General features: G+C 40.4%; 5 protein-coding genes and 2 pseudogenes across 19 annotated transcripts in view; 3 read left to right on the top strand and 4 right to left on the bottom strand.

Moving 5' to 3' along the window:
• Nucleotides 1–8,799: 8,799 nt before the first annotated feature.
• Nucleotides 8,800–18,335, bottom strand: CHRNA10 (cholinergic receptor nicotinic alpha 10 subunit). Its single transcript, XM_072610274.1, has 6 exons — nucleotides 17,966–18,335; nucleotides 12,698–12,843; nucleotides 12,334–12,488; nucleotides 10,193–10,725; nucleotides 9,193–9,679; nucleotides 8,800–8,867 (listed from the first exon to the last, which is right to left on the bottom strand). The coding sequence occupies exons 1-5, from the start codon at nucleotides 18,099–18,101 to the stop codon at nucleotides 9,213–9,215; spliced, it is 1,437 nt and encodes a 478-aa protein (XP_072466375.1). The 5' UTR covers nucleotides 18,102–18,335; the 3' UTR covers nucleotides 8,800–8,867; nucleotides 9,193–9,212.
• Nucleotides 18,336–32,078: 13,743 nt separating this feature from the next.
• Nucleotides 32,079–33,546, top strand: LOC140507640 (ADP-ribosylation factor-like protein 6-interacting protein 1 pseudogene; annotated as a pseudogene).
• Nucleotides 33,547–35,678: 2,132 nt separating this feature from the next.
• On the bottom strand, nucleotides 35,679–131,644 carry NUP98 (nucleoporin 98 and 96 precursor). Of its 5 annotated transcripts, none has more exons than XM_072610260.1 (34): nucleotides 131,499–131,644; nucleotides 119,397–119,539; nucleotides 106,419–106,522; nucleotides 104,747–104,848; nucleotides 104,253–104,432; nucleotides 103,698–103,837; nucleotides 101,405–101,512; nucleotides 98,619–98,799; nucleotides 96,647–96,810; nucleotides 95,215–95,349; nucleotides 93,699–93,837; nucleotides 90,236–90,325; nucleotides 89,356–89,499; nucleotides 86,617–86,750; nucleotides 85,307–85,494; nucleotides 82,575–82,691; nucleotides 80,221–80,513; nucleotides 78,110–78,223; nucleotides 75,681–75,819; nucleotides 73,039–73,216; nucleotides 71,464–71,628; nucleotides 62,545–62,727; nucleotides 61,655–61,811; nucleotides 60,054–60,483; nucleotides 58,399–58,628; nucleotides 55,658–55,927; nucleotides 47,815–47,972; nucleotides 46,427–46,570; nucleotides 45,431–45,570; nucleotides 41,396–41,617; nucleotides 39,056–39,297; nucleotides 38,517–38,671; nucleotides 37,377–37,488; nucleotides 35,679–37,229 (listed from the first exon to the last, which is right to left on the bottom strand). In XM_072610260.1, exons 3-34 carry the CDS (start codon nucleotides 106,492–106,494, stop codon nucleotides 37,012–37,014), a joined length of 5,448 nt encoding a protein of 1,815 aa, XP_072466361.1. In that variant the 5' UTR covers nucleotides 106,495–106,522; nucleotides 119,397–119,539; nucleotides 131,499–131,644; the 3' UTR covers nucleotides 35,679–37,011. The 5 variants fall into 5 exon arrangements, with proteins under 5 accessions (XP_072466361.1, XP_072466364.1, XP_072466363.1 ...); XM_072610263.1 differs by having other exon boundaries at nucleotides 93,750–93,837; XM_072610262.1 differs by lacking the exon at nucleotides 131,499–131,644 and adding an exon at nucleotides 131,213–131,339.
• LOC140504888 (26S proteasome non-ATPase regulatory subunit 12 pseudogene) lies at nucleotides 76,501–77,263 on the bottom strand (annotated as a pseudogene).
• Nucleotides 131,645–131,668: 24 nt separating the features above from the next.
• PGAP2 (post-GPI attachment to proteins 2) lies at nucleotides 131,669–172,246 on the top strand. Of its 6 annotated transcripts, none has more exons than XM_072610267.1 (7): nucleotides 136,266–136,344; nucleotides 137,224–137,417; nucleotides 142,219–142,393; nucleotides 168,896–169,148; nucleotides 169,417–169,523; nucleotides 171,440–171,548; nucleotides 171,979–172,246. In XM_072610267.1, exons 3-7 carry the CDS (start codon nucleotides 142,229–142,231, stop codon nucleotides 172,107–172,109), a joined length of 765 nt encoding a protein of 254 aa, XP_072466368.1. In that variant the 5' UTR covers nucleotides 136,266–136,344; nucleotides 137,224–137,417; nucleotides 142,219–142,228; the 3' UTR covers nucleotides 172,110–172,246. The 6 variants fall into 6 exon arrangements, with proteins under 6 accessions (XP_072466370.1, XP_072466369.1, XP_072466368.1 ...); XM_072610270.1 differs by lacking the exon at nucleotides 136,266–136,344 and adding an exon at nucleotides 160,941–161,119 and having other exon boundaries at nucleotides 137,137–137,417; nucleotides 142,219–142,397; XM_072610269.1 differs by lacking the exons at nucleotides 136,266–136,344; nucleotides 137,224–137,417 and adding an exon at nucleotides 131,669–131,748 and having other exon boundaries at nucleotides 169,417–169,511.
• A 2,009-nt stretch (nucleotides 172,247–174,255) lies between these two features.
• Nucleotides 174,256–198,495, bottom strand: RHOG (ras homolog family member G). Of its 2 annotated transcripts, none has more exons than XM_072610272.1 (3): nucleotides 198,368–198,495; nucleotides 177,482–177,602; nucleotides 174,256–175,778 (listed from the first exon to the last, which is right to left on the bottom strand). In XM_072610272.1, the coding sequence occupies exon 3, from the start codon at nucleotides 175,694–175,696 to the stop codon at nucleotides 175,121–175,123; it is 576 nt and encodes a 191-aa protein (XP_072466373.1). In that variant the 5' UTR covers nucleotides 175,697–175,778; nucleotides 177,482–177,602; nucleotides 198,368–198,495; the 3' UTR covers nucleotides 174,256–175,120. The 2 variants fall into 2 exon arrangements, with proteins under 2 accessions (XP_072466373.1, XP_072466374.1); XM_072610273.1 differs by lacking the exon at nucleotides 198,368–198,495 and adding an exon at nucleotides 183,977–184,070.
• A 20,551-nt stretch (nucleotides 198,496–219,046) lies between these two features.
• The window catches only part of STIM1 (stromal interaction molecule 1), a 235,567-nt gene continuing 210,820 nt past the window's right edge, over nucleotides 219,047–243,793 (top strand). For all 5 annotated transcript variants that reach the window (XM_072610257.1, XM_072610255.1, XM_072610258.1 and 2 more), the window contains exon 1: nucleotides 219,047–219,290. In XM_072610257.1, coding sequence (XP_072466358.1) covers nucleotides 219,182–219,290 — 109 coding nt within the window. In that variant the 5' untranslated portion in view covers nucleotides 219,047–219,181. The remainder of the gene's footprint in view (nucleotides 219,291–243,793) is intronic.

The raw sequence follows: 243,793 nt of genomic DNA, 5'->3' as shown, positions 1-243,793 counted from the left end.
TTTTTTCCTATGGTTATGAGAATGCCTCCTTGAACTGTTTAAACAAATCTCTCTTTTCTTATCTGAATCTATTTGTGGCACATCTGTTCTATTTTTATTTAAAATGCATTTTTATTTATTTTTGAATGTTCTTTGCTGTAAAAATTTTGAGTTTCAAATTCTCTCCCTTTCTCCTCCCACTTCCCCACCTACTGAGAAGACATGCAAAATTATACAATCAATTATAGATGTGAAATAATGCAAAACACATTTCAATTTTAGCAGTGTCTCAGAAAAAGGCAAAAAATAGAGAAAATTACACTTCAGTTTACATTTAGAGTTCATCAGTCCTCTCTCTGGAGGTGAAAAGCATTTTTTCATCATGAATCATTTTGAATTGTCTTGAATCACTTCTTTGATCATAGTAGCTAAGTCTTTTACAATTGTTCATCATTACAAGTTCTCACTTTTCTTTTCATCAGTTCGTATAGGTCTTACCATATTTTTTCCTTGTAACCCCACCCCCAACATTTCTTGTAATGCGTTACTTTATCACAATCATATGACTACTTATTCAGATGTTCCCCCATTGATGAGTATCCTCTTGATTTCCAATTCTTTGCTACCACAAAAAGAACAGCTTTAAATATTGTTGTACATATAGGTCCTTTTCCTTTGATTTCTTTGGGATACAGACTTAATAGTGGTGTTACTGAATCATTTTTATAGCTCTTTGAGCATAGTTTCAAATTGTTCTCCAGCATGGTTGGACTAGTTCATACTCCCTCAGCAGTTTGTTAATCTACCTATTTCTCCTCATCCTGTTCAGCATTTGTCATCTCTGATAGGTGTAAGCTGGTATCTCAGTGTTCTTTTAATTTGCCTTTCATTAATAAATAGTTACTTAGAGTATTTTTTCCTATATGACTTTAAATAGTTTTCTGAAAACTGCTTGTTTATATCCTTTGACCATTTATTATTTGTGGAATAGTTCTCATTTCTACAGATTTGATTCAGTTCTCTATATATTTGAGAAATGAGGCTTTATCAGAGAAACTTTCTATAAATTTGTTTTTGTATTACTCCACTGTCTATGGTACTTTTTAACAAAATGTAGTTTCCCTACTTATCTCTTTTATTCAGTCTATTTTTGCTTTTACTTTATCTGAGCTCATGATTGCTACCCCCTGCCTTTTTTACTTTGGCTGAAGCATAATAGATTCTTCTCCAGCTTTTTAACTGTGTCTTTTAATTTCAGGTATATTTCCTGTACACAATATATTGTTGGATTCTGATTTCTAATCATTTTTGCTATCTGCTTTTGTTTTATGGGTGAGCTAATCCCATTCACACTCACAGTTATGATTAATGTGTATTTCCCTCCATCAAATTTTATTCTATTTTTTTTATGATAGAAAGATAGAAAGGTCTATTTATTCATGTCTCTTTTTTTCTTATTCTTCCTCAAGTCTTTGTTTCTCACTACTATCTTCCTTTTATCATCTTCTTACCCACTTATCTTATCCCCTTTGCCTATTTCTAAGATTTCTATATCTTCTTCCCACTTTGAGCCAATTTTGATTAGAATGAGGTTCAAACATTGCCTACCACCCCCTCCTTTTCTCCTCCACTATAAAAGCTCTTTCTTGCAATCCTCTTTTATGTAAAAAATTTTCCTCATTTTACCTCTCCCTTCCCCCTCCTCACAGTAAATCCTTCTTCCTCATTCCGTCATTATTTTTTTTTCTGGAAATCATTCCAAGATAATTGGCTGACACTTACACCCTCTGTCTATATATACTCCTAACTGCTTTAATAGTACTAAGGTTTTTAGTTTAATCTTCCCATATAGAAATGTAAACTGTTTAACTTTATTGAGTCTCTGATGAGTACTCTTTTATTTTTTGATGCTTCTTTTGAGTCCTATGTGTGAAAGTCAAACCTTCTTTGCAGCTCTGGCTTTTTCAACAGGAATGCTTGAAAGTTTCATTAAATACACCATTTTCCCCCTGAATACTTAGGTTATTCTTGGTTGTAATCTGAGCTCCTTTGATTTCTGGAATTCTAAGCCTTTTTGCTCCACGAACATGGAAGCTGCTAAATCTTGTGTGATCCTGACTGTAGTTCCACAATATTTGAATTGTTTCTTGCTTAATGCTTACAATTTTCTCCTTGACTTGGGAGCTCTGGAATTTGGCTATAATATGCCTGAGAGCTTTCATTTTGTGATTTCTTATGGGAGATGATTGATGGATTCTTTCAATTTCTATTTTACTCTTGGGATCTAAGATATCAGGAGTCTTCCTTGACAATTTCTTGATATATTATGTCTCAGCTCTTTTGTAAAAAAATTTTGGCTTTCAGGTAGTCCAATAATTCTTAAATTATCTCTCCTCGGTCTTTTTTGTCCAGGTCAGTTGTTTTTCTGATGATATATTTCACATTTTTTCTATATTGTTCATTCTTTTGACATTATGTTAGTGTTTCTTGATGTGTCATGCAATCGTTAGGTTACACTTGTCCAATTCTAATTTTTAAGGTATCATTTTCTTTAGTGATCTTTTGTACCTCTTTTTCCATCTGCTTTTTAATTCTGCATTTTAAAGAGGATTTTTTCTTCAGTGAATTTTTGTGTCTCTTTTACCATTAGACCAATTCTGTTTTTGAAGGTATTATTTTTTTCTGTATTTTTGTGCCTCTTTTCTCAAGCTGTTAATTCCTTTTTCATATTTTTTTGGTATCACTCATTTCTTTTCCAAATTCTCCACTGCCATTCTTATCTCTTTCTTTAACTCTTCCAGGAATTCTTGTTAGGCTTTGATCTAATCATTATTTTTCTTTAGTTGTAGCTATTGTCTTTTTCTGAGTTTGTGTCTTGATCTTCCCTGATGCTGTAGGAGCTTTTTCATTTTCCTAGTCTATCTCTTGACTTTGAACTCTATGTTAAATTGGACCTTACTCACCTCAGGGTGGGAAAGTAGTGTTTCAAACTTTGGGCTCTTTTGTGCTGCTATTTTCAGAGCTAGTTCTGTGGGTTTGCAAATTTTTGGCACTAAATAGGTGGTATAATGTGCGGAAAGACGTGGTCACAGTTTTCTTGGTTTGTACTCTGGTTTTTGTCCAAGAAGAGTCCCTGTTCCCCTGCAGCCTCAAGCATTAGGGCTACCTTTGGCCCTGGATCTATGACCAGGTTCCCTGCTCTCCTGCAACTGAAAACTCTTGTGCTCCTTTTTGCCTTGGAACTGCTACCAGGGCCACTGCTCCCTTTTAACCAACCACAATTGTTCCTCTCTGCCCTAGAACTGGGATCCAGGACTACTTATGGGCAAGAGAGTTACCAACCAGCACCAACTTCATCCAGTGCCATCAAAGCATCTCCTATAATCTCTTTCTGAGTACTTGTCTAACCCTTTCTGTCTCTGGGCTGAGAGCTTGCAGAGCTGCTGCTGCTTCTGGTAGTGCTATCATGGCTACCTTCAAGGCCCACCATGACTATTGTCTCTGCTGCTCTTTGGGGCTGCCTTCTACCCAACTGTCACAGACCTCTCATGCCTATCTGCTAAGTGGTCTAAAGCTGGAAAAATGTCTCACTCTGGACTTTTTTTGGGCTCTGCTCTTCCAAAGAAGATTTTTTTTTATTTTGGAGTTATTGTAAAGTTGGATAATGTTGAAAGAGTTCAGTTGGGTTGCTACCTATATCTTTCTGCTCTACCTCCCTCTTCCCCTAGAAATAAGGGAGTGTACTTTCTACTCTTGTCAGTGCCTCCCACTGAGAATTGTGGTATATAAGGAGTACTGTATCTTTTAACTTGCTTCTAATATACCTAACTACTTTATATCTAACATTTAGCTGCCCTTTTTGTCTACAAAGATAGCATCTGAGATGAGGCAGCTAAGTGGTGTAGTGGATACAGCCCCAGTGCAGGAGTCAGGAGGACCTGAGTTCAAACCTCACCTCAGACACTTGACACTCACTAGCTGTGTGACCTTGGGCAAGTCACTCAATCCCAATTGCCTCATCCTGGGTCATCTCCAGTCATCCTGATGAATATCTGGTCACTGTATTCAGATGGCTCTGGAGGAGAAGTGAGGCTGGTGACCTGCACAGCCCTCCCACACTCAAAACAAAGTCAAGTGCAAGTCATGTCATTATTTCTCTGATGACATGGTTTTCTTCAGCAACGAAGGAGAAACACACACGTGTGCACACACACACACACACACACACACACATACATACACACACCTGTGACCTCCAAGGGGGTGGGACAGACCTCCCTCTGAACTCCAAGACTCCACTGGAAGATGTACATGAGTGGGAAGTATCCAACATGGGAGGTACAGGCAGTCAGGAGTACATGAATAAAATTCACCTTAATAGCTCAAAGAAGAAAATAATAGAGTTGGTTGAGTAGCAGGAAGGTTCCTTTGTACCTGAACGGATCCTTTCTTTGTAGGCCACAGCTGAGAATTTGCATTAAATAAAAGAAAGAATCAAAGATATCTAAATATATGTATGTATATGTAAGTCTATGCATGTATGTGTATAAGCATATATATCTTTGTGTATATATGTATCTGTGTGTATATATGTGTGTAATATATCTGTGCTAAATTGTCACCTTCTTGGATGTGGGAGTGGGAAGAAGGAAGAAAAAAGAACAAAGTAAAAAGTGGACAGCAGAGAACAAAAGAAAACCTACAAGGAAGCGAAGAAAAGATGGACAGCTCTCCACGCAATATGCAGTGTTTATTATATAGGCTTTCTTGAAATGGATATTTATTCCTGTATATTTTGAATCCTACCTTATGTCCTGCTGTGCACATGGCAATGCTTTTTTTCTTTTCTTATTTTGTATTTAAGTTTATAATATGTTTCTTTTTCTTTTCTTTTCATGTATTTAAGTAAAAATCAATTAATAATAAAATTTTTTAAAAAGAAAAAAAGAGTAAAGAGTTCAAAGACATTCGGGTCCTGGGATTGAAAGAGTTTTCTGGGAAGGGACAACTGCTAGAGAATATTTGTTCAAAGAAAGCCAAGCAATGTGGAGAGGACCCCTTTTCAACTCATGGGAAGCAGAGTGACAAGGGTTAGCAACAAGGAGAAGAAAATCCTGTCCTAACTCCTCACTGGATTCCCCCACCCCATCCTCCACACACCCCCGAGGACTTAGAATAACAGGAACTGACCCAGTTTACTTAGAGTAATGGGAACTGAGATGATTTTTTCTGGGGTTGGGGGAAAGGAGATCTCCAATAAGAGGGGAAAGGGCTCCCTCTTGGCTCCCCATACTTTCTCATGCTTCACTTAGGTGTGAGGTCCTTCGGTGTTCTTTGGTCTTTAAACAAAACGTGTTTGTTCCATGCTGGGTGCCCTATGTACCTGAATACTTAACTGAGGGTCACCCTTGGGGGCATGCCGTATCATTGGCATCACTGATGTTCCTAAGCTTCATCTGGGTGGGGATGAATGAGTCAGATTTATGAGAAGCTCAACAAAGTGTACCTTGATCCTTTGTATTAAGAGGTAGCCTCTGTGACCCGAGGGTGGGTATATAGTAGAACAAGAAAAATGCTAATCAAAGTCCAAACAAGTGAGGGAATGAGAGGGTTGTTACCACCTGGGAGAGATAAGGAAAGGCTTCATAGAGGAAGTAGCTTTTGAGTTTCGTTTTAAAGAATATAAGAAATAAACAAACGACTGGAAGTGAACAAAAGGGAAAGGGAAGAATCCAAGCATAGAAAAGAGAGTGAATAAAGCCAGAGATGCTGAGGGCACTGCATGTTTGGGATAAGGAAGTCATCTAGTTTAAATGTGGCATAAAGTGCAGGGAAAGAAGTAATGCAGCTGGAAAGGCAAGGCTATGTCAATTTGTGATGCCATATAAAAGAGTTTGAACATCAGGTCATAATAGAGGCAGCTAGGGTGGTGTAGTGTCTGGAGCACTAGGCTTGGAGCCAGAAAGATCTGAATTCAAATCCTGCCTCAGACACTTACTAGTTGCATGATCCAGGTAAGTTACTTATGTTGTCTACCTCAGTTCCTCATCTGTAAAACAAGCATAATACCTGCACTTACCTAGAAGGAGTGTTGCGGGTACCAAAAAAGATAACACCTGTACTTGATCAGCCTTAAAATGCTAAATAAATGCCAACTATTCTTATTAAGGGTCACTGAAGATATTTGAACAAAGGAGTCACATGACCTGTTCAAAGGTTATAACTCTCCCTGCTGCCAACTTCAGAAGGAGCAGAGTGAATGATGATCTCAGGACTATTGATAGCAGCCTTGACTTTCTTAGGGTTTCTCTGCTTTTTCCTAGCAGACACAGTGATTTAGTTGGCAGGTTGGTGGCTCAGTGAATAAAGTGCTAGACCTGGAGTCAGGAAGACCTAAGTTCAAATTTCTCAGCAGACATTTACTAGCTGTATGACCCTGGGTAAATCATTTAGCCTTTGTTTACCTCAGTTTCCACATCTGTATAATAGTAACATCTACTTCCTATTTTTACACGGATAAAATGATATATTTGTAAAATGCTTTACAAACTCTAAAATGTTAAATAAATGTTAGCTGCTATTATTATTATTACCTAAACTTATATATGTATGGTTTAAGGTTACAGTTAGAGAGGAATGATTTCCCTAATTTTGCTTCGAGATTGGAGCTTAGCCAATAAGAGTTTTGGCACAAGATCGCCTCTGAACCCAGAGAGAGAGAATTAATAAGGCGAGTCAGTAGTGAAGAGAGGGAAGGACTGGTTCGTTTGTCCACTGAAAGGCACTGCATCACAAACTTACACTCTAGAAAGCTTCACATGGGACAACCCTTCAAATACTTGCTCTGATGCCTCCTCTAAATCATCCCTCAGTTGCTTCTACCTATTCTTATATGGTCTGATGTTCAATGTTTTCACTATCCTTGTTCCTTCTCTGGACCCACTCTAATTTGCCATCGTCCTTTCTAAAATGTAAAGCTCTAGATCTAAACAGAATACTTTAGTGTGGTCTAACTGGAGCAGAGAATAGAGAAGCTATCTATAATCTCCTTCATTTTGGTTATTATACCTCTAAGAAGACTAGTCTAGAAGTCTAAAATTAGTCTAGAAGACTAAAATCATGTTAGTTTTTTTTTGTCTGTCATGTCATATTGGTGACTTACATTGAGTTTATAATTCCACTAAGATCCTCCCCCCCAGGTCTTTTTCACACTGTTTTCTAGTCCTATGCCTTCTATGGCTTGAGTCAGAGAAGATAAAGAGCTAGCCACTGAAGTTTTAAAAAAAACAAACAAACTGGAAGCAAATCCCAAAGGCTATGAGATTACTTTCACTGTTGCGATTGGTCAGATCTCAGTGTAACAAAGTGAGGGATGAAGAGCTGCATTCACTTGGGACTACAAAGTGAAAATCTTGTCATAAAATAGTAGAATCTTTATCCCCAAGAGATCATAAAAATGGGAAAGGGTCCCACATGTGCAAAAATATTTATGGCAGCACTCTTTGTAGTTGCTAAAACTGGAAATCAAGGGGATGCCCATCCATTGGGGAATGGCTGAATAAGTTGTGGTATATGAATGTAATGGAGCACTATTGCACCATAAGAAATGATGAACAAGAAGACTTCAGAGAGGCCTGGAAGGACTTATATGATCTGATGCTGAGTGAAAGGAGCAGAACCAGGTGAACTTTGTGCACAGCAATGACCACAGTGTGTGAGAGTTTTTTCTGGTAGACTTAGAACTTCGTAATAACGCAAGTACTTAAAAAAAAAAAATAATTCCCAATGGTTTTCTAAAGCAAAATGCCTTCCACACTCAGAGAAAGAACTGTAGAATTCATTCACATAATGTAGGAGATCACATTTGTATGTGTGTGTGTGTACTATGTTTTGATTTGTTATATGATTTCTTCCATTTATTTTAGTTCGTCTATACAACATGACTGTAGTGAAAACGTATTCAATAGGAAAGTATATGTAGATCCTAAATAGAATTGTGTACTGTCTTGGGGAGGGAGGGGGGTGGTGGGGGGCAGGTGGGGGGGGTAAAAATCTAAGTTTTTTGGTAGAGATTGTAGAACATTAAAATAATTAATTAATTAATTGAAAAAAATAGTAGAATCTTAGAGCTGGATGGGGCCTTTGAGAGAATCTTGCCAAACCTAAATGTGAATGTGAATCCCTTTTAAACTATTCCTCCTAGAGATGGGTATCTCACTATCTTTCAAGGTGACCTATTCCATTACAGAACTGCTCTGTTATTAAATCAAAATTTGTGTCCTTCATGGAGTGGATGAGTGGGAAGGTAGCTGTTTTGGGAGTCAGAGGATCTGAATTCAAGTCCCATTTCATGTCAACTTGAGCTAATAATGTCTCTTTTCTGAACCTCCGTTTCTTCCTCTGTAAAATAGGGATAATAATAATACATTCATGATTTTCCTCATAGGGTTGTTTTGAAAAAAAAGTGCTTTGTAAACTTTAAAGAATTATAGAGGATCTTTTCACTGACCCTTTCCCCCTTTTTTGTATATAAGAATCAGTGCCATCCCCTTCAAGCTGCAGATTTACTAGGAATCTTGACCACTTCTCTGGGTGTTACCATAAACCTCAATATTCGGACTGAAAGAAGGCTTGAGTGCTTTAATTCTTTCTAGGAAGACCCATCCTGTACTCGTACATTTCAGGAGTCTCAGCACCCCAAATGGTAACAAAACTTTGCATTATAGCTTATAATGAGTTATTCCTTGGTTTCTTTGCACTTAAAAAATTACTTTGTGAGTCTTGTCCTTTTTTTCTTCCAGATTAATTTTATTATTCATGGTTTAGTCTGTTTTATATTGGAGAAATGTTGAACAGTTGTGGCAGCTCTGATTGTTGTTTCATTTGACCTACAAAAATTAAAGAGATCATCAGTTACAAAAAAAAAGAGTTATGGAAATATGGATTAGTCTTATTATTTATCTGCCTTCCCTTTGGACTTGTATAGGACAATTCTCCCTCTTGACTGCAGCAACAACTATGGATCTCAGTTTTCTCTTCCGCAAAAAAGATTAGATGAATTTAAAGTTACTTCCAGCTCTAAATCTAATAGGGTATTAAATTTTGTCCCTCACTCAGGCTCTCTCCTGGCCTAAGCCCATGCTTCTCCATGTCCCAGTTCTTGCCCCATGCCATGCCCCTTCTAGATCCAAAGTCCTTTTCTCTGGCCTTTACCATCTCAGCATCTTCAGTCCTCAGATGGCATGGCCGAGGACCAGAAGGCTCATGGCAAGTACCATGGCAAAGAAGACAGCCAGGAAAAACCGGTCAACCACCCGTGCCAAACGCTTCCAGTCCCCTCTGAGACGCTGGGCAGCCCGGTGACTCCGGCAGGCCACAGCTATGGCACCCACGTGACGGAGCAGGGCCTCCTGGTGACAGGGGCAACGTGGTTCTGGGCATGGCCCAGCTCCTGATCCAGGGCCCAGGCGAGGCTTGGGGTGCATTGAGGGGAGAGGAGGAACTGGGGGATGCTGAGAACCCCCACAGGCCTCTCCCCGCTCCCGAACACACAACCCTCGGGCCAAGTAGCCTAACAGAAGTGTTTGGGCCCAGGCTGGCACTGGGCGGACTCCAGGGCCACTGTAGTGCAGATTCATGATGAGGATGGTCAATGCTGTGGATGCTGTCACTAGCGCCATGGTAGTCATATAGTACTTCCCTGCAGGAAAGAGACAATGTCTGGAATGAAGCTAGTGCCTTCTCAAAGAATCAAGGACTTGAAGAACTGGGAGGGACCTCACAGACCATATTGTTTAAACCACATCTGGCACACTCAAGCAGACCTTCATTCTTTGTGTCAAGGCCTTCAGTGACCCGGTACCTACCTTGGCTAGCCTTTTTATTCTGGTGTAGCTCTAATGGGATAACTAATCCTTTTCTCCCTTGCCCAGCACTTAAATGCTATTCATTCATTAACTTATTGTTTACTCTTCCTGGTTTTCATTTTCATCTTCCTCCTCAACTTCCCTAAGTCCTCCTCCTCCTCTTCATCACCTCTTTCTTTACTCCTCCAATGCTGCTCATCCATGAAGTATCTCTTTTCCCTCCTCCCTTGGTTCTCAGCCCCCAGCTGCCTGCAGTCCCTAGACACGCTAATGGGGCTGAGGTGCAGCGTGGGGTAGGGGTGGGGTGGAGGGATGGGACGTGGTCCAGCTGCCTCCCCGCCTCTCACCGATGAGGGGCACACTCTCCGCCGGGGGCATGTTCTCGGCCAGTAGCAGCTGGAAGACGGTGAGGGCCAGGAGGACCGTGACGCCCAGAGACACCTTCTCCCCTGAGTCGGCAGGCAGGTGGAAGGCGAGCGGGGCCAGCAGCGAGATGAGCACGCAGGGCAGCAGGAGGTTGGCCACATAGGCGGCGGCTCGGCGCTGGAGCAGCAGCGTGTATGTCACGTCTGGGTAGGGTTCTGAGCAGCAGCCATAGGTGACCACGCTCCGCCGGGCAGGCATGCCCAGCACGCGCCACTCCACGTTCTCCACGAAGTCGGCCAGCCTGGCCCCCGGAGCGCCGGGCCACAAGTCCAGCTGGTGGCCGCCGTGGGTCCAGGAGCCGAAGGTCAGGCGGCAGCTCTGCGAGTCGAAGGGAAAGGCCGCCACGTCCACGCGGCACGAGCTCCGGGTGATGGCGGGGGCGTCCCAGCGTACGCGGCCGTCGTGGCGAAGGACCACGTTGGTGCTGGCCGAGGCCGGCTGCTGCGTGTCTGCCCTGAAGGGAGACGGCGTGGGTGAGGAGCGAGACAGAGCGGGGGACGGAGGGACCTATGGGGAGGGCCATCGTGGAGCAGGGTAAGTGGGGAGAAAGGCCTGAATTCACTGACCCATCCCAAAAGGGATGGGAGCCATCTCTCTCCACAGCATTCATCTAGATTCACCTCTCTGCTCCCTTTCCTACCGAACCACAAAATCTCAGAGCTGGCCAGCTACTCCGACCTATACCTAAAAGAATCCTTCCACAACATCCTAGCAGATGGCGGTCCACCTTTTACTTGGAGACCACCAGCAGGGAGAATGCCCTGGCTCCTGAGGCATCCCATCTCATTTTGGATCTACTGTTTCCCACCCCTCACCCCCAAACAGTAACGTTTCTTTTCCTGCCCTTTTGCTCCATCTACCAAATATCTCTCTATTCACTCTCCGCTTTCCTCAGTTTCCCCTAGATCAGGTTCCTCACTGCTCTTTTTTCTCCCTCTGCTGTCATTCTTCCTAGAGCGATTTTCTTCCAGCTCTGCTTCCTCTGAGCTTTTTGCTTTGCCTTGCCTCTGGTTCTTCCATGCTGTTTTTCATTAACTGTTATCGTCAGTTCTCTGCCTCCTCATCCCTTTGTTCTGTTTCTTGTTTTCGTCTCCCTTTATTCTCTTCTGCCTTGTTTTCTTCTGCCTCTATGCTCAGTGACCTCCTAGTCCAGGGGTGGGGAACCTGCAGACTTGAGGCTATGTGTGGCCCTCCAGGTCCTCAAGTTTGGCCCTTTGAATCCAAACTACACAGAACAAATCCGCTTAATAAAAGGATTTATTCTGTAAAATTCTGATTCAGTCAAAAGGCTGCACCCAAGGAACTAGAAGGCCCCATGTGGCCTCCAGGAGCAGGTTCCCCATCCCTGTCCTGTTTGTTTTCTTCTGCCCTCTTGTGCTCTGTTTTACTGCTTCTCTATTTCTCCTGAGCTTGAGGACCACCTCTCTCTGTTTCCATTTTTCTTGTCTTTTCTCTTTTGCTTCTGTTTTATTCCTTAGCTGGCTTCCTCCACTGACCCTTTTCTCCTTCAGATCAATTTCTTTCTCTACTAGTAATTTGCCCTCTGCCTTGTTCCTTCTCTACTCTCTCCTTCCCCTGCTGTTTCACTCCCTATTCTGGTCCTGCTCTGTTCAGTTCCCCTTATGCTCTTGTCTGTCCTGGTTTTTTTCCCATTCTGCTTCAATATGTTTTGCTGGTTTCCCCTGAGTTTTGTTTTCACTTTCTCTCTCCTTGACAATAAATCCCCCTACTGTGTGTGTGTCTCTCTCTATGTGTGTATATATATGTATACATACATATACACGTATGTATACGTATGATAGTTATTTGTATGCCATCCCCTCTATTAGAATTTGAGCTCCTTGAGGAAAGGGACTGTTTGAGGGAATTATAGTCTAGGCTGTGTTGTCAAAGAGCCCAGTGTGCTGCACCTCAGTTTCCTCGTCTGTAAAATGGGGATAATAATAGTACCTACCTCAGAGGGTCATTGTGAGAATCAAACAAGATGCTATACATAAAGTGCTTTGAAAACCTTAAAGGGTTATATAAAATTATTATTAATTATTATTATTACAATTCATACTTGTTATAGAGCACGATATCAGGTCTCCAGACCAAGCTGCTGGGAATTCTTATGGAGTCAAGACCCCCGTAGACCTCAGGCTCCCAATGCAGGTAGGCATCAGCCCACTCCTGGCGAATCCACAGGTATAGGGTCAGCACCTGATTTCGTTCATCCTGGGAAAGAGATACTGAAGTGCTCAACAGATATGGTAACACATGCAGATTTACCCATATATACATCTACACAGAAGCATACACACAATTATAAACATACATGGTTGTGCAAAGACAACCCTAGATAGATAATTACATGTAGTCACACACAAGTACATGCTGACTTTTTTGCATATGAAGTCAAAGACATACCTACAGCCCCCACTCACCATGTCAATAATTTGGGACAGGGTCACATCCAGTGTCACATTTAGGGCTTGATCTGTATCTTCCACAGGCCGAAGGGCACTAGTGTAATTGGTAAAGAGGTCATGGAGCAGTTTCTGTGCAAGCTTCCCTTCAGCTGCTCGAGAACCTGAAAGCAGGGAGAGATTGTGGAGAGATCTACCATCCACCTACTATCAAGTTTCAATTCAGCTGTCATCTTGCTTTCCATTTATCTAATATATATTCACCACTCATCATCTGCCATCTATTCATTGTTTAGCCATTATTTATTTTCTGTCTTCTTTCCAGTCACCATTCTCTGTCATCACCATTCATCTACGTTCCATCCAACTACTGTCTATATATAGTGTGCTCACCATCACCATTGTCTTTCCATCTACTGTGTACTACTCATACATCTACCATCCCTCCATCCATTCTGTGCAATCCATCATTTGCTGTCCACTACTCACCATCTATCAATCATCTACCACTTATCTATTAATATTCCATCTACTATCATCCACCCATCATCCACCATTCAATACTCATATTTCATCCAACTCATATCCCATCTATCCATCGTCCAACATTTATAAAATTATAAAGGGCCAGACTTGGAAGGGACCACAGAGACCATCCAACAATGACTTTAAGCCACCACTTCCTGAGGCAGCCTAATCTACTCTGGAATAGCTCTGTTGGGAAATTTTTCCTTAGATCAAGTCTGAATTTGCCTCTGCAATTTTTTCCACTTGCTCCTAGTGCTATCCTTTGGGACCAAGCCAAATAATTCCAAGTAATAATCCTTCAGATACTTGAAGACAAGAATCATGAAACTCAGTTTTTTAGGTTAAATATACCTAGTGCCTTTATTCCAAAATACCTCAATGGTATCTTTTACTCTCTCCTCCTTTGCTCCAATCTCAGACAAAAAAGTAGCCTTTCTTCTTGCAGACACCAACCCCTCTACTTGGGTCTTTGATTCTCTCCCCTCAGATCTATTCTGAATGGTCACCTCTCCAGTCATCCTCTTGCTCTCTGCTAATTACTTTAATACTGTCCACCTCATTTTTAAAAATAGTTAGCTATATGGTACAGTGGTTAGTGCTCTGGGTTTAGATTCAAGAACTTCCGAGTTCAGATCTGGCCTCAGACACTTACTAGCTGTCTGACCCTGGGCAAGCCACTCAGCTTCTTTTTGCCTGAGTTTGCTAATCTGTAAAATGGGAGGACTACTACCATCTACCTCCCAGGATTGTTGTGAGGATCAAATATGATAATAATTGTAAAGTGCTTAGCACAGTGCTTGACACATGCTGTAAAAATGTTAGCTATTTTTTTAAGCCTTCACTTAATCCTATTCCCTTTGAACTGTCAAACTAAGATTCTTCTTTTTCATAGTCACTTTTAGATAAAGGTATCCATAGTCTTTGCATACATTTTCCTGTTTCACATTTCACTTCTCAGTCCTTTGCAGTTATCCTTCTGACTCTACCATGCAAATGAATTTGCTCTCTTGCCAGTTATCAATTATTTCTTAATTTCCAGTTTTGATGACTTTTTCCTCTGTTTTCATCTGTCTTGACCTTTCTGCAGAGTTTGATACTGTTGACTACTCCCTCCTCCTAGAGACTCTTTCCTTCTTGATTTTTCTCCTCCTTCCTATCTGGTCACATCCTTTTTGTGTCCTTTGCTGGATAAGCATACTCATCCTTTCGCCACATGGAGTCATACTCTATGACCCTGTCCTGGGTCCTCTTTTCTTCTCTCTCTACATTCTCCCTTGGTGATTTCATCAGCTCCTATGGACTTGGCTATCACCTTTACACAGAGCACTGCCAGATATATATATCCACCCTCAGTCTCTTTCCTGAACTCAAGTCCCACTGTCTTCTGACTCCTGATTGGGCAACTCCACCTTAGAACATCTCAGACTTAATAGTCAAAAACCAGAACTCATTATCTTTCCCTCTAAAGCTTTCCCTCTTCTTAACTTTCCTGGTTCTATCAAGGACATCACCATCCTTCCAGTTACCCAGGTTTACAACCCAAAAGTCAGCCTGAATCTTCTGTCCTTCACCCATGTCCCTTAGTTTTCAAGTCTTGTTAATTCTACCTCCACGCTCTTTCCATCCCTCCCCTTCTCTCCATTCACATGACTACCACTCCAGTTCAGGTCCTCATCCCCTTTCTCCTGGGCTATTGCAATAGTCACTTACTTGGTCACCCTGTCTCCAGTCACCCCTCTACCCTTTCTTCACACAGTTGCCAAATTGATAATCCTAAAGAACGGATATGACCATATCAACCAGCCCAGTTCAAGGCTCCCTCATTCCACTGGGATAAAATTAAAATCCTTTGGTTTGTTTTTAAAGTCCTTTAGAGTATGGTTCAAGAGGGAGGACAAATGGGAGGAGGGGGTAATTAGAAGTAAACACTTTTGAAGAGGAATAGGGTCAAAAGAGAGAACAGAATAAATTGGGGGGGATAGGATGGAGGGAAATATAGTTAGTTTTTCACAACATGACTGTCATGGAAGTGTTTTGCATGTCTACATGTGTATAAGCTATATTGAATTGCTTGCCTTCTCAGTGGGGATTGGGTGGAAAGCAAGGAAAAGAGAGAAGTTGGAACTCAAAGTTTTAAAAACAAATGTTAAAAATTGTTTTTACATGCAACTGGGAAATAAGACATATAGGCAATGGGTTATAGAAATCTATCTTGCCTTACAAGAAAATAGAGGAGAAGGGGATGACAGAAGGGAGGGAGGGGTATGATAGAAGGGAGGGCAGATTGGGGGAAGTGATAATCAGAATGCTCAATATCTTGGGGTGGGCAGAGGGGAGAGATGGGGAGAAAATTTGGAACTCAGTCTTGTGGAAGTGTCTGTTGAAAACTAAAAATAAATAAATAAAAGTTTTTTTAAAAAGAGTATGGTTCTAGGTTACATTTCCGTGTTCACTGTATATTACTTGCCCTCACACACCCTATGTTGTGACTGAAGTGGTCTGCCTACTCTTCACATGTAGGACAATCCATCTCCCATTTCTGTACCTTTGTACAATTTGTCTCCAATGCATAGAGTGTATAGCTTTCTCACCTTTACCTCATAGAATCCCTGGCTTTCTTTAAAGATCAGCTGAAGAGTCATTTCCTCCAGGGAACCTATCCCAATCCTATAGTTGCTAGTGCTCTTTCCCTGGAAATTACCTTGTATGTGTGTGTGTGTATGTATGTGTGTGTGTATGTGTGTGTGTGCACATATTGCTTCTCTCCAATAGGATGTGAGCTCATTGATGTTAGTTTTATTCAGGTTTGGGGGGGGGGGTTGCCTGACACATAGTAGGCACTTAAATAAATGCTTGTTGAATGAATAAAATGGTATGGTATGATACTTTCTTATTCTTCATCATTCTGGTTGCATTCCTCTGGGTGCTCTCTAGTTTATCAATGTCCATTCTAAAATATGGAGCTAGGACCAAATACAGTACTTTAACTGTGGTCTGTCCAGTGCAGAGCAGACTGGATTTATCACCCAAGGACTATGCCTCAATGCAACATAAAATCAAATTAACTTTTTTTGACTACAGTATCACATGGATTTATATTCATTCATCATTCATCTTCTACCATCTACCCATCAACCACAATCAAGCAAGTATTCATTTACTATCCACTATCTATATATCTATCTACTCACCATTCACTGACAGACCACCCCCATCCCAACCATTCCCCCACCATCCCAACATTTCTCCATACATCCCTTTATTGCCTATCCAGATATCCATTCTCCATCTCACCCCTCCCAATAATCCAGCACTTTATCCTATGCCCTTCTATGAAAAGAGAACGTCCCTATACCTGGCAAGAGCTGAGGTAAGAGCAAGAAACATGGGCTTGAGGAGAGCATCCAGGGGATGAGGAAGGAGACCATTGTAAAGGCAGCAACAGGCTGGAGAGGTGCAGAGACTGTAACAAGTTGGGGTAGGGCCGAGTCTCAGAGGTCTGTCTCCTCATGTGAAGGCTGGATATAGCAGAAGACAGACACCATTATGGACTGAACCAAAAACAAGACATCTGTGAAGTCCAGGGTGCCTTCCATATTTAATTGTAATCCTCTACCCTTCTGTGCTGCCTGGCCCAGCCATCACTCAGAACCAGTTTCAGAGTTGAAGGAGATCTTGGAGATCACCTGGTTCAATCAATATATGAACAGGAACTTCCATACAACATACTTGACCAGTGGTCAGCCAGTCTCAACTTGAAGACTTTCAGTGATGGGAAATCCATGTCTGAGGCAACCCATTCTGTGTTGACGTGACCCTCAGTGTTAGGAAGTCTTTCCTTTTAATTAAGATAAATGTGTCTTTTTGCAACTTTTGTTTTGTTTTGTCCCTTGCTCCTTTTCTTCCCCTTGGGTCCAAAAAGGACAAAATGAATTCCTCTTCTGTACAACAGTCCTTCAAGTGCTTAAAGAAAGCTCCCATGACTCCCCAAAATCTTCAAAAAGCAGAATACCTCCAGTTCCTTCAACTGGTCCTTCAGATGCAGCATCCCTAGTTTGTTCATCATTCTGTTCTACCCCTCTACTCCTCTGAATGCACCTCAGTTTGTCACTGTCTTTCCTAAAATGTGACACCCAGACCACCATATTCCAGGTACGGTCTTTCTGTGCCTCTGTTGATGCAGTCCAAGAAGCCATTAATATTATTGGCTCCTATGCCACACTATGGATTTATGTTGATCTTGTAGTCTACTTTGTAGGACTTTTTCATATGAGCTATGGCCTGACCAGGGTTTAACATGGTACCTGGCTCACAGGAGGTGCTTAATAAATGCTTTTTAATGACTAGTCATGTCTTCCCCATTCTGCATTTGTATGATTTTTTTTAAACTCAAGTTTAGGACTTTACATTTATCCCTATTATATTTCATATTACTGATTTAGGCCAAAGGCCTAATCTATCAAGGTCTTTTTCTATCTGGTTTTCATCCAACATGTTAACTCCCACTTTTGTGACATTTTCAAATTTGTTTTTTTATCTTCAAATTAGTTAAGTATACTAACTATGCCTTTATCAGATCGCCTGTCTTTCTTTTCCATCAGCCACTCCATTTGTCCAGTTCCCAATGATTCAACCTCCACATCTTTCCTCTTCCTCCTTCCCTTCCACCCCTCCTGCCATCCCTCCTTTCCTCCCCCATCCCTTACACACATACACACACACACACACACACACACACACACACACACACACACAAACCTGAGGCAGTTCCTGGGGCAGCAGCAGGTGAGAAACAGGTCCTGATGGTTAGGAGGACCCCCAACCTCTCCTTAACACCTGGGCAGGCCCTGAGCTTAGAGACATTTGAGAACTGCCCCCTCTCCCACTTTAACATCCTTCCTTCCCTTCCCCCCACGGAAACAGATGAAACATCAGCCCAAGGTTCACTCAATTATTCATTGAGTGTAAGAAAAGCTAGCTTAGGGAGAGACCTAGAGACCAATGGCAGAATGCCCAGATCAACCTTCCTGATACTTCTGCACCCTGATGTCTAGGATTTGAGGGTGCAGGCTTCCATTTCCATTCCCATACCCCAACCCTCAGGCATTGTCTGACATTACCAGGCTTGTCTCTGATACGTAGTGTGAGGGATGTAGGAAGTGTCCTTCCCTGTTCGTTGACCATGACCATTCTTTCCAGGAATGCTCTACAGCCAGCTCCCTTAAGCTCAGGAGAGCTCATTTTTCAGTTTCCCCTGTCAGTATTTAAACCTCAGAAATCAGCAAATGCTACAAATTAGGATTTGCTCTATTGTCTTGTTGATTGCCTAGACTTCAGAAAGTGATGGAGCAAAATCTTAATAACGAATTAAACTTAAAAGCATGTCAGGCTTATTTTTCCAGAATTGGGTTGTTAAACATTTACCAGCATACCTTTGAAACCACTCAGAGTTCAGTACCCACACTTCCAGTGATTGAAAAAGCATTTAGCAAATACTCCTATGAGTAAAGGGCCTTGTGCCCTGGGGATGGTTAAGATAACCAAAGTCCTGCTTCCTTGCTGTGTAACTGGGGCAAGGAGAAAGGAGTTAAGCATGAAATAACAGAGGCTGAGACAAGGTCAAAGAGGTAAAATAGAATGGAATTCAGCAAGCTTTTATTAAACTCCAAATGTGGGCAGTCCTCACATTAGGCATTGGAGGTAACTGACAAAAAATTCCTGAAACAACTCCTGCCCAAAAGGAACTTCCATTCTCCGGGGAATGACACATCTACTCAGATAAGCGTGTCCGTAGGAAGAAGTTTGGGAGTAGAGGAAGAGTGCTAACAACAGAGGAATAAGGAAGGGCTTTATGTAGAAGGCAGAGCCTGAGCTGAGGCTGGAAAGAAGACTAGTTTTCATGCTGTTATTAGGATAGCAATTGTGTGGAGGCTGGAGGGGAATGGAAACATAGAAGCCACTGCAATAGTTCAGGTGAGAGGGGATGAAGACTGAGAAAGGACTATTGGATTTAGCAGTTGATAACCTTGGGAAAGGGAGGCAAGAAGCAAGCACTTACGTACCTACTATGTGCTAGACACTATGCTAGAGAAAATTGTATAATGATTGTATGAGATTTAGTCAGTGAGGTGGTGCAGTGCATAGAGCAGTGGGCTTGGAATCAGGCTCAACTTCATGAATTCAAATATTCCCTCAGACACTAACTAGCTGTGTGACCCTATTTGCGCTATTTGCGCAGCCCTATTTGCCTCAGTCTCCTCAGTGAGCTGGAGAAAGAAATGACAAACCACTCTAGTATCTGATAATCATTAAATATCATTTTTGGCCTTTAATAAGGGCCAGAGACTGAATTAAACCTGTAACTAAAAGTTTCTTTGTTCTCTGAAGTAAACTCAGAGAATACCTCTTCCTATGTTAACAAGGCCAGATGGGATTGATTTAGCATTTTTTATGAGACCCTTAACCCAAGACACTATCTTGAATAATGGGACTTTTTCCTTATCTTAAAATTTTGTGGACATATACTATGTTATAGCATGTTAATGGTAAAGAAAACACAGATGTCCTGGGTCATACTTTCAACTGATACTTTGTCAACTCTTATCTTACTGTATTTACAACTTATTCAATTAAGAAAATTCCTTTCTCATGGTATAAACACATATAGAGACCATAAATCTGAGGAACACAGATATCCTTGGATTGTCCTAAAACAGATTTAAGCCTGGTCATTCTTGTATTCGACAGTCATAAGTTTCCTTCTGGCTCCATGATTATGTATCTGCTAGCTTTAGGGAATAAACAATATGAATTTAGCGTGTTTGCCTCTTTTAACCAAATTTTCAGGTCAACATATCTTTGCCAAGAAAATCCTAAAATGGGGTCACAAAGAGTTGGACATGACTGAACAAAATGGATACCCATCATACCCATCTCCCCAAATGATGGGTAAATAGAGGGTAACTGGCCCAAGACATGTGACATTTATATCTATACCTTGTAGATCACTTGACTCTCAAAGTCCAGGGATTTTAATTTGGGCATCTCTTATATTTAAATTCTATTTCATATTATAATAATTCCTGTATGTGACAATCTCCTCCTGTCAGTTAACAAACATTTACAAAGAATGTAATGTGTAGCAGTGATTGTGCTAGGTGCTTAGGATACAATGACCAAACTGAAACATTCCTTGACCTCAAATAGTTTCCATTCTAGGGGGATGAGAATTGGAGACAATATGTTACATAAGTATATAACCAACAAAGGACAAAATAGTTGGTGGGGAGAACACTAGTAAGGAGGGGGAGAGATCAGGAACTGAGTTTTGAGGGATTTTAAGAGGTGGGGAAAGGAGAACATTCCAAGCAAGGAGGACAGCCAGGGCAAATGACTGGAAACAGACTCTAAAATGCTTTAAAATCCTTAGGCTACTTTGTTGAGGATCTTGGCTTTGGAAAAGGTGAGGAGTGATTGGACAGAAAGGGGGTTCTGATTGTTCTCTCTCACAACAATGAAATGTGAAAGGTCCTGTATGGGAAATAGCAAGAAAGCCACTTTGGCTGGATCACAGAGTGTTGGAAGTATAGTAGCATATAGCAAGATTGGAAGGATAGGTTGCGAGTCAGGTTGTGAAGGCCTTTAAAAGTCAAACAGAAGAGTTTATATTTTATCCTAAAGGAAGTCACTTGGAAAGACGAATCTCCCTGACTCCAGGCCTGGTGCTCTATCCACTGTGCCATGACTCTCATACTTGTTTAGGGAGAACCACACTGGTTCTACCTAGGTTTTTGTGAAGGAAGAAGCTCTTTGTGGACTAGAAAGTGTGCCTCAATGTGAGTAATGTGAGGAAAGAGAAGGTACTTCTAAGTCTTGTGAGACAGACTGGGTAGGGGTACAAGAGGCCAAACTCAGATCAAGATCCTTGAGAGCCTGACTTGTTTCTAAACAACAAAACTTTCTTTTTATTCCTATTAAGCAAAAAAACCAAACAAACAAACAAATAAAACTCAAAACATAAACTGTCTGTTATGTCGCATAACCTATTACCTTTTTACTGAGAAGAAGGAACAACAGTCCTCTAAGAATTGTCAACTGGACCTGAACTCACCTCTAAGCTGTGGGTGTCCAGAGCTGAAACAGAGCAGGCTAGTGGCAGGAGAACTGGGAATCAAACACACAATTAATTAATTTCAGAGTGAGGAAAATGACACCTGCAGGCTGAAGCCCCTCCTCCTGAGAAGGAAGGCTTAAGGTTGTCAAGGCTTGGGCTAGATAGATGAAAGGTGTTGGCCTACAACACAATCATTCTTAAGTCTTGAGACAGTTCTCATGGTTGGCATTTCTTGGGTCATTTGGGAACAGTCATTGTCTCCAATCTTGGGAGTCATGATTACTCTTTAGGATACAGAATCAGAATTCTCTGATGGGAACAGGAGTGTTGAACTTGGCAGTTACAAGGAACAGGGACTGTGGAACATGTGATGGATGGCCCTGGGGAATAGGGAGAGCTAAATTACTCAGGGAACACCTGGTGTTCATCCAAACAATATGCTTTTCCAGAGGGTGGAATCATCCTGACTGCAAAGGATTATTGTTATGCTAAACTCAGGGCACACATAGCCTGCTTCTGGGCAGCAGCTGAGCTGGGCTTGCTGAGCTAGACTCTGGGAAATAGGCATCTCCAAAATATTTTGACAGAATCAAAATTGGAATCCTATCAGTCTGAATTCTGGTGTAATTTTGGTGTCATTTTTCTTTACCTTTATACCCCCTTCAGGGGTCTGTCTTATTCTCATAGTTCTTTAGGGTCAGAGAGACATACTAATTGGTCTGATGTCCCACGATAATGTGCTGCCAGAGACTTCTTCACTGGGGAGAGCCCCTTGTGGAAGAGACAAGACTCAGAGTTGTGATGAACACTGGGAAAGATAGACTGGCTATCATAGTAGAAATGTTCTATGAGCTTCACCCCATCCAGTCATCTTTGAGGTTGATTTTAATTTGTCTCCTATATCTCTTATGCCCAGAGTAGCTGGGTGGAATTTCGTTGCTGTCTGGCCAAGACAGATATCACTCACTCCAAAGTGTTGCTGTCTGAGTCATTTCAACCTTAGCACAGTGCCTGGCACATAATAGACATATGATAAATGTTAACTGACTTGATATGACTTGTGCCACATGATAGGTCTCTTCCAGATCTCTTAATCCTATATGAATGTCTATGTCCAACCAACTTCTTACAGTGATGGGGCAAATTGCTTTCCTACATTTCCAATTTGCCTAGATTAACTTTGGGCTGCGTTGGAATTAGTTTAGCCCTGAGGGGTAAGGAAAAGAGCAAGTGATTTGTTTGTCAAGAGGTATTAGAAATGTTGTCTTTTGATGCATTCCCTTGATATCATAGTGCTTACTGTTTTAAGTAAATTGTTCTTGATTATTGAGCGATTTTACTAAGGGATTTTAACATTACTAGATCTAGGAGGAAGGGAGAGGATTAATGAGGCAGTGAATATTTAGAGCAACAAAGAGGGACTATCACCAAGCACTGGGCACAATCCCTCATTACATGTTATTATGGTCATTGGATATTATTCTTTTGCTACCTCAAAAAGTGTTGCTACAAATATTTTAGCACATATAGGACCTTTCCTTCTGTCTGACATAGAAGGAGGTTGATTGTTGTCCTTTGTTCTCAAAGAGGAACAAAATGACATCACTATATTGGGGTCAAGGGAGAGTGTGTCCAACTGTGGCTGAATTAGACCAATACGAGCTCAGCAGGCTCTACCCCAGATTAGGCACAAATTGTCCATATGAACATTTGGAATGGAGGTATCTCTAAATTTATGCACCTCACGTTTCTTTTGAGCTACTGCCATCCTGCTTTGCTCATACAGTATAGCGCTTTCTTTGATGCCATGCTGGGCAGTCCTATGCCAGTGTCTCCCACATCACACAATAGATTCTAGAGTTCTTCAGAGAGATCTTGAGAGTATCCTTGTATCACTTCTTCTGACTTCCATGTGAGAGCTTGCCTTGTAAAATAATTTTTTAGGCAAATGTACATTTGGCATTCAAATAATGTGGCCAACCCACTGGAGTTTGAGTGCTTGGCAGTTCAGCTTAAGAAAGGACCTCATTGTCTGGTACCTTATTTTACCAGGCAACCTTCAGAATCTTCCCAAGGCAATTTAAATGGAAATGATTCAGTTTCCTGGCATGGTGCTGGTAGACTATCCAGGTTTCACAGGCATGCAAAATGAGGTCAGCACAGTGGTTCTGTAGACCCTCAGTTTGGCAGGCAGCCCCTTCTTTCCCACACTTTCCTTCAGAGAATCCCAAATACAGAGCTAGGTACAGGTCAACCTCATTATCAATGTGTACATCCCTGGAAAGTATACTGCCAAGATGAATGAACTTATTCACAGCATTCAAAATTTCTCCATTTGTTGTAACCAGTGATTCCATATATGGATGGTTCAATGCTGGCTGGTGGAGAACCTCTATTTTCTTTGGTGCTGTCAGGCCAAAATTAGTACAAGCAGTAGAAAATAGACTCATACTTTGTGGCATTTCAGCCTCAGAGGACGCAATGAATGCACAACCATGTGAGAACAAAAAGTCACACACCAGCTCTCCCTCTGCTTTGGCCTTGATTTATAGACTTTTCAAGTTACATAATTTACTGTCAGTGCAGTAACTGATCTTGATACTATTTTCATTCTCGATGAAGGTGTGTGACAACATCTCTGGAAACATCATGCTAAAAAGCATGAGGGCAAACCCTACTTCACTCCATTGGTGACTGGAAATGTGCGAGAAAATCATTTTTAATAAAGAACCTGTCTAGCCATGTCATTATGAAATTGGTGTAAAATACTGGTGAATTTCTCTGAGCAAACAAATTTTGCCATGATCTTCCACAAGGCCTTATGAATGACAGTATCAGAGTCCTTGGTCAGATTGATGAATGTTGTATACAGATCTCTGTTCTGCTCCTGGTATTTCTCCTGGAGTTGTCTGGCAACAAACACCATATCGACCATTCCTCAGTCCTATTGAAGTCACAGAAGACTACTATCTTCCAGGTGAAGGATCAGCCTATTAAGAAGGACTTTTCTTTTATAGAGATAGACAATGAAGGCATCCTTGAACTCTTGGAGGATAACTTCCTCTTGCCATATAACTCAGAAGGATTCAGTCAACCTTTGTATGAGCAGTGGATCCCCTGCCTTGTAAATCTCTGCTGAAATAAAATCAGCACCAGTACTTTGCAACAGGAGGGAAGTCTCATGTCATTCAAAACTTATTTTTCAGTTGGAAGTTCTGCTAAAGAGGAATTGACTTAAATCTGAGGTATATAATCAATGACTTCAATGTTCATTGATGATGGTCTGTTGAGAACATTATGGAGGTGTTCAGTCCATTTCTCCAGGATTATGTCCTTATCACTGATCAATGTGACTCCATCACTGCTGAGTAGTTAAGATGCACCATAGATCTTTGGTTCATAAATTGCTTTCAGGGCATCATAAAAGCACTTTGTTAATATCAGTGTAAAACTGATTTCATCTGCCTTCTTACTGAGCTAAGAATCCTATATCTCTCTAAGTTTTACTTGCATTTTACTTTAGATGGAGTTAAATGCTACCTTCTTAGAGATGGATGAATCATCCTGCTGGCAAATCCTGTGAAGTTGTCATTTTTCATTTAGTAGCTTCAGAATTTCCCCATCATTTTCATCAAACCAATTCTGATGTTTGCAGGTTTTCTGACCCTGATAAGTAAATGCAATGTTGTACAACAAATATCTGAAAGCTGCCCACTCCTCCTCTGTTCCATGTTGTCAACTCTGTGTTGGTTCAGCCTTCCTTCCCAGTTAGCAACAAAATGTTTATTTATAGTTCATTTGCTGACATTGTCTTCTAGCAGGCATCTTGCCTTAGGGCCTCCACTTTTTTTGAATGCAATTGTTTAACTTGAAGAGGATAAGTCTGTGATCAGCCCAGCACTCTACATTCCCTTCACCATTCTCATATCCTGCCTGTCTCTTCTCCTATGACTGGAACTATTAAATGCCAATGTTTGTTGCGAAGGTGCAATCCCCCAAGTTTTATTGTATCTAGAAAAAAACCAAAGACAGTGTTGGTGATGAGATCATGAAATGTTTAAGTCTTCAGTAGTAGGTGATGTTGTTGCTACGGACTTACCCCATTCCTCCCAAGGACTCCCTGCCCTGTCTGGTAGTCTGTGCCTACTCTGACATAAAAGTCACACAGAATTATAAGTTGTCCTCTTTTAATACTTTGATGATGAGGGTTTCCAGGTCTTCTTAAGATTTTTCTTTGACTTCATCAACGTTCATCACGGTAAGAACATACACAGTGATGATAGTGGCATGGCACTTCTCTGCAAATGACAATCACATTGTTTTTATAGCTTGTTGTTAACTCCTTTTGGGAGGCATACACATTTGTTGACTAGATTACTTCTGATTGTGAAATTTATGCTAGCTCTATGACATTCCTCATCACAGCAACTACTCCAGAAAAACAAGTATCCAGCTCTGACTTTGGTAAGTTGGACTTCATTTGCCAGCCTTGTTTCACTCAAGGCTGCTATTTGGATGAGATACCTGCTGTGTTCTTTTGCAACAATAGCTGTTCATCTTTCAGATTTATTGGATCTGGTGGATTTTGTGTTGTTCCTAAGTGTGTGCAAAAACTTTGCCAAAGTTTTTGTATGCTTTTTGCGTTTCAACCATAGGGTAGAATCCCTACCTGCTGGAGTAAGCAGGCCAGGGTTAGGTTGGGTAAAGTGGGCAATTTTTAGGGCACTTTTTCTAGCCCCTTCCTCACACTAGGGGGTGACCAGTGTGGTCCTTAAAAGAAAGCCACTCAGACTCCAAGGAGACTGCTGAATCCTCCTGCTGTTGCACCTGTGTGCAGGGTTGTGACTACAGCTCCCAGTATATCTACTTGCTGCTTTGTCACTTGCCCATTGCCACAAAACTTTTAGGTAAAAATGGTAAAATGGTATGGGTGATGTCTTTTAACTTGGACATAAATTGGATTTAAGTGAGGTAGAGCTGCATGAAATCATTTGCCTCATTTTGTCTTCCAGAGTCATCAGAGGCCAGTGGTAAGATAAAAGTCAAGGTGACTAGCAATGCCTCAGAATGCAGTCAATGACCTTGGCATCTTCAATGTCTAATCAAGCTCTAATTACTCCATAGTGCTTTGCTTCCAACATCTTTGTGACCCTTTGGAACAAACTGTTCTCATCTGAGGAATTTTCTACATGCTTGGGATAACTCACCAGTGCCTATCAACTACCCTCAACCTAGTTTAGCTTGTCTACTAAAATGTTTTTTAGGGTGTGGCCACTGCATATGCTATAGCTTCTTGGAGCCAACAGTTAGGTGGCAGGTGGGCACCAAAAGGAGAAAGCAGCCTTGAAAACAGAGCTCAGCAGTTCACCTCAGAGGTACTAGTCTTCCCTGAACTCTCATGGTGAAACCTAATGGATCAAAATAAATAATTTCATCACTTTTCTCAAACAACTCTAAATCATTTTCCAGAATGGCTGGACAAAATAATGGATTTACCAATGTATTATCACTGTGTTTTTCTTCTCACAGACTCTCCAACATTGATTATTTTCACCTTTCAGGATTTTACAAAGCATTTTTCTCCATAACAACTCTGTAAGTAAGAGAAATTACTATTTGCCCTTTTCAACAATTTTCTTTTCTCTAGTTTCCTAGGACATGAGATATGGTAAATAATTATATGTTGGTTTCATTTTAACAGTTTATACCTCCACATAGGTGCAGTGCATATCTGATATTTGCAAAGGCAGAGCTAGAAACCAAGGATCTCAGTGATACTTTTGTTTTTGGTAGTACCAGCAAAATTACTGATCTTGGATGAAGAGTGTCAGGAGTGAGAAAATGTCAGCTGGGTGTGGTGGTGCCTATCATCCCTCTTATTGGGAAGGCTGAGAATCTTGGATTGTTTTGAGCTCAGATATTCTGGGCTAAGACAATCAGTTCAACACCGATACAGAGAGTCTTCATGAATAGAGGGGTCACCTGTTTGCTTAAGGAGAGATGAACCAGCCTAGACTGGAAACAGATTAAAGTTCCCATGCACAATTAGTAGTAGGATTGAGTCCATGAGTGGTAGTTGTATTTCCAGCTTGGGTGAGATAGGGAGACCTAGTCTCACCCTCCCCCCCCAAAAAAGTATTAAAATTCATAATGACTTTTCTGGTGACAAATGCTAAGGTCAACAAAGAAGTTATACTGGGAATGCTGCCTTAGAAAACTGGGAATATAATGGATGAGAAATCAGACCTACTTACTATTATTTTACTAGTTTTCTCTACCAAGGAGATTAATTTTCAGACTAGAAAGATTAAAACAGAAATGGTTATCAGGAAATTGGAACAAAGGTAAGTGAGAGTATATTCAGAGAACTCATAATCCTTAAAGAGTTCAAGTCACTAGTCCTGGGCAAATCACATTCATGTTGTTCCAAAAGAACTGGCAGATATGATTGCCGAGTCACTGTGAACTTTAAAAAAAAAAAACCATGGACATGACTGGAGATGGGCAAAAGAACTGCTTTTCAAAAAAAAAAAAAAAGGAAAGAGATTAAATTCTTTAGACCATACACTAATCAGTTTGACTTCCATTCTTAGCAAAATTCTTGAAGAGATTATCAAAGGAATTATTTGTGAATACTTAGGGAAGCAGTGAATTACAAGGTAGAAAACTGCTAGACGCAATAGACCAGGCAAGGAAGAATCAGAAATAACAATTCAGTAACTTACTGTTCAAAAAACCCAGAAATAGAAATTACCTAGGAAAGAATTCCTTCTTTAATGAGAATGTTTAGGAAAACTGGCAAAAATTCTGGCAGAAATTAAGCTTTCAGGGGTATTTAACCTTTTTTTTTTTTCATTTGTTTGATGTATCCGTTTAGCAGTCTGATGAAGTCTGGCTCTGTTCCTGACTAGTGACTTTTCCACCTCCACCTCAGCAGCCTCCTTAACCTGGGGATGCCTCTGCCTGATACCCCTCCTTTGATTGGTGAGTTTCTGTCCAGTGCCTCCATTTAAGGAAATGCCCAAGCTAGTTATGTTTGCTTTTCTTTTCAGTCTTACCCCTGAGGGAGGTACCTTTTCTCTCCTCACCTCCAACTTATTTCTGAAGGGAGTAGGAAAGGCAGCTGGCAAGGCAGTTGGGGTTAGGTAACTTGCCTAAGGTCATACAGCTAGTGGGCGTGTCAAGTGTCTGAGGTCACATTTGAACTCAGATCCTCCTGACTCCAGGGGCGGGTGCTCTACTCACTACGCCATCTAGTTATTCCACCACTTCCAACTTTTTAAACTTCTTTTAAATGTTGTCTCCCCACATTGGGATGTAAGCTCCTTAAGGATCAGGACTGTCCTTCTTTTGCTTATATTTGTATTCCCAGCTCTTAAACAATTAATCAATCAATAAACATTTATTAACCACCTATTATATGTCAGGCACTATATTAAGCACAGTGGCTGGCATATAGTAAGCATTTAACAAATGATCTAGTCTCTTCTCCCCCTCACTATTCTCCTCCTCCTCCTCTCTGTTTCTCTCTCATGTTGTGCTATCTACATTCATAATTGAAGGAAATGAATGCTAAATTTTAGCTAAAGGCTAATGTTAAGTAAAATGCAAGTTTTTTCCCCATCCAAGTTCATGGACTACCTGAAATCTATCCATGGATTCCTGGTTAGGAACACTTGGCTTAGACCAATACCTTATACTGTATACCACAATAGACTCAAAATGGATACATGGCCTGAATACTAAATCAGATGCCTTTCACAGCTTGCCTGGGGGAAAGGGAAGGATGAATTCTTAATTAACCAAGGGATAGTGATTACAAAATGTTAAATAATTTCAGTCACATAAAACTGAAAAAGTTTTTGCATGAACAAAATTAATGCAGCCCGGACAGGGAGGTATTTGTGAAATAAAAAACATTTGTATCAAACATCTTTAATGTCTTATATCCAAGATATACAGGCAATTATCAAAACTATTTAGGATCAAAATCCATTCCCTAATACAGAAGTTGTCAAGGAACGTAAACAAACAGTTCTCAGAACAGTAGCAAACTATTAACAATACTGTGAAAAATGCTTCAAATAACTCATAAGACAAATGCAAATCAAAACATCTCTGAGGTTTTACCTCCCTCCCAACAAACAGGCAAAGATGACAAAATATGGAAGTAATTACTGTTGGAGGTGTTATGGGAAGACAGGTACACTAAAAGTATTGTTGGTGGAGCAGTAAATTCGTCAAATTATACTGAATAGCAATTTTAATTATGTGAATATGTGAATAAATTATGTGAAGGTAACTCAAATGCCCATATCCTTTGACCAAGAGATTTCATAGTCAGGTACATACTCTGAGGAGATGAATGATAAAAAATAAATGTCCCATATATACAAAAATATTTTAGCAGTACAAAGTAGCACTTAGCACAGTGCCTGGCACACAGTAGGCACCTAATAAATATTTACTGATTCCTTAACCAATTATTGATTTTTATAACAGCAAAGAACTGGAAACAAAGGATATGTGCATCCTTTGGGGGATGGTGAAACAAGTTATGGTATATTAATGGAATGGAAAATATTGTGGTATAAGAAATGATTATACAGAGAAACATGGGAAAATTTACAGGACTTAGTGAAGTAGGTAGAATTAGGAATCCCTACATTTACAATAATATAAAGAGAAAAACAACAACAAAATAATTAGAACTGAATGTTATAAAATTGTAATGACAAAGCTTGACCCTAAAGAAGTGATATGAGAAAGCATCTCTCCCACCTTTTTTGCAGAGGTGGGGGGGACTATGAGTGTGGTACACCGTATAATGATGTCCTATTTCTGATATGTTGGCTAGTTTCAGTGAACTGTTTTTTTCTCTTTAAAATTTTTTTTTGTTATAAAGGATAGTTCTCTGAGAGAGGGAGATATAAAAGGAAAACAGTGATCATTCAGAACCATTATGGGCTCATTATCAAGTCATGCCAGACCAATCTTATTTCCTTTTTAGATATGTTATGAGAGGGGAATGCCAGAGGCATATATACCTTAATTTCAGCAAGGTATTTGACAAAGTCTGTCATGCTGTGTGGACAAGACTGAGAGATATGGGTTAGGTGATAGTACAGTAAAGTGAATTAGGAAGTGGCTGAAAGACTGGCATCAACTTTTAGGCTACCTATGAGTGATCGCATGATCTGCCCTCTGACCTCCATGTTCAACATTTTAATTAGTAATTGAGATCAAGGTGCAGATGACATATTTACCAAAATTTGCAAGTGACACAGAGCTGAGATGGATAGTTAATACAATGGGGAATAATTAGGATCCAAGATTTTGACAGACTTGATGAGGATGAACCCACTAACATGGAGTTTAATACAACATACAGTTCTAAACTTGGAGTAAAAAACATTAACTGCAACCTCCACAGGATTAGGGAATACAACAGCTGTCAGAAGAGCTAATATGCTCTTAAGCTGCTGTATGACAGGCATGCTCTAAAATGAGGGAGGGGTGATAATCTTACTGTCCTCTGCCCTGGTCAGACTATGTAGGAAGGAACATTGTTTAGTTCTGGAGGACATATTTTAGGAAGGATGATAACAAATTTCATCATGTCTAGAGAAAAAGCAACTAAAAATACTTAAGACTGTAACATCTAAGAATTGGTGTAAGGGACTGAGGGTATTTAGCCTGAGGAAGAGAAATTTTAGGAGAGACATAACAGCTTTCTTAAAGCTATGTCAAGGACTGCCCCATGGAAGGCAAATTACACTTGACATGAGCTTTTGATAGTAGTCATTAATGATGGGTAGGATTTGTATAGGTGCAGATCCCAGCTTGATAGAAGGGAAACTGGCTAACAACTAGTGCCATCCAGAAGTGGAACAGGTACCTTGGTAAATGGTTTCCCATCCCTGGAGCTCTTTAAGCAGAAGCTGAATAATTCTATAAGACATGCTTGTTCAGGTGTAGCTTTGCCTACACCTCCACTGAACTTCTTTTCAACTCAGATTCTACATGAGCTAACAACATCATTAATAAGTCATGTCTCTATAGATTTTTATGCTTACTTTCCCCTTACACTTACCCTGGGAGGTAGTGCAAAATGTACATTTGCCAAAAAATACTATTTTATGGAGAACTTGCATGGGGCAGGCGATCACAAGGTGGCCAGAAGCAATACAAGGATACTCTCAAGGTCTCTCTCAAGAACTTTGGATTTGACTGTGCAACATGGGAGACACTGCCACAGGACTGCTCAGCATGGCGTGCCCACATAAGAAAAGGTGCTGTGCTCTTTGAGCAAAGCAGAATTGAGACAGCACAAAGTAAATGCAGGATGCACAAATTTGGGATATCCACCCCAAATATTCATACAGACTATCTCTGCCCAACCTGTGGTAGAGCATTCCAAGCTTGCATTGGTCTGCTCACCCACAGTTGGACACATTGAAATTTCACTTTACAATGGTGATGCCATTTTGGTCCTCTTTGAAGACGGACAATAACCAGCCCTGGGAGGTAAGTGATACAAATATTACACACCTCCTTCCCCATTTTTTTTTTTTAACAAATGAGAAAATCGAAGCCTGGAGAGGTTGTCACTTGACAAGAAAATATGTGGGTTAGAGTCAGGACTCTGACTCCAAGATCACATGAGGTCTTAAGAACTACAACATTCATGCTTCTAAGGGATTACACTTTGGGGAGGTAACAAAAAAAGCCCATATCTCTCAGTCTTGTTCACACAGCATGACAGACTTTGTCAAATACTTTGCTAAAAGTGAGGTATATTATGCCTCTGGCGTTCCCCTCTCATAACACAGTAGTCATATCTAAAAAGGACATAAGATTGGTCTGGCATGACTTGATAATGAACCCATAATGGTTCTGAATAATCACTGTTCCCTTAAAAAAGTTATTTTCTGTTTTAGTATCTCCTTTATTTCCCAGTACATTTCCCTCTCTCAGAACAAGATGTTCTGGACCAGCAACATTCCTTTACCTAGAAATCTGAGCAGAATGGTTGGCAGTTTCTTTAATTTTCTCTTAAGAAAATTAACCTGGATTGAGGGTCCTGTGAAAGATTGTTTCTTTCTATAGGGACTGGTGGCAGTACTGCAAGGAGGCTTTAAAGTCCAGTAGTGACTATGGCAGAGAAGGGACAGCTGCAGCAGCAGCAACATGCTGCCTGCAGTGACCATCATCCTGGAATAACAGTTACAAGGATGAGGAAATGGCATGCTGGTAGCTGATAAAATCCTTAGATGGGAGAAAGCCAGGTTTCTACTTGTGGGTATTGTTTCTTTGGTGTCCCTTTTGAGCCACTACTTAAATCCATCTGGTGTTTCCCATTCTATCATGGTTTCCTACCTGAATGATCACCTTATACCCATTCTTGCTCCTGAAATCTTTGGTTCCAATAAATGGACTAGTGAGCAACAGTAGAGATTGCAGAAACCAAGTGAAGACATAGCTTAAAGCTGTTGGCTGGTGAAGGCTGGTAGAGACAAGTTGGCTGGAAGAGAAACCTAAAATGTACTTCAGGACCATATTTCTTTCTGTTGCTGCAGTTGCCTGGCTCAGGCAGCAGGTCCATAAGCCTTTCCTTCATGTATCTGATTGTGAGTTTTTTACATCTACTTCCTGGAATAAACCTACATGAAATCATTTCAAAATACGCTGGCAGAGGCAAAAACTTCTCAAACAAAATAAAAATGAATGCTACATCTACTTTAAGTATGATGCATGTATTAAGCATGATGAAACTGAGCAAAAGTTTGTTATGTATACTAAGATGTTACAGAAATACATTTTTTCTTTCTCCTTTAACTTCTAATTGGCTCCTTATTTTTAAATATTTTATATTTTCCCTCAATTAAATGTAATGGCAATTTTTAACATCAATTTAAAAAATTTTTGAGTTCCAAATGCTCTCTCCCCATCCCAAGAAAGCCATTTGATACAGGTTTGACATGTGAAATCATGCAAAACATATTTCCAGTCAGGTTGTGAAATAAGACACAGATCCTCCCCCCCCCCCCCCCCCCCAATCCAAACAAAAAGGGTAATGAAAAATAGTATGTTTTTGAACTGCATTCAGGCTCCATCCGTTCTCTCTGGAAGCAAACAGCATTTTCATCATGGTCCTTGATTTCTCTTAGATCATTGTACTGCTGAGAAGAGTGAAGTCATCATTCGTTATTGCTATTATGTGTAATGTTTTTGTGGTTCTGCTCACTTCACTTTGCATCAGTTTGTGTCTCTCCAGGTGTTTCTGAAATCATCTTGTTCATCATTTCTTTCTTATTTTTCCCTAAGTCTTTGTAGGTGCTTTATTGGGAGGAAAATCACGGTAAATTAAAGAGCTGATAAAGGATTTGAGGTGGGCAGATGACCTTGTTTTTTAAAAATGAAGACAGAAAATTAAAAATTCTTTGTGATAAATTTGATCTCTCCTAGGGAAAAAAAATTGTAGTATTTTTTTTTAGTGGCAAGAGATTTTTTTTAAGTGTTTTCCCCCCTCTGAATTACATATCAAGACAATTTTTAGCATTCAATTTTACAAGATTTTGAGTTTCAAATTTTTCTCCCTTCTCTCTCTTCAGAAAATAGTAGGCAAGTTGATATAGGTTATACATGTGCTATCATGTAAAACTCATTTCCATTAGTCACAGTTGCAAAAGAAGAAGGAAATACCATGAGAAAAGAATAGTGAGTGAAAAAAATATGCTTCAGTCTACACGAAGTCCTTCCATTCTTTATCTGGATATGGATAGCATTTTCCTTCACAAGACCTTTGTACTTGTTTTGGATCGGCATGTTTCTGAGAAGAACTGTGTCATTCATAGTTGATTATCACACAATGTTGCTGATATTGTGTACAATGTTTTCCTAGTTCTGCCTATTTCACTTTGTATGAGTTCATATAAATCTTTGCAGCTTTTTCTGAAATCTTTCTGTTTATTATTTCCTATTGCACAGTAGTATCCCATTACATTCACATACCACAACTTGTCATTCTCCAACTGATGGATATCCTCTCAATTTCTAATACTTTTTGGCTCCTAACTTATTAAGAATTTGAGATAGCAGGCTCCAGGCACAATGCCGTCAAATGTGAAGTACCACTGAATGTATTCTCACCATCCATCCATCCACCAATAAACATTTTTTGAACATGTTATGTGCTAAGTGCTGGGGGTACAAAAAGAGGTAGAAGACAATCGATGCCTTCAAGGAGTTTACAGTCCAATGAACACTACTTTAGTATTTGTAACATATGGCAAATAACTGCCTGTGAAAGAGACTGCTCTGGACCAGGTTTTTGTTTTTGTTTTGCCATTATTCAAGGATAACTGAACTGGTTTTTTAGGGGACTCTTTTAAAGTACTGTTAATTCACTCTAACCTTTAGAATGTGAATAGTAATTTAAGTGACATAGTCCCTCTTGGGATAGAAAACTGAGGATTAAACTTTTTCTACCAGAAGAACAGTGGTGGCCTGGGGCTCCACAGCTTCCAAAAAGGTGGTTCCTTGCCTCTTATGAAGAGCCTGGTCAGCACTACCGTTTTGCTCCTATTCAGCATCAAGCATACCCACAGATTCACTTAAAGGGGTTCCATGACCTAGCCTGTGGTCCAGTTAGTATTTTTCTATCCTTCTCCACCCCCAGCCCTCTTCAGAATTCTAACCTTAACAATTTACACAAGTTTAATCATTTGTGCTAAGTGGAAATCTGACATGACAATTTATGCTCATGTTCTTACACTTAAGACAAGATGACTTCTATTTAGCAAATATCTGGCAGGCTTCCTTACAGTACACTTCTGCTGTTTTCAGATGACTATTTAAGTCTGTGGGGTTTTTTTGGGGGGGAGGGAGGGAGAATAAGGGACTTACGAGTACAGTCATCATTAAATGAAAACTCTGGAAACAGATCTAGAGTTATGACCAATAACACTGACCCCCAGCTCTAAGATCAACCAGTAAAGGACAAAAGCCTACCCTTAAATGTCAAGCCTCACTTTGGTAGATAACAGATCTTAAGAATGAATCAAGTACTAAATGTTTTCAGTCAGAAGGGTCAAATTTGGTCTCAGATACTTACTAGCTGTGTGACCCTGGAAAAGTCACCTAACCCTGTTTACCTTAGTTTCCACATCTTTAAATAAGCTGGAGAAAAAGATGGCAAACCACTCCAATATCTTCGTCACATAAACCCCAAATGAGTTCACAAAGAGTCCAAGACTCAAACAACTGAAACAAAGTTTTCTCTTCTTCAGATGCAACCCTTAAACCACTCTTCTGGTCTGGTTTAAATTCACTCAAAAATGCAAAGGCAAAACTAGCTCCAGGAATGTGATAAACATTTTATTTTTTTTTTAAGAAAGTAGCTTCAGAAAAACAGACAGGAAAATAATCTAGATCATTTATTTATATATATATATAATATGTTTTAATAAAAACCTTTACATAATCCTCATGCATAAAGACCCTGGGTAAAGCTGCTATTCACAGCAGTACCTGACACCAGATACCCCAATCTATTATTTGGGATTTCCCATGGGCCAGCAGCTGTCTGACAGGGGCCTCCTCTCCTCCCCTAGGGTACGGCACATACAGTCTTCATTTGACTTCAGATGCTACTAGATGGAGGGGCCAGTCTACATGTAGATGGGGGAGGCAGCCACAAGTTGGTCAGGTGTGTGGGGATGGCGGAGTGGGGAGCGGGGAGGACAGTGGGCAAGTCTCTGGTCTCCAGTTTTCCCACCTTCTAATGACTCCCTGCTTTGGCAAGAGGTCCAGCAGACATGTTACGCATAGATACATTCAGCAAGTGGGGAAGATGAACAGGGGTGAAGGCCACCTGACAAACTTCTAAAGTGTATGAGAAAACAAAGAGTGGCTGGCTGGTTTACAGGGACCTGCTGGGAATAGAGAATTGGGGTGGGTGAGACATATTACCCCAGAGTTGTCAAGGATTATCACTGACAATCTGAACCTCCAGGCGGCAGGGGTGGGACTCTGAGTGGTGTGAAGATAACAAAAGAGCAAACAACCAAGGATTCACTGCAGGACTTAGTCCCTGCACTATGCTGAGCTCAGAGAGGACTCTCATTAAATTCCTTCACTCAATCCAACCTGTTCTAGCCTATGAGCTAGAAAATCTCAAGTTTTTAAAATGAAACAACCTGGAGATGCTTCCTAAGCTGGGGTAGGTTGGCAGGGGACAGGGTGTAGTGGAATGAGGGACAAGTGAAATGACCCCCTGGGGAGCAAGGCTTTCCCCATCCCTCAAGAGGATACAGGACCTGCAACGAATGAAAATGGAAGGTAGCTAGGGGTTGGAGGGCCCCCCAGCTTGTTGAGGGGAGTCTGCCCAAGGTGCTTTATTGACCATTAAAAACCCAACACAACAAAACAACAATAGTGACTGTGACCTCACTGGAGGTTTGAGCTCCTACCTGGGGCTCCAAAAACCCCACTGCTGTTCCCCACCCCCAAAAATGGCCTTGGAAGGCTCTAGAGGGCACTGTGTACAGTAGGGGGATATAAGGAGTGGGGCAACATCACCTCTCCCTTTCTCTGACCAGGAGAACAGCAAATGAATTATCCAAACAGAACACGCACCAGCATTTGCACGAGAAGCAGATGGGGTAGAGCAGGGTAGAGGCCAGGGGGCTCACTGGCTCCCCACGGTCAGTTCTCGGAGGTAGGACTGTGTGAGGCTACGTAGCTCCTCTAAGGCATAGTCCTCAGGCATAGGGAGCCGGCCAATGTGGGGAGCCAGCAAGCGCAGAGGGACACGCTGCAGGTCTGCAGGTGAATCCGGGGCTCCTTCTGGGGCCTGCTGAAGGCTCAAAACAACCCGAAGGATGTTGGCCACACGCTTGGCCATGTCTGAAAGATGGAAGTGAAACTGTTAGGTGTGCCCAGATACCCTTGATGAGCTACCCCAGCTCATCAAGAGATGAGCTTAGCCCTGAGAATACTGAGAACTTGGATGGATGGATGGACAGACAGATGGACTGACAAACAGAAGTTTACCTGACTGGGCCAGTCGGTCCTTGGCGTTGGAGCAGTGAATCTGCTCTATCCGGTTACAAAGCGAAGTCACTTTGGTATGCAATTTCTCTAGTTCATAGCCTGGACAATCGAGCTGACAAGAACAAAGAGATGGTCTCAGGAAGCTCATATCCACAGCCACCCAAGCTAGATCTTGCAATACAGCCATCTCCTAGAATCAGGAGATCTGGGTTCTAATTTGGGCTCTGTCTCCAACTTGCTGCATTACCCTGACAAAGTCATGTCATCATTCTGAGTTTCTGTTCCCTCTGATGAGAGAGGATCAAATGATCCTGATAAAACTTTTATGGAAAGGATGTACAAGACCGAAGAAATCATAACTCTTATTTAGCTAACAGAGGGTTCAGGATGGGAGCGGGGAGTCTATAGAAAGGATATCCTATAGTCACGGTCCAGCCAGGATGTGGTAAGAACAAAACAACAGAAGCAAGGCCTTATTTCCTCCCTACAAAACTGCTTCTTGCTGTGCTTACAAAGTGCTATCTTCTCCTCATGGGTTACTCTGCCCTCAGATTCCTTCCCCATATCTCAAACATTTTTAATCTGATTACTCTCACCCTAAAAAACACCTCTGAGCAGAAACCAGCGGACTGTCTTGAACACCAAAGCAAACCCTGTAGGGGTCTCGAGATCTTGCAAGAGTCATTGCTCATTTTATGTGAACTCAGATATACTGATCTGCTGCCTTCCCTTCTCTGTGCTCTACAAGTCTTCCCACAAAATGGCTGTTGCTCTCATCATTCAAACTATACCTCTTTCAGGAAGTTTCCTTGATGATACGTGGATGAGGTAGAAATGGACATACAGGACTAGCAACTACCTGCCCCCTCTCCTGCTTTCATTTCTTTAGTTAATTATCATAACCTCTTATTTATATGCTTAAGCAGAATGTGATGGACTTCAAAATCAACAACAAGCACTTTCACCAATACATTTACTGATTCATTAAGTCTCATCACAACTAGATGGTAACAACCTAGAAAGGGAGAAAATTACTCTGCTATATTTGTTACACAGAGCAGTCAAAGAAAGGCCTGGGGGGCAGGAAGCTAACTGAACTTAAGTGAACCTTTTGTAAACCTTTTGGCCTCGGCTAGCTACCTGCTGAATTCGGCTGAGCATTTCGATGACCCGGATGTAATCCAGATAAACTAATCCAGCTGTATCCCAGTCCTGAATAAGGCTGCTGCGCTCTGGGGGAGACAGGTCTTCCAGGAATCCCTTTAGGTAGCTGTAGTTCTCATTAATAATGGCATCTGAGAAGACAAGAATAGAATATGCCAGAGTCACACACTCAGGATGAAGGAAAGGCTCAAAGGGGAAATGTACAAAGAAGGTATAAAATAGTCAATCGCAACTTCATTTCTTGAAACTCTACAAAAGACACATGAAGAGCAGTGGTTTCATGAGTTATGAGACAAATAAAAGATCTTATGTGCAGTGATTTTACTACCAAGCTGAACTGGGTTACTTCCGATCAAAACCATTGGGGAACTAAGTCAACCTTACCACTTCTTATTTCCTACTCCCATCCCAAAATTAATCTTCCATCATAGAGCAAGCTCATTTTTAAAATGGGGCTAGCCAAGAAAGAATCCTGTCTTCTGGTCTCTGTCAAAGCTCTTCTAGCTTCAACTCACCAGAGGCCAAATGCCTGATGATCAGTTTGTGGCAGTGGTTCCAGTGTCCAGCTTTAAATAGGTAGAGGGCTTCCAGGTGCTGGTCACATTCCATGTGGGCACGCACAGCTTTGGCCTCATGGATCCACTCAGCAGGCACACACAGCTTCTGGGTCAGGAAAGACTCCTTGGCCCAGGATTCAGGGGTCTCTGACAGTCTGCAGTGCCGAGTGAGTAGCTCCCGTACTGCCTTCTCACGCATACTGGGAAGGGAGAACAGAGAAAGAAGGATGATATGGTTTTCACTAAGACAGCATGATTTCTACCTGCTCTAACCTGAGTTTTTAGCATTGCTTCCCTGGGGTTAACTTTCCATTTTCATCACTTAGAAGAAGATAAAAAGACTGAGGATTGGGGGGACACAGCGTCTTTTCCAAGACGAAACTCTGAGAGTTCACAGTCTGTTTCTTTTCACTGATAAAGGGGCCTCTGGTGAGTCTGAGAGCAGAACCTATCAATGAAACATAATGAACAAGGATGCCTGGGCTCCCCTCAGACCTTTAATTCTAGCCTGGAAAATAATAAATTGCATTAGCTCACAATTCTATGGCACCTTACTACTTATTAAGTATTTTTCTTACAATACCCTGTGAGTTAAGTGACTTAAGCTTCATCCTCATTTTAGAGATAAGGGAACAGACTCAGAGGCTATCAGTCACCTCAGACCAAATAACTAGTACGCAGTTAAATGGTACATCTCCCAGTACGGCTAATTCCAAATCCATTGTTTTTTCCAATAATTACTTCAAGGAACTATGATTCTGCTAGACTCTGCTGGAGCTGATCCCAACTGTTTCACTCCTTAGGAAATGTCTATGACCTGATGTGGCTAAGAAAATTAATTGCTCCAAGACCAATCTAGTGACCAGCTTCTCAAATGCTATTTACTCCATGAAATCTTTGAAGGTACTTTGTTTATAAGCCTTTCATACATTTTCCACATTGACTTGTGTCTTATCCTCATAAGACTATAAACTCTACGAAAACAAAAACTGAATCTTTGTAGTTTCCACTATAACTAGTGGTGGTTTTGTATCTGTTTGGCTGCTATTCTTTCTTCCTTCTCTTCTTTCCTGAGTAAGTGTGTGCCAGTTCCTTTCCAGGGCTATTCTGGGTTTTCTTCTCTTTCCCTATGCAATCTCATGAGCATAACTATAACCTAGATACCGAATTCTCTCCGATTTATACATCCAGCCTACATCTTACTCCTGAATTCTAGGCCTCCAGTACTAGCTGTTTTATTAGATGTGTCCCCACCTAGACTGCCATGGATATCTCAAAACATTCAAAATAGAATTCATTACCCTGCTCAAGCACTATCTTTCCAGTCACCCTGGTTTACAATCTCAGTCATCTGCCATTTCTCATTCTCCCCAACATCCAATCAATTATCAAGTCTTATCAACTTCCTCTTCACAGTATCTACTGCTTCCATCAAATTCTCTCTATTCACACAGGTGCCATGCTAGTTTCAGCATTCATCATCTCATGTGCCTGGATAATGGCAACAGCCTTCTAATTGGTTTCTCTACATAAGTCTGTCCCTGCTCCTCCAATCCATCCTCCCTCATGCCTTGAATGCATTTCCTTTTCATCTCCACCTCAGAGAATCCAAGTTTCCTTAAAAAGTCAGCTGCTTCTTTCTGGAAGTCTATTCTGATCCAGTTACTAATATTCTCCTCCCTACCTCCCCAAATTATTTTGTATATTTTGTTTGCTTTTCTGCATACGTGCTGTCACTCAGCCCACACCCCCAACAAAATGAAAATTCTTTAAGAGGAGGGATAGCTTTATTTTTGTCTTTGAATCCCCAGTTTCTAGTTCAGGGCCTGGCACTTAATAAATGCCCTTTTAATAAATTTAATATTTTTAATATATCATTTAACTTGACTAAAGTGATCCTCACGAATATAAGCTAACAATCTATAATCACTGGGCTTGAAGCTGGGACCTCCTAAACTTGTGCTCCATTGTTATCATCTTCAAGGATCCAGGATGTACCCCATGACAAGGCACTTAAGGAAGGCTTTGGTGGAAGCACTATAATACATTCTGCTGCAGGCAGAGTGAACCCTAGGAATGCTACCACCTGTATAAGTAAACAGCTACCCTATAAAATTCCTGACAGCACCAATTATAAGTTGTGTTTTTCCTAAAACGCCCACAAAGGGCCTGATTGCATAAAAAGTGCTCAATGCACATTCTCTGAACTAAAGTGGAAGTAATGAAAATTATCTTCTTATTTCTTGAATATTACTTTTTGGGATCTGAAGCAGGTCCTAGGGGTTGCCTTTCACTCACCTTGTGTTAGTGATATGCAGTAGGACAAAGATGGCCCACTCCCACAGTCCTTCACTCTCAAGCTGAGCAGCATAGCTGGCATGCAGCACACCTTCACACTGCTCAGATAGGTGGGTGTAATTCAGGGCCTGTAGGACTTCCCAGAGGTGCCAGCTCAAGCGATAGTCCAAAGGATCAGAGGTTATACTCCGGGGATCCAACAACTGATTCAGATCATAATGTCTATAGGAGAAAGTGAGAAGAAAGTGTAGGCGAAGAATGGATGTATTAGGGGGGCTGGGGAGGAAGTAAGAGAAAAATATTATCATACTGGCCCAAGAAATGGACCACAAACAGAACTGAGACTTCAATGAATTTCCTACTTCTTGCTGAGTTAGCAGAGATGCAAAAAAATAATCCAAATGTTATAACAGAAAGCAAACTAGATTTAAGTTTTAAGGGCTTAGAAAGATTACTGTGTATTTCTCCCTAAAATTCAATGTCACATTGTAAAAGACACATTTTCCCAGAGCCACAGACATGACATTCATACTCAACACTTCAGTCATATTAAGTAGGTTGTTGAAACTGTCTAATACAATAAGAGTTTGGTGTTTTTGGTTACATCTTTATGTCCTCATTAAAAAAAAAACTAAACTCCTATTTTCCTTGTTCTTTGGATTTGCATCCAGAATTCTGACATCTGATTTTAAGGTTTATAGAGTCCTAAAAAAAAAAAAAAAAAGCTGTCAATTACATGTCTAAGCACAGACATGCTTCTGGCTAAAAGAATCATAAAATGATATAAAATGGCAAAATGTAATGTATTAGACGTGAATATAGTTAGCTAAACACCATTCGGCCCTGTGGGCCAATGATAAGCATAAAAATAAAAATAACATGCTTACAAAATATAAATTATACAAGTATCATCATTCTTATTTTAGAGAAAAAGCAACCAGAATTCAGAAGGGTTATGTGACTTATCCAGTCACAGCTTTCAAATGAGCAGGGCTGGGACTCAAAGATTAAGTCAACTTGTTTTCTACCATCCCTCAGCAAAATCCATATATCATCTCAACCCTGTACTTCATTACTTAACCAATAACTCCAAATAGTCATCATCTTTGAACCTTCTAACTGAGCAGCCACTTGGAGTTTCACTTCTACTTGCCTCCCCACAAAAATTAAACATAAAAACAAACCAAAAAAAAACCCCAAAAAACCCCAACCCTCTACAAATGGCATAAGAATTAATAGCATTAGGAGATGGCTCTCTTTTTCAAAAATAAATGTTTTTATCTTGAACTTAAACATAAAAAAAAAAACCATTCCATATGAATTAACAAACATTAAGTGCCTACTATGTTCCAGGCACAGTGCAAAGCTGAGAATACAAAGAAAGGAAAAGATAGTCCCTACTCTCAAGGAGCTCACAATCCAACAAAGGAGATACGTGAACAAATGGGGTATCAATGTGCAAGTTAATTTAGAGATAATAAGTAGAGAAAGGGCACAAATACAATGAACATAAGAGGATTCCATATGATAACTGTGAATCTCCATTTCATATTGTTTGCTTTAAAAAGAATTAGATAACAAATTCCACACATCACTTTCAAAAACTATCCTCACTTGTCTGTGCTTCTTTATAAATTGTCTATTGTCTTCTGTGCATTTTAAAAAACGTTCCAATGCCTCTTTTGGTTTTTTTGGGGGGGTATTGCCAAATCCATCTCTTCTCCTAACCCCCACCCCACCTAAAAACCAAGAGAAAGAAAGGGAAAAAGAATTCTTGAAATAAATAAGCAGAGTCAAGCAAAAGGAATCCACACAGTGGTCATATCAAAAAGTGCACGTCTTTTTCTTCTCTTACCTCCTGGTGGCTTAATATGTCTTATTATAAATCCTATGGAGACATGACTAGTCATTGTATTGATATAAATTCTTTCAAAAATGCCTTTCTTTACAGTGTTGCTATACCTGAATTTGAATACAATCACTTAAAGGCAGCTATGTGGCACAGTGGAAAGAATGCTGGGCCTGGAGTCCAAATTGTCTCAAACACTTGAAAGCTGTATGACCCTGAGCTAGTCACTTTAGTTTCCTCAACTGTAAAATGAGGCAGCTAATAGCACTTGCCTCCCAAGGTTGTTGTGAGGATCAAATGATATATTTGTAAGGTGCTTAATACAGTGCCTGACACATATTAGGTACTGAATAAATGCTTGTTTCCTTTCTTCCTGATTATGCCACACACACTAGGTCACAGTTCAAACTACCGAGGAATCCCCAATATTGTCTCTTTTTATAATTTCTTATGGTGAAATAATACTCCATTACATTCATCTATCATAATTTATTCAGCCAGCCCTTAGTTTCTTTGCTATTACAAAAGCTGATATATTGTTTTTACATGTGAATGATTTTCCTCTTTCTTTTAGGGCACAGATGGAGTAGTAATATCTCTGGGTCAAGGGATTATTTGGTGCATTCCACTTTTTCCTGTGGTTCCAAAGTATTTGGGTAGTTTTCGTTTATGGCTTATTGAAATGTAGTGTCCAATTTTTCTCATGATTTTCAAGAAGTCCAATGATTCTTAAATTATCTCTCTTGGACTTGTTTCATACTTTAGTTGTTTTTGACATCAGATAGCTTACATTTTCTTCTGCTTTTTTTGATCTTTGGATTTTGTTCTAATATTTCTTGCTGCTTCATGGAATCATTCATCATTATCTGTCTGATTTTTAAGGAGTTTGTTACTTGGGGTAAAGTTTAACACTTTCTCTTCTGAGATACATGTTCTTCCAGTTCTTGATTCCAAAGTTTTTATTTCCTTTATTATCTCTTACTTCATTTTTCTCTAGGTATTCACATATTCCCATTTTTCTTTAAGTCTCTACTTGCACTTATTACAGTTACTTGTTCCTTCTTTTGGGGAAATCTAAATCTAAAATAATTTTTGAATCTAGTCCATGGTCTTTAGCTAAGGGTTCTTAAATTTTTTCCACTCATGACCCCTCCAGTGCTTCTCAAGTCTACTTATGTCTCTAGCTTTGTTCCTGAATTAAAGCTTTATACTATGATCAAGCTCCATTCCTGACTATGCTTCTGGGTGACTGGTCAGTCCTGCTTGGCCTCATACTTTGGATTAAGGGCTGCCATGTTACCCTGGTCCCTGCCATTCCCTTGGTCTTCCAGGGACTAGACCCTGAAGCTTTGAAACAGAGCCCCTTATTTAGAGGAGAACTCCTAATCTTGCAGCCCCTAAACAGTTTTACAAGTTGCATGTGTTTCTAGCACATCTCTGGTCCTGTGGAGAAGCTACTTGCTTGGCTATCTAGAACAATACTAGCTTTGCTGGTAGATACTTTTCCTATTTGCCCATGAGCTGCTAGGTGGCTTTTTGCGCAATTCTAGGGTGGAAGAAGATAGCTACTACAGTTTCTCATTGGATTTCTTGATCATTACTTGGCTGGAAGTGAAGTTCAGATTTTTGCAGGAGTAGGACTGGTCCTATGCTGAAATCGTGGCTGCAAGTCCCCCCTGGCTTTATCTCTTTTTTCTTCTTAATTTTTTTCCACTGGTCTTTTGTTTTCTTAACTTCACCAGAACTTCTCCCAGCATCTCTGCCCCTGCCCCCTTCCCAGAGAACCATACCATACAACAAATAAAGGAGGTCCATGACCCACCCTCCTATCCCAGCAAAACATAACAAGGTATCAAAAAGTCTTAAAAATATTTAAAATTCCTGTGGACCACTTCTGGAAAGAAATGAAGATATCTTCTCATCTTTGGGGCCATGCTTATACTTTTTCATTTTGTAAATAATCACTTTTGGTTGTTTTGTGGCTGTACTTTCCATTTATATTATTATAATCTTGATATATATGCATATTTTGGTGGGGCTATGCTTACTTCATTAGGTTGTTAGCAATCTTTCCATGTATTATATATTCATAATCACTAAGGAATATTCAGATAAGGCAAAAAGCAGCAGCAAGGCCGGGGAGGCAAGGGCTGAGAACCCTCCAGGGCAAAACAAATCATACTTACCTGTCACTGTACAGCTTGAGAAGGTGAAAACACACATCTCTAAGAGGTCTCTTTGTATCATCATCTTCCAATACACAGCCAGAGTCTTCAAGATATGAAGGCAGGGGACTACAGGCATATTTTTCATTTTCAGAGGTATTCTGCAGAGAGAGGATATTAAGAATGTGGACAACTGCTTTCATCCATTCTTTGGCCAGAAACTAGCCCCATTTCAATTTTTCAGGGAAAGGCAGGAGAGGAATATAAAAGACTAAAAAGTATTCTTAAAATTTCACAAGGTTATGTTATAGCCATGCTCTCCAAAATGGAGACCTTTAATGACCTAGAACAGATACAGGTGGCCCTCATCTTTCAACTAACTTTCTTGACCTATAACTTTTGTTATTATTCTGGTTCCCTGGCTCTACTGTCCCTGACAAATACTTCTGACAAAGGAAGACAGGTGAGCTAGTAATAACTAGCCTTTGCTAGTTATTACTACATATGATGAGAAGAAAAGATGCTGAATTTCATTAAACTAAAAAGACATTTTAAAATGTAGTCTTTAAATGAAGACATGGTGGAGACCTTCTGGGATGATCAGTGCCAAGTACCTTAGCATGTGGATATGACCTCTGAAAGGTGTGACAAGGGAGCAATCAAGAAACTACAACATTCCAATTAGCAAAAATAATACTGTAACTTAACACAGCCTTAAAATAAGGATCAAGATAAAGATAAGTGAAGCAAATATGAATGTCTGGTCCCCCTCCCACAAGTGTCCCAGATCTGGGTGTCACTAAGGAACACCACGAAATGAAGCCAGACTTGAGAAATTCTGATGAAATAACATCAATATACAACAATATAGTCAATTAAATATAAAGGTAAGATAAGCATTTTTCTGGAAGAGTTTCAGCTCAACTTGTCCAGAGGCAAAGGAATGGCCTATAGAACGAGACCATTCCTCACACTTCCCCACCTTGACTCCTGAGTCTTTTTTCTGACACTCATTACCTGGAATGCTTCCTCATACATGCTGAGAGCCTGGGAAATGGAAGCCGTAGGAGGAAGGAGGTACCAGAAATGGACAGCCATTGAGCGCTTCCAATCCAGCTGGGAACAGACATTGATACTCTTCTGTTCTGAGAGTCGCCATACCTGCAAGGGGCAATAAAAACATGAATGGCAGGGCTCATACATGACCTTATGTTCATCTTCACCCTGCCACTTTTTCACTTTGTCTCCCCCAGGGTCTATCGCACCACCTGCTGAAAGGATTGACAAAAGGTTTTGTGAAGCATAATCAACCAACAAGGATGTTAAGTTCTGACTCTGTTTCAGACAGTGTGTTAGGAACGAGTGATACAAAGATAAAAATAAATAGCCCTTGCCTTCAAGGACCTTACATTAATCAGAGAATCAGAGAATTTACCATGTATACATAGAGGTATATAAGAAATGCACATAAGGTACTTTTTTTTTTTTTTTGCAGGAGGGGTGCACAGTGAAGAAGAAGAGTTAGAAAGGCCTCACTAAGTAGAACCTGAGTTGAATTTTGGAGGAAACTGAGTATTCTAAATGATGAAGGTAAGAAAGGAAAGCATTCCAAACACAGGAAATAGTATATGAAAAGACACAAAGACAGGAGATGGATTCCTATAGAAAGCCAGTTTAGCTAGACCAAAGAAAATGTGTAGGAGAATAACTTATAAGTAGGTTGAAGCCAGGTTATAAAGGAATTTAAATGCCCAAGGTGATGTTAAACAGAATGAGAAATTTTGTGCTTCTGCATTATTTTAGGATGAGGAGGCAGAAAGATGAATTAAGGATCTAGGATATGTGTTAGTAATCATACTATGCATGCTAAAAGTGGTATAATATGTCTGAGTTGATAGTCAGAGAAAGTACTTGACAAGTTTGTTTCCAAGGCTTTCTATTTAACCTTATCTTCTACCACTGCACCTTTTTCATCATTGCTGATGACCTTCAATCCCCAGGTTTCCTACACTGTTGTGTTCCATTCTTACTCTCAACAGGCTATCAGCTAGCCTCTGCTAGCTATTACCACATATGATTAGAAGATGCTGAATTTCATTAAACTAAAAAGACATTTTAAAATGCAGTCTTTAAAGATCTAGAAGAATGAAGACATAGTGGGGAGCTTCTGGGATGATCAGCCCAAAGTACCTAACATGTGGATATGACCTCTGAAAGGTCACCAATCTTTGCTAAAGAAGGGTATTCAACTTGCTTTTTGTTGCTCAACAAGTATTTATCAAACATCTACTAAGTGCAAGGTATTCAATACTGGAAAGTCATTTTAGAGATCAGAACTTCTGGCTAACACCCAACTCAAGTACAGAAGTCTTAAACTATCTGAAAAATGGGAGGAAAGGACATACCGGTTTTCCAGCCAACAGAGTAAAAATGCGTAATCTATCCTCCTGGATGAAGCAATCTGCCTGGAGTCGGTGCCAGTCTACCAGCTGCATGGTGAGCAACTCCCGGACTGGCTGGCTGCCCCCCAGCTGGGACAGAAGAAGGGCAAGTCGGTGATCACCTAGAAGAAAAATCCAATTATTGATTCTACAAGTCCATCTCAGAGATTCAGGAAGATCTGGAACTACATGAAACCTAACATTACTCTTTGCTCTTAAGTTTACAAATCATTTTTATTGCAACAGTACTGTTACTTAGGTAGTGCTCTATTCATTATTCCTATTTCAAAATAGGAATACCATGATGAAGGTAAGAAGGAAGGAGAGGAAGGAAACTGACCAGCGCAGGGTCAGTGTCTTCTGTACTGCACTATATACTGTCTATTATCTTCAGCACTCTTGTCCATTTCTTCAACATTTAAGAGAAATTTCCTAAGCAAAGGTTCAGTTCTCCTCACTTTTCTATGGTGCAGTCAGAACACGTATAGGTCTCACAGTAGAGACCTCTCTAGGTCTCTATTTCCCCAACTGCAAAACCAGGGGTTGGACTAGATGTTTTCTAAAGTTCCTCCCAGCTCTAAATCGGTGCTACTATGATTTAATCTCAAACTAAAAAAGGATTCATGCATGAAATAAATATGGGTAGATAGGTGGTGCAGTGCATAAAGTGTTGGACCTGGAGTCAAGAAGACCTGACTTCAAAGCCAGCTTCAGACACTTACTAGGTGTGACTCTGGGCAAGTTACTTAACTTCTGTCTCCATCTCCAATTCTATAAAATGAGAATACTAATTAATAGCACTCACCTCCCAGTACTGCTATAAGGATAAAATGAGATATTTGCCAAGTGCTCTGCAAACCTTAAAGTGCTATATATATTAGGGCTGACTATTGAAGAATGTGTATCCTTCATTATGTACTATCACATTCAGGCAAAATATCACAGAGTTCTGTAAACTGGAATATAAATAGGAAATCAACTAGCCTGATGATAGATACTCTATTTCAAAATGGCAGGTATTCCTCAGAAGACAGCTGTCTATACTATAGGAAATAGTCTTCATGAGAAGAGTGATCTTTTTCATACCAACAGTAATGGCAGAGTCACATACATGAAGATTCTGGTTAATGAATATTCCTACGTAAAAGAACTTTAAGGAAAAGTTTCTCCTATCTCCCACTACCACTCTCAAAAAGTCTGCATTGATAATTTAGTAATGAGAGTTTGGTCAGTTCTCATTCTCTGAAGCAGAAGCCACAGATGGTGCTAGAGACTGTGCTGAATAACAATTAGCTGATATATATGCTTTATTACCTATGACTTAAAAAAATATTTCAATTATTATTATTAACTTGATAACATTAACAAATATTCCTTACACAAAGAATAAAATAAAAGAGGGCTAGGTATGACACTGTACATCTCTTATAACATTATGCACAGTTTGGTTTTGAAAAAAGTAGACTATTAATTTTATGGCAGTTCTAATACTATGCAACTTGTCTGTCTCCTTAAGAACTTATTTCTGTTCTCTTCTCTGTATATTTTTTTTAGCGTTTCGTTGACATGCCTTTATTTTTTTTAAGTAACTATTACTACTTAATACTCCCCTCTCTAAAAAAAGATATTAACATAAAGTCAAACAAAACAAATCAAACACCCATGCCTGAACATGTATGTCTCATTCAACATTCCTACCTTTCCTCCAAGAGATAAGTATAATTAAACGTTAGTTCTCTAGAGCCACTGCATCAATCACAGTTTCTACTTTTATTGCAGTCATTTTCTTTATAATTTAGTTATTCTATCAATTGTTCTCCTGATTCAGCTCACTTCACTCTGCCTCATTTCAAATACAGGTTCCCCATAGATTTTTCTGAATCTGTCATTTTTGTCACTCCTTTTAACACAAAAATGTTACATTATATTCACATACCATAATTTATTCAGCCATTCTCTAATTAATAGCCACCCATTTTGCTTCAAATTCTTTACTGTAATAAAAATTAATGCTATATATTTTTTTCACATGGGTCCAGAAAAGACTTCTTTCTTTGATCCCTTTGTTTAGCAGTGCTGGGTGAAAGGGCACACACAGTTTAATGACTTTGTAGGTACACTTCGAAATTGCTTTCTACAATGTTTAGATCAATTCAAGTCCTACTAGCAGCTCATTTATATGCCTGTCCTCCTAAAGACATTGCAATAAATTTTCTTTTTGGTCATCTTTGCTAATCTGATGGTATGAGGCAGAACTGCAATTGTTTTATAATTTGCCTTTCTTGAATTATTACTGATTTGGGATATTTTTTCATATTGTTGTTGCTAGCCTGGATTTCTTCCTTTTTGAAAAATACCCGTTCATATCCTCTTAATATTTTATAGAGAATGACTCCTGTTCTTATAAATTTGAAAATATTCCATATATATGTGTGTGTGTGTGTGTGTGTGTGTGTGTGTGTATATATTTATATATATATATACAGTATGTATATATCTTTGAGATGAGAACTTTACCAGAGAAAGATGTGCTTGTGCAAATGTTTTAATTGTATGGAACCAACCCTTTTCTATATCTATTGATATAATCATGTGCTTTTTGTTGGATTTACTACACAGAAACAATATTGAAACAACCATGGATTCCTCATAAAAATCCAACCTGGTCATAGTATATAATCTTTTAAATATGTTGCTGTAGCCTCTTTGATGTTCATCAAAGATAATAAAGATTCATTAAGGCTAAGGTGTATGGCTTTCTTTCTCTGCTCTGTCTCTCCTTCGTCCATATTTGTCTCATTTAATCCTAGTTTGCTAGGATTCCTTTTTTCTCTACTTTTGAAAACAATTTAATGTAAATTAACGATTCTTTGGATGTTTGATAGAATTTATTTTGTAAATCCATCTGGTTCTGGCCTTTCTTCTCCCTCTGGGAGTTCCTTTATGGCAAATTCAATTTCTTTCTCAGAGACTGGAAAATTACTTTGTTCTGTTAATCTAGGTATTTTATATATTTTTTTAATAAAAATCTGTTCACTTGACTTGTCAGCTTTGCAATTAAAAATGAATGTTTTGAAAGTATAAGAAATAAGCATGGCCCCAAAGAAGAGACATGAAAAGACACCTCTTCTTCCTCCCCTCCCCAACCCTAGCTCTTTCGCAGAGGAGTGATGAGAGTAGGAAATGTCCATAAGTATGAAACACTGCATAATATTAACAGATTTTTTTTTTTTGATGTACTCATCAATCGTGCTAATCCTGCCACCCACACCCAGTACACCTATCACCTTAAGAAAACAGCTACCAAAACATCAAGGGAATTAATGAAAAGAAATGCAAAGGAAGGTGGAGTAATTGTACTAGATCTAAAATTTTATTATAAGGAAGCAATCATCGAAACTTCTTGATACTGGCTAAGAAATAGAGTGGGGGAATCAGTGGAATAAGTTAGGTACGCAAGACACTCTAGACACTCTATATTACTATAGTCAATGACTACAGTAATCTACTTTTTGATAAACCCAAAGACTCCAGCTTCTGGGATAAGAACTCACTATTTGACAAAAACTGCTAAGAAAACTGGAAAATCAGGATGGCAAGAACTAGGCATAGACCAACATCTGAAACCACACAGCAAGATCAAGTCAAAATGGGTACATGATTTAGACATGAATTTAGACATAATGACATTTAGACATAATACTATGAACATATTAGGAGAGCAAAAAATAGTTTACCTGTGATCTATGAAGAATGGAAGAATTTATAACCAAACAAATAGAAAACATTACGAAATGCAAAATGAATAATTTTGATTAAATTAAATTTAAAAGGTTTTACACAAACAAAGCCAATGCAACCAAAATTAGAAGGGAAGCAAAAAGCTGGGAAACAATTTTTATAGCTAGTGTCTCTGATAAAGGGCTCATTTCTGAAATATATAGAGAACTGAGTCAAATGTATAAGAATACAAGTCATTCCCCAATTGATAAATGGTCAAATAGTATGAATAGACAGTTTTCAGATGAAGAAATTAAAGCTATCTATAGTCATATGAAAAAATGTTTCATATTACTATTGATTAAAGAAATGCAAATTAAAATGACTCTGAGATACCACATCACACCTATCTGATTGGCTAACATGACAAAGCAGTGAGAAAATTGGAACACTAATGCACTATTGGTGGATCTTTGAGCTGATCCAACAGTTCTGGAGATCAATTTGGAATTATGTCCAAAGGGCTATAAAACTGCATACCCTTTGATTCAGCGATACCACTTCTAGGTCTGTATCCCAAAGAGATCATAAAAATGGGAAAGAAACCCATCCACATGTACAAAAATATTTATAGCAGCTCTTTTTGTGGTGGCCAAGAATTGGAAATCGAGGGGGATGCCTATCAATTGGGGAATGGCTGAACAAGTTGTGGAATATGAATGTAATGAAATATTATTGTGCTATAAGAAATGATAAGCAGGCAGACTTTAGACTTGCATGAACTGATGCTGAGTGAACAGAACCAGAACAACATCGTACATAGTAACAGCCACAGTGTGCGATGACTAATTTTGATAGACATCTCTTCTTAGCAATGCAAGGATCCAAAACAACTCCAAAAGACTCACAATGAAAAATGCTGTCCACATCCAGAATAAAAACTATGGAGTCTGAAGGCAGATGGAAGCATATTATTTTCTCTTTTTTTTTGTTTCTTCTTTATTGTGGTTTGTCCCTTTGGTTCTAACTCTTCTTTAAAACACGACTAATATGGAAATATGCTTAATATGATTGTACATTTATGGTCAATATCAGATTGCATGCTCTCTTGGAAAGGGGAAAGGGGAATGAGAGGGAGAAAATTTAAAACTCAAAATCTTACAAAAGTGAATGCTGAAAAAAAATTAATACATAAATAAATAAATATTTTTATAAACTGAAAGAAAAAATACTTATAAAGGACAACTCTCTAGGCAGGAAAAGGGGAAGTAGACAAGGAGAAATCAACGTGATAGAAAAATATAAGATAACATTAAAAAGCCATTATTTCAAAAATTTTCAGTTTTGTTGGTATATAGTTGGGCAAAAATGGTTTTTAATTATTTCCTCTTTACTTTGAATTCTCCCTTTTTCATTTTTTATATTGACAATTTGGTTTTCCTTTTCTCTTTTGATCAACTTAGCCAAAATACATCTGACAGGTAAACTATTTCTTGCTCTCCTAATTGTTTATAGCATCACCATTCATGTCTAAATCATGTGCCCATTTTAACTTTATCTTGGTAGACAGTATACCCCTATTCTAATAGGGCTGTGGGGGTAGGATAGGGAAGCATTTTCAATTTTTATCATTTCAATATTTTGTTTTCAACTGTATGTGCTCTTATTTTCAAAATTTCTGTTTTAGTTTAGTTTTGTTTAGTTTGCCTTTTTTATTTGTTGCTTTTCTATGTTTTTTAAGGTGTGCTTTCAATTTCTCAATCTATTTTTTTTTTTGCTGGAAAAAATTTCCAGTAAATACTGCCTTTGCTACATCCCAAAAGATGTGTTATGTTGACTCCATTTCTTTGATGAGATTATCTATTAATTATGATTGGTTCTTGATCTACCAATTCTTTAAGACTAATTAGCTGCCATTTTTTAATCTCTAATCTTTTCTTCAAAATCCATTTATTTTATTTTGATTATAATTTTTATTATTATGGTCAATAAAGGGTTATGTTTAATAATTCTGTTTTTCTGTTTGAGATTTTTTAAAAATGCCCTAGCACATGTTCAATTTTTGTAAAGTTGGCAGCATAACTGGGAAATATACATACACACACACACTCACTCACTCTCTCTCTCTCCCCTTTATACTCTTATTTAGCAATTACCAGAGATCTTAATTAACTTTTTTTAGGTTTCTTTTGGCTTTTTAAATTAATGGATCAGAGATCTCTTTTTGCCTTGATTCAGTCCTTTCCTTTGTTTCCCTGATGAATGAAATGCACTTCTGCAACTAACTGTGTGTTTGTGGGTATTCTTCCCCACTGTGACCAAGCTGAGATAAAGAGATGTTAAGGGACATTTATTCTTCTTCCATCTCTTCCTTTGCCTGTAGTTTTCTATTCTATATAATAAGAGATTATATGAGATAACCCCCCCTTTCCAGTTCCTTTTCCCTTTCCTTTCTTTCCCTCTTTTAAGACCAACAAAACCACTCTCAGACCTCTATGATCCATTGAACAATGATGATGTCCTGAGAACACACATGTTATCATCTCCTCATATTAAAATGTAAACAGTTCATAGTGTTAGCTGCTATATATTTTGTGCGATCCTGAGAGGCTACTTGGGACTTGAATTCTTTCTTTCAGACTGCTTGTGTATTTGTCTATTTGTGTCTTTTTGACCTGGAGGCTCTGGATTTTAGCTAGAATGTTACTGAGAGTTTTGTAATTGGGGGTTTCTTTCAGGAGGTAACTGATGCATTCTATTTTCACTTTGCTATCTGGTTCTAAGAAATTTGAACAATTTTCTTCTATGCTTTCTTGAAATATGATGTCTAGAATTTTTTTTTTTTTTGGTCATGATTATCAGGTAGTCCAGCAACTTAAATTATTTTTCTTTCATCTGTTTTATAGGTCAACTGCTTTTTGATATGAGATATCTTCTATTTTGCCCCCTGCCTTTTGACTTTATCTTAATATAGCTTATTGTCTTATGGAAATCATTAATTTCTTTACTTCTAATTTTCAAGGAGTCTACTGGTTGAGGAAGGTTTAACTTATGTGCTGGGCTCTTAATTCCCTTTCTGACACTTTCTTCCATACCTCTAATTTCTTTTTCCAATTCCTCCCAGTACCCTACCTATTCAAAATAGTCAGATCTTTCAACGTTATTTCTCATTTCTTCCCTACTGTATTCTTTTCCTTTCTTAAAACCAAAAAGATCAGAACAAAACAAAACCTTATCTCCACATTTTTATGTTACTTAACTTCCTCTGCGTCTTTGAAAACAGATGCATCCTAAAGGGATACCTTTCTTTTTGTCCATCTACCAGAATGTAAGCTCTTCATGATTTACTCCTCCTCCAATTACTGAAATGTATTTATCTCGACTCTTGTGTTTGCATTTCAAAATTTCTACTCAGTTCTTGTCTTTTCACCAGAAAGGCTGGGAAGTTCTCTTTTCAAATAAGGTTATACTCAGTTTGGCAAGCTAAGTTTGCGTTTTGGAATATATGCCAAGATTTTCTCTATCACATTTTGCAGCATAGTCTTATGTTAGCCGAATTGTGGGTTTCTGGTACTTGAAGCTATTTATAGTAAGTACTTTATTTCTTTGATTTGGATATTTAGAATTTGGGCTATGGCATTTTTGTATGTTTTTTGTTTGTATTATCTTTTTGGAGGTGTTAAGTAGTCTCTTTCTATTTTCACTTACTACTCCATTCTACGAGGATCATGGAGCTGGAATATGTTGAGCCCAGATACTTTTGCAGGTGATGCTTCAAAGGCCAGCCCTCTTTTTACTATCATATAACTGCTATCAGACAGAGTACATCCCTCTTCAGAAAGCTCTTTCTAAGACACCTGTGTAATTCTTACATTCAATAAAAACCTGAGGTACTGTGTTAACTATGGGGTGATAAATACTACCTCCTAGAAGCTTCTAGATTCATTAGGGAGATCAGAGAAATAATCAGAAAACACAAAAGGAGATCACAAGAAACAATTAGAGAACAAACAGGATACTATGTAAGTATGTGACAAGATGAATGATAAGAGACCTTAATTGCTGAGTTGGACTCTGGATCTCTCACCTGTCTGCTGGGCCAGGCGGCAGGCCTCACCAATCCTCTTGCCTGTGAGGTAGCTGAAGACTGCCTCCACAGGATTGTCTTGTCGGGAAAGGGCTACTTCCTCCTCAATGCGATCAGCTGCTGTCTGTGACAGCCAACGGGAGAAAGCTCTTCGGCGCTCCAAGCTCTGCACATACTCACTAGGATCATCCAGCTGATCCTCTAATTCCTTCAGGTGACCCCAGATGGCTTCACAGAGTGTCCATGTCAGGCTCCAGTGCTTTACTACAGCTAATGGAAAGGCAGCAAAAGCTTCAGTGTAGAAATGTGTCCTAGTCCCGGCAAGAACAGGGGGCAGCAGGGCTGACTTGCCTAAACTAAACTGAGGCAGAGACCCCCACACACATACACACACACACTGTGGTTGTTCTTGCCACTTCCACCAAAACACTTCCTCACTGAAGAAACTATTCTTAACTTCATTTCACTTTGTGCTGAATCCTAGGCTATAATCACTGCATATTCCAACACTATTCCAGTAAGGCCTATATTTCATACTTGTTTTTCCATGCTCTAATTATCTTCACAGTACACTTTGAAATGCTGATCCCTAACAAATTCTCCCAATTCAGGAAATCTGCTAAAATACCGTGTGTGGTGGTGGTACTTATATTTACATGTTCCTGCTTAATTTTAAAATCTTTCCTGCCTCTGTCCAGCTGGAAGATAACATTTTCTAGTCCAAGCCCCTTATTTTATAAAGGTCAGTGAAGATTTTACTTTCAGTGATCATTTTTTTCCCCACTTCTGCCCAGATCTCTTCATTAGGGACTCTAAGTTCAATAAAGGTAAGGAGCCTATATATCCTCAGGTTTTCCCAACTGCTGAACAAAAGGGCCTACACACAACAGATGCTTAAATTTAGTTTCTGAACTAAAGATGAACTCCCTAAGGATAGGAACCACAAAAACTCTTCTAAGTCAATCAAAAATAATATATGTGAAGATATTTTGCAAAGGACTGTGCAAATCACTACATAGTACTTGCACGTATTATGAATAAATGCCTACTGTATTTCTAGAACTGTGCTAAAAAATAATTAAGACAATACAAGAGATAGTATAATCAAGTACCAAAAGGCATAATATAAAGACAATGGGTATTACTGTAATCCAGGAAGGGAAGAGACCTACCAGTGTCAGAGAAAGCTACACTTGAGCTCAGCCTTTAAGAACAGATATACTATCAAAAAAGGCAAAGGAAGGAGTTAAAAGCTTCACAATCTGGTTTACCCACAACATTAAAAACATTCTTAAGTCAGATGTCCACTTGTCAGTGGTACTATATAAAAGATAACACTGTGTGGGGCAGGAGATTATAGTAGATGACCTCTCAAGTCCTCCCTAATTTAAATATCTTATGAATGGGTCCTTCACTGGAAAGCTACTATTTTTGGGAGGGGAAGAACATTTCTAGAAATGTAGTCTTGCTTTTTCACAACACTTATTAACACAACAGGTGCAAGAGAACTTGATTTTGAGGTCACAAGAGCTATGCTTTTGTTAGAACACCAGATTGTGCATTATCAGAATAAATTCCCATGAAAACACCTACTATCCATCTGGCTGCCTTTTCATAGGCTTCTTTACTAGGTAATCATCCATATCTTAACAACTGTGGGTGTTTTCCAAAGCTCTCTCCTGGCCCCATTCTCTCTGCATATTCTTACTTTGGGACCAGATCAGCTCCTAGGTTTAACTATGATTTCAATGTAGATGATTCACAGAGCCACACATCCTATCAGTTATAAAATCTTACCTTCCATAGGATCTCTTGCATATAACACCTTTCTCTCTATTTATACAGAACCATCTTAGTTCATGCTCTTATTACCTTTTCTCCTAGACTATGACTATTTTGATGGTCTAAATACTTTTCCTTCCTCCCCTCCTGTTTGACTTCTAAAGTCCATTCACAACTATACTTACTCCTCATCCCTGTACCTCTTGGTCCAGCCAAACAAGCAATCTTCTCTGCTGCTCACACAAATTCCATGTCTCATCTGTGTACCTTTGTGTGGACTAGGATACACATCCTCATCCCCACCAAAAAGAATCCTTATCTTCCTTTAACATGATGCTCAAGAGATACTTTCCCTATCAAGCCTACCTTGTATACATTGCATACGTATCTATGTACCTGTCTTCTCTAGCCTCTCTGAGACTGTTTCATTCTTTGTATTCTATTGCTTTCCCAGAGCCCACCAAAGTGCTTGGTACGTAGTAGGTGCTAGACACTGGAAGGACCTGAATGTAATAATACCTTGAAAGAACAAGCTATGTCAATTGAAGCATTACATTTGTTTATTTATAAGGCAAAGAAAATTAAAAAACATAGTAGGATGACAATTTTTGATTCAAAGTAAAAACTGTAACTTTTCGGTGTCACCTGGTCCTTCTAGCGTTAACAAATATTAGCTTTAGGAAGGACACAGACTCACTAGGTTTCAGTTTCCTTTACACTATTCTATAAAACAACAGCTCTAAATCTCAAGAACCAATTACTAGATATGTGACCTTGGACAAGTCCTGGTCTCTGGGTCTTACTTTAAACTAAATTGTTAAGATCTTTCCCTTACCTGTATCAGAATCTATTCATTTAAAAAAAAATTAGAGTAAGAAAACTTTTCCTTTTAGGTCTTCATATTCTATTTTCTGTGTTCTGACACCAACTGAGTTAGGGCAGCCAGAATGAATACTCACTTTCTGATTCTGCTAAGTCTCCTGATATCTCTTTCACCCAGTCTGCATAGTCGTGAATGACTGCTACTCCAGGATTGGGGACCACGAGAGGACATAGCTCATCTACATGGACAGTGCTGTGCTTAAGTTTGATGTCCAAGGGAGTCTGGTATAACTGTAAATCTCTATCCATTCTCCTTTGTCTCAAGCTCAGTTTTTCCACATGGACCTTGAATGCGGACTCTGTTAGTCTAAAAAGTAAGAAATTAAGTCAGTATGCATTTTAAGATTAAGGGATATTAGACCACACAACATATAATTTAAAGGAATTTGGAGCACTAAGGTCAAATGATACAGCGCTCAATTACATACAGTGGAAAAAAAATCATACACATTTTCTTAGAATTAAATCATGCTTATGCTCTGGCTGCTCTCAGAAGTAAATTATAGTTTATAGTAGCCACAAACATTGGTTCAATTAGATTTTAGAATGATTATCTCATTCCAAAGATGGAAAGGTTCTACTGAGATATTATAGGACATCAGGTAGGTCTAACAGCCAAGTATCTAAGCTTAGACAGCTGAATAACTGAGAAGAATCAGAATCTTAAGAGCCATAGGAAGCTCAAATGTCATCTACCTAACCTCTTCGCCCATCCTCAACCATAATTCCCTTCTATAGCATCCAGACAAGTGGTAAGCCTGCATTCACTTGAACAACTACAATGCTAAGGAACTATACTAAGCCAGTCTGTTCATTTGGGAATACCCCTAATTACAGTGAAGTTCTTCCTTGTGTTGAAGCAAAATATGTCTCCTGTAACTTTATCTCACGTATCCTAGAGTTCTTTCCTCTGGGCCCAGGCTGAGCAACTCTATTCCTTTTGCCTAAAGATAGTATTTGAAGACTGATCTTTTCATTTTCACCCCCAGCCCAGGCTAAAACTTCCCCCTCTTGCCAGTTCTTTTAATCAATTCTTCTATAACATGGTTTCCAAAATCCTTGAGAGCAGAAATCTGTTTTGTTTGATCATACATATTTGTAGTCAAGGTATGTTATATTCTCTACCCCCTTTCTCCCTACACACAATGGAGATGGGGAGATGAAAGATTTTTGTTAAAAACTTAAACCCCACCACCACCTTGACTGACTGCTCTCCCTTCTATGCTCTCTGGCTTGTTCTTTGTCATAAAGTTTGATAATCAGAATTGAACATAAGCTTGGGAGGTTTTGACTAGTTCACAATATATCATTTCCCTTGGTTCAGACACTAAACCTCTATCAATACTGGTACATGACAGTTACAGGTATTATGAAAGATCAATGATGAAAATTACATATTTCACATTAAAAAGGTCAATAACTCATTAATATACATCAAAATGAACTCAATATAATCAAGGTCCTGTTTAGAAGCTAGAAGGAACTTCAGGGGTTATCTAGTCAGGGGTGGGGAACCTGTAGTCTTAAGCCCTCTAGGTCCTCAAGTGCAGCCCTCTGACTAAATCCAAACTTCACAAAACAAGTTCCCTTAAGAAAAGGATTTGTTCTGTAAAACTTGGGACTCAGTCAAAAGTCCTCACCCAAGGACTTGTTCATAGCCTTTTCAACCACCTTCTTATCTCTCCAAAAAAAAAAATAAAAATTGTTGAACAAATTGAGAAACATTGCTCACGATTTGACAGTTACTGGGTTAGGCAGGAATCCATATTCCATAGATTCAGTGTTGTGATGATCTCCAGGTTCCTGGCATCCACTCAGTTGATCACCACTATTGACAAAGGTCCAGTTGGGGCCCCAGCCAACTCGAAATGAACGCCCCATGAAGAGGGCCATATCCATCAAGAGCTTTCCTTTGCCACAAGTGACAGATTTTTCCAGCGGAACAAGGCCTGGCTGTCTTCGAGCACCCACAGTTTTTAACTGGACTTCAGGTGCTGGGGTGGGCACTGCAAATACAGGGGCTAGTGGTGGAGGGACTGTCCAAGGAGATGCAGAAGGGGCACTTGTTAAAGATGAAGTTCTGGGATTTCGACATTCTGGCACAGAGGCACTTGGCGAGAGAAAAGCTCCACTTGTAAACTTTGACTGTAGCAAACCACCAACTGAGGGAAGGGAAAAAATATTAAGAGAAAGCACAGTTAATCTATTACTCCTTTAAAAAAAAAATGCAGCCCACAATGACATTAGATCAAGACTCCCTAAATTAATCTTTAGTACAAATTATTTGTTAGGTGCTGGAGTGGGATAAAATGTAATATCTACCAAATTATAGTAAAGAACTAATAATAAAAATATAACTACTCTCACATGGAGTATAGGTTTAGTAAGGCATAACAGGACATTCTGTACAGGTATATTTTAGTTCTTACCATTAACTGGTTCCACAAATACACAATGTTAAGATAAATGACATTAAGGGGATAGCTAGTTTCCATGAAAGCATATTCAGAAACAGACTGACTGGAGTTCAATTATTAGTATGAATGAATACCAATCACCTCCTTTGTATCTCAGGCATTTAGCCAACCAACACTACACCATGGGTTTTGTCACAAAATCCAGGAATCTGGTTATAATATTAATGTTATTGAAGAATAACGTTGGTGGGAGCAGTTTTACATAGAAATACCTAATGAATTAATTCATATTATTATCAGACCCAAAAAGGGGCAAATAGCAAATTATTTTTTTTTCATTTACTCATAAAGACCTGGTATTTTGCATGTGCTTCTCTCACAAGGATATTCTATTGGTATAGTATAATGTAATTTTAAATCAAATGTTTTCTGATCAAGTTAATTAAGTAACAGGACATTCAGTAAGAGTTTTTTTCGAATTCTGTTGTTATCTTTAATCACATTATTTCAAAAAAAACATCTGTCTGTACCTAACCCATTCAGTGCACAGTGCTAGACACAAGGATGAAGTAAAACATGATTCCTGCCAATAGGGTGCTTAAAGTCTACTAGGGGAAATAATCCTGTACACAAACACCAAGAATACAAATTAGAATATGGTTACAACATGTGAGGTATTAGGAAATCAAAGGAAGAAGAAATCCCTTCCTACTCTATGTATGTTACTGGAAGAGAGAGAAAGAGTGGAGTGCTTAACAGTCCTGAGGGGACAAAAGAGATAATTCATAAGAAAGTACAGAAAAATTGGAAGAAAATAAAGAGGAGTATTTGCTCAGAGCCCTATTTGAAAGCAAATTTTTGTGTTATGCTTTTTATGAATTATTCGCTGACATTTCATTATTTCTTCTTACCATACCTAATGTTCGAGATTTTGGTGGGTGTGCTGATGAAATGGGAAGTCTGGGAGAACAGATTTCTTGAGAAGGGTCTACTTTGGAAGGCAGCTTGCCAAAGCGCTGATCAAGGATCCAATCTGCCTCTTCTTCTTCAGCAAGCAAAGATGCTTTCATGATCTAAAAGAACAATACCACAGACTGAGTTTGTTCCCCTAAAGTCTCCAAGGTCATTAGGGCAATAATGTATTAGCTACAGCATGAAAAACTCTGTCCTTCAAACCTATTAAAGTGTGTGTGTGTATAAAATACACATACATATACACACATATGTATACATGCATGTGTATATACATGTGTATGTACATACATATTTATATGCATGTATTACATACACATATATACAATACCATAAATCTCCTGTGGCTCAGTTGATACAATCAACAGGAAATCAATTCTATATAACGCTGTCCTTGTTTTCCACTGGATGTGAGGTAATGTGCAAGGATAGGGACCCTTGGACTGATCAGTGAATTGGAGGGGATGAGGAGAGTGCTGGTTCTGCCACTAACCTGCTACACGACCTTGAATCAATTCCTTTCCATCTTTGAGACCTTAGTTTCCTCATCTATAAAATGAGGGCTTAGACTAGATGAGCTTTTAAGTTCCTTCCACCTGTGTCTACATTAACAAGTTCATATAAGGAGAGCAACCCTTTCATTCTTTACCAAGTCCTCTCAACCGAGGTGAAAAAAGTTAAAACTTAAGACACAGACCACATTCTGCCTCACCCTCAAAATTGTAAATACTGTTGGCATTCTAATATATCAAAATACAGAAATGGATCAAATTTAGCTAAAGAGAAAGTCACACTGACTCTCTACCCCACTTTTAAAGCTGGTAGGAAATTCACCTGTAAAACATGTGGGTTAATGCCCAGTGAAGATGCAATGTGTGTTGAAGCGGATACAGGCTCTTGCTCTTCAGGGACGATTTCTTCTACTATGGAATCCAAAACGGGCTCCTGGGTGATATCTATCATATCGCTGTCCAGCTCCACAACCCTCCCTAGCTGTTCCACTTCTGGGCTTTGGCTCTGTAAACATTAGAAAAATGGAGAAATGATATTAAATGATGCTGCAGAAGTTCAAACTTTCAAGACTTCAAAGCCTGTTTATTCAGTCCACTATAAGAAAGGGTTCAAAAAGGGTCCCCAACCATACTGACAGTACCTTCCCAAGTACTCAATGGAATCTAAATCCAAAAGAACTGGGGTAGCTCTTATAGGAGAACCTAGAGCATAAACTTATGCCACTGCCTATGGCAACAACTCCACTGCTCCTAAATTGCAACAGACTCATTATTAGAGCTCCTTGGGAATCTGGGGACATACCCTTCCTAAATGAGCAATTTTTGCCATACTCTTCTTATGGTCACCTCTACATTCTCACAGTCTGTAAGTCACAGTTAATGCAGTTGAATTAGAAGAGGAAGCAGAAACTTGCCAACCCAGACTGTTACATTTACCACATAATGTGTTAGGTAGAGAGAAGGAAGTTCTTAGTGCAAAATGGTTAGATATCTAAAATCTCATCAGTCAACCAAAAACATGAAGCTCCATGGCCATGCTGAGCACTGTGAGACATGAGTTAGGTCTACCACTTCTTCAAAGAAGAAACAAGAAATACTACTAACCCTGGGAATGGTCCTGTTGTGTTTAAAAACATCAAGACAATAGGAAATTTTTTGCATTTTTATTAAGAAGTTTTAGTGATAAACATGAACAACAGTTTACAGTGCAGAATGATAAAACATTCACAAAATAAAAGATACATTTATCACTGACTTGGCACACATTCCTCAAGTCCATCCCATAAACTGGGACCTGACTTTATATTATGCTAATAAATCAACCAACCCATTAACAGACATTTCCCACAACAATAAACTACTGATTATTTCTCATTTCACTGTAACAAATATTCTGAATTTTATCTTCACAGAGCTTGTGATTGTTCTTTTATCAATAGCCATCATTCATGGCAAGCCCCAAATTGGTGACACCGCATATAAAGAATAGCAAAAGAAATTCTCATGATTTCAATCAAATGTGATCTTGATCTCTTGGTTTCCCTGTAACTTTTAAGACAGGCCTAACTGGGCATATTAAACATTATCACCCTGAAGTTTCTTTAATATTACACTAAAGGGATGTGTGATCTCATATTTTAAGTACAGAAAAAGAAAGAAATGTAACAGCAAACTAATTTATGCAGGTTGGAATAGAAATTCTAGAGAAAGGGAACAGAAAGCAGCCTAATGTACTACCAAATATGCTGGATTTTCTGACCAGATCGAGTCTTGCTACTGCTGTTTACCACCTGCTACCACAGACAAATCTCATAAAGGGGAATAAAGAAAGGGGGTTGGATTAGATAACTGTACACCTTTACAACTGTAACCCTAGAGTCTAAATATTACATCGTAACTTTCCAAGGAGTGGAGGCAATGAAAGAAAAATATGGCGATGTCTAATTATTTGAATGCTTGTTAGAAAACCTTGGAATTTATAGTCCTGTTCCTCACAGCTATAGGATCATAAACTGAATTACAAGATTATTTACTTCAACTTCCTTATTTAACAAATAATGTGTAGGTAAAGAGGCACAATATCCAAAATAAATATAATTTAATACTAGAGTTTCTGACAGGTTATTTTTTCTCAAACTAAACATTTGTCATAAATGTAGATAAAGCCTTAGGCCTCTGAACTGTCTAAACAGCCAGTAATTAACCAAGAATAAAAACTGGGAGAATTTAGTTCTATCTTTAATTGGAGAAGCCATGCAAAGGAAGAACAGTGAAGGACAACTGAAGGACCAGCTCTTATACCAACTCTCCCATTTAAGAATTTCTTTTTTAAGGAACAGAATATTCTCAAAAGAAGTTTCAAATGACACAATTGCTCAGCCAATCACTACTTAAGTCAAATACATACATCTGAACCTGCTTTATTTAAAAAATAAAGAGAAAAAGTTGAATGAATAACCCAAAAGTAAAGGGTGGTTTAAATTAAGTAACAGATTCTAAGAAATCACATTTTTGGCCCAAGAGATGTAGTAACAATGGTGGTGGGGAAAAAAATCATCAATTTTTGACTCAATACACCATAATAGATTAGAAAATGTTTTATTTTCATTTAATTTTAAAGGTGAGCCCATGATTTTCCTGGAGTATTAGTATTATAAAGACTTTCAAATATATATAATTCTAGCATAAAGTTTCATGTACTCTATTGTTAATGGAAAAAGCAGAGTTAGGACATGGGACCAAATCTTAGCTCTGCACTTCACCAGCTTTTGTGATGCTGGGATAAACTCTCTTCTCTTTGTGCTTTAATTTTTTAATCTGCAAAATGAATGGGTTAGACTAGATGAGGGGTTCTTAATCTTTTGTGTGTTGTCTATGGACTGCTTCTTGGAATGTTTTGCTGACAAACCTTCATAAGTGAAAAAAATTACATTTCAGTAATTTGTGTACACCTCTGACGACTTGGTTTCTTCTCATTAAAGTTCACAGATCTTGAGAAATCGAGCCAGGCTCCCAGATTAAGAACCTCAGCACTAAATGCTATCTAATGTCTCTTCCTACTCTAAAATCTGTGAGTTTATGTTTCCTCAATATACATTCAAAGATGGCAAGACAAACACAAATACAGACCTTAAATTACATTAGGAACTTTATAAAACTGCTACTATATCCCAAAGGAAGGAAGGAAGCAATGAGGGGAGGGTAACTATTACAGCTGTGTGACTTTACTTTTAGAAAAGGTTTTCCAAAAGATGAAGGCAGTTGAACAGTTGCTATTTCAAGTCAAAAAAAGGAAAAAAATCCCAGTCATTTCACTCTACCAGCCTTGTATTTTTCAACTTAAACACAAACCCAAAACAAAACAGTTATATATAAAAAAAATGTTAAGTTTCTGAGGAATTCAACTAGCCTACTTTGAAGAAATAAAACTGACTACGTAAGTTCCAATCAAGTGTCTAATGCAAGGTTGAGGTCAAAAACCACATTATTCTGCATCTGAAAGTCATTAGGTCTGAGAAAAAGCCAAAAATCCTAACAAAAACCTTTCTACAGATGCCTTAGTTCCACTGTAGGATTACTAAGGTACTTACTACCGTCAGAGGAATTCTCTCTAACTAGTGGAGGAGGAAAGCTGTCTTCTAACTGCTCAGATTCTCTTGGGTCTTTACAGGTCCAGAGAAAGCTCGTCCAAATCAAATGGAAATATGGATCCTACCGAGGTACTAGAGAGGACGGAGAAAATGCAGGGAAAGGTGTATGGAACACCAATCCATGAGATAAGCTCCACATATGCCCAAGTAACCTAAACTTAAGAATGTAACTGAAGGACTACTTATAAATTTTGTGCTGGAGGGTAACCTATGCTTACAAGCCCCTAGGTCACTAAGGAAGCTGGGGAAGGGGAAGGAAGTAATTCATTCTGATAAAGCAAATTTGGGGTCGTTCCTGATTAGCAACTATAAATAGAATAGTCTGCAGTGACAAGTACTTTCTGTCTTTTGTTTTCATCTCTGCACTACAACTGAACACAAAGTCGCATTCTGCACTACTCATCAGTCAGGTTTGAACATGTCTATAATACCCTGACATAAAAAGCAGCAGTCAGAAAGTGGAGGCACAGAAACTAGGGAAGGTCAGAAACAGATATCTACCTACTTCTTCTTTTCCCTTCTTAGAAGCTCATGTTCCTGCTGTTTCTATAGCTCTAATACACAGCATGCTGGTTAAAGAAAACTCAGGTAACCACTATTTGTTTCAAGATTTCACTCTTAAAAGAGCTGAGTGGAAGAGGATGGGGCCAAGAAGGCAGGGAAAAAAAGCAGGGAAAAAAGGCAGTGACGTGCCTGAGCTCTCCTCTAAACCTCTCCAAACACCAATAAATAATGCCATAAAACAATTCCCAAAGAGGCAGAACCCACAAAAGGATGGGGTGAAATAATCTTCTAGACAAAGAATCCAGGGTCAGTAGGAAAAGTGTTGCACTTTGGTGAGAGCAGAGCATAGTTCAGTACAGGCTGTGCCAGCTCAGGGCCCCAGCAAACTACTTGGGAACCACTGAAAATAGCAGTAGCTGCTTCTGGAGCTCTCAGCCCTCAGATGATGAAAGGGTTGAACAACTGATCACAAGGAGATTACAGGGGTCTCTTTGCTAGCAGTGGGGGGCAGGACTTTGTGGTTTGTCCATACTTGGATCCAGGTCACAGTCCTAGGTGGCAGTGCCAGGGCAAGGAGGAGCACTAGCATACCAGAGCCCTTTTCACAGTTCCAGGGCATAAAAGAGGGTTTGTGGTCACTCACAGACCAGAGAAGAGGCCAGAAAAATAGAAAACACACCTCTCCTTAGATCATAATACTCTGGAAGAACTAAAAACTTACAGGTCCCATAAGTATCTCTGAAAACAACTGCACAAAGCTCCCAAAGTTTGGGGCAGTGTACCCTCTACCCTGGAAGCAGTGTTCCACTTTAGCAAAGGGTTAAAAGTCAAGAAATAGGCTAGAAAATGCACAAACAACAGAAAAAAAATTCTGACCACAAAAAGTTACTATGGTGACAAGAAGGCTCAAAAGAGACATTCAGAAGAAGATAACAAAAGTCAAAGCTCCTACATCCAAAGCCTCCAACAAAAATATGAATTGGTTGTAGGTCATGGAAAAACTAAAACAGGATTTTGAAAATCTAGTAAGAGAGATAGAGGAAAAATTGGGAAGAGAAAGCAGAGATGTAAGATGCAAGAAAATCATGAAAAAAAGTCCTTGGTAAAGGACACACAAAAAAATACTGGAGAAAATAATGCCTTAAAAAACAGACTAGGACAAATGGTAAAAGAGGTACAAAAAGCCAACGAGGAGAAGAATGCCTTGAAAAGCAAAATTGGACAAATAGAAAGTGGCACAAAAATTCAGTGAAGAAAACAACTCTTAAAAAGTAGAACCGGCCAAATGAAAAAGGAGGTACAAAAGCTTAACGAATAAAATAATTCCTTAAAAATTAGAACTGAGCAAATGGAAGTTCATGACTTTATGAGAAATTAAGAAATAGAATCAAAAGAATGAAAAAAATAGAAGAAAATGTGAAACACATCTCGTTGGAAAAAAACTGATCTGGAAAATAAATCCAGGAGAGATACATTTTTAAAATTATTGGATAATCTGAAAGCCACGCTAAAGAACCAAAGGGTAAAAAAGAAATTGAAGAGAGTCTACCAATCACATCCTGAAAGAGATCCCAAAATGAAAACTGCCAGGAATATTATAGCCAAATTCCAGAGCTCCCAAATCAAGAAGAAAATATTAAAAGCAGCCATAAAGAAACAATTCAAGTATCATTCTGCCAGAGGCAAGATAACACAAGATTTAGCAGCTTCTACACTAAAGGATTAGAGGGTTTGGAACATGATGTTCTAGAAAACGAAGGAGTTAAAATTACAACCAAGAATCACCCTAACAAAACTGAGTATAATCCTTCGGGGGGGGGGGAATGGACATTTAATGAAACAGAAGACTTTCAAGCATTCTTTATGAAAAGATCAGAGCTAAATAGAAAATTTGATTTTCAAATACAAGACCCAAGAGAAGCATAAAGACGTAAACAGGAAAGGGAAATCATGATTGACTTAATAAGGTTACACTATTTATGTTTCTACACAGGAACATTGTACTTCAACTCATAAGAACCCTCTCATTATTAGGGCAGTTAGAAGGAGTATATATAGACAGAGGGCACAGGTATGAGTTAAATATGAAGGTATGACATCTAAAAAAATAAAATTAAATGGTGAGATAGGAATGTGTTGGGAGAAAGGGAAAAGGAGAGGTAGAATGGGGTAAATTAGCTGACAAAAGAGGTAAGAAAAAGCTTTTATAGTGAAGGGGCAGATGGGGGAGGTGGGGAGGGGAGAATGAATGAATCTTATTCTCATCAAAATTGGATCAAAAAAGGGAATAACATATCTCCTCAACTGAGTACAGAAATCTCTCTTAGAGGAATGTAAGAGAAGGGAGTGGGCTGACAGAAGGGAGGGCAAATTGGGGGAGGAGGGAATCAGAATCAAAACACTTTTGAGGAGGGACAGGTGAAAAGAGAGATTAGAATAAATAGGGGAGAGGGAATCGGATGGAGAGAAATATAGTAACTGAAAAAAATTTCTGGAGCAAATTTCTCTAATAAAGGCCTCATTTGTCAAATATATAGAGAACAGAGTTAAATTTATAAAAATAAAACCCATTCCCCAGCTGAAAAATTATCAAATGATATGAACAGTTCCAGATGAAGTAATCAAAATTATCTAAAGCCATATGAAAATATGTTCTAAGTCACTACTGACTGGAGAAATGCAAATTAAAACAATTCTGAGGTACTACTTCATACCTTTTAGATTGGCTAACAAGAAAGAAAAGGAAAATGACAAACGGTGGAGGGGATGTGGGAAAAAATGAGACATTAATGCACTATTGGTGGAGTTGTGACCTGATTCAACCATTTCACAGAACAATTTGGAACAATGCCCAAAGGGCTATAAAAACATACATACCCTTTGACCTAGCATTACCACTACTAGGTCTGTTTTCAAAAAGAGATAAAAAAAGAAGAGGACCAATATGTACAAAGATATTTATAGTAGCTCTTTTCTGGTGGCAAAGAACTGGAAATTGAGGGGATGCCTATCAACTGGGGAATGGCTAAACAAACTGCAATTTGTGATTGTAACGGAAATCTACTGTGCTATAAGAAATGATGAGCAGGATGTTCTCAGAAAAACTATGAAAGACTTACATGAACTGATGAAAAGTGAAATGTACTGTGTACAAAGTAACTGCAGTATTGTGAATGACTTGGCTGTTCTCAGCAATACAATGACTTCAGAAAACTAGTCTGAAAGACTTGAGTTGAAAAATGTCATCTATCCCCAGAAAAAGAACTGAAGGTGTCTGAATACAGATTAAAGCATACTTTTTTTTTTTTTACTGTCTTTAGGTTTGTTTTTTGTCTTTTTTGGGGGGGACTCTATATTTTCTTTCAAAGCATGATTAATATGGAAATACATTTTGTACAACTATACATGTTACAACCTATATCAAACTGCTTGCCTTCTTTCATAGCATGATTAATATGGAAATGTTTTGCACAACTACACGTTATAATCTATATCAAATTGCTTGCCTTCTCAAGGAGGTAAGAGAGGAAGGGAGAAGCTTTAAAGTTTTTAAGTTCGAAGTTTTAAAACATAATGTTAAAAACTGTTTTTACATGTAATTGGGGAAATATAAAATATTAAATAAAAAAGAGCTGGGTGACAAGAAGATCTGTTGGCACAGTCAAAGTTATCTTCTAGTTTCTGCTATTTGTACATAGAGAAAATGCTTCTTTTCTATAGGGTTGGACTACTCTTTATTAACATTAGTGACTTTACACGCACACACTCTCTCTCTCTCTCTCTCTATCTCCCCCCTCCCCCACCCCTTAGGAAATGTATTCCAGAAGACAAAATCAACTTTGGACAATAGGAAAGGGAAACAGGTGCTTATGACAAAATGGACATGCACACAAACACTCAAACTTAAGCAGCCAAAATGGTTCTGGGACATATTTCACTCTCCAAACCCTTATTACTCCACTTTATATCACACTGTAATTATGTGGGGAAGGATACTGTAAAGACAGCACATCAAGTTGAATTACAACATGCCTCTTTCACCTATATCAACACACATAAAGCTATGTAGAAAATGCAGAAAATATTTCCTAAAGAAATATCTTTAAAAACCATAAAAGCTGCACATAATAACAGCAAACAAAGTATTTGGCATGTAAAGCGTCCAAAGAACCAGTTTTCACCAGCTGAGCAGTAGGGACACTTAAAAGGAGGAAGCTTGCATTAAGACTTCCCACTCTCATTCCCTCCCCGCAAAGAATAACATTTGTTTATTTTGTTCAAACATCACCCAGACAAAAGCTAAACTCTTGTTATGCCAAGATATTAAACCAGGAATTTAAAGTATAAAAATTTTAACTTGTTGTTCTTCAGAAAGAGAATCTATACTCTACCCTGGTCTAAAATGGCCAAAGACCACTGTGATACAAAACAAATGCAACAACTCTCAGGTAATTCAAACAACACAGAATGCCCCCCTCTCTAACTCCTGACCCCTCCCAGCTTCCTCCAAAACAGATTAATTTCTCTGCTCCAAAGCAAACTGCCAAAAATTACATTTTGTATTTTTTTCCATAAAAATAGAATGCACCTTCTTAAAATACAAATATACATGTTTGCTTGAGGAACAGGCAAACAACTTGAAAAAACTGTATTTAAAGACCTTTGTCCAAGGCAAATTACATTTTTCAAATAGCAGAGGAGTAAAGAGCAAGGAGTATGTTGCACATATTCAGAAATGTCCACCAAGATAGAATTTGTTCTGCATGAACCTAGGCAGATAATATCTATGTCTTATGAATAAGGACAAACACAGAATTCAGTAATACTCTACTTGGGGGGAAAACTGACTCTCTGAAGGGACACAGAGGAAAATCTCAGTTTACCAAAAGATCCTCCAAATCCCTCAAGGGGATAGGTACCCATCCTACCACCCTCCCTATCCCCCGTCCATTGGTCTCAACTTGATTCCCAACACTTCTGGACTCTTCGGTCTCCAAGTGGTCACACAACGGGTTTGCATTAGCCGACTGGCTTTTGCTCAACTTCCATTTCACCGGTTCTGTTCAAATTCACTGTCCAGTTTCTACCTGGGATGGAAGAGCAGGTTTGCCATTGAGAGCCATTTGTAGTGGTACTGGCTGGCCTACAGGAGGCAAAGGAGCCGTTTTCAACTTCTTTGCTTCTGCTTTAGATTGATGTTCCTCCTCATCCTCATCCGAATCCTGTAGACCATACTTTGAGAAGTGGGAGACCTAGAAAAGAGAAGAACTCAACATAACTAAGGGTTATAAAACCATATACAGAAAACCCAAACTTCTCATAGCATACCAGCCCCACAGGATTGTCTTACTGAACCAACATCTGCTTCCCTATAATTTCTGCTGATTAGCTCTAGTTATAAATCTAGTGTTTTAAAAGGCACTTTTCTCAAAACACCAAAGTTCTAGTGGCTCTTAAGTTATCTCTAAGACAAGATACAAATTCTATTCTTCAGTATTTAAAACCCTTCAAAATCTAGCTTCAAACTATTTTTCCCAAATGATTTCACATTAGTTCTTTAAATTCTTGTTATGGTCTAGCCCAGCAGCCTTCATTATTTGGCACAGGCCCTCGTTGCCTAAAATGCTGTCCCTTACTACCTGTGCCTCTTGGAATTCTTAGCTCTACTCAAGGTCAATTTCAAGTGCCATACCCTATGCATTAGGGCTTTCCTGAATCACCCTACTTTGCTAGCCCTCCAGTTACTTAGAATTTACTTTGAATATATACATTTTAATTTGCATACAGTCTGTCTCCCCTAAATAAAATATGAAATTCATGAAGATAGAGACCACTGTCATTTGTGTCTCTGTAATCCCAGTGCCTTGCTCGCACCAAGCTAGGTAAATATAAATAAATTCATTTTTATCACTCTTCTTATACTTTTGCTTCATCCTCCTGTTCTATTCCTTTTAGGTTCTGTCCTTGGGTTCCAGTTAAAGCAAGTTTATTCCTTCTCCTACACAATGATCCCTTAAGGAGCAGAAGGCATCAATTATGTTTCCCCCTAAAGACTGGTCTCAAGCCTTCTCTTAACTAAACATTTCCAGCTTCTTCAACTAATTCTTTCCTGACAGTTTTCAGTCTCCTTTGTATCCTTCAATATGATCAAATCTCTCTCAGATCTTCAGGTATACAGCTGTGGTTTAAAAGTACTCTCATAAAACCATTTTTGATGAGACCATCATCATTTTTTACAAATCCTCTTGGTCAGATGAGCCAAGACAACAAGTCTTCACATTCAGTGGAACTCCTATACTTTTATAAAACATAGCTGGGATGGTTTTGCCTTGTGGAAAGAGAACTGAATGAAAAAAAAAAGATCCTTAAGTTGACAGAGCAGCCTTATACACTATCCAATGGTTCCCCACATCCACAAAGAATTGTGGAGGGGAAAGAGGCTTAAGTTTCAATGCAGTTTTTAATTAACTTCCAAGAATACTAAAAAGAAACAAAGGAAACAAGCTTCCAAAAAAAAAGTCTCCTTCCTTAGAGACTTTTTTGAAAATATAGAAGTGACAACTGAAAATTGAATCAGATGGTTCCAAAGCCCCTTCAAGCTCTGAAAATCTATGATCAAGATCCAGTTAATTAAAAGCCAGAAAATAACTAGATAACAGTACCTTAAAAACCCAAGAACCAGTCTCTGGCCGGTACTCCTTAAACTGGGCACCTTGTTTTCGTGAAACTGCTTCTAACCTGCCCTCATAGTTGATATCAGCTAGTCGTTCAGGACTCTTTATTAAGCAACGAGAGGTTTTGTCAGTTGGCCAAACTCCATCCAAGGTAACTTCAGCTCGCCTGTTAGACACAAAGTCAAGTTTAAGCGCTTCATATTTTGGCTCTTGAAGCTAAACAATACCTACACACAAACCAAAAATAAGTTAGTCACACGCTGCTTTCAAAATTTCCTCTTTTCCAGACGCGTCTCCTGAGTATACCAAAAGTTCTTTAAGGCAGGTACCATATATTCTACCCATCACATAGTATCTAATACAATGTTGTGTTTGTGGTGGTGATTAATAAATGCTTCATAAGAAATGACTTAATACCTAAACTATGAGTTCCAGGACTAGATGGGAAGGATTAAAAAGTCAAGTAAACTCCAGTATTGTTACAAGCATTATTAATCTGAAATAAAGATGGACTGTCATAAAACTGGGGTGGGGAGAATGACTTCTTACAAGAAGTAGGGAAATCAGTAGGAAACTATAAGATGTAATTAAAGACATTAAATGATCAAAGATATTAAAAGGATTATTTTCACATGACTTTTCCACCTGACTAATGGCCAATTATGGGCAGAAGTTAGAAAAATATAATGGGATTAGTGTGTAATAAAAAATTAAAGGGATGTTTCCAGTATAGAATTACTAAGAAATACATTTTTGAGAAGTGTTTTAGAGAAATTGCAGTATGATTTAGCAACATTTTAGAAATGACATCAAAACAGCAAAGAGGAATCAAAGAATCACTAGCTTTCACATCATGTTAGTATTTTTAAAAACAAATGTCATGAGGTGGGAGGAGAAGAAATGCTCAGAACCATAAAGTACACAGAAGACAGCAAGCATGCGTTGTACTGGTGACACATTTCCAGATACGAGTAATATGTGAATTTGGCCTTGAGATGTCCCAGAGACATTTCAAACCCAACCTAGTTAAAACAGAATTCATTATCTTTTATCATTACCATTACTACTTTTCTCCATAACTTTCTTACTTCTGCGTAAAGAATGAGAATCTTTCAGTCTGCCAGGTTTGCAGCCCTGACATTACCTGCCTCCTTCATTCTTCTTCATCTCACACAGCCATAATCCTGCATCACCTTCTCACTATCCTCACAGCCACTAACCTCGTTCCTATGCCCATATCATCTCTTATGGCTCAAATTGGTTTTCCTGACTGAGTCTCTGCCTTCTCCAATACAGTCACCAAATGTTTTTCTCAAGTCCAGATTTAACCAGAATATTCCCTTCAACAAATGCTAGGTTTTCCTATTGCCTCTAGGATAAAATATAAAATTCTCTGATTTTTAAGGTACTTTACAACCTTTCCAGCTCCATTATACATTATTTCTGACTCCATACTTTATAGTCTACTCAATCTGGCTTTCTCTCGGTTTCTCCCTCACAGCACATTCCATCTCTGGCATGCTTTTATGCTAGCCAACTCTTATCAGAAATGCTTTCCCTTCTCACCTGACTTACAGAATCCCATTCTTCTAAGATGAAACTGAAGTGCTGCCTTTCCCACAAAGCCTTTCCTGACCTCTCAACTGCTATTATCCCTAACTCTCTAACATTTAATCACCTTGCGCTTATTTTGTACTTATTCTATATGTACACATATGGTGAGCTCCGTGAAAAAGAGATTATTTCACTTTTTGTCTTTCAATTTTCAACACCTAACATAGGGCTTGATATACAGTAGTAGATCAGTCAATACTTCTGAGTAAGTAGACTTAGTCAATGCTTGCTGATTCAATAACTATATTTATTTACCTACGAAAGAGGCTTTAATTTTAGGGTGGGGTCAGAGAGAGGATTGGGTGAACAATGATGACGCAAAAGAGCCAAAATGAAAGATTTTTAAAACACTCAAGAGCAGGACATTCAGAAGCAGACAGATATGAACAGGCAGTCCTGGGTACTATCATGTTAAATTTAATATATACTTCAATAAAGATGTAGTTTCATGTACAATCTTTTTTTCTAGCCTTGGGATATAGTACGTTCATGATGTTTGTTAAATTAATAATAAAAAAAGGAAATTTAAAAATGAAAACGCACATGCACACTTGCAAATATTTGAAAGGAGATGGGGCGGTAAGTTACATTTCACTAAAAGTGGACACTGCTTTCTTTATTCCACTCTCAATTCTGCCCATGTCATATCATGTCCTGACTTCCATCCTCTTTTTCAAGGCTCAACTCAGAAGATCTCCCAAGAAAATCTCTCTAATCTTTATTCCTCATCCCATATGAAGAAACTGACCTCTCCAAACACTACTCCTCGACCTCAACACTTCACTTTTCATTCTCCCTTACATAGTTATTTGCATACATGGCTTTCCCCCTCACTAGAATACAAGTGCCTGGAGGCATCTATTTTGCATGTATCTTTACCTCTAACACTGGGCACAGGAAATATGAAAAGCAAACAGTGCATGCTTCATAAATATTTGTTGAATTGAAATATCACACCACATAAAGAAAATCCTCCTATCACCCTGTCATAAAGATGAAAAGAATGTTTTCATTACCTATTTAGCCCTTCTCCCACAGGAGGCTTCAACTCATCATCCAGGTAGACAATGACTTCTTTTCTACGAATATGTACAATTTCATCCAAGTTGAGGTTGGTTAAATTTACCACTCCTTCAAAATAGATTGAGCCATAACCTAGAATAGAAGTCAAAGCCAACAATTAAAACCGATCCTCTCCACTACAACCATGCAAGTTTCAACTCACATAATCAACCATCAGTTTTGATGATTCACCAAGGATTTACATTTTCAACAATACCAACTGGTTGCTCTCATTTATTTTTTGCATATAGTGTTTTTTAAATTATGGCTGTTAGTTGGATGAAAGTAAATTGTAAATTGCTAAAAGAATTTTCAACAAATAAAAAGTCTTTTCATTAAGTTGCAATACAACTTTTATTAGATAATAGAGCTATATTATATACTTGCACCAAATGCAAAAACAATATTAAGCAATTAAAATGAAACCAAGGAAATAATATTCAAATAATATCATACATTTTAACTTATGTTTTAAATTTTAGACAAGGAAGTAGGAAATAATAGGGAAAAAACCAACAGGTACACTGAAATTAGTCTTTTATGACCTCCAACTGTAACGCTTTCTTAACATCATTAGGTATTAGGTACCATCTCCTCCTTTGCTATGATGTGATAATTACAGACATTAATGAGTTCAGTTTCAGAGATCAGCCATTAAGTTAAGTTATTTGGGTCCTTCAGTCTCTGAAAGTTGGTAATTCCTTTCAACCTGTCTAGCAAAAATGGTTTTTACTGACTACTAAGTATGAAGGAATCATTTCCAATTCATCAACAGAAAGATCCAGAAGTTGAATCACACCATTCATTGTTATAGTAGTATACAACATGGCCATTTTTCTAGTATTATGTTATGCAACCTTGTTTTTCAGGTCTTTCCATCTTTTATTAAAAGAATACGTTGCCAATATTTTTTTGTGTAGATGACTTAGGTGCAAGTGCTTCTTCAAAGCTAGGCAAAGCCTCATTCACTCCAAGATAAATTCCACTCTCTCTTTTCCACCTGCAGCTCTTGCAAAACTGATGCTGTCTCTTTAGGCTCCACCACTTTGTTCTTTGTTGCTCAATTTTTAGTTAATTGAGCATGTTCTATCTCCACATAAATATTTCCTTCTGTAACCATTGGAAGAGTATCAATCTGAATCTGACTTGGAAATTCTGTGGTTTCCTCAATATAAAAGCAACACTGTTGAACCATTTCCATAAGTGCCTATTTTAACTGATCTCTCCTTTTTTGACAAAAGGATAACATTTTCCTCAAGAAATTTAGCTCCATAGCAATCTTCACTACTGCAACCAAAATTCAGGATGTAAGATACCACATCAGAAGCAGTACAGGTCAGTTTTTGCAAAGATAGAAATGCTTTAATTAAGTCTTCCTTCCTTGGCTAGATTCTTACACTCGGGAAGGCAGGGCTCCACCATAGTGCTGTAGTCCACTTTCATCTTCATAATGCTCCCACCTACCTACTCTACTCCACTCTGCTAGTTCAAGGTTGTCTGAGAGCCTCCCCTTACACCAAAGATGCTGCCACCACCATTCACCCGAAATAGTTTCAGCTGCCTCTTCTTAGCCAGTTACAATACAGTGTTTGAGTATTCTTATTCTTCACAGACTATGAGAACTTAAAGCTAGAAGACAATCTTAGAAATAACCCAGTCAAATCTCCAAAAGTCAGGCCTAGAGAAGTTAAGTGATTTGCCTAAATTCATACAGATTGCCAAGTCATATTCAAAGCCAGGCCCTCTAACTCCAAATCCAGTGCTCTTTCCACTATTCTACAGTCCTGTTTTAATTAAAAATAAAAATTAATTGAAAAACAACAACAACAAAACATGACAATTTGGGAGCCCTGGTGGTAGTATCTAAAATATTAATTTCTCAGCAGCAGTTTTTCAAATTTTCTTTTTCAAACCTTTCAAGATAAAGTTTTTAACAGGATCTTCCCAACCATTGCAAATTTTTAGATTCCCTCCCTCATTTCATGTTTCCTAATTTTTCCAATTTTTTCATACATGTGGAGAAGAAAAATAAGCCTCACCCACAGAATTATTACTATTTGATACTAGTCCCAAAGAGAACACAGACTCACAAAATGTCCCCATAGGCAAGATCTTTCCCATTCATAGTCAGAAAATTCCAGTTATATCCAGAGTTCTACAGTAAGACCACAAAAGTTCCTTTCAGTGATCCCAGGACCTGAGTACACCTTCTGGAAGCACAAAGTCACTCCATGCACTCTGGTGATAAACCAGTGCTTATCATTAAAAAGCAAAAACAACAACAAAAAAACAAGGTTTTCCAAACAACTTATAATTGTTCACGTGAGAGAAAGACCCTATAACTCATCTCTAGAAGTCATACATTAACACCAAATAAACTCACCTTTTCGACCTATGGTGAAATCTGTTACAATACACTCTCCCTTTTCATTGGTAATTTTGGCTAGGTCATCCATAGAAGGTATTGTATAGTAGCCAACTCTGGTGAGAATAATGCCTACAATAGAAATAGGAAAAAAGATTTAAAAATCTATCTCAGACTAAGCAGCAGATATTATCTCATTCATTTAATGCAGGGGTCAGAAAGCTGGGCTTGTATCCATCAAGCTAATGATGGTTTCTATATTTTTAAATACATTTTTATTGTATTTAAGGATGTAAACACAATCTTTAACTCCAGGTCTGTTTTCCAGTACAGTTTGCCCACCCCTGATTTAACAGAACAGAACATTAGCACCTGAAAATGGTTCATGCCCTTCATTTGAAAGAAAAAGACAATGAGGAACAGAGAGATGGAAAAATAAATTTGCCCAAAGTTACACTAGTCTATAACAGTGACTGGACAGGAACTGTAAGATCAGCTAATGTTCCTTCTGTAACACCAGTATTGTATTTTTAAAGCCCCATTTTTCTATGACAAGTTTCTAGATACTATGCTGTGACTGCTAAACTTAAGTGTCTCTTAAATCTGCACTAAGACTTCTGGGACACCCTATATTAGTGTTATCCCCAAACAAGTTCAATTTCATGTTCTGAGGGGCTTTGGTGATAACTATGATAGAGGGTGATGGAAGAGATATGCTTAAGAGAGTAAAGTAGAATTATAGGAAGAAAGCAAAAGTTGGAGGGTTTTTATGGTGAAGACTACTCCCAGCTCCACTCACAACTAAGACTCAGGCTAATCAGTAGCTGTACTTACAGAAAGAAATAAAAGAATACCATTTCTATCCTACCACTGACAATGTCTACCTGCAGATCTCTCCACACAACTGAAGCAACCAGGATCAGAGATTTGAGCTGAAAAGACCTTAAAGAGCATCTACAACAACCCCCTATTTTGCAAATGAGGGAAATGAAGCCCAGAGAGATGAAATGACTTCTCCAAAGTCACAGAGTCAATGTATGAATTCAGATCCTCTGACTCTAAAACTACTCCATTTTCCATTCACTACAATGGCTAGACTTACATGAGTTAAGAAATTTGCTCTGCCAAAGCCCTCCTCTAGTCAAACATCACTGCATAAAGTGTCAGGTTCCATTATGAGAAGAATAAAAACTTAGCCCTATCAAACTGAAAAGGATGTTTTCTGAGGATGATCCTATGTCTAAACAGAGTCTTCACCAGAAGAGTGGCTTCTGAATAAAGAGGGATTAAAAACTATATCAACAGAAGGATTACTCAGACTAAAAGACTCACAAATCCTTAAGATTCTGAAATGGAAAGAAATTTGAAAGACTACATGTAATAATTTTATCATAGTGAAAGGAAACTTGGAGTAAGGAGTTACTGAAAGACATGAAAAGATTATGCTAGCTACAATAATAGGCAGATGTTACACATTATGCTGTAGCTATCCTTAATTTACATTATTTAAAGAAAATAGTGATTGGGTAACACAAAATAATGGAGGGCACCCTTCATGGCAATAAGACAACTGGACATACAATCAGAGCCACTACAGTTGACTTCAGAATTTGCTGACGTTGTCCAGGCGTTATCCACAACATTAAGCACCTTTTGCTTCATGATACAAAAGGCCTTCTGGTCAAGATATTTAGATCTTTTAGATCTTTCAGTTTGCCCTACTGATCTAATGTAAAAGGGCTGGAGGTTAAGACATTAGGGACTGAGTTAGTGCTTATGAAGTGTAGATAATCACAACAAGGCAATTATTTTTCAAAGGACCAGGATCATAATGATTGTAATGGAATCTTTCGTAAAGATGCTGTATTCTTTGCTCTCACCCCCTAAATAGGAAGAAAGGCAACAAGTTTACCAGGATTAATCATACGAAAATAAATGGATGTGAAACTTAGCATGAGCAATAGAAATGTGGGTAGAATCCTGTAGAGTAAGTCAAATGGAAGCAATAATAGTTCAGGTTCGACCAATACACTTTATTTATTACATAGACTGTGAGGAAAGTCTATGATGGTCAAATGGACTTCTACTGACTATGGCAAAACAGCACATTGTTTTAATTTGACTCTGACCTGCAGGATGGATATGGTAAGTACTTTCCTCTTCTTCTTCCCGCTCATCCTGCAAAGACTCATCATGAAAAGAAGCTTCTTCACTGCTTCCTTCCAGGCCATTTCGTAAGGCACCACGCATGTTCAACACGACAATGGAATCATCCACACTGCTGTGGTGTTTATTTACTGCATTCTCAGGGGTTTGCGGGATGGGTTTTGCAATGGGGTTAGTGTAGAATCGTGACACAAGAGAATCATCATCCCCATCCTGCTGATGGTTTTCATCAACAGCTTTGCTGAGAAAACTAAATCTATAGAAAAGAATGAAATCAAGTGATATGCTTGGTTTAAAATGAATCTCTGCTGACCTACTACTCTTATAAAAGAATATATTTGAGCAATCTAGTTGAAGCAAGACAGTTCTTGGCCAACTATTAACTTTCAAGATAAAAGGCAAGTCATTAGTCAACAATGTCAGGATACACATTAAAAAAATGCATCCAAATAATATTTAAAATAACATGAGAATAAGACTTGTTTTAAAATAAAAATATGTGCTGAAAACTCATAAACAAGAAAATTACATTTTTTGTTGGGTTTTTATACCTGTGGCCAGGAATATTCCCAGCCATGTTTTAGAGAACTTTCCTTCTGAAGATTTTAAATCAAGGGGGAGTAAGTCTGAGCTTAAAGTACTTAGAGAAGAAAATCCCTTAAAAACAATAGGAGGGGAATAATAGAATTACAGAACTGTCTTAAAGAATATTTATGTCAACTCCTCCATTTTACAAATGAAGAAATTTAGTTATCTAGTCTAATCCTAGAAAAGCATAAACTGTCCTCTAGACTGTCCCTGACAGATGGCCAGCTAGTCTTTACTTAGTAATTAGGACTGGATCTACAACTTTCATTGATGTAGAAGTTCCTGGGTAAACACACTCCATCGACCAATTCAGGTTAGCACCTCACTAAGACGCTAAATAGAAAACCAGTTATGGTCACAAAGCCAGTACATTTCACATAGGGGACTTGAACCCAGGTCTTCCTGGTTTCAAGGCCTAATCTAAATCCATTAGGCCATGCTCCCCCTCTGCCTTTACTTCAACTATGGTGGGTACCTTCCCAATCATCCCATTCATTATTAGGGTGGCTTTGATTGCCTTTTCTTAAAACTACTTCCTTGCAACTTCTACCCATTAATCTTAGCCTTCCCCCAGGACCAAAGACTAAGCCTAACTGTCATTCCATATTACAACTCTTCAACAAGAGGTCTGACATGTCATCTCCCTATTATGCCCCGGATCAATACAAAATCTTCTGTTTCTTGTTTAAAGTCCTTCATAGCTTGGCCTTTCCAGTTTTCTTAGAATTTATTTTCTCCATGTACTGTGATCCTATGAACTTGGCCTTCTTGTTCCAGTTTTCTTAGAATTTATTTTCTCCATGTACTGTGATCCTATGAACTTGGCCTTCTTGTTGTTCCTCTAACACCATGCCAATGTCTAGAATGCTCTCCTTCCTCGTTTCTGAATCCTCACTTGAAACTAAGCTCAAATACTACTAGACTGCCCCAATCTTTACTGCTAGTGCCTTCCCTCTGAGATTAATAAAAAAATGATAAGAATAAGAGTTAACACTTATGTAACACTTTAGGGTTCACAAAGCACTTTACAAATATCAAATTTGATCTTCATAACAACTCTGTGAGGCAGATGCTATTATCATCCCCATTTTACAGAGAAAACTGAGATTAACAGGGGTTAAGTGATTTGTCTAAGGTCATAGTAACTGTCCAAGGCTATATTTAAACTCAGGTCTTCTTGACTCTGAGTTCAGTACTCTATCCACTGCACCATCTAGCACTTTTTTCAGTGAAGGAATTTCTTTTTAATTTTAATTAATTAATTAATCTATTTGCCATTTAGCACCTTTTAAGATTAACTTCCATCTGCTCTGTATATATGGATAGCTGTTTTCCTCTCATTAGAAAGAATTTGAGCTCCTTGAGGGCAAGGATTGTGTTTTTCCTTGTTTTATATTGTGCACTTAGCACAATGTGTGACACAGCAACTGCTAGTTGATTACTGAATGACAAGAAGGTAGGATACTTACTATACTAAAATGTAAGGTATTTTCCTTAAGAATTCATAGGATGCCACAACTGAAAGAGACCTTAAAGTTCATTTAATTCAACTCTCTTTGTTACAAATTCACTTTGTAAATATGGAAATTTAAACCCAGAGAGATGATGTATAACTTCCTTAAGACTACTGAGCTATCAAGCTGTAGTGCTTTGATTCAACCCAAGTTTTAAAGGACTCATGATATGACCTTCTTTCCATTGCTTAACAATTGAACACAACTTGGTATACCTCTCCCCATTCTCTGGATAATCTGATGGTGAGGCCAGATCTTCAGCATCCCGACTAACAGGTGAAAAGAGGTTGCTATTGTTGAGATTCTTTAAAACCAACTTCTTGATACTCTTCCTGCAAAAGAGATGGAAGATAACAATTCTCAGCAAAAAAAGACTAAAATCTGAGAACCTGAAACGGTCACACTTCACCTACTTCAAAGGCTAAAACAACATAGAACAGCAGGGTACATGTATAAAATGTTCCTTTGACTAAATATTGCAACCATGTTTCAATCTGCTAGAAAACCCTCAAGTATCTATTCCTCTGTCTTATATAGACAAAGGTATTTGTAAACCTGAGGGATATGTTCATAAGGAAATAAGTGTCAATCAGATAATCACAGATTAAGCTATGGAAGAGTCTGAAAGGGCAAATATATTTTAACCCCTTTATTTGACATGTAAGAAAACAAGTATAGAAAGGTAAATGATATAGGTGAGGAAGGAAAGCAGCCAATACACAAATATGTGCTGAAAAGAGAGAGATGCAAATTGAGGGCCAAATACAAGGTACAAAGAGACTGTGCCTGAAAAACTTATGTGTCTCTATCCATCCAATCACCTTCTTATTGATGAGTGCCTATTTTATTACGCAAATTTATACAGCATAAAGTAGGACACACACATACACAAACTATATACACATATATACCTATCATATCCAATGATAGATATGCACATTTATAGCTATCATCCTACATATCTTCATATATAGGATATATGTGTATACAAATATATATGCTACTTTATGCAATAAAAGTTTAAGACTTACACATTAATGAATAACATTTCTAAACTGCAAAGTTTAGAAAGTGTTTTCACTGCAAATATACTGTGATAGGTGTGTACTGGTATCCTGTTTTTACAGATGAGGAAAGTGAAGCTTTAAAAAAATAATGGCTTAACATCTCATGGCTGGTGTCAGAATTTGTATTTGAACCCAGGTCCTTCCCGAATCCAATTCCAGAGTTTTTAACACTATATCTGGTGTTTTTCCACCCAAAAAGTAAGCCAGTTTTTGTAAACTGTATTTAAAATTTATCAGGTAAGTTTTTTAATTGTATAAACCATCTGTATTGCTTAAAATGCCAAAGACAAAACTATGGATGTAAATAACAAAGAGATGATAATATACTTTTTTAAACAACTGGAATGGGAGGAGAAAAAATTATGTTCCATTTCATAGCTTCATTTTCTGGAAAGAAAAAGCATCAGAAAAAGAATATAAGCCTGTTTGGTCTTGGCAGTTTTTAGCCACAACCTAATAAAGCTACATTCCTACTAGGCTGGACTTGATCTAATTCCACAGATTTTAAATAATTATGTAATGCTTTTCCAGAATGGGTGCACTCACTCATTCCCTCAAGTGGAGTTAATCTTTCTACGTGACCTTGGAGGGGTGCCCTCCATTAACTAGGAAAATGGCTCTACAATCTTTGATAAATAATGTCAGAGAATACTATATACCATAAGAAATGATGAAAGGGATGTTTGCAGTAAAACCAGGAAGATTTGTATAAACCAATGAAGAGTGAAGTAAGCAAAACCAGGGGAGCAAATTATACAAAAACAACTGTAAAAACAACCAATTTTTAAAATCTTAGGAACTCTTACCAAATAAATAATCACTATTTCAGAGGTCCAAATGATGAAACATGTTACCTACCCTGACAGAGAGGTGACAGACTCAGGGTACAAAGAATGAAATACATTATTTTGGATATGACCAAGACAGTAATCAGTTTTGCTTGGCTATGCATATCCTGTTATATGAATTTTGTCCTTTTTTTCACTGGGACAGGAAAGAAAACTATTTGTTTTAATTAAAAAAAATAATTTAACCAAATACAAAGGAACTCTGTAATTGCTCATTCTTTAAGGCCCAAAATCTTTTCATTACATACTTATCTTTCTGTGCTCTCTATACTGGAAGATGGATTGGATTAAATCAGGACATTCTGTACTATAAGTTCCTAAAATCAGGGACTATGTCTAAGAGACATTTGCCACATATCAGTTGCTTTATGAGTGTCCACTAACTGAATTGTTGATCCCCAAGAAACTAAAATCTCCTTTAACATGCAGGATCCACTACTATTTCACTTTATTTTTAGTACAAATGTTTTCTAAGTGTTATTAAAACCCAAAACAAAGGTCCAGAATATAAAGTGCCAAAAGAATGAACAAATCTTGGATTGTCTGCAACTCCCCCCTATCAAGATGTAAGCCATCTGAAGGTTTTTTTTTTAATTATGCAACTTTTAAAGGAAAATAAGTTTTTAAACAACTGTTTGGTAAAAATTTAGACAAAAAAATGAAAAATTCAAAGATCAAAATGAAAATGTGTTCAAAGGGCAAGGTGTTGGGTAACTATATAATCCTTTATAAAAAGGACACAAAAATTCATATGCTTACAAACAGCCAATTATTCAAAATGCCAAAAGTAGTTTTGATTTTTGAGGAATAAAGGAGAACTATTATTTTTTAAGATTTCCATGACACTAAATCATTCATATTATGAACACAGGTTCATGGAAACCCATTAAGGAAACATGCACATAGAATTAAGAACACACAAAGAAGACATGAACAAAAAGTGAGATAAGGGAACAGAAAGGCTTACAAAGGAATAAAGATTATAACAGAGCTCTTTCTAAATGTATAGTATGTTAATGTGTCCAAACTAACTTAGGCATGAAAGCTCCATTGGCTAGAGATGGCTCATCATCATCTAGCCCATCAAAGAGATGGGATTTAGATGTCCCTGTTGTCTGCAGAGCCTTAGGCCGGACTCTAGTGGCAGGGCGAGGCGTCAGTTTATAGTGAGTAGGAGTGGTCAGAGCCTTCTGTGCAGCTGGGTTTGTGGGTTTCAACCTCTGCAAAAACAAAACAAAAACAAACAAAAAAACTGAGAAGCATTAAGTGTAATTCTTGCAATCTTATTTTTTGTTTCCAGTGACCAAGGGGGAATTTGCCTGCAGATCACAATCTAACATAAAACAAAGATGATGGCATAAGATTTATAAATCCATTCAAAGCTGAGCACAAAATATAAGCAACAAGTGTAGAACAAACTAAAAGTCATGTACCCTCTGCTTTAAAAAATGAGGACTCAGTTTCAAAATCCACCAAGGACTAATTTCAGCTTCAACATGGTCCTATCAGAGATGTAAGCATCCAGTGCAAGCATTCCATTTGTATCTTCCATATGAGACAAAAACACTCAAAGAACTTTTACCTGTAGTATGTAATCTCCAATTGCTAGACAGTATACAAATACCAAAAGGTAACTGTGGTACATTTTAACAAAAAGCCCATGTGTGTGGTTTAAGAAAAATAAGGCAGCAGTATCCTCACATTATGGATGCAAGAAATATATAGGAAAACAAAATTAGGTAGCTTCTTAGATAACTCAAAAGAAGATGTGGATTAGAGTGAAGGGAGAACCTAAGAGAGAGTCATCTAGTGGAAGACCAGAGGGGTTTGTTTATTTGTCCAGCCAACAACTTCTACTCAGCACTCAGATAAAGAGCATAGGCTCTCCTTATTAAAAGGACACAAATCTGAACAAAGATTCATTCAGGAAGGCTGGAAAAATGGACTGAAAGCAAGTTAAATTTGTCAGAGATAAATGTAAAGTCCATATTAAAAAGCAATGAAATAATTGGATAGGGGAGAAGAGGGTTTTTATCCAATAATGAGTTCAATGAGCCAACAGCACATTGAAGCTATTAAAAAGAATTACTGCCACCTTTGATATATTAATAGTTTAATATGTAAAATTACATGTAATACAATATCTATATTAATTATACTAATATAACTAATAATTGAGAACAATGATAGTCCCACTATGCTTTTTATTGGTCAGACCTCAAAGGGTTTGGGATCAGACATAGACTATTACAGCAAATAATTCAACAATGACATTTGCCTACAAATTTCTCTTTTTTTCACAAGGAATTTCCTATGTGAGTCCTTAAATATTTCTAATTTACCTCTTCTTTCTTTTTGGGGTCTGACATTGGATTCCGGAAGAGAGGAGAGTCTCCAAATGGTGAGTATGTCAGACTATTGATATGCTGTTGGAGAACAGCCTGTTGAGCAGCAGAAGCATTCGGATCTGTCAAAGCTTCATAAAGTCAAGGAAAGAACAAGGTAAGTTTCCTGTACGATGTGGCATATATATTCCACCAAAGCTAACAGCCTGCTACACAGTAGAGAGAGCAGCACTGCCTTCAGGAAGGTTCATCCTCTAGCCATTTACCAAACTAGAAAAACTTCCTTATAAAGGTTATTCTAGTAGATATTAGATGTAGCTAAACATAGGAGACTAACAGCAGTATTTGGGGAAGAGAAACAAGACATACCAAGGTCCATTTTCAGGTTCCATATGATAATAATTTCTCAGTACTATTTTTCCATTTTATTTTTAATAATAAACGTCAAATAAAATGAGCATGTTCATATACAATATGGAATAGGACAGGAATACAGGAAACTGAACTTCTCTAAAACCTCAGACTAGATAATTAGAAATGAGTTATGCTGATTGACTTTAAGATCAATAGGGTGGGCTCAGATTCAGTCCAGCTCAGACTCTGTCTAGCTGGGATTCTATCTGGCCCGCTTGTGAATACAAGCATTACAAATGCTTAGGCTCCTTAAGAGGCAACCCAATTTGGCGAATCTTTAATAAACTTTGTTTTCTTTGGCTTTAAGAAGGCTTGAGTCGAATTCATTCGAGCACGACCTGGACTGTTGGTATTTTGGGGTCCCCAATCACCCCTTAACATCATCATTTATGGTTCCCTGACCGGGAAAGCTGCTAATCTCAAATTCTTCTAACACTGAAGGTATGTAAGCCTCCCCCTCTCCCTTTCCCCTACTTGCTCTCCAAGCACCTTGGAAGCGGATTTTCAGACCTGGCTTCAGGTCCCAGTATCAGGCAAAATCTCTGAACTTTCTAGGTGCTAGAGAGTTGGAGACTCAGGTTGTCAGTCCATTGGGTAGGCAGTGGACCTGGGCATAAAGTGGATATCCAATTCTCTGGATTTCCTGGGCGCAAGGAAATCGGGGAAAACTTGGTTACTTTTTAGTGTGTGCCTAAGTCTCTGGACTTTCTGGGCGCTAGAGAGTTAGAGACTCAGGTTATTGGTCCAGCGGCCGTATTTGAGGCCGTGGACCTGGGTGTACCCGCCAAAGCACAATTTTCTGAACTTTCTGGGTGCTAGAACGTTAGAGAAATGCCAGTTAAGTGGGTACCCAATTCTCTGGATTTCCTAGGCGCAAGGAAATCAGGGAAAACTAAGTTATTTTTGTCCTCCTGTGTTTTTTTTCTCAAGACTTACTTCCACATCCTCCTTTAAGGAGGGGTGAACTTCCAGCCTCACACCAAGAAATGGGTCAAAATTCATCAATTCCAAGGAATTTGCCTTTGGGCTGTCTTTTACAAAATTGGAAAAAATTTAGCTTCTCTAAACAACTTAAAAAGAAAAAGTTGGTATTCTTTTGCAACACACATTGGCCTCAGTATCACCTGAAGGACAACGAAATGTGGCCCATGTTTGGGACTTTACAATGTAATACTCTTTTACAGTTACAATTATATTGTCTCCAAAAGGAAAAATGGATAGAAATACCTTACATAAGGGCCTTTGTCAAACTCTCTCAGGACCCCACTCTCAGAAAAGATTGTAAGATGCTTGTAGCTAGAGCCGCCCCACAAAAAAGGAAATGGGGGTGAATTGGATGTTTTGGATGACACCCTGTTTATGGCTCCTAGGGTCTCGGCCTCACTTCCTCCCCTATCTCTGTTTCCAACCCCCACTTAGTTCCCAGCTACGGGGCTTGCTGAGATGCCTCCCTCTGCAGTCCCTCTCACTAGGGCAACATTCACTCAGATCTCAGGCCCCACCCCCATGGCAGTTTGTACAGTGTCACTGCCCGTAACTCACCCCTCCTTGGGGACTCTACCTCAGTCCCCGACTATGGGCCTTGCTGGGGTGCCTCCCTCTGCAGCCCCTCTCGCTGGGGCAATATTCATTCAGGCCTTAGGCCCCCTCCTGTGGCATTCTCTGGGGCATCTTCCCCTTTGATCCCTACTCTTCCTCAGGTACCAGCGGTTCTTTCCCCTTGCCAGCCAGATCCCCTGCCCCTGCAGCCTAATCCAGTTCAGCAGGCATTCCCCAGCCCCTCCCTCACAAGAAGTGGGACTTCCTATCTTCCTCCACAAGCCCCTGTCCCCACTGGGCCCTCAGGGCTGTTTCCCTTGAGAGAAGTGCCTACCCCACCCAGTGGGACAACCAGGATGCGTGTTCCGTTCTCTCTTTCAGATCTCACCCAGATTAAAGAGAAACTGGGGAGATACTTGAAAGACCCCACTAGGTTCACTGAGGCTTTTAGGAACATATCCCTACAATCTGAACTTTCTTAGAAGGATCTGCATATTCTTTTCTCTGTCTGTTGTACCGCTGAGGAGAAGGGGAGAATGTGGAAACATGTCCAAAAGTTTGGGGATCATATGGCTAGCAATAATCCCATAAAATACCCCCCAAGAACAGCTGCTATTCCCACGAGTGACCCCAGATGGGACTATCAAAAGAGTGAGGACAGGGAAAAGAGAGACTTTATGGTAATTTACCTGTTAGAAGGCCTAAAAACTGCATTTCAAAAGATCAACAAGGTGATATGACACAAAAGCACTTGAGTGAGTCTTTCAAAGGCACAGTACTTACCTACAGGAGCTTGAGGAGCACCAAAACCCAAGGTGTTTGTGGTAGCACTAAATCCAGGGGTTCCAAAAGCTCCTGTGGCCAAGGTCCCTGTTCCTATCTTGGGCTGGTTGGTTCCAAATAAAGATGCCTGTCCAACACTAAGAGCTGTGGAAAAAAGAAAAAAAAATAGTCAAAATAAGTCTTTTTTGAGGGTTAGAGAAGATTCTAGTGACTTAGATTATAATGATTTTGTTCAGATTCTTCAAAGTCACCACTCATTTCAAGGCAAAAAAAAATTTCTGTGAATAAAAAAAATATTTCCAAAGCTAAGCTGCCTAGCCCACCAACCTACTGTTAAGTTTTGAATTTGAAATATGTAAACTGTAGAGCTGCAAAATCCAGCTAATTTGTTCTTTTAAATGATAGAGAATTTATGCTGGTACCTGCTAGCTACTGGGCTTTTCTATTCACAAATGTTTAAACAAAACAGAGATAAAATTAGTTGACAAAAAAGGCTAACACAAAAAACCTTGCAATGGGATCATTTGCCAATATGAGTACCAAGGCCCACAGTCTTCTGGATGTTCACAAAAGTTCACCATGTCTTCCAAAGAAATAAGGGCTAGTAAGAAAGGAAGCCAAGGGCTTCTAGGACAAACTAACCATTAACTGATAGGCTCAAGCATGTAGCTAAAAAAACAAAACAAAAATAAAATAAAATGAAATAAAGAAAAGAAAACACTTTTAGCATCTCTTCTGTGAAAATGGAAATCTGGTTCTCCCACCTCTAGTGGCCCAGCACAATAAAGAAGTGGAAGCATGAAAGCCAAATGGAAGACAGGGACAAACAATGACACAGCTCTCTTTTTGGGAACTTTCCCATGGTGCCAGTATTAGTTACCTGTTCCTGTTCCAAAGCCTGTTCCAAGTCCTGTTCCAAGAGTACCAGGTGCCGGTTTGCTTCCAAAAATATTCCCACTTCCACCAAAACCTGAAAGGACAAAGTAAGTTGACAACTATGCTCTTAAGGCAACACCAAATTTCCCCTAACATACAAAACATACGGCCAAAGCCTGAAATTCTTTCAATGATTATATGGCTTAAGCTTTCCCAATTTACAGGTCAATTTTGCTACTGAATTCTCTACATGACATGGAAAAGGTGTTTCTGAATGATTTCCTCAAACTTTCAAGAGATCTGTAATGACACTTTGGCAGGAAATACTCAATAGAAAAACAACATGGCTACACTTCAGTTTAAGGGATATTCTTCTTAAAAGGCTTATAACGCTGTCAACACACAACTTCCCTAATCTACAGCCAAAGTATGCAGTTTGCAATCAGGTGTCAAGCCAGAAACTTTAATTCCTCTAATTAAAATCACTGTTCCATTAACAGACTTGACTGATTTTAAAAATCTTATACAGCCTATCCTCAATTATTCACACTACCAACAGTACTGTCTAGTTCAAAGGCAGAGATAGACATGTGAAAATATCAACTGGTATATCATGCTAGGAACACAGTGGGCAAAGGTAAGTAATTTCCAGATTAATTGTGCCTCCTCAATTCTCCACTAGAAAAAATCATTGAAAATTCAGCAATGCCCCTTTCTTCACTGATAAATCATTTAATGAAATTGAGAAAAGTCACAGGTTTTTCTTTAAAATTCTTTACTATCGCCAAAGATGCCTCTACATTATTCTTCCTTCTTTACATATACTCATCTTCCTAAGATTTCTGCTGTTTCATGTTTTTTAGTGAAGAAAAATCAACTATATCAAGGAAAGGCCATCATAGAAAGAGAACAAGGTTAACTCTGGACTAGAAAATAAACCAATAGGAAAAGGCCTCCTAAGTGTATCAAAGGAAAAGGAAAGGAACAGCATAGAGTATCTGGGACTTATGGAGAAAGCCCACCAACTAAGGACAGATAATATGGCAGCTGAATGGTGCAGTGGATAGAGCACTGGGCCCAGAGTTAGGAAGATTCGAGTTCAAACCTAAACAATAGACACCCTTACTATGTGGGTGACCTTGTCACTTAACCTCTATTTGCTGCATTTTCTTCAACTGTGAAACTGGGATAATAACAGCACCTACCTCCTGAGATTGTTGTGAGGATCAACTGACATAATATTTATGCACATTATAGGAGCTATATGAATGCTAGCTATTATTATTGTAACATAGTTCTTGATATCTAATACTGGGATTTCTCTTTCCACTGTTGAAAGAGTGCAAGATATAGAATTTTCAAGAAAATATAAGTATTAAAAAAAAGGTGGTGGACATTTTAATGTCATTTGAAATGCGAAGTTATGTTAAGTGACAACCCCCCCTTAGCATTTTAATAGTTCATAAACAAGGTAAGGACTATTGACAAGATGAAGCAAGAAAAAAGGGGAATGAGGCAGGTAGGAAAGAGGACTCTAAATAGGTACAATAACAGGCTAGAGGGAATCCACTGAAAAATGAACCGAAGATTTTCCTAAATCAGCTAATTATGAAAGACAAAGTTTCAGATTCTTTTTAAAAAATGGACTTTCTGCTGATCATTTGGCAGCATAACAAAGTCTACAAACTGACTCAAAAAAACAAAAAAACTCTGGAGGGAACAAAAGCTATATTATGCTTATATATTATATACTTTTTAGCACTGATAATGAATTTGCTAACTGCCTCTTAAGAATCTAGCACACTAGGTAAGTGACAGTCACAAAGAGTATAGACTGTGAATCCAACGTACTTCAAATCAACATGAAGAAAGGTAGCCCCAACATCAGAAACACACTAGTTGACGGACTATTTCTAATAAATATATCTTTTATAAGTTTTTTCTGACAGTCAAAAGAGAAATATTAAATTCAGATCTATAAATAGACAGCACAGTTGTGGTACTGCTGTACATCTCATGTTACATATATAGTAAGCAAAAGCTTGATGACTACTTATCAGGGAAGATCCAAGAGGGGATAATCAAAAGTAGGAAGTTCAACTTAGAAGACTTCTACAGCATTTTCCATGGTTAGCAAGTCTATGATTACAGGAATCATTTTCTAGCTAGGAAATAGGAGGACAAAGATTAAATCCTTCATTTGCGACTGCTAAGTGTCTACTATCTACTGTCTCAGATCCTACTAAAAATATTGTTCTTTCCTATAAACTCTGACCAAAGACAGTTTAAGCACAAATCTAAAATCATCAATGGAAGTGGATGATATGGTATCCCTTACCACCAAATTCATGAATTTAAGATTGAAGTGCTACCCCACCACAGTCTAGTTACTGCCTCACTTTATCTTGCACAACATAAAGACAACAAAGTTCAGAATAACACAAACTCCACACCTCAATCTCTTAGCAGACTTGTTTCTTTCTCCAATAAAAGAGTTTTTAAAAACTCATTGCCAGCCTGGGAATAACATTTATGGTGATGTTTTAACCTGTGACTGCTGAACTATACTAATCAAATTCCTTAGTTCACCATCTCCCAAAGAGCACTACATTTCCTTAGACAGTATAAAACTTTACACAAAAAATTTGACTCAAGTAAAAATTTAAATGAGTCTGTCACCAGACCTTTAAGACAAAATAATGCCCCTGATTAATGAGTTTAAAAGTTCCAGAAGTACATATAATGATCCAGTACACTAAATTTAAGAATGTCATGATTCAGTCTTTTAATTTCTATGTTAAAACAACTATACACTGATCATTTAGGTACCATAATCTTGTTCCAAAAAGCATCCCCTAGAAAAGAATGGCTAGGGGCTTTGGGGCTAGCAACATCCCGTCAGCACACATTCCAATTAGGATGTTGTTGGTGCTGTTTGCTCTTCATTCCTGAAGAGGACCGTGTCATCAGGAAGGTGATGCCATGACTTGCATGTTAATTGGATCTAAGAGGAGGGCTGTGCAAAATCACCAGCTTCACATTCTCCCAAGCCATCTGGGTCCAGTGGTAAGATAAAGATCAGGACAACTGGAGATGGCCCTTTGACTATGTTATTACACAAAAAAGCAACTTCTCATTGTCAGGCATGCCACAAAATTATCTGAGATCAATAAACAATTATATGAAGGTAAAAGGCACTATGCCAGTTGGTCAATGTACTCCTTAGGGAAGAAAGACTGGGAAATGATGAACAGGATCCAATTCTATAGGGTGAGTTTTAAAACAAATTAAATGATACAGTTTTATTAATCACTGTTCATGACTCATAACTTTTTCTTTCATAACCTTTCATGGCTTACCTGAGCATTTTAAATTATTCAAAATCATTTAGTAATAGGAGATTGGTGCCCTGGAGTGTGGTATAGTCAGTGTAACTTAAGAGAGTTAACCCTGCTTTTTATATGTACCAAAATTGGAAGTGTTTGTATTGGTTCCTAAAGTCAGGGTTGGTTTGTTACCAAAGAGCCCGCTACTGGTTGTACCAAACGAGGGAGCACTGGTTGTAGTAGTTCCAAATGCAGCAGGCTTGTTACTGCCAAACAGGGTCTAAAAAGGAAGAGAATATAATGCATATTAAAATATTATGAGGGATTTCCTTTAATACAAGAGGTAATGAGTAAGGTGAGTCAAACAGAATGACAGTTCCAACTATCAACAGTATGCTCTTCTGGAGCATAATATCAAAGTCTAGGAAACTGCAAAAATATTAGCATAAGGAGTGAGGAGAAGGAAGAAATCTATTACACAGGTAATTAAACATTTGGCTACTGTAATGAGTTTTATAAAATTAATAGTCCACTAAAACAAAGTTACAGTAACTAAAGACAGACACTGTAAAAATTCTGGAAAAACATCTTGTAGTTTTCTCAGTTCCTCAACCTCACTTATCTGGCTCCAGGACAACAGGACTGACACTCTCCCACCCCAACTCCCTTTTCATTTTAAGTGATACAGTAACAAACTCAAATTTACGTAGTGCTTTATAGTGTACAAAGTATCCTATCTTCACAATAGCTCTCTGAGGTGTGGAATCCAAAGAATAAAATGCTTAATTGAGAGATAAGGAAACTGGCTCAAGGTTAAGAGCTATGCTCATGGTCAGTTAGTAAGAAAGAAGAAATTGGAAAAGCAGGTCTACTTTAGCACTCTTTCCACAACCCCACATCACATAACCAGTTGCAGTAGAAGAGGTATTCATGCCATGTCACATTATAGCTTGCATGTCAACTCCAACTAGCAAAATACGATTTACTCTCACTACTGAGATGAGGCTTTGGAAACCTATGTAATTGTCAGCTATTATCATAACCACATGTTTATTTTGATAACATTTTTGTTTTAGCATTTAAACCATTTCAATCGAGTTATGTTATGAGGACATGATGTCAATAGTTTGGCTGCCAGCATGAAAGCCATCAGACACTAGGTAACCACCAAAAAGACTCCTCTACAAACACTATGATGAGTGCTGCTCAAGGTCAGAGGACAGAACTAAGCAAAGGAACATGGTCTGATTTGAAACTAACAAAACGTCTTATCACTTCTATTCACATTCAACAGTAATATTGCACAATTAATTATATATTCTGAATAGAAGAATAATCCAGAAGTACCTTAAAAGCATCAGGAATAAAAATCAAACCAAAATTCCAAGATTTTGGTATTGAAAATAAAACTGCTAAAGGTATCTTGATGCTGTGTCTAAGAGCTACTGAGCTATATTAAACAAGTTCTGTGCATACTAAGAACAAAGTCACATATATAAAATTATTAAACTCTTATTATCAAACCACATAATGTACTCTCTAGAAACAGATAAAAACAAAGTTACCTTTTCTCATAAATATTTGTCACAATATAAATTTTTAAAGAACAGGTTACATTCATGTACCCTCAAATCATAAGTCAACACTGAAAACATACCGAACCAACAGCACCAAATCCTGTGTTGGTTGGCCCAAAGAGGCCTGTTCCTGTTCCAAATCCAGTAGCAGCACTCGTATTTGTAGCTGTCCCAAAAAGACTTCCAGATGAGGCTTGGGTTCCCCCGAATAAACCCTGCAAACAGTAATCTAGGTTGAAAGCAAGCATGTCAATTCCAACCTGTCTCATAAATTGTCCCACAGTACCTATATAGTTAATTAAAAGTAATAAGCACCTTCAAGCATGTTACTCAATAGATTTTACAGCTAATTCTCTTGCTATCAAACAGTGTTTTTAGGACCCAAGGAGCAGATATTCTGAAAGATGGTAATTTGAGCCAGTTGCTTCTTTTACCAAGAAAAAGGCTAAAAGATCTAATTACCACGGGCTTAAAAAACCAAACTTTTAAAGGTAATTATGCAACTAGTTATATAATTTCCCATGAAAATGAGGTCACTGAAAAGGCAAATTTAACTTTGTTAATCTCTAAAACATGGCACTGAAAAAAAAGTACTTTGAAATTAAACAGGTCTTAACTGCACATAATTTGGGGAAAATAAATAAACAGGATAATGAATTAAAGCGGTGAGAATGGGAAGTAATCTTTTTAGTGCAACCTTGAATTGACCCTTACTAGAAAGGGTTAATGGCTGTTGTTCAGTCATTTCAGTTGTGTCCAACTCTCCATGAACTCTTCTGGGATTTTCTTGGCAAAAATCCTGGAGTGGTTTGCCATTTCCTTCTCCAACTCATTTTACAGATGAGGAAACTGAAGCAAACAGGGTTAAGTGACTTGTCCAGGGTCACAAAGCTATTAATTGTCTGAGATCAGACTTGAACTCAGGTCTTCCTGACTCCAAATCTGGTGCTCCATTATCCAATGAGTCACCTAGCTGCCCCCTAAGGAAAGCGTTAATGACCTTTTGTAAGGAATACAATGACCCACAATCATAGCCAGCATAGAGGCAATTCAAATTTTAGGTTCACAAAAGTATGTTCTTATAAATTACTTTAAAAAGCCTACAGACATTGGAAAAGTATCCATTCACGTGCAAGGCATTCTACTGGGGGGGACACACACTCAAAGATAAATAAATGAGACATGGTCTCTACCTTCCAAGTATTTGTACAATTTAGTAGAGAAGGGAAGGCACAGATGTGAATGATTACAACAGAATAGAATACAAGAGGGCTACAAAGAGAATTGACTTCAGATAAGAGAGAGATTACTTCCACAGGAGGAAGTCTTGAAGGGCCAGGTAAGGCCAAGCATTACCAGAAGGAGGAAATTTGTTCAAGATCCACAAGCAGAGCATAGCAGCATCCAGGCAGTCAACTGGCCTGGGATGCCTGGTTCTTGAGAACTGGAGCAGCACTTTGCCCCTCCCTATTTATTAGTCAATCCTCCTGTGCTATGTATTTGTTTCTTTACCATCGTGTTGGTGTTTGGCTGTCCAAGAGTGTTGGTATTCCCAAAGGAAAAGCCAGCATTCTGGGTGGTTGCAGCTGGGCCAAATGGCTTACTGAAGAGGCTGGTGGTTGGCTGAGTTGGCTGACCAAAGAGACTACCTGTATTTGTCCCAAATCCAGTTGTACCTTGCAAGCAAAAAAAAAAAAAATGCAAAAGAAAATAAATTCAGGGAAAATAGCAGCAGCCTACATGTAGCTGAAATCTTGTACAATATATTCCACAATTTTGTTTCTCTAAGTAGACATCGGTTATACACAGCAAGAAGTAAATTCCTACAAGCATTTAAAGAATAAGAGCTTGCTAATATAGTCCCCTCACAGCTAAACCCTTTTCACATACCTCATATCTCATGACTTCACTTCAGACAACTCTGACAGGTGGGCAGTATGATTATCTCCATTTTACAAGCAAAGAAACTCAGGTATACAGGGATTAAGGCCCTTATCCAAAACTGTATTGGTGCCAGTACTTAAGCCCAAGTATCCTGAATTCCAGTCTACTGGTTGTGTTCTACCTCACAGAGTGCCTCATTTAACAATGCCTTCTACAAGGTGTTACATGGTTTTCTTAAGGTGAACTGATGAATGCACAGAAGCAGTAAGGTGGCACAATGAAGAGAGAGTTTGCCTGGAGTCAGGAAGACCTGGGTTCAAATCTAGCCTTATATACCTCCTAGTTGTGTGAACCTAGTCAAGTAATTTAACTGCTGTCTGCTTCAGTTTCTTCAATTGTAAAACAGAGATAATAATAGCACCTACCTCCCAGGATTATTGAGGATCAAATGAGAATATCTGTAAAGTACTTAGGACAGTGCCTGGCACATAGTAGGAACTTAATAAATGTTGTTCCTTTCTTCCTTCCCCTTAAAAGATTTAGAACTGAGGCCCTCTTGTCCAATACTCTCATTTTTGAGATAAAGAAACTAAGGCTCAAAAGGTTAAAATGACTTGCCAAAAGTAAAAATTCAGTAAGTGGCAAAACTAGGAATCAAAACCTGATCCTGACTTTAAATCCACTGCTAGATTTTTTCCACTACTGGAATCCAATGCTTGAAAACAAAGGGAGCCTAATCCGTAATGGATACATAGTAAAAAGAAATAAACTTTTTTCAAAAGAAGAAACACAAATTGCTAATAATCACTTGAGAAATGCTCAACCTTACTAATAATCAGAGACACAAATTAAAATAACTCTGAAGTACCACTTCAAATTCTTGATACTCTTTTGGCCTATCAAATTGACAAAGATAATTAAAAGCAAGGAAACAATGTTGGTGTATTATAAAAGAAGAGATAAACCCTCTATAAGCAAAACCATCAAATCTTTTTGAGATTAATCTCACAATACATAATACAAGTTTCAGAAACAATCATACCCTCTGACCTAATAATTTTATTTATTTTTATACCTTTTCAAGATTTTCATAGCAACATACGTAACCGTAAAAACAAAAAACATCAAAAAAAAAAAATCTCACCTGAAAACCATGTTAAGTGTCTAACAGCAAGAGAATGGTTAAATAAATTATGGCACATTAATGAAAAGAAGAACTATAATGCATTAAGATGGTCAAGCATGAGGAAAAAAATATGGAAAGCCCTTTATAACAAACTATTGCAAAGTGAAAAAAGTAGAACCAGAACATGCTAACCTTAACCATAAAGAGAAACGAATGAGAACAAATGGACAAAGAAACCTGATGAGGAAGAAGTGAGAATGACTGGCACACTCTCCTAGTTTATATGATGAAATTAATTTAAACTTAAGTAGTTACTAAGCAAATTTAGTCCACTGTATCGATGCTCAATGTTGAACTTTTAATAAAACAATTACAAAAAGGAAACCAAGCAGTTCATTTAACACACACAACATAGAGTCAATTCCCAATATAAAAGAAAACTAATATAATCCATTTAAAATTGTCTGTGCTTACTTGTCCCAAAGCCAGTTTTATTCTGTCCATACGTAAAACCTGCATTAGTGGTAGAGTTTCCAAAGAGGCCTGTGGTGCTGGAGGTTGCTGTAGAAGAGCCAAAAAGCCCTGTGGTGGCACCTGCTCCCACCTGATTCTGAGGACCTTTTCTGTTAGCTTGATAATCTTCCAAACGAAGTTCCTAGGAAAAAGAACACCATTAATATTCCCAGTAATTTCACAGGTAAATAAGTATCTGATAGCTCAAACTCCTATGTCAATGCCCATACAGAAAGGCACAGGGATGATTAATTTCCCCATTGCTAAAAACAAATCATACAGCAGCAGCAAACATTTACACAGCACTTACTATGTGCCAGGCACTGTATTAAGTGCTTTAGAATCATCTTATTTGATTTTCACAATAACCCTAGTAGGTGATGCTATTATTATTATTACTTTACAGATGAGGAAATTGAGACAGAGGTGAAATGGCTTGCCCATGGTCACACAGCTAGTTAAGTACATCTGAGGCTGGATTTGAACCCAGGTCTTCCTGACTCCATGCCTGGTATTCTACCCACTACATAACCTAGCTGTTAGGCATTAACACTATGTTCATTCTAAAATAAAACTGGAGAACAAAGGGACCTCTTAAAAGAATTCAACAACAACAAAAAATGTATGAAAAACATTATGCTTTGTGTTGAGGGAAATGCAAAGTTTAGATGGGACATTAAGTTTTGACTTCATAGAACTTACTTCTAGTGGGGGAATAATTAAAGTATAGATAACATGCGGCCTTTTTCAGTACAGATAAATACGTTAGAGGGGTTAACAAAACGAAGTTAGAAGTGAGGTCTGAAAAGGAATGTTGATAACATCAGTGAAATAGGAGTTTTAGAGAACATTTCCAGAACAGAATGGCAGTAGAATTGGGTCTTCAAGAATAGCTAGGAATTCAACAGGCAAGGAAGGAAGGGAGGATATTCCAGACATAATAATAGTATGAAAAGCAAATCTGAATGACAGAGAGTTATACAAACTGGTCAAAGCATAGAATGTACAATGGAAAATATGAGATAAAACTAGAAAGGTAAAATGGCACCAAGTTACATAAGTCTTGAATGTAAACTAGAAGCTAATAAACTTCATTTAGACATCAGCAGAAAACCATATAATATATCTGAGCAGAGGAATGGTATAACTAAATCCATGAAGATTATTCTGTCAAAACCTGCAGGATGGATGGGTCAAGGCTAAGAATGGAGTTGAGAAGACCTTTGAGGAGGTTACTGCAAAAGTTCAGTAATTCTTATCAATTTGTTAAACGCATTAGTTCCTCTATAACCTCAAAATAAATTCCCCCTTGGTTAATGAAACAGGCAATTCTTGAAGGAAGAAACTCAAGCTATGAACAGGAACATGAAAAAATGCTTTCAGCCATGAATTAAGAAAAATATGAGATAAAGCAACTCAGAGGGTCTTTCTCATATTTATCAAATTGGCAAAGTTAACAAAAAAATTTAAACATTTTAAAGGCTTTAGGAAAATAGGTACATTGATACAGTGTTGGAGGAGCTGTAAAGTGATATAGCCATTCCGGAAAGCAATCTGTAATTACGACCCCCAAATCAACTGGGTTATGTACACTATGACCAAGTGATAACATTACTTTGCCTGTATCCCTAAGTATTCAAAAGAAAAGGACAAAGACCCTTATGTCAAAAGTTATAACAGCTCTTTTCATAGTGGCAAGGAGATGGAAACTAAAGTGTTATCTTACAGAATATAAATGTAATGAAATACTGCAGTGCCAGAAATGATGAAAGGAATGATTTCAGAGAATCCTAAGAAGACTTACATAAAGTGAGCAGGATCAAAAGAACAATTTCTACTATAACAGTAATATTTTAAAAGCAAACAGCTTTGAAAAGCTTAAGAACTCTGATCAATGCAATAACCAACCATAATTTCAGAGGACTGCACCCAGATGAAGCATGCTATTCACCTCCAGAGAGACAATGGACTCAAGATGCAGAATAAGACATCATCATGACAGCTTTGAAAGCTATCCAATGAATTTACTTTACATATATGAAAGCAAGCTCTACAAGAGATACGTAATTTCATGTATAATCCTCTCCTGTCCATGGAAATGGTCCTTTTATTTAGTGTTTGTTAATTTCAGAACATAAAAAAATTGAAGTTTTCTTTAAAAAAGGGCTACTTGTTTTGCAAAAAATCTAGCTCATTTTAAATTTAAGTTCATTAACAACTTAACTCTAAAAATAAGAGATTATTCAAAGGTGATAATAGATCATTTATAAAATGCTTTATTGATGTAAATTATCTCATCTGATCCCCAAAACAATCTTGTAAGTCAGACCTGCACAACTTGGCAGCAGAGGTAGGAGCCAAGACAGGCTACACGTGTTCAGGCCGAAGTTGGGTTTTTAGCGGCTCACCTTCCCCGTAAAGGCAACTAGAGACAGACTAGTTAGTTGCTGATAGTTAGTTGCTATGGGTCAGGTGATAAACAGGAGAGAGTGTACAGTGGTAGACCTCGGGCCATATGTTGTGCAGACCTGTGCAAGCATTATTTATTATTACTCCCCTTTTACAGATGATAAAATAATGCTCACAGAGGCACCTCAAGTTCAGGTGACTAACAAAGTGCCAAGTGAGTACCAAAACCTACATCTTCTGATTTCAGGTTCAGTGCTCCTTCCACTATATCACAAAAGCTTGTTTTGGAATAAAGACATAGGGCCAAGCCTATCAATAATACACTGTAGTGTACTGACCTCCAGTGATTTGCTTTCATATTCTTTCATAGCAGTAATACATTGGTGCTTGGTACTAATGTTGGTGCTAACTCCAGCTTTGACCATTGTATCTGTGCCAGTTGGAGGCTATAAAGGGAAGAAAAAACATCATGAAATTTTAACATCAAATTTTATTTCTACTTTTGTGCTTTCATAATCTCAACTCCCAATTTCTGTACCAATTTTGTCCAAAGGTGAGGTTGTAAATAATAGGAGCATTATTTTAGCTAGTGACATGTATCAGTTTTATGCTTACAAAGGGTTGAAGATCATTTGCATGAATCTGACAATAACCCTGTGAGGTAATAACTAATTTTTTCTCCACTTTACAGATTAGGAAATTGAGCACAAATGACGAACGGTAATTTACTTTAGTACTTCTTCAAATATGCAAGCATTTTTCACTTTTGCCCATACCATAGATATCTGAATAATAGCATAGCTCTTGCAGAAACCACATGAGTATATACATATTTAAGTTTAGCTAAGTAATATTCAATTATTATGTGTAGAATAATTGTTCTCATAGCATTATATACACATACAAAAACTGTATTTTAGACCTGGCCAAAAACTTACATTTATACTCTGATTTTTATCTCTCTTCTATCACCAAACTAATTTTTTTTTTACTGCTATGATTCTTTTAAAACATTACTCATCTTAAATACAATTCTTTTAAGGCCTAACATTACTGAAGAAAAATGTATTAGATGAAACCAACATTCCTACTTTCACTGCTCTTCCAATTTCTATGGTTTTCTTAGGAATTAAATGGGATTCTACAATGTCAATTATGTTCTACTTTACTTTCAATTCAGGATCCGAAATCCAGGAATTTCAATTCAGTGCAATGCTAGACTTATTTTCTAGAGTGAAATACCACTTCTTTCAGAGACTACTTTTAGGATAATGTTCTAAACCTATCCTGAGCATCATCTGCGTCTTACAAAACCTCATAGTAGTCTATATACATGCAAGAGCAAATGTGGTCTCCTCTCTTCCGGTGGAATCCTCCACTTTATCTATCTGAAAAAAACACCATTACCTCATTTTGCCATTTCAGTGATTTAGGCATATGTTTTAACTGCTACAGAAACTGATGGACAATTCCATAACCTTCTTAAGGGGGCTTTACACAAAGGTGCCCCAAGTGAAGCTTTCTCCCTTTTGTCTTCCTCTCTTCTTTTATCCTTAAATGTATTAATGAATGGCTAGTCAATTAGACCCCAAATATTTTTTTTTGGAGACAACTGGGGTTAAGTGAATTGCCCAAGGTTATACTGCTAGTAAAGATCAAGTGTCTAAGACCAAATCTGAACTCATATCCTCTTGCTTCCAGGGCTGATGCGCTATCTCCTACACCACCACCTAGCTGCCCCAACCCACTCCTATTATTTATATGCACTACAATCCTCTAAACACAGATTGATCACCACTAATCAACAGGCATCACCACTGGTATCAGAAAATCCAGTATCAGGATTTAGAGGCATTAAGCAGTTAATAAAATGGGAAGACAATACAAAGATAGGACATTGGGGCCTCCCCAACATGCATATTCCTTCCTAAGGTACTAAGTACTGTGCCCTGATTGCAAAGGCATCAATGGTCTGTAGTTGACTGAACAAAATAAATGGACTTCCACTGAATTTCACAATATGTAGGGTTCCAACTGCAATGTTAACCAGTATACAGGGCTAGAGGTGAAAAGGAGCCACTTACACCTCACTAGACTTCATGAATAACAGTTACAAGAGGCAAAAATACACAAGTGTTAACTATCATCAAAATATAAAAATAAAAATGGGGAGAATTAAAAGGAGACAAGTATCCACCTAATCAAAAGAAAAACTATCCAATAACGGAATATACTGACTTCTAAGATAAGTAGTTTCTTGTCATAGGAAACAGTCTTATAAGACAGAGGCAGCTGGATAACATTTGGAACATTCTAGAACAGATTCCTCCAAAAGACAGGAAATCGGACCAGATAATTTTCAGTCCACTTACAATTCAACTTAAAATACATCAATTAGTATAATTAATAAATAATATCTTATAAAGAAGCTTAATGCCTAAGTTAATATAGAGCATGTCCACTGGGTTGAATTTCTATGTCAATGTTTACAGCTGACAGGATGGCAGACCAAGTCATGTACTATAGAGATAGAAAACATTTTTTAATGATAATTTTAAAACATAACCCTAGGATACAAAAGTTCTAGTACTTTCTTCCAAAGAAACAAAGAGGAGGAAAAAACTCACTTACATTAAACTTTATGGTGGTTCCAGTAGGAGCTGTTGTAAAACTACTGGGTCCAAAAAGGGAGGTGGATGTGCCACCAAAGGGGTTGGAAGTTGTATTTGTGGTTCCAAAGAGACCCCCACTGCTAGTGCTTGTTCCAAAATCTATTAAGAAAGAAAAAGGAAATGCTAAATGGAGAGGTATCTGAGTCTCTGAAATAAAACATTTAGAAATTTCTATGGCCCTAGCATAGAGCTCTATTCACATTGGAAATTTAACAAAAATTTATTGAATCAAAATTAACTGAAACTTATAAAGGTAACAACCTATCAAGGCAATACACAACTAAGGCTTTTTAATAGGTAAATTAAGAAAACCACTACAAATTTATCTTTTCAATTAATACCTGCATACCTTCCTTGCCCACTATTCTCCTCTAGTCATATTATCTCTTCCTCTGAATTTTTTAAAATACAAATTTAAACTTTTAAGCCTTAATTATTAGGTTACTGATTTTAAAAAATCTCCCCCCATCCATCTATTACTTGTCTGTTCAATAACCAACACTATCCTACTTACTTCCAAAACCAGTAGGTTTATTTTGTGCAAAGGCATTATTCTGGGATGAGAAGAGACCTCCTCCTGTGCTAGCAGTTCCAAACAAGCTATTTGACGTCCCTGTTGATGTTCCAAATCCAAAGCCAGTGCTTGTAGAGGAGGTAGCTGGTTGGTTAAATGAATTTGACCCAAACAAGCCTCCTGAAAACACAAACCAAAAGAAAATGATTCTAAGGGAAGATTTCTTGGATTAGACAAATTCTAATATCACTTACAAGTATAATCCCCATAAAGATACTTGATCAGTGTCGTTTTCCAATGATAACATTAATCTTATAACCAAACCCCATTACAAAGTCATGAATTCTCATGTTAGTATCCTGAGGCCAATGATTCCTTTATTAAATTTATATTCTCATGGAACAGCCTAACTGGTGTTTTTGTGGAATCAATTAGATTTTAAGCAGGGTATGCCACATTGACCAATCAACAGAGTTGATTATGCACTGCCCTACCTGGCTTAGTCTGTGTGTTTCCAAAGAGGCTTCCAGTATTGTTGTTGGAACCAAATGCAGATGTCCCAAATGCACCTCCACTTGTGGTACCAAAACCAGTATCTGCAAAAACAAAACCAAATTAAGACAGTTCAGTTTGTTTAGACCACCAAACTAAATTTCTTAACAACAGAGACAAAATTAACTCATTTTATTCTAAAGGCTGTAAAAAACAAAAGTAAGGCTTCCTAATTGTAAGATGCTAGACTGGGAGTCAGAAGATTTAGATTCTAGTCCCTGATGACATTCATCAATTTGATATTTAGGCATGGACAAATCCTATCCCCTCTTTAGGACCCCATGGTCTCCAGGAATACAGCAGAGAGAAAACAAAACTCAAATGGCCTCTGAGCTAACTATTTTTAGAGAAGTATCTAAGAAGGGTAAAAGCTCTCAGACATTAAAATTTCAAGATACCATTCTTCCAAACTAGTGATAGCTATCTGATGCAGAAACATCCAGCTTCAAAGACTGTTAAACTATGTCAATGTTTAGTGTACTGTGTTTTTCCCAAAATAATCTTCAAAAACACTCTTTTTGTAGCCTAGAATTAACAATAATTAATGTACAATTATTTGCTGAGAGACATCAGCAATGACAGTGTAGCTGTGGTATAAACAGTAGGGAGAACGCTGGACTTGGAGTCTAGAACCCTGGACTTTTAAGTCCTAATTCAACCACTGTGATCCTAGACAAATTATTACTCCTCTTTGGGCAATAGTTTCCTCTTCTTTAAAAGGAGGGGTTTGATGGGAAAACTTATATGAGCTAATGCAGAACAAAGTAAGCCAAAGGAAGAAAACATATCCAATTACTACAATATGCATGGAAAGAATTAAAAAACAGAAACTGAACACTGTATAATTATCAGTGACAAAGCTTAACTCAGGAGAAGAGATGATAAATTGTACCTCCCTACCTTCTTTGCAGAGGTGGGAGACTATGCTGTGGAACACTTCAAGTGTTGACTAGCTACGCTGCTTTGCTCCCTATTTCCCTCCTTTATTTCTTTTTTTTTTTTGTTACAAGATGACAAGCAGAAAAAGTGGATGGGCATATGTAGTAATGACACTTGTGTAAAAACAGAAGATAATCAAAAATATTTTTAATAAAGTAAAATAAAATGAGAGATCTGGATCAGATAATCACTAAGATCCAATTCAGATCTTAAGTTCAATGATTCTACGTATTTGACTTAGTCAATTTAGAGCTAATCTTCCCACAATAAACAAAGAATTTAGAGAAATCTGGGAAGACTTGCATGAACTGATACAAAGTAACATTACCAGGAAACCACTGTCAGATATGATCACTATTGGTTGGCTTAAGTATTTTTCTCTTACAAAGAAAAGTAAAGTAAAGTGGTAAAGTGAGAGAGTAGTCTGTATCTGGAAATTATTGTATTGTAAAAATAAAAGGTATCAATAAAATTTAAGTTTAAAAAAAGTTAACAGCTTATTACACTACCATTGAAACAAATCCATTTCAAAACACAATTTTTAAAAGTTTCTAGCATAAGAATCCAAAGTACAGATAATTTTTAATACAAAGCTAGGAGATAGTTTATTCTTCAAAATATCCTTCTTAAAGGCTATTTAAGTAAATTTAGTAATTTTAAAATATCTTGACTTACTCTGTCCAAATGTTGAAGTCGTACCAAAACCACCAGTTCCACCCCCAAAGGGAGTTCCAAATGATTTATTAAACATCTTTGAAATGATTCAGCACTTCACGAAGCTAGGAAGACGGAAAACAAAAATTCTTCTTATAAGTAATAAGTACAATACAAACTGGCTTTTGTAGAAATACACTGTTCAGTTCACTAATCATTGCATAATCATTCAATATACTAGACAAACCTGGCTGGGCTGGTTCACTACAAGGGAAAAGAACAACATTATTCTTATTCACTTATCACATTGAGGGATATAAATGTTTTAAATTCTACCTAGAATTCTGATCAATGCGACAACCAAATAGATTAATCATGAAGCATGCTTTTCATCTCTTAGCAAAGTTCTGAGAAGGGCCTGGAAGGAGTGCTGAATGGAATTCAGTTTCAGGCTGCAATGTATTAAATTTTTTTGTTTGACTAAGCTTATTTGTTAGAAAGGAGAGCATCTACCGGGGCTAGGGAGAGAGGAGTTGGTGAATAATGATAGTGATGCAAAAAAGGAGTATCAATGAAACCTTAAAAATGCAGAGAAGTGATCACAAGTTGGCTCACAAAGTAACAGACAAGAAAGGCATTTTTGTTACTATAGTTTTAAATTTAATGTACTTTTATAAAGAAGTTTTCAGTTTCATAGAGAATCCTCTTTTTCTGTTCTTTGTATAATGAAAAGTACAAAAGGCAGTCAGATGGCACAGTGCACAGTGCTGAACTTAGAGCTCAAATCAGACCTCAGGTACTTAATTGCTGTGTAATCCTAGGCAAACATTTATCTCTGCTTCAATTTCTTCATCTGTAAAATGGGGATATTAATGATACATCTACTTCCCAGAGTTGTTAAGAAGATGAAACAATATACATGAGGCTACTATGACAGAAAAGAAAAACAATAAATGTGGGAGGGGATGTGGAAAAATTTTTGGTGAAGTTGTGAACTGATCCCATCATTTTGGAAGACAATTTGGAACCATGCTAAAAGAGCTGTAAAACTGCATGCCCTTTGAGATTGCAGGAATTAAGGGAAAAGTCCTATATGTTCAAAAATATTTACAGCATTTCCTTTTGTGGTGGCAAAGAACTGGAACCTGAGGGGATGCCCATCAACTGAAGAATAGTTGAACAAATTGTGGTATATGATTGAGATGGAATATTATTGTGCTGTAAGAAATGACAAGCAGGATGGTTTTAGAAAAACCTGGGCAGAATTAAATGAACTGATGCAAAGTGAAAAGAAAAGAGCCAGGAAAAAATTATACATAGTAACAGCAATGATCAACTGTGAATGACTTAGCTATTCTTAGCAATACAATGATACAAGACAATTGTGACTTCTTAAAAAATGTATTTTGTTTTTTTGTTACATTTGAATTCTAAGCTGTTTTCTTTCCTCTTTCCCTCCCAACCCCGAACTAGAGTAGGCCACCATTTGTCACAGATATTAAAGTGAAACTACAAAAATATACAATTCCATATATCAGTTCTTTCTCTGGAGGTGGACAGTATCTTCCTTTATAGGTCCTTTGCAGCTGATCTGAATATTCACATAACTTGGAATAGCTTTGTCTTTCAGTTAGTCTTCAAACAACACTGAAGTTACTGTATGCAATGTTCCCTTGGTTCTGCTCATTTCACTCTTCATATTTCGTATCTTTCCATGTTTTTCTAAAATCAACCACCTCATTTTCTTACAATACAGTAGTATTTGAAAACAATCATATACCACAACTTATCTACTATTTCTCAACTGGTGGACATCGCCTCAATTTTCACTTCTTTACCATTACAAGGAAGCTGATAAAAATATTTTAGAAGATATAGATTATTCTCCTTTTTCCCTGATCACCTTGGGAAACAGGTCTAATAATGGCATTCCTGTGTCAAAGGGTTATACTAGGCATAATTCCAGATTGCTCTCCAAAATGTTTGGATCAGCTCACAGTTCTGCCAACAGTGTATTAATGTCCTGTTTTTTCCACATCCTCATCAACATCTGTCATTTTTCCCTTCTATCATTTTAGCCAATCTGATAGGTATAATATCTCAAAGTTGTTTTAATATCTATTTCTCTAATCAATAAGGACTTAGAGCATCTTTTTTTTAATATGACTATACATAGCTTTAATTTCTTCCTCCAAAAACTTCCTGTTCAAATCCTTTATCAATTGAGGAATGACTCCTATTCTTATAAATTTGACAACGTTGTCTATGTATTTGAGAAATGAGGTTGACAAACAGTTTATAAAAAAATTTTTCAATTTTCTGCTTTCCTTCCAATCTTGGCTACTTTGGTCTTATCTGTACAAAATCTTTTAAATTTGATGTAAATAAAATTATCCATTTTACATCTCACAGTATAGTTCCTGGTTATTCATAAATTTTTCTCATATACATCTGATAGGTAATATGTGCCATGTCCTCCTAATTTATTTATATCTCCCTTTATATCTAGGTCATGTACTCATTTTGACCTTTTCTTGGTAAATGGTGTAACACACTAATCTATTCTAGAGGTGAAGAATCTGCAGTCTCAAGGCCACATGTGGCCTTTTAAGTCTTTGGGTGTGGAATTGTGATTGAGTCCGAGTTTCACAGAACAAATCCTTTCACTATCTCTTCTTGTGGGGCTTCACTAGTGACATACGGAAATGCTGATAATTTATGTGTGTTTATTGTATAAAATAATTGTTAGAACTAGTTTTTAAAATTAAATCTCTAGGATTTTTTAATCTTGGCTACAAAAGAGTTTTACTACCTTATTGCCCATTCTGTTTCCTTTTGATTTCTTTTTCTTCTCTTACTGCTAACATTGCTAGTACAATTATGAATAACGTTGGTGATACTGGAGAACGTTGTGTCATTCCTGTACTTACTAGGAAGGCTCCTAGTTTATCCCTGTTACAGATAATGCCTGCTAGTGATTTTAGATAGATGCTCCTTATTAGTTTAAGGAAAAATCCATTGATACTATGCTTTTCAAGTGTTTTTAATAGAAAAGAGTGTTGTATTTTGTCAAAAGCTTTTTTCTGCATCTAAAAATAATGTGATTGCTGCTACTTCTGTTACTGATATGATCAATTACGTTAATAGTTTTCCTTATATTGAATCAGCCCTGCATTCCTGAAATAATTCTCACTTGGTCATTATGTATAATCTTAGTGATATATTGTTGCAGTTTCTTAGTTATTTTATTTAAGATTTTTGTATCAATATTCATTAGAGAAATTGCTCTATAATTTTATTTGTTTTTCCTGGTTTAGGTATCAGTACCAATTCTGAAGGACTTATGACAAAAAAAATGTTATCCACCTCCAGAGAAAGAACTGATAGAGTCAGCATGCAGATGAAAGCATATTTTTCTTTCACTTTATTTTTCTTAGTTTGGGGGATTTTTAGTCTGTGTTCTCTTTTGCAACATGGCTAATATGGAAATATGTTTTGCATAACTGCACATGTACAATCTGTATCAAAATGCTTGTCTTCTCAAGGAAAGGAAAGACAGAGGGAATTTGGAACCCAAAATGTTAAAAATTTTTACATTAACTGAGAAAACCATTAAAAATCATACATATGAGATAATATACAAATATTTGTAAAGCACTTATAAAGCACTAATTGAAACTGCTACATAAAAATGCTATTATTATTACTATTGTGTTGATATTTGTCAAGTTCATAATAAAAAAGAAAACATGCACTTCCACTTACAACGCTGGGGAAGATTAACTGAAAATTCTCTATCAGGTTCCACAGAGGGACATGATATACCACTCTACTTCCTCTTGCATTGGTATTCCCATAATCCTGAGCAATTCAATTCAGTAAGCATGAGAAGCAAAGTAGTACAAAATAACACTAGAGGGGAGAAGGCCTGGATTTGAATCTGGACTCTGCTACTTAACCCTTCTGTTACCTTGGAAAAGTCAATATCACTTGTTCCTCAGTTTACTAACCTGTTTAAAAAGGGCAGCTAGGTGGCAGAGGATAGAGTGCCAGGCCTGACTGTCAGAAGACCTATCTTCCTGAGATCGAATCAGGCCTCGGACACTTAATAGTTGTGTGATCCTGGTCAAATTATTTAATCATGCTGGCCTCAGTTTTCTCATCTATAAAATGAACTGGAGAAGGAAATGGCAAATTACTCCAGAATCTTTGCCAAAAATACTCCAAATGGGGTGACAGAGAGCAGGACATGACTGAACAAAAAAAATGATTCAGGAGAGTATATGGACCATATGATTTCCTAAAGTCGTTTCCAACTCTGAATCTATGTTCTTATGATGCTACTATGTTAAGTAGGGGTTTCAAGGCTAAAACTAATCAATCCCTTCTTCATCAAGGAACTTTTTCTATTGGGAAAGATATAACATACACACTCAGAAATAGATACAACCTTTTTTAAAGATGGTAAGTGTACACAGACAATTGAGCAGCACTTCAAGGGAAAGGTAATGCCTGAACTGATCCTTGAAGGATGCTAAAGATTCTAGGAGACAGAGGTGATGAGGGATTGTATTCTAGGCAAATGAGGAAGTAATGGAAAAAGAAAATGGAAGAAGCCACAAAAATTAGAATGAATGCAAACTGCAATGAATAGCCAGTAGGTCAGTTTGACTGAATATGAATTAATGGGAAAAATATAAGTGTGGAAGAAAGAGTTGAAATTATATTGCCAAGGGCTTCAAATATCAGGCATGGGTTTGTATTTTCATCTAGAGGAATGAAGGAATTGGGATTTCTGAATGGAGTTATACCTGTTTTGAGAAAATTATTTCTGGTAGTTGTGTGACAGGGAGTTAGGAAGACCAATTAAGGAGCAACATGGAAATGATGAAGGACTGAACCAGCACAGCTAAAAAGGAGAAGACAGACAGAAGTAGTAGAAGTACTACTACTTGTAGAAGTAGTCAATGAGACTATTTAGATTGGAGAATAGGGATAAGGAAAAAGAAACATAAGCTTCTGGAGGGCAGGGATTATCTCACTTTTCTATCTGTATCCTCAGCATTTACTATAGTATTCTGTACATGTTAAGTGCTTGATAAATGTTTTTTCATTTATTCAAGGAATTGAACTTCTGTTTCTAACCTGAGTGGCACCTTCAAAAAAAAAAGTTGGTTTGGAAGGACAAATTTAAAGAAAATATTGAGTTTATTGAACATTCTGAGCTTGAGGTGTTACACCTTCAAAAAAAAAAAGTTGGTTTGGAAGGACAGATTTAAAGAAAATATTGAGTTAACTGAATATTCTGAGCTTGAGGTACTGTACCTTCAAAAAAAAAGTTGATTTGGAAGGACAGATTTAAAGAAAATATTGAGTTAATTGAACATTCTGAGCTTGAGGTGTTGGTGGTTTACCACCCAAGTAGACAAAGAACCAGAAGAAAGTAGTGTCGCAAGAGCCAAGGGAAGATTCTCCTCTAGGAAGAGAAGTTAACAATATTGAAAACTAAAACAAGATATGGATATGGCATTTTCAATCCAATTTGGGGGTCAGAAGGCTAATTTCAGAGGACTGAGAAGTCCTAATGAGCCTATGATTATAGAAGACTTTTTCTAGGATTTAGTCTGAGAAATAGACAAGAGAAAATAGGTTAGAATAGTATGGGAGAGTTAAAGAAAAGTTTGTAGATGGGGTGGACCTGGAAATATTGGCAGATATCAGAGAATCAATTGGCAAGAAGAGATCGATGACAAGCTGGGACAATTCCAGGTAGCAATTTGAAACTATGTCCCAAAACTTACTATGCTGTGTATACCTTTGATGTAATGATACTTACTATACTTATATATTCCAAAGATATCAAAGAAAGATGAAAATGAGACCCCTAAATACAAAATATACATATAGCACCTCTTCTGGTGATAGTTAAGAAATGGAAACTAAAGGGTATGGCTGAACTGGGGAATGGCTGAACAAATTATGGCATATGAATGTAACGGAATATTAAATGATGAAAGGGATGGTTTCAGAGAAACCTAAAAAGACTTTTATTAACTGATGCAGAACGAACCAAGAAAAAAATTTATACAATTTTAAAAGACTAAGATAAAATGACCAAACAAGATGCCACAGGGCTGATAAAGCTTACTACCCACCTACTAACTGCTAAATAATGGACCCAAGATGCAGAATAAAACATACATTTTGGGCACAGACAATGTAGGAATCTGTTTTGCTTGACTTTGTTTTACTTTTTTTCCCAATTGGTGGGGAAAATTAGGTGAGATAAAAGAGGGAAAGGAGATAGGAACAGAGTGACAAAGAAACAAAAAAGGAAACAAATGTCACTGAAACATTGTTTTATATGCATAGAAGAATTGCAAGAATGTTAAAACAATCTACACAGAATGTTGTAGAACTATCATGACCCAGTTAAGACCCCAAAAAGATGTGAGAGTACACTAACCTTCCCTCTTCAGAGGTGAGAGATTATGAGTTTGGGATACTGTATATGTCAGACATGTTTGTGTTGGTTAGCTTCCATGATCTATTCCTCCCCCCTTCATTTTTTTTATTTTACAGGACATCTCTCTGGGAGGGGAAGAAGAGTACATTAGAAGTACATTAGAACTGTATCTTATGTAAAAGTATATCTTATGTAAAACAAACAATACCAATAAATATTTTTGTGTAACAACTAAAATGCAACGAGAACAGGTCAGAAAGAATCATTAACAAGTAGTTTTGAAAGTTAGATGTTGAATTCATTGTATACTTAAAAGCAAGTTATAATATAAGAGATCTGCAATTATGAAAATGTTTGATTTGTTTTGGTCTTTATTAAGGTCAGAATTTTTTTTTAATAAAGAAAACAAGTATAAAATGAGACAAAAAAGGGAATGAGTGAGGAGTTTTAATTCCTGAAGGAGATGGGAAGAGATCAGATCAAAGATTTTACATGAAAAAGAGTCACCTCTTCTTCAGAGAGTGGACCAGAGAAGGAAAACAATATAAAAAGGTTTTGAAAGAGGGAGGGGGAAATAGAAAACTCACAGTGTTTGACCTTTGTTTTCTCAGGAAGGTAGGAAAAAAAATATTTTGCTGAGAAGAGTTGGGAAGAGGGTCATATAAAAAATATAAAGATTCAGGGAAAGGAGAGAAGATTTGAAACAACTGAAGCAAGGAATGGAGTGTGGTCCAGAATCAGTTATAAAAGAAAAAAAGGGTTACAGTAAGGTTGAGATTAGATAACAAATGTGAAGGCTTCTTCCAGGGGTATTTACCAACAAAGCAGTAGAAGCTGAGGAAACAAGTGGTGTTATATGGGAAACGGCTAGACAAAGTGCATGCAGCACATGGATGTAGTACAATATTACTGTTATATGAAAAGAAAAATATGAAGAAACTAGAGAAGAGTGGGAGGAACAAGCATTTAATAAGTGCCCATTACTTCAAACCATGTGCTAATTAAACTCCTTTACACAATATTATCTCATTTGATCTTAACAAGAACCCCAAATGTAGATGCTATTATTATCCCTATTCATAGTTGAGGAAACTGAGGCAGGTAAAGGTGAAATGACTTGCCCAGAGTCACACAGTTAAGTAGTCATCTAAAACTACATTTCAACTCAGGTCTTTGTGACTCTGGGGTCAAGCACTCTATTCACATGCTACCTAGCAGCCACTATAACAAATTGATGATGCAGAGTCAAGTAAGCAAAACCAGGAAAAAATATATTTACTACAACAATTATAAAAAAATATCAAGTTGAATGCTATGTAATTATAAGGACCAAAAATGAAGCTTGACCCTGCAGAAGAGTTAAGAACTATACCACCACCACCACTGCCTTTCCCTTCTATGTAGGTCTCTCAGAATTAAATATTGCATGTCAGACTCACTGGATGCATTTGTAGATTGATTATACTGAATTTCTTTGTTACACTCAGTAGAGGAGTGGAGAGAGAAATATTAAGTAAAGGTGATGCAAAAGAAAAAGATTTCAAAAAGGTTTTAAAAGAAGGTTACCAAATGTACCACCTCTAATATAAAAACTTTGAAATTCTACTTCCTTTACAAATGCCTATTCCTCTGACTCACCCTTATATAAATTAAACCTCTTCACTTCCTTGTCATATTTTAATTATCCCAATACATTTCATTCACTTCTACTTCAATATCTAATGCCTGATCACACAATCTGTCATTTTCATGTTTCATTTATAATAGATGACCCAACCTCCTATTTTTCTGGGAAGACTAAGAAGACCACATAATTTCAACTGCCTCAGTACCTTTCCTCTATCCGTCAAACTTTCTTGGCATCAGCATTCTCTTTAGGTCTCCTGGTTAACAAAAATATCCACCAATGCCAATCCCTCAACCTTAGCTCTCAGAAACCATTCTCTCCCACCTCCTCTAAGGTCTTGCTACAGAAATCATTCCCTCCTCTTATTCATTCCCTTGTCACTATCCTATCTGCCCAGTAGCATGTTCAGGTATGTCCAAACCTAAAAATCCCTTAATTTCAGCCTTCTATTCTACCTAGCTCTCAAACCATCCCCCCCCCCCCCCCCATTTACTAATAAAGTTTATGCCCAATGCCTCTACCTTCTAACCACCCACTCTCTTTCTTCAGTCTTATCTTATCTGGCTTCTTATCCAGTCCCATTCCATGGAAATTGCTGCCACCAAATGACCTAACTGTCAAATGTGACAGCCACATCCTCCTATAGTTCTGACTACTCCCCTCCCTAGACTTCCAAAATGCCACATGCTCCTCTTTAACCATTCATACTCTGTTTTCTTTACAGGATGTTCATTTTCTTCCCAGTCAAATAATGAATATTCCCCAAGAGTATCTTTTCTCAATTCACACCAATTCACACCCATGGCAGTTTCACCTTCTCAGCTTCCAATTAGCACTATTATGCCAATGATTTCCAAAGCCTTTCTTCTAAACTCTATGTGCTATCAGACTATCTCTACTTGATCATCCATCACCTCAAGCTCAAAAGTGTACAAAAACTAAGCTTTCTTTAAATTTTCCCCTCCTCTTCCTCTTGATTTCACTATTTCTGTCTGTGACACTACTATTCACAACTGATTTCACTTTTATCTCCCAAATGTAACTGATTTGTACATCCTGTGAATTCCACCTATACAACAAACCCCACCTCCCTTTTCCTATTTCTACTGACAACACCCTAATAATGACCCTCATTACCAACTTTTAGGACTAGGGGAATGTTTAATACACCTACCCTCCTCAAACAAGGTGACTCAAACAAGAAGTTAAGATGAAAGAAGAGCACAAATGCTAAAATGTTACTTCTGAAACAGCAGAAGAGTCTTTTACTTTGTAAAGAATAACAAGGTGAGAATATATGAAAGGGCCAAATTCTAATGTATGAAAGGGCTAAATTCTGTTATCAGTGGAAGGAATTCCAACACCAGTCATTTCCTTATCTGTCAAATGATAAGCTTCTAGAAAGCAGAGACTATGCCTCACTTACCAGTTCCTGCTCCTCACAACTAGTCTGAGGCCTTGCCCTCAGTGTGAAGCAAACATTTGCTGAATTAGAGTCCTTAATAACCTATCCAAATGAATGCCCACTTCTTCAAACCTGCACAGGTAAATGGCAGTTTTCAAAGAAATAAAAATATATTATTATATCAAGCCCTCCAGTACCTAAGGATTAATGATCTATTTTTACTCACCCACACTCAAGGTAGACACACTATTTATGGAAGACCCCTAATCTTTCTTAAGCTTGTTACTCCATTTATCTTTCAACACTGAATATTGGAGGTAATACTTGCTCTAAATTCTATTCCCTTTATATTTTATCAAATGTCAACCAGATAATATATCAAACAGATTATAGTCATTTATAGAACACAGTCAACCGGATTATATACCCTTCACCACCACAATTGGTCTCTAACTCCCCTTTCTTACAGAGTTGTATAGAGTTGTAGATGTCTTTGGCAAAAAGACTTTACTGCCACCCTTCAACAGACCTACTGAATTCTGACTGAGTTAATTCATGCCCACATGGGAAAAACTGAAGCTGACAGCTGTGACAGGTATTATTTATATGTGTTCATTCCATTTAATGTACATTCTATGGTTCTGTTAGGTTTCTAAAGTACATCATAATCTCAGACTACTTTTCATATCTAAAATACTGCTTAATCTACAAATATCCTATTACTATCTGATATACTCTGAGGCACGTTTCCATAAACTATAAGTCTGCCCTAAGCTACCCATTCTCCCCCAACTCCTTGCAAACCTTAAAATATCATATAAATGTTGAACTGTTAATAACAATAAGAATAGTGTCCATTTGCTACAATTATGAGTCAATGGATATGGATCAGAGCTCTGTGGACCTTGACAGGGACTAGAGCCATTAGGAACTTTATTAGCATCAAGCTCTACCAACTGAACAATAGTCTAGCTCCTAATGTTAACATTCAATTTAAAATCTTTATTAATAGTAAATTAATCATCTCTGGTGATGACTTCCTATGTGAGTTTTAACTTACTGAACTTTAACATTCCATCATGAATTTTCCTCATCTAGAAAATGGAATTATACCTTTCCCATTCACTTCAAAAAACTATTATGCTAAGATAATTACTGTAATGTACTTTGTAAACTGTTAAGCAATATATAAATATGAACTATAATAATAAGATGGAAAATTATGGATCACCTGACATTTTAAGATTGATTTCTAGGGGTGAAGGATCATAGAGCTAGACAGAGCAAGAAAAGGCCTCAAGAATCATTTACTCTAACTGCTCTTTTTCAGAGATGAAGCCCAGATAGGTTAAGTGACTTGTCCAAAGTCACACAAAGGAGCACTTCCTGAAGAGAAATCTGAGAACATTTTTTGATGAGCATCTTCAATAATAGGAAAAGAATGAAATAAGCAAGAAAGTCCACATCAAGATTCAGTAGAAAAACTGTGGGCTAAGAAGGCAAAACATCTGAGTCCTAACCTTAACATGGCTGCTTAATGAGTGGTGTGAGCCTTTCTGAACCTCAGTGTCATCACTCATAAATAGAGGAGGCTGCAACAATAATTTTTATCACTCATTAGAATGTACAATACACTTTCTAAGCCAAATTAAGTCCGTTCTAGTTCTAACAATCTATGCATATAATAAAGAAAGTTAATCCAGTCCAAATCCTCAAGACCAAAAACTTATGCAGAGATTTAACTCCATTCTAAAGACCCCTACAAAGAAGCCCATCTCCCCATAGTCAAAGCTTCTCTTCTTGATCTGGAAATATTCTTAGTAACAAAACAACCTTCCCTCCATTTCATGGCATTTTAAAGTTGTACATATAGTCATTTTTAAATTTGTAAAAGCATTTTCCTTACAACCTCCATGCCATGTATAAACCCAGTTGGCTCCACCATTTCAAAGTTTAAACCCAAGAACACAGGAATTCCAAGTAGCTTTTTATAAAAAGATAACCTTATGCTCAAGTTTTAGAATAACCCAATTTCCTCTCATGATACGGGATATGTCTTCAATTTTTACAATACTCAACTACCTTTAAAAACAATAATATAGGAAAAATGTCTACCCTCTCAGGATATATCCTCAATTAGCAAAAAAGCATTTATTAACATCTACTACATTGGCCAGGCACAGTAATGGGGCATACAACAGACATAAGGATACGACACAAAAGTGAAACAGTTCCTGTCCTTGAGGAGCTTTTCTTGTAGGGGAATACAATATGTTCACTGATGAGCAAATATAGATTTTATGTATACATATATATGTATATAAAAGAAAAAAATGACAATGATTAAGAGAAACACTAACAACTTGGGCAAAAGCCTTTTGAAGAAGATAGTACTTGAGAAGCTAGCCCTGGATGGGAACCAAAGGATTCCAAGAGTTAGAAGTGAAGAGGGTGAGCACTGCAGATGTTGGAAGCAATCTGTGCAAAAGTACCTTGGAAGAACTGGAATGTCCCACACAGAGAATAACACACAGCCTGGTTTGGCTGGAGCCTGGAGTACAAGGGATAGAGGGACTAAAAGTGACCATAAAGAGTAGTAGAAGAGGCACTAGTCAGGGAACCAGGAGATGTAAGTTCAAGTCCTGACTTGACTTTCTAAATGTTTAAATACTTTTAACCCACCTAATCCCTAACCTTGCACTGCCTTCTTAGTCGACTATTTAACTAGACTCTAAGGTTCTCTGTACCAATTAAAAATCTACATACATCTAAGGAAAGGACGCTAGCATCTACTTCCAATTTCAGAATTTTCTGTAGGATGTGGTAAGTTTGCTACCCAAATTCTTACTGACCTTATAACCTACACACTAAAAATCTATTAAAAATTTCTTAGGGATGGTTCTCTAGGAAGAAAGTAAGAGTGATTTAAACTATATTCACTTATGTGATTTATCCTTACCTGTCTAATTGTCTTTCATATAATTTATTTAAATATGCCTATTCTTCTGTCATATAGCTTAAGTCTATCCATTTCCGCCCTCAGTCACATATAGCCCCAATAGACCTAATAATGAATCACCTAAACACACAATTGTACATGTGCACACACTCTTCCTTAAAGGAATATAACAAGAAAGAGGCTCCATTGCTTAGTTGATAGACAGGTGAATAAATGGAACACTCAGTCAGCCAAGTGACTATGGAACGAAAACTTAAGTTTGGGAAGGGAGTTTTAGGTCACTTTGGGCAGCATAGGTCAAAGAGGTCATCTCTTTAATTGGAAAGGGGAATTCAGGAAGCTACATTACAAAGGACTTTTGTGTTGGGTACTAAGTAGGTCAGTTTTTTAGATTTTGGCATTGTAACTTTAACCCAACTTAATCCAGTCTTGTGCCTACCACTTGACTGACTGCCTTTGGGGGTAAATGTCCAGTTGTGGGTACAAACTTTAAGAATCACAATGAAAATCATCAGTGGTTGAGAGATTGGTACATTCCTCACCTCTTCTTGAAAGTCCTAGGTTCTTGCGTGAAGCCTTTCTTAATTCCTCCAGTGACTTTATTTTGTGGTTTGGATTTTTTTGTTTATTTTATTTTTTGGTGAGAGGTTGGCATAACCTGCTTTCCAATTCCATGAGTCTATGACTGAAAAGGAAGATACGGTTTGCATTAAATAATAATAAAGTTTCTTCTGGTTAGAAATCCCAGGATTCATAGCCCTATGGCCCAGAAATTTGCAACTTAATAAAGGAATAAGACACACAGGAAAAATCATACATATGAAAGATGGTATCAAAATGTGCAACTGATGGGATGCTTGGGTGCCTGTGCTTGAACACCAATTCTAATATCACATTTCTCTCTAGAAATCAGTTTCTCCCTAGCCTCAAAACACTATCCCAGGCAGTTTCTCCCCAGTCTCCCCAGTCTGCCCCAGATCTCTCTTCCGGATATAGTAGCTAGCTACACCTATAGAATTTATTAGTTTGAACCAGCTGTGTACTGGCTGAACTGTGTACTGGATCATAAAGATATTTACTGCTCACTAACCAATCATATGCATCCTAGACTTAGATATATGTATACTTCCTTATGTTTATCTTGCCTAAAAAGACATTGATGGGAGCAGCCTGGGTATTTCTGTCACCCCTGACTGTTAGTTGGCTTAGTGATGTTTCAGGCCTAAAACCACACCTCTCTGTAGCCCCTCCGTGGACTATTTCCCCATGAAGTCTTGGTAAAATACCTGTGCAGTAGACACTAAAAGTGCATGTTCCTTTAAGAACTAACCACTCCTTAACCAACCCCTAATCCTGCCCTGAATCACCTAGTTATCATATTTGACATTTTACTATAGAATGTACTATATAAACTTTACCTGTACCCCTTTCAAATCGCAGGTTCCCTAACAACTCTTGCCTACTGAAAAGCAAATAAATCTTTGCCACCTTGACTTAAGGAATGCTTGAATCTGTGAATTCATCACAGATAGTCTGCCTTATACTCTGCTCTTTGGGGAGGGGGGGGGAGGGTCCTCACCCTTCCCCTTTCCAATCCTAATCACAACCACGTAGGTGAATATGGAGAGAGATCAAGATAAACAAGGAAATCTGAGAGACAATTAACAGAGAACTTAGAACCTGACATAGATCTCGATGAATACATGCTATTTGGATCTACTGGGATGGGAGGGAAGGAAACTTGAAAAAGCACAGAAACAGGGGAGGGAAGGAGTAAGACATAAATTTCAAATATTGAACAAAGGTCCTACAACACAGTAGACACCAAATAAGTATCGATTCTTTGAGAGAATGATGCCATTAATATTGTTGGTGCTTTACTGGGGGGAGAGGGTAAACAAGCAAACAACACTAAGCATGTGGTTTACACATTTTTTTTTTCTCCCATTAACCTACTATATATGTCATTCCTTCTCCTTGGAACACCTATTCCTTTCCCTCTTCTGTGGGACCACGTTACTTGCCCACTTTAAACCCTGCTCAGGGTTTTCTTTGCTCATTCCTTCTTACTCTAGTTACCAAGGTAACTCTTTCCACAGCCCCATTATTAGGGGTACTTAAATCTCTATTACTGTATCTGGTTATGTAATGTCATCAAGCCTATCACGTGTGTAATGAAGATGCTGTGTGAGTTCTTTCTTCACATGCATTTCGCATTTGCCAGATTTTTAAAAATACTATATCATACTGAAGGGCAGTTTTTCCTTTCCACTTCCATGTTATCTACTGTAGGGCTCTCTCCAAGAGAATGAAATGGGTAACTATTTGAAATTACATATTCTAGGTTACTTGCAAATATACATTTTAAAATGGAAAAAAAAACTACATGGAACATTAAAAATCTATACCACCAAAGATTTTGAATAAAATAGTTCATCAAATTACAATGATGTACATATGAAGGCATCCAGTGAAGAGAATTATACAGATCAGGGCAATTTCTGGTTATTATAATATGCCACAAAAATTATTTAACCTATTTTTAAGTTACAAAAAGACTTCCTCCATAGGCCTCAAGCTTTAATAGCTAATAGAAGCTTTAATCAGGTTTTTAAAATACTTAAAAAATTTAATTTTTTCTCAGTCTCCAAGATGAACACTGAAAAGTTTATTATAATTATTATACATTCCCTTTCCTAATATAGATAACTCCTTATTTACCCATACTTCCCACAATGACCTCAAGCTACTCTGACAAACAAGAGCCTCCATCCTTCAGCCAATTTGATGCCTACTCATTCACCTCTTCCCTTATCAATCCTTCTCTTTATCTAACAATCATACAATGGAGATTCTCCTTTATGTTGTAACTGTGAGGAGGGCTCTGTGTGCACATGTCAACAGGCATATTTTATCAAGGTAGTTCATTATTGGAAGATATGAAATAGGCAGAGCTGATGCCAGAGTACATGTGTACCTGTCAATGGCTATATGTACCTGAAGTACTTCAACTTTTAGACCATTATCCTGGTTAACTGTTTTCTTTTAATTTATTGGTCTAATTTGATTGTTTTTAATGTATAAAAATGTGTCTCCCCCTGTATTCTGGGTCCAGTGCCAAAGGAGGGGAGGCTACTGGCCCCAGTTTGTCAGACAACTGGCAATTTGTTGGGCAATTAGCATATATTGCTTAATAATTCAAAACACTTGGAAGCTAGAATCTGTGTTTCATCAGTCATTTCATCTTCCATTCGCCCCAGTTGTCAGGAACTGTGAAAAGCACTGGATACAGAAAGAAAAAAATGAAAATAGTCTCTGCACTTAAGAACCTTACATTCAAATGGGGGATAAAATAGGTACCAAAGAGAAGAAAAGGCAACCTTAGAAAACAGGAGCAGGTAGGGGAAACTGGGAAAGCTCTCCTGCAGAATGTGGCACCTGATTTGATTCTGGAAGCAAGCCAGCATTCTAAGACTTGAAGGGGAGGTCGGCAAACTCTATTCCAAGGTTGGGGACAGTGAAAAGGAATGGACTGGGGAGATAAGTAGAAGGAACAATAAGCAAGCCAGTATAGCTGTATAGAGTGAGTAGAGGGCAGAAAAATTTTAAGAAAGCAAGAAAGATAGGAAGGGAACCAACTGTGAAGAACTTGACATACCAAAATTTACATTTGATCTCAAGGAGCCAAATGAGATGGAAGATGATATAATTAGGCCTATGCTATAGGAAAACCATTTTGACAACTATGTAGAGGACAGATTGAAGCGACAGGGTCATCAATCAGGAGGCTACAGCAACAGTCCAGGAAGGAGGCAATGATGAGCCTGAACTAAGGCAAAGGCTATGCAAGTGGAGACAATGACACATACTGGAGGGATATTGTGGAAATAAAAATGACAAGATTTGGCAGCTGTCTGGGACATGCAGGATAAGTAATAGAATTTTAAAAAAGAACCACTTAAATGTTTGTTATCATGATCATATTCTAAGTCTGGAGCTAGATATCATCTGTTTAGAGATGATAACTGAACCAATGGCAACTGATGAAATCACCAAGTGAGAATATACAGAAGAGGGTCCATGACAGAACCTAGGAGAATATCTGTAGTGGGGAGGGGGAGGGGTGATTATGGGCAAAACTGCAGCAACAGAGTTTGAGAAAGATCAGACAGACAAGGTAGAGGAGAACCAACAGAACAGTATCACAAAAACCCAAAGAAGAAAGACTATCTAGAAGGATAAACTAATCAAAAGTCAAATGCAGTAAAGTGGTCAAGAAAAATGAGGATAGAAGAAAAGTCATTAGATCTGTCAATTAGGAGATCTCTGGTAACTCTGAAAAGAGTAGAGAAGAAAGGAAGCAGAGGTATTGTGTGTAGATAGTTTTCTCAAGAAGTTTTGCAGAGTAAGAGAAGTATAGGACTAGCTAAGGGGGGAGGGGGGGTAGCAGGATTTACCGAGCATTTCTTAAGGAATGAGGAGACCTGGAAATGTTCGTAAGAAACATAGAAGCAATCAGCAGATAGCAATCATCCATTGAGAATTGGATTGTGGGAGTAGTGTGGAATAGTGAGGGTCATCTGCAAGAGATGATGGGAAGAGATGGAATCATAAATACATATATATGACTGTACCAAGGTAAAAGGCTTGATCTTTAGATTTTTAGAGTCTAGAGTAAAGGAGGACATAGTTAGAGAAATGATTTCCGGGACAAGTTGGACAGAGAAAAGTAAGGGAAAGAAAGGGGAAGAAAAGAGAGACTGGAAATAATGATCACAATTTTTTCGGTGAAGTATAAAGCAACACCTTCAACTGAAAGGGTCAAGGGAAGCGGTTGCTGTGGGAAGCATGAGGAGAATAGGGGAATTATCAATATGTTCCAGAAGCCAAGACAGTATAGTAGCAGGAAACAGTACAGTAAGTCCCTCCTACACACACACACCCACAAAACCCCCACTACTTCTCCAAAGGGATCTAGAAAAAAATTCACGAGACAGAATCCTGATGGGGAAATCTATGAAAAAGTCACTGAGACTCTTCTAGTTCAGGCTACCACAGAGAAACAGAGAGAAAGGTCATCAAGGTCTATCCCAGAGGAACTAAAGCATTCAAGGAAAGGCTGTACACATCAGGACAAGATGAAATCCCAAAACCATACCAGGGCCCAAAGTGGGAATGAATGATACCTGGCAGTTTTGTTGCCCATTACCCAATTCTAGGTCACAGATCTGGGGCAGACCTGCACTCAGAGGGTGGTATTTAGGACAAGGAGTAAAGCATGCTCTAGGTGTGTACAGACAAGAGTAAGTCCAGAAGCAAGCAACAGTGACATGGTGTGGTTCAGATCCCAGGAGGAGAAAAGGGTCTCAGTTTCAGCTTCTAGCCCAATCTGGATCCTGCAAAGGAATAACTAGGTCAGAAATTGCTGACCAAAGGGGAGCCTGCAGTTTTATCACTCTGAACCAGCAGATTCCTGGCTGACTGATAAGTGGTTGAATCCAGCAACAGTCTACTGTTACTCAAACCAAAACTTGGGTCATGAACTTGTAGAACTCAGACCAGGGGAGAGGTATTCAGACTTTGCTCTAAATGCACTTAGGCAGCATTGAAAGCTTGTAGGTCTCCAGTTTGTGCTTTCCCTGAGAGCCTAGAATAACACAATACTCAAAAATCTCCAAGAAAGCCAGGAACAGAACCAATCTAGAGCTTCTGACCAGAAGTGCCCAGAGCTTGGCTTTAAGATCAAGTCTCATGTCAGAAAGAAGTCTGGAAAAATTAGAGAGGAAAAAACCCCAACAAGAATCATACCATAAAAAGTGGGGACAGAAATACTCAAGACCCAAACCTAGAAGAAGATGACTCCAAAACATCTAAAAGGAAAGCCTATCTACAAAAAGCAGTCCCAGCACAGAGTCAACTAGAACTTCTGGAAGAGATGAAGTTGTGTTTTTTTTAAGTTGAAAAAAGTTTTTTTTATAAATGAAATGAGAGTGCCTGAAGAAAAAAAAAATGGGAGCTATAGGAGAAAGGATTGGAAAAGGAATTAACAGATTGGCACAAGAGGTACAAAACCTTGCCCAAACAACAAACTCCCTGAAAATGAGAAATGACCCAATAGAAGTCAATGACTCCAGGAAACAAGAAGATAGATATATTGTGTTGTTTGTCTTTCCTTCTTGAAGAAGACCATGACATCAGGAGGTGATGCCATGACATGCAAATGAACTGGATTTAAGTAAGGGAAGGCTGTGCAAAATCACCAGCCTCAGTTTTTCCTCTGAAGCCATCTAGGTCCAATGGGTAGGTAGATACAGATATCAGGATCACCAGAAATGGCCCTGGATGCATTGGACCTTAGCCTTTTGTGGGTGCTCTCTGCCCAAAGGGAAGGGGTTGGCCAACAAAAGTCCTAGGCCAGCCCCTAACCTGGTCACAGTTTGGGCCCTGATTAGCTCAGAATGAATATAAATAACAATTATTTCTGTTTTGGCCAAAACCCCTGAGGTCTTCCCCTCCCAGATGCGCAGTTTGTTTGTTTTTGACTAGGCAAAAAGGCCATTCTTTGCCTCATTTCTTACCTAGCCTTAATCACTGAATGGGCACTGCCTCAGTGAAACTGAGACCTGTTAAAGACCTTAGCTTGAAAAGCCCAAAGTCCCCCACTGGATCCTGAGCCATCTCCAGTTGTCTTGATCCATATCTGGCCACTGAACCCAGATAGCTCTGGAGAAGAAAGTGAGACTGGTGACTTTGCACAGCCCTCCCTCTCTTAAATCCAGTTCACTTGCATGTCATGGCATCATCACCTCGCTGATGTCAAGGTCCTTGACAAAGAGCAATTGTTGGTCAATCAGTAAGGGTTAGAGTGATTTAGGTTTAAGGTCTGGTCCTTAAGAAAAGTTTTGGGGGATCAAAATTACATTCCTTTGAGCAAAGCAAATGCAAGTTAGGGTATGATACCCTAAGTGGATAGGGAAAAGAAAAGATATATTAAAAGTCAAAAGATTAAAAATATGCAAGAAAATTTAAGGTATTTCACAGCCAAAAATAACATGCCTGGGGAATGGATGGAGGAGAAAAATATTTAAAATAAATGGACTACCTTAAAGTTACGGGGTAGGGGTAAAGGTGAGAGAAAGAGCCTAAACGTATTTTAAGTAATCTTAAAAACAAACCAACAAAATTGCCCAGATTTCTTAGGACCAAAGGGCAAAACAGAGATAGAAAATACATGCTAGCTACCTCCTCCAAAAGAAACTCTTAAATGAAAACTCCTAGGAATATTATAGCCAAAATCCAAAGCTTTCAGGTCAAAGAAAGAATTCAAGTACTGAGTAGCCACAATCAGGGCTCATACATGATTTAGAATCCACATGTAAAGAAGCAGAGACCTTTGATCCAATATTCCAGAAGGCAAAGGATATATGAAAACAACCAAGAATAACTCTCTCAGAAAACTGAGCTTAATCGTTTTCTTGGGGGGGGGGGGGGGGCAACAGAAGGAAGGGTAGGAATGGACTTTTAATGAAACAGATGGCTTCCAAGCATTCTTGATCGAAAGAATAGTTTCACTGAAACTAGAAAGTTCCAATGCAGAAGTTAAGAGAAATATAAGAGGTAAACACAAATAAACTATCGTAAGGGACTAAACAAAGATAAACCACTTACATTCAAATATGGGGACATGATACATATGTCCCCTCTATCCCTAGCATCATCTGGGATCACAAAAGGAGTCCAATTAGACAAGGACTGGGAATGGTTCTGTTATGTCTTGATCTCAAAAATGGAAAAAAAGAGGGGAAAAAATATACATTAGGGGACATGTGTTTCAGAAAAATTATCCCACATAATCTAAGATAGCCATATAAACAAGGAAGTGTGTGAAAGGGAGGGGGAAGGAGTGGTTGACCCTGGAACCTCACTCTATTCTGGTGAAAGGAAGTGGGAAGGGAAGGATTTAATAAGTGACTGCTATTTGCCAGACAAATATTGTATTTTATCTTCAAAACAACCCTGAGAAGTAGGTGCTATTATTATCCCCATTATTTTACAGTTACAGAGACTGAGGCGACAGAAGTATGCCCAAGACCACAATTTGAACTTGAGTCTTCCTGACTCCCTGCTTAGTGTCCTATGCACTGCTGCCTAGGAACATAGCTGCCTCAAGAATGAAGAATATACATATGCACTTGAGGACAAAACTACATTTGGTATATAAGTAGGAAGGAAAGAGAATGAAGATCAGTGAATTAAGAGGGTAGGCAGATTAAGGGAGGGATCGTTCCTAAGCAAAACAAATTCAACTAAAGATGTACAAAAATATTTATGTCTTTTTGAAGTGTGAAAGAATGGGAATCTAAGAAGGTGTCCATAAATTGGTGAATGGCTGAACAAGTTATGTGCTGGAATAAATACAACTGTGCCAAAATAAATAATGAAAAGGATGGTTTCAGAGAAATCTGGAAAGATTTCTATGAACTGATGCAGAGTGAAATGAACAGAATCAGAACAATTTTCTACAGTGATAACAACGTGGTAAAGATGATCAATGCTGAAAGAACTAGGGTATAGGATCCATATAATGACCAACCATAATTCTCAAAGACTAATGATGAAAGATGCTCTCTACCTCCTGAGAGGTACAGGACTCAGAAAGAAACAGACAAATTTTCTGGACATGGCCAATGCATAAATTTTTTTTGCACATTTGTAACAGCAGTTTTTGTTTTCTTTTGTTCTCAATTGGGAGAAAGGGAATTCAGGTAATTTTTTGTGAATGTGCATGTATGTGTATGTATAATTTTAAAATTATCAATGTTCAGTGGGATAGAGGATCAATCAGGAAGTAGAGAGTAGCCTTGCTGCAGTGAAGGCTCAGGTGAGACTGGATAACAGATACATAGTTAGCACAGAGACCCAGCTAGCATAGTTTTGTGACTTTCTCCACTTCCATTCAGCAGCGCATGATGAGAAGCGAAGGAGGCTGATGATCCCAGTAACCTAGGGCTGTAGTTTGGTAAGACATGACTGGAAATAATAAATAAACATTAAGCAATTACTACGTACAAAGAAAGGCAAAAACAGGTTCTGATCTCAGGGAAATCACAATCTAAAGTGGGAGACAACATGCAAACAACTGTGTAGATACAACTCTATACTAGAATGGGTTGACAGCACAGTGGATAGACTGCTGGACATGGAAACAAGACCCAAGTTCAAATTTAGCCTCAGATCCTTATTAGCTGTATGACCCTGGGTAAGCCACAACTTCTGTTTGCCCATTTTTTCAACTGTAAAATGGGGATAATAACAGTATCTACCTCCCAGGGTTGTTGTGAAGATCAAGTGAACATCCAGCACGATGCCTGGCACATAGTACTGTATAAATGCTAATTCCCCCTCCCACAAGAGTAGAAATAGAAGGTAACCCAGAAGAATGACATTAGCAGAGAGAGAGATCAGAAAAGGCATCCTGGGGAAATGGAGCGTCATGGGCAGAAAGGTCAATGTAGATAGGTCATAGAATACATGAAGCAAATGCTAGTACATATATTCTTTTATTATAGAAAATATTATTTATCATCCTCTCATTCCTTTAGATTTAAACTTTAAATTTTAAAGAAAATAAAATGGATCCCCTGTGTATTCTATTCTAAACCTTTCAAGATGTCAGGAGAGTTGGCTCTTCATAAAACCCCAATAAGTACCCTAGGAGCTGGGTGTTCTAATGGTGTGCCAGGCTCTCTATAAGACATCACTTGGTACAATATCATCCTACAAGGGGTTGACACTGACAATTAAGAACTATTTTACAATGTGTGTGAATGTGTGTGAATGTGAATGCGCGTGTGTGTGTGTGTGTGCGTGTATTCCACAATCATTCCGGCAATCAGTAGTGTTAGCATTAACTCTGCCACATACAAAGGTACAGTTTATTTACATTCCACAGCACAGATAGAATGTCCACTTTTTAACTGACATTTAGTTTTTACCAGTTTTCTTCTACTCCCCAAATACTGTTTCCATTTCTGCTTTGTCATCTAAACATAAGCAAAGTGACAAAGTGACTCATTCAAGGCCGGAATAAACTTTAATTCAATTTTATGGACTCTCAAATGAAAAGCTCAAAGGAATAATTATACAACTGTTTAGGTTCTATTAAATTAAAATTTACAAAATTAAATTAAGAGAAACACCATATTGTCTTCTTTTCAGGGTTTGCTGGCTTTGAAAAACCTAGTTATCTTAATCCAATAAACAAGCCCTTACCCACAAAAGACACACCAATAAACATGTAAACAAATGTAAACAACGAGACAGCACAACCAATATGAGCAACGTTATTCAGAAGTCCCATGAAAATTCCCTTGAGATTCAATGACAGACTACTCACACTGAAAGGTTATTGCTCCTTCTTTCTCCCTTAAGTTAATTCTTCATGCAAAGAAAATACAAACTCTCACAGGTAGTCAGGAACCTCTACTACATAACAGTACTATGCATTGTTTGTTTGTTTTTTTATGTAAAAACTTTTTAATCCAATATAACCAAAATTATCCATTTTACAACTCGTAATGCCGTCTTATCTCATTTGGTCATAAATTCTTCCCTTCTCCACAGATCTGAGAAGTAAACTATTTCTTGGTCTCTTGGTCTCCTAATTTACTTACAGTATCACCCTTTATGTCTAAATCATGTACAATACAGTACTATGAATCCTGCTGCAGAGAAGGACCAACATTCCTTAGTCTTGTCTCCCAGAGTGGATGAAATATTATTCTTATATTTGTTTTCTAAATTTCACGCTTATTTCCTGTTTTCTATTCCCAGTATACATTCAATCACTTAGCAATTCTATCTTTAAAAAGAACATGTTTCTATTTTATCCAATTAGCCATAGTGGTTTTACATATCAAACCTGGAATAACAGAATGTCAAAACTGGAAAAGACACTTAAAGATAATATAGTACCACTTCCCTATTTTACTGAAATGGAAGAGGAGACCTGAAGAGGGGAAGTAAATTATCCAAAAATCACACAGAAGGTGAGCCAGATCCCCAGCATACCAACCTAGAACTTTTCCCACTACATCAAGCAAATTTAGGTAATTACTTGCAATTTTATTGACCCCCTCATCCCACCCTCATGTATCTCACTGTTCTTCACTAAATGGTCAGTTACTTGAAATCAGTTCTAAATCTGGTTTTAAAACTAGATAAGGATACAACTAGGCCTGGGAAGAACATTTACTGCCATACTAGACATCTACTACAAAGCTTGGCACATAATAAACACTTATTCATTCATTCATGCTAAACTGAAATGTCTCCCTGAGATCTTCAACATCTAAAGAATACTTATCTCTGTCTACTAAAGTGGTCACATAATGTTCTAACACCAGAAGCAAAATCTCAATATGGGCAGAATAGGAGAGTTCCATCAGGATAAATTCAGTGTAGCAGTAAAGTGTTCTGGACTGGGAGGCATATCGTCTCAGTTCTTGTCTTGGCTCTGACATGGACTCACTTTGTGAAGGCCACTAATCTGGGCCCTCCCCAAGGGGCACAATGAAGAGTTTCCTGTTAATTTTCCCTTAACCTTTAACATTCTATGAGTCTAAGGTTCCTCCCCCAGCTCTGAATTGTGTTTGTAGTGACAGGCTATCCTGCCTTTAAATCAAAAACAGAAAACAGGAAATCAGGATAACAGGAAAGGTACCTAATAAGCACTCCAGAGTCATTAACACCAGAAGGACCAGTCCAGTCAACTGATTTCCCTCTCCCCCCATACTATACTTTTATTTTGGAATTAACATTTTCATCCTACCATCTCTATTTTCTTTGCTTTCTAATTCGAAAAATATGTACTGAGTTAACTGATTCAGCTTGTTACTTCTAAGTATTCTTAAATTATGGTCCTTATAACGTTAAAAAAGAAAAACCAAGTGTCTGTAAGAAAGCAAAGAACCTCTTATAAATTCCTGATGTTAACTTCCCACATGAAGCAGCATCTCAACCTTCTACTTCCTAGAAGAGAAATTAAAAGCAGCACCACCAGACAGACTGTCCACTCCAAGATGTTTGGGTCCTAGGTCTTAAGCTCTTTAAATCCCCTTTCAGGACGGGGCAGTACTCGACACAGCGGGTACCGAATCAGTATTTGTAAAATAAAAGGATAAAAACCCAGAAGTCTTACTTCAGCCGACTTTGCCCTCGCTGCGTTCCACCCTCAAAGAACATAGGTCCCTAATCCCCAATCCTACCCTAAAATCTTTACCCAGGAAAACCTAGGTACGGAAGATCTGCAGCATAAAAGATGCCCCATCTCACCCGCAACAAACCCGGTAAGAGCTACCTCCAGAAATCCTACGTCTAGGTCCCGAAACCAGGGTACTCCCAGGCGCGGGCCGTCCACACCAATCCCCAAACCCTCTCCCGCGAGGCAGCCCCAGCTCCTCCCCCAAGCCGAGATACTGGGTCGCGGGGTCAGAGGGTCGTGGGCCCCGCCCCCGCCGTACGGACCGAAGGGAGCGCGCGGCCTCTCCTCCCAAGGAAGGGGCGGCCCTCAACTCAGCTCGGCCCCAGCCCTGTCCTCGTCTCGGAGCCACGCACCTGGCCGGCCACCGTCGCCGCTTACTTACCGAAGGGCTGCGTCCCCCGTACGAAGGGACTAAAAATCGTCCTCCTCCCGCCGCCGCCGCTCGGAACGCGCGCGGCCGCCACGAAACCGCCGCCGCCCCCGCCGCCGCCCGGGCCGCTCTGTGCGCGATGTCCGACTGCGTCACACGCCGGTTGTCGTCATAAGCGCGCCGCGAGCGCTTCTTTCTCTCCGCGCTGGCATTGGCCGTCGTGGCCGCCAGTCGACGGTGGCCCCGATGCTCATTGGCCAAGGTGTCGTTTGAAACCGAACGTGGATCGAACTTGGAGGGTGGGGGCGGGTTAAGGGCAAAAGAAATGAGGACGAAGGGATATGGGGAAGAGATGGGGGTGGGGGGAAGGAAATGGGCTGGGGATGGGGAAAGAAAAGGGTTGAATAGCGAGTGAAGGAGCGAGGAAGGGAGGGAGTAGTCCCGCCCTTCTCAGTCACCGCATTACGATTGGCTGGGAATGCACCCTTGCGTCACAGAAGGGAACCTAGAACCTGAGCGGGGAGGGGGCGGGAAAATTATGTCGCCTTCAGGCCCCGCCTTGTTGCAATCTTAGGTTGGGTTGGCGGAGGGAGCCAGTACAGTCTCTCCGTCGACCAATCAGAAGGAAGAGCACATCGGATGGCATGGCAACTCAGCCTTTGCTGCGGGGGCTTCTGGGAAAGTTCTTCTTAGCAGCTAAAGCCTACCCGTTTCCATTCCCCCACGACTTCCTAGGCTGTTACCATGTGCGTTGCCTAGGACAATTTACTAGCCCCGCCTCACTGAGGCGTGGGGATGCGGCGCTGGGGGCCAGTTCCTTTATTTTTCCTTTTCTCCTTCCTCATTCCTCTCTCCCCCCAGCACCACCGAGCCTTCTCCATACAGTGCCCAAAATTTGTGGTTCCTGGCATAAACCCATCCCGGGAATACTCACCACCACCCCGCCCAGGGTCACGAAGGAATCAAGAAAGGGAACAGGGAGCATCCTCTCACACCAAGGGGTCCCCACGACATACTCAAGTGCTGCTTCTAACTGAAAAAATCTCCCTGAAACTCCACCCCCACCCCCATTCCTCAACTACTTCAATCAGACTCAGAGGACAGATGTGAGGCACAACCCATGTGGACAAACATTAAGGGTTTACTGTGTGCCAAGCACCTACCCTGGAATGTATGAGGGCATCTACAAGGTCTTGGAATTGAAAAGATTTGGGGCACCCAGCCTATCCTCCCCAAGAGGAACCCTCAATCAGTGTGTGTATTTCCGACCCCATCCCATTCACACATAGTGCAATTTGTTCATTCAATAGCTCACATGTACCTAATGCTTTAAGGTTTTCTAAGTCCTTTTGCAAAATATATTTTATCTCATTTTGGCCTCACGAGAATCCTGTGAGGTAAGTACTGTTATTCCCACTATACAGATATGAAAACTAAGGCTCACAGAGTTGTGACTTGCCCAGCTGGTTGGTTGGTTGGTTGTTGTCCTTCATTCTCAAAAAGGACCAAAATGACATCACCATGATAAAGTGAAGTTTCAGTGGGTCTGACTATGGCTGATCAGACCAATATGAGCTTGGAATGCTCTACCACAGATTGGGCACAAATAGTCCATGTGGATATTTGGGGTGGCTACTCCAAATTTGTGCATCCTATGTTTCCTTTGTGCTGTCTCAATTCTGCTTTGCTCATAGAGCACAACACCCTTTCTGATGTGGGCACGCCATGTTGAGCAGTCCTGTGCCAATGTCTCCCATGTTGCATAGTTCTTGAGAGAGACCTTGAGAGTGTCCTTGTATCCCTTCTTCTGATCACCATGCGATCGCCTGCCTCGTGTGAATTCTCCATAAAATAGTCTTTTTGGCAACCCTACATTTTACATTTGAACAATAAGGCCAGCCCATCAGAGTTGTGCTCTCTGAAGCATAGTTTGAATGCTTGGTAGTTCAGCTCAAGCAAGGACTTCTGTCTGGTACCTTATTCTGCCTGGTGATCCTCAGAATCTTCCTAAGACAGCTCACTTGGAAGCAATTCAGTTTTCAGGCATGGCACTGGTAGACTGTTTCACAGGCATACAACAATGAAGTCACCACAACTCCGTAGACCTTCAGTTTGGTAGTCAAGTTGCCCAGCGAGTAATTATCTGAATGCAAGGTCTTCCTGAATGCAAGAATAGTACTGTATCTTCTATACATTCAAGAAATATTTGTTGGCTCAGGAAGACAAAATCAGGTCTACAAGAGAGTTAAGATTCCAAACTGTAATGTTAATTACATGATAAATGAATTAGAGAACTACAAAACAATATGTTATGTAAAGTCTGCTGGGAAATCAGGTTGATCAAGGTTGATCTTCTTGGAAGAGGTATGGCTTTAGAATTAGGTTTTGGGGGCTAGCTAAGAATTAAATAAAGAGGGGATGACAGGGCATGCCAGACATAATGAACAAGGAGAGAGCATAGTGTGTGTTTGCAAAGCAGACTCATCCAGGATGGCAGGAACATAGAAATTAATATGACATCAGGTTAGAAAGGTATGGTTACACTCAAATTGTGGAGGGGTTTGAACTTGGGAGGCAATATGTAGCCACTGAACATATCTGGGGAGATTTTCTGTATAGAATTGTTATTCTGGAAATAGCATGGGGTGAGAGTGTTTAATAAATAGTCCTGGAGGGTAGCAATGGGGACCACTACTGGAATAATGGCAAAAGAAATAGAGAAAGGAGAATAAGTTTAAGAAATGTGCAGATAGAATCATCAGGACTTGATAATAATTAGATTTGAAGGGAGGGAGGGAGTCAAGACTTAGGATTTCATTGGGATAAGAAATTTAGCCAGTTAGGAGGAATCTGCCCTTACCTATGTAGATCTGGGAATTGTTCCACAACTTACATATAGTCTTAGAAAGCTGCCTGGAACACTGAGAAGTCAAATAACTTCACAGGGCCACACAGTTAGTTTGTGTCAGAGGGTAGGCTTGAATTTAAGTGTTCCTGATGCGAAAGTGGGCTCCGTATTGATTACACCATGGTGCCTAACTAAACTGGATTTGGGAAATAAAAAGGAGGAAAGGATCAAAGTTAACACATAAGTTTTGAAAATGGGAAACAGTGAATATCAAGAGGAATGAATGAATTGAATCAATTAAAAAAAAAAACCATTGGTTAAGGCTTTTGTTAAAGTGCCAAGCATTTTGGTAAGCACCAAGGGTACAAATACAAAAGCAATGACAGTCCTCAGGGAGCTTACATTCCAAGGGTGGTAGCCAGGCTGGAACACTTTGGTTCAGAAAGTTAAGAAGATGGTGAGTGGGGACTCTAGGGAGTAGATTGACATTCCCCAAACAGAAAAATGGCAGAGCAGATTTAATCATGGTTCTTCCTTACTGAACAGGAATTGGGAGGAGAGAGTGAAGTGAATCATGGCTGGGGCTTTCCTGAATCTTGTAGTCCAGGAGGTCCAGTCACCAATTAAGAGAGCAGACTTTGGAGCAGAAGTCTCATACATAGGGTCTGTAGGTGATCTGAGAGGAGGGAATGAAGTGAAAGCTGGCTAGGGTTTTCCTAGAAAATGGGGAGTTTAGAAAAGGATGAGCTCAATTTGGGGCAGGTTGAATTTGAAGTGTAGATGGAGCATCAAGGTAGAATAGTCTGGAAGGCAGCTGGAATACTATTCTGGAGTTCAGAAGAAAAGCTAGAACCTGAGCTCTGTAGACTTGAGTCATCTGCACAGAGGTAGAAGTGGAAGCTATGAGAGTAAATGAGATTGCTAAAGCAGATACTGGTAATAATTAGTATTTACATAAGGTATGTTTCCAAAGTGCCTTACAAATATTTCATCTTCATAACAATCATGGGGATTAGGTGCTATTATAATCCCTATTTTACCAATGAGAAAACAGGTAGAAGTTAAAAGACTTTCCTAGGGTCACATACCTAGAAAATATCCAAGGTCAGATATGAGTCTTCAGGTCCAGCATTCTAATGATTCTTGGCTTAACGCAGAGTAGGTGGTCAAAGATAGACTCATAGGGAACACCTATGTTAAAGGGTCAGGAAAAGGATCAGGAACCAACAAACTCAAAACTTAGAAAAATAGAACCAGGAGAGTATGAAGTCAATGAAGCCAAGAGAGGAGAAAGTATTCAGGAGGAGGATGTGGTCAGTGATGTCAGAAGTAATAGATCAAAGAGGACAAAAATCTGAAAATAAAATCACTGGATTTGGCCTTTAGAAGGCAACAAATCATAAGATTTTAGAATTAACCGTGCTTTTAGAGTCCACCTGCTTTCTCATCTCTTCCTCCTGGTTTTCCTGACTTCTTCTTTTAAGGCTCAGTTCAAATTCCAGTCTTCATTCTGAGATTACCTTTCATTTATTCTGTATTTGTCGTATACATGTTTACATGTATACATCTACATATTTACAGTGTTTCTCCCATTAGAGGATGAACTCCTTGAAGGCAGGAACTACATTTTTTCCTTTTTTAGTATCCCCAGGGCTTATAAATACTTTGCTTCTCAACCTGGCAGACTAACTGCAGGGAGAAATGTGATAGGATAGGTTAGATGCCAGAGAGAAAAGAAATGACTGCCTGTTTTCCCTAATAGATTCTGGAAGAAGACAAAAGGGGTGGGACTACAGTAGAGGAGTTAGCCTTGAAGTAGTCTTGTTAGTATTATTATGGAACCATTAAGAGGTTTACTTAGACCTAGTTCTTTTCTGGTGTCCTGAATGGGCTCTGGCCTACATTAAGACAAAGCCAGAACACCTGGAACCTGCTGAAGGAAAAGGAAATGTTTTCTGGGCTCTAGGTTAGGGAGATTGAATCTAGAGAATAAATATTTGATTAGGGAAGGTAGTTTCCTGGAGGGATTATTCTACATACAGACAGCTGAGTCCCAGATTATCATAGTAGATCCTGTCTCTTTTTTGTTTCTGTTTTTGTTTATATTTGGGGGGGGGGGGGGGGGGCTGACTCCTGCATTCCCAGGGCTAAATTAAGGTATAAGGCGCCCTCTCCTGGACCACACTAAGCTCTTTGGCACCAGAAATGGCTAGGAGGGACTTGTGGCTCAAAGCTCTCCCTATGCCTGGGCAAACAGAAATTAGTTCGCATTTATTTTGTCTGTATGTAGTATGTACTTAGATATATCCATACTGTCTCCCAGGAGAGAAGACGTAGTCCTAGAAGTCAGTGACTGATTTTGGTCTTTGTATTCTCAGCATTTAACTCTGGGCTTTGCACATAGTGGCTGCTTAATAAGTACTTATTGATGGATTGGTAGATATCCTTTTCCTCAGCTACCAGTGGTGTTCCCATACCCCTTTCGCGAAGTATCAAGGTTTCCGATCTCTGCTGGGGAATAAGGAGCTAGGTGTCCTGATTTCTGCTCTGAGGAAAGGACTGGATTCCTCATCTCTGCAGTGGAGAACACAGATTGAGGTTCCCAGTCATTTTCAGACGAAACAGGGGCGCTCTTGGGGTTTTGCTGGAAGGACAAGGGCCAGATTGCTGATTTCTGCCCTCCGGGGCTCGGGGTCTGCCCAGGTCTAGCTCTGGCGCGGGAGAGAGAGCTACTGTGGCAGACCCGAGGGAGAGAAGTTTGGGCTGCAGAGTGGGTTTAGGGTCACAGAGAGGTGGGTAGGAGAGTAATAAGGGGAAATGGGGGTTTTGAAGAAGTGGGAAGGTAGAGAGGGGGCGCACAGTCAGGTGTTGCCTCCACTTCGTCCCCAGGAGCTACGGGGTGACTGGAGAGGGCTTTGGGGCCGGGAGCAGAGGGAAGGGGGCCCCACGGGCAGGGGTTCCAGTCGCCAATCCCTTCCCCAGCTTTGGCTCCGCCTCCCGACCCCGCCTCTCCGGTCCGGCTCCCGGGCCTGCGCGGGCGCGGCCTTGTCGCCTCCGGACCCCGGCCGTCCGGCCGCCCCGGGGTAAGTGGCCGCGGTCTGGGTGGGAAGGAACCAAGGTGGGCCTCCAGCTGCCTGGACCAGGAAGGAGAGGGTTCGCAGTTTCAGTTCGGGCCCTTGGAGGGCGCGGCCACGCGTGGTCCTGCTTCGGTGCCTCAGCCCCTACATTGCCCGTGGGCGGCCCCCGCCTTCCCTCTTCCCTCCCCTCTTCTCCCCTCCCGGCCCCTCCCTCGGAATCCGCGTGGCCCTAAGCCCCTAAGCGACAGGACTCTACTTCACATTCCAGCCGACCCCTCGAGGGAGCCGGCAGCGAGGGTAGACAGCCCTCCTGCGCCACACTTGGGATGCCCACCTATCCCTGGCACCACGCGTGTCCCAAGCCCGCGGGCGCCTCCTACTCCTTCCCGCCCCCTCCTGAGGGCTGTGTCTTTCTCTCCGGCGCCCCCTTCCCTTTTCAATTTCACATTCCACTGACCTGGACTAAGGATGAATCTTTAACCACTAAAGGCTGGGAAAGCCGGGAGGTGTATATTCCAAGAGGAGTCAGGTTACAACCCTTTCCTACCACACACCCAGAGTAGCTATGTGACCTTGGGCAAGTCTCTTCCATTTTCTGGACCTCAGTTTCCTCATTTAGAAGAGTCCTATCTGGCCTCCCATACTGGCCTGTTCCGAGGAGCAGAGGAAATAAGGAATGGGTAATCGACCAGTATCTCCTAGCCTCTATGTTTGAAGATGTATTATTGTAAAGATTGTGTGGTATAAAGGAAAGAGACCTGATCGGAGGGTCAGGAGATTTGGGTTCAAGTCCAGCCTCAGTGATTTAATTTACTAGCTGTAAGATCCTGGGCAAGTCACTTCTCTTTGAACCTTAGTTAACTCATCTGTAAAATGGTAACAATAATCTTTCCGTTACCAACGTTACAAGATTATTGAGTAGAAAGTATTATAATTGGTATATAGTTATAGTATTGCAAAGAGTCCACTTTTTAAGGGAATATTTAATAGAATTCTCTAAAAGTTAAGTGGTCTCTTTTGATAGTTAATAAGTTTCATGTCAATGAAAGTATTCAAATAGAGTTGGTGGGGGGAGGGTGTTGGATGATCATTTGTCCAGCTTGTTGTAGATTTCTTTTATGGTAAGGGATTGGATGACTAGATGGCCTTTATGGTCCCCACCATATTCTGTGATTCTTTTTTTTTTTAAAGCTTCCACAAACCTTGTAAGATCAGTAATTGGCTTCTTGGGCTTATCCTGATTTTCCACTGGCCAGTGGGGAGATTCATTATGTGGCCACACTTGGCACAACTATGATCAATGAGGAAAAGTTATAGGACAATAGATTTCAGTTTGAAGTAGGAGAAAACTTTCTAACAATCAAAATTTGCCTCACAAAGGAACAGGCTGCCTTAAGAGGAAATTAACTTTACCTTAACTATAGCATCTAAGCAGATGAATGAAGGGATTCTTTGATAGGGAGGGAGTTTGGAGTAGATGTCTTCTGAGGTCCCTTTCATCTCTGAGAATTTAGTTCAGGGAATATTTATTGAGTTATCACTTTGTAGGAGACCCTGTGCTGAGAATAGGAAAACCAAAAAACCAAACCAAACCCCACACCCAAAAACTGATAGGTGCTGGCCTAGAGGAGCTTACATTCTACTTGGAAGAAGTAACACATAGAGATAAGTATATACAAAGTGATTAGTCCCTCAAGGACTAACAACTGGGGAATCAAGAAAGGCCATTTGTAGGATGGTTCTTGAGATTTCTAAGCCTTCTCATGATCTTCAGGAGTAGAATGGACTCTGTGGGTCCTTTTTACCAACCTCTCTTTTCCAATGAGGAGCTGGTGGAGTAAAAATAGTCCTGGATTCAGGCATAGGAAGACCAGAGTTCTAGTCTTGGCTCTGCTATCAATTGATTCCCTGTGTGTGGTGTGTGTGGGTGTGTGGGTATGGGTGTGGGTGTGTGAGGGGGGAGGGACAGTATGTATAGAGTATGTGGGGGAGGGAGTAGAATTGGAGTGGGAAGTTGGGGACAGACCTCAGGGTCTAAAATGAAAAGCTGATGAGTCTGAACTTTTTTCTGTGGCCCATGGGAAGTCAGGGATGTTTCCTGAGCAAGAGTCATACTTACCCTGTGGGAAAATGACTAGTCCCATGGGTGGCAGAGGGGGAGTTACTGGAAATGATGAAGCCGATTAGGAGCCTATGGCAATCAGAAGAGACTGATTGAATCCTGGTCTCAGGTGGGAGCCATGGGGACACAGGGGCAGAAGCAGACAAGACAGTGTGTTACAAAGGAGAAGGCATGGAATTTAGAGAAAAAACATATAGAGTCCAGCCCTCAGTATTACAAATGGGGAAATGGAGTCTGAGAGGACTAAATGACTTGCCCCTGGGTCACATAAATGTGGTGTTTTTGAAGCAGGATTTGAATTCACTTCTAGTGCTGACTCTTTGGTGTCATTTTGCTATAGGTGTCTCTTTTTCTTTGTCTCAGATTCTCTATGCCTATGTTTTTCTATTCCTCCACTCCTCTGTTTTCCTTTTTCTCTCTACCTGTGAGTCTCCTTCCCTGTCCATTTTTCTCTCCCCTTTCACGTTCTCTTTGTATCTCTGACTTTTTCTGTCTAGAGAAGAAAGACTAGACAAAGGATGACTCATTTGGCCTGAAGGAGAAGGGGCTCTCAGAACCCTTTACTACCCCTTCTTAGTGACTGTCTGGCCTCAAAATTTCATTCACTTCATCCACCCAACCCTGTTCAGAGCAACCCAGGTCACTCAGCCTGTCCTGATCCCTCTTGTGTGCCTAACACTGTTCCTGATGAGATTAAGGGGGAATAGGAGGAGGGATGGTCCCCCTCTCTCCTCCAGAAACTTCTGATCATTAGAAGGGAAACATAGCCCTTGCTGGAGAGTTCTAGTTTGAAAGGGAGACAAGCCAACTTCCCCCCACCCTGAAGCCCCACCCTCCGTGGGCTCTGGAACATGACAGATCCTGGGGAAACAATTCTATGAATGCCTCTCATCAGTTTGGGAGTAAATCTAATTTTGCAGAGTCTTTCAAATGGGTGCCACGTGAACCAGGAGTTGCTGCCTCTGCCCTGGTGCTGAAAGTACTCTGCTGCCTGTCTGCTGGAGCCCCAGAATCCTGACCTCCCTGGGGAGTGGCTCTCTCAGCACCCATGTAGGTAAAACAGGCCTGGTAAGAGACCAAGCCAACTAAGATGAGCCAGGCTAATTTCCCTCTTTGCCCCACCCCAGAGCAATTCAGGAACAGGATAGAAGGTCCATGCCTGGACTGGCCCATGTAGGCCTTAGGCTTAAGAGTCAGTGCTGATGTCTACGGTCTCTCTGGAGAGAGGAAGGTCTTCTGGCTCCCAGGAGTGCCTGATGGCCTGAGATTAGAGTCATGTGAGGTAGTTCCAGAGGAATTCAGTTCTGACCAGTTGAAGTCAGCAAACTAGCCCCTCTGGTTGGTTCCATGGGCACACTGGGCTGGACTGGGTCAGGCTGGGGGAGAGCAGGCTTAGGGGTGGTGGACTCTAGGATTGCATTAAGAATTGTCTCATGACTGACTTTCTGTTCCTGCATCCTGGGGAGATCGTTAGTGGGAGAAAGGATGTTGACAAGTACTGTCCTGGTCAAAGCTAACCCTCACTAGAAGATCTGGGCAAGGCCTAGGGTCCCAAGACATAGAATCAAGCTTGTCCCCTCTCTAACTCTCCCCCTTCCTACTGTCCAGAGGGATCAGGTCATTTAGCTTATTCCTATATATATACACGTTCCCTCAGTGGATTCACTTTTTGACTCTAGACCTGAACTTTGAAACTCTTGTGTCTGTCCACATCCTCTCTTCATATTTTGAGGTCCCACTCAAAGCCCACTTCGTCCAGGAAACTCTCTTATTTCTCTGATCACTTAATACAACTTTCCATATACCTTTCACTTAATAATTAGTATAGACTGTCTCCTGGGCTTTAGCTGCCCATATGTAAGTCTGGTCTCACCAAGCAGCTTGGGGTTGGGTAAACCTGATTGCAGACCCCTATCTCAGCAGCCCAAAAGAAGTGTCCAACACAGCAAGACCTGTTTCTGCTTCTGACCCTAAACCTCTGGGTGAGATACCATGAGACCAGAAAGTCAGATTGGGTCCTGGTCTGAGTTGGAGTTGTGAGCTTCTCCATCCTTAATCTCTGATGAGAGACTGGCAAGAAACAGACCTGCTTATGGCATAGTACCAGGGATTTTACAGAAAGTAATATTTCCAGCTGGAAATGCCCTTACAAATCATTTATTCTGGGGATCCATGAACTTATTATAGTTGGTTTCCTTTACTATCCTACATATTTTATTTTGTGCATTTAAAAACAAGATTCTGAGAAGGAGTCTAAGTTTTATGAGACTTTGAAGGGGTCTATGACACAAAAAAGGATTTAAAAACCTCTGAGTCCAACACTCTCATTTTCCAGATAGGAAAACTGAGGCTTAAGGAGTAGACCTGATTTGTAAATGGTCGTGTTGCAAGTCAGGGTCATAGCTAGGACTTAAGCCTAAGGGTTTTGACTTCTAGTCCATTTTCCACTGTTTTGTCCAGACCTAATCTGTTCTTGGGCCTCTTCTAATTCAGCTATTGCCTAGTTGTCTGACTCTGGACAAATCTTTCACACTTTCAGTCCTCAGTTTTCTGAAGTGTAGCTTCATTGACCTGTAAGGGCCTTTACAGCTCTGAGATTCCCTGTCTATGACTCTGTGTTATTCTCTAAAGGAGAAAAGTCCCAGCCTGGGCCCCTAATGCCCCTGCTCCTTTCCCTCCCTGCAGGTCCAACAGAATGTACCAAATCCCGCTGCCTCTGGAGCGGGATGGAACCCTGTTCCGGCTGCGCTTCACTGTTGTGGCTATGGCTACTGTCTCCTGCCCCCTCTTGGCCTTTCTCTTCTGTGTCATCTGGTCCCTGTTCTTCCACTTCACGGAGACCACATCCACTCACTGTGGGGTAGGCTGGTGATGGTGAGGTGGGACTGGGGTTTGTGTTGGGGCCTGGGAAAGGAAAGTAGCAGATGGGAGGCAGAGGGTGGGTCCTTTGGCCTCTGAGGAAGGAAAGTATACAAATTCAGATCTCAGAGTAGGACACTAGCTTTCCTGGGAAATGTGGTGGGAAATGTGGAAAAAGTGGAAAAGAGGTGGGTTTTTTTTGTCTTATTGATAATTTTTTTTAACATCACCATCACTTCACATTCTTCCTTAGTAGAGTCCTTCCTTGTAACATATAGCTCGAAGCAAGCCAGACAAATCATCACATTGGTCATGTCATGCTTTATTCATCACCCCTAGGCCTTTACCTCTCTGCTGAATGGTGAAGGGCAGGCTTCACTATTAGTCCTTTAACATCATGATTGGTCCCCACCTTGAGCAGAGTTCTGAAGTCTTTCAGTATAAATGTCCTTTGCAATTTTGTGATCATTATGTAAATTATTTCCCTGGCTCTACTTATTTCACTCTGCATCAATTCATAGAAGTAATTTCTTTCTGGATTTGGCCAGGTTCTTCATATTTGTCATTTGTACAATAATATTCCATCACATCTATATTCCACAGATTTTTCAGCTTTTTACCACTGGACAGGCACCCATGTTGTTTCTTTGCTATTACAAAAAGTGCTGCTGCAAATATTATTGCACATATGAGAACTTTCCCTTGAATTTTGGCTCCTTGGGGTATATGCCTAACAGTGGTGTTGCAGGGGTACAACGGCATGTAGAGTTTAAGTTTTAGTACAATTTCAAATTATTTTCTGGAATGATTGGGCCAATTCATAGTTCTGTCAATAGTGAAACATTGCATCTCTCTTCTCATGGCTCCTCAAACAGCTGTCATTTTCCTTTTTTGTCATTTTTACTGTCATGATAGAAATTAAGGTAAACTAATATAATAATGTTCCAAGCATGTTCCCTTTGTTAACAAGGCTGGCATTTACCAACAAATGGTTTTTCAGTAGCCAAAGACCACGAGTTAGTGACAATAGGATGTTTGATAGTGATTCATAAGATGACAAATTAAATCTTGAGTAACATAGGTATGTCTTCCTCTGGTTGGCTAGACGTTTTGATGAAGAGAGGTTTAAGTGTCGTCTCAGATTTTCCCTATAACATCATTGGGAGATGAGATCAGTTTTCAGGCTATAGAAGTTGCTACAATACTTTACATTGACCTTTAGGCAGATTTCTCCTGAATACGGGCCATGGCTAAAGTAATAGGCATGGAGGCACAAGTCACAAGAATGGAATCATGACCTAAATGACCTGAGTTTACCTGAATCACAAGAATAGATTTGTGGCCCAAGTGACCTAAAGTTACCTGAGTGTACTTGCAGGAGTAAGGGATTTAGACTCACACAGGGAAGGAGAAGAGTAAATCTATGCTGTCATGATTAAGACTTAAATAGAATTAAAATCAATTTTTAATTTCAAAATTCCCTCCTTTGATTCTTGGGAGGCCATACTTCCCATGAATCAGTTAGCCTGATTAAAGTTCCAAATCAAAGTATAGTAAAAGTCATGTATGTCTATCACTTCATAAGGTTTAGTAAAACCGAAGTAACGATTAGAGAAGCAAAAATACTGTGAATAATAAATTTGAATCATCATGGCACCACTATGAGTTTCTTAGGAATCAATTTATCAAAGCTAAAAGGCAGTTATGAAGCCCAGGGCTAGAAGAGCCCCATGACAACACAGGTCCCCTAGTTTTTGCTAATAACTCTGCTTGTGCTTATGCTAGAACCCCAATATATGGGAATAGGGACTAAAGAAATTTTTTCTCAGGTATTGTACTTTAATGGGACTAATTTGAAAGAAGATGGCTCCCAAACCATCAGGTTTCATCCTATAATCCATCCTATCATAATCCACCCCTTGAGACAACCTGTGATCAAGGCATTGACAAACTCCATCAGGGTTAGCCGCTTTTGGTAAGTAGGCCTTATAAAAGCAGTGGCCTGTGGGGAAGGAAGGAAAGAGAAGGGTGGATGTTATGTTTCCTTACTAGTAACCCATTCCCAATGTCCATTTCATCAACATATCATATCCTAGGGCTCAGATGTCTCCTGCAGTTGTCTGATTTCTGAAAACATCTCTTCTTAGGCATTCTGGAATAGGCCTGTCCTTAGAGTGGTCTGAAAGCAGAAGCGTCTTCTACAAGATCTGCTTCTCTGGTTCAGGTTATTTGCAGAGATTGTTAGTCATTTGTGGTATAATTTTTTGCATAACAAACCTCAATACTATTTAGTATACACTCCTAAATTTGGCATTCCAGTAACCAGCTGAAGCATCAGGAACCCATAATTCACCCAAAACTTCAGAGAACTTAAGTTTTTGTATCTCACCTGTTGTTGCCTAAACCTTGTATGTGATGTGGACACTACTATCAAAAGGCTAAAGGGAGACTCTTAAGAAATCCATGAGGGTCTGACTTGTAAGATGAGCCATTCTGGGTAAAGGTGAATATTTACCAAAGTAGACATGTAAGCTAGGATATATAAAAGGAAAACCATCAGTTATACTACTTATAATTGCCCTGTGTATAAGTTAGCAAATTGTTATGCCGTTGAGAAATCAAAAACTAAACATTTTAAAATGTCATAGAAGGGAAGGCTTTGAAACTTTTTAAATTAAGGTGATTTGGTTTTTTTTGTTGTTGTTTTTAAGAGCTAGAAGAGATCTTTTTATTTTTTCTCAATTACATGTCAACAAAACTTTTTAACATTAGTTTTTTTGAATTTTGAGTTTCAAATTCTCCTCCTGTCTTCCTTTCCTCCTCCCTAAATTAAACTTTAAACATAAATCTTCTCCATTCAATCTTGAAAAGTTTTACATTACATCTTTATCTAAATGTAATTCCTATTTAAGTGGATGTTATCACCCTATCAGTTTGAAAGAAAGAGATATTTCAAAAATTATTCTCATACATGAACCTACAATTCTTAAGGGGGTGACAAGCTGAAAAACTTTTATTTAGTTGGTTAGAAAATGGAATCGATATTACCTACTTGGTAGGCATCTTGGTGTTTTTCATATGAGCCCACAATAACTCAGATGCATTAGTGTTCACCCGCTCTGATACAGAAATTTGCTACAAGAGGAAAAAGAAGGGACATATTCCCCTAGATCTCTTTGAATCCAGGCAAGACTTATAATTAAGAGACAGTCATGCAACAAAGTTTCACAGCATTCACAGAGTAGCAAAACCAGGCTCAGAAATGATCAGGTGGGAAAATTTCATGTCTAGAGCGGAAATACTACAAGAGGAAGCCAAGTCAAGAGGATCTTACCTTTATTTTTTTCAAGGCTGTACTCTCAAGGAACTTAAGGGGTATTCAGAGATGACTAGCACCTCTGACACTAGGGTTTGCCAAGTCCTTATCAAGGCTGCTCCTCCACCTTTGGTCTCCACCTGCCACCCAACTCTCATCTGTGGCTCCAAGAAGCTATAACATGCATAGTGACATGATTGGAGAATTTCACCCTGATAAAAACCATTTTGACAGATGAACTAAACCAGGCTGAGGGTAGCCAAACCTCTCAGTTAGTTATGAGGGCTGTCTAGCCCAAGCATGTGAAGACTTCTCCCAGTGGAATAGGTAGATGAGAACAATTTGTTCCAACATCCATGAAAGTGGTGGAAGCAGGTGCTGTAGAGTGTTTAGAGCTTGAAGATGCCAATGTCATCGCCTGTATCCTGAGCTGTTGGCAGTTGTCTTAACTTTTGTCCTGCCACTGGACTTCAATGAGTCTGGAAGAAAGAGTGAAGCTGACTTATGAACTCTGCCTCACTTAAGTCCAATTCATGCTCAAGTCAAGACCTCATGATATCACAGGACAAACAACAATACTGAGGCATAGATATCTACCAGGGGATGTCTTGAGACTGTATTTCCTTTTAGCAACACTAACATTTCCTTTGAGAAAGTGTATTGGCTTCACAGCGGTTTAGACAATACCTGAAATAAAAACGTAAAACAATATTGAGTTAAAGTGAATTATTAGCCTCAAATAGCAAAATGTCAGTGATAACAGCACAGGATGAGGATGTTACTAGTTATCTTTATTTTCATGATCACAAATCATCATAAAGTCACTTTTATACTCTAAGCTAACGTGTGAGTTTTCCCCTAGTTTCTCAGGAAACCAATGCAACATTTTAGGGCTACGGTACAGTTGGTAACAGTCTGTCATTTATGTCATGTTAACGTCAATTTCAATAACATCGAAGTTTCTTATATCTAAAATTCTAATTAAGGTTAAAATGTACTTCTCAGAAATGAGATAGAGTCAGGAAGGTTACTAACTGCTTTCTCCATGTTCTTTCATCAAAATTTCTCCCACTTTGACTAATGAGATCAGTAGACTTAAATGTCACGTCTTAAACAACTTCTTCCACATATTAGCAAAGTTTACTCTGTAGCTTTTAATCTTAGAACAATTACTTAGTATACTGAGAAGTTAAGATTTCATGACTCTTGGGGCTTTTGTTGTTGTTCAATGGTGTCTACCTTTCTGTGATCCCATTTGGGGTTTTCTTGGCAAACATACTGACTGATTTGTTATTTCCTTCTGCAGTTTATTTTTACATATGAGGAATGGAGGCAAGGGACTGCCCAGGGTCACACAGCTAGTAAGTGTCTGAGGCTGGATTTGAACTCATAAAGATGAATCTTCCTAACTTCAGGCCCAGTACTCTATCCATTGTGCCACCTAGCTGCCTCATCTTAGGGCAGTGCTATATAACTGGCAGAGTTATAGTGAATATAATTATAATATTGAATATATTATATTAAATATAATATAATTGAATCACTCTTTGTAACATCTAAATAGACCTGATTTTATAGGTGTAGGGAACCTTAAAATGTATTTTTATTATTCCCAGCTAAAATTAAATTACCACATTCTAACCTGCATGTGGGGCGGGTTTTCAAAATCTTAGAAGTACTGAAGTTTTGCCCTGTTTCCCATATGTTGCAAGACTCCAGCACTATCATGTGACCCTCTAGGTCCTCAAATGTGGTCCTTTGACTAAATGAAAACTTCATAGAACAAAACCCCTTAATAAAAGGATTCATTTTGTAAGACTTGGACTTAATCAGAAGGCCACACCCAAAGACCTAGAAGGCCACGTGTAGCCTTGAGGTATAAAGTTCCCAACCTTTCAGCAGGGCTGGTAAGATCTTAGGACTTTGTATTTCATAGATAAGGATATCTTATCTAAGGATATCTCTTATCTAAGAGATTTTTCCTTTATCAGATTCACAGAAAATTATTACCATTATCTATTACATTTCTAAATAAATAGTTTTCAAACATTTTTACATAATTTTTAAATAATTGAATCTATAATCAAAGAGAATTCAAATAAAAAGAGAAATTACTTTTCTAACAATATTTCTAATACAGTGATCTACCGGATTTATGTTAGGCACTGTGGTAAGCAATTCAGTCATTTGGTCCTCCCAACAACTTTGAGGGTAGGTGCTATTTTTATCCACTTTAAAGATTAATAAACTGTGATAAATAGAGGTGAAATAACATGCCCAAGGTCAGACAGCCAATATATTTCTTAATGGCAAATATTAACTGCAGTTAGTATTAAGTTCTAATCTACCACAATTACCCTAATAGGAGAACCCATCTCACATTAAGTTAGTTTTAAGTAAACCTTAATCAAGTTAAATTATCTCTGGTTTTACAATCACAAATAATATCATTCAAAATTTCAGTTTATTCAGGGCTATTAGATACTATCATTTTTAAATCAAAAACCTCAATTTGGTTTATTTTCAGAGATTCCTGGTGGCATTTTTCACATTCCTATAAACCTCTTCTTTATTCTATTTAAATCACTCAAAGAGCTGAATCTGTTCCTTTGTGTTCTTCATGTAGCCTTACTGTAAGCTTTAAAGAGGGTGACCTCACTTCACCCAGTGGCATTTGCCATTTTCTGCAGTATTAACCTTGGAAAGGGTTTTTCCTTTTTTTCTTTCTCTTTTTCTTCCTTTCTTTCTCTCTCCCTCTTTTTTTAAGGACAGGGCAGGTAGGTGGCACAGTGAGTGGAGTGCTGGACCTAGCATCAGAAAGGCATGAGTTCAAATTTGACCTCAGATACTTCCTAGCCAGATAGCCCAAAGAAAGTCACTTACGCCTGTTTGCCTCAGTTTTCTTATCAGTGAAATGAGCTGGAGAAAGAAATGGCAAATCACTCCAGTATCTTTGCCAGGAAAACCCCAAAAGGGGTCAGAAAGGGTCAGCTGAACACCAGCAAGTGTCTGCCTAAAATTGCTAACAGGTAAAGCTTTCTTAATTTTCTTATATTTCACTTCCTAATAGTGTCCTATATCATCAGTAGAACTAATTTTTCTGAACTTTTCCTTTGCAATTTCAATACGTATCAATTATTTTTAAAATTAATCCCTTGTTCAGTAACATTGAGTGTCCATTGGCTCATATAGTTAATAAAACAGTTGTACTTAGATGTTTATGAGTTTAAGGAAAATTAGAAAATCAACAATAAGTTTAAAGTGCTATTACAACAGACAGTGCTACAGAGGCTAACACTGCATACTAGCTTTTAAAACAGGCTTACCCCTTTTGGCCTAACATTCAGTTCCTTCCACATGTAAGTAACATATTATATTCAAATAAATATTAAAAATATTCGTTGTGATTTTAGCAGTATGTTAAGTGGCCAGTTTACTGATGACCAGATAAGGCACTACTGCTTTAGTAAAGCGCTTGATGTAACTTCTTTTTAATTTTTTAGTTGTGTTTATTACATTCAAAAACATGATTTTAAAATACTTTGCTTTCATAAATAAAAACCCTCTGTTTTATATGTCTGTATCTTTAGGTTTTTGTCTCTGGCTTACTAAATAATTACGTTCACAACACATTCTTGCAAATTGAAGTTTACTTACTTTTAAGTTAGTCAGTCGTAAGTCTTTCTCTTTTTGTAGAACTGCCCACTGTTCCAGGAGCCATTTGACCATGTCTTTTTACTGACACTTGTAAACAGAGTCAATTCCCCTTTTTCTCTTCCCTCTTTAAACAATAAGCTTGTTACACTCTGGGGAAAGACTGATTGAAAGTTGATCTACTTTTCACTTTTCAGAATCTAGATAAAATATCTGTAGATTCAGTATTTCTATTCTTTCTTTAAAATACCCACTTAAATGTTTGATAAAGTTTTCTCTTTTTAAAATGATGTTAATATTTGCTAATTTCCAAATCAAGAGAGTTGCATTTTACAATTCTTAACGATATTTCTTATATAATGGTTTTACAGGAATAACATTTTAAAAATTTTTTTGACATTTTAAATTGATTGCATTCAAGGCCAATATAGAGAAATCTTGATCAAATTATACTTTAAAGATAAAAACTTATTTTTTTCAGTTTCTAAACATATTGCCCTGAGGTCATATATTGATTGACATGAAAATTAAGCTCAATAGCAGTAATGTATATCTAATATTCCTTAGGGCTAGTTTTATCTGAAGGTTATCTTTATTCTTCAAATCCTCCTTCTTTGTGTAACACCTGTTCCACAAATATACCCACCTCTTCTTTTTTGCAGTTCTTAGCAACAAGACTTTCTTATAGACAGTAGAAACATCCATCTTGGGTTGTAGGCTTAGATCTTTCTTTTTCTTTGTCTTTCTTCCCTCATAGACTGGGCTGTATCTTTTAACTCATCAATTCCCTTCTCGTGCCACTCTGAGGAATTCTTTTTTTTTTTTTAAATACTTTGTAAGTTCTGGCTGAGACAGGTTAACAAAAGCAAAATTAATAATTTAGGTGTCATTCAGGTCACTCGAATTTTATTATTTAAAAAGAAGCAGAAGTGTCTTCTGGAAATTGAAAAATGTTCCAAATTCTGGGATGGATAGCACAAGTAACCATGATCTACAAAATTTACTTTTAGAACCCAATTAAACATTGATTTATGATTCCTTATATTTAAAATTAATTTTACTTATGCTTAATGTTTCTTTACTCACCGCAAGTCTCTCCTCAGTTTGAACAGACTCCTGTCCTTTGGTGATGAGGAAGAAAGTTCAAATTGTCTTTGAAGTCTCATTGAAGCTGACTTTTTTTTTTTTTTTTTGCTAGTGGTCTGACACTTTTAAAACTAGAGTGGAAAAACCTCCCTCCCTAAAATAGTAAAAGCAATTTGCATGTAATTTTCTTCTTCTGAAACTTAAAACTCTACAGTTTTGAGGTATCACAAAGATACAACATCCACAAACACAATCAATTCGTGGCCATTTTATGTTTAAGACTGATTATGTTTTCTACTTATGCCTATACTTACTTTTCAAAGCCACAATAAAAGTTAATTTATTCTATCCCGACAGAAACACAAAAATATACAGGCACAGAAGCACCTCCTGACAAGAGTTTTCCTCCTTTAATTCTCACTCAAAATGAAAGCTAAGTCCTTGCTAGCAGAGAAAGAAAGCACTACCCCTTCTAGACTCTCTGCCTAGGCAACTTCCTAAAGATGAGGTGACACAAAAAATTTTGCCATTGTTGAGATTCCCCTTTAAGTCCAATTAAGGGATTGCAGTCAATTAGAAACACCCAATAGAAGCTATTTAATAGTGCCCTTAACACTCTTTAGAGCTTGGTTTCTACCAACTCTCACTAAAGAACCTACAGAGCCACCAATTCTTTCTAAAGAGCTTATCGATTCCACCCATTCTTCCTGTAGAGGAAGAGCCTACAGTACCTTGGCTTGGAAGAATCTGAGTGAGATTCAAGGGGGAATCTGTTCCTTCACTGGCCCTTTTTGAAGATATCTCTCAGTAGAAATACTAGAGCTTTATAGGGGATCTTTGAGGGGGTTGTCTTGGATTCAGGATCCCTCACTTGGATCTCTTCATGGTTGCCAGCTGTCATGATAGAAATTAAGGTAAACTGAGGCAATAAAGTTCCAGACATGTTTCCCTTATTGGTAGGCCTGGCATTTACCAAGAAAAGGGGTCGGTAGGTCCTCAGTAGCCAAAGACTCTGACTTAGGGAAGATATGATCCTTTATAGTTGTGTGAGGCTGGATTTAAACTCAGGTGCTCCAGACTCTTAGCAGGCTCCACTGTAACACATAGCTGCCCCTACTTGAGTATACTTGCATGGGCAAGAGATTTAGGGGGGAAGGAGAATAGTAAACCTATGCTGGCTTAATTAAGTCTAAACAAATAGAATTAAATCATAAAAATAGAATTAAAATCAATTTTCAATTTCATATTGCCAATCTAATGGGCTGGGGCAGCTAGGTGGCACCGTAGTGCATAGAGTACCAGAGCTGGAATCAGAAAGACTTCAGACACTAACTGTATAACCCTGGGCAAATCACTTAATCCTTTTTGCCTTGGTTTCCTCATCTTTTAAAATGAACTGGAGAAGGCAAGGTCAAACTGCTCCAGTATCTTTGCCAAGAAAACCCCAGATGTGGTCACAAGGAGTCAGACATGACTAAAAATGACTACACAACACAACTAATGTATGTGATGTGAAAAATCAGAATTGTTTTGATTTGTTCTTTTCTTATTAGTGATTTAGAGAATTCTTTTGTATGGCTTTTGTTAGTTTTTACTTCATCTTCTGAAAATTGTCTCTTCATATCCTCTGACCACTTATTTAAAAATTTCCTTTTGGAAAAAACTATTCAGTAAATATTCAGTAAATGCATACTATGTCCAGGGCTTTATGCTCAGTATCTACAGTGATGGAGAACTCAATACTTTTTTAAAAAAGAAGTTCAATTTTATTTTATTTTCGGGTCCAAATTCTCTCCTCCCCACCTTTTTTCTCCCCTTTCTAAAGTTAGAAAAACAAAATCTGTTACAAACATGTATAGGTAAGCAAAACAAATACCTCACATTGGCTATGTCCAGAAAACAAAAATATAAAGCTTCATCTGTCTGCTTAAGTCTATTTCTTCCTTATCTGAAGATGGCTAGCATACTTTATCATGAGTCTTTGGGATTGTGGTTGGTCATTTTGTTAATCAGAGTTCCTGAATCTTTCTAAGTATGTCTTTACACTATTGTTATCATATTAATTATTCACCTGGTTCTGCTTACTTCACTTTGCATTATTTCATATGAGTCTTTCTAGGTTTCTCTGAAACCATCCCCTTCCTCATTTCTTATAGCTTAATACTATTCCATCACATTCGTATACCATAGTTTATTCAGTCCCTTAAGTAGCTTGTAATTCTTTACCACCACAAAAAGAGCGTCTATAAATATTTCTGAACATATGGGTCCTTTTCCTTTATCTTTGATCTCTTTTGGGATGTGAACTTAGGAGAAGTATTGCTGGGTCAAAAGATATACCCAATTCAATATCTTTTTCAGCATAGTTCCAAATTGTTTTCTAGAATAGCTAAACCAATGCATAGTTTCACACATAGTGCATTAATGTACCTGTTTTTCCACATTCCCTCCAACGTATGTCATTTTCCTTTTTTGTTGTTTTTACCTATCTGATGTATGTCAGCGGTACCTCAGAATTGTTGGGTAATGGCTCTTATTCTTATAAATTTGACTCAGTTCCCTATATATCTTAAAAATGAGACATTTATCAGAGCAATTTACTGCAAAGATTTTCCCCCAGTTTCTGGTTTCTCTTTTAGCCAAATTGGTTTTGCTTATGCTCAAATCTTTTTATTTTATGTAATCAAAAATGCCTGTTTTACCTCCTGTGAACCTCTCTATTTCTCATTTGAGCACAAGGACTTCCCCTCTCCAAAGATCTGATAGATAATTTCTTTCACGCACCTCTAATTTGGGCATGATGTTACCTTTTATGACAAAATTGTTTACCTACTTGGAGATTGTCTTGGTATACCATGTGAGATGTTGGTCTATGCCAGGGGTGAGGAACCTATATCCTGAAGGCCACATGTGACCTTGTAGTGCAGCCTTTTAACTGAGTCCAAGTTTTACAGAACAAATCCTTTTATTAAGGGGATTTGTTCTATGAAATTTGGATTCAGTCAAAGGCCTGCACTTGGGAACCTAGAGGGTGTTTTGGGTTTTTTTCTTTATTTTACCAGTCTGATTTCCAGTTTTCTCAACAATTTTTTTTGAGTAGTGAGTTCTTGCCTGGGATATCTGGGATCTTTGGGTTTACCAAATATTAGATTACTGTGCTCATTTGCTTCTGTATAATGTGTCCCTAATCTGTTCTACAAATCAACCTCTCTTTTTCTTAGCCATTCCCAGATTGTTTCAGTGATTATGGCTTTGTATTATCATTTGAAATCTGATACTGCCATTCAGCTTTCCTTTCCACTTTTTTTCCATCAATCTCATAATATTCTTGCTCCTCCAGATGAATTTTTTTTCTGGTCTTATAAAGTATTCCTTTGGTAGTTTGGTGTAGCACTAAGTAAAGTAATTTAGATAGTATTGTCATTTTTATTCTATTGACTCAGCCTACCCATAGACTTCAATACTTTTCAAATTGACTCATTCCATTTCTGGAGAGCTCTGTGGAGAAGTTTTCCTTCACATTTCGGCTAAATTTACCTTTGCCTCTCAGTACCTGCTTCCCATAATGGCCTTACTTTCCAGAGGCCAAAAAACCCAAGCTTAATCTCTTTTGTGCATGATAGTCCTCCAGATACTTGAGAATAACTATCTTGTATCCAAACGAGTCATCTCTTCTCTACTCAAGCATTTCTAGCTCCTTCAGCTATCTTTGTATGGATTCTCTCTGGTCTATAGTCTTCTCACTATTCTAGCCACTTTTCTCTGAATCCCTTCCAGTTTGTCAATGTCTGTGGTAAAATGCAGCAATCAGTACTGAACACACTATTCCTGATGTGGTGTGCTAGGGTAGAAGAAAATAAGACTCCTATCTTCCTAGTCAAGCAATCAATCCATCAGCAACTACTTATTAAGCACCTACTGCATGCCCTGCAAGGAGATTACACTCTAATGAGGGTAGGGAAAGCGGTAGAAAATAGATGTGCATAATGTGCATATATATGTATACATTTATTAAGTATAGTATAAACATAAAGTTAATAAATACAAATATATCCAAAGTATTTCAATACAAAGTTGGTTGGGAGGGAAGGCACTAATACGAAGTTCTTTAGGGGGAATCAGGAAAGGCTTCATGCAGAAGGTGCTGCCTAAGCTCTATCATGAAAGAAGAGAGGGATTCTATGAGACCAGAATGAGGAGGGAGTGCCTTTCAGCCATGTAGGACAGCCAAAACAGAGGGCCCAGAGTGGGAATGGAGTGTTGTATCTGAGAAACAGAGAGAAGCTTAGTTTGGCAAGATCTACAGGAGTAGATTAATGTCCAGAGAGGTGGAAAGATAGGCCAGGGTCAATTGGGTAGGACTTTTAAAGCTGAACAGAATTTTTATTTTATTTTAAAGGTAAGAGGAAGCCACTGGAATTGACTGAGTAAGGAAATAATCTGGTCAGCTCTACAATTAAGGAAAATCATTTTGGCAGAATTGTGTAGAATAGATGAGTGGTGAAAGACTTGAATCAGAGAGGCCAGTTATTAAGCTTTTGTAATAATCGAGGAGAGGGGCAATGAGGGCCCAAGGTGGTAATTGTGTGAGTGGAGGGAAGAGGTAAGATATGAGAGATGTTAGGAAGGTAGAAATAGCAAGCTTTGTGCAACTGGGAGGATGTTTGAAGTGAGAGAGAGTGAGAAGCCTACAAACCTGGGAGAAGAGAAGGATGGTGGTGCTTTTAAAGGAAATGGAGAAGTTTGGAAGAAGGGAGGTAGAAAGGAAAGAAGGAATAAGCATTTATTAATGCTTCCTATGTGCCATGCACTGTGCTATGTACTTTACACATATTTCATTTGATCCTCACAACAATCCTGTGAGTTAGGTTCTATTATTATCTTCATTTTAAAGTTGAGGAAACTGAGGCAGATGAAATAAAATGACTTGTCCAGTATTACATGACTAGTAAGAACGTCAGGCTGAAGTTCAATTCGAATTCCATGTACCACCTAGCTGCCTCAGTAGTAGTGATCAGGGCTGAGACTCAGGAAAAAGACCAGAGTGGAATATCTAAACCTGGGAATCATCTGCATTGAGATGATAGTGAAACCCATGGGATCTGATGAATCTGTTGAGAAAGAAGATAGAGGGAAAAAAGGAGAGGACTCTGAAGAGAACCTCAGTATTTATTATGCTTTCCTTTATTCAGCCTGGGGTCACACTGAACATTTTTAGTTGCCATGTTTCAATGTTACCTTATACTGAGCATGCAATCCACTAACCATCTGATAGTTTTCATGCAAATTCTTTTCTCAAATGTTTCCCTCTTCCACTATACTAATGAATTTCATAGGATCATAGATTTAGAGCTAGAAGAGGAACATTAGAGTCCATCTATCCACCTTTGTTCTCTAGATGGGGAAACTGAGGCCCAAAGTGGTTCGGTGACTTGTCTAAAGTCACACACAGAGTTAAAGAGGAACAGGCCACATGAACTTCCTCCTCCCCACAAGAGGCCTAGTAAATAGAGAATCTTAGACTCTCTGAAATTGAAGGGATTTTGAAGGGGGAACCAAACTTATGTTCCATAGACACTTTGAATCAGGTCATGCTCCTTCCTCACTATCTTTAGAAGCTCCCTATTGCCTAAGTTATATTGAGATTCCTGCTCCTTGTAATTGTGGCCTTCCATACCCTGCCTTTCCAGCCTTATGACCTACTATTCCTTTCTATGTACTCAATGCTCTAGTCAAGCTAGTCTCTGACTTACTACCTGTACTCTACCATCTCCATGCCTTTTCCCATTCCACTTTTGGACAGTAATTATTGCTTTGAAAATTTTCCTTGTGTTGAGCTAACATGTGTCTTCCAGTTCTATTTCTGCCCTCTTGGACAAAGTCAAAGAAGTTTAATTTTTCTTCCTCATCGTAACCTTTCAGATATTTGAAAACAGTTAAGTATTTCTCCTCCCTCCTTCCATTCATGCTCTTCTCTCCCCACACCGCCCCCCCCCAACCCTGCTGTGTCATCTCTTCTCCTGGGTAAACATTCACATTGGCCAAGGGCAGCTAGGTGGTGTAGTGGTTAGAGCACCAGTTCAGGAGTCAGGAGGATCTGAGTTCAAATTTCACCTCTGACACTTGACACGCAGTAGCAGTGCGACCTTGGGCAAGTCACTTAACCCCAGTTGCCTCATCCTGGGTCATCTCCAGTCATCCTGATGAATATCTGGTCACTGGATTCAGATGGCTCTGGAAGAGAAGTGAGGTTAGTGACTTGCACAGCCCTCCCTCACCCAAAACAAAGTCAAGTGCAAGTCATGTTATTATTTCTCTGATGGCATGGTCTTTTTCAACAACAAAGGATGAACACACACACATACACACACATTGGCCAGATGGCCTCAGCTCCTGATTCTTTCCAGAGGATCCTTCCAAACTAAACTTCCTACAGACTCTCAGGGACTCTAATTTGAGTCTAGATCTGAATGTGTCAGGCATTTCCCTCTTGCTGTAGGCTATCTGTTGTTGCCTTCCCTTGGGCAACTTCTAATTTAGGGCCAGGTCCTGAAACCAAAGCAAATATGTTGATTCCTGAACTGAGGACCCCTTTATCTCCACTTTATGGATGACCATGGGCACGTCTCTTTTCCTCTCCAGACCTCTGTTTCCTTTTCAGTAAACTGGATTGATTATGAACAAACAAGAGAATGGAATGAAAAGAGCTTTCAAAAGTATGAGGGATAATGAAGATGGGCTCGGGATGTCTGGAGAAATATTGACAAGTAGCCCAGGGCCAGTACAGAGCCTAGCTCCAAAGCCTTTTGTCCCAGAGTCCTTTCCCCACACTGCTACAACCAACAACAGGCCCTGAACATCCTCTTACCTCTCCATGCAGATATATTTTTATTCAACAAAACATTTATTTATTTTCAACATTCACTTTTATAAGATTTTGAATTCCAAATTTTTCTTCCTCCCCCCTTCCTCCCTTCTCCCCTCCCTAAGACAGTAAGCAATCTGATGTAAACCATACATGTCCAATCGTATTAAACTTATTTCCACATTAGTCATGTTGTAAAAGAAGGATCAGAACAACAGGGGAAAAAACCACAAGAAAGAAAAACAGACAAAAAACGTGAAAATAGTCTGCTTCCATCGGCATCCAGACGTCCTTTCTCTGGATGTGGATAGCATTTTTCATCACAAGTCTTTTGGAGTTGTCTTAGATCCTTGTATTGCTGAGAAGAGTTAAGTCTATCAAAGTTGTTCCTGGCACAGGGATGCTGTTACTGTGTGCAGTGTTCTTCTCGTTCTGCTCACTTCTTTCAACCTCTGTTCATGTAAGTCCAGATTTTTCTGAAGCCTGCCTGCTCAGTAATATTCCATCCCATTCATATACCACAACTTGTTCAGCCATTCCCCAATTGATGGGCATCCCCCTCATTTTCCAATTCTTGGCTACCACAAAAAGAACTGCTATAAATATTTTTATACATGTGGGTCTTTTTCCCTTTTTCAGTAAAACATTTATTAAGCACCAAGCATGGGCAGGGCCCTGTGTTTAGCACTGAGGATATAAAAATAGATACAAAATAGATCCTGCCATCAAGGAGAATACAATGTAACATGGAACCATACATAACTACGGTATAATGGAGATGGGGGGGAAACTTTCAAAGCAGAAGTACAAGTGAAACAATAGCTAGATTATGGAAGACCTTCAAAACTGGGTAGAGGATTTTGCTTTTTATTCAGGAGGCAATAGGGAAGTACTGCATATTTTTGAGCAAAGGAATAACATGACCAGATCTGTGCCTAAAGGTTAGTCTGGCAAGGACAAGGGATGATAAATGGACAGCTAGAGTGCTTAGCTGGTAGCCTTGTGGTATCAGGGAAAAAGCACTGAAGACCTCCAATGATTTGGGTAGATCCTCTGCAGCAAAGTTATGGAAGGAGTTACACAAAAAATGGACAGGCTGAGCAGATATAGACAGGCCATGATCATTGTTGGAGGCAACAAGTAAACCAAGTAGGTTGCAGAACCATTTCAGTATCTGGGTCTGGCGGTAGCATGAAGGATGGATTAGCTAGATGAAGAGGGTTTGAAAGATGCTTAGAGAGAATATCTTTCTAGGTTTGGGGTGGACAAAATGCCCTTTGAGGTTTCTTCCAGCATAAAGATTCTGTGAGTCTTTCTGGGTAACTAAGGAGAGAAACACAAAACAAGGCCGTTATGGTGGAACTGGAAATAAGAGAAGGAGGTGTTGCTCTTTCCCAGTGTAGACCTCCATTCCCACCCCAGTTCATTTCTATTGAATCACAGGTTCCCACACTCTTAGTAGAGGAGATGCTCTCTCACCTCCCAAGTGAAGTTAAGTTCCTTTCATTCATTCAACAATTTCTTCATCAAACATTTATTAAATGTCTTTTGTATGCAGAGAACAGTGCTGAGCTTTAGGAAAAAATATACACAATTAGATGACTCCTGGCTCATACAGCTCATGAGGGAAGCACTTGTTCTCTGTATTTTCCCCCATCAAAGTGACTTGGCATGGATTCAGTCTTCCCAGCTCTTTTCCCAAAGTGAGGACCACTTGCTGGGAGAGCAGCAATACAAAGACCTGATAGAAGCACCCCAAGTTTCAAGAGGTGGAAAGAAAGGGTTGTACACATAGATTGAGAATGTGTCCTCAGGTTGAAAGTCAGAACATAATGGGGCCTAGTGGGCCAGATAGGGAGCCTCCAGGGTAAGGGGCTATTCTAAGATCATGTTGTGTCTTAGGTGGCATGTATTTGTGACCAGAGTTTGGTTCATTTGGGGGCCAATATCTGGTTTCACTTAGGGTCCAGAATCAGAGTTTGACCTGTGGCTGGGAGTCAGGGTTTAAGATTAAATCTATGTCTTTGTAGGTTCTGTGCTTCTAGATTCAGTCAGTATCAGATGAGTATATCAGATGATACTTGGGAGAGATCTGTCCCAGGTGGTGGGAGGTGTGGCTATCAGATGGGACAGAGGCCAGTTTCCTGGAGTAGGTGGGCAGAACCAGGGGCATGGCCAGAGAAGGATTGGCTAGATGGTAGCCTGTAGGGTGGGCAGGGGAAGGAGGACCCCAGAACCCAAGTCCCGCCCCAACCTAGCCTCATTGTGAATCCAGGAATCACGGTTTGAGCCCAGTCTCTGTTCTGCCAGGTGCAAAGTGTGAGTAACCTCTTTCCTGGAATCAAGGGGATCCCACAACCAGCACTATTCCCCTGTTAGTCTGGTTTCCTGGGGCTAGGGGCATCTTCTCAGGGTTGGGACTCCAGCTTCCATGCCAGGTCTGCAGCCCGTCAGATGCTAGTGGAAGGGAAACTGTGCTCTCCACCCCTAGCAGAGACTAGAACCCTGGGTCAAAAGTTAGGCTTCTAGTGTCAGTTCTGTCCCTTGACTCACTGTGTAGCCTTGGACAGTCCCTTTCCTTTCCTGGGCCTTCACCTTCCCCCTCTCTAAAATGAGGGGATTCTACTGGATAGTCCCCAAGGTCGATTTCAACCCTGTTCTGTGCTTTTATGATTTGAGGGAAAGGGGATCAAGGCTAATTAAATCTAGAGTCAAGAGCTGCGGAGCAATAAGCTTCTAACACTAGCCCTTGTCCCTCCCAAAAGAGAGTCCAGGTTTAGAGAGGATGCATCCTGTACCTTTCTTACCTAATTCACAGAAAGCTTGGCAAGAGGGAGGACTAAGACTGGGAGAGGTAAGGGGCCAGACCCGGGGCCCTGGCATCCAGCCCAGGTAGGGACTTGGGTGGAATAAGAACTGCTGGACCATAGCTGAGATCTGGCTGTGCCTGAGGGTGGGATGGGACAGTGGGGGCGGTTCTTTGAGGCTTCTTCCCCAGCTACTCTCCCAGGCCACTCCATGGTCACTCTTGGGTACCGAGGAGGAATGTGGTTAGACCAGATTAGCTGGGAAGTACTTGAGACCCCTTCTTCTCTACACTAGCATGATCCAAGGGAAGGATCCTTGGGTTAGAACGGGATCCAAGTCTCTGCTCTTCTGTTGATCCATTTGGACAAGTTCTTTCCCAGTCTTTGAGTCCCAGTTTCCTTCTCTGTAGACTCAAGAGTTGGATATGATTATCTGAGGCCTCTTCTAGCTCTTAGCTCTTTACTCTCTCTTCTCTCTGTCTTTTGTCTTTTTTTGGTCTCTTATTTTCTTTTGTCTTTTAAAATGTCTCTTTCTGTATTCCAGTTTCTCTTTTTCAAGTTTTCTGTTTCTTACTATATCTCTTTTGTTTCAGTCTCTCTGTATCTTTTTTCTGTCTCTCATACAGCTCTCTGTTTTTTCCTTTGTCAATATGTATATATCTCTCAATCTTTGCTCATTGTATCTCTGTCCATTTCTGTTTTTCTCTTTCTCTTGACTTCTGGCCCTCTCTCAATACTCTATAAGAGTCAGGTCTCCTTGAATCTTAATCTCAGTAGTCCCATGGGCCCTGGTCTCTCCCTCTTCCTCATGTCCCCTCAGGCCCCCTCAGGATGCTCCCTGCCGCCTCTCAGCCCCTGGACCCTGAAGGGACTGTGTTTCGAATGCGCTTCACTTCTCTGGCCTATTGGGTCATCACCTTCCCCGTCTTCGGCTTCTTCTTCTGCATCTTCTGGTCCCTCTTATTCCACTTTGAATACACAGTGGCTACTGACTGTGGGGTGAGTGCGGGGGCCAGTGGAATGGGGGTGGGTAGAAATGTTCTACCAGAAGGGAGGAACTAGATAGAGCTGCTAGGGAGGATGAGAGAGCTCCAGCTACTAAAGAGACACAAAAGGAAGGAAGAAAGAACTTGAAGAGAGGCAGGTACAAGGATTCTCTGCCCTTCTGCCTCTGCCCCCTGGGCCCTAAGGCCTGTCCTGCCTCTGGTCAATTCATCTCAAGATGGGGATGTCACTCTTGGGGAAATATATACTTGTTGCAGAGAACCCTGAGCTGAGAGCCAATAGACTAGGTTCTAGTCTTAGCTACTGACTTACTTTGTGACTTTGGTCAAATGCCTTCTACCTTTCTGGTCCCCTCCTCTATAAAAGGTGATTAACCCATTGGTTTCTGCTGTTATCCTTGAGCTCTGATATTTCTTTGTTCTACCCTTTTAAGATTCAGTGATTGAATTAAATAAATATTTACTAGGTGCTGGCTCTGTGCAAGGCCCATTCAGCAGGTGCAGTGATTAAAACCAGTGTTTTCCTGCCCTTAAGATTTTATAGTCTGTGAGGGCCTCCTACACAAAGAGCTCTCTGGGCTTTTTCCTGGTTAGATGACATCTATAGTATCCTGCTCAGTTCTTGATCCACATTTTAGGACGATCATTGACAAACTAGAGCATAGCCATAGGAAGGCAAATAGCATAGTAAGGAGACTAGAGGGACTTCACCTAGGTTTTTTTTTTTTTGATAAAACAATTGGGAGTAAGTGATTTGCCCAGGGTCACACAGGTAGAGGTAGTAAGTATTAAGTGTCTGAGGCTGACTCTGAACTAAAGTCCTCCTGACTCCAGGGCTGGTACTCTATCCACTGTGCTACCTCGCTGCCCCACCTAGGATATTTTCAGTTAAAGGAATTAGGAATGCTTAAGCTGGGGAAGAAAAGACATGTGGGGTATCTTCTAATATTTGAAGGACTGTCATATATTAGAGGAATTAGATTTGTTCTGTTTTTCCCCAAATGGTAGAATAGTAGGGGAAGTAGTGGAGGAAAGGGGTAAAAAAATAGGTTTAGCCTTGTGGTAAGGAAAAACTTACTAACAAAACTTACCAAAAATGAAATGAACTCCTCCAGGGTGCAGAGGTCCCAGATTCTAAGGGAAGTTCCAAGGTAAAGCCTGATATTAAAGTCTGAAAAGTCAGCAGCACATTCAGGATGGAAAACTGATGCAGGATAGACCAGGGGTGGGGAACCTGCAGCCCTCTAGGTCCTTGGATGCGGCCTTTTGACTGAGTCTAAGTTTTACAGAATAAATCCTTTGTTGTGTGAAATTTGGATTCAGTCAAAGGGTCACACTTGAGAACCTTGGCCTTGAGGCTGTAGGTTCCCCACCCCTGGGATAGATTCTTGGCTTTTTCTGTGATTCTCAAAGGTTAATGGCACCTGATCCCTAAAACCTTCTTCCCCTTTCTTCTACTACTATATCTGGGATATCTCAACTTCCTGTTTTCCTTCTCTACCTACAGTAGTGTTGTGTGTATTCTCTAGGGTTTGTTCACAAGGATAAAGAGAATATACAGAGTCATAAATAGTAACTTAGGGGATTGTCATTACACAGGCATAGAGAAGAAATGTGCCCAGTCACAGATAAGTTATCTCAATTTTCTTTGCTGTTCTTTTGAACTCAAAGGTTTCTCTAGTATTCCCTTTGCTTGGAATCCTCCAAGCAAAGACCTGAGTGTCTGACTCCAAGCTGGTCTCAGATGTGAATAAATTTTCTGCGCCAGAACATCCCTCAAGTGGCTAGTGCTTTACCCAAAAGAGTCTACTGGATCAAACTCATTGGCTTATTTTATAATCCCTCTTTCACCCTCAGTCAATCAGCCCTTTCCTTCTATCAAGGAGAAACTTCCTATCACTTAAATGTATACTGGGAAGGAGGACCCCTTCTAAAGTCTTCAGTAAAGTACTCTATATGATATGGGAAATTTGAAAAGAGGAGAGATCACTTTCAGGTGAGGGAATTGGGCAAGATTTCATGGAGGTGTTGGTATGTAAGCTAGGCCCTGAAGGAAGAGAAGTAGTTCTGATGAGGAAGGAACACATTCCAGTCATGGGGGAGAGTCTGCACAAATGTACTGAGATAGGAGAGGGATCAGGGAATAGCTGGTAGTCCAGTTTAGATGAAGCATATTTTATATGAAGGGAAGTAATATTTTATAAGGCTAGAAAAGTAGGTTGGGATCATATTGTGGAGAGCATTGAATACCAAACTGAGGAATTTGAACTTTATTTGGTAGACAATGGGAAGCCATTGCAAGGTTTTGAGTTAAGGAGGAACATGGTCAGACCTAGAGACATGAGGCAACTAGCATTGGACTTGGTGTCAGGAATGCCTGAATTCAAATCCTGCCTCAGATACTTACAAGCTGTGTGACCCTGGGGTAGTCACTCAACAGCTATTTGTCTCAGTTTCCTCAGCTGTAAAATGAGGGTAATAGTAACACTTACCTTCCAGGATTGTTGTGAGGATCTAATGAGCTGTATCTGTAAAAGGCTTCACGAACCTTAAAGCAGCGTAAAAATGCTAGCTGTTGTTGTCATTGCTTCGTTAGAACTTTCCTAATCTGTGCATTAGGAAGGTTATTCAAGCAGTATTTAAAGCATACATTAGAGAGGGTGACATCGGAGGATAATGCAGTGGTCTAGGAGAGAGAGGATGATTTATAAAGCCCTTTACAACTCTGTCTTTCCAGGCAAGGATCTAGACACTGTGAGAAGAAGAGGCACAAGTGAGAATTTTAGGCTGATTTTCGAACTGGAGTAGGGGAGGGGAATCGTGAAGATGTTCGGCAAAGGGATCTCTCCCCTTGCTTCCCCTCTTCTGAGCAAGTCTGTGCTTTCAGTACTTTACTGTTGTTCAATCATTCAGTCGTGGCCAAGGCTTCATGATTTCATAGGGTTTTCTTGTCAAGGACACTGGAGTGGGTTGCCATTTCCTTCTCCAGTGGTTCGACTTTTGTTACAACTCTCTACTATGACCTGTCTGTCTAGCTTATTGTTTCACTGAGCGGTGCACGCCTGTCTGCCACTGCCACAAGGCAGTGATCTGGGGGGAAGGGGTGTTCAATAGTTTCGGTACTTAGTTCCCCCCAGGTCAAAAATGTGTTCTGAAGCCTTCCTCCTCCCATTTTGTGCCAAATAACATTGTGATAAAGACAAAAGGGGGAAGAGACTAAGGCCCTTCCCTCCCATCTTTCTCCTGGGCCCCTAGTCTGATTGGGAAGATGAAACTTCCATACAGAGGCAGTGTGGTTCCTAAAAGCTACAGGAACTTTGAGAAGGGAGAGATCCTTGAGGGCTGAGGGGCAGGGCATCTAAGGTCTAAGAAGAGGTGAGGAAGGTTCTGGGCTTTAAAGGGAGGGTATGAAGGTGGAAGCTTTCTGGGCTCTAAGTAGAGGGATGGATAGGAAACTTGCAAGTTATATTTATAGGGTCAGTGGGTTGTCCAGTTTAGTGAAAGAGGGGAGGGCAAATGAGTGGGTGTGAGAGATTGAGGCAGTACTCTGTAGACCCCAAATGCCAGGCTAAGGAATATGGACTCTCCTCTATAGGCTATGGAGAGCCATAACAGGTTCTTGATCAAGGCAGGGATATGATTAGATCTAGGCTATGGAAAGATGATCCTGACTTCCTGCAGAGGGGAGATAATGGGAAGAAGGAGGCTGCAGCGATATGGGTAAGAGGTCTTAAGGTGGAATTTGTGTGGATAGAAAAGAGAAGAAATGGACAGGGAGATTTGGAAGGGGAGAAGGGACAGGCCTGGGGACTCATTAGGTTTGGGGAAGGGGAATGATTTTTAAGGTTCCTTTCAGCTCTTAAGTTCTGTAGTGACTATGAGTTTAACATAACTCCAAGGATACTTAGTGCCTTAAAATAAAAGAATGAATAATGGTAGAATTTCAGGGATAATATTGGTAGGGGGAGGGACAGGAGGAGAGGAGAGTGGAAGGATCATTTTAGCCAGAAGGTGCTCTCTATTCTCTGCTTTGCCAATCATTTTTAACTTAAAGATCTCAATTTGAGGTTGTGAAGGACAATGCTGGAGTACTTACAGGTGGAGTCATTTGGAGAGGGGAAGAGAAAGATGACTTCAGTATGTTATGTAGTTTGTACCTAGTAAAGCAGCTCAATACAACTGAGACAGTACTGCTTCTTGAATCAGAGGAACTGGGTCCGCATCTCACCTCATTCAAGTTCTACCTCTGTGACCTTGGACACACTCAGATATGGGCCTGAGTTCCTCTGTAACAAGATGGGGTAAAACTAGATACCTTCTGAGGACCCTAACAGCTGTAGATCTGTAACCCTATAGGTTGAATTGTGTAAGCACCAACTCTACGTAGAACACTGAGTTACACGTGGCAGTGGATGGGGTTGGACTTTAATAACAAAATTTAGCTAAAGTCCATGACTTTAGGAACTCACAGTGTGGTAGGGAACAAGACACAAAGAAAGCTCATGCAAGACACACTAATATGTGACAGGTATATCACAGAGATAATAAGAAAAAAATGGAATCTCAAGGAAAAATCATTGCGGTTGAGGGATCATAGGAGACTTCTTGGAAAAATTGGATTTTGAGGTAAGAATTCAGAACGATTCCCCCTTTTTTCCCTAACTCAGAGCCCCTCTATATCACTCCTCATTCTCTCTTCCTTTGCTTCAGCCTCTGGAGAAGAGGTTGCTAAGAACAGTCCGTCTACTTATGACATCAATCACATCTCTGGTCTCTTCTGGCCACTTGCCTCTTCCATCATTTCCTCTTACCTGTCTCATCTTTCTTTATCCACTAGCCCTTTCTTTGCCACTTAAAGCATGCCCAGATCTTCTTTATCCTTTAAAAAAACTTCTCTTGACTTCACCTTGTCCTCAAATTCTTATCATCCTGTATGGCTTCTCCCTTTCACAGTCAAATTTCTTGAAAATGTTGTTTATACCCTTGTTATCTTATTTTCCACTCATTTCTCAAACCTTTGCAATCAGACCTACTGAAACTGCTCTTCAGAGGTTATTAACAATTTCTTAACTGCTAGATCCAATGTTATTTTTTCATACTTCATCTTCTTTAAGCTCTGCAGGGTTTGATATGGTTGACTATCCACTCCTCTTCTTGGATACTGTCTTCTCTCCTTGCTTTCCTTACCTTGCTCTCTTCAGGGACTCCTGAAGAGTTACCTCTCTGACTGAGCCCCCTAAGTCTCCTTTGGTGGATCATCTTCCTTCTCCCATTACTAAGCGTGAGTGTATTCCAGGCTTTTGTACTGGGCTTTCCTCTCTGTCTGTACCCTTTCTTGGTGATTTCATCTGCTCCCGTGTGTTCAGTTAGCATCTCTATGCAGGAGACTCCTAAATTTCTATTTCCAGCCCCATTCTGTGTCCTGAACAGAGTCTGCTGACAGGTCTGAGTATTCCATCAACATCTCAAATTTAATGTTTGAAAACAACTTCATTATTGTCCTTTAACTCTGCCCTCCCTCTCAACTTCCCTATTTCAGTTGAAGGCATTACCTTTCTTTAGTAAGAACCTTACCTAGCTTCTTACTAAAGGAATCTTCTTTGACTTCTTCCTCTCCTTCATCTTCTATATTCTATCAGCTGCTAAGTCTTGTCAAGTTCCCCTCCATCACATTTCTTGCATCTGTGATACTTCTCGTATGAGAGACAGTGTGGCATACTAGATAGGACTTTGGATCAGAAGTTAACGTGACTGACATTCAAACCTGTTGTTGATTCTTATTAGCAGTGTGACTGTAGACACAGAGCTAAAGTTTCATCATTAAAATAGAGGTACGTGTACCCATAGTATCTTTCTCAGAGGGTTTTGTGAGGATCAAATGAAATTAATTCATATAGAAACAGCAGTTATATTTTTTTGTCAGTGCCCTTTTCACCATTCACATGACCACTACACTGGTTCAGGCCCTTATCACCTCTTGCCTGAAATATTGCATTAACTCCTAACTGGTCACCCTGTTTTCAGTCTCTTCCTTCTTTAGTTATTTTCCACACTGTTGTCAAGTGAACCATGTTGCTCCCCTGCTCGGAAATTTCCGGTGCCTCCTTTTTGCATTTTACACCTCAGCCTGGCAGTTTAGGGGCCCTCCACAACTTCTCTCCTGACTACCTTTCCCACCTTATTTTACAGTGCTCTCATCATCCATCTCCATGACTTAGCATGGGACATCCTTCCAGACTTGAGGGCACTCTGTTCTGCACTTTCAAACCTCCTTCAAGGCCCAGATCATGTGTCATCTCGCACTGGAAAGCCTTTCCTAATTCCCTCCATCCTGTCCTGTTGTTAATGTTCTCCTTTTTCAAATTGTCTTATCATTGTGTATTATGTAGGACTTAGCCTGGCATATAGTAGTTTCTTAATAAATGTTGATTGTCTGTGTTATATCCTACGATGAGTGTAAGCTCTTTGAAAGCAGGGGGTTTTCAGATTTTAATTCCGTTCTTCCAGTACTCAGAATAGTCCTTTGCACATTTTTGAAGAGGACCACAGCTCTGCTTTCGTCCATATGGGGAATTTACTATGATAAAGCTTCATCCCTTGATTTTCAACTTATAAAAATTTCCTAGACCTCCAAGAGACTAAGTAATTTCCCTAAGGTCATACAGCCATTATGGGAGATTTGGACTCAGGTCATCCTGCCCCTGCGGCTAGCTCTCTATCCATTCTGACATGGACCCCTGACTGGCACAGAATAAGCATGTGATAAATGTATGTTGAATTGAATTGAAATGAAAGCAAAATGGGATAGAGAGGCTGTTCTAGGTCTAGGATATAATGTGAACAAAAATAGAGAGGCAAGAGAGTCTTCTTAGGGAGACTGAGATTAATCCATTTTGACCTGAGCATGCAGAACAAGGAGGAAATTGACAGAAAGTGATACTGGAAAGGTGGATATGTAGAGGTCACTCTCCTTCTCCCTGGGCTCCATCTGGAGGCCTGGGAATTGATGATAATGATGATGATAATAATCTATTTCTTGCTTTGTAAGATTTATAAAAAGTACTTTCCTTACAACAACCCTGAATGTAGATAATGTATTATAATCCTTATTTTATAGATGAAGAAACTGAGATTCCAATGACTCATCAAGGCTGTGTGTCTGATTCAGGGTGGGGGAAGGAATAGACATAGAGGACCCCCTTATTGAGCTCCTTTCCTGATTGGGGAGATAGTTCTCCATTTGGTGAGAGAGGAGGGAGCATTCTGAAAATAGTGCAGGGTGATTCTTACTGTCAGGGATACAAAAAATATCATCCTGGGCTTGGATGGTTAGGGAAAGCTGCATAAAGGAGGTAGGCTTTGAAAGACACTAGTAGTAGTATCTGCTGATAATAAAACATTCTTAAATTTCTATGGCTCACTGACATGCCTGGGCAAATAGAGGCAACAGCTTTGTCTGGGATGGTACTCTGACAATAACACTGATGACGACGGTGATGATAGCACCATTTTAGACACTGATTAGTTGTGTGGCTATTGTAAATTATATCTGTTCCCTGAGTTTCCTATAGCTTCTTCATCTGTGAAATAGGGGTAATAATCCTTACACTGGCTACCTATCTCACAGAGTCATTGTAAGGAAGCTACTTTGTAAGACTTAGGCCTGTTGTAAGATAGAGTGGTCAGGTTTGCACACTTTCCCTGGAGGTTGAGCCATCCTGGGGACCCCTCCAAGGCCTGGCCCACTCCACCCCATCCCTCTTTGCCTTAGGTGCCCAATTATCTTCCATCGGTGAGTTCAGCTATTGGTGGGGAAGTGCCCCAACGGTACGTCTGGCGTTTCTGCATCGGCCTGCACTCTGCCCCCCGCTTCCTGGTGGCCTTTGTCTACTGGAACTACTACAGGAGCTGCCCTTCACCCTGCTTTGGCTATGACCAGCTCTGCCTTCTCAACTTGGGTCTCAACCTCCTGGAGAATGTGGCCCTGCTTCTGCTCACCTATGTCTCCTCCTCAGAGGACTTCAGTATGTGGCCTAAGCCTGGCTTTGGGAGCCCCCATTCTGAGGGGGAGACATGGCACTTGTCCTCATGGAGCCCCCAAGCTGAGGAGAAAACACTGCCCTTTCCCTCAGGGAGTGACAGTCTTAAGGGGGACACATGGCTCCTATGTTCAAGGGGCCCTGAACCTGAGGGATCCAGACTTGAAGGCCTGGGATAAGATGGGGACCCCCATGGGGAGGGTCCTCGGGTTGCAGGGGATTGGGACAAGCTCATTATTCCCTCCTTCTCCAGCCATCCATGAGAACGCCTTCATCGTGTTCATCGCAGCAGCTCTGGGCCACATGCTGTTAACCTGTATCTTATGGCGTCTGACGAAGAAACATACAGTAAGTTTGGAGGTAAACATCACTGCTCACTCTTCTTGGCTTTGGGGGCTTGAGAACTGGGTTTGGGCAGAATGAGGAGTGGGGCAATAGACCTCAGGATTGGTAGGGTGGCATATGGAGGACCAAAGGTCATGGGATGGAAAGTGGGAGCTCTCAGAGGGATCAGGAGACCCTGTATCAGGAAAGTCTGGGTCCACACTGGGGTCTGGGTACTGAGGTCACAGGGAGAAGGAGATCAGGTCAGAAACCAGAGATATGAGGAGTCAAGGACTTCGGTAAGGATTCTTGGTGGGGTGTGGAGGGGAGTATAAAACCCTGGGAAATGTATGAGGTAGAGTTACAAGCAGTGACAGAACTTGCCAGAAGGTATTTCCGCTTAGGGGTGTCTGGAGTTTCCTAGGTACATGTTTCCTTCAGTCTTACTGAATGTTCGTTCTCTAGCTTTCTTCTGGCATTTCTCTCTCTGCCTAAAGCCATTTGTGTGTGTCTTTTTAAGTGTTACCTCATTTTTCTGAGGTTCAGTAACCTCATCTATAAATTCTTAAACCAGGTACAACTTCATAGGGTTGTGGTGTGGTAAACAGTTTGCCAGTCTTAGAGACAACATGACCATTAAAGAAATGTACATTCTCATCATCACCATCCTCTTTGGCTATCACAGTGAAGATCTCTGGCTTTCAATGTATCTTCATTGCTTCTGACCATTTCTGTGGGTCTCTGGCTGCCTCTCTCTGGCTCTCCCTCTGCTTCTCCCACTCTAAAATCCTTTCTCTGTCTAGTATGAGGGCATAGGTGGGATATGGACACCAGGGGGCAGCGTGTTCCTGGCTAGAGCCTTCTGGGTGAGAGCAGATTGGCTCTAGGCCCAGTTGGGGAAAGGATAATGTGGGGGTGGAGGCATTGAAGCCCCTGTCAGAGACAGAAACTTTCTTCTCTGCTTTACCCCTCCCCCCCAGCTATGCAGAAGTTAATTGCAGAATGGCAGTCGGGTGTTCTCTTGTGCCCCCAAGAAAAAAGACTTTCTCCAACTCCTTCTCCACTGCACAAGTCTTTGCCTGGATACAAGGGAGGCAAATGGTCCTAGTGTCTGAGACAGGACAGGCCTCACATTGCCTGAACCAAAGACTCCAGGAACAAGAATAGGGGCAAGGTGTGGGATGGAGAGATGGAAGATAGAGGGATTAGGGGATGGGGAGATGAGTGGGGTTAGACCCATAGAGATGAGGAATGGAGATAAAAAATGGGCAACAGAAATGGAATGGTGAGGAGATGGGAAATGGAGGGTTTGGAAGATGGGAGATTGGGGAAAGGGGAAATGGAGGCACAGGGAAATGTAGAGAAATGAAGACCTAGATGACTGTAGAACCTGGGGCCCTGAGTAGGCCTCCACGTTTGAATGACAGGAAGGAGTTGGTTGAGTGCAGGCGGGTGATGGGGGGAGGGGGGATGTGGCTGCTTTAACGGCTTCTCCACCCCCTCTCTTTCCCCTGTGGTTTCCTCCTTCCCCAGTAACTGAAGAGGAGGGAGTCCTAGTGGCAGTGGCCCTGGGTAGCTTAAAAGGTCTGGGACGCCAGTACTGGGACCAGACTTAGGGAGCCCAGAATAGAGGAGGATCCATTCAGATTCAGGCCTGGGTTGGTAGATGGCTCAATTTCTGTGGGTTCTCTGGAAGAGAAGGCTCTTATAAGGCAAGGGAAAAGTAACAAGTTTATATCCTGCTTGGTTCTCCAACCTTGGCCCTCCCCCTTTTGCCCCCCACTTCCCCCACATACACACAAACTAAGAATGCCTATGCCTACTTGTACTGAATGCCTGCTAGGGTCAGGTATCTTTGTTCTGGTCAGTGGGGGAGTAACAATCTTGCCCTTGGGGGATCTCCCTCCCATTGGAGGATCCTCCAAGTAACCAGTTATTTATCTATTCCTCAGGAACGTAAGTCCTACAGCTGGAAACAACGACTTTTTATTGTCAACTTTGTCTCTTTCTTTATGGCCCTAGCTGTCTACTTCCGACACAACATGTACTGTGAGCCAGGAGGTGAGGTTGGGGCCTGGCCCAGGGTTGTTCCTGCTGGTGCCATGGGCAAGGGACCTGTATGGTCTCTCTTCAAGGGAAGGTCTGGAGAAGAGTGGTGGGGACCATCATGAGGGCACTGGTTTCTACTTTGGTGGTAGTCTTTGATAGTGGGTGTGTTGATGCATCTTGGTGATTGTTGCACTGTATGGTGAGAAGAGCCCTGGAATTGAATCAGACCTGGGTCCCCTTTGGGGAACTTGAACAAATCACTACTCAGCACCTCAGTTTCCTCTTCTATAAAGTAAGGGGATTAGATTAGAATGTTCTCTGCAGGTCCTTTCCAGCACTAACTCCTAAGTTCCCATGTTAGCTCCCAGGCTACACTAGGGGGATAGTAGGCTGGGCTCTCTGGGTCTCTTTGTTCACTTCCCTTCCTTTTCCCCACTCTCAGTGTACACCATCTTTGCGGTCTTTGAGTACACCGTGGTTCTGACTAACATGGGCTTCCACATGACTGCCTGTTGGGACTTCGGGAACAAAGAGGTGTTTATTACCTCCCCAACAGAAGACAAAAGATTCTGAGCCAGGCTGGACCATACTGGAGAAGACCCAGCCTGATTAGAAGGGTGTAGAGGGGACAGAGAATGTACTCCCTGCCACATTCCCCAGATTCACCCACCCCAGAAACTGATGGAGAAAATATAGAACTCTAGCCCCCAGCCCGTTCTGTGTCCTCTCTCTGCTGGGCCCTGGGTGGAGGGAGGGAGGAAAGGGGGCGCTATAAGGTTCAGCCAAGAGATACCTCAGTCCCTTGCCCCAGGCTCCTCCTCTTTACTCTCCCAACCCCTGCTCCCATGTGTATAGTGTTCAGTTTCCAGGATAGCTTCAGGTATGGAGTCTAGGCAGCTTTAGGATATATAGCAGACCAGCTCACTAGGATTAGATGTAGGGAGGTCATAGATGGAAGAGGAAGAGGTACCCCAACCAAATGAGACATGTAATCAGCCCTGAAAAGTCTCCCACCTTACACCATCACTACAGCATGAAGTGCTGGACTGTTACCTACTAACACTATATCCCCCTTCCCAAAATAGTGACTTTTCCCCTTTTGAATTGCCCTTGGGAGTGGATCTAGGACTGGAAGTCAGTTATTGCTGTAACTAGTAACTAGTTATCTTCTTTGTGAAGTAATAGGTTTGGATTAGATGACCTCTAAGGCCCCTCCCACCTCAACACTGGTTATCCTGACTCCATTTTGGGGGATGGTGATGTCACAGTATGGTTTGCCCCAAATGGGGCCCTACTTCCTGAGTGTCACCAGATTATTTTCATGATCTTTATTTCCCCCATAGAACTTGTCCCAGATATTCTGGATTTTTTTTCTGTGCCTAGTCCAAATCTTCTTTATAGACTGGAATTTATGATGAACAGATGTACAGATATACCCAGCCCTGAGTTTTCTGCGCTGCTTCAACCCATCACTATCAATCTTTTACTCATCCTAACTCTGGTTTATTGATTTCCATTCCCAAGGACTCCTCTCCATCCCCACTCCAAATTTCATCTTATTCTGTAGAATCACTTTTCCCCTCCCTAAAGGACACAACTAATGGTTGTACATTTAAAGAAAACACTTTTTTCTTTTTTGCCAATACCCCTACCTAGGCTAAGACCATATGTCCTGGCAACATTGAAGGTTAGGGAATGCCCCTTGCTTTCAGTGAAAAAAACAATCCTGTGACAGGTACCTAGTGCCTATAGGTGTAATCAGAAGCATTAGCATGGCAGAATTCCAGGGAACTAGGCCTTCCTTCTAGAGTGAACTGGGCCCCCACTTAAAGTGGCATCAAGTACGCCATGTTCTAAGGGCCTTTTTTACATTGTGTACCTTTGCTCTGGTAGAATTGAGTCAGGTGACCTGAGTTGTAGTCCAGGGCCTGTCATTAACCAGCTAAGTGACCTCAGGCAAATCTCTTTCCCTTTGGGTGACTCAGGTTACTTCTGTGTAAAATGAAGGGCATTGGACAAGATGGTCTTCAGTTGTGGTAGCCTTTACTCTCTGTCTCCCTGTTCTTTTAAGATTTCTGTGGCAGAACATTTAGTTGTCAGTTTGTTGCCAGTATTGTTGTGGTTATTCTCTTGCCTTCCTTCAGAAAGTTCTCCTAATCTAGCTCCAAGCCCTATTCTTGATCTGCTTGCTTCAGGCCAGGAATGACCAGGTATTCAACTTCTTGGGTCAATGGCGAGATGAACAACTCTCTGACATTGACAGGCAGCCTTGAACTGGTGCTCAGGATGCTTGGTACTGGGGAATTTGAAGAGTCTTTATGCTTCAAATTCCATATATTGGAAAGAAGACTACCCCTTCACAAGAAGGAAGATAAGAACTAGGGCAGATTCAGGTGGCAGAAGCCGGATGTCCTGGGAAGGGCCTCTCTGCACCCCTGGTCATTCTCAAGAGCTGCTCTACAGAGCTGGGTATGGTTGCACCTGCCCTACTGTTAAGGAAATAGTAGTTGGGAGGGTGGGAAGGGAAATTGGTGACAACAGAGGTTCTTCTGTGGACCTACACCCCTAGTTAAAAATACCGTCTAGTTCCCAAGGAATCCCACCCCACCAGTCCTCAACCAATGCTACCACAACCCCTAGTCCTGACTGTCCTCCCCAATGTCCCTCGATTCTCCCTACACACCTTCCCTCCCCCCACTACAAAGGGAAGAGCTGGGGCTTGAACACAAGGAGGTTTTATTAATGCACACAGGGAGAGGGTTGAGGGGGCTGGTGGAACAGGACAAGTCCTCCCACCCCTTCCAGACCCTCAGAGCATATGGGCAAAAGTCTGTTGGTGGGTTTGTAAATGGGGGACTGGGAAGCAGCTGGCTCTCCTTGCCCCTTCCTCAAGTGGGCAGGGGCTGGCTAGCTCCCTTTCTTCTCAGGATCCTGTGCTCCTGTCCTGGCAAGAGGGGTGGGGTGTGTCCTGAGCATGGCAGCCAGGCTGGAGCAGGGATGGGCAGAGGTGGGATGGGTCTCCAGAAGTGCCCTAGACCTAGGGAGCTCAGAAAGACCGCTGAAGGTTGGCCCAAAGAAGCTCACTGAAAACTGATGGGGTGGGAGAGCTGGAAGAGGCCCTCCCCATAAACAGGCCTCCTGCCACAACAGGACTTCTTCAGCTCTGTGTGCCAGGGACAGAAGAACAGTGGAATGTAAGCTCCAGGAGAGCAGGGACTATGTCATTTTTCATCTCGGAATTCCTAGCATCTGAACAGGGCCCTGCACATAGTAGGAGGTTGGTAAATAAATGTTCACTGAATTGAATGTAAAGACTGCCCAGAGAAAGGGGGTTAGGGATGTGGCCCCTATCCCTCTCTCCCTTCCTCTGATGGGAAGGACATAGACACTGGTTGGGGGGCACGTGCTGGAGGGAGAAAGAGGAGCCAATCAGACCTAGGGGAAAGAAGGGAGTCAAGGCACATCTGGCTAAGGTGGGAGGGAGAAAAGGGGCTCAGAAAGATGGACAAAGAGATGATAAGGCCCAGGACAGGGCCAGCAGGGGTGAGGAGGGGGGGAATCTGTCCCCTCTCAAGGTGGGGGAGTCACAAGAGGAAACAGGAACGGCCTCGCTTGAGTGGTGTTGGATTGAGCACGGCCCGGACAGCCTCAGCGAACACTTCTTTGACGCCATCCTGCTGCAGCGCGGAGCACTCGAGGTAGCGAACAGCATGGATCTGCTTGCTCAGGGCTACACCCTGCTGGGGTGTGATGGGTGCCTGGCCCTGCTCCTTCAGCCGCCTTACGGCATCTGGCTGGGCCCGCAGGTCCTTCTTGGTGCCCACGAGCAGGATGGGCACATCAGGGCAGTGGTGACATACTTCTGGGTACCACTTGTGCCGCACATTCTCATAGGAAGGTGGGCTGGCAATGGAGAAGCAGATGACAAAGACGTTGGTCTGGGGATAGGACAGGGTACGTAGCCGGTCATATTCTTCCTGGCCTGCTGTGTCCCACAGGTTCAGATTGACTGTGCGCCCATCCACAGTGCTTTGGGCACTGTAGTTGTCAAACACTGTTGGGATGTACTCCTTAGGGAAGGCATTGGTGGTATAGCAGATGAGAAGGCACGTCTTGCCCACTGCCCCGTCGCCCACCACCACACACTTGATGCTCTGCATCGTGGCGGCTGCGGCGGGTGCAGCTATGGCCTTCCTTGCCTGTCCCAGCCAGAGCCCCCACAGTGGCAGCCAATGTTTCAACCTGTATAGGAGAGACACAGGGAAAGAAAGAGAAACTTGCCATCAGAATGGGAGGGTAGCCGGGAGGGGTTTGGATAGGATCCAGAGCTAGGAGAAACCCTAAAACTCACTTAGTCCAATCCCCTGAAGAGTAAACTGAGACAGAGGAAGGAACTTGCCCAAGGTCAGTATGATAAGTACCTGAATTAGAATTTAAAGCCAGGTCTTCTGAGTCCAAAACAAGTTTTCTTGAATTATTACATCATGCTGTCATCCTATATACCGCACTCCCCCCAACTGGATAACCCTAGAGTCTTAAGCACTGCTCCCTTCAACTCTATAGTAAGTGCGCATGGGATGTAGAAGGGAACAGAGGATTTAGGATTGAAAGGGGCCTTAGAGACCATCCAGTCTAATCCCCATCCTCCCTCAACATTTTTCAATGAGAAGATTAAAGTCTAAAGAAGAGGGAAGTGATTTTACCCAAGTACCAAGATCTGAGATTTCAGTCCAGACCACCTGGCTTTAAACACTGCTTTTGCCATACTATCATTGTAGACTCTCCTCTCCTGTCCCCTCCCTTCATTTTTGGGGGAAACAGAGGGAAGGAAGGAGAGAAAAATGATCATCAGGTGAGGAGGGCTGAAGCTGAAATCCTGAACCTCCCTCTGCACCCACGTCCTCCGGGATGAGCCTAACTCTTTTCCCAAACATCCAAGACAACCTATAGAAGTAGGCAAGGGCAAGGTCATGTGGAGAAGTATTTGGGATATCCAACCCTACATAATGTTTATGATGAAGATAGCTAATATTTAGATAACCCAGGCACTGTGCTCAGCAATCTTATAATTATTTCACTTGATCCTCTATAACATCCCTGGGAGGTAGGTCCTATTATTACCCCCATTTTTACAGAGGAGGAAATGAAGTCACATAACCAGTAAGTGTTCAAGGGCTGATCTGAATTCAATTCTTCCTGACTCTAGACCCAGCATTCTCTCTACTGTGCCATCTAGCTCCTCTTATACCCTAGGATTCTCAGGCTCCCAACATCCTCAAAGCTCCCATTTCCTATCATAATAATAATCAGGAGAGAAAGAGTAATGGTTAGAATCATAGCATCTCTGAGCTGAGAAGCACTTCAGAGAGTATCAACTCCAACGTACTCCTGATCAGAAACTACAACATTTCCAACAAGTGGTCATCTAGCCTCTCCTGAATAACGGAGGGAAACATGGAAGGTGAAAGATAATGAGTCTGGACCCTCCACATACACTCGGATGTCCTAGGGTCCAAAGACTCCAGATAGCCACCATTATGGAAATCATCAAAAGTAGACAAGAGATGGGATCACATTGGGATCACATGTCACAGATTTAAAGATGAAAGGGTACCTTAGAGGTGCTTTCTAATTTTACAAATAAGGAAACTGAGTTTACATGACTAGCCCAAAGTCACATAATAAGTGATGGATCCAGGGTTTGAACCCAGGTTCTCTGATTCTGAATCCAACATTTTTTTCCACTGTACTACATTGTCTCCAGTAAGACTTATACCCTGGTACTGCACTTAATGTCACAGAACCCCTAAAGATCTTGAACATTTTAGCTTACCTTGAGAGAAGGAGAGACACATACTTAGGTACTGGGATTGGAGGGTAGGATAAAATAGTATAGTGGAATGAGTACTGAATTTGGAGTTAAAGTACCTATTTTCAAATCTTACCTTTGTCACTACTGGTGCAACCTTGTAGAAGTCACTTCCTCAATTTGGGCCTCAGTTTCCTCCTTTGTAAACCGAAGGGACTGAATTTGATAGCCTGCAAGGTATCTTCTAGTTCTAAATCCTATGGAAACATGCGAATGAACACACACCCTGAATATTCCCAGCAAAGTAGAAATAGAGACAGAGATACATACACAATTAGAGACAGGAAGGCTTTGAAAGCATGGGAGAAGAGAACCCAAAAGAGCTGGTAAGACTGTTATTACTACATGTGGATAAACACATGTATGCACACAACTTTCTCTGTCTCTCTCTCTCTTCCTCTTGGGTACCCAGCTCCCTGGCTTCCCATTATAACAAACTAGAGAAAAGAGTAGTCAGTCATTCATTCAACAAACAACTATTATGTGAAGAACCCCTCACCATCACCACCTTTTCCCTGGGAACTATCATTAGAAACAAATTCAGAGGGAAGTAACTGAGGAGGTCACAGTTAGACAGGTAGGACCTCTGGTATTAGAACCCTTACCGCCAGGGCTTACATAGGATGCCAGGGATTAACAGGATTATGTTCAGACTCCAGTATATCCTGAAAAAATGACTGAGTCCTGGGTCCAGAATAATAGTATCCCCATTTGAAGAGAACCACAGATTCTCAAGAGAGGGAAAGTTCAGGGCAACCTGTTTAACCCATAAGTAAGCAGGAATCTCTATAACAGCTCCAGCAAGGAGGCACTAGCCTGTATTTGAACATCTCCAGTGATGGGAAATATGCCCCAAGGCAGTCCGTTCCATTCTATGACAGCTCTAATAGGAGGATTTTCCTTGCATCAAATCAAAATCTGCCTCTCTATACCTCCCCTCCTTTGCTCTCTGGGGTGAAGCAGAAATCAAATCCTTTTTCCACATACAAGTCTTCTAAAATATTCTGAAGACAACTATCATATCCTCACTTCCCTAGGTTTTCTCCAGGTTAAATATCCCCAGTTTCTTTAAATGATCTTTCTTTAACATATTCTCTAGTTCTTTTAGTAATCTGGCTACACTTTCTGGATACACTTTAGCCTACCCATGTTTCTTCTATAATGTGGTACCCAGAACAAAACAGAATTCTCTATATGCAACTTGACTAGGGCACATATAGTGGAATTATTATCACCTAAGATGTGGAAGCTACGCCTAACATTGGTAGCTCAGATCTACTAAGTCTGGCCCCTGCTGGGTATCTCAGTCCCCAGCTCAAAATGATTTCAGGTTTTCCCATAGTACGCACAGCTTTGTTATTGCCAGTCTGTGTCTCATTCTTCCCCTAACCTGGATGCAACTACTTTGGCTCCAACCTAGCCCTGGAATCTACATTGCACTCATCAAGAAATTCCCCCACATACACCCTTGCATTCCTGGAGACTACAGCTCAGTTATTTATACTTCCTCAACCCTGGGGACCACCCTCCACCAGTCATTTCCTGGAACCGCCACAGGCTGACTCCTTACTTCCTCTCCCCCCAAGCACTAATCTAATAACATAGGCAGGGCTCAGAACAGATTCAGCACCTAAAACTCAGTATCCTAGTCCATAACCTAGAGCTAAGAAGTCCCACCATATTTCAACATATCCCATTTGGTTGTATCCCCTAGGGGCATAATTTAAAGCTGGAAATTTAAATCCTGAAAAGTCCTATCCAGCCCTTTAAAGGCCAATTCAAGTGGTAGCTATCTTCTCCAGGAAGCCTTTGTTTCCCCACATCAGCACAGACTTTCTCAATTTTACATAACACTCAGTACCTCCCTAACATACTGGTAGCCTTATCCTCCTACTGACTCACTGCAGGAGGGCAAGAATCAAGTCTCATCCAGTGTACACTCAGGGCTGTACGTATAGCAAGACACTTAATAAACCTGAAAAGAATGAAGGTCCCCATCCCCTGGGCTTCCCAAAAGTGATGTTATGCCTGGATAACCACCAAAGAGTCTTCATAGGAAACCCGAGAAAGATGTGCTCATGTAAGCAAGAATATGGATAGATTTCTTGCCATATATTTAAATTCTGAATGCGCCTGACATTGAAAAATGCCCCCTAGAGAGTCCTATTCCCCCATGATGACAATCATCATCATACTTAAAGTGTACTGGATGTGTGGTCAGAAGACCCGTGTTCAGATCTTGACTCTGGTACTTACTATTACCTAATTGAGCTTGGTCAGATCACTCCATCTCATTGGGCCTGGGTTTCCTCCTCTGGAAAATGAGTCAGACTAAATACTTCTAAAGTTCCTTTTAATGCTAAATTCTGTGACACGGAGGGATTCCTGAAATCCTAGAGCCTTGTGGTTGTGGCTAAGTAGCCAACTCTGATAATAACACCTTACATATGACAGGTACCTATAACTTTACAGAGTGCTTTGAAATCCTTATTACACATTGTGGAGCTTTATAGTTACCTAGAGGCAGCATGGTGACGTAGTGGAGTTCTGGGCCTGCAGTTAGACCTGCATTCAAATCAAATCTCAGACACTTACTACTTGTGTGAGTGGGAAACATCTCGGTTTCTTTAACTAAAATGGGGATAACATAAGCACCTAGTTCCCAGGGCTATTGTGAGGATCAAATGTATTAAAATAGGTAAAGTGCTTAGCACAGTGCCTGGAAAATAGAGCTTAATAAATGCTTGTTTTCTTTCTACATGGTAAACACCCAATCATTTCCTTCAAACATCCCTTTAAAATTTCTCCATCATCTCCTTATCTCTATTTCTATGGCTGTTACTTAAAGGCTTTAACCACTGTGTCTTGGACAGCAGCTTCCTTGGTAATGTCCCAACTCCAGGGAAGGCAGCAAAGTATCATGGAATGAATGGTGGTGTTAGAGTCACAGGAGCTGAGCTCAAGTCTTGCCTCTGTGTGATCTTGGACGAATCACTTATATCTTTGTGGGCCTCAGTTTCCTCATCTACAAAATAAGGGAGCTGAACTAGATGACTTCTAGGGTCTCTTCCAGCTCTAAATCTATAATCCTGGAACCCTGTTCAAGGCGACACAATCTCTTTCCCCCTCATTCTTTTCTACAATCACCACAGCCCAGATCTGACCATGTCCTGCTCAAGAATTTGTCACAGCCCTCAAGAAGGTCCAGATACCTCTTAACCTGACCTTCAAGGCTCTGCCCTGTCTGGCCCCAAATGATCCCCATCCTTCAAGTCCTGGCTCCTGGAGGAAGTTTTCTCAGACTAATCCAAGCCAACCTTTTGGATCACCAGGGTCACAAAGCTCCAGGGCCTCTTGCTAAAATTCCTCTCCTTTGTTTGCAAAGTCCTTCACAGTCTGACTGGAGCTCACTTTGCAGATCTGTTGTACAGGACTTTCTTCCACGAATGCCATGGCCCATCCAAACGGTCCGTGCTTTCTGTGCCTCATACGCCACAGTCCAACGCCTGGCTCTCAGTCTTTGCAGAAACTTGTCCCCCGTGCCTGGAATGCACTGCTTCCTTACCTCTGCCTGAAAGAATCCCTAGATCCCTTTGAAGCTCAGCCTTTTAAATGTCACCTGCTGCAGAAAGCCTTTCCTGTTGCCCCGGGCTGCTGGGGCTGCCCCACCTCCCAGAAGTTACTTTGTCTATATAGTATACTTTGTTTTCTATGTGCATGCTGTTCTCTCCAATAAAAAGTAACCTTCTTAAGGGCAGAAGCTGTTTCATTTTCCCTTACTGACTTCCTTTTCCTTTCCAAGAAAGCCAAGGCCCTTCTTTTCAATACTAACATTTTGCCAGGGTCACTATATGGCAGTGAGACATCGCTGCCTCTACAGGGCAAAAAATGAGTATTGTAAAGAGCACAGTGGCCAGAGGGACAGGGAAGCAGGGTGAGAGCAGGCTGAAACACAGCAACCAACAAGGGAGTCCAAGAAAACACAGAAGGAAAAGATCACCAAGGAATGGGATCCTAGGAAAAGAGGGACTGCTAGCATGGCAAGGGATGATAGGTTGAACAGCCAGAGTGCTGCCTTTATTGGAACCATTTTGGGGTCAGGAAAAAATCAGGGAAGGCCCCTGGCAGGTCAGGTGGGTCCCCTTTAGTGAACTTTTGGGAGGACACAGATAAGAGTGGCACAGAATAGGCAAAAATAGACTGGTTATAATTTGTATTATTTGAGGGGACTCCTGAGTCATTGGAGTACATTTCCTGTGTGTGGCATAATACCTGGCACATGGAACTTAATAAATGCTTGTTGAACTAAGGAATAAATGAATATATTGAAGTGAATGTTTTTAGGCTATGGTGAATGGATCCCTAGATTCCTAATCAGGATTTGAACCTATTAATAACCTGGTGTGAACCTGACCTCTGCAATGGTGTACTCTTGGGGAAGTCATCTAACTTCTTCCATGCTTTTTAGTTTTCTCATCTGTAAAGTGGAGAACCTCACTTCCACAGTGACCATCTTGCAGAGGAGAGCATATTGCAAACTGGAGAACACTAGAGCCATTAGTTATTGCTATATTCGCCTGTTTTCTGATTTCAGGTGTGTCTGATCTGATTGGGGCACCTGGAAACTCCCAGAGGGCAGGGCCTGGTTATCTCCCTCTTGGTTCCCCCATGGCAAGGTTAGATAGGTACAGTCTTGGGCATACAAAAGATATCAGTACAAATATGGGGAACCCTGGGTTCTGTTGCACCCCAAGGGGAAAACCCAGATATCTGCTCTACCTGGTCCAAGCTGAGGACTTTTTTTCTCTAGGTCTCTTGGACCTGGTGGAAACTCCTATGGAGGAGCTGTGAGGACTAAGGAAAAAACCCAACCAAAGTATGCGTGTGGGGAGGATGGGGGGAAACCAGTATCAGGGACTCAGAGTTAGGTCCTAAACATCTTAGTCCATTCCATTCCCTTTTGTAGCTAATTTCCCCTCTGAGACCAACAATAGAAGGGAAAAGACAGTGTGTATCTTCATCCTCATCCTCATACCCCCCTCCATGATCACAATTAAAAAGCACTTTGAGGTTTGCATAGAGAGTTGCAAATATCTTATCTGGTCCTCACAACAACCCTTGGAGGTAGGTGCCATTAGGTGCCGTTATACCCATTTTACAGATGAAGAAACTGAGGCAGGCAGAGGTTAGTGACTCATTCAGGCTCACAAAGATAATAAGTACCTGTGGCTGGATTTGAACTAAGGTCTACGACTCTGGGTAGCTAGGTGATGAAGTGAATAGAGTGCCAGGCCTGAAGTCAGGAAGACTCATTTTCTTCAGTTTGAATCTGGCCTCAAAAACTTACTAGCTAAATGACCCTGGGTAAGGCATTTAATCCTGTTTGCCTCAGTTCCATATCTGTAAAATAAGTTGGAGAAGGAAATGGCAAACCACTCCAACATCTCTGTCCAGAAAACCACAAATAGGATCACAAAGAGTCGGACATGACTGAACAACAACTCCCTGACTCCAGGTTCAGCTCTCTACTGAACCACCTCGCTGCCATTATAAGGTGATCTCTAAGCGCTATCAGATTCCAACACTGGCTTAGAAATAAAAAAGGACTTGAAATCCTGTCTCACATGTTTACTGACTGTATCACATGGAACAAGTCATTTAACCTATGTCTCAGTTTCCCCATCCATAAAATAGGGATAATAATAGCACCTGCCTCACAGGGTCATTGGGAGAATCAAATAAGATAATATAAAAGTGCTTTGCAAAACTAAATATAAATATCAGGTATTATTAGGAAGCCACTAGCCTGTATTCCATGAAACCATTTGCCTGACAATTTGCATGAGTCCCGTGTGTTTTAAGGCTGAAGTCTACATCCCTGTCACTCCCCTCCACTGCTTCTAGTTCTGCTTTCTAGGGGCTGCACACTCCCCCTTTTCCCCAATGAGCTGGAAAGCTTTTTGAATGTGGCACCTTGACTTTTCTCTCTTTCCTTCACAGTATCATCAGGCAACCAGCCTAGGCATAGTGATCACTTGCTACAGCTTTGTTATTATTTGGAGCTCTCATATATACTTGTTGGGATCATAGGATTTGGGACTTAAGGATCATCTAGTTCTGATGTTCTGAAAAAAATGGGAATTTTAAAATATTGTACCAGGCAAAGGATCAGGCAAATTTTTTTCATCAGTTGATTCTCCTGGTCCTTCTAATATCCTGTCATTAGATTTTAGGGAGTCCATGAACTTGGCTGGTAAAAAAATACATCTTTATCTTCAATAGCTTCTAACTGAAATTTAGCATTTTGTTCAATTATTTAAAACCAACTTGATTCTGAGAAGGATAACTAGACTACCAAGGGTTTTCTACCCCCCAAAAGGTTAGTAGCTCATGATGATGATGATGGTGACGATAATGATGCTGATATCTAGCACTTACATAGGACTTTAAGGTTTGCAAAGCATTTTACATATATTATTTAGTTCTCACAAAACCCCTGGGAGGTGGGTGCTCTTATTATCCCCATTTTACAGATTAGGAAACTGAAGTAATCAGAGGTTAACTGACTTACCCATGGTCACACAGCTACAGTCTGAAGTCCTGACTTCAGGTTCAGCATTCTACCCACTATGCCACTTAGCTAGATCTAGTCTAACTTCTTCATTCTATGGATATAGAAACAGAAGCAAAGAAAAGTCAAGTATCCAAAATCACAATGGAAGAAAGCACACCAGGATTCAAACCCAGATCTTTTGAATCTAAACCCACTTTCATTATAATACCACACTGGGTGTCATATATTAGCTATCTGTGTATATGTCCTCTTCTTTTACTAGACTGTAATCAATGAACAAGCTTTAATTAAGCACCTACTATCTGCCAAGCACTGTGCTAGACACTGGTGATACAAAACAAAATGAAATAGCTCCTGTGCACAAGGAGCTTACATATAAAACTAGGGCTAAAGATTTGGATGGGGCCCCAAGACCTCACTGGTATACCAAATTTCTGGATGACAAGACTCCTTCTACCAATGCAGAATGGTACCTTATCTGCAATTTGTAATCTTATAGAGTTGACTAAAGCACTAAGAGGTTAAATGATACAAAATTAATATAAGGTAAAAAAAAATTGGGGGGGGAGGATATAGTGGGGGAATGGGGCACAGGGAAGAAAACAAACATTTATAAGAGGTGCTTAATAAATGCTTGTTCCCTCCTTAAGTGCCTACTATATGCCAGGCCCTGTGCTAATTATTATCTGATTTGATCCTCAAAACTCTGGGGGAAAGATGCTATTATTAATCCTATTTTATAGATGAGAAAACTGAGGCAGATAGAATTTAAGTGACTTTGCCAGGGTCACACAGTTAGTATCTGAGATTAGATTGGAACTCATCAGGCCCAGCCTTCTAGCCATTGTGCCACCTAGATGTTCATAAGCAGCAATCAGGAAAGGCTTCATGTAGATATTACTTGTCAGTATTTTCAAGGGAATGATGGATTATAAGATGATGAGATAAGGTGAGAGTTCATTCCAAGCACAGAGCACAGCAAGAGCAAAAGCTGGACAGATAGAAGATGGAGTGGGGTGTGTGAAGAACAGAAAGAAGGCAAGCCTGGCTGGAAGGCAGGGGAGTCATATGTCTTACTTAAACTTGGCCTGTCCGCCCTGGTTTAGTATAAAGCTTGGTATAACATGGGAAGCACTTGCTGAACTAAACTATGAAGGCCTCCCAAGATGTACCAGATTCCCTCTGTTGAATCTTTGCAATCCTGAGGAGTGTCCCAGGCACAGCTCCCACTGCCACCAAAGCTCCTTTTGTGGCTGGTGCTGGGAGAGTGACAGACTGAGAGAGCCAGCCCAGGGCAAATTTAGGATCAGAGTCCAAGGACTCAACTTTCTCTTTCTGCCTTTGGGTGAAGGTCCAGGTCCAGGTTTATGGGGAAGGTTTTCAAAGCACTCTGAGTGGCTGCTGTCCCAGGGATCTGCCATAGTCCAATTATCTCAAAATATAACAGCATGTTGAAAGCCATCCCACTGAACGTGGGAGTCAGGAGGCCTGCGCTGAGGTGTCAGCTCTGACATTTACTGGCTGTGCCCTGGACAAGTCACTTCACCTCTGACTCATCTGTAAAATGCTGACAACACTACCCAGATCACAGCTTCATTATCCTATGATTTGTAATCTCTAAAGTGTGATAGGAATATGAGTTGTTCTTATAGTCTGTGGCCAATAGTTAGCTCCATCCCCTCCCACCTTTCAGTCTTTCGCAGACATTTATGTTCCCACACCTGGAGATGAACAAACATAATCCCTGTATATTACAAGGGAAGGAACTTTCCTCAGAGATCAACAACCTCTAGCCTAAGGTCACATAGCAAGTCTATAGTATAGCCAGAATTTGAAACTCAATATTCTGTCACTCAACCCTTCATGATGCTGCCTCTTCTCCACTTCAATCACCTAAGCACCTCACCTCCTGCAAATCTAGCTCAGATGCCATAGGAAGAGCAGACCCAGCCTCCTCCCCCAAATCCGTCTAGTCTCTGAGCCTCAGTTTCTGCCTTTGTCTATTTCCTAGATACTTTATATCCTATGATTTCTCTATGCTGTTATTTTGCCAGGGGAGCTGACTTTAGGATCCAGGAGGTTTAATGACCAAGACAAAATATAGGAAGTAGGAACTAGTCATCATAAGAGTGTAAAATGCTTGATACACATCATGTCATTCAACTGGCTCTTTGCACCACCTGGTGCAAATATTATCATCTGCATTTTATAAATTGCTAAAAATGAAGATATGAAAGATGAAGTGAATTATCCAGGATCAAACACTCCAAGTTCTGTGATTCAGTAACTGACTGATTCCCTGGGCATTATTTTGAAAGACCTCTGGATTGGTTTTAAAACAATTTTTAAAAAAAGATATTTTGGACAGGCTAGACTGTCAACTCATTTTGTTTTTTATTTCGCCATCTTGTTTAGATCAAAACTAATCCCCCAGCCTTTAAGGTTCAAGCAACTTGATCCTAAACTGATGGGAAAGCATGCCATCCTCGTCTCATTAAAGAATGTTGTGGAATGTAGGTTCAGGATGAGGCATATTTTATCATAGTCAATATGTTTTACTTTTATCCATGAGATATTGGAGGAATTTACTTGAAAGTTAGATAGCAATTTAAAAAAAAGAGGATCAATAAAAAAATTCTTGAAAACCCCCAACCTATTTTTCTAGCCAGGTAGACCTTATTCCTGTGGGTATCTTTGCAGACATCAGAAACTTTCCCCCTTTCAAGTTCCCTTAGGCTTCAAGTCCCAGCTCTTCCTACTCTATAGAGCCTTTCTGCCCACCATGGCTCAAAGAATTTAGATTGAAAAGGACCTTAGAGGTCCAATTCATTCGTTTCCCATGGGAGGAAACTGGATATGCCTTGCAAAGAGACAGTAAATGGGAGGGGCTTTCAGTTCTGAATCTATCAAATTTTCTCCAGCATCTTAAGAGTCCATTACAGTGTTTGGTGCAAATATGAATGGCCCAGTACCTCCTTCTTCAAATCCAGTCTCTAGCCCCTTACCACTCTAGTCCCTAACAACACACAACATGAAAGTCTTAAGAGTCTGTGACAGAAACTAGCCCTTGGCTCTCCCCTATCCTGTGACTGTTCCCTATGTATGAGCCTTAAATCCCCAGCCAGGCCGGAATTCCCTTGAGACAGGGGTCTCTTCCTCCTCCCAGCACAGGAAATCTCAGTAAATACAGATGGTTTGTTAGTGAATGGGTTGCTGATGCCCACCCCCTTCTCTTCATGGGCATCAGCATTTCCGGTGTCTACATCCTTAAGGAAAGGAAAATTTGCCCACAAGACTGAGCCATCTCCTTGACCTAGACTGAAAGGTCAGAACAGAACTCCTATTGGCATCAGTAATCAGTGGGTGTGGCTGAGGCCTGGGGATAGACAGAGGGATAAAGACAGGCTTCCTAGGATCTGCAACTGCTTAAGGGATCTCCAAGCCATCTAGTCATGCCCATATCTGACCAAGAATCTTTTCTGCAGATGGTTGTCACCCAGCTTTCACTTCAAGTGAAAGGACTTCAAGTGAAGGGGAATATATTATATCCTAAAGCCATCCTGGTCACTTTTCCATATCTTCTGTTGTCAGAAAATTAACACCATAGAGACCATCTAGCCCCAGTCCCTAATTTTTTAAAGGAGAAAACAAGGTGAAGGGACTTGTCCAAGGTCACATATTAAATGAGAAGGTCTAACATCTCTTTATTCCTAGATCACCACTCTCCACTACACCCACACTTTTCCCTTCCCTTTCCTGCCTCTGACTCCCAAGCACTAATTTTAAGGCAGCAGAGCCTGGTGCACAGGTTATGGGGGTTGGGGGAGGGGACCACTGTACTTACTGCCTCATGCCAGCCTACAGCTTTTAGCCAGGGTCAGACTCTATGGAATCTGTTCCAAGCCCTGCTACTCATCTCTGACTTTTGAGACCCCTCTAATGTCCTTCCACATAATGCCAATGCCTTTACCTTGAAGCCTTCCCTGATCTCCCCTGCTCCCTTTCTATCAAGCAGAAGTCAATCTTTCCCTCCTCAGATTTCTGGCAGTATTTTCTTGGTGCTCCCCCTTGTTCCTATTATACTTTTCCTCTTATCATTCTTATTTGTGAATGTCTACTCCAAGGTCCCCAAGGACCTTGAGGACTTCATCCTTTTATCCCAAGGAAGGAGTGCATAGTTGGTGCAAAGTGTTTACTGAATTTCTGAATTAAGGGGACAGAAGGAACCAGAGAAAGGGCTGATGATGGGGCCTGACCGTTAGAACAGGGGAAGTGTCCCAACAGGGAGTGGCTGACTGGGCTGTGGGGAGGGGAAGGAAGAAACCCAAAGGGAGAGAAGAGGAAGAATTGGGGAAGAAGGGGGATAGGCTGAGGAAATCACAAGGTGTGAAAGCACTATCATGATTTTCCCAGCTCATTCTCCTAATGTCTCCCAATCAATGAGACCAACCATCATCCTCTCCTGAATCCAACTCCAGCTCCTCATTCTTAAAGTGCACATATCAAAGCACATATCAAGCTCAGTTCCCCCATTTTACAGAGGAGGAAATTGAGACCAGAGAGGGGAAAGGAATTGCCCATGATCATGTAACCTGGGACCTGAGCACAGGGCATCTGATTTCCAAACTAATGCTTTCCCCACTATACCACACTGATTATTGTCCACTCTGGTTATTGTGTGGAAAGGACTTTAGAGATCAAATTTGAACCCTACTTCTTACACTGGAGAAAACAGAGGCCTAGGAGTCCATCTCTGACTTATATCTTTCCCTTCCATACAAATAATGATGCCTACTGTGTGCAAAGAGCCCTACTAACACTGGACCTGTGACTTCCTTAGTATATGGATCTCCTCGATGAAGGTCCCTCTACTTAACGCAGGTCAGCACCTTCTCTGCATTAATGGACTCTTTCCCTGCACGACACAGGCACTTCCACATAAAGTCCTAAGAGAACTCCATAGAATGTTGAGAGGTAAATGGATTTGCCCAGGGTGACACAGTTTTTGTCAGAGATGGGACCTGAACCTGTCTTCTTGGCTTCTAAACAGTTCCTATCCACTAAACCATGAAGGCTCTCATGAAGGATAAAACAAAGACAAATAAAGCCTAGTCGTTCCCAGATCTTGTGTGTTCTCTCTCTTCCAACGTCTATGCATCCAGCCCCTTCTCGCTAAATCTGTAGCCCCAATCAGAGCCCAGGCCACAGCTCTTCTCACACTGTTTCACAGTGGCATCCTCCTTACTTTAGTTACTCTAGTGCAGTCTCTCTCTCTAGCCCTACTATACACAGTGCCAAAGCTGGGCTGCCCTGCAGCCTAGCTCTGACATTGACCATGCTTTATTCAAGAACCTCCCAGAGATCCTCATGGCTGAGGAGAAATAAAATTTTGGACATAGAATTAGCTTCTAGACACAGAACATAAGAGCTGAAAGGGATCTCTGAAGAGAAAAATGAAACCAGGTCACAAAATCAGCGAATTAGAATTGGAATCTAAGCCTCTGATTCTAAAGCAGATACTTCTTTCATTATGTTAAGATAATGAGTTTGGGATAGGGGCATGAAGCTCACCATGAATACTGTAGGAAAGGATGTGTACTGTGTATGTAGTGAGCTTCTTTGGAGGGGGGTGGTAGGGAGACAGGACCCTGGGCTAAGTGCAGAGGGGACTGTAGGGAAAAGTGGGAACTGGCTACAGCTAGCTAACATGAGATCCGCCTTAGGAATGCACATCCCTGTATCCTTTCCCTCTTTCTGCATGACACAGGCATGTCCATTTACCAGATCAGAAAGCTCTTCCTGTACTGCCTTTGCCATCCATCCCATTCTCCTGTCACTGTGGATGTGGAGGGGAGGGAACTGGGTGCCTGGATCCCAGATTCCAGTAGGGGTGTAGTCTTAGTGCTAACTCATCACTGAAGGATCTTGTTCCCCCCCATGACTCCCAATCCCTGATGGAACAGCCAAACTTAGACTGTGGCTAAGGAGGAAATGGAATTGTTGTAGCTCAACTTGGCTGGCAGCCCTCTCCTCCCTGGACCACTGGGGTCCTGGGGGACGATGGAAGGGAGGAGGATAATGCACCGTAGGGTTTGAGCCTGCAATAAGGACTGGGGGAATGGACCTTAGGGTCTGGGAGATGGGTCACCAAAGGTTGGGGTGAGGCTCTGTCACAGCTGTGTGGAAGAAGGGGCTGGGTGGGGCAATGGAGAAGAAGACTCCTTAGGGAATCCCAGGGGTGGGGCTTAGGCTGGAGAGATTCATTGAATGTCAGAGCCAGAATGGGCCTTAGAGCATAATAAAAGCTGGAAGGAACCTCAGAGATCTTCTGATCCAACCCCCTCATTTTACAGAAGAGGAAACCAAGGTCCATGGAAGGCAAGGGACTTGCCCAACATTAACCATTGAGGGAGGTAGTCTTGAGCTCAGGCCCAGCACTCTTTCCACTGTGCTTGACTCTCCACTCCTAATGAGAATTTCATATCCAACTGTCAAACAGCACAGAATGGCCGGAAGACCAGTGTCCTCCCTCCCTGCCACCTCCCAGGGCCACCCACACCCTCCTCAACAGGAAGGACGAACCCCCACCCCCCTCCCATTTCCAAACCAACTCAACCCTGGCCCCAGGCCCCACCTCCAAGGAGGCTGGAGGGGGGTTTCCACAGGGGAAAGTATGTGTCAGGGAGGAAACTCCACTTCTCTTCTTATTCCCCTCCTCCTACCAGCCCCAGGCTCATTCCACACACACACACACACACACACACACGCACGCACACACACACATACATACACATGCACTACACACATGTACATGTGCACGCATGCGCGCACACACATGTCCCACACCAGTCCCAGGGGCTGTGAGCTCCTGTGGGTCACTCCTCATTTCTCTGTAATATTAGCTGGCATTTCAACAGCGCTGTTCGAAGCTCTTTACAAATATTATTTCATTTGATCCTCACTACAGACATATAAGGAAGGTAGTTGGTACTATTGTATTATTATCTCCACTCTACAGCTTAGAAAACTGAGGCTCAAAGAGTGGAAATGGCTTTGTACAATGCCACACAGTAAATGCCAGAGAGAACACTCAATGGCCCAGAGAGGAGCCTCTCATCCATAAGAGGGCAGACTGGCCAGAGAGGCTCCTTTCATGTGGATCAGGTCAAGAACCTTGTGGGGGAAAGGGTTGGGCAGCCTGTTCTTCTAAGGCTCTCACAGCCCTCCCCCATGGGCTATGTTATGTAGCAGAAAAACACCTACACTTAAGAATCAGGAGACATTGGGTTTGCATTAGCCAGGTGGCCCTGAGACAGTCACCAAACCCTCTGAACCTGTTTCCTCACCCGTAGATGAGGATATTTGCATGGACCATCAAATGAGATACTGCTATGTAAAGGGCTTTGCAAACCTTCAAATGCTACACGGATATTAAACTAGCAATATTATTAACAGCTCATTTACTTCTCCAGGTTGTTGTGGGTAAAGTAGTTTAAATGCTTTAAACTGCTATTAATAAATGAGCTATTATTCTTAAGTAGCCCCTAAATGGCTCAGAGACCAACCTGCTGTGCCTGCACTGCTCACCCCTTAGTGGATAATGCCAACCACTTCCCACCAGGGATCAAAGGGTTAAATGGAAGGCAGAAATGGGAATTCTCTGTGTTGAGGGGAAGACACAGCCTTCACTGAGACCTATTAGCTAGAGGACAGTTGGATTAGAAACATTTCTAACGGGGAGGGGGGGGAGCGGGGTTGGAGAGGGTGGAGTAGTAGAGCCCAGCATCAGTAGAGAGAATAGGAAGAGGGTAGGGTTCATCTGGGCAGACTTCCTGAAGTAACGGAGTCTCTAACAATCACTCAGAGTTAACAGTACTGAGAAGGTTCGTAGAGATCATCTAGTTTCCACGATTCTATTTCAACTCCCCAATTATCAGAGGAGGACAACCAAAGAGGGGAGGGACTAACCTAAAGTCATACAGTAGCCTAGTGACAAGAGGCAGAGGGGGAAGCCCAGTCCTCCTGATCCCCAGACCAAGGCTTTTTCCACAACGGAGAGGGAGTCTTGTGAACTACAGTTGCACTATTTCCTGGAGCTCAGAGTTCAACCATTGCCTTAGTTTATCAATAAATATTGATCCCTTTGGGGAATTAGCAGGAAAGTAAAGGCAGATAACTGGTGCAGTAGGGTCTTCAGAAAACATGTGGCCCAGGACAAATCACTTCACACTTTCAGGGCTTCAGGGTCCTCCTCTGGATAATAAGGGATTCAATTAGATAGCCCCTTCTAGGTCAAACAATCTGATTTTATAAAGCTATAACTGAATCTCTAAACTCTACTCCTACCAAACAAGCAATGGGCTAATTACACATAACTCCCTCTCCCCTCATCCTATCCTTCCCATGAATGGAGGACCAACCAGTCTCAGTTCCATACTCCTAAAGGCAGCCTCTCTTTCCCTTATCCCCCACAGCTACTCACTGGGACTATGAATTTCTCCTAGGAACAGCCACAACTTCCCCCAAAGCCTAAGGGCACCTAACTGTTGCAGTGGATATAGGGGTGGGGCTGGAGTCAGGAAGATTCATTTTCCTGAGTTCAAATCTGGTCTCAGACAACTACTCTGGGCAAGTCACTTAACCCTGTTTGCCTTTCCTTATCTATAAAATGACCTGGAGAAGGAAATGGCAAATCACTCCAGTATTTTTGCACAAAAGAACCCCAAATGAAGTCAGGAAGAGTCAGACATGACTGAAAAATGACTGAAAAACAACACCTGGAGTCGGGAAGACCTGACTTCCAATCCAGCTGTAAAAGCTTACTAGCTGTGTGACACTGTTTCAGTCACTTAACTTCTCTCTGCTTCATTTCCCTCAACTGTAAAGTGGTGATAATAATAGCACTTACTTCATAGGGTTGCTGAAGATCAATTATTTTTAAACAGCACAAGGCCTGGCATATAGTAGGTGCTTAATAAATGCTTGCTTCCTTCCTTAGTGTGGGACTAGAAAGAATCACAGAAGCTAACTCACTTTTCTAAGGCTCATTCCAGCTATTGAGTCTGTGAAACAGCCCAACTGGAGGGCAGCTTTTGGTATAAGAGTCTGCTTGGATCTGTGGCTTCAGGGATGACGACAGTACCTCTGAATGTACAGCAGAAAGGGCATTTACTTTGGAATCAGAGGGCTTGGGTTCAAATCTTGTTATCCAGTCCCTACTCTTCTTTTCCTCCTTCATTTTTCTCCTCTGCCAAGGAGAAGTTGTCTTCTAAGGTCCCTTCCTCAGCCTGATCCTATGATCTACCAATCAATTTCTAAGCACCTCCCTTTCTCTGCTATTACCACCATCTTTAGATGCCCTTTCCTATCACTTATTTCCCTCTTTCCCATTTCCTCCCTACTCCTACATAATCCAGACTGCAAAAGTTAGTTTTTTAGGATATATTTACAAGGGACAAGAAACTCTACAAATTTAGGTCTAACAAACCTGAAGAAGACAATTAGCCTTACAGATAAAGGAATCTTGACAGTTTCAGACAAAGTGGCCTAATCCTTAATTTTAAATCCTCGAAGTTCTTTAGGCCTAATGTAGTCTCTGATTTTTCATTCTAGAATGGGAGCACCTTCCACAGTATCTGAGTCCCTTCATGGCCCTAAATGAGAACGGCATCATTATTACTCTTAGGGATCCTAGGACATTAAGAGCTGAAAAGACCTTGGAGATCATCCGGTCTAGCATTTCTTAACTTTTTGTGTGAGTCATTTCTTAACTTTTTGTGTAGGTCATAGACCCTTTTGACAGTCTATTGAAGCCTACCGACACCTTCCCAGAAGTACATTTCTAAATGCAAAAGTAAAGTACATTGGCTTACAAAGGAAACTAAATATATTGAAATAATCATCAAAATATTTTTTTAAACCAAATTCACGGATCCCAGGTTCAGAATCCCTGAGTTCAATTCAACCCCTCATTTTACAGAGGCAGTAAATGAGATGCCTAGATTACATAGGCAGTAGACAGCAAAGCTAGGATTCACACCCAGGACTTCTGACCCCAAATCCAGTCATCTTTACAATTCCTAGTCCTGCTTAGTAGCAGTGGGTCCAGGGAGCCAAGATGTTCAACAGAAGAGAGAAGTTTATAGGAGAGCCCCTCAGCATATAACCCAGGCACTCGGGGGGTAGGCTATGTGAGTTCATCTGGGGTGAGAAGCAGGGAGAGGCTGGCTGAATTGGAACGAGATCAGCCTACAGTTTAGATCCCCAGGCACAACTTTTCAAAAGTAGAGGGAGCTCTCAGAGAGGGCACTTCCTTTCCTGGAGGAAAGGTTATGCCTTTAGAAAGAGGAAGGACCCTTGATAGTTGGGGTGGGGGATGGAGGACAGTCCTTAAGAGAGGCAGAAGCATAGGCAAGCTGACCTTTTCAAACTTCAGCTAGGAGGTCACGAGTTCCTGTCCTTCATCCTGGGCAAGGGTTGGACTTAAGCTCTTAGACTGCATATAGAGGCAGAGCCCCAAATGCCCTCCCCATAAGGAATGGCAGAAGTAGCTGCCCAGAGGAGAAGGTAGTTTTGATGGGCAAGGCAGACAGGTGTAGTGGAAATTTGAAGGAGCAGAGTGGAATACAGTTAGGTCCTGATTAATGTGAATAACAAATCCTGTGATATTATGAAATTATTTGAATTCACACAACACATTTCCTTTGGGCTGGAATCAATGACCACATTTCATACGCATTTCACTACATTTCAAATACAGTAAGTCTGAATTCATACAACCACTTCACAGGATTCCTTGTTTCTACTAACTAGGACCTAGCTGCAGGGGAGTCAGAATCCCAGCTCTTCTGCTACCTTCCCGTGTTTCCCTAGGCAAATGACTTCACCTCTCTTTGGTTTCAGTTTTCTCCTCAGTAAAATGAAGGGGTTTGGACTCATGATCTCAAAGGATCCTTGGAGATCTAAATCCTAAGATAATAAGTGGCTAAAGGCTACTTTTTCTCTCCATTCACTACCCTGACCCCAGGCAATCTCAAATGCAAGTAAGACTGTGTTCAGACAGGTTGTAATCTTCTCCCAGAGCCTCGATCCCCTTATTATCACAAAACCTTTCCTCAGAGAAACTCAGAAGTCTTAAAACGAAAGCCAGTGATTATGAACAGTGGAAAGAACACTGGATTTGAGACCAGAGACCTAGGAAAGCCTACCCATCTCTGGCACTGGGATGACTGTTTAATCACACACAAGCAACTCTCTGTGACTCAGTTTCCTTCTCGGTAAAATGGAGCTAACAATATTTGCAAACACTATCTACCTTACAGAGTCATCAAAGAAAAGCACTTTGTACATCTTACCTCCACTTAGAAATGAAAGCTGTTGTTATCATTCCTCCTCCTCCCCTCATCTCCAAGCAGAAAGATCCAGCTAGTTTCTATTCCCCTAAGTGTCTATGGAAGGACACATACTGTCATATCCCCTGCAGTTTCTCATGCCTGCCCTCATATACTCATAGGAATCCCTTTATTCATGGCTGAAACTCATGACTCGGGTCAACTCCTCCCCACTCAATTCTGTTTAGGGGTAGAAGAAAAACTGATACAGGGGTAGAGCCTCCCAGATGTGGCAGTGCATCTATCTTGGTACATTTCCAGCTCTTAGTGTTTTTCACATAGTGAATGCTTAATAAATGCTTTCTCATTCATTCATTCATTCATTCACTTACTCATTCACTCACTCACTCACTCATTCATTCCAAGTGAAAATCCCAGTACATAGCCCTGGTAATGTGGAGGTTGGTGTATGAGTGTATATGGCCTATATATATATGTGTATATATATATATATATATGTCTTTTCCAACTTCCCACTCCCCATTTAGCCCAATGTGCTTACCAGTGAGCATGCATTTCATATCTGCAGCCTGGGAGAGGGGGGAGACCTTTCCCCTGTCATATAGTTCTGCACTCACTAAGTTTGGATTTTCCCAAAAATTCTGTCCTCAATAGTCTCTTTCCACTTTTCTTGGATTATACTCAATTCCTGACACTACTGGGTGCCAGTTCAAATCTAGCCTCAGACCCTTACAAGCTGAGTGACCCTGCACAAGTCACTTAACCTTGCTTGCTTCAGTTTCCTCATCTGTAAAATGGGCTGGAGAAGGAAATGGCAATCCATTCCAATATCTCTTCCAAGAAAAGCCCAAATGGAGTCATGAGGAGTTGGAAACAACTGAAAATGACTGAACAACAATTGATAAGTCAAATCCCAGAAGAGGGTGATCAGTATGATTGGAGTACCAAGGGGTACCTGGCACCTAGGAGTACAGTATTGGCTGAAGGAAATAGGGATGTTTAACTTGAAGACCCAGGGTAAGGTGAGGAGAGGGGAGAAGGCATCTGAAGGGTAGCCAACAAGTCTGAGATTTGTTCTGCTTGTGTCTAGAGGGCAGAATAGGATGAACGAAGGTGAATGGCAGCAGAGAGCCAAATCTTGGCTAGCTGTAAGTATTATACCTAAGGATTAGATCTGTCCAAAAGTGAAATTGGCTGATTTGGAAAGTGCCGAGTACCATATTTCCACTGCTTGTGGGGACATCCTACATGTTTCCCCCAGCATCTTAAGTTCAAACTGAACTCCTTATTTCCCCACCCCTTCCCCCACTTCTGCAAGCATGTTCTTTCTCCAAACTTCCCTATTTTTGTCATCCTCCCAGTCAGCCAGGCTCAGAAACTTCAGAATATCACTGACTCCTCCTTCTTCCTTGACCCTCACATCCAATCAGTCAAGTCTGCCTCAGCGAGGTCTCTCCCATCTGCACCTTCCTCTCTGTCCCCACAGACCTCAGTGAGCCCAAGCCTCATTTCCTCCCTTGAAGGGGATTACAGCCATCTCTTCAATGGCTTCCCCATCACTAGTCCCTTCCCTTCAGTCCCTCCTCCACTTAGGGCCACAGTCACTGTCCCACAGACCATTTCCAACCAGATCTCTCTCCTGCTCAGAAACCTGCTTTGGTTCCCCATGACTCACACGAGAAAGCTAGATTCCTGAGGTTGGCATTTGGGCCGTTTCAAGGCCCGACCCTCAACCATCTATCTCCCCTGGTTCCTTTAAAAGACCTCTTTCTTCCAGTCAAATTGAACAATTCCCTGTTGCCTAAAGACACAGCTCATGATCAAATAAGATGTTATGTAAATATTAGCTAGTATGTTCTCTCCACCGAGGATAACCCTGCCCCAAGGTCGTTTACCCAATTTCTACCCATCCTTCAAGGTTCAACACAAGTGCCACCTCCTTCATCAAGTCTTCCTGGGTTTCTCTAGCAGAATATGTATGACCTCTTCCTTCTCTGAACTACCACTCCTTGAACTTCTACCACTGCCCCTGCACACTTAGCCTTGATATATGTATCTGTGTCTTATCCCTAGTCCAGAGACCCTCTCTAATTTCACAGAGATTTCCCCAGAACAAAAACCACTCAGACCCAAAACCCTTACCCTAGCTTCAGATTCTTTTAAAACTTTGTCAATCCTTCTGACCTCACACCCTTCCTCAGTCCAGAAACTGCCCTCAACCCAGAAATTCCCCAACCAATCTACCCACTCTTATGGCTCTTCCCAACCCCAGAGACCCAACCTCCAGAGAAGAGACCCTCCCTCAACGTAGAAATCCCCCCTAAATTCTGAGACCTGGGGAAGCCCTCAATCCAAAGACTTTCTCCAAACTAGAATCCACACCCAGCAGCAAGGCTTACCTCAAACTCCCCCTTCCAATTCATGAGATTCTTCCTTCAATTAGATATCTCTAGTCAAGAGATCTTTTTTCCCATCCATAATATGATCTCACCCCAACGTAGAGAAGGCTTAAATCTGAGACCCCCCCGCCCCTTATCTTAAATACCCTACAACTCAAAGACATCCTCCGAATCACAAAGACCCTCCTCAAACTCTGCCTAGCGAAGAAAGCCCTCAACCTCTGGGAGCTCCGCCCTTCCCTAGGCATCTCTCCTGGTAAAAGCTCCCAGGGGCTCCCGAGTTCCCCAACACAGTCTGCCTCGTAGTCTCACCTGGGCCAGGCCAGACCGGGCAGACAGCGCAGAACAGGGGCAGCGCGAGCACGGCCCCGGCCCCTGACCCTGCCCCGGACTCTGACTCGGCCCCTGCCCCGGTCCCTGCCCCTGCCCCTGCTCTGGCCGCTGTCCTTGTCCCTGCCCCTGCTCTGGCCGCTGTCCTTGTCCCTGCCCCTGCCCCTGCCCCTGCCCCAGCCCCAGCCGCCGCCCAACTTCCAGTCCTCTGAGTCCCAAGGAAAGTTTGTGGGCTGGGACCGCGCGGCCCCTGCCTATCCCTGCCCGGCCCGGACAGGGAGGGGGTGACTCTGGGGGCACAGGCTCACCTGGTCCTCTCCCTCCCTCCCTCCCTGCCCGCGCTGGGGGCGCTGGGGGCGGCGGCGGCAGCAGCGGCTCCGAGACTCGAGAAGGAAGTGAGAGAGCGAGGCCGGAGGAAGTGGGGGGGGCGGGGGCCGGGGCCGGGGCCCGGGCCGGGGGCGGGGGCGGGGGAGGGGCGCGACGAGGAAGTGCCCGGGCCCCGCCCCCACTCCCGCCCTCTGGCATCTCCTCCAGGGCCTTCTGGTTTCCCCCACCCCCACCCCGACCCTTCAGCCTTTCCCGCCCGCCGTATTCTCTAGCTTTCCCTTTGCACTCTGCCCCTTCCCGGTCTTCGGTCTCCTCTTCTCCCCAGCCCCACCTTCTGCCCGCTCTCATCTGCCCAGCCCTAGAGCTCCTCTGGCGCCCCGCCCACTTTCTCTGTCTTTTCCCCTCCCCCTCTGTTCTCCCCCTCCCTTTTCCTCTCCCGGTGCTTTTCCTTGCCCCCCCCCCCCCCCAGGCGCCGTCTCAGTCCCATCCCTCTGCTCTGGGACCCGACCCTGCTTCTTCCCTCTCCCCCAGATCTTTCTTCGGTCCCGTCCCTTTTCCACTTTCGTCGGTGCGGTTCTCCCCAGCCCTTCTCTCCGGCTTTGGGGCGCCCTTCTCCGTTTGTTTTTCTTTACATCTCCTTCTCCTCTCCCAAGTGTCCTTTTTCTCCCTCTCTCCCTCAGCCTTTTCTTCTGCCCTCTGACAACTGGCCTCAGCTTTAAAACCCAGAATTTCTCAGATTTGGAAGGTCACCTGTCTAGTTCATCCAGACCTGACTTCTCCCAGTTCCCCTAGTTAGAATAGGGAGGGGGGCAGGCAGAGGGCCCATGGAGACTTAAGGCATTTCTTCCAAATTTCAGACCCTTGTACAGGGACTTGGTCAGACTCTTAGTTAGAAAGGACCCGTAGTCCAAGTCATACTTGACCGAGGATCCTGCCCCCTACCCCAGTGGTCCTCCAACCTACACGAAGACCTCCTGATGGCGAGTGCATCCCTCCTAAAGATAAAACGTGCTACTTTGGAATAGTCCTAATTCTCATATTTTTCTTTCCATCAAACTTAAATCTTCCTTTCTTCAACTTCCACTCACTGATCCACTTCTCTCTGGGGTCCAGCAGATCAAGTCAAACTGACATAATGGTCTTTCAGATATTGGAATATAGCAGTCAAGTTCCACGTTTGTCCTCTCTTGTCCTTATCTGGTATCAGGGGTTGATAGTCCAGTCAAATGAACTGGAGAGTTGGCTCCCTCCCAAGGTTCCTAAAAGGAAAAATTGGTCCCTGAGGACTTCCACCCCCTCACCCCTGTCTTCCAAAGAACTGGTCCAGAATGGAAGGACCTAAGAAGGACAGAGTTGGAAGGGGGAGGGAAGCTGGCATTTACATGAAGGAAAAGACTTGATCAGCAAAGACCCAGGTCAGAGTTGCCTTCAAAGCCCTAAAAACAGGATGTTACTGTTCCATACCATGGGGTACCCCCTTTTCTTTCCCTCTAGCCTCTTCTCCCTGGCTTATGGAGGCAGGTGGTATTAGGAGGTTTTGCTTCAGCTACAGGAAGTGGGGAACTGTTGGGGAAGGGAAAGAGAAGAGTCAAGAGAAGGGGCTAGGGCTGGTTTGTTCATCCTGGCATAAGCTTCGGTTGGGTCAGAGGCAATTCATAGAATTTAGGGTTGTAAGGACATTTTCTACCTACTCCAATCCCAACATTTTATTAAGAAAGAAAATGAAGTCTAGAAAAAGGAAGAGATTTGCCCAAGGTCACTCAGTTAATGAACCAAAATTTGAGCCCAAGTCTTCTGACTTCAAATTCAATTCAAACTCAGTCCAATGTTTCAAATCCAAAAACTGCACTGTCTGTTAAAGATACGGGAGTGAAAAAAAAAGTCTCACAGTAGTAAGACAATATGGAATAATGGGAAGAGAGCTGAATGTGTAACTAAGGGATTTGGGTTCAGATTCTGACTCTTTAACTATCTGTGTGACCTAGGCCAGTCACGTTCCCTTTCTGTACCTGTTTCATAATCTATAAAATGAGGAGATTGAATTGGATGATTCCCCAAGGTCCTTTCCATCCCTAAATGTATTATCCTAAGTTATTTTCCTCTTTTGAGACTCAGTTTCTTCATCTGTAAAACAGGGAATAATAGCCCTAGCATCTGTTTCTTCATGAAGCTGTTGGGAGTGAATAATTTTGTAAACTTTAGTGAGTTAATGCGATGGAAGAAGGTACCTCTCACTCCTCTCATTCCTGCTCCCTGCCCTATCCTCAACATTGCTGGTGTCTACTAGAACATTCAGACCTTGCCTTTTCTTCTTTCACAATCACTTTGTAAAGGAAAACGGAACTCAAATCTAAAACAAGAACTCATCACTTCTTTCACTCGTTGGTTCAAAAATCTTCATTACCTAGTGTCCTAGAGAATAACATACAAACTCTTTCAGCTGACATTCAATTCCCTTTAGAGTCTACCTCTACCTTTCATCCTTTGCTTTCTACTACTCTGTGCTCCAGGCAAACTATAGAACTCCTGGTGCCCTAGATACATCTTGTGTTAATCTCTGTCCCCTTTACCTTTGGGTACAGTTACAACTGGACAGCCCTTCCCTCCCAACTCTGCCTGTTAGAATCCTTCACCCAGCTCAAATGTCATATCATCAGAGAAGCAACACCTCCCCATTTGCCTTCTCCATTCCCCATGCTAGAAATGATGATAATAATAACTTTCATTTCTCTAGTACTTTAAGGTTTACAAAATGCTTCCTTTTGATCTCAGATTAACTTCCTTTCATGTCACTCTCCACCTCCCCAACTCAGAAGGCCAGAAAGGGGAGTTGGCATACTCCTTGTTCCCCACAATCATTTCCTCTCCCTGTACCACTATGATTTAGTAACGTTTTCTCTTTTGAATTCACACCACCTTATTCTAATATCACCTTGTGCTGAACCTCTTCCACTCTCCCACATTCTTAAACACTGTCAATAGTTAGTTTACTATCTTTCCTTCTATCCCAGTACCTGTCTTTAACCTTAGTGACATTAATATTCTCATTAATGACTTGTTCATGTCCTGCTTCTGCAACATATTAACAGAAAAACCTTTTACTTGCTCCTTCCATCCCTGCTCTTCTCTACCTTTGTGACCAAACTCTTTGAAATGAACATCGACAATTGGTGCCTCCATGCTTTCTCCTCTCACTCTCTTTTTAACCCCTTACAATTGGGTTTCCAGCCTCATCATTCCACTGAAACTGACCTCTCCAAAATTATCAGTGGTTTCTTACTTGCCAAATCCATTGACCTTTTCTCATTCCTCATTCTGTTTGACCCTTCTGCAGTCTTGAGCACTTGATCAGCCTCTCCTCCTTGATATTCTCTTCTCTCTAGGTTTTCAGGACACCATTCCCCACCTATCTGGCCTATCCAGTCTTCTCTGCTGGATCTCTTCCAGATCATTACCACTAACCATAGGTGTCCCACAGAGTTCTGTCCTGGGTACTCTTTTTTCCCCTATACTACTTCACTTAGTAATTGCATCTGTTCCCATGGATTTAATTACCACCTCTCTGCTGATTATTCTCAAATCTTAACTATTCTACTCTCAAATCTTAACTATTCTACCCTAACCTGTTCTTCCAATCTCTGATCTCCAACTGCCTTTCAGATAGTTTGAACTGAGTGCGTGGTAAACATCTTAAACTTACATGTCCAAAACAATTCATTATCTTTCCCCTTAAACTCTCTCCCCACATCCTAATTTCCTTATTACTGTTGGAAGCACAACCTCCTCCTAGTCCCACCGTAGAGCCTTCCAGGCTCTCAACTTATGTGTTATCCTTGGCTTTACATTATCTCTCATCTCCCATCTCCCATTTATTGCCAAGTTCTATTAATTTTACCTTTGCAACATCTCTCAAATGTGCCCCCTTTTTTCACCATGGTACAGGCATCCATCACCTCACAATTAAACTATTGCAATAGTCTAATGAGGGGTCTGCCTGCTTCAAGATTCTTCCCCACTACAGTCCATTATTTATTCAGCCACCAAAGTTATTTACCTTAAAGTACGAGTCTGATCATGCTACCCTCTCTATTCAATAAACTCCAGTGGTTTCCTGTCACCTCCAGGATCAAATACAAAATTCTCTTTTTGGCATTCAAAGTCCTTCATAACACAGTTCCCTCCTATCTTTCCAGTCTTCTTACACTTTACTCCATGACATGTCCTCTTCAATCCAGTGACACTGGTCTCCTTACTGTGCTTTGAACAAGACACACCATCTCTTGGCTATGGGTACTTTCTCTGATTGTCCCCCATGTCTGAGATGTTCTCCTTCCTCATCTCTACCTCCTGGCTTCCCTGGCTACCTTTATGTCACAACTAAAATTCCATCTTCTACAGGTATCCTTTCCCAACCCCTCTTAATTCTCATGCCTTCCCTCTGTTAATTATTTCCTATTTAACCTCTGCATAACTTGTAGTATATATTTGCTTATTGTCTCCCTCAGTAGATTGTGAGCTTCTTGAAGGCAGGTACTATCTTTTGCCTTTTTGTATCTTTGGAGCTTAGTATATAGTAGGTACTTAATAAATGTTTATTACTTGATTGACTTTGTAATCCAGGACAAGTCACTTAAGTTTTCAGTGCTTTAGGCAGTTTTCTTTTTTTTTATATCATGCACCAAAAAGTTTTATTCAAAGGAGATTCAAATAGAAATCATAGAATAAATAACCATTTGTGCCAAAGATGTATGTAAATCATTGGGTCATTTACATCATTTAAAAATATGAGAGCTCTTCTGGTCAAGATCCTTCTCCACTAGTCCTGTCATGTCCAGTTACATCTGTCAGTGGAAAGGGGATGTTTTGGTATTTTCTTGTTTCTTTCTGACGTTCCTTTTTTGTTTGTTTGGGGTTTTTTGAAAATTTTAATATATTTTTCCAATTACATGTAAAAACAATTTTTAACATTTGTTTTAAAAAATTGTAAGTTCCAAATTCTCTCCCTTCTTTCCTTCTTCCTCTCACCCTTGAGGGGGCAAGTAATTTGATATGGAAGGGCAGCTAGGTGGTGCAGTGGATAGAGTACCAGTGCAGGAGTCAGGAGGACCTGAGTTCAAATCACCTTAGACACTTGAAACTCACTTGCTGTATGACCTTGGGCAAATCACTTAACCCCAATTGCCTCATCCTGGGTCATCTCCAGTCATCCTGATGAATATCTGGTCACTGGATTCAGATAACTCTGGAGGAGAAGTGAGGCTGGTGACCTGCACAGCCCTCCCTCACTCAAAACAAAGCCAAGGGCAAGTTATGTCATTATTCTCTGATGGCATGGTCTTCTTCGGCAATGAAGGACAAGCACACACAAAGAACAACTTCTGTATTATTTAGAGCTATCCCAAAGTAGAATAAGCAGGTCTATTAAGCAAGATTAGAGGTCTTCAGGCAAGGGCCAGATGACTGAGAATTCTTATTCAGGTGTAGGCTAGGCTAGACGACTAATGAGATGCTTTTCTTCTCACTCAGAAAGTCTATCTCCTAGTCCATCACCCCTACTCTGGCTTTCCTTCCTTCCTTAACAACTGTAGTCTTAACACTACAATAATCCTTTCCAATGGGACTCTGTTCTCTCTCTCTCTCTCCCCTCCCTTCTTTCCCCCTCTCCGTCTCCTCTTCTCCCTCTCCCTCCTCCTCCCTCCCCCTCTCTCCACCTACTGCCCCAATCCCTCATTCCCTTGTCCTTCAACAGTTTCTGTCTTTCTCATTTCCTGCCAAACACTGCTGAAAGAAGTCATGATTCTGTGCTGACAGGCTCTGCTACAAAGTCATCTTCTTTAATCTTACCTGGATCTTCATGCGTTCCAGAAGTCCTTCATTTTTGATTGACTTCCTCTAACAATTCACAAGGTAGTTCTTTTAAGTGTTCTCTTTCCTAATGCATCATCTCCTCTCCCTCATCTTCTCTCTCATCAAGGACTTCACCTCCTACTTTAATAGCTAGTATTTATCTAGTGCTATAAGGTTTGCAAAGTGAATATCTCATTTTCTGAGAAGACTCAGTCCATTAATCATGAGCTCCCTTTTCTTCCCTCTTCCACAACTCAAGAGCTCTCTGTTTTCACTCATACCTTACTGTCTTCCCTCTGGTCTCAGACAATAAAGAGGTATGTCTCTTTGATTGATTCCTCCACTTAAGGTCTTTATCCTGGTCCCTTCTCCTCCTTGGATCTTGTTCCATCTGTCATTTCAGCTTTCTCTTACTGACTCCTCCCCTTCTGCATATAAATATACTTAAGTTATCCTTGTCTTTAAAAAAGTCATCACCTTTATCCTGCCATCTCCTCAAGCTATCATGTTATATCTCTGTTCCCTTAGAAAAAGTAGTCTTCGTTTGTTCACTTCCTTGTCACCCACTCATTCCTCAGCTCTGTGCTTTGTGGCCTTCTGACCCAACTATTTTGCTGAAACTCTCTCCAAGTTTACCAGTATCCTCTTAATTGCTAGATCCAGTAGCCTTTTCTCAGTTCTCATTCTCTTTGACCTTTCTGTAACATCTGACACTTTTGCTATCCCCTACTTTCCAGATACCCTCTCCTTCTTTGGCTTCCCTGATGTTACTCTCTCCTCCTTTCCAGGGTAAGCAAATACTGTAAATCTTTTCTGCCAACTCCTACTAGAATGAACAAGCTGAGTACCCAGAAGGTAGCTATTATATCCCTTCAGGACCCTATGGTTATTTCTCAGGGTTTGAAGGATGTCTTTTTTAGCGCTATAACTTAGAAGCCCCCTACAGCATATGTTTTCCCCTTGGTTATCAATTGATATCAGTCAGGCAGACTTTACTTCATTTTAGAAATAGATATTTACTTCAGTGGTATAGTAGATACAAACAGATCTCCTCTTCCCAGTTAAAAAATCTGTGACTCTTCCAGTTATCCACCACTAGTGAATCTGCCTTTCATTAATGCATCCAGTCTGTCTCCGGCTCAATGTAGATAGTGCTACCAGCTGTTGCTGTCCCAGGGACACTTCTTGGATGCTGGTGAAAAGTAAAAAAAAAAATTGATTCTCTGAAGTGCCCAAGATCCTCCTCTGGATAAAGAGTGGGGAGAGGTGGGAAGGAAAAAAACAAAGTCAAGACTAAGGCATTCTCTTCTACCCTTGCCCCAATCAATTCCTTCTCTGTGTCTTGCCCAGATGTTTCTCTCCACTTCCAGATTCCAGATGTTCCAGATTCTCTTCAGTTCTAGCAGCTTGGTTCTCTGGGTTCTGAGCTGATCTGTTATTCTATGGATTCAAGTTCAGGGCATGAACAAATCTCAGTTAATCTGAACAGACTTCCTGTCAGACCTAGTTGAATATTTGAGATGTTCAGGCCTTGCTCATACTTAGTTCACCTCTCTGATTATTGAGTCAACACTTCTCCATGGGTCCTCAATTAATCAAAGTATCAGAACTAGGCAGCGGTGATTTCAACCCCCTATCTTTACAATAGAATCTCAGAAAGGAGCCATCTAGTCCAACTCATACATGAAAGGAATAATCATTATAATATGCCTAAGTGAAGGTCCAACATCTGTTTCAACACCTTCAAGGTGGACTTGACTTCTCTAGTATGCCTATTCTCTCTCTCTCTCTCTCTCTCTCTCTCTTGCTCTTGAAATACTTTATTTGCCATGTGAAGAATCTTTACTCTCCCCATACCTGCCTGTCCTAAGCACCTCATGCCACAGCCCCCCCCTCACAAATACATAAGTATACATATATAGATTTAGGCAATATGTATATATCTATATATGTATATATTATATCTCTATTGTACCTTATTTACAGGAACAAAAGAGACAGGCTTAAAAACTATAACTAATCAGATTAAACAGCTCTGTCCCCTCCTCTGCCCTCACTCTTCCCACTCCCATCCCAGTTACTTTTACAAAAAAAGGCAGCAAAATCCAAAGTGTGGGATTTTAAATGCCAAAGATAGACAAAAGTTGTTAGGGCTAGATCAAATGAAAGGCAAGAAAGGGCACTGACCTGAGACTTGGGAGACTTGAATCCAAGGCCTAGTTTTGCCTCTAAGTAGCTATTTATGACCTTGGGCAAAGCTTCCTCCTCCCTCCATCTGGCTAAACCCTAAGGTCGTTCCTATCACTAACATGCTTGGAGATGGAAGTTTCAGCTGATTAGCAGTCACTGACTTGTATACAATAAGCACTTAAACAATGTTGATGAACCTGGTCTTCCTAGGTACCTGTGTGATCATACTACCATTTTGGGCTCTGGTCATTCTGGCCCACTACAATCTGCTGAAATGGGGGCCTGGAGCAGCCTGGAGGCTGAGGCTAGGGCTTAGGCACAGGGGATCTTTTGGTTTCCTCTTCTGCTTTTGCTATGGTATGTAAAGCTGGCTGTTATTTTCTAGCTAGCCACTGGGCCAAGACATGGAATGAGCTGCTGCCAGGTGATACCATCTGGGGCTGGGTAAGCAACCCAGGCAATATTGCTCACCTTGTGGTAGTCAACCTAGATTAGTACTTAGGAGGAAACCAATAGTCTTGTGACCAGGTGATTGGGACTGGGCCTGTGACATCACTCACAGAGGTTGAAGGTCCCTCCAGCTGAGGAGAGTTCCTCCACCAGGGCAGATTCCCACCTGTCTCTGTGAGAGGTCAAGTGACTTTTCCAGGGTCAGGAAGTAAGGATGGATCAGACACAGGGCTGAAACCTAGACCTCCTGGCTCTAAGGTCTGATTTTCTATCTGATATGCTACCTCTTGATTTTAGCTTGACATCAAGGAAAACCTTCCTAACAAGTTAACCTGTACCAAGGAAAGATGATGGGTGACTTCACAGAATAGTGGGCTCTCCAGGACTAAGGGAGAGGGGAGCCTTACCAGTAGGATATGGATGACCATTTGTCAGGGATGTTATGTAAATATTGGACAGAATGCCTTCTGCCATCCTTTCAGATAGACTGGCTCTGCTCTAGGAGAAGACATCCCACTCATTCCCCCTTGGCCCACTCTGTGGGGAAAAATCTCCAGGCAACAAGGTGTGGCCACTGGTCTTTTGGGGGCTGAGAGAAGAAGACCACAGAGAGGTGCCCCCCAACCCTTCCTAGTCTGGCATTGTGTTTCCTGCCAGAGAGAGACCCTGGGACTCTTATGCCAGTCTGAGCCCACTTGTTTGCTGGCCTCTTAGAATTTGGCACTACACTGATTCAGATAAAGTTAAAAGCACCTGGTCTGACCCAGCCCAGGCATACCTTCCCTCTTTCTTTCCCTACTCTCTCTCTCTTCTGGGGAAGACTACCCTACTGGGGGCTTGAGGTTTTATGGTTGATAAGTAGGGTGAAGGCTGAATCCCAGCACCCTGGGGTTGCCAAGGTTGCTCCAGTTCATTTATTGTCTACGCCTCAAGATAAGGCAGTCAGGGGTGGGGAGGGCTATCTATTGAGTACTTTCTTCTTTAGGTTAAATGTGCCTAGTTCCTTCAATCAATCTTCATATCACATGCCTTCACCATCCTGATTGGCCTCTTCTGTACTCTCTCCTGATTTTTTAATGTCCATTTTAAATGATGGCATCCAGAACTGAACAAAAACTCAAGTAGATTTCTGACAAAGCCGGAGTATAGTGGTACTGTCCTTCCCTATGTCTGAAAGCTCTGTTCCTCTTAATGTGGCCCAAGACCACATAAGCTTTTCTGACTGCCACATTACACTGCTGAAACTTATTGGGTTGGTAGGCCACTAAAACCTCCAGATCTTTTTCAGAACAACTACTATCTATTCCTGCCTCCCCTAGTTTATACTTGTAAAGTTGATATTTTGAGGACCCAAGTGTGAAAATTTACATTTATTCCTACTGAATTTGATCTTGTTAGATTCTATCCTGTCTAGTCTATTACAATAATTTTAGATCCTTTAGATTATTACTTTTCTGATTCTTCCATCTTAGCAACTTTTAGCAGTTCCCCTGCTGCTTCTCCTCCCACCTTCAATTGTGTGCCACAAGACTATTCTTGGCCTTATGTTCTCACTCTATATTCTCAATCTTGGCAATCTCACCCATTCCCTTTTCTTCAATCATTGCCTCTATGTTGAAGACTCATAGGCTCATAGATATAGAGCTAGAAGGGATCCTAACCATCTAATGATAAAGATGAGGAAGTTGAGACCTACAGAGGTTCATTAACTTGGCCAAGATCACACCTCTCATCCCAACCTCTCATTTGAGCACCTGCATTTTCAACATCTTGCTGATTGTTTCACTGGCACCTCAAACTTACCATGACTAAAAATAACCTGTCATCTTCCCTTCCCCCTAAGTTCATCTCTAATCTGTAATCTCTATTTCTGTTCATGATGCCACCATTATTTCAATTTCTTAGGTTTAAAATCTCAGTGGCTTCTTTCCTTTCTCTCACCTCTTATATGATCATTTGCCAAATAATGATAATTCTAATTCCAGCATTTCTGCCTCTCATATCTGGGCCTTCCTTTCATTTCACAGTATGACTATCCTAGTTTAGACCTTCAGCATCTCTTGGTTGCATTGTGGTAATAACCCCTTATTTGGTCTTCCTGATTATAGACATTTCTCCTCTAATCCACACACACTTTGTTGTTGTTTGTTCTTAATACTTGAAGAGGACCAATTATATCATCATGTTGGGGTCAAGGTACAGTGTGTCCAGCTGTGGCTGATCAGACCAATGCAAGCTCAGAAGGCTCTACCACAGGTTAGGCACCAATAGTCCATTTGAACATTTAGGATGGAGATGTCCTTTGTGCTACTGTGATTTTGCTTTGCTTATAGAGCACAGCACCTTCTTTGATGTGGGCATGCCATGCTGGGTGACCCTGTGCCAGCATCTCCCATGTCTAACAATTGGTACTAAAGTTCTTCAGAGAGGCTGTGAGAGTGTCCTTGTACCATTTCTTCTTACTACTGTGTGAGTGTTTGCATTGTGTGAGTTCTCTGTAAAATAGTCTTTAAAACAAACATATATTGGGCGTGTCACCAGCCCAGTTGCACTCTCTGCATTAGAGTTTGAATGCTTGTCACTTTAACTCAAGAAATGACTTCAGTGTCCAGTAACTTATCTTTCCAGGTGATCTTCAGAATCTTTCTAAGACAATTCAAATGGAAGTGATCAACACAATGACTCTGCAGACCTTCAGTTTGGTAGGCTGTCTAATACCTCTTCCCTTCTACCCTTTCTTTTGGAGCCTCCCAAATACTGAGCTAGCTTTGACAATGCATATGTCAACCTCATCATCTGTGTGGACATCCCTGGAAAGTATACTGCCAAGGTAAGTGAACTTATCTACAGCCTTCAAAATTTCTCCATTTGCTGCAACCAATGGTTCCACACTTGGATGGTACAGTACTGGCTGGTCGAGGACCTCTTCTTTCTTAGTGTTGGTTGTCAGGCCAAAATTAGCACAAACAGTACAGAATCAATCCATACTTTGTTGTATATCAGCCTCCCAGGTTGCATTGAGTGTACAATCAACTGAGAACAAAAAGTCATGCACCAACTCTCCCTCAACTTTAATCTTGGCTTGTAGTCTTTTTAAGTTAAATAATTTACCATTATTGTGATAGCTGACCTTGATACCATTCTCTACCCCTCTGCCCCCAATAGTATTTTATTTTTTCTAATTACATGTAAAGATAGTTTTCAACATTCACTTTTAGAAGATTTTGAGTTCCGTATTTTTCTCCCTTCCTTCCTCTGCTCTCCCCCTCCCCAAGAAGTAAGCAATCTGGTATAGGATATACATGTACAATCATGTTAATCATGGTTTTATATTTGTCATGTTGTGAAAGAAGTATCAGAACAAAAGGGAAAAACGACAAGAGAGAAAAAACAAAAAAAGTGAAAATAGTATGCTTTGATCTGCACTTAGAATCTGCAGTTTTTTCTCTGGGTGGGGATACATTTTCCATTGTGAGTCTTTTGGAATTTGTCTTGGATTGCTCACTTCACTCAATATTAGTTCATATAAGTTTTTCCAGATTTTTCTGAAATCTACCTGTTCATCAATTCTTATATAGCACAACAGAATTCTACTACATTCATATGCCACAACTTGTTCAGCCATTCCCCAAATGATGGGCCTTGATGCCATTTTTGTCAAAGCATCTGACAACATTGCTGAAAACATGCTAAAAAGCACAAGAGCAAGCACACAACCATGGGCCATTCCACTGGTGACTGGGAAAGCATGAGAGTATTATCCTTTATACAGAACAGTGTAAGCATGCCATCATGAAACTGGAGTACAGTATTCATGAACTTCTCTGAACAAACAAATTTTTCCATGATCTTCCATAAGCCCTCATGACTGACAGTATCAAAAACATCTGTTGTGGTCCTGTAATTTCTCCTGGAGTTGTCAGGCAGGAAACACCATGTAGACAGTTCTTCAGACGTTTCTGAAGTCACACTGACTCTTAGTAGATGACCATGTTTCAGATTAGCCGATTAAGGAAGTCTCTGGCAAAAATCTTGCCAGCAGTGACTGAGTGCTAGCTGTGATTGTCCTTTTCCTTTATTGTATGTGTGTGTGTGTTCATCCTTCATTGCCAAAGAAGATCATGCCATCAGAGAAATAATGACATGACTTGCACCTGACTTTGTTTTGAGTGAGGGAGATCTGTGCAGGTCACCAGCCTCACTTCTCCTCCAGAGCCATCTGAATCCAGTGACCAGATATTCATCAAGATGACTGGAGATGACCCAGGATCACTTGCTTAAAGTCACACACAGCTAGTGAGTGTCGAGTGTCTGAGGTGAGATTTGAACTCAGGTCCTCCTGACTCCTGCACTGGTGCTCTATCCACTGCACCACCTAGCTGATGGACAATGAAAACATACTTGATCTCCTGGGGGGATAATCTCCTCTTACCCTGCATTTGGAAGATTTTAATCAGTTAGCTTTTGTATGAGCAGTGGACCCCCTGCCTTGTAGATCTCTGCTGGGATGGAAAGAGCACCAGGTACTTTTCCAAACAATAGGAGCCTAATAGCATTCATACCTCTTCTTTAGTTGGAAGTTTGGCTAGAGAGGGATTAACTTCAGCCTGAGGTATGTGGTCAATGGCTTCATTCAGCACATCTCTCCCGGATCAGTGTGGCTCCATCAATGCTGAGTAGTTGAGATACATCAGAGGTCTTTGGAGGACTTGAGGGCATCATGAAAGCACTGTGGATTGTTGCTATCAGTAAAACTTAATCTAATCTTCCTTCTTACTGAGCCAAGAATCCTGCCCCTTTCTATGCTTCTCTAACACTTTACTTTTGATGGACTTAAAGCTATCTTCTTAGAGACTGATAAACTGTCCTTCTGGTAAACCCTGTGGAATTGTTATTTTTCATTCAGCAGCTTCTGAATTTCCCTATGATTTTCATCAAACCAATGTTGATGTTTCCAAGTGTTCTAGCTCAGATGCACAAATGCAGTACTGTATACTAAGTTTCTGAAAGTTTCCCTCTCTTTTTCTGCTAACTGTGCGCTGATTAAGCTTTCCTTCCAGGTCATCAATAAACTGTTCAGGCGTGGAGATGCTCTCTAATATGAAGATGTTGAGTCTCCTGACAGTTGTTTTGCATTGGCACTGCCATGTTTGTTGAATATGAATGTTTAGCTTGGAGAAGATAAGTCTAAGATTGATTCAGCACCCTGTGCCTCATATCACCTTTGTCACTCCCACATTCTACCTGTCTCTTCTTCTTACAGTGACATGGTCTAGTAAATGCCAGTGCTCATTTGGAACTATGCTCAAAGGGTCCTATGCCTCTAGTCAACCTTTCTGTGACTTCTCAGACCAAACCTCCTTTCCCTGGCTATCCTTCCCCTTTGTATGTTGTCTCTATCATTAGCATGCAATCTTCATGACGGTATAGGTTGTTTCACTTTTGTGTTTGTATTTTTGGTGCATAACACAGTGCTGGGTACATAGAAGGCACTTAATACATGTTTTAAAATTAAATCACCTGAAAGTGATCCCTCATTTTCCTTTATTATACTTTGTATTGCATGAAACTTACACATTTGTCTTACACTCCCTATTGGCATCCAGATAACTTAATGGATAGAGTTCTAGGTCTGGAGTCACGAAAACCTGAATTAAGATCTGACTTTAGACCACTTATTAACCCTATAATGTTGGCAAATCACTTAACCTGTCTGCCTCAGTTTTCTCATTTGTAAAATGGGGATAATAATGGCACTTATATTCCAGAATTATTGAAGATAAATGAGGTAACTACTGGGGTTATTTATCTGAGTTCTGTGAACATACTTTAAAAATATTTTGATAACTATATTTCAATATATTTGGCTTCATTTATAATCCTACTTACTTTATTTTATGTCTTTTAAAACATATTCAGAGTTCACCAGACTGCTAAAGGTGGGGTGCATAAAAAAATGTTGAAAAAAACCTACTGCTCTATTAGATTATAAGCTCTTTATAAAAAATACATATGTCAATTTTCCTTATTGTATCCCCTGAGCTGAGTGTAGGAACTTCCACATTATAGCAGTTTAATTAATGTTTGCTGAATTAAATTTTTTCCGAGAAAGAAAGAAGTGAGGATTAAGTGAGATAATGGATGCAAAAGTGCTTGGTAACTGATCTATATGAGTGAGCTACTACTATTAGAGAAGAAAAAGGTCACTATTAGCTGTAGTAGGCAAAGAAGGCTTCCTGGATGTGGTAAGACTAGACTTGGTCCTCAAAGCTGGTAAGATAGGGATAAATATAGAGGGAATTCCAAAGAGGAAGGTGGGAACCCAGGGAAGGGGGAAAGTCCACAGAAGAGAGCCTCTAAGCAGCCTTGTTCATCCAGCAAATATTTATCAAGTAACTATTATTTACAGAGAGTCTTGTGCTAAGTCTTAGAGGGATAGATAAAAAAGATGCTTTGGCCACTGTCTCCTGTGCAAAAGCAATTTGTGGTAGGGTGATGCCAATATCTGGGAACCTTGGAAGTGAATGAAAAATCTACATTCTCCCTGCTTGAGTCAATACTTCCTTCCCTGCCTGGAATCCCTGGTTAGAAGACAAGTAGGAAGAAGACAGGAACACATGAAAGCTTTTTATGTGATCCAGTATGGCTTACTTTGATCCAGAGTTGACTCAACCTTTAACAGAAAAGATTTGCGTTAGGTCCAAGGGAAAATTTCCTGACCATGACATCAGAAAGGGTGATCAGAGGAGAAAGGGAACCATGGTTCATAGAATGATAGAAGTAGAACTAAAAGGGATCTCACAGACCATCTAGTAAAATTTTCTCATTTTAAAGGGCGAGGGACCTTAGGCCTGGAAAGGTGACTTAGGATCATAGGTTCCTAGATTTAGAGCTTTAAGGGACCCAATAAATCATCTGGTCCAATCTTTTCATTTTTTCCTTTTTTAACAAACAAGCATTTATTTTCTCTCTCTTCCAACCTCCCCTTCCAAACTGGAAAACTAAACAAAACAAAATCCTTGTTACAAACATGTAGTCAAACAAAACAGACTGTCACATCGGCCATGCCCCAAAATGTATGTCTTACTCTGCATTTTGAGTCCATCACTTCTCTTGTCTGGAGGTGGGCATCATGCACATCATTATCATTCAGTTCCCTGGAGTCATGCAAACCTCTCTTTTTACAGATGAGTTCAGACAGGCTAAGTTGCCCAAGGTTGTGACAGTAGGAATTGGCACAGATGATCTGAATTCAGGTCCTCTCACTTCAGATCCAGGGATTATTTGACTGAACTATGTCTCCCACCCTCAAGCATAAGGGAAGGCCCTTTGCCTGGAGGCAGAGGGATAGGTAAGAAGATAGAAATCTGGTGGAGGCCATAAATTCTTGCCTCAAAGATTAGGCACAGGTTTATTTTTGTGCCTTTCCTCCTATCTCCAAAAAGTGTCTGCTAAACTAAGCCAATTATCAATCTGCAGTAGCTGTCCAAGACACAAATGCTAATTGGATGGATTCCATTGACTGCCTATCCAACTGTATGTCATTGTTTAACAGTCATCTTACTCTGGGCTTAATCTTTCTCACATCTTGAGATGAGGATATTTTACTAGTTAATAGCTAAGGCCCTTTCCAGTTCTAAATCCTACGATTCTATGAATTCTATGATTATTCATCCTTCTTTCTTGAAGAGGGTCAATGACATCCCCTGGACGTGTTGACTTGCTCGTGAATTGGATTTAAGCGAGGCAGAGCTGCGCAAAGTCTCCTCCAGAATCATTGAAGTCTAGCGGTAAGACAAAAGGCAAGATGACTGGTGATAGTGCAGGATGCAAAGTTCTATGACAGAATAAGAAGTAAGTGTACATGGAGATACAATACGGAGACTACAGACTTCATTCTTTTTTCAGTTCAGTCATAGCTGCAAGCTGCTGCTTTGGTCACCAGAGGGCAACACAAGCACCATCGTTAGAGACTGGAGGCAATCCTCCGCTTTCTGATTCTCCCTACAAACCTAGGCTTCAATAATTTAATGGATCTGTGATCTCATTTTGGGTACTCACTTCATTAGCAAATCTTAACCCCAATCTGAGTTCTCATTTGTGGGATTCTTGTCTTCAGCCTTCCTTAAACCCTCAAAAACTGGAAAGTTTCTTTTAGCTCTTTTAACATTTTGTAGGTTCCTCTGCAGCACTCAGATTGTCCATCTGTTTTCTCTTACTTTTGGTACAGGACTAGAGAATCTCCGTTTCTGAGCCCATATTTGTTGTATGATGTTCACTACACTGCATGGTGTAGTGGATAAAGAGTGGCCTGGAGATTAGAAGGATCTGAGTTCAAGTCTTGCCCCTGACCTACACTGGCTTGTCTGACCCTAGGCTAGTCACTAACCTCTCAGTTTTCTAGGTAAGTCTAAAGCGATAAATTGCTAGCCTGCATTCCTAGAGGGAATTTCCTCACCTGGAGTTCTTCATACCATTGAAATTATAGATCCATTCCTGTTATTATTATGTAACTTTGTACATAAAAGTCATCATTGCTAATATGCTGTAACCTAGCTATATTAAGGGCATACGAGATTCCCTGATAGTTGTGACCATAGAGAAAATTTTGTCTGACAATCTTCTGATTATAAATATCAAATGAGATAATACTTGTAAAGGGTTTTTCAAACCTTAAAGCACCATAGAAAGCTAACTTTTGCTATTATTAATAACTAGCATTTGCACACTACTTTAAGGTCTGGAAAGCACTTTTACATTATGTCATTTATAATAAGCAGTTGTTATCATCATCATTATTATAATCAAGCAAAGTATAAAGTGGGAACATGTATCCTGGTCAAAGAAGTTCCATAGTCACATGGTAGATCATTTGTGAAGAGTCCAAATGGAAGAAGGATCCTCTATGGATGGTACATTTCTGCAGCTGTTCCTGTCTTTGGATAACATTGTGTCCTTAAAGGCCCAGAATACTAGAGCCTCCTCAGTGAGATCCAAGGATATTCAAAAGATCTTGGACTAGCAAACTGCATGGGGAAAAAAAAGATTTTTAAATGTCTGTTATACAAGACTGTGGCAAGTAGCTAGATAGGCAGTCCAAAGTTTTAGTCTCACATCAAAATCTCTGAAGATTCAATGTTGTGAGTGATCTCCAAACTTTAGGAATAACTTCCATTTTTGTAGTACTTTCTTTACAATAATTCTGTGAGGAAAGCAGTGCATTATTAGCCCCATTTTGTAGAGGAGGAAATTGGACTACAGAGAGCAAAGAGACCTTCCTCAAGAACATATGGCTAGTAGGAAAACTCACCTCAATTTCAGCAGAGGAAGTCAGAATTTAAACTTGGTTCCATTGACTCTACAACCAGTGTACTCTACTAAACCACAACTGCCCCTTCTACCATGATATCCCCATTTATATCATGTCCATTAGAATATAAACTCCTCAAGGGCAAGAGCTGCCTCAAGTTTGTCTTTGTTTTCCTAGCACCTAAACCAGTACTTCCAACACTGCGGGAATTTAGTAAATAAATGTTTGCAGAATTGAATGTTTTATCTGTACCCATCAGCATTAGACCTGGCTGGTAATCACAATATGCCTTCATATCTGTGAAGTACTTTATCAGTTTTTCTTTTGACATTTTAAAAATAAATTAAATGGATATTATCTGGATTTCCTTAATAACAAAGAATTTTACTTTGATCAGTTTTCAGAGCATTTTTCCATCTATTTCTTCCTTTCCTCTTCACAACTGCCCAATCAGGAAGGCAGCTCAGGTGTTTTTCTCTCCATTTTACTCTTTCCCTCTAGATTGCAAGACTGTGGGCGGGGAAACACGACTTATTGAAACTCTATATCTGTCCCAGGCCTCCCTTTACTGTAGACAATTCTCTCCAAGTTACTTTGTATCTTCTTATTTGTAAATTACTCAGGAGCCAGGCCAGTGTCATTCAGAGGCAAGTCTCTGCATCGCTAAGAGACTAGTACGGGGCCTTGCACTGTGTAGGTGTTTAATAAACGCTCTCTGAAGGCTTGAATGGGACGATGTCTCCCTCTGGTCTTATGTATTCATTAGAATATTGCTGGGGTCAGGCTGCAATAGAAAGACGGCAAGTGTCTGGCCACGAGGCCTCCATCATTAGAGTACCAGGGCAGAGACAGTGTTTTTATCTACCTACCTGACAAAATAAACAAAAAGCTCTCAATAAACGCTTATTGACGACAAGGGGGATCGAATGAGAAAAGAGAAGTGGATAGACAGCTCATAGAATTCGGCCTACCACAGCTGGAAGAAAATTAAAAATGCACATGTTCTGCCCAGTACGGAGGAGATACTTTTCCCTTTTAGCACTGATTAATAGTTACCCTAGAAAACCTGGATAATACTCAAAGGATTCTCTTACCCAGGTCGATCCCCGTTACAAGCTCGGGCACGTGCCTGACCCTGAAGGCCCTGCGCTCGTCCACTAGGGGACGCTGGCGCGCAGGCGCCGCCGTGCGAACGAGATGGGATCCGATTGGTTCGGGAGCTCCTACGGTAGGTGGATCCCCGAGGCAAGTCGTGAAGAGGAAACATGCTCTCATTGGTTACGAGGTGCGGAGGAGTGGGCGAGGCTTTGAGGAACCGGACGGCCGGCGGGCGGGCGGGAGCGCGCGGCGGTTGCGCGCTGGGCCGGACCGTTGTCGCCTCTGCCATCTGGGTGGTGGCCTAGACGGTATCAGAGAGAGAGGAAGAGGCCCCAGCCCCGGTGCCATCCTGTCACATTCATTTTCTTGAGCTCCGTCGTGGGGGCGGGGTCAGCGGTTGGAGCAAACTCTCGGTTTCCCGCCCCACGGCGAGGCGGTTATCGCGGGAGAGCCCATTCACTGTGGGGGGAAGGGAGGGCTCCCGGGAACGGTTCATGGTGCGGAGCCGGCGGGAGGGGGATGCAGGGGAGAGAGGGACTCCAGAAGAGACCACTGTGCGTGTGTGGTGCTGGTGGGGGGGGGGGGGCAGAGTTTATTTCTGGAGCACCCTCTGGTAGCTAAGGACTTAGGGCTCTAGTGCTAGGAAGGAGCGACCCGGGGCTTGGACGGACGTACAGCCTTAGGAAATCAGAGAAGGGCCTGTCCCAGCGGAGGCCTGCAGTACTGGGGGCTACCCAGGAGGAGGCTGGCCAGAGCGGGGTTATCCGGGGAGAGGGGCTTGGCTAGGCGGGCACGGGGCGGGGCTTGTGCTCTAGATCGTCCTTGGATAGGCCGGCCTTGCAGGGGGCGGGGCTCCAGATCCTTCCCCCTCCGCCCCTTCTCCCTCGCCCGGCCTGCGCTCAATTCGGGGAGGGCTTTGGGATCCGGGAGCTGTTCTGCCGTAGCCTACGGGGTCCAGGGCCAGGCCCTTTGGTTCTGTGCTCAGCCGGGCTGGGGGCTGTGGCTGTACAAAAGTCGGGGGCCGACTGCAGCTGAGGCTGCTGCTGCCCTTCCTGGTGGGTGCCAAGCCAGATAGGCGAGGTGGGGGTGGGGGAGACGCTTAGCCCTGTTCTCTGGCTAGCCTGCCCCGTCCATCAGTGTATTCCCTGGGAGGGCTGAGCCAGCACCGGCTTCAAACATCGAATGCCCTGAACTTTGGGTCCCGTCCCTTGTGGCCAGGAGAGCATCCCGGAGACTCTTTGAGGGCTAGGGTCCATCGAGAGCAGTGGTTCTTCTTGTCCCGCATCCTCCGGTCCCCTGGTGCCGCATTCAGCTTGCTAGCGAGTGAACCCCGTGGCCTTCCAGGTGGGGAGGTGAGGGGCGGTTGCTGCGGGCGGCTACGCGGCTGACACGGCCTCCACCGGCTCCCTCCCTCCTCCCTCCCTCCTTAAACTCTCCGGAAGCGGCAAGTGCTTTGGGAGGGGGGAGGGGGGCAAAGCAGCTGCGAGGAGTTGGAGCGCCCAGGCCGTCGCTGGCGCTCGCTGCGGGCAGATTTGGGTTGACCGAGACGGGGGCCTGGCTCTGGATACCCCCACCCCCAGCTCGGAGAGCCTGACCTTTCCCAATAGCAGTCGCTGGCAGGACAGACACACTGACAGTGTTCTGGGACTCTAGGGGAAGCTGCGAAGCCCCAGGACTTTGAGGCGTACCTGAGCTAACAGGGGATCTTCTGCGGGCTTGGGGTGCGAGGAACCCCAATACTTGACTTTCACCCTCTTGCCCTCTTCCTGCCCAGCTTGGGGCTGCGGAGGTACCTTGGGAGACTGAGCGGGAGCAGCGGCGTGGGCTGAGGGCCGGGGTAGGCCGAATGCTGAAGGAGAGGGCGTCCGGGCTCCCCTTACCGGCCGCGTAGCCTTCAGCCATGGATGTGACCCCCGGCCTGGCAGTCTGGCTCTTATGGGCACTCCTTCTGCACCATGGCCAAGGAGAGAAGCCTCCAGGAGCCAACCCCGAGGAATCAGCCGTGGCAGGTAAGGCACGGGGGCTGAGAAATGGAGGCTGCCGCTGGGATGGTGGTGGGGGTGTTGGCCTTAAAGTCTCTTATCCGAAATTCCTAGAGAAATGACTTTCTGGCCCCTGCTTGTTAGCCACTTCTTCAGGGGCCCAGAAATGCCTAATCTCTGTTAAGAATTCATCATTTAATGCTCTTAAGAATGCTTTGTGTTTGATGTTAAAGGGGCCTTTTTGCCTCAGTGACTCAAGACCCTTTCCCAGCATGCGTTGTCCAGGGGAAATGATTTAGGTGAAAGACTAGTAGCTAGGACAGCCATCTGCAATGGGTTTAAGCGCTCCCAGCTTTGAAGAATAGTCTGCCATGTGGTTAAGGAACCAGCTCAGAGGGATCATGTCCCATCTCTTCCAGAAAGGACACCTCTTTTATGTGAAGGCTTTCTTCTTTGACAGCCTATACAGAGCCTGTTTTCCTTTAAGTTTTGTGGCTTTCCCTTGACTTTGTCTTGGAAGCAGTTAGCTAACCCTGAGAGCAACCTGAAAGTGAGATTCCTGGTGAGGGGGTTGGTGTAAGGAAGAGCTTAGAGCTCCCTCTCACCGATTTATTGGAGAGCATTACAATTCTGGGTAGTTTATGAGTCCTGGTTTTCTTTTCTAGACATATAAGATCTTTGTCAGGGAGTAGTACTAATGCTGTGGCAAAGAACATTCATTTAATTTAGTGGATTTTACAGTGAGTTCAGTAGGTGAAAAAATAATTCTTCCCTCTTCCTACTTACACAGGTTCTCTTAGAACCATGGCACCAGCTGGCCTGGGACATTCAGATCTGTCACTCTGAATAGGCATTGAGCTCTGAAGGTTGGGAGAGTGTATGGGGTGGGTTTGATGGTGATCTTAGGGTGCCTGGACCTCCTCCTTCAGCAATATGAAAAAGGAATGTATCTCATGGTTTCATGGGAGCTGCAGAACTGCTGTTGACATGGAGGAGTAGGATTTAGAGACTCTTATTTTGTCCTGTGGCTCTCTGAACTTTTTCTACTGTAATAAGATTCGAGACTTTCCCCCACGAGTAGGAGTGTCTTTCTAGTTTCCAAATGGAGTGAACCTTATGAAAAAGGCTTCTCTGATTTGGACAAATTGGCCCTTGAGGTCAGTCCATCCACTTGTAGTTGATGATTGCTTTATAAATAGGCTCTTAATAGTGTGTAATACCCAGCTATCTGTGCTACAGACCCCTGCTTCTCTTGCATAACATTGCTCACTCAGGGCTTTTGGGTGATCCGTAGCCTGCAGAGGTAAGACTGTAAAGTAGGCAAATGGTGAACTGTCCAAAACTACTCTCCGCTTTTCATGTTAAAGATTCTCTCTTCCTAGGTAGTGCCTTGTATTGTAGGGATCAGTGCAGGGATCAGAGGCTTAAGCTAGTGAAGTGCTGTTGGTAGAATTTTAGGCAGAAGCAGGTAGTTTTTTTTCCCCCTTTCTGAGAGACAGTGGTAAGCATTGCTTGAAATCTTATTTTGGAGGCTGCAGCTTATTCTACTAGGCTTGCAGCTGGCCCTGCTAGACCCCTAGCCCAACCTACCTACAGGCCTTTTTGTGTTCTTTACATCTTCATAAATGGGCTTTGACCTTTTCTACATCTGAGCCTAGAATTCTGATTTTTGGTCATAAGTTATTGTGAGACTGTCTCTCTCCCCTCCAGCCAGGGGTAAGTAATAAAGTTGCAGGTAGTAACTAGACAGTCCTGGGTGCCCAGATTACAATTGTTCTTTTATATAGCTTTGTCTTGGAACTGGGGCTGGTAGAATAGGAAAAAGTACTAGATTTGAAGTGAGGATACTAGGTTGAAATTCTAGCCCTTATGCTTACTGGCTATGGGAATGTGGACACTTCATCTAGCCTCTCTGAACTTTTTTTGTTTCCTTCTTTGTAATTTATTGTTCAGTCGTGTCTAGCTTTTTGTGACCCCATTTGGGGTTTTCTTGGCAGAGGTATTGGAGTGGTTTGCCATTTTCTTTTTCAGTTCATTTTAGAGATGAAAGACTGAGGCAAACAGGGTTAAGTGACTTGCCCAGGGTCACACAGTAAGTATGTGAGGTCAGATTTGAATTCAGGAAGATGTGTCTTCTTGACTCCAGGCCTGGCACTTTATCCATTGGGCCACCTATCTGCCCTTGCTTCTCTGCAAAGTGAAAGCAATTAAAACTTGCACTACTTTCTTCATAGAGTGAAGAAAGTACTGTATAAATCTTAAATATACTTCAGTAGATCTGTTAGCTCATAAATATGAGGTGGTAGTTATTTATATTGCATATCTGATTTAAGTTTTTTCCTTGGGAGCAGGGGAGGCAGTTAGCTATGTCCTACAGGAAAGCTTCCCCAACCCCTCTTATTCCAGTGTCTTCCCTCTGTTAATTGTTTCTTATTTATCCTCTGTATAGCTTGTTTTATATATATGTTTCTTTGCATTAGATTTTAAGTTCTTGGAGAGTAAGGACTGCCTTTTATGCCTTTTTATATCCCAACACTTAGTACAGTGTCTGGCATATAGTAGGCTATTAATAAAGGTGTATTGATTGAGTGATTGAACAGTCACACCTAGGTACCTGGGGGAGGTGCTAATTGCAGAACTTCTTGAAGGAGCTTGGGAGGTAAGAATACTTTAGTTTTTCTTTGTGCCCTCAGAATGCCAGGGAGAAGACTGCACTTCTCAGAGTTTCATGGCAGTTAGGGGATGTTTTGGGAATAACTTGCTATCTGTTTTGCAATGCCTCTTTCTCTTATGGGACCTACCTTGGGCAGATGAATCTGTGGATGGGGTGACCTTGTGTGGCCTGGGTGAACTTGGCATGATCTGGAGAAGTTGGTGTTTTCCTGATTAGTCTTGGAGCCTTTTTGTATGTAGATGGTGCCAATTGGAGAGGTGACAGTGTGAGGGAATCAGGGATCTCATCCTCTGTCCTGGAAAATAATCCCAGTCCTTCTTATTCCATTTAGCTCTGTGAGTCCTGCCTTTCTCATCCATCAAGAAGGCAGACTAGGAAGTGGGCAGAGGTATAGGTTTGCTTTCTCAGTCTTGGACTTTTCCCTTCTAGTCGTGTGTGTGTTTGACAGATAATGGTTTTTGTAGGATTTAGTGAAAAAAAAACCAAACCAACTCTATTATTTAACAGACATTTGAGGTGCAGAAAGGTGTGCCCTCATGAGGGTACAAATGGTGTCCCAGTCCAGGAATTAATGAGAGAAGGCCAGCCCTGATAGGTGCACTCAGGTGGATTCTAATTCACTTTCTCAGTATTTCATTGTGCTTTACTCAGTCTTGAGCCTGCATTCTTTAAAATTGGCTGGAACCTAGTGCTTTCAGCAGGCCAGGCTTTGAGTTGGCCTGCCTTTTGGGCAGAGTGTTCTTTGGGTTCCCAAAAAATTCTAGGGTTGAATGTGAAGGGTCAGAGCATTAGTGATCAAGTTTAGGAGACCTGGGGATTAGAGGTAGGTTGGAACAATGGTTCAAATCCCAATTTATAGCTCTCTGCTTTGAGTTTGGTTGAGGCCAAGAATTTCTATACATTCATACACCTTTGTCCAAGACTTGAGAAAGGGCCTCCTGGGAAGTGGAACATTGTATTTATAGAGCACAATAAAGGTAGTGTGCTATGGTGGAAAGTCAATAAGTTAACTAACATTTGTAAGCACTAGGCACTTTGCTAAGTGTTGGGGATACAAAGAAAGGGAAAAAAAGAGTCCCTGTTTTTTGGTTTTGTCTTTATAACTTACCACTTATGTAACTTTGGGTAAGTCCTCTCCTTACTTTGGGCCTGTTTTCTCATCTTGAAAATGAGGGATTCGAACTAGATAATCTTGAAGGACTCTTCTAACTCTGTGATACTTTGCCTATGAAATTGTGCTGAAAGGCAGGCTGGGCTCTTACTTTGGGGCCTCAGTGAAGCAAGTTCCTGGCAGCCCAGCCCATTGCTGACGCCTCTAGCACTATAAATGGCTTTGCCATCTTGGGGGCTGCGCTGTTTTTAGCTTTGGGTGGCTCCCGGAACTGGGCTGGGGCCAAGGGTAAGGGCAGGTGGGTAGAGTTGGAGGGAGAGGGGCAGAGCTTGGGGATAGACCAGGCCAGCCTGACTAGATTTGCTGTTCTATTGCTGTTATGGTGTACTGTCCTAAGTTTTAGCTTAAAGGTTGATACATCTGAGGAAGTGGTTAAATACCTACGTGAGCTTGGGCATTTAGTTATTTGCTAGCTAGGAAGAGCTTATCACTTTTAGGAAACCTGCTGTACCTATTCCAGCCTTTTTATCTTTTATATTTGAACTCCTATACCCTTTATGGCAGGGCATGCTGGGTTGCAGATTTATAGAATCATTGATTGGGTGGATATGGAAATAATACCTAATTTACAAAATGGGAGAAGTTGGATTATCAGGCTTGTTAGACTGCTAGATAAAGAGAATGTTATAGTCTGCTTAGATTTTTAGTAAAGCATTTGTCCAAAAATCTATCATACTAGATGGAGAAAGGTTAGCTAAATGAAAGTAAAGTTATGAAGATTTGAAACTGGTTTAATTAGTGCCTTGTTCCAAAACTTATTCACTAATGACTTCCTATCAACTTGGAGTGTTGTCTCTAACAAAGGGTCCTGGAATTCTTTGCTTGACCCTGTGTTGTCTAACACTTTTATCTCTAACTTAGATAAAGGCAGAGATGACATGCTGGCTAAATTTGTAGATAACAAAAAACTGTAAAGGACAACGAATATATTAGAAGATAATTAATATCTAAAAGAATTTTGAGGCAAGTTGTTACAATGTTGGGACAACTCTAGTTGGATGAAATTTAATAGGGATAAATGTAAAACTTTACCCTCAGATTAAAAATAATAAATCTGTTCCACGAGTGCTTGGGTGAAGTGTGGCTAGATAGAGGTTTATCTGACAAAGGTGTGAGGGCGTTAGTGGAATACAAGTTCATTAAGAGTCAGTGATGTGATAACAACAGTTTAAAAGTGAATGGGATTTTAGGTTGCTTAAAGACAAACATACTGTAGTGGCTAGGTCCTGCTGTATACACTCAGCTGTGGTCAGAACACAACTAGAATATTATGTTTAATTCTGGGTGCCCCACTGATGAACTAAAGAACGTGTCTGGCCTGTAATTCATACTAACCTTTGTAATGCGTGCCTTCTGTTTGCTGAAAATGAGGTGTACAGGAAAACATGATCTCAGTTTACTAGGCTCACTACATATGAAACACTTAATGACCAAAGTTACACATGGGAATGACTGCTTTATGAAATAGTCTATAGAGTAGAATTGTATGAAGTTATGGCACAGAAGCAGAGAAGAGAACCCTTGCAGACTATATCAAAAGAGTAAGATTAGTGAGGGAACAGGCTGGAATTGTCTGGGAAGGTTTTTCTCGAGGAGGTGGGGCTTGCCCTGGGTCCCAAAGGATGGGATAATAGGATTTAAACAGAGAATAATAGAGGGAAGTACATACTAGGCTTGTGGGATAGTGTGTAGTATTCTTGGGGGGTGGAGCCTGATTTGAGCAGGATCTGCCCTTATCTAGAACCCTGTTGTCCAGACTGTTCTTCCATTCCTTCATAATACCTCACATTTATAGTTATAGCACAATACTGTTTTCAAAGTTTTTTTTCCTATCATCTCATTTGATTTCAGAGTAGTCTTCTTTATTTGAAGTATAGTCATATGGAAGGATAGTACTTGTTCACCTTACTCCAGCAGGGCAAAACTAGGACCAACAGATAGAAGAAGTAATAGGGAGGTAAATTTAGGTTTGATTTAAAGAAAATCTTCCTAAACAGTGAGCTTACTCAGAGTGGAATGGTTGCCCTAGGAGGTAATGAATTCTCCATTACAAGAGATCTTCCAGTGAGTATTCAACTTGCAGTTAGGTGGGATGTTATGGGGACATTCCTGCCCTGGAAGTGTTTGACTAGGTGACTTCTAAGGTCTTTTTCAGCATTCTGTGTTCTAAACTCCCTCCAGTCTCAGAGTCTAAGCTTCTGTTAGGCAAGTGGCATTTCTATTAGTTGACAGGTTGCTAAGTTTGGCTGCCATTGATGCTTCCTGTGGGAAATGATTCCACAGGAAAGCTAACATATTGGCCTCACTAAATAAATGGAGTCAGGGCCTAAATTTGGTTCTTTATCTTTCCCTTAAGCTACTTTTCAATCCTCAAGAGAAATACTGTCTTTTTCCCAGTCTGGGAGGTATTGTCTACCCAAGTAATTTTATATTAGCCTCCCTTTGGCCTTAAAGCTACAGCTTATTTAGATTTTTAACGGTTTTGGGTAGTCACAATTATCTGTTCTATTTGTGTCTTACCCTCAACTGTTTTCAAATTACTTTCCTGTTTATTATGTTGTTGCTTGGTTCTCAGAACGTTCTTGTGAGGTTGGTGAGACAGGTAGTGCTTTAAAATGTTTTTATCTTAACATTTTTATTTAAAGTTTTGAGTTCAAAATTCTATCACTTCCTTGTACCCCTTGCCGCTCCCTGATGGTAAGCAATGAGACTTAGGTTATACATGTGCAATTATTTAGAACATTTCCATATTAGTCATTTTGTACATTTCTAATAAAAGAAAAATAAGAAAGTCAAAAATAGCATGCTTCAGTTTGTATTCAAAGAATATCAGCCCTTTCCCTGGAGGCAGATAGTATATGCTTCATCATGTCCTTTGGGATTGGCTTGGATCATTATAGTGCTGAGAATGACTAGGTCATTCACAGTTCTTCATCGAACGATATTGCTGTTACTTAGTACAACATTCTCCTGGTTCTGTTCATTGCATTGTGCATCAGTTCATAAAAATCTTTCCAGGTTTTTCTGAAATCATCCTGTTTGTTGTTTCTTATAGCACAATAATATTCCATTACGATCATATACCATGGCTTCTTTAGCCATTCTCCAATTGATAGGCATTCCTTCAGTTTCCAATTCTTAGTGAGCTCCTGTAAATATTTTTGTACAAATAAGTCCTTTCCCCTTTTGTTAGATGTCTTTGGGATATAGACCTAGCAGTGGTATTGCTGAATCAAAGGGTTTGCACGGTTTTATAGCCCTTTGGGCGTAGTTCCAAATTGCTCTCCAGAATGATTGGATCACTTCACAACCCTACCAACAGTGCATTAGTGTCCCAGTTTTCCCACATCCCCTTCAACATCCAACATTTTCCTTTTTTGTATATTAGCCAATCTGATAGGTGTGAAGTGGTACTTCAGAGTTGTTTTAGTTTGCATTTCTCTAATCAATGTGATTTAGAGTATTTTTTCATATGATAGCTTTGATTTCTTCCTCTGAAAACTGCCTGTTTATATCCTTTGATCATTTATCAATTGAGGAATGACTTTATAAATTTGACTCAGTTCTTGATCTGTGTAAAAAATAAGGCCTTTATCAGAGATACTTGTTGCAAAATCCTCCCCTCCCAACCACCCCTCCCTTCTCCTGCTCTCCTTATAATTGGTTGCATTGGTTTTGTTTGTGCAAAAACTTTTTAATTTTATATAATCAAAATGATCTGTTTTACTTTTTGTTATGGTCTCTGTCTTCTTTGGTTCTAAGTTCTTCCCTTATCCATAAATCTGACAGATAAATTGTTCTATGCTCCCTTAATTTGTTTTTGGTATCACCCTTTATGTCAAAATCATATACCCATTTTGACTTTATCTTGTTATACAGTTTGAGGTGTTGGTCTATACCTAGTTTCTGCCATATTGCTTTCCAGTTTTCCCAGCAGTTTTTGTCATATAATGAGTTTTTGTTCCAAAAGCTTGAATCTTTGGGTTTATTACATACTAGATTACTATGGTCATTTACTATATACTATAGTTGTGAGATCTGCTATGGCTAGACCACTTCTTTTGAATTTTTTTCATTGATTTCTTTTGATGTCCTTGAGCTTTTGTTCTTCCAGATGGATTTTGTTATTATATTTTTCTAGCTCTATAAAATAATTTTGATAGTTTGATTGGTATGACACTGAATGCATATTTTAAGTAAAATTGTCATTTTCATTATATTGGCTTGGCCTTTCCATGAACAATTAATATTTTTCCAATTGTTTAGATCTGACTTTGTGTGAAAAGTATTCTGTAATTATGTTCATATAGTTCCTGGGTTTGTCTTGGCAGGTATTTTATATTGTCTACAGTTATTTTAAATGGAATTTCTCTTTTTACCTCTTGCTGCTGGACTTTGTTGGTAATATATAGAAATGTTGATGATTTATGTGAGGTTTGTTTCATATCCTGCAACTTTGCTTAAATTATTAATGATTTCAAGTAGTTTTTTTAGTTGACTTTCTAGGATTTTGTAAGTATAACATATTATCTGCAGAGAGTGATAGTTTTGTTTCCTTATTGCCTATTCTAATTCTTTTAATTTCTTTTTCTTCTCATATTGCTAACATTTCTAGTACAATATTAAATAATAGAGATGATGATGGGCTTCTTTGCTTCATCCGTGATTGTACTGGGAAGACTTCTAGATTATCCTCATTATAGATAATGATGGCTGATAGTTTTAGATAAATATTACTTAACATTTTAAAATAAGCTCCCTTTATTCCTATGTTTTCTAGTGTTTTTAATAGGAAGGGGTGCTGTATTTTGTTAAAAACTTTTTCTGGATCTATCAAGATAATCATATGATTTCTGTTGGTTTTGTTATTGATATGGTCAGTTATGCTTATAGTTTTCCTGCATTCCTGGTATAAATCCGACCTGGTCATAGTGTGTGATCCTTATGATATATTGCTGTCTCTTTGCTAGTATTTTTAAAATTTTTGCATCAATATTCATTAGGGAAATTGGTCTGTAATTTACTCTTTGTTTTGCTCTTCCTGGTTTAGACATCACTATTTGGGTAAGACGGGCATTGTTATTCCCATTTTTACAGATGAGGAAATTTAGGTCAAGAGACTTAGGTTGTCTGATTCTGTGCCAACATTCTGAGGATCATGGAGCTTGGAGCTAAACTGTAGAGATGATCTCATTTCACTTTGTTATGTAGGTGAGAAAACAGAGTTCCTGGGAGGGAAGTTAATTTGCTGAAGTTTACATAGGGAGTAAGTACCAGAGCTGGGATTTAAACTTTGGTTCTGCAACTCCATATCACATTTATTTATTTTTCTTCCAAGAAAGATTTCTCTTTATTTTTTGCATTCTTTTTAAAAAATTCTGAGTTCCAAATTGTTTGCCTCTCTCTAACTTCTGCTCAACCCATTGAGAAGGCAAGCAATATGATATCAATTATACAGGTGAAGTCATGCAAAACATATTTCCATATTAGCCATGGTCAAAGAAAAAGAAAAAACGAAGAAAATATTCTTTAAAAATTATTTTTAACATTTTTTCTTTAAATTTTGAGTTTTGGGTTCTCTTTCTCCTTCCCACCCCTCTTCTACCCACTGAGAAGGCAAACAGTATATCAGTTATACTTGTGAAATCATGCAAAACATATTTATTTCCATGTTAGCCATATTGTAAAACAAAGCAAAAAAAGTGAGAAAATTACACTTCAGTTTGTACTCAGAGTTCATTAGTTCTCTCTCTGAGGTGGAGAGTATTTCTTCATCATGAGTCCTTTGGAATTGTCTTGGATTGTTGTATTGATTAGTCTTTCACAGTTGGTCATCATTACAATGTTGCTGTTATGCACAATGATCTTCCGATTCTTCTCACTTGATAGGACTTACAATGTTTTTGTTTTTTTTGAAATCACCTCATTATTTTGTATAGCATAATAGTACTCCATTATAATCATATGCCACAACTTTAGTCATTCCCCAATTAATGAGCATCCCCTTAATTTCCAGTTCTTTGCCACTACAAAAAGAGCTGCTGTAAATATTTTTGTATGTATAGTTTCTTTCCTTTTTTTCTTTGATCTCTTTGAAGTACAGATCTAGCCATAGTACTGCTTAATCAAAGGGCATGCATAGTTTCAGATTATCCTCCAGAATGGTTGGACCAGTTACCTACTTGGTCAGCAATTCATTATTGTACCATTTCCCTTCATTCCCTCCACTATTTTTCATTTCCAGTAGGTGTGAGGTAATACCTGAGTTGTTTTAATTTGCCTTTTTCTAATCAGGAGTGATTTGGAGCATTTTTTCATGTATCTGTAGATAGCTTTGATTTCTTCTGAAAATTGTCTGTTCACATCCCTTGATCATTTATCTGTTGGAGAATGACTTATTTTTGTAATTTGACTCAGTTCTGTATATATTTGAGAAATGAGGTCTTTATCAGAGAAACTTGATGTAAGTGTTTTTTCTATTACTTGTTTATAGTACCTTTTAGCAAAATGTAGTTTCCCTGATTATCTTTTAATTAGATCTATTTTTACTTCTGCTTTTTCTGGGATCCTGATTGCTACTTTGCCTTTTTTACTTCAGCTGAGGCATAATAGATTCTGCTCTAGCTCTTTATTTTAACTCTGTGCGTGTCTTTCTGTTTTAAATGTGTCTCATATACAGCATATTGTTGGATTCTGGTTTTTAAGATATTTCACTTTTCCCCTATTTTTTCATTCTTTTGACTTTGTTTTATTATTTCTTGATGTCTCATGGAGTCATTGGCTGCTACTTTGTTGTTGTTGTTTTTCAGTCATATCTAACTCTCTGTGACCCCATTTTGGGGTATTCTTGGAAAAGATACTGGAGGGGGGTTTGCCTTCTCTAGCTCATTTTATAGATGAGGAACTGAGGCAAACCAGGTTAAGTGACTTGCTCAGAGTCACACAGCTAGTAAGTGTCTGAGGCTAGATTTGAACTCATGAAGATTGAGTCTTCATTCTAAACCCAGTACTCTATCCACTGGGCTACCCAGCTGCCCTCCAAAACTTCCTTCTCTTTGTGCCTGGGAGAGACAGGTCTTTTTTTTTTTTAAAGACGATGTAAATTCAAATTTAAAATTCATTGGGTGTGTATACATGTATATTATGTGTCTGTGTATATGTATGTTGTTGTTTAGTCAGTCATGACTCTTCGTGACTCCATTTGGGGTTTTCTTGTGAGATATGCTGGAGTTGTCTGCCATTGTCTTCTGTAGCTCATTTTAGAGATCAGGAATTGAAGCAAACAGGGTTAAGTGGCTTGCCCAGGGTCACACAAGTTAGTAAGTGTCTGAGGTGGGATTTGAACTTAGGTCTTTCTGACTCCAGGGCCATCATTCTATCTACTTGCTCAATTCCAATGTTTATTTATTTATTTATTTTTATTTTATTTTATTTTTTATTTTTTTTTAATTTAACTTTTAACATTTATTTTCACAAAATTTTGGGTTACAAATTTTCTCCCCTTTTATCCGTCCCCCCAAACCCAAGCATTCTAATTGCCCCTGTGACCAATCTGCTCTCTCCTCTATCCTCTCTCCCTGTCCATGTCTCCGTCTTCTCTTTTGTCCTGTAGGGCCAGATAGCTTTCTTGACCCCTTAACCTGTATTTCTTGTTACCCAGTGGTAAGAACATTACATTTGGTCCTAACACTTTGAGTTCCAACTTCTTTAGCTCCCTCCTTCTCCAACCCTTCCCCTTGGAAGACATGCAATTCAATATAGGCCAAATCTGTTTAGTTTTACAAATGATTTCCATACTAGTTGTGTTGTATAGGACTAACTATATTTCCCTCCATCCTATTCTGTCCCCCATTACTTCTATTTTCTTATGGTCCTTTCCCTCCCCATGAGTGTCGACCTCGGATTGCATTCTCCTCCCCATGCCCTCCCCTCCATCCTCCCCCCCACCCTGCTTGTGCCCCTGTCCCCCACTCTCCTGTATTATGAGATAGGTTTTCCTATCAAAATGAGTGTGCATTATATTCTTTCCTTTAGTGGAATGTGATGAGAGTAGACCTCATGTTTTTCTCTTACCTCCCCTCTTTATCCCACCACTAATAAGTCTTTTGCTTGCCTCTTTTATGAGAGATAATTTGCCCCATATAACTTCTCCTTTTCTCCTCCCAATATCTCTCTCACTGCTTGATTTCATTTTTTTTTTTTAAGATATGATCCCATCCTCTTCAATTCACTCTGTGCACTCTGTCTCTATGTATGTGTGCGTGTGTGCATGTGTGTGTGTGTGTACTCCCACCCAGTACCCAGATACTGAAATGTTTCAAGAGTTACAAATATTGTCTTTCCATGTAGGAATGTAAACAGTTCAACTTTAGTAAGTCCCTTATGACTTCTCTTTGCTGTTCACCTTTTCATGGTTCTCTTCATTCTTGTGTTAGAAAGTCAAATTTTCTTTCTAGCTCTGGTCTTTTCATCAGGAAAATTTGAAAATCCTCTATTTCATTGAAAGACCATTTTTTCTCCTGAAATATTATATTCAGTTTTGCTGGGTAGGTGATTCTTGGTTTTAGTCCTAGTTCCTTTGACTTCTGGAATATCCTATTCCATTCCCTTCGATCCCTTAATGTAGAGGGAGCTAGATCTTGTGTTATCCTGATTGTATTTCCACAATACTTGAATTGTTTCTTTCTAGCTGCTTGCAGCATTTTCTCTTTCACCTGGGAATTCTGTAATTTGGCCACAATGCCCCTAGGAGTTTCTCTTTTTGGATCTCTTTCATGCGGTGTTCTGTGGATTCCTTGAATATTTATTTTGCCCTCTGGTTCTAGAATCTCAGGGCAGTTTTCCTTGATAATTTCATGGAAGATGATGTCTAGGCTCTTCTTTTGATCATGGTTTTCAGGTAGTCCCAGAATTTTTACATTGTCTCTCCTGATTCTGTTTTCCAGGTCAGTTGTTTTTCCAATAAGATATTTCACATTATCTTCCATTTTTCGAATCTGTACGGTATGTTCTGTGATATCTGTCTTTCTCATAAAGTCCTTAGCGTCCATCTGTACCATTCCAGTTTTGAAAGATCTATTTTCTTCAGTGAGCTTTTGAATCTTCTTTTGCATTTGGTTAATTCTGCTTTTGAAAGCATTCTTCTCCTCATTGGCCCCTTGCACCTCCCTTGCCAACTGAGTTAGGCTAGTTCTCAAGGTGCCAATTTCTTCAAGATTTTTTTGGTTCTCCTTTAGCAGGGAGCTGATCTGCTTTTCATGCTTCTCCCTCATTCCTCTCATTTCTCTTCCCAGTCTTTCCTCCACCTCTCTAACTTGATTTTCAAAATTCCTCTTGAGCTCTTCCATGGCCCGAGCCCATTGGGTGGGCTGGGACACAGAATCCTCGATTTCTGTGTCTTTGCCTGATGGCAAGCATTGTTCTTCCCCATCAGAAAGGAAGGGAGGAGGTGTCTTTTCTCCGAGAAAGTACCCTTTAATAGTTTTATCTCTTTTTCCTTTTCTGGGCATTCTCCCCAGCCAGTGACCTGACCTCTGAATGTTCTCCTCACACCCTCCTCGCCTCCTGGTCCTCCCATTCAGCGTTTGGGAACTGAGATTCAAATGCTGCTTCCCGCCTTAGGATTTTTGGCAGGGGCAGGGCAGGGCCACCTCTCAGGCTCAGTTCCCTCAGGGGGTTTATGCACAGACCTTCCACAATTGATCCAGGCTCCCGCCCATTTGGGGAGCCCCTGTCTGCAGCCGCCTCTCAGCTTCTATCTCCTGGGGGGGCCCGAGCCATGGGGGCACCCCACTCCCCTCTCGACCTGCCAAAGACACTCTCTCACCTATCCCGGTCAGTCACCTGTTGGTGGGGGGGCTAGTGCCGCCGCTGGAGATCCCGTCCCTGAAGCCCGCTCGGATCTTTTCCTCTTGGTGCCGTGGCCGCGGCAGGGCTGCACTCAGCTCCCAGTCCTGGAGCCCAGCCCGCAGTGCGAAGGATCCTCTGTGAGAGGTTTGCAGGTCTCTCTGGAACAGAAATCTCCCTGGCTCCAATGTTCTGTGGCCTCTGGGTGCGGAATTCGCTGTGAGTTACTTTTTTGTAAATGTTCTATGGGTTGTGGGTTCGGAGCTATGTGTATGTGCGTCTTTCTACTCTGCCATCTTGGCTCCGCCCCCCACACTATAGGAATCTTAAGAAAGGAGAGATCATTGTGGCTAGGATCATCAGGGAAGGTTTCCAGTGAGAGGAAGATATTTGACTTTATAGCATTGTTCTTCAGTCTAGTGAGGCATTACTATGGTTCTGTTGAAGCCTTATGGGTGAAGATCCCCAGAGGCAGTGAAGTTGACCGAAGCTTTGACTTTGTTGACACTTCTTTGGATCTAGCTGGTGTCTACCAGCACTGTGGCACCATTGCCTTTGTCAGTTATCTTGGAGGGGTGAGGATTTATTTTCTTTAGAAAGACACTGAAAGTGAGTGTGCAATTGCAACCTCTCTGCCCTCAGGGGAAAGGGGAAGGGTTAGAAGAGTCTGTCTATCTGTCTGGAAAAGTTCTTCTGGCCTGCATTTGCCAGTGTGTCTCCCTCCTCTGTTCCCTGCTCCATGAATATATTCAGCTCCAGTCATAGTTTTCTTTGAACTTGCCAGGCTTGATGCTGCAACTGTATCTTTGTTCTCCATGTTTCTTCCACCAGGAATTTTCCCCACACCTTTTACCCATTGAAATCCTACTCATCCTTTAAAGGTCAGCTCAAGTCCCATTTCTGCTACTCACTTTCACTGACCTTATTCACCTCCTTGGAGCACTAGACTTGAAGTCAGAAACCTTGGCTTCTAGTCCTTAGGTCTTCCATCTATTGGCTATGTGACAGTAGACAAAAGCCTCCACTTAGCTGAAGGTCCAGACCAAAAATAGAAGTCCTTTTTACCCAGAATTCCATACTTCTATGAATGGAACCTTGTAATTGTGGTAGCATTATGGCTGTGAGAAATTTTGCTTTTGGAAGTTGGTGGGAGGGGTCAGAAGTGGTACTAACTTTGAATGGCAAGAGATACCAGGAAGGTAATTGACCCATGCTCTCATTATGCAGGGAGTTTTCTCCCGAGAAATTGTGGCCAGGCTGAATGTTAGGTAGGTGAGTGAGTTCTTATTTGCCTAGGAAATTTCTCCTTTCTTTCCATATTATGTGTATCTCAGAATATGACTAGGTTTTTCAATAGGAGCATTATGTTATCTAATAATGAATAAAGCACTGTTGTTGAAGTCAGAAAATCTGAGTTCTAGTTCTTAAGCTTTGTGAGCATGGGTAAGTTTGTTCACCTTTCTGAGCATCAATTTACTCATCTGTAAAATGCTACAACCTCTCTTATAGAGTTACTGTGGCAGAATCTTTTTGTGATGTATCAGACATGATTTTAGTAGTAGCATTATGTATAATCAGGAAAAACTAGAAATAACCTGAATGTTGAATGAAAGGTGAGTGGTGTTTTCATGGTACATTAATGGAATACTATTCATTATTAATGAATAATAATATTCACTAACTGTAGTTATGAATAATTAAGTATGAACTATGTAAAGAAATCTGGAAATATTTTTCCGAAGTAATGGAAAACAAACAAAAAAAGCCCAAAGAACTAATTATGCCTGCACACTAATTATGTGTGACCATGTGAGAGGAAAAATGAATGAAAATAAATTGACAAATGAAAAAACCTGATGAAGACTTAGGAGTAATTGAAAAATTGTGATGCCTCATGTTTAAATTAATTTAAATTTAAGTAGTTGCTAAGCAAGTTTGGTTTATGTTTGATTGGTCCTTTCCTGGAAGTCTTGTAGTCGATATTAGATGACTATTTATTGGGGATGCTTTGTAAAAAAAAATTCCCGTTCTGGATTACATTAGGTGGTCTTTGTAGTTATCTGGGATTCTTTGGTCCCCCTCCTGCCGTCAAAGACTCCTCAATGTGGCAAGGTACTCTGCCTCTTTGCAGGCAGAAGAGGCATCTGGCTTGCAACTCTTGTGGATCTCTCAGCACCCAGCCCAAGGCCTTGGACTCATTAGGGTCTGCAAGGTCTTTCTTGACTTCAGAACTAGGGATGTTGTTCAGAATAACTTTCCTTCCAAAAAGTTCTCCAGGCTAAATGGAGGAAGAGGGCTTTCTAGGTAGGGAGTGTATGAGGGAGGCAGAGGTATGAAAATGTCAGTTGGGCTGTGGGAACATCACACAACTTCCTGCTAGTTGGTCAGTGGATAAAGTTTATTGAGTAATGGTACTGTGCCAAGCCCTGCTTGGAGCCCCACAGTCACCCTGTTACATCTCCTCTCCCTGTCTCCAGCAGGTCCAAGTTTTATAGCTACTGTCTAGTGTCTCTGGGTTATCTCAGCCCTCTCAGAAATCTCTCAGGCCTCTTGGAGTGCTCAGCACTATAGTTTGTGGGATGACAACCTCATTCTTTGCCAGTTCTTTCTCAATCAGTTTCTAGAATAAGGTCGCTAACATTAAGTGGGGTTACTGCCTAGGAAAGATAGGCACCCTCCAATTGTAGCACACATGCCTCACAATTCAAGGCATCAAATAGCCACGTGTATACATACACACATAAAAACATATATAATAGATACACAAAGTTTTAGAATTATAGAGTTGGAGGAGATTTAATTAGAGATTAATTAGTACCACCCATAACTGAAGCCTGAAGGATAAATAACCAAACACAGGGAGACCTGTCTTATTTCATAGAATCTTAGAATGGGTCTTCAAGTTCACGTTATCCTGAAAGAGCATCTAGTTCAATTTGTACCTGAACAGAAGTCCTCTCTAAAGTGTTTCTGATTAGTCGTCATGCAGCTTTCACTTGAAAACACCCTCCCACACTTTCCTCCTCTTCCCTTCCTCCATTGTTTGATCACAGGGTCATAGATCCTATGGAAGGTCCCAGGAAGGGACTATCTAGAATAGCTCTGTGCCCACCCCCACCCCCTGCCTTTTTTTTTTTTTTTTACAATTGAGGAAACTGAGGCAAAGGGAGATTTTTTTTTTTTTTAATAACTTGCCCAAGATCATCACATAGGTAGTAAGCATAAGAGGTAGGATTTTATCCCAGATTCTCTGACTATAGAGTCTATGTTCTTTGCTTTGTACCACACTGTCTCATTTGGCAGCACTTAGATTTGGAACTTACTGCCCTTTCCAGTGCTGGATAGTTCTAATTCTTTAAAAGTTTTTCTTTACATTGTGCCTTAAACTGCCTTTGTCTTCCTCCCAAAAGTCCCACTTTCAACCTCTGGGACTAAGTAGAACAAGTCTAACCTGTGGGTGGCATGGTCAATCCCGTATTGGATTTAGAATCAGGTAAAACTCAAATTTGAATCTTGCCTTAAAAATATGCTAGCTGTGTGATCCTGGGCAAGTTTTTACTTAAGCACACTCATCCATTTCTTTATAAGATGAGGATAATAGCTCCTACCTCACAGGATTGTTGTGGAAATGTGATAAAATATATATCACGTGCTTTGTAGATTTTAAAGTGCTATATAAATGTTAATTATTTAAGTACTTGAAGAAAGTCATCGTATTCCCCTTTAATATTCTTATCCAGGCTTAATATCACTATTTCTTTCAACTGATCCTTTGTGACATGATCTCTAGTTCTTTCTCCATTCTGGTTACCCTCTGGACACATTCTTATGCATCAATATCCTTCCTAAAATGTGACTCCCAGAGCTTGATATAATGCAGATATAGTTGTAGATGATCTAGTCTAACTTCCTAATTTTTCAGAGGAAGAAATTGAGTCCTAGAGAGTGGAAATGACTTGGCTAGGACCATACCTTCACAAAGTCGGACAGTACTCTAACCTAGGCATTCTGATTCCCAGTCTGATGTTTTTCAACTTTACTGTCCTGTTTCCTGAATTTGTAGTCAGGATGGTGGCATTTGTCTGAATTAATGAAAAAAGTCTAAAGTATAGAAGGGATGTAGTGAAAGATTTTTCTTTTAAAACATTATATATAATTTCTGAGCACTAGATTCTATATACTCTGCTATACCCTATAACTTATGGGCCCTGGAAGTTGGGGTGTGGCTGGGAATGAATGGATAGTATTCTTATTTATTTCAAATCTTGAATGGTTGGTGGAGGAATTGATGAGGCTTTTCTATATACCCAGAGCTGTAGATACACGCATATATTCAATCTGTGTCAACTAGTTGAAAGGAGCCTGGAAGAACAGGTTCTGAGGTAAGCTTGCGGGAAGGGATTGTCTTTGTTCATTATTCCCCACCCTGTTATTTTTTATCTTTGTATCTGTTGTACCTAGCACCAGGCCCTGCCCATAGTGCTTAGTAAATGTTTGTTGAATTGTATCCTGTATTGGGTCCATAAATCTGGTGCAAGTCATCATGTCCTTTTTTATTTATTTATTCTTAAATTTTAAAAATTTAAAAGTTTTATTGATGCTTTTAGAAAAAAATCTCATTTCTGGAAATACTACTTCTGATTCCTCTGTCCTTTTCCTTCTCACCTTGAATCCTTTCTTGTAACAAAGAGAAGCACCTGATATGGTGGCCTCATAAGATAGTATACAGTAATACAGCATTCTCTCCTGGTCGTCTTTTTCCTCTCTGCTGAGAAGGTAGAGGTCATACCCTAATTACACAAAGGAGAAAACTGAGACTCAAGAAATGAAATGACTTTTCCAAGGTGAACTATCAAGTTTATGACAGAGTTGGGATCTGGGGCTTTTAATTCCCAGTCTAATTTTTTTTCCCATTATATGAAAGTCAGTATAGAATATAATAGAATTCAACTCTGGGGAACCTTTTCTTTTAAAGGTTTTGGATCAGTCAGCACAAATTTATTAAGCATTTAGGAATACAAAGAAGGCAAAAGCACAGTTCACATTCTTATGAGGGACATTGCAACATGCAAAAAGTTGTACATCCAAGATATATACAGTGTACGTAGGAAGCAATTTTAGAGGTAAGGACCTAGTAGAGCTAGGAACCAGGAAAGACCTGCAGAATGTGGGATTTGAACTGAATTGTGAAGGAATCCAGGAGATGGAGGTGAGGAAGGAGAACATTTCAGATATGGAGGACAGCCAGTAACAAGGCATGGAGTCAGGAGATGGAGTATATTGTTCGAGGAACAGCAAGAAGGCCATAATCTGCCACCTTCCCAGTCTAATTATACTGTGTAAGAAGAAAGGGAGCAGATTGTGAAGGGCTTTAAGTGTCATAGAAAGCATCTTATATTGATATTGTAGTTTGTTAAGTAGGAGAAAAGACATGATCAGACTTAAACTTTAAGAAAATTCCTTTGGCAAATAATAGGAGGAGGATGGATTGGAGTGGGGAGAGACCTGAGGAAAGGAGAACAATTAGAGGAATATTTTAATAGTTCAAGTGAGGGGTAAAGAGGGCCTGTCACAGGGTGGTGTCTGTGTGAGTAAAAAGAAAGGTATGAACATAGAAATATAGAAAGAAATGCTGTGAATATAGAAATGACAAAACTTGGCAACAGATTAGAAATTTGGATTGAATATGATTGAGGTGGCCTTGAAGTTATGAGTGTGGTTGACTAGGGGAATGGTGGTGCCCTTTACAGAAAGTAAGAAGGGAGAGTTTTGTTGGAGGGAGGGATATATTGATCTTTTTTTCTCCAAATTTATTTGTTTTCAGTTTTCAGCATTCATTTACATAAGTTTTAAATTTTCTCCCTTTCTCTTCCTTCCTCCCCGAAACAGCATGCAATCTTGTATGGGCTCTACATAGACCTTTCCTATTAAACACATTTTCACATTAGTCATGTTGCATAGAAGAATTACAGAAATCATGAAAAAAATAAAACAAAACAAACAAAAGATAAAACAGTCTGCTTCATTCTGCGTTCTGACTCTATAGTTCTTTCTCTGAATGTGGATGGCATTTTGCATCATGAGTCCTTTGGAAATGTTTCAGGCCCTTGCATTGCTGAGAAGGGCTAAGTCTGTCAAAATCAGTCTTCACACCCTGTGGCTGTTACTGTGTTTAATGTTCTGGTTCTGCTCTCTTCACTCAGAATCAGTTCATATAAGTCTTTCCAGGTATTTCTGAAGTCCTCCCATTTGTCATTTTGTATAGCACAATAGTATTCCATTACATTCATACACCACAACTTCTTCAGTCATTCCCCAATTGAAGGGCCTTCCCTTGATTTCCAATTCTTGGCCACCACAAAAAGAACTGCTATAAATATTTTTATGCATGTGGGTCCTTCTCCCATTTTTATGATCTCTTTGGGATACAGCCCTAGAAGTGATATTGCTGGGTGAAAGGGTATGCACATTTTTGGGTATAATGATCTTTTGGACATGTTGAGTTTGAGATGTCTGTGGAAAATCCGGTTCAAGATATCTAAGAGGCAAGTGAGATGTAAGATTAGAACTCTAGAGCAGATGAGAGCTACATATATAGATTTGGAAAGCATTTGCATTAGATGATAATTGAACTTATGGGAGCTGATGGGAATCATGAAGCAAGATAAATACGGGCGGGGCGGGAATGGGAGATGGGGGGAAGGAGGTGAGGAAGAGAAGATGCCCAGAACAAAGCCTTGGAGGAATATCCAGGATTAGTGGGTGTAACCTGGATGATGATCTAGCAAGGGAGACTGACAAGGTCTGGTCAAACAGGTGGGAGGAGAACCAGGAGAGAACAAACTCATGAAATCCTAGAGAGGAGAGAGTATTATCTAGGAGAAGAAGGTGATCCACAGTGTCAGATACTATACAGTAGGAAGAAGGATGAAGACTGAGAAAAGCCTATTATGTTTAGTAATTAAGAGATCACTGATGACTTTGGAGAGGGAAATCTGAGTTGAATGATGCAGTCAAAAGCCAGACTTAAAAAGGTTTAGAAGTGAGAGGAGAGGAAGTGGAGGCAGCTGTGAAGGTGGCTTCCTTTTTTGAAAAAAAAAAAATTAATTTGCTGTTTTTCAGTTAGTAAAAATTATTTTTTATCACCTCCTCTTCCCTTTCTTACCCCTTAAAAACAAACATACATGGTCAAGCAAAAAAAAAAAATTCCTACATTGGCTATGTCCAAAAAATATCTCAATCTGCACCTTCATCATCAGTCTTCTAGAATCATTTGTCATTTTGTTGATTGAAGTTTAGGTAACTTTTTCAAGAAGTTTAGCTACAAAATAGAGGGAAGAAATAGGATAATAACTCTTGGGGATGTCTGGATCAAGTGAGGATTTTTTATGGTAAGGGGAGAGAGACATGGACATGTTTGTAGGCAGCAGCTAATGATAGGGAAAGATTGAAGTTTAGTGAGAGTGTGGGTATAGTATAGGGGGCATTCTATTGGAGAAAATGGGGGAATAGGATTAAGGATGTATGTATGTTTGTTTTTGAAGAAAATGGGTACATTTTTTGTAAGACTGAAGTGAAGAGGGAGATAATGGGGAAACATCACTGAGGAAATTTTAAGATTATGTGGATAAGAAATTAGCAATATTGAGAAAGATAATGTTTTTCCAGACTTCCCATATCTCTTAGTAAGATTTCTCTCTTCACAAGTAGACCTCCGAAATCTTTCTCCCAATAGAAACACACCTATGGCTTACTTTGCCCTCCTTATCCTTGTTTTCACATTCCATGAAAATCACTGGCATCCAAATTCTGAAGAGTAGACAGAGTGACAGAGTAGAATAGCCTAATAGTAGTACTAACCTGAGTCATAAGAGTTCAGAACCCTTCTCTGTGATTTATTTGCTGTGAGACCTTAAGTGAGTAATTTCATCTGTATAAGCTTTAGTTGCCCCACTTGTAAAATGGAAATAGTACCTATACTGCCACTGTTGCAAAGTGTTTGTGGATTGTAGTGGGCTATATAAATGTGAACTCTTGATATATTGGTGGATGTTGATGCAGTCATTGTGGAAGGAAGCTTTGAGATGTGTACCATGTTTTCCTTTCTCATCGTTTCAGTTACTTGGGCTGGGTAGGAGTTCTCTAAAGAGAAAGGAAAGCAGGACCTCATGCTAGATTAGGGTGATTAGGGTGGCAGTGTTGTCTAGAGCACCCACTGGTGTGTCAGACAGGAATCCCGAGCTTTTCATATGCAGTCTTATTGAGCTCTTTCCCTGTCCCTGCTGTTCCTCCTGGGTATGAAGGAGAAGGCTGCTGAGGTGGGGGAGCAAGCTCTTTGGACTTTCTCTGGGGAGCTCTGTTCTGTGTCTCCACTGAGCAGTCTTGAAATGTCTATTTCTTTAGTGTCCAGCCAGATACCTGGTAATTACTTTGAACTGAACTGGATGGCTGGATGGGATATAAGATGGCTTTATGGCTACTGAAGTAACAGTTGAAGTCTTTTCAGCTTCTGCCGCCAAACATTTTCTTCCCATGCCTATCTCCCTGCATTTTATCTCTTGGGCAGCTTTCCTTCTTTCCTTCTTTTTCCTCTTCTTTTTCATTCACAAATTCATTCATTCATTCAACAAACATTAAGTGCCTGCTATCTGCCAGGTATTGTATTAAGTTCTAGGGATACAAAAAGAGAGTCCTGCCCTCAAGGAGCTCACAGTCTAATGAAGGGGACAACAGACAAATAAGCATATTCAGGGCAAACTATGTACAGGATAAATAGGAAATAATTAAAAGAGGGAATGCACTGCAATTAAGAGAGGTTGGCTTCCTGTAGAAGGTAGGAGTTTAATTGGGTCTTAAAGTAAGCCAGGGAGGTCAGTAGTCAGAGTACAGGAAGGGGAACATTCCAGGGGAGGGGGGAGGGGAACAGCCAGAGAAAATGCTTAGAAGGAGGAGATGGTGTATCTTATTCACGGAACATCCTGGAGGCCAGTCACTGGATTGAAGGGATAGAAGTCTGGAAAGGTAGGTGGAGGCCAGGTTGTCCTGTAGGTGACAGAGAGCCATGGGAGTTTTATTGAGTAGAGGGGGTAACATGGTTGGACTTACGTTTTGGGAAAATCACTTTGGTGGCTGAATGGAGGCTAGATTGGAGTGGGAAGAGATTTGAGGCAGGCCTACTCATTAGCAGGCTGTTGCAGTAATTAAGGCATGATGAAGATTTGTGCTAGAGTAGTGGCAGTGTCAGAGGAGAGAAGGAGGCTTATTCAAGAGATGTTGCCAAGGTGAAACTGACAGGTTTTGGCAACAGTTTGGCTATGGGAGAGTGAGAGATAGTAAGGAGTCAAGAACTCCTATGTTGCAATCCTGAGGAACTGGGACGATGGTGTTGCTTTTTACAGTAATGAGGATGTTAGGAGAGAGAGAGGGTATAGACAGAAAGATAATGAGTTTTGTACGGTACATATTGAGTTTAAGATGTCTGCTGGGCATCCATTTCAAGATGTCTGAAAAACCATATTTTCTCAAGTTCTTTATTTCTCCAGTTTTCTTTCTGTAAAGTCTTCTGTTTTAGTACAAAGAACATTCTGTTTGGAATATGGAACCCTAAATTTTCATGTTTGATCTGCTCTTAACTGTGCTACCACAAGTAAGATATTCATTTTCTCCCCTTCTGTCAGTTAGGAGAAAAACATCAGCCATCCCTATTTTCACAGTGATATTATGAGGATCAGATGAGAAAATATATGTGAAAAGACTTTGGAAAATATAAAGCCCTATTAAAAATAAAAGGGATTTATTCTGACTATCTCTTTTCTTCTGCGTTTAGTGCTATTGCAGTTACTAATAACCCTATTTTCTATAGCATCCATAGTTTACAATCACTTTCCTTATACTCTCCCTGTGAGTTGGATAGCACAGGTATTATCTCCATTTTACAGATGGTAAACCTGAAGTAATTTGCCCATGTTTACATTGTAAGTGTGGAGCTAGAAAGAACTTAAATCCAGGTCTCCTATTCCAAATCTAAGACTCTTTCCATGACTCCCTGTTCTTCCCTTCTCTTCCATTGGACCCCCTAGTCCTTTCTATCTCCTTGCTTCTTAGGATATTTCCTAGTTCTCTGTCCCTCTCTCATATTTGATAACCTACTCCTTCAGTCCTCAGCCATGAGTGAAGAGTGGAGTCAAATTGCTGGTAGTATAGTTGTCACTCTTGCAACTCTACTTCTAAGTCCAAACTCTGGAAACCCCTTGGGATGTCTCTGGCCTCCATGTGATAGCTTAGATGTGGTTAAGCTAAACCTCACCAAGGTAGCGGTCTTGATACCGTCATTAAATGCTTATGTGCAGGAACTTAGCTTCGCAGCTTCAGTAATTCCCTTTTATGAGTTCACACAGAGGGGCTCATGTTCTAGGGCCAGATTTTCTCACCAACGTTGCAATTGACTGACATTTTCTTGAATGCTAGGTTATTAATAAACATTGTGAACTATAGGTGTGATATAAACCAGAACCTTTGTGAGGAGGGAATGTTCTATATTAGAAAAAACACTGTCCCTGGGTCACAAGGCATGACCAGCATTGATGTTGGTCCTCTGAGTACCGCATTGTGACTGCCATCTTGCTTCTCATAAAGGCTCCTCACAGTGCTGCCACTTGGCAGCAGGAGAGCCTTCCAGAATCCCAGAGACAATCAGATTGATTCTTGGTAAAGACAAGTCACAGAGAGACCTAGTCACTTTCCTCTTCTTTAGTACCTGCCTTCCATTCAGACCCAGGACTTCAAATTGGTTGATCAGGTTACTCTTTGCCCTTGGAAGTGTTGGATGTGCTCTGACTC

This window comes from Notamacropus eugenii, chromosome 5, assembly GCF_028372415.1.
Source record: "Notamacropus eugenii isolate mMacEug1 chromosome 5, mMacEug1.pri_v2, whole genome shotgun sequence".
Lineage (NCBI taxonomy): Eukaryota > Metazoa > Chordata > Mammalia > Diprotodontia > Macropodidae > Notamacropus > Notamacropus eugenii.
The sequence above is the reverse complement of the archived record's forward strand: the minus strand, read 5'-3'. Positions and strand labels throughout refer to the sequence as shown.

What these genes read in the sequence shown, in the direction of transcription:
- CHRNA10 (XM_072610274.1), bottom strand. Translation starts at nt 18,101, where the DNA reads ATGTTAAAGTGGGAGAGGGGGCAGTTCTCAAATGTCTCTAAGCTCAGG. An exon ending in GATATCGTGCTCTATAACAA is followed by an intron (nt 10,726 to 12,333) that starts GTATGAATTGTA and finishes GTCTCCCTTCAG; the next exon opens with GGCAGACACGCAGCAGCCGG. An exon ending in GGAGAGTGTGCCCCTCATCG is followed by an intron (nt 9,680 to 10,192) that starts GTGAGAGGCGGG and finishes TCTTTCCTGCAG; the next exon opens with GGAAGTACTATATGACTACC.
- NUP98 (XM_072610260.1), bottom strand. Translation starts at nt 106,494, where the DNA reads ATGTTTAATAAATCATTTGGAACTCCCTTTGGGGGTGGAACTGGTGGT. An exon ending in TGCTCCTCAAGCTCCTGTAG is followed by an intron (nt 86,751 to 89,355) that starts GTAAGTACTGTG and finishes GACTTTATGAAG; the next exon opens with CTTTGACAGATCCGAATGCT. An exon ending in GTGGGAGAAGGGCTAAATAG is followed by an intron (nt 73,217 to 75,680) that starts GTAATGAAAACA and finishes TGTGTCTAACAG; the next exon opens with GCGAGCTGAAGTTACCTTGG.
- PGAP2 (XM_072610270.1), top strand. Translation starts at nt 137,152, where the DNA reads ATGGGGGTTTTGAAGAAGTGGGAAGGTAGAGAGGGGGCGCACAGTCAG. An exon ending in ATCCACTCACTGTGGGGTAG is followed by an intron (nt 142,398 to 160,940) that starts GCTGGTGATGGT and finishes ATGTCCCCTCAG; the next exon opens with GCCCCCTCAGGATGCTCCCT. An exon ending in CAGTGGCTACTGACTGTGGG is followed by an intron (nt 161,120 to 168,895) that starts GTGAGTGCGGGG and finishes TCTTTGCCTTAG; the next exon opens with GTGCCCAATTATCTTCCATC.
- RHOG (XM_072610272.1), bottom strand. Translation starts at nt 175,696, where the DNA reads ATGCAGAGCATCAAGTGTGTGGTGGTGGGCGACGGGGCAGTGGGCAAG.